General features: G+C 35.0%; 25 protein-coding genes, 4 long non-coding RNA genes, 3 other non-coding genes and 1 pseudogene across 77 annotated transcripts; 20 read left to right on the top strand and 13 right to left on the bottom strand.

The window, feature by feature from the left end:
• Positions 1-1329: 1329 nt before the first annotated feature.
• On the bottom strand, positions 1330-3373 carry LOC113738523 (NADH dehydrogenase [ubiquinone] iron-sulfur protein 5-B-like). Its single transcript, XM_027265762.2, has 2 exons — positions 3087-3373; positions 1330-1669 (listed from the first exon to the last, which is right to left on the bottom strand). Exons 1-2 carry the CDS (start codon positions 3234-3236, stop codon positions 1571-1573), a joined length of 249 nt encoding a protein of 82 aa, XP_027121563.1. The 5' UTR covers positions 3237-3373; the 3' UTR covers positions 1330-1570.
• Positions 3374-15576: 12203 nt separating this feature from the next.
• Positions 15577-21819, top strand: LOC113739859 (E3 ubiquitin-protein ligase RGLG2-like). 3 transcript variants are annotated; one of them, XM_027267241.2, is made up of 12 exons: positions 15577-15772; positions 17769-18028; positions 19127-19211; positions 19287-19427; positions 19512-19625; positions 20037-20134; positions 20358-20437; positions 20518-20623; positions 20740-20867; positions 20956-21130; positions 21373-21429; positions 21510-21819. In XM_027267241.2, exons 2-12 carry the CDS (start codon positions 17795-17797, stop codon positions 21588-21590), a joined length of 1299 nt encoding a protein of 432 aa, XP_027123042.1. In that variant the 5' UTR covers positions 15577-15772; positions 17769-17794; the 3' UTR covers positions 21591-21819. The 3 variants fall into 3 exon arrangements, with proteins under 3 accessions (XP_027123042.1, XP_071902079.1, XP_027123043.1); XM_072045978.1 differs by having other exon boundaries at positions 15634-15772; positions 17792-18028; XM_027267242.2 differs by lacking the exon at positions 15577-15772 and adding an exon at positions 16486-16624.
• Positions 21820-24311: 2492 nt separating this feature from the next.
• On the bottom strand, positions 24312-26209 carry LOC113739858 (uncharacterized). Its single transcript, XM_027267240.2, has one exon. The coding sequence runs from the start codon at positions 26067-26069 to the stop codon at positions 24546-24548; it is 1524 nt and encodes a 507-aa protein (XP_027123041.2). The 5' UTR covers positions 26070-26209; the 3' UTR covers positions 24312-24545.
• A 1213-nt stretch (positions 26210-27422) lies between these two features.
• LOC113738439 (aldehyde oxidase GLOX-like) lies at positions 27423-29231 on the top strand. The gene has a single exon (XM_027265640.2). It carries the CDS (start codon positions 27433-27435, stop codon positions 29143-29145), a length of 1713 nt encoding a protein of 570 aa, XP_027121441.2. The 5' UTR covers positions 27423-27432; the 3' UTR covers positions 29146-29231.
• Positions 29232-30106: 875 nt separating this feature from the next.
• On the top strand, positions 30107-35115 carry LOC113738492 (indole-3-glycerol phosphate synthase, chloroplastic). The gene is made up of 10 exons (XM_027265728.2): positions 30107-30341; positions 30885-31130; positions 31226-31402; positions 32732-32806; positions 32956-33000; positions 33093-33257; positions 33647-33725; positions 34415-34497; positions 34646-34714; positions 35002-35115. The coding sequence occupies exons 1-10, from the start codon at positions 30183-30185 to the stop codon at positions 35083-35085; spliced, it is 1182 nt and encodes a 393-aa protein (XP_027121529.2). The 5' UTR covers positions 30107-30182; the 3' UTR covers positions 35086-35115.
• A 1265-nt stretch (positions 35116-36380) lies between these two features.
• LOC113738810 (probable galactinol--sucrose galactosyltransferase 2) lies at positions 36381-41614 on the top strand. 3 transcript variants are annotated; one of them, XM_072045977.1, is made up of 15 exons: positions 36381-36524; positions 37644-37857; positions 38105-38367; positions 38472-38562; positions 38657-38705; positions 38794-38885; positions 38989-39096; positions 39184-39303; positions 39414-39824; positions 39909-40050; positions 40224-40291; positions 40381-40515; positions 40630-40856; positions 40941-41029; positions 41118-41614. In XM_072045977.1, exons 2-15 carry the CDS (start codon positions 37679-37681, stop codon positions 41397-41399), a joined length of 2256 nt encoding a protein of 751 aa, XP_071902078.1. In that variant the 5' UTR covers positions 36381-36524; positions 37644-37678; the 3' UTR covers positions 41400-41614. The 3 variants fall into 3 exon arrangements, with proteins under 3 accessions (XP_071902078.1, XP_027121881.1, XP_071902077.1); XM_027266080.2 differs by lacking the exon at positions 36381-36524 and adding an exon at positions 37228-37380; XM_072045976.1 differs by lacking the exon at positions 36381-36524 and adding an exon at positions 37239-37514.
• A 3794-nt stretch (positions 41615-45408) lies between these two features.
• On the top strand, positions 45409-47462 carry LOC113738481 (uncharacterized). Of its 2 annotated transcripts, XR_011812725.1 has the most exons (3): positions 45588-45602; positions 45734-46293; positions 47227-47462. It is a non-coding gene; the product is annotated as an uncharacterized lncRNA (long non-coding RNA). The 2 variants fall into 2 exon arrangements; XR_011812724.1 differs by having other exon boundaries at positions 45409-46293.
• A 2543-nt stretch (positions 47463-50005) lies between these two features.
• On the top strand, positions 50006-50368 carry LOC113738371 (non-specific lipid-transfer protein 1). Its single transcript, XM_027265545.2, has one exon. The coding sequence runs from the start codon at positions 50006-50008 to the stop codon at positions 50366-50368; it is 363 nt and encodes a 120-aa protein (XP_027121346.2).
• Positions 50369-71531: 21163 nt separating this feature from the next.
• LOC113739934 (28 kDa ribonucleoprotein, chloroplastic) lies at positions 71532-75588 on the top strand. Its single transcript, XM_027267357.2, has 4 exons — positions 71532-72251; positions 72361-72462; positions 74472-74753; positions 75147-75588. The coding sequence occupies exons 1-4, from the start codon at positions 71715-71717 to the stop codon at positions 75204-75206; spliced, it is 981 nt and encodes a 326-aa protein (XP_027123158.1). The 5' UTR covers positions 71532-71714; the 3' UTR covers positions 75207-75588.
• A 786-nt stretch (positions 75589-76374) lies between these two features.
• On the bottom strand, positions 76375-79822 carry LOC113740438 (protein-L-isoaspartate O-methyltransferase 1-like). Its single transcript, XM_027268064.2, has 4 exons — positions 79538-79822; positions 78384-78654; positions 77639-77803; positions 76375-76839 (listed from the first exon to the last, which is right to left on the bottom strand). The coding sequence occupies exons 1-4, from the start codon at positions 79811-79813 to the stop codon at positions 76589-76591; spliced, it is 963 nt and encodes a 320-aa protein (XP_027123865.1). The 5' UTR covers positions 79814-79822; the 3' UTR covers positions 76375-76588.
• Positions 79823-85756: 5934 nt separating this feature from the next.
• Positions 85757-87540, bottom strand: LOC140005259 (uncharacterized). Its single transcript, XR_011813056.1, has 2 exons — positions 87279-87540; positions 85757-86007 (listed from the first exon to the last, which is right to left on the bottom strand). It is a non-coding gene; the product is annotated as an uncharacterized lncRNA (long non-coding RNA).
• Positions 87541-87818: 278 nt separating this feature from the next.
• On the bottom strand, positions 87819-90459 carry LOC140005258 (uncharacterized). Of its 3 annotated transcripts, none has more exons than XR_011813054.1 (5): positions 90163-90459; positions 89961-90053; positions 89746-89824; positions 88597-88653; positions 87819-88274 (listed from the first exon to the last, which is right to left on the bottom strand). It is a non-coding gene; the product is annotated as an uncharacterized lncRNA (long non-coding RNA). The 3 variants fall into 3 exon arrangements; XR_011813053.1 differs by having other exon boundaries at positions 89767-89824; positions 90163-90454; XR_011813055.1 differs by having other exon boundaries at positions 89767-89824; positions 90185-90453.
• A 6215-nt stretch (positions 90460-96674) lies between these two features.
• On the top strand, positions 96675-98970 carry LOC140004912 (uncharacterized). Its single transcript, XR_011812723.1, has 3 exons — positions 96675-96978; positions 97088-97174; positions 97289-98970. It is a non-coding gene; the product is annotated as an uncharacterized lncRNA (long non-coding RNA).
• A 1385-nt stretch (positions 98971-100355) lies between these two features.
• On the top strand, positions 100356-103624 carry LOC113739897 (protein SIEVE ELEMENT OCCLUSION B). The gene is made up of 7 exons (XM_027267305.2): positions 100356-100628; positions 100736-100843; positions 100931-101379; positions 101468-101577; positions 101829-101971; positions 102087-102569; positions 102760-103624. Exons 1-7 carry the CDS (start codon positions 100422-100424, stop codon positions 103375-103377), a joined length of 2118 nt encoding a protein of 705 aa, XP_027123106.1. The 5' UTR covers positions 100356-100421; the 3' UTR covers positions 103378-103624.
• Positions 103625-107532: 3908 nt separating this feature from the next.
• Positions 107533-109719, top strand: LOC113738359 (leucine-rich repeat receptor-like serine/threonine/tyrosine-protein kinase SOBIR1). Its single transcript, XM_027265534.2, has one exon. The coding sequence runs from the start codon at positions 107697-107699 to the stop codon at positions 109635-109637; it is 1941 nt and encodes a 646-aa protein (XP_027121335.2). The 5' UTR covers positions 107533-107696; the 3' UTR covers positions 109638-109719.
• A 2461-nt stretch (positions 109720-112180) lies between these two features.
• On the bottom strand, positions 112181-123195 carry LOC113739853 (uncharacterized). 36 transcript variants are annotated; one of them, XR_011813025.1, is made up of 12 exons: positions 122703-123191; positions 122149-122597; positions 121361-121546; positions 120566-120673; positions 119380-119583; positions 117359-119292; positions 116026-116627; positions 115401-115948; positions 114578-114692; positions 113495-114496; positions 113073-113184; positions 112181-112934 (listed from the first exon to the last, which is right to left on the bottom strand). XR_011813025.1 is itself a non-coding variant. In XM_072045974.1 (8 exons), exons 1-7 carry the CDS (start codon positions 122776-122778, stop codon positions 116069-116071), a joined length of 3516 nt encoding a protein of 1171 aa, XP_071902075.1. In that variant the 5' UTR covers positions 122779-123192; the 3' UTR covers positions 114465-114692; positions 116026-116068. The 36 variants fall into 36 exon arrangements, 3 of the variants coding, with proteins under 3 accessions (XP_071902075.1, XP_071902076.1, XP_027123036.1); XR_011813023.1 differs by having other exon boundaries at positions 112181-113001; positions 113084-113184; XR_011813022.1 differs by lacking the exon at positions 113495-114496 and having other exon boundaries at positions 113084-113181; positions 114996-115948.
• Positions 123196-124195: 1000 nt separating this feature from the next.
• On the top strand, positions 124196-127068 carry LOC113738921 (cytosolic sulfotransferase 5-like; annotated as a pseudogene).
• A 935-nt stretch (positions 127069-128003) lies between these two features.
• LOC113739405 (protein MHF2 homolog) lies at positions 128004-129962 on the bottom strand. 2 transcript variants are annotated; one of them, XM_027266614.2, is made up of 6 exons: positions 129740-129962; positions 129535-129583; positions 129413-129453; positions 129056-129095; positions 128282-128335; positions 128004-128200 (listed from the first exon to the last, which is right to left on the bottom strand). In XM_027266614.2, exons 1-6 carry the CDS (start codon positions 129758-129760, stop codon positions 128166-128168), a joined length of 240 nt encoding a protein of 79 aa, XP_027122415.1. In that variant the 5' UTR covers positions 129761-129962; the 3' UTR covers positions 128004-128165. The 2 variants fall into 2 exon arrangements, with proteins under 2 accessions (XP_027122415.1, XP_027122414.1); XM_027266613.2 differs by having other exon boundaries at positions 128004-128196; positions 129740-129850.
• On the top strand, positions 129869-129940 carry TRNAT-UGU (transfer RNA threonine (anticodon UGU)). Its single transcript has one exon. It is a non-coding gene; the product is annotated as a tRNA-Thr (tRNA).
• A 244-nt stretch (positions 129963-130206) lies between the features above and the next one.
• TRNAT-UGU (transfer RNA threonine (anticodon UGU)) lies at positions 130207-130278 on the top strand. The gene has a single exon. It is a non-coding gene; the product is annotated as a tRNA-Thr (tRNA).
• A 598-nt stretch (positions 130279-130876) lies between these two features.
• On the top strand, positions 130877-130948 carry TRNAT-UGU (transfer RNA threonine (anticodon UGU)). The gene has a single exon. It is a non-coding gene; the product is annotated as a tRNA-Thr (tRNA).
• A 6767-nt stretch (positions 130949-137715) lies between these two features.
• Positions 137716-138963, bottom strand: LOC113738449 (protein JINGUBANG-like). The gene has a single exon (XM_027265654.2). It carries the CDS (start codon positions 138961-138963, stop codon positions 137716-137718), a length of 1248 nt encoding a protein of 415 aa, XP_027121455.1.
• Positions 138964-152553: 13590 nt separating this feature from the next.
• Positions 152554-156479, top strand: LOC113738667 (uncharacterized). 2 transcript variants are annotated; one of them, XM_027265909.2, is made up of 5 exons: positions 152554-152992; positions 153617-153653; positions 153750-153986; positions 154157-154204; positions 155826-156479. In XM_027265909.2, the coding sequence occupies exons 1-5, from the start codon at positions 152691-152693 to the stop codon at positions 156312-156314; spliced, it is 1113 nt and encodes a 370-aa protein (XP_027121710.1). In that variant the 5' UTR covers positions 152554-152690; the 3' UTR covers positions 156315-156479. The 2 variants fall into 2 exon arrangements, with proteins under 2 accessions (XP_027121710.1, XP_071902073.1); XM_072045972.1 differs by lacking the exon at positions 154157-154204.
• Positions 156480-157127: 648 nt separating this feature from the next.
• On the top strand, positions 157128-163647 carry LOC113738920 (protein argonaute 4A). Its single transcript, XM_072045971.1, has 23 exons — positions 157128-157254; positions 157825-158076; positions 158151-158356; positions 158450-158671; positions 158746-158882; positions 158950-159047; positions 159131-159228; positions 159322-159493; positions 159610-159726; positions 159817-159924; positions 160027-160089; positions 160157-160270; positions 160369-160537; positions 160616-160728; positions 160808-160945; positions 161078-161208; positions 161441-161506; positions 162035-162098; positions 162190-162301; positions 162375-162448; positions 162757-162851; positions 162928-162959; positions 163300-163647. The coding sequence occupies exons 2-23, from the start codon at positions 157834-157836 to the stop codon at positions 163455-163457; spliced, it is 2730 nt and encodes a 909-aa protein (XP_071902072.1). The 5' UTR covers positions 157128-157254; positions 157825-157833; the 3' UTR covers positions 163458-163647.
• A 1965-nt stretch (positions 163648-165612) lies between these two features.
• On the top strand, positions 165613-168975 carry LOC113740157 (autophagy-related protein 16). Of its 2 annotated transcripts, none has more exons than XM_072045970.1 (6): positions 165613-165668; positions 165818-166000; positions 166096-166234; positions 166791-166972; positions 167112-167307; positions 167818-168975. In XM_072045970.1, exons 1-6 carry the CDS (start codon positions 165628-165630, stop codon positions 168805-168807), a joined length of 1731 nt encoding a protein of 576 aa, XP_071902071.1. In that variant the 5' UTR covers positions 165613-165627; the 3' UTR covers positions 168808-168975. The 2 variants fall into 2 exon arrangements, with proteins under 2 accessions (XP_071902071.1, XP_027123471.1); XM_027267670.2 differs by having other exon boundaries at positions 167785-168975.
• A 2299-nt stretch (positions 168976-171274) lies between these two features.
• LOC113738732 (autophagy-related protein 16-like) lies at positions 171275-174298 on the top strand. Its single transcript, XM_027265977.2, has 5 exons — positions 171275-171412; positions 171533-171671; positions 172397-172578; positions 172681-172876; positions 173061-174298. Exons 1-5 carry the CDS (start codon positions 171384-171386, stop codon positions 174078-174080), a joined length of 1566 nt encoding a protein of 521 aa, XP_027121778.1. The 5' UTR covers positions 171275-171383; the 3' UTR covers positions 174081-174298.
• A 1383-nt stretch (positions 174299-175681) lies between these two features.
• On the bottom strand, positions 175682-181790 carry LOC113738919 (putative multidrug resistance protein). The gene is made up of 7 exons (XM_027266186.2): positions 181202-181790; positions 180852-180906; positions 180243-180427; positions 179686-180143; positions 178403-178943; positions 176428-178307; positions 175682-176309 (listed from the first exon to the last, which is right to left on the bottom strand). Exons 1-7 carry the CDS (start codon positions 181439-181441, stop codon positions 175937-175939), a joined length of 3732 nt encoding a protein of 1243 aa, XP_027121987.1. The 5' UTR covers positions 181442-181790; the 3' UTR covers positions 175682-175936.
• A 35808-nt stretch (positions 181791-217598) lies between these two features.
• On the top strand, positions 217599-219580 carry LOC113740424 (vignain-like). The gene is made up of 4 exons (XM_027268051.2): positions 217599-218302; positions 218431-218666; positions 218772-218912; positions 219108-219580. The coding sequence occupies exons 1-4, from the start codon at positions 217855-217857 to the stop codon at positions 219375-219377; spliced, it is 1095 nt and encodes a 364-aa protein (XP_027123852.1). The 5' UTR covers positions 217599-217854; the 3' UTR covers positions 219378-219580.
• Positions 219581-219852: 272 nt separating this feature from the next.
• LOC113740423 (peptide methionine sulfoxide reductase) lies at positions 219853-222444 on the bottom strand. Its single transcript, XM_027268050.2, has 2 exons — positions 221968-222444; positions 219853-220369 (listed from the first exon to the last, which is right to left on the bottom strand). Exons 1-2 carry the CDS (start codon positions 222304-222306, stop codon positions 220115-220117), a joined length of 594 nt encoding a protein of 197 aa, XP_027123851.1. The 5' UTR covers positions 222307-222444; the 3' UTR covers positions 219853-220114.
• A 3908-nt stretch (positions 222445-226352) lies between these two features.
• LOC113740462 (rust resistance kinase Lr10) lies at positions 226353-228992 on the bottom strand. Its single transcript, XM_027268090.2, has 2 exons — positions 228006-228992; positions 226353-227793 (listed from the first exon to the last, which is right to left on the bottom strand). Exons 1-2 carry the CDS (start codon positions 228811-228813, stop codon positions 226661-226663), a joined length of 1941 nt encoding a protein of 646 aa, XP_027123891.1. The 5' UTR covers positions 228814-228992; the 3' UTR covers positions 226353-226660.
• A 2926-nt stretch (positions 228993-231918) lies between these two features.
• LOC113739515 (rust resistance kinase Lr10-like) lies at positions 231919-234961 on the top strand. Its single transcript, XM_027266739.2, has 3 exons — positions 231919-232899; positions 233545-233598; positions 233671-234961. The coding sequence occupies exons 1-3, from the start codon at positions 232104-232106 to the stop codon at positions 234789-234791; spliced, it is 1971 nt and encodes a 656-aa protein (XP_027122540.1). The 5' UTR covers positions 231919-232103; the 3' UTR covers positions 234792-234961.
• A 10487-nt stretch (positions 234962-245448) lies between these two features.
• Positions 245449-249067, bottom strand: LOC113738399 (BTB/POZ and TAZ domain-containing protein 1-like). Its single transcript, XM_027265584.2, has 5 exons — positions 248840-249067; positions 248329-248462; positions 247660-247963; positions 246691-247007; positions 245449-245896 (listed from the first exon to the last, which is right to left on the bottom strand). Exons 1-5 carry the CDS (start codon positions 248984-248986, stop codon positions 245719-245721), a joined length of 1080 nt encoding a protein of 359 aa, XP_027121385.1. The 5' UTR covers positions 248987-249067; the 3' UTR covers positions 245449-245718.
• Positions 249068-267757: 18690 nt separating this feature from the next.
• LOC113739852 (probable pectate lyase 18) lies at positions 267758-270415 on the bottom strand. Its single transcript, XM_027267217.2, has 4 exons — positions 270238-270415; positions 269320-270069; positions 269083-269221; positions 267758-268422 (listed from the first exon to the last, which is right to left on the bottom strand). The coding sequence occupies exons 1-4, from the start codon at positions 270351-270353 to the stop codon at positions 268201-268203; spliced, it is 1227 nt and encodes a 408-aa protein (XP_027123018.2). The 5' UTR covers positions 270354-270415; the 3' UTR covers positions 267758-268200.
• Positions 270416-273576: the final 3161 nt, after the last annotated feature.

Genomic DNA, 273576 nt, shown 5'->3' with positions numbered 1-273576 from the left:
AAAGATTCTATGCAATCTTAGAATGAATGTTGCCTCCTCCCGCACGGTGTTTCTCTCATCTGGATTATCATATGATGCGAATCCACGGGCACATATTTTAAGATTGAAAATCTACATAAACATATCTCAACTATACTAAAGTATAAGAAAACTTCGTATGGGAAAACTTCGTAGTTGGAAGAAACTGAACTTTCACAATTCTGGTATTTAAGCTGGTGATAAAAAGGGTCAAACAAGGCTGCACTCAGTAGCTGCATTACTGGCTCCTACTCCCTAGAGAGAAGCAAGAGAGCTACATAACTGGATGCTATGAATTCCAGCAAAAACAAGCTTCTTCATCAATGCTGCATGAATTCTGTGAAGAGGAAACGAGTTTTGATTTGTAGCCATTTGGGGTGGGAAGGAAAGCTTGTCCTGGAATCAATTATTCAGCCTTGATAACCTATCAACCTTGTCATGTAGTAATACAGTAAAGTGGACGCCAACTTGCCAAGCATCCGCTTGAGTTTCCTTTTGTGAGGAAATTGGATTTCCTGATGAAGTACTGATTAGTGGCTTACGGTACGAGAATTTGAAGACGCTTGTTCTTCTAGCTGACCAGACAGAGACTAAGAATATATTGCCTGAAACTCTAACTGAGCCTTTTTGGCCGAACCTTAGTTTTGTCATGGGGATAAGTTGGCAACAGGGTTTCATGGGCACGAATCAAAGAGCCTCCCAAGATGAAATGCATTTGGAGAGTGCATAATTGCTGGTGATATGTTTCTCCGAACAACATTCCAAGAGAAAGACAAAGGTTTTCCATAACATTTTTTTTCAAGGTTTCATTAGCATTGAAAGTTGCCTGAGTTTTTCAAGGTTTACCCATCACTTCGCAGAGTCATTTTTCTGAATTTAAAAATTATCAGCTAGGAACCATCCATGAAATATTACCACTCTGTCAGTTTCTGATTTGTGTAATATTAGCACACTAATTAACTTAGCAAGAATGTGAAACACCTAACAGAGAGCACTACATCCCGCGCATCCTGATAAGCTTTGCTATGCAGATTGGCAGACAACCAATCTCAAAACTCAATTCGGTGCACATCCATTTTATTACTGGTCAGAAATAATGACTTGATTCTCATTCGCTTCAAATTTCTAACATCAATAATAAGTTTTCTTTGAAATGCTATAGCATCCAGATCACCAGACTGGACACGATAAGCTTCTATGATTGGTTATGCAGCCAATACATATCTTGCATCCTAAAAAAGCAAAAGAATTCTCTACCTCACAGGTTGCGATTGCTGAAAGTAAAAGCTACCCAGGTGAAACCTTCTGAAATTCAACATAAGTAGTTTATGTGTCTATGGTTATTTTATCAGCACTCATCCATAAACCAAAGAAATAACTATGTATCTTCCTCTGCAAGGAAATTTGTTGTATCTTGCAAGAAACAAAGACAATTGACAAATACAAAATGTTTTGTTTCCATCGCTGACAAGAAAAATACAACTGATTTGGCAATTATTTCAAAAGATTCAGTAGTCGAACATTTACCGCCCACCCTCTCAAAATACATTTATCAGTGATGACTTCCACCATGTCCACCATCCTCACCTTTCTGCGTAGCTGCTCTTAGCTGTCTCTGCTCCTCCTTGTAGATTCTGTTTCTACGTTGAAACTGCAGCAAAAGCAATATTATTTACTTAAGCAAAAAAAAGATGGTTAGAACCAGTGCCAGAACCAGATACTGTTGAGCCTGCGCAATTACCTTCCCCACCAAAAACCCCCAACTCAACTTTGATAAAATCACAATGTAGGTTCAGAAAATTTGGAAATTCTTTCAATTACATCATACTTGCTCTCTCCACACCCCCCCCCCCCCCAAAAAAAAAATCCCCTCCCAAAGCTAAAGTGTGCACTCCCTTTTATAACAACATTGCCCCCTTAAAATTAAAATTTTCATAATCATTACCTTTCACAAGAGTGTTGGACCTATTTCAAGTTAAATAAAAATGTCCTCTAGCGAAACAAAACGTTCAATGTTCTGCAACTCTAACAAACAGAATGATCTTTATGGCTAAATTTAGTTACATTTCAGACTTTTAAGTACATGTAACACACACATCTATCTATTACTGTTATCACATCCTACGTGACAGTCAAGGATTGCATTGGCTATAAAAAGAGAAAATAATAGAAATGGCAGTTGGCTATACATCCCTGTTGGAGTTGAATGCCTATCAAACACAAGACAACCCTTCAGCTTCTTGTAAGGCACCTAAGAGAAGATCATTTTGAACAACGTTGGAATGAAGTACAAATTTCCAAGGACAGAAAAGGACTAAGAGGACTCCCAAAAAGTATTCTCAAGATAAAACTGAGCACAATCAGATATTAACAACCCTACACTTTCATGGTAAACTTCCAGATCCTGTCAGTGCATTTTATTCGTGTCCATGTTATGAAACATCTCGAGTGTAACTTCACATCCCAGCCAACCGCTTTTCATTTCTTTTGAGATCAGATGACCCATAGCTAGCTAATCTTACTTCTTTTAGTATCTGGCACACCAACTATAGTACATTTCATATCATTTCAGGTACTTTCCTTTACATGAACAGCTCACATAAGCGTGCACTAAGCTTGTTGCATCAAGAAACGGGGTTTGCCCACAGTTCCCTTATTCTCAAAATATCTCCTTCATCACCTCTCTTTAGCTTCTTTTCATCCAATAACTTTTTCCGAGAACCTATTGAGTTACTGAAACCAACCGCTTCGCTCAATATACGACAGAAATCCAGTAGACAGCGAAGAAATGTAGAACTAGTTTCTTTTTTTACTTCTATTCCCCTATGCCAGCTCCCTAAAACATTTTCAGCAATTTATCGTCCATAAGACCTCCAACCAATATCATCTCGAAGCTCCAATTAACTTCTTCAGTTTGATACACAAAATCCCACCAAAAAGAGCCCTAGTTAAACTAATCATTTCAGGAACCGCAAAAATTACAACCAAAACCTTGCATAAACACTGAAACAAAGCAAAACAGATCGCAGAAAAATAAGGAAAAAAACAAGGATCGGAGAAAAGGAGACCTCTTTAGAGTGGTGGAGACACTCGAAATAGTCTTCTCTGAGAAGAGCGCAATCCTTGGGTTCTCTACAACGAGACATACATTCACTGAAATCCATCCAGAAATCGTAGCATCTTCCTTTGTTCCCCGTTATTCCCCAGCCGGACGCCATTGCTTTCTCCTCCGCCGCCGCTTCGGTGCTGCTTTCGCCGCTCGGTTGTCACTTCTAATTCCGGATCGGATGGTCTAAGGATATTTTCGGGATTCCAATTTCTTTTATTTATTTGTTTAATTAGAGACGAAATTATGGCAGTGCCCTTTTCTGAAGTGTGGTACTGTCCTTTATACATTAATTGGAAAAAAAAAATTGTAATATACACTGTAATGAATCTAATGTGACGCGTGTGAGATAAAAAAAAATAATTAAACTGAAATAATGTAAAGGATAATAAAAGAACGCGTAAATTATTAAGGAGGCAGTTCAAATTTCAGGTTGCAAAGGTTTTAGATTTTAATCCCTCTTTTCTTTTTCCACTTCTTGAATATCGCTCATTCCTTACTAAAATCTTTTAAAAAAAAAAACGTGTTAAAGCAACATATTTTTAATTTCATAATTCAGAAAAAATATTTAGGGAATAATACAGAAAATTTTTTTTCCAATAATAAGATTTACTTCCAATTCCAAGATATTGGCTTTGGAGAGGAATACAAACATGCACTTAATTTTCATAATTTAATTCTTGAAAGTGTTATTGCACATTGATCACTCAAATCAAAAGTTTTAGTGTTTAATTTTGAAAGAGGATGTAGAATCTCAACCTAATTTAAATTATTTCTGTTTGTTGTGAATGATTTACCTATTAGCCCAAACATCTGTTTTAGTAAGATAAGTGCTCTACTTACATGGGCACTAAACAGACATGTTTTTGAGTTTTCCTGCCTCTGATTACATAGTCAGATTAATCATGGGCACAGCTATAGGCCAAAATGTCTGGATTTTCTATAGCATTTTGCTTGACACTCTTGCGCTATAGCTGCTAGTTGGCCACCAATTGATAGTTCCTCTTGTTATTTTCTGCATGTTAGGTACCTTGCGTTGGGCTTAATTATGGATCATTGTTGTCTTTTGCAGACCTATGACCAGTTCATCATCCAAAAGCTAGGCAGATGGTATATGGTGGTTATTAGTTGAATGCTTGCCAGAAGATACTATGATTGGACTAATAATTCTGCTCTTTCTCCATCCAGAAAAGGTATAGTGGGTTGGTGTGCCACAATATTCAATTCAATAGAAGCTAATTGACTGTTGGCAATCAATGGTTCCACTGAACAATCAATTAGGCAAGTTTTATTGGACAGAAAATATTAAATTTGTTTCCTCCAAAAGGACTTAAGGACTTGATGAAAGTCTTCCATTTTATTTTATTTTATTTTTTGCTTTAGCACCCAATATCTTCACCCTTACTCTCATAGTGAGACTAATCCGGATTCGTTCAGGGAGCGTCCACAAATTTTGACTCTTACTTAGAGATGAAGACGTGGCCTATAACATTTTAAAACACTACATGCAGGAGTCGAACTTTTGTTAGCATTAGTAACCCGGTTACCGGTCTGCAAATTTCGACTCTTACTTAGAGGTGAAGGCATGGCCTACAACCTTTTAAAACGCTACATGCAAGAGTCGAACCTTTCGTTAGCATTAACAACCCACTTACCAGTTGCCCCAAACTCATGGGTTAAAGTCTTCCATTTGTCATTGCATTACATTTTCGGCAGATGAATATCTCAATATAAATCAATTCCTTGGAAATTTGATGTTTATTTGGAAAAGGAATTAGATATCTCAAAAACCAACATAAAGCACACAAACAAAAATTGCACCAAAGGCTTCGAATCAATTGCATTGATGCTCCCTATCAAGGTCTCTACAACCCCTGAATTGTTGAGAAAAAATCAAGTCAAAACCACCAAGCACAAAAAAAATAGAAATTAGAACTGCAATACAAGAAGTTTTTGAGAGGTTGAGAACTAACGTCATAATCAAGTCCCTCGAGCCAGCAAGCTTGGCCTTTGCCATTGATTCTGCCAAGTATTAAAGGACAGTGCTTCGAATTGAAGCATAGAAATTGGAAAGAACAAAATAAACTAAATCAATTGAGTTGAATTTACTGGCCAAAGTAACAGAAAAGGAAACCTTACCACGTTAAAATAGTGCCTAGCAAGCATTTGCATGGGCAGGAGTAGGGGTGCAAACGAGTTGAGTTGAGCCGAGTTTTGGTCTAATTGAGCCGAGCCTCTAGTTAATTTTGTGAAGCTCGACGAGTTCAAAATGTCAAACTCGAGCTCGAGCTTAAAAAATAATAATAATAAATTTATTTTTAAAAAATAAAAAATAATTATTTATTTTTTTTAAAAAAATAAAATAATAATTTTTTAACAAATAATAAAATATTAGGGATATATGCGTAATTTTACTATTAAAATAAATAAAATAAAATAAAAAATATATATATATATAATTGAGCTTGCGAGCGAGTTTAATGTTTTTGAACTCAAGCTCAAGCTCGAGTTCAACTTAATTAACTCGAGCTCAATATTGATTAAGCTCGAGTTGAGCTCGTACTCAAGTCGCTCGCGAGCGGCTCGATTCGTGAACACCCCTAGGCAGGAGGGAAAAATTAACCTAGGAAAACAACACAATTAACGCGAAGGAGCCAAGCATGCATGAACCAAATACTAGTGAATAGGATATTTGTGATTGTATGTGACATTTCACTGTTATTGTTCTTAATTCATTTGGTGTATTGTAATATTTTTTTTATTTGTGTACATCAAATCTTATACGAAGTACATGTATTTACATACACATTTTGACATAATGCAACAATTAGGCATAATTACACCATATTTACATACCTGTCCAACAAGATCCTTCATTCTTAGGAGGTGGAGGTGCACATGGGATTCTCAATGCAACTTTTCAGTCACTATTCAGTGCAAACTTCTATATTTATGTCAAGTATAGCGGCACGGTGAATTTGGCATCGGATAGTGATACTTCAGTGCCAACTTCTATATTTATGCCAAGTATAGTGACAGGGTGGATTTGACACCGGATAGTGTCACAAAAAATCCCAACTAGATGGAGGTGTAACCCTGGGAAGACAAAGCTTTGGAAAATTACACACATATCCTGTTAAACAAGAAAACAGCTCTCCATCTATAATAAATGGGGGAGGATGAATAACTCTTTATCCTTATTCGCCCTGGCTGCGGTGGAGAATCAAGAATGATGGGCATCTATTCTGTTTGGAAAAGACCCTAGCACTAGCAGCGAAATTGCCTCTGATCTATAAAAACAAAAACGGCCAAATTCAGAGGAAAGAAAAAGATGGATTTCATTTCAACTGAAATTTGGTTATTCACCATGTACATGGATCCCTGCTAAGCATCCATGGCTGAATGGTTAAAGCGCCCAACTCAGACTATTCAAATTAAAATTCGATTCTTGTTCTATATCAAATTCACCAGCTAAAGGTAGGGAGGGAGCAGTGGTGGGAGAAGGGAAAGGTAGATGAACATAAAAGCCAGGAAGAGAAGGGTAGTACGTACGCATAAAAGGTAGATGAACATAAAAGCCAGAAACTAATATGTTGTTTACTACTATAACTAAATCCTTTAGATAGCTCCTAACGTTTGATAGTTGCCTTGACTTGATTAATAAGGCACATGATAAAAGGCTTCATAGTCGCCTTGAATTGTAAGAAGCAACATAAATAAAATTTAAAAGGGTTTTTTTTTCTAACAGTGCCCAATGTGTATTCATTAGTATGCTTGAATAATATCCAATTTATCATATGAATGCATGTTAATAATTATTATCTTACAATGTGTTTATAATATTTTTTTATTTAATTGCAATTTTTCAAAATATCGACACGTGAACTCCAGACCCAATTAAATGATATTGTAACTAGTAACACCTTAATTATGTGTGTGCATTCTTAAGGAGGTAAGAATATAATAGTGAAAGTTTGAGACAAGGTAATACAAGTAAACTAGGGAAGGAGTGCGCAGGTGTTTGGTGCATGTAATTAAAGAGGATTTTTCATTGGACAAATAATAGTACATTTTGGAAAGAAATAGTCACCAAATATGATAAAACTAATAATAGTACATTCTAATTGCAGCACACACTTGTAAACCTTGTTTTATCAATGCTTTTACAATTTTACCATTCTCAAAAGACCTTTACAGATGTCAGTTGAAAATCGCCTAAAAGCAGACATAAGTTATTTCAAATAAAGGAATATCCTCCGACGGTTGGTTATAGCAACATGTCTTTGTGTTAATTGCACAACAAAAGCCACACTTCAATTAAATGTGTCTATAGCACTATTTCAGTAATTACACGAACACATAAGTTTTTATTAATTGTACTCGATACAAAAACGGTTGCAAAATAATTCTATACTCCAAAAATACCTAGATGTCTCCATAAATCAAAACTTTAAATATACCGAAATGAGGGCATTTCGGTAAACATATCCAAACATATGCTGCCCTCAATTGTACCAAAGGTTTTTAAAAAACTATACAACATTCCACGTTCCCAAAAAGCCCATATCCATGCGATTGAAATTCAAACCCCCTTTGATCAAAACTCATTCTTATATAGTATAATGATATAATTAATAATACAAGGGGAAGTAAGTACTTTAATATCTAAAGGGAAGAAGACTCTTTTTCCGAACAACATAAACTAATAGAAATAATTAATATGAAGACCCCTGAATTTTATACGTATCATATTATAGGTTGACCACATTAACCCCTCTTTACTTAGGGTTAAGTTAGAGTGGGTTTCTTAATTGTGCCATATTTTGTTCCTATAACTCATAGTCGAACTTTATTATTAATTTTTCCATCTTAAATTATGATGGGATGTCTTCTAAAGTTTAACACAGTTGGCAAAATGCTCACAAAGTATACTATATATGTTTCACAGGATTTAATTTTAGGAAACATTGGGTCAAATATGAATGAAAGATTCCAAGGATGTGTGAATTCACTATGTTATTCTTTTAAAAAGTTTAACATTATGTGCAGGGCTTGACTACAATAGAGTTGCAATAAATGTTTATCAAATTGAGCTCGAGTAACTTGATTTATTTGTATATAGATTTTGAATTTTATACCTAGCGATTGACCTAGCCATACTCAAGAATGTAAATAAAGAAATTCGAACTCTGTTTGATGGGTTGCTGAATCAAAAGTATCAAATGATCAGCATCACCAGAACGTTTTTTATGTTTTGAGTGAATAATATGATGATTTGTTCATAGGTGAAAGGAAAAAAGTTTGTTGGCCTTGTGTAGAATGTAATTGTAGAATGTTATATGCTTGATTATAAAATCTCTATCTCCAATTAGCCAAAGAAAAAATATATCAAATGATTCAACGACTAATATTTAATTCTCTTAGTTCTTCCATTGCACATTTCATTTGTATATAAGTTCCATCTTGATGTACAAAATTTTTTTAAATTAGTATTTCTTAAGCTTTTAGTCAGACAATTTTTCATACCAATGAGTCTAAATTCATGACAAATCACCCTATTCATACTTGAAATCTTTTCCTTGCACATCAGTGTACTAATTCTTTTACATTATCAGTGTACAAAAATTAATTCTATTGATGAACTATTGTACAAAAATTAATCCTATATCTTTGGATGAACTATTGTTAGAGTAATTCTATTGATGCATATGTAACTGCACAATTACAATCAAAGCAAATGTGAACACTACTGCCCAAATAGTATAAAATTCAAAATCATGTGAAGGAAAATCCAACCTAAAGCAAGCTCCCAGTGATTTGGTTCTTAGCACATTTCTCCAAAAAACAATTGTACTTTTTGTAGTTTTCAAGAATGTGAGCAACGGCTGCTTGTGCAAGGTTTAGCCTTTATATGGGTCACACTTTAATTCCTCTCCTTTTTAAAGATACTAATACACAAGAAGTCGAAAATGTAGTAATCTAATAGCTAAAGTTGAAATTTTTTTTAAAAAAAATTAGAGATTTTGAGTTCAAATTTCCCTTATCTCTTCTCACTTTTTAAATCCCATCCATCTTGTAAGAAAAATTTTTTTGTCTCGAATGCTAAATTAGCAAACTCGATTTTGGCCAAACTATAAATTAAACCCAAAAGAAAGAAGATTGTATCTTTGTGTTCTACAGTAAACATAATCCAGAAGAAAAATACTTATTAACAAGAATTATGTTCATATAGCCCAACTCTGTAGCAATTCTACTGCAGTAAAAGACATCTCTAGCACTTTGTTTCACCAGAATTATGTTCTAAATTGGATTGCCAATTAAATGTATGAGCTAGTTATGTGATGTTCTTAGTTTCTTCTGGTTTCTCACAAAATATGCCATTTCAATCTGTCAATTGTGTTTCTGATACTTCTCCTATTAGCTTTATTGCAAAAGAAACCAGTATCAAGCTATATATCAACTATTAAATATTAAGTATTCATCATGGAAAGATTCTTCTTTTAACTAAAGTCGCAGCCATATGGACCAAATGAAGTTGCATCCTAAAATAATTATGAGGATGCATTGCTAGTTTTATGCTGCTTAACCACCCACAGGATATCATTCCAATATTCCATAGTTGAAAATAGTAGTTACAATCATGCAAGCATTGACTATAAATTTACTACCAATGAAAAAAGTATCATGCAAAGAATTTATCCAGTGGTAATTGGTTCTTCATGGGACTTGGGATTGGAGTAGAATTAGGAATCAACTGTGTGGCAAAATCATGATTAAAATCTTATAGAATCCAGTTGTAATTTCACTTCATTTCCAACCCCACACGAGGAACGAAATACATGAGAACATGTACATTCGATCACTTGACCAACATTTAGCTGATCAAACCAACCAAAAACCACCAGCCAATATTTAAGTTAGGTTGCGTTTGATAAAATTAAAATTTGAAAACTGAAGTTTGAATCCGTTAATTTAATTCAGTAGTAAGTCCGACATATATTTGAGTGAATATCATATTAAGTGATATGTAAATAATGTACCACTATTTTTTGAGAGCAAGTTCGTCTAAAAAATTTAGCACCATTTAATTAATTCAGATATTTTATTTTTTTATGATCAAAAGCGTCTTAAGATCTGAACCCATTAAATTTAAATATTAAATTGGATTATCAAACGAGATTTTAGTCTATATATACTTCATCTTGGTATTCTTTCGCATGCTTGCGGTGTTCGTTATATGTAATTATCTATACTAGGATCTTTTTTTTATAATAAAAAAATTTAAATGTGTTTGACTCCGATCATTACCCCGAATAAATATGCTAGTTGCTGCTCTAGGGTTTCCCCTCAAAAAAAAAAGAAGGGAAAATCGTCCAAAATGTCTCTCACATTTTGTAAAATGACTTTTTTCGTCTCTCACTTTTAAAAGTGTAATTTTATGTCCCTTACATATTCACATCGGTCAAATTTAGTCCCTAACTAGGTTTCCAATGATTTTTTGGCCAGAATCCATCATGTGCAAGGCACGTGATCATTTTTGAAGGGTAAATTTGTCAAATTATATTTTATATAATCTGATCTATAGTCCTCCACATTTTATAAAACAAATTTTTTCGTTCCTCACATTTTATAAAATGATTTTGTCATCCCTCACATTTCACAAAATGAATTTCTCCATCCCTTACATTTCAAAAAATGAATTTTTCATTTCTCACTAATTATGTGTGTGAATACATTTTTTTAAACACATGTATATGTCTATTTGATTTTGCTTAATAATAATAGCATAAACACATGTAAATAATTGGGCCCAACTTGTGGGCTATCTTCTCTTTTTGTATGATTATGACTAATATTTATCAATAGAATCTTAATTTGCATATTCTTATTGTATTTTGACCGAAAATAGCTTTATTTGCCAACTTGACAATGAATGCAAGATTATTTACTAGCTAATACCAGATGAAATCAAATGATCACGTATAATATATGGTATTCGTATTGTTAAGTGAAATCAAATAGACACATACATATATTTATGCTATTCGTATTATTAAACAAAATCAAATAGATATATACATGTGTTTAAACAAAATGTATTCATACACATTTTTTTGTAGGATTTCCCTCACATACACATTTTTTTGTAGGCCTTAATGTAAGTTAACAGGATGTAGTCGTGGAAACAACATTTCATGATTGAACACTTTTTAAATTAAATACTGCTTTGAACAACTTATTATTGTCCTCTGAAGTCTGGGCATGACTTGAAACATGTTTCGGATATATATTCACATTTGTTAGCTTTAAAAAAATCACACTGAAAATGACTTTCGTTTCGGATTTGTATTCACATTCGCTAGCTTCCTGTGCGGCACATCTGTTAGCTTTAAAAGATAACACTGAAAAAGACTTTAGGTCTTCAATGTTTACCAGTATCTTGCTACCAGTTTTCGTCCAAGTAAACTTTTTGACTTGTTTAAATTATGAGTTAGGTGCTTGTTTTTGCCCAACTGAATTCTTTTTCCCCATTGAATCTTCATGATATTTTACTTGGGACTAAAACAAGGACCAACACGTGGAAATGACTTTGGAGATCAAATCTTAATCAAGTAGACACCAAAAAATGTAAAATAAAAACCTCGGAAAGACAAATAAATTAATTCAATACCAACCTACACATTAGAGAAAAACACTAAAATTTGCAATTTATCATTTGGGATCAAATCAAATATAGTTTCAAAAAAATAGTATACCATTTTATATTTTTCACTTAGTACAAGATTCAAGTTATTCTTTTCAATTATAAACCCATTGTCAAACATGATCAACAACAAATAATTAAAAAAATTTGTAATCAAAATATTACTTAAAATATAATTTAATACTATAAATATTCTTGCCAACATATTAAGGTTAGTTGTTGAAAATTTATGGTTTTAAATTTTACTCTTTGTAATATTTTAGTTACATCTTTTTTTATTATTTATTGTTGATCATGATTAACAATGGATTTATAATTGAAAAAGACCAATTTGGATCTTACATGAAGTGAAATATGTAGAATGCTATACCATTTTTGATGTCATATGTAATTTAATCTTTGATGATAAACAATACATTCTGGTGTTTTCTTTAATGTTTGGGTTAGTATTAGATTAATTAAACAATTTAATAGATGAGGGACAATGGTGGAATCATATCATCTTCTCTCTCCAAATATCATTTTTTTAATGGTTGATTGAACTTAAATGTTACAAAATAATAAATCTCAAAGAAGGTTAGTGTAATTTTTAAAACCTAGACTAGAGGGAGGCCAGCGAAATAGTCAGAAACCTTAGGGGAAGTTACTGAAATTATGCCTAAATCTTAATCAAGTAGCCACCAAAAAATATATATCTGGGAAAGACAAACAAATTCACGGGCCACCATCTGTTGATGCATCCACTGATTTATTGTCCTTGGGGCATCAGATTGTAAGAAGAAACGGAGTCATTGGTTTATTTGGAAGAAGAAGTAACAAGAAGTCATAATCGAATGATTGAGAACCTTCTTCTGGCGTCTCTAACAAAAAATATTTAGCGGATCTAAGGCTTTCTTACGGCGTTGGATAAAATAAAAAATGCCTCACACGGTGAAGGTTTATGTATGTGGTCAAGCTTCACAACAATCACATTAATTGACATTTACAAGTTTAAATTCTATGGGGAAGGTAGATTAGATTAGATTGAAAAGAAATACTAAGTAGTTTTAAAATCAGCAAATGCAATGATTTGGCACCTTTTGAACTTCCAACGATAACATGATGATTTCTGGCTCATGTTATTAGCGGTTGAAAGTGATTTTTGGTGCGATCCTGGGTAGAGATGTCATTACACCATGCAATTAATGTACACTGATGATGAGAATAAGAGATAAACAAGAGCTCGTTTGGGTTAGCTCCCTAGTCAATTGATTGGCTTGCTTAAGACTCTGAATTTGAGATAACTCAATTCAGTATTTAAATTTAATAGATTCACATATTAACATGTTCAGTTGCGTTTGATAACAAAAAGTAGAACATTTGAATTTATGTACAGTTGTGTTTAATAACAAAAAAATAAATCTTCTGAATTAATTAAATGATACTAAATTTTCTAAACAAAACTTGGTCCCAAAGATAAGTCATAAATTATTCACTTATCACTTAATGTGATATACACTGAGATGTATCAAATTTAGTATTTAACTATTCAATAACTTAATGAATTCAAACTTTAGATTTCAGTTTTATCAAAAGCACGCTAAATAATTTTGATTAGCGATTACTTTACAATGAACTAATTAAATAAAAGATGATATTCTGCAATCTAGCAGAAAAACCCAATGAACAATATACAAAATATCATCCACCTATGAAATGAATTCAATATCCTTTCAACATCCTTGGTGATTTATATATTTATATGTTTTTTTTTTTTTGCAGTCATATAAGGTTTAGGAGAAGGAGAGGCTCAACAAATTTTTTTCTGACTTTTTGATTAAAATTTTCTACTTATGGCATAATTCTGCTGAAGATATTGATCCAAGCGAAGCTTTAAGTTTAATTTATGAGGGCTTATTGAAATAGCCTAATAACTAGAACAAGGCTTCACGAGAATGATTAAAAATGCAAATGAGATCTTGGTCTACTAATAAAATGTTATCAAAATTGAATTGCAATTTTTCTACTGCCAAGTTTGTATTATTTGTACAATACAACTCCTAACTGGCAATAAAGTAAAACGTTTCTTGTTTGAATTGTAATTTTTATGAAAAAAAAAAATTCAGTGTTCTTTTAGACCGTTCCCTTTAACGTAATATTTTTTAATCATCTTTTTACCGTATATATATCATGTGCTACTAGTATTATTTTTCAACAAAAACTCTTATTAACTCCCAAAAAAATGCAATTCAAATGGGAAATTTCGCACTTGCTTGTAACTTTGGTCATAAAGTTGGATGGAGAACAAATAGGCATATTTTAAAGCCTGTAAAGTCGTATCCGCTATTATCCTTATGGGTCAAAAAATGATATAGTATCATAAAGTTCAATCATGGAAGTGACGAGTACAAAGTAAATTGGAAATGTCACTATTTCCATGAAGTGGATTGCCCAATGAAACTGATAGATAATGTTGAAATTTATAACAATCTTTCGGCGACAACAATCCGACCTTTGGATTTATCTTTTTTCGGGCAGAGTTGGAAATTTCTTGGAAACTGCCTTCACCAGTAAGTGCTGTAAAGTACATGCCCCTGGAAGTTCTGGAAATACTAAATTCTGCCCCCTGTAAACCCCTTGGTATGGGTGGAATGTCCATATTATTCAGCAATTTGTGACATAAGAAATAAAGCATGTCATTAAGATGCAATTTCCAAATAGACGTGCTTTTCATTTTAGTATTCTGGGAAAAAAAAATACACGCATAAAAATGTATAACTTTCTTTCTAATTCCTAATCCCTCCCTTTTTTTATAACTGGCGTTTAAGGTTTTGCACACCAATTAAGAAAAGTTTTTCATTGTTTAAATCTATACACTACTTTCCTTTTGTACCCTCATTAATTGTCCAATTCACCCATGTTTTCTCTCACTAGAGTATTAAATGGTGCTGTTTTACTAGGCCAAAAGCAATACAAACTAACTCCCACCAATTATGAAAAGAGAGATAAAAGGGTAAAATTGTGAAAAAATAATTAATGCTGCATGGGGATAATAAAACGACAGATAAAAGTACTTAAGAGCAAATTTCTTAAACGTCAGTTATAAAAAAAGGGAGGGAGTATAATATAACAATTATGCATCGAGAAAAAAAAAATCTTCTTATTCTGGTGGTTATACAGACATTTCAACTAAATCGTTACCTTTCCATTCTACTGTACATCGTCTATTCTTCACCTGTAAATATGTATAATTAAAAATGCTCCAGATGAAAAGATAAAAAAAATAAAGTATCGTTAAATAATATTATAACTGTTTTATGGTATTATTATATCCTTAATAGTTGTTATTGTATTATTGGTGCCATGTTAAAAAAGGATATCATTTTGTGGATGAAATCTTATAGTATTATGATTTTAACAATGATGAGAGTAAGGGTTAATTTAAATAATAAAATAAGTGTGTTGGAAAGACCATCTTAAGATTTCATTCAACTCAAAATTTTATTTGCAATGCCTATAATCCTTCCCTTAGAAAGAAGATTAAGTTAGAATGATGTAAAATTCCAATCAAAATCAATCAAGATTCAACAATTCTTTTGGAGGGCAACTTTGGATTTTGTGAAACTTAAGGAGTGCTATTGTTCAATTAAACTCCAATTCTACAAAGAATTCCAAGTGAAATAGGACTTTACTCCAAAGTGTGACACAAACGTTTAACGTAAGCTAAACTCTTTCTACAAAGAATCCCATGTTACGCACCTGCGCCCACAGGTCAACTACAATCCAAACTCCTTTTTCTCTCACCTTGTCCGTCCACCTACTTTCACCTCAACTCAACTCAAGTCTATCCCCCCTCCTCTCCAAGCCACCTGGCTCTGTAGCTATCAATTTCTCCCCCTCAACCGCCAACTCCCCTTCGGTGAAAGAATGCTGCAGATTGCCTAGTGAAAAAGGGAAAAAAAAGGGTAAGGAAATACAGTCTTCTATACCATGAGAAAAGAAGAGCTGAAAAAAATATTACTTGGGTTTTCTTTACTTTTTTTTTTAAAAAATGTTTTCTGAGTTGTGACGAGCAAAAGATGGCATTTTGATACAGCTGGGGTGTTTTTATGATTTCAAAATTTGCATTTTTAGTTAATCCTGTTGTATTGCTGGCTTGTCATTTTGAGGGATTGTGCTGTTTATAAGTTTTATTGAATTGGCAATGCTAATTTATGGATTGTATATTGTGTACAAGAAGTAGGAAAAGTGTAGAATAATGCCAGGAATTGGGTTGTAGTTCTTGTAGTAGTAAAAATGACATTTTTAGGTAGGATAGGGGAATTGTAAGCTAATTATTCCTCCCTAAATTTGTGCCAATCTTTTAGTTGCATCAGTTGTTGAACAAATTTATACATATATTTTGTATCTCCATTTTATTTTTCAGATGCAATGTTGCTTTTCCAATCTTGAAAATTTGACATGCATCACGTTTCTTTTATCGGTCAAATTCAGTTCTTGAGTTTGGCATGTGATCATGATAGGAAGGTTGTAGAAAAGCCTTGGTTCTAATCTTCATGCTGAAAGAGCAAAAAGAATATTAATAAAAAGAGCTTTCTTGAATAATGGATTTCTTGAAGCTGGGGGTATTTTTGACAGGTCACTTGGGTAGCTTGATATGGATAAGAGTGATCCTTATCTTATAGTAATATGTGTCTCGAGGAAGCATCCGAGTGGAGAGAGTGAAGAATCTCTAAGGGACTTGGCAAAATAGCGCCGTGACTTCAGGAGAAGGGGTGCCTCCTCACAAAGGGGGTTGCGGTTTTAAGCATAGGATGGTATGCAGTTGTGACCATTGGTTCTATTTGGTTATAAGTGTATTCTTTTGAATTTTAGTATTGTAGATGAGTTGGTGCTGTCATATACAACAGTGGCTTGAGACTGGGATAATTTTTTAAGGAGAGCGCCTTTCAAAAGTCTTATACTTTTTGTTGTGGTTCTTCTTGGCTAGTTAAGTGTCAGAATTACCAAAGACGCTGAGTTTACAGATATGAGGATTTTTTTAGTGGAGAGTTCTTTAGGCTGCGAGTAGACCAAATCTTGTATATCCTTTTGCAACTTTTGAATTTGGCATTCAATGATTATTGTCAGTGTTGCTCCAGTAAGGCCTGCATCTTAATGAGGTTAAATTCCTAATAACATAGCATATGTTAGGGATAAGTGACAGTCTTGAGGTGGTAGCTGGAAATCTGTTATGTATTGATGTTCTCAACTGGTTCAATAGTTCTTCAAGTGTGCTAATAATCAAAAGAAGCAAGTAGAAATCCTAAACACATGGTACACACTTAAAGATGCCTTATATGTAATTGACAGGGAATGACAAAATACAAGTTCACATATGCGATGAAAGGTGGTGGCACAAGCACTGAAAAAAGTGTTTATTACAAGGAAGCATGAGAAATTTGAAAATTCACAACTATAACATAATTATAGATGTATGATTGTTTATTACAAAAATTTAGGTCACCTACAATTGGGTCTGGCATCAGCACAAACTGAAACATTAATCCTTAAAAACAAATTGGCATCATTGTTATATATGGCACCCAAGGTTGTGGTTATAAAATAATTAATCTCTTTTAGAAATTAGACATAATTATTATGCTAAAAACATGAAAATGCAGTTAGGATATTATGCAGACTGACAAAAACTGCTGGAAATTATAGCACATAAACAACATATATGGGTGTAGATGTGGTGCACCTTAAATTTAGAATTTAATTGCTTGTGTTGAATCTGCATCCATGGTTCATCCATGCTTCCATTATTTACCTTTTGCCCCAACAAGTGTCTATGGAATTGAGCTAACCGTTTAATAACTCCTTTAGATTTTAGATGCTTACACGTTGAATAACACAAAGATGCCTACAACTTTTTACATGGTTTTTGTTTCTTATGCAAGCATATATTATTTTCTGCAGACTGATATTATTCATTCCTAAAGTTAATGGGTGGCAAGAGTTCGAAGAGCTCGACTTCTGGTCGATACTCATCTTACAGTTCCAGTTCAAATTCATGGGGTAATTATGGCAGTCCACACTCGCAGTACCCTCAACCAGGTTACAATTATGCACCTCAACCAAGTTACAATTATGCACCTGCACCTCCACCCCAGGAGTCGAGGAGACGGCTTGAGAGGAAATATTCAAGGATAGATGATGACTACACTAGTTTGGAACAGGTAATTAGACAGATGGGTCCTAGAAAATAAAATTGGAACATGCTGCTTTTCTGGTATGTTAGAGCCTTGGCACGCTATTCCAGCAGTGAGTTCTTTACAGATTATAACTTCCGTTGGGGTTGTTGTACTGGAATTGAAACAGCGTCTGTCTCGGATTTGGACCAGTGATGTTTGTTCAATATTTGCAATTGAAACATTGTTCTTCAGGTTTTCAGGAGCTGCATTTTCAGTATATTGGTGACTTGTGAGTTTGGATAGATCTCACATGTATGTGTACAGTAAATCCAAAATGCACTTTATAGGTGGTCAAAGAATAATTCTTCTAAGTAAAATCTTGATTTTTATATATCACTTTTGCTATCTTTTGTCTTCCCCTTACTTTTTTCAAACAGTAACTACACGTGTATTCTTTGGCACTTTATGTTCCTTGTAACTTCTTTGAGTAATGTAGCCCAATCCTTAACTTTACATCACCAGTACATAAATGTGGGCTGGTGTTCTGAGACATGGGCGCAAAGTAGTTTTATAAATTAATAGTTTATTGAAATGTTTTCAAGACTGATGTCATGGATTTTTGCTCTTCGATTATGAGCACCATTTACCAATTTTTCTTTTGTATATGAGATCATTATGAGTGCAAATATTTCCTATTTGCAATGCCAGTCTCGCAAGTTTCACGTAGTCATAGTGGGAAAGATTTCAGCAAATATTTGCAAAGATACTTCTGCTCTGCTGTTTGGACCTGCACTTTGCATTCCTCTGAGGGGGGCAAAAGACAGCATTCACCCATGTAAATGATTGAGCTGCAAATAACCTTCTAAGTTTATGGTTTGGTTTGTCATAAGTGTTAAGATGTGTAACTCTTGACTCTTGAATAATTGAGTTTATTCAAGTACTTATAATGACTGGTAGAGGGCATTCGACTTATAAGTTTAAGCATTTAGCTTGTTATTACTGTCTGGTTATTTCTTGTCAGTTTTAGCATTTAACTTGTTATTATCTCCTGGTTATTTCTAAGCAGAGCCATCACACATGGTTGCTAGGTGAGTTGCTTTTGACATTCTCATTCATAATTATATGCCCCACTTGCCTCTGTAGGTTACTGACGCTCTTGCACGTGCTGGCCTGGAATCATCAAATCTTATTGTTGGTATTGATTTCACCAAAAGCAACGAGTGGACAGGTTTGGTTTCATCTATTTTACAAAAATAAGTCCACATAAGACATGGTTGACCTGATTTAGATTTCCTTGTCCTAGGTGCTAGGTCATTCCACAGAAAAAGTTTACATCACCTTGGAGATGGGCAAAACCCATATGAACAGGCCATATCAATTATTGGAAGGACACTATCCAAATTTGATGAGGACAATCTAATTCCATGTTTTGGATTTGGAGATGGTACCTATTGATAATATGATTTACATGTATTTTTCTGATTTTGTTATTTTGAGTTATGGAGTATAATGGAGGTGCTTGTGGCAGCTTCAACGCATGACCAAGAAGTTTTCAGCTTCTATCCAGATGAGCGATTTTGTGACGGCTTTGAGGAAGTATTGAGCCGCTATAGAGAATTAGTTCCACAATTGCGACTTGCAGGTTGTCATTCAAGTTCACCTCTCTTGTTTTCTTCTATGGTTGTTTCCTATGAAATGATTGCGTATTTTGGAGGTAAGATTAAGACTTCAGCATTTTTAAAAATGACCAATGTTGGCCTATCCAAGATGAATGCACTAAACACCCTGTCAAGAATACAGTTCCTGACTGTTGCCATGTGAGCAAATTGCTTTAAATGCAGATTTCAATTTCCGTATTCAGGGTGACTATTTCAGAAAAAGACATCAATGGAGGAAATTTCCAAGTGTTTAATAATATACTTAAAGTGCATTAATATCTGAAGTAGACCTTCATATGGTTGTAGGTTTCATGTGTCATTAATCTCTCTTTTTTATACTTTCTTGGTTGGGCCTTACTATTTATAATGCTTTTTCATCCTTACATCTTTGATAGGACCAACATCCTTTGCTCCAGTCATTGAGATGGCCATGACTATCGTTGAGCAAAGTGGTGGACAGTACCATGTCTTACTGATCATAGCAGACGGGCAGGTTTAGTTCTCTTCTAGTTTTGTTCTCATTAAGTATTGTAAAGGTTGTTTTCCTTGAAAACCAATTACACTTTCAAGGTTCTTTATCATCTTACTAGAGAAAAGATAAAAAATAAAATAAAACAAAATTTGATTGAAGATTGTTGTATAACTTCTTGCGTACATTGCAAAATTTATACTGGCACCTAGATCCTACTGTATCTCAAAACCATTCTATTTTCTAGGTGACAAGAAGTATAGATACTGGGCGTGGTCAATTAAGCCCACAGGAAAGGAAAACTGTTGAGGCAATTGTGAAAGCAAGGTAATATTACAAATTAGTTTGCACTGAGATTGTATTTTTCTCATTATATTACTTTCTAATACATTGCTAGTTATTTACAGTGAGTACCCTCTATCAATTGTTTTGGTTGGGGTTGGAGATGGACCATGGGATATGATGAGGGAGTTTGATGATAATATCCCTGCTCGTGCCTTTGACAATTTTCAGGCAAGTCAATCTCTTGTTTTATTCTCGTAAAAGTTTTTGTGAGGGTTCTCCTTGTCATTCAGATGTAATTTTTGATGTCTTTTGTTCTCTGTAAAAAATCTTTGTTTGCATTCTAGTTTGTAAATTTTACAGAGATAATGTCAAAGAATGTGGACAGATCCAGGAAAGAGGCTGAGTTTGCTCTTTCAGCGTTGATGGAAATACCTTCTCAGTATAAAGCAACGCTGGAGCTCGAAATATTGGGGTAGTTATTGAAAGTTTCAAGTACTTTAGTGGCTGTAAGTGTTCTTTTATATAATTTTAGTGTGACATGTTTGCATTTGCTTGAACAGTGTTAGCAAGGGGAATGGCATGGATAGGGTTCCCCTCCCCCCTCCTCTCTACGGTCCAGCCTCTCTTGGCACGCCGAAAACTTCAAGAAACAGCAGTTTTCGTCCTAGCGCACCTTCTTGTGGACCTGAGCCACCTTTTGCAAGGAGTCAAGCAGCAAGTTCTTCTGATAGCCATGTAATCCCATCTCCGCGTCTTTAGTTTGTGGTACATTAATAAGGCATGCTTGTTGGTTGGTGCAGCTCCATTTGTATTGTTTATTTGACTCATCTAGCTCTTTTAGTAATATAGAACACATTATTCCTCCTCCTGTTGCAAAAATTATCAATGCAGTTACTGGATTGTTCCATGCATACTAGTGCTTTTATGGTCTGTTCTAACATAAACATGGATTCTAATCACTTTTATTATATTTGCAGCTGTGTCCCATATGCCTTACTGATCCAAAGAACATGGCCTTTGGTTGTGGACATCAGGTGCTACTTAATAGAATTTCTTTACTTTCAAGGAAAACAGATTGAAATGCAGATGTTTGACATAGTCCTTTTATTTACAGACATGCTGCGAGTGTGGGCAGGACCTTCAGTTGTGCCCAATTTGCCGGGATACCATAAGTACAAGGATCAAACTTTACTGAGCGGAAATTCATATGCAGTGTAAATTCTATGTTTTAAGAAGAGCTCTCATCTAGTTCTAGCAACTATTTGTCCTTCCTGATAATAGCTTTGCCATTTTATCTGATAAATACTGCATAATTGTCTTGTGACATGAAAGGATGATGTCTTGCACGAATTCTTGATCTGTATATAACAATTCTTTTTGTTATCCCCAGCCATTAGTGATAATAATATTCAGTTGAAAACTCAGTCGTATTTCTCTGATATCAGATGCAGAAAGTATCTGCTACAACTTTGTATTTGATGTTGGCTAAAGTTGGTCTCAATGTCTTGATAGCTTGCAACTGCAAGTTCTGGCTGGGTAGGTTTCTCGCCTTGGAATACTGGTTGTTCCCAATGAGGGCAGTAAAGATGCTGCAAGTGTGGGAGTTTTCTGGTTTTTTGATCTTTGAGAAGCTTATTTACAAATTTTTCAACAACACGACAGATGAAAATTGCAATAATCATGCCTCTTTATATATAATATAAGAGGTGAAAAGAAATGCACTGCTTAGGCCTCTAGCTTAACATAGCTGCTAAATCATAGAAGACGTCAAAAAGTATGAAATTCATCAATAGAATTTTTCTTCTTGATTGCGGTATCTATCCTGCGGTATCCCGTGGTGGAAAACAACGTTCGCCAAAATGTCTGAATCTTCTGTCGTTACTAATGAAATCAAGAAATCTGAACATTTATCTCAATTTCAGGGCGCTGCACCGCCAAGTTTGGCACAAGTACTTGAAACCACCTCAATGGCCGTTTTCATTTCCAGTTATTTCGTCTCGTTTGTCATTTTTGTGACTCAATGTTTTCGCAAGTTTGAAATTCATCCTCCAAGAATATTCATAAAGCACCCATACTTGCCTCAGCAATTTCGAAAGCTGCTGTATCAGAAGAATTGTACAGTCCCCCAGGAGAATCAGGGGTCTGTTTGGATTGGCAGTTTTTCCCAACTACGGTTTTTCAACCAGAATTTTACAAGAGATCTACCATTTTATTTCATAAAGCATTTCATGAATATGTCGACAGAGCTTGAATCTCACCAGAATCCTGCATCCTGAGTTCAAGAAAAGGCATATCTGGAAATAACGGGTCAAATTGAGGGGTAATAACATTCTACATTCTTCAGAGGGCAAGATACCAAGAAAGAAGGCATTGCCCTTCATATTGACTCTGACAGAGCATTTGTAGATGTAAGTGAAACCAGAAATTGTAACATCAGAAGTCCATTAGTTTCTGTAATACAAAGGTAAATTACTAGTTATAGGGCAGAGGAGAATAAGTTCTAAAAAAACCTGCAATTAACTTCACATGCTGCCATATCATTGAATATCTCCTCAATATTAAGATGAAACCTTTACGGACAGATCAAGTTTTTTTTGTTGATTCTACCGATACCCAAATCAAAACATAGACAAACCCATAAATTGATTCAAGACAGAGGTATACATGCTATGTAACTTTCTTAATGCCAATAAATCACAGTCATTATCTCTTAACAGATTCTTTTCTTTTGCTTATAACCTGCTGTAGTCTACAATGGCACTGGCACAGGTGACCAATTATGTTTGCACTAGGAGAAAAATTGACAATCAGCAGGCTTAAACAGAGTGATAGACCACTTGCTCTCACGAGCCCTATAGGAGCTCATTTACACCATAGGAGCTTCCACATTTTAGGTGCAAGTAACCATTGAGAAATATAAGGGGACAAGAAAATTTAGGAAACCAAGTCATTTTGCCATCGTTTTGTCCTAAACAATGAATAATGGCGGTTCTATGCAAATACAAGTAGACAGTTGAAACTAAGAAAAAAGACCCACTTCTATCATCATAGGGAACCAGGAAAACGAAAAAGCTGGAAGAAACATGGTATTACTTTCAAAATAAAAACGAAGACAATATCTATTCTATGAAGCTGAAGCTAATACATGTGCAATTGGTGTGTACGAAAACCATTACCAGTCAACCATACACGAAGCACTGCAGTAAAGGATTCTAATAAATGCCTTTCTTATATATATATATTTTTTGCACCTTTCCTTTTTCTGTTCTTGATTAGTAGTTTTCTAGTTTTAGGAAAAATAAACTTTCCATACTCAATCCATATTCACAAGAAATTGAATATGTAGCTCAAAGTTCTTTGTTTGATTGGCTAATGTAGAACTGCTGACACATATTTAGTTTAAGCATAATTTTCTTCTGTACTTTCTCCAATAAAGTGATGAAACAGCGCAAACAATAAAAGTAATCAAAATAAAAGGCCAGCCGAAACATGTAAGTTAAGATATCAATTTCACAAACTGTCACTCAATTACAGTGTTGTTCTTCAGAGTAAAAGCTTAGCAGCAACCAAAGCTTTTAGATGTAAATAAAATTTCATTGCTCAAAAGCATTGATGGGAAGTAGACTAATCTACTATTGGAATATAATAGCCAAAAGAGACATGAATGAGAGATCCATTCTATTTTTCTAATTTCCATGGGAACTAATCTTTCATAAGCTCTAGTTCGCCAAAGCAGGACATTTTGCATTTTAATCAGGGCTCACATGGAGGAGAAATTGTTCTATTTGAAAAAAAGTAGCAGAGTAAGTAAAAAGAAGAGACATAATTTATGGAAGAAATAATTCAAAAAGAAAAAAAAAAACTTACCTCAAAGCAATAACAACAAAATCGATGGAGACAAGTATTAGGCTATGAATGAAGCAAATGTATTCCATTTATTTTTTCCTTTCAACCCACAACTCCAAAATGGCTATTCAACTTTGAGAAAAATGTGCAAGTACTAGGGAACAATTGACAGATTCAAGACCCCATGGAATTGGAAACTTTTACTGCTTCTAAAACATATCACAGACAAAGGTACCAAATAAGGATCAATAAGCATTTTCTGTAGATATTACAAAATTGCTTGTAGTTTATATACTCTTTCTCGTTAGCACCTCCTGTATCTTTTTATCTTCGAAACTAGATGGGCATACTTCCCTTTTTCCACCATATCTTTTATAATTTCATGGGCTTGAGAAAGCTTTCCAGCATTTCTCAGGTAACTCACTAAGGTACTATACACCAAGAAATTAGGATTACAACCTCTCCGTTCCATTTCTTTCAGCATCAAGCAAGCCTCCTCAAACTTCCCAGCCATGCATAACCCTCGGATCATAGAATTGTAAGTAAAAACATTTGGAAGCTGTCCTTCACTGATCATTTCATCAAACATTTCCTGAGCCATATCAAACTCCCCTGCCCCAACATACCCTGTTATCATTACAGTGTAACAAACAACATCAGGCATGCATCCCTGCTTAATCATCTCATCAAAAAAGTACTTGCAAGCATCCAAATTCCCAGCTCGGCTGAGCCCATCTATTAATGTGGTGAAGTGAAGAATGGTTGGATCACAACTTACTTCCTTCATGTGGTTTAAAAGGTTCAGGGCCGCAAGAGGTTTGTCCCCTTTACCTAGCACATGAAGGAGGAGGTTGTAAGTATGAAAATCAGGTGAGAACCCATTTTGTCCCATTTCATCCAGTAATCTATGAAACTGTTCCAGCTTCCCCTGCCTATACTTAGAGCACAAGAGGATGTTATAAGTTAAAATATCCGGAGAATGACCTTCAACCAACATCTGCTGGTACACCCACTCAATCAACTTGTAATGATGCAGTACCACTAGAGAATGTAAAATTGCATTAAAACAGTGCTTAAATGGCCTATAGTTAAACGTCTTCGATTTTATAAACCTCTCTATGACTTTCTTCGCTAATCCAGCCTCACCACAAGTACAAATCAGCAGATTAAAAGTTCGAGCAGATGTCGGATACCCCTTGTGGATCATTTCATCAAGCAATCTCCACATTGCTTTAAATTCCTCAGCCTCCGCAAATATCTTCATTATCAGATGATACGAATTTGTGGTGTGACTATAGTTCTCTTGCTGACCAGACCACACAAAGAATTTGAACCCGAGCTTCGCGCTCCGTTTCTTGTTTGCAAAACTTATGCTCGTCAAAATGCCTAAAAGAACCTGTCTCACAAGAAGCCCAGAAAGCCTAAGTTTCAAATCATCTAAAGCAGCTTTGGTATCAAATCCAGGACCATCTTGCCGAAGAATTTCAAGAACCCTATTAGCATCATTTCTTACCGTGTCAATAAAACTACTTCTTGAAGAAACATTTTGCTTTTGTTGGAAAGTACTATTTTGACTTCTCCACGTTGTTTTTAACTCTATTTCCTCATCAAAATTGCAACTTTTCCAAGATTCGTTCAAGTAATCCTCGAAAGCGCGAAACCCATTATCCACACCATCACCACCACCACCACCATTAGATGCAAGACAGCTGCGGCTACTGCTGCTATATATGGTTCTTGATACGCCAAAAAAGCAAGGAACTATCTGATTAACAAAATCAATACTTCGTCGGGACGAAGACGACCGAACAACTACAGACCAAAACATTGCAAAAAGAAGAATCTTTCTACAATACCAATGCACACTAACTTCCTCCTGGCACGGTGGATTACTGCAAGTTCAAGCCTCATCCTAGATGCCACTAAAAAATGACACTGCCCATAATTTACGACTGAGTAAAGCTCCTTCTACCAGCTCCCTGCTGTACCCTTACCGAACAAGATACTTACCTGGGGTGGGAAAATGATGGCACTCTTGGAATCAGACCCCGCCCGGATGACGTTTGGTTCATGGGGTTGTTCAATCTCTTGTTTGGGTGGTATAAATGGTCTTGAATTTTGGTGTTGAACCGGGGGGAGTAGCCTAGTAGGAACTGGAATTTGGAAATCGATAAGAAAACAGTATGGAAGGGGTAGATGCAGAGAGGAGGAGAAAAACCGGGTCAACAAATTTCTGACCTTAATTCGCCCGCCTTGCATACTAACTTCGTGCCATTTTTTTATGCTAATTGCCCTCTCTTGTCATTTGGCAGTAGGTTTATATGTACCCAAAGTAAAGGGGTTAGGGTGTCTTGTCAAAAAAACAAAAGGTTAGGTGGTGGATTTTTAATCAAACAATTAACACTTGATGGTTTGTGTAAAATTGATTGACAAAGAGAGAATTGAATAAATATTAGAACGTGTTACGGGTTAAACGCATTTCAAATATTAAGATAAAAAAATTGAATTTGAGAAAAAATACGAAGAAATTGAACTTGTAAACTTAGGCGACAGAGCAAATTGATTCCAAACACGGGAAAATTGTTATTTATATTAAAAATACACAATTATTGATAGTTTTCACAATGGTATGTAATACAATAGTTTTCACAATCATATGTAATACAATACACAGATGGTTAAATACTCATTAAGCTCCTCTGCAATCCTTTTAAGTGACATTATATGATGGAGGTTCATCTAGCTTAGTTAGTCTAGCAACTTGGATCTTTCGACCAGAGTACGAGTTTGAACAAGCGTTGGAGAGCCTTATAAATACTTCGATGGTGCACGAGTGCATGTCCTTGCTATATAACAATTTTGTTAAAATCAATCTTGAAAATTGGACAATTCAACTTAAGAGTGAAAGGGCGCCCTTAGATTGGAAAATGGAGAATTCACAAGCTTTATGCCCTGATCTGGCGAGAAGATTTCGCTGAATGAGTGAAGCTTTCTGTGGCATCCTGAATACTTTCTGCACCTTCCATACATGATGCTTGAGCCGCCCCTTTTAGGCAAAGGAATCACACGAAAAGAAAGGCTAAGTTTCTTGGAAGGATCACATTTTCTTTACCAAACTTGCCATATATAAATGATAATTCTCCAGTGAGTGTAAGCCAAACAAAAAAGCATAGACCAGAGTTTAATTTCTCATGGTGCAAAGGAATTTCCTTAGCTTCTTAATCAAATGTATCGTCTTCCTGCTGTTTTTCCTCCTGCTATCCACTGAACTGTGCAATGCAGCTAGAGAGCTTTCTAGTAGAGGGAACAGAAAAGGGAAATGGCAACTTCTATTGAAGAATGCAGGTGTTGTAGCCATGCATATGGCCTTAACACACTACGACACTGTTGTCATACTTGATCAGATTGGCTCTCAGCAATCTGGTTACCGCCTAAAACGAAGGCTGAATGGGACAAAGTGTGACCACAGGAATAGGGATTCGGAGGACTGGTCCTGTTATGCTCATTCAGTGGAGTATGACATTATGAGAAACAAGATTAGGCCTCTACATATTAATTCTGATACTTGGTGCTCCTCTGGTTCCATACTGAGTGATGGAACCATTATTCAAACAGGTGGCTATGGTGGTGGTTCGCGAAGAATTCGTTACTTCAAGCCATGTGATCATAATGGCCGTTGTGATTGGAAGCAGAATAAGCATTCTCTTTCAGATATGAGATGGTATGCTTCCAATCTACTATTGCCTGACAAGGATAGAGTCATTGTTGTTGGTGGAAGAAGGATTTTTACCTACGAGTTTGTACCTAAATTGTCATCCAGGGAGAAGGCTTATGATCTCCCTTTCTTGCACAAGACATACGAAAGAAGGAGAGAAGGGAATAACCTCTATCCCTTCCTTCATCTTTCTTCTGATGGCAATTTGTTCATCTTTGCAAACCGAGATTCCATTCTTTTCAACTACAAAAGAAGGAAAGTTGTGAAGACATTTCCCAGGATTCCAAAGGATGGAGGAAGGAGCTATCCTAGCACTGGCTCATCTGTTATTCTTCCTTTAGACCATGAAAATGGCTTTCAAAAAGTTGAAGTCATGATATGCGGAGGTGCTGCGCCAGGGGCATATGGGGCCGCTGATGAAGGGAAATTCTTGAAGGGCCTAAGCTCCTGTGGCCGAATGGTGATCACAGGAAACAGGCACAAGTGGAAGATGGAGAACATGCCTGGACCACGAGTAATGAGTGATATGTTGATTCTCCCCACAGGCCATATACTGATCATAAACGGCGCAAAAAGAGGCTGTGCTGGCTGGGAAAATGCAGCCTCCCCTGCTCTAGAGCCATATCTCTACAAGCCCCAAAAAAGACAAGGAAGAAGGTTCACAGTCCTAAAAGCCGCCAAAATTCCCAGAATGTACCATTCATCAGCTATTCTTCTCCCTGATGGGAGAGTTCTTGTAGCAGGAAGTAATCCCAACAGGAGGTATGAATTCAAGAATGTGAAATATCCCACTGAGCTAAGGCTACAAGCTTTTGTCCCTGATCATATGGACCAAAAATTCGATCACAGAAGGGCACATAACCTGTCAATCTCCACCAGTAAGGGGGAGGAAAATATTGGCTATGGAAGAGAGTTTGGAGTTCATTTTTGGCTAAGAGGGAAAATCAGCAGCAAAGATGTGATATTCAGTGTCTATGCAGTTCCCTTTACAACTCATTCCCTTTCCATGAACCAAAGGATGCTAAGACTTAAATGCAAGAAAATGGTCAAGGATGAAAATGGACTGGTGAATGCAATTGTTGAAGCTCCTCCATCTGCCAATGTTGCACCTGCTGGCTATTATCTGCTCACAGTTGTGAATGGAGGGATACCCAGCAAATCTCAGTGGATCAGGTTCACACACAAATGACACAATTGAACTTGGAGTCAAGAGTTGTCTGTCTTTTTCCTTGGTTTTATGTACTTTTCCTTGTTTCTGGTTGATGATAAGAACTAAATAAGACATGGTAATATACTAATATTAAGTATTCTGATGTAGAAGCATATGATTTATTTCTTTCCGTTACGTACTAGAATTGAATAAAGAACAAAGCCTAACAGTCATGCTTTCCACTTTTTACACGTGTTTTTTTGAAAGATACTTCACAAATGTTAGAAAGCAATTAGTCAAAAAAAAAAAAAATGTTGTGCATAGCCAGCACCACTAAAAGCATTGAAGCATGATTAGATTAGATTAAAATTTTCTTAGCAGCATGGAAAACGTTTTTGTCATGGAACTAACAGGACGGTAGACCAAGATTAGATTGTGTGTCGGAAAAATAGGAATGATTTGGAAAAAAATAATATGCTTGCGTTATCAAACACATCTTTTGATCTTTTCAATCACCTTTTGATCTCATATACATCATATTACAAAAAGTATTGCAGTAATTATCTCAAATAAATATTTCAAATAATCTCTTATCCAAAAACGCCATTGTCAAGTCAATTACAGGATGTTAGATGACGTTTTATCGAAACACGTTTTTGACAGGATATTAGATGAAGTTTTATTAAAAACTAAATAGAATGTTAAAAGTGTCTAAATGCTGATTACAACTAGATTATTTGAATTTGGTCATTAATTAAAAAAACTCCTCCAAAATTGTAAAATAAGACCATTGTTAATTACCAAAAAAAAAAAGACGGGAAAAAAAAAGACGGTTTTCAGCCGTATTTTTTTTAATGTAAATAAAAGGTCTAGAGGTCTCAAATTTTTTAGTTATATATATTTTCCACCTGTACAAAAACAAAAAGAAAAAAAAAGTAAATTCCAAACAATGACCCCACATAGCCGATATAAAAACAAGACCTTTAAAGGGGCTTTTAATTCCAAATTGATTTTCAATCGGCTCTTCTCACTTGAACCAGAGCCGAAAAGGATTTGTAGTTCCTTTCATTCAAGAAATGGAAGCTTCAATATCCCTGAGAGCAGCAGCAAATACACCAACAAGGGTGGTGGCCCTGCAATCAATCCATCTCAAACCCAGATTAAGATTTTTCAAGCCAACCCCAGTTGGAAGTTCAATGGCACACAACACCCCTCTAAGCATTCAAGCTCAAAAGGTAATTCTGGCATCTTATCAATCACCTGTATTGCAATGAGTAAAATGCATGGTGTTCCATATTCTGTTTTTATCTTCTTTCTTTGGTGTTTTTCAAACAAAAAATTGGATTAATTGCAACTGGGTTTTGATTTCTGTGCTTGGTTATGTCTTGAGCATGTCCAGTAGTTATAAAGTTGTGATTTTTATTGGTTTTAATGAGAAGAATTGTTAATTTGGCATAAAAAAAGTTAGGAGCTTTAGAATCCAAGGGGGGGGGGGGGGGGGTTTATCAGAGGAAGTGGTAATAATAAGTTAATTGTGAGGGATTAGGCGAAGATGACCGAATTTTTTTTTTTTTGAGTAAATCTTATATACATTGACAGTGGATACACTATCACCGTTCGATTCATGACATGTGTGTAAAAATTGAATTTTAAATTCAAATTTTACATAGTTGTAATTCATCCAACACTGACTGTTTATACATTACCAGTGTAGGAAAGATTAATCCTTTTTTTTATGGAGTTTCATTGAAAAGAAATTCATTTTGGTTGGGTTGTAGTCTGAATTGAAAGAAGCTTCAGCTGAAATTACTGAGAGAGATGCTCTTAAGATTAAGGAATGGGAAGTTGGGATGTTTCGAGATGAGGTTGCTGCAAGCCAAGGTATAAGAATCAGGAGGCGTCCGCCAACGGGGCCTCCTTTGCATTATGTAGGTCCTTTTGAGTTTAGAATTCAGAATGAGGGGAATACCCCACGTAATATACTTGAAGAGATTGTGTGGCACAAGGACCTGGAAGTATCTCAGGTAATTGTTGTTTTCTGAATTATCTTTTGTTATGTGCATATCTTATTGATGAACTCCATCTGAAAACTGAGTTACGTATTGGCATTTGTCTGTAGATGAAAGAGAGAGAGCCTCTTCCCGTGTTGAAGAAAGCTCTTGAGAATGCTCCACCAGTTAGAGACTTTATTGGAGCACTTAAGACAGCAAATTTGCAAACTGGATTGCCTGGTCTAATTGCTGAAGTCAAAAAGGCTTCTCCCAGTAGAGGAGTTTTAAGGGAAGATTTTGACCCTGTAAGTTCTCATTCACCACTTTTACTCTGCTGTTGATAAGTTATGATGAGCAAATTTAGGTTGTGATGGACATATTGAAAATGTTAATTGGTTGATTGTGGAAAAGATGGAGGGTTAACCATGTTGAATGGAATCGCAAAATTGCTGCATTTTTCTAAAATTTTGAAGAGTTTTGTCTGTAAAGTTCTAATGCACCATGCTGCTCCCAGATTGATGCTGAAACTATATCCCTACGCTCAGGTGGTTGTTCTTTTGTGGGGGAGGGGGGGGGGTGGTTGGGTTCGTGGCTGTGTTTTTTTGTCACGATAGTAATTTTATAAGAACATGATGCAATGAAGCCACTGGCTAGTTACTGGAAGGGGCAATTAACCTCGTCTTAAGTGAGTCTATGAAGGAAAGGGTACACTCATTCTGAGACCACGGAGGAGCACTGCTCTTTCTGAGACTACGGAGGAGCACTGACTTGCTTATTTCTTAACTTCATTAGAATCTGGTAGTCTACTTATCTTCATTACAAACTTCTATTTTGGAATTGATATGCAGAATGCTATTATTCAAATCATAATTGCTTTTGGGCGTCTTCATTGTGAACCGGGACCATAGACATTTCCTGAATATGCGCTTAAGGCATCGGAAGAAGAATTGAAGTGTCAGGGAAATTTTTGCGAATGTGATGAAATATTTGGAAAATTTTGATTATTTTTATAATTCTTGAAAAATGTTATTGATATTTAATTGAGGCCAACATTGCCATTTTTTTTGGGATAAATGTAAGATAAAGTTCTGGGAAAGAAAAAGCATTTTTCTTTTTGAACAGTGGTTATACTCATTCGCATTAACATGATTACTATCTATCTAATTCTTTTTCGTCCATCCTGTTACTATATCTAGATATATGACTGTTAGGATTAAATGGACATTTGTCTGCATGGATACTTTAATGAATGTTTAATGACTGAAAATAAGAATTCAAACTCAATAACTTAGGTACAGAAACACACTTAGATGACATTTTACTAAAAAATGAACTGATTTATTGTGAATACAGAGTAAATAAAATCATTTTGTAAGATTTTAAAAGGCTTGTATGGCAGATTACAGTTATCAATAAGTTGGAAGCTTCATACAGGGAGACTTAGTTATATTATATAAAAGCTGCTTGTTCTGGTTTGATTTGAGAATCTTTTGGTCCTATAGCTGTTTGCTGGTTTATTCCTCTATCAGTAGTTAACTGAATAGGTTACCGTGGGTTATAATATCTGAATGCAATTCTTAAGATGTTGACAGTGTTATCTGTTTGTTTTAATTCTTGGTTGTCTATTATAACAGGTTGAAATTGCTAAGGCCTATGAAAAAGGTGGAGCAGCATGCCTCAGTGTATTAACAGACCAGAAATACTTTCAAGTAAGGATTTAAACTCTTCAGTCATTTGGTGACTTTTTTCTTCAGGGTCATATAACCCTGTTTCTGCAAGTCAATGTATTTGTTTATAGGTTAATTCTTACTGCTAATTATCATCACTACTTTTTTGTTTCTGTGCTCCATAAAATAAGGGAGGCTTTGAGAATTTGGAGAAAATAAGGAATTCAGGAGTGAAGGTATTTTTTTTCTTCTTGATGCATATTTCTGCTGAATATTAGCTCAAAGTATTATATTTGAAAGTGGTTGCTGAAACAATTTACATGTGCAGTGCCCTCTCTTATGCAAAGAGTTTGTTATAGATGCTTGGCAAATATACTATGCTCGCACAAAAGGCGCAGATGCAATCCTGTTAATTGCTGCTGTTTTACCAGATCTTGATATCAAATACATGACTAAGATCTGCAAATTGCTTGGTTTAACACCACTTGTGGAGGTATGGTTATTGTTTTCTTCTTTCTTTTCTTTTGCTGTCTTAACCATTAATAGAACTCAATTCCCTCCTCACTTTTAGTATTAGATTTATGACCTTTAAGTCAGGGTAATTTTCATTTTCTTATTTGTGATTTGTACAAAAATCAGAATATCAACAAAAATCTGTAATGATATCTCAAGTTTGTTTTTCGTCTTCTTCATGAATTTTTTTTTTTGAAAACATATGTAGGTTAGTGGTCCTTCTGTTCGCATGAAGGCTGTCTAATAATTATCTTGGTACTTTAATTGAAGCAATGTTGGTTTTTTTGGTTTTATTTTGTTTTTCTTGTCAAGTAAAAAGTTTGAAGTATCAATGATTTTGACCTTTGTTTGTCATATCTCATTTTTTAGGTACATGATGAGAGGGAGATGGATCGTGTTCTTGGGATTGATGGGATTGAACTTATTGGAATAAACAACCGTAACCTCGGTATGTTTCTAAAGAAAATTCTATATCGATCATTTAAATCTTCTCCTTCTTGATTGTGCATTTAAAGTTTGATACCTTGATATTTTGATTCTGAAGCTGCTATCGAGTTTACATTCGATTGTAGCTGTATTTGGACAAAAATTAGTTCTTGTATTCTTACTAACATCAATGAGAAGGTCTAAATATTTTCAAGTATCTAATCATTTGCTGAAGTGTATATCATTTGCACTGTGATGCTATAAATAATAATACCAACAAATTAATTCTGTTATGACAATCCCCTACTTCCCTTTTTTTTTTTAAACTTTCTTGGAATTAACTTCTTTGACATACTTCTTGGTGCACCAATTGCTAGAAGCCAAAATCCGGTGCTGGATACACTTCCTAGTTATATCTCGTCTTGCTTAGTGCTGATGTTCAATATGGTTGTGTGATATAACCTTTTTCTCTTAGAATGGTAGTTCGTAAACAGTCAGTGAGGAAAAAATGAGTTAGGTAACAATGGGTAAAGGTGCTCATCTTGAGGATGGGTGAGTGGAAACAAGCTATAAATCCGAAAAGAACAAGGATGAAGATGATAAAAATGCACAACCTAGAAAAAATGTTAAAAGAGCAATGAGTAGCTTACAGAATCAGTACAAGTCATTTGTTGGACTCTTGCAAGTTAATTTAGCTTTGTCTATCTGCAGAAACATTTAAGGTTGACATCAGCAATACTAAAAATCTTCTTCAAGGAGAACGTGGGAGAATAATCCGAGAAAGAGGCATAATTGTGAGTATCCTATTTCTGCGCTTTTCTCATGCCCTTTAATATTTCTCCTCCTTTGTTAAATTGTTGACAGAGGCACATGTCTGCCTCGTTACATATTATTTTGTCTAATCACCAATGTATTCATTTTCCTGTCTTTCAAAATCATTAGGTCGTTGGTGAGTCTGGACTTTTTACTCCTGCTGATATTGCATACGTGCAAGAAGCTGGCGTCAAAGCGGTATGTTATGAATGTTTTGTAGGAAAGTTGTCTACTTTTTCTACTTCCACAATCATTTCCCATTCCCTTGAATGTATGAGAAGGGGTAGGAAAAGCTGCAAGTAGGCATCGATTCTAGTTGCAAATTTTCCCTGATTTTGGTTTCTTATGACTGACTGTGTTGCATAGACATTCATCTATTGCATGAAATGTAATTGACACAAAAAGAAGGTTAGAAAATCTTGTTTTTGTTGATTGATTAATCAATCTGGATGAATATTCAAAGTGTTCTTTTGGTGCCATCACAGGTTTTGGTTGGAGAGTCAATTGTTAAGCAGGATGATCCAAGTAAGGGGATTGTCGGACTCTTTGGTAAAGATATATCATGTTGAAGACCCCTTCTTTTTATATCGTGGAGAAAAGTATGAAAAGAGAATTCTGTACGTTGAAACTTGTGCAGATTTTGTTTTCTTTGGAATGTTGTATGCCTAGTTCCTCTTTTTTTTTTTTTTTTTTTTTTTTTTTTTTTTTTTTTTTGGCATTGTAACAGCCCCAAATTCCTCTGTTGTTGAATACTTGAATGTATTAGAATTGGTTTTTTTTTTTTGGAAAAAAAAAAATCTTTGAGCTCTTATCCATGATACCACATGATTTACAAAATTAGGAACCTAAAGAAAAAAAAAAAAAAAAACCCAAACGCCCAACAAAATTTAGAAGGTTTCAAGGCACCAAATAAAATCGGAATTCGATAAATAAAAAAAAAAAAATCATTTGCTGCACAAATTCTGGAGAGAGGGAAATTAAGAGAGAATTTGATATTCTATTTGCTTTACTGTCACACTTTATTTTTCCACCAAGCACTTAACACTAAATATGACTACCTTTTTTACTGCCATCACTCAATTTCACTCGAGTTTTGGTCTAATTGACCCAAAAAAAAAAAATATATATATATATATATATATCCTTAAAATAAAAAAATAAAAAAAAATATATATATACTCAAGCTCGCGTAACGAGCTTAATATTCTAAACTCGAATTCGAGATCGATTTCGACTCGAGTCAGCTGGAGCTTGACTCGAGCCGCTTGCAGCCAACTCGATTCGTTTGCAGTCCTAATTCGTGTAACTTCAAACACATGATGGTGTTATGTTAACCACCTCAATCACCTTACATCTCCTTCCCTAAACCTTCCCAATCACTCTAATGCAATAGGAAAAATGTTGATTTAGTATTTTAACACTTTGCTGAGTATCTGGAAATTTTGAAACATTTTACCACCAATCTTTGCTTTCCTCTTTTACACCAACATTTGAAAAAAGCTTGATTTATAGCTAGAACTAGACCAAATTGAGCTTCAATCTATATGTCAAATTAATCTAGTCATTCACTTGTCGTTTCTTTTTTTTTTTTTTTTAAAAAAAATTTTTGGGTGTAAGTTGCCTTCTCACTGTTTTGTGGTTTAGTGGTTTCAGCTTATCATTCTCCTGTGGTTTTAGTTAGCCGTTTCATCCCCTCATGTAAAGTAGAAAATGCCTATTTTCCTGTCAAAACTAATAGTAAAACTTTAGAAAAAAAAATAAAATATCATTCTTTTTGGTTGACCAAACAATAAAATGATAAACAAGCCCTCTCGGCTGCTTCTTTTTTTTTTTTTTTATTTTTAATTTCTATCTTTAAATTTTCCTTCCACATCTGATCCTTTTTGTGTTTTATTCTAACCATGCATCTTACACACCACTAAAGACCAAAATTTGGGCAAGACGGATCAAACTAAGTTTTGCAGATCTTCCATCTCCATTACTCCTGGATTAAATCGATGCAGAAAAGGTGAATCTTGAATTGAATTGAAGGCCATTTTTGACCCTAAAAAAGCCACAGCTAAACAAGGAACACTATATGTAATTTTGGGTTGTCGAAGGATCATCTGTATTTGATTAGATTTTGGACATGAAGCAGTTTTGCCGAGGGTTTCAGAAGCTTAATTCCTAATTTTGGTGCTACAATATTTAAACCAAATTTGTCCTTATTTTTTCTTCTTTAGCCTAATGTGTCAACAGTCAACGTTAGATCTAGTCATATGGGTCCATTGCAGCCCATATCTAATTTTCATTTTTGGCAGGTTGGTTGACTATTAGTTAGTTTCTTTTTTCAGCATTTGATTGTGGGTTGAATTTTTTTGCCCTTTTCATTTTATGGTTCTTTTATTCTGTTTGAATTTTTTTTTTTTTTTTTAACTGTGGTGATTAATAAACATAAATAAATAAAGAAGGAATCTTCAAACTTCTTGAATGATTAATTGAATTGGATTCTCCCCTTACCAATTCCATGTTAATTCTTCTAGATTCAAACTATGATTAGCCGCCAATGCTAATGAATACGCGTAATTGATGGACTAAGTTACAACCTTAACACGCCAAAGTTCATCCAGAAGTGATACAATGGAAGATGACTCAGGTCCGTGTCATTCCTGCTAGGATTGGTACCAAATCATCATACAAGATCTAATATTTATTTCCATGCCAATCTTTCAAAGCAATTCAGGAAACCAGCTACTTATATTTGGCTTTTTCTTGTTGTTTTGGGCATTGTTATCCCGTGTGTAGAAATATAAGGTCAAGGACTTCAAATCCTTGTTCAAATTCTCATTCGCTTCTTGATTGAAGATCAAGCAAAGCTTGTATAGGTATCAATCAAAGTAGCTCACGTATTTTAGCTGAAATTTGCTTTTCACATACTTGAAGCAATTTTTTATCACTGGGGTGGGATTTATTTATCAGCATTGCAATATTGCTTCTCACGTTTGTTCATCTTTCCAAGGTTTCTTGTTCATTTGCTTCTTGGTTTTCTACGTTACCTTTGAACTTTATTCACAGTTTAACTGTTTTGAAGTACGAGAGTCTTGAATGGTATTAACTATTGAGCCTCTTTTGATCAATTATTGGTCAGGTTAAGCTGCAAAGTGGTCAGAAATCACCAGCAAGATGACAATAACGGCTGTTCCATCTATTACAAATGGACGCCTTGTCGTCCGTGGGAAGATTATTTTGACAGGAATTCCAGATAATGTTGTTATTACACCAGGGAAAGCAGGATCAGCCTTCTTGGGTGCAACATCAGAAAATGCAGCATCTCGCCATGTTTTTGGTCTTGGAGTTCTCGAGTAAGTATTTGTCTGATTACGGTCAATTGGGTTTTTAAATTGCAGGAGTATAGAGCAATATTCTGTTGCAAATACTATTGATTAGAATTGCAACAAAGTCTGAGCCCTTTTTGACAAGTAAATAAGAAAACTGTTGCGTTATGAAAATGTAGATGTAAAATTCATTATGATTTATAAGGATTAAATATGTCATCTTGTCAACCTTTTCCATTACGTGATAGTCTCATTTACTTGTCTGGCATTCCAGGGATTACCAATTCTTGTGTCTGTTTATCGCAAAGATATGGTGGATGATACCTCGTGTTGGAAAATCTGGAAGAGAGATACCAATGGAAACTCAAATGCTTCTCTTGGAAGCAAGAGAAGATTCTGCTCTTGTTGATGAGGACTCTTTTGATGCTCCTGATGAAAATAAGTTCTATATTTTGTTGTTACCTGTATTGGATGGATCTTTTAGGGCAAGTCTGCAAGGGACAGCCTCTAATGAGCTCCAACTCTGCGTTGAAAGTGGTTAGCTTGCTTCATTTAACACCACGCTGTTTCAATTTCTTGATTAGTTCCACAATTATTTTTCAGTCTGTTTGAAACCTGTTCTTCCTTATAACTTTTTTAAGGTGATCCGAGTGTCCGAACTTCTCAAGCGTTGGAAGCAGTTTTTCTCAATGCAGGGGACAATCCATTCGAACTCATCAAGGACTCCATCAAGTATGCTTCAACTCAATGAGCTGTTGATGGAAATATGCCAATTTTTTATTCGTTGATCTTCAATGCTGATATTTTTCAAACTCTGTTGATGCAGACTCTTGGCAAAGCACAAGGGTACATTTCATCACATTGAGAACAAGAAGGTGAAGAGTTAATTAAATACTAAGAAGAATCTTAGTTTGCAATCTAGGGAACGGAAAGATTAAGGTGTCTTTGTGCTCCTGTTCACAGACTCCTGCACACTTGGACTGGTTTGGATGGTGTACATGGGATGCTTTTTATACTAAAGTGGATCCAGATGGAATTTTGGAGGGTCTTAAAAGGTTTGATTATCTACTAATTCAAGCATTTAGACATTTTCTTGAACTGGACATTCCTGGAACCGTTTTACTCTTAAAGCCATAACTCTCATTTCATATTAATCAGTTTCTCAGAAGCTGGCTGCTCTCCAAAATTCCTGATAATCGATGATGGATGGCAAGAGACAGCAAATGAATTTCAAAAGGAAGGGCAACCCTTTGTTGAAGGAACGCAGTAAGGCTTCTGAGTATGAATAATTATTGCTAAATTCACCATCAATTATATCAAGGTAGCACTTTTAAGCTCATTCATTGATTACAGATTTGCTACAAGGCTGGTGGATATCAAGGAAAATAGTAAATTTAAGAGCTATGGACCAGATGGTTCAGAAACCAACCTCAGGGACTTTATAGGAACCGTCAAGAAGAGATGTGGTTTGAAGTACTGTCCCAGAAATCACCATACATATCTATTTCTGTTATGTTTCTTTAACAGTATGAGTCTTTAGTTTTGAAGTATTTCTGGAGTTCAATAATTATTGCTTGATGCAGATACGTTTACATGTGGCATGCATTAGCTGGTTACTGGGGTGGACTCCTTCCTTCATCCGAAACACTAAAGGAACACAATCCCAAGATTGAATATCCAGTTCAATCTCCTGGAAACTTAGGAAACTTGAGAGATATAGCCATGGACAGCTTGGAAAAATATGGTGTTGGGACAATAGATCCTGAGAAAATCTATGACTTCTACAATGACCTCCATAGTTATCTTGCAAATAGTGGAGTAGACGGTGTAAAGGTTGATGTTCAAAATGTGATTGCAACATTAGGTTCTGGACATGGTGGGCGAGTAGCAATTACCAGAAAGTATCTTGGAGCTCTTGACGAATCCATTGACAAGAACTTCAGAGACAATAACTTAATCTGCTGCATGTGTCACAATTCTGATTCTATTTACAGGTTCGTCAATAGCCACTATATGATGCCTACTTGAAAACTCACCAAAATTTTACTGTTGGTTCTGATTCTTCAATCTATTCCCAGCTCAAAGAAAAGTGCCACAGCAAGAGCCTCAGAGGACTTCATGCCAAATGAACCAGCATTTCAGACTTTGCATATAGCAACAGTTTCTTTTAACAGTCTGCTTCTAGGGGAGATAGTAGTACCTGATTGGGACATGTTTCATGTGAGTTTTCTAAGTTAATCTTTCAAGTTTTTGCTAAACATTCTAGGCTTACGACAATATGGTTGAACCTCTATTCTGTTTAGCTCCATTGACACACGCAATACCAGTCTTGTAGTTTTGCTTGTTGATGATTTGAGTTCATATGACCGACTGCTTTTATATCCTCCATTCAGAGCAACCATACTACTGCCGAGTTCCATGGAGCAGCAAGAGCGATTGGCGGTTGTGCAGTGTATGTAAGGTAAACCAAAATCAGATACATTCTCATTTACATCCATTATCTAATTGTAGGATTTTCCATTAGAAGCAAACTAAATAAGACTTCTACAGCGACAAGCCAGGGAAGCATGATATCAAGATCCTCAAGAAACTTGTCTTGCCTGATGGATCTGTGTTGAGAGCTAGATATGCTGGCAGACCAACTCGTGACTGCTTATTTGTCGATCCAGTTATGGACGGAAAGAGGTGATTCGCTGACTATTACTCTTTTCATTGTTTCTTTGAATTGGAAGAGTTTGAGAAATTGGTAAAATAATGATTTCATCATCAACTAACAATTTCTGTCTGATTACTCCACAGCTTGCTGAAGATATGGAACTTGAATAAGCTAACAGGAGTTCTTGGAATTTTCAACTGTCAAGGAGCAGGAAGTTGGCCCTTAAAAGAAGCTGTGCACGATTTGCCGATCAAACATTCACAAGATTCTTTGATATCAAGCCATGCAAGGCCTAGTGATGTCGAATTCCTCGATGAGATTGTTGGAAAAAATTGGAATGGAGACTCTGCAGTGTATGCATTTAATTCAGGTCAGCTTGCTTTTCATCATCCTAGTCAATTGCCAACTTCCAGGGCAAATATGTGTCTAATGTTTAAGCCAACTAATATTGCAGGAAATCTTTCCATAGTGCCAAAGAACAAAAGGTTTCAAGTGTCTTTGGATGTGCTAAAATGCGAAATATTTACAATCTCTCCAGTCAGGGTTAGTATACTTCTCAAGAGTATTTTTTCCCTGCAATTTTTTACGAACGTGAGCCTAACATTATTGACTTTGTTATTACGTGAAACAGGTATTCAATGAAACCCTTGAATTTGCACCACTTGGTTTAATTGACATGTATAATTCTGGCGGAGCCATTGAAGACATAATGTGGATCTCCAAGGATCTTTCAGGCACATTAAAGATCAGGGTTCGAGGCTGTGGAAGATTTGGAGCTTACTCAAGTACGAAACCAAGTTGTTGCAAGATGGACATAGAAGAGGAGAAATTCTGGTATAATCATGAGAATGGATTATTGATTATAGACCTTCAAGGCGGCTGCAATTTGAGGGACCTTGAAATTGAGTACTAATGTATTTTTGGCTGGATTTGATCTGCATTTCTCAACAGATTAGTTCTGTACAAATTGTAAAGGACCATATTGGCTCATTTCCAAACATAAGAGGCTAAACCATTTTAGTCCACGCCTAAAACATTAGAGACAAAAATTGTAATTTTCTTGTAACTGTATAACTTTTGGGCTGTTCTGATAAAATAGAAAAACCACCGAGCACATATTACATCAAATATTTTTCTTTTGAACATTTTGGTTTTTTCCCCTTTTGTGCTTTTGTTTTTTCAATGAATGTCGTTATTTTGCTTAAAGTAATGCTGAAGTTGCTAATATATTCACTTCCAAGTAGTTTTTTGAAATCCCTTTTCAAATCAATATGTACAGTTATTACGAAACATTCTTGAAATGAAAAGGCACAAGTAGTTGTAGTTTCTTGAAAGAATATTGAATATATGGCATGGATTTAAGTACAACCGTGAACAAAATTTGACAAATGCTCCATAATTTATGGCTATCTAGGCATCTTTCGATGCAGTACCATGCATTGCCCTGCTTGTTAGTTGTTACATCAATTATATTCTTTATCCAGGGTTCCAATGCTTTTTTCTTCAATAATCAGGTAAGGTTATGGATCTACCTGCGACAATGTTAACTGAACTTTTCCCAGATCAGATTTACTAACTGAAACCTCGATCGACAGGATTAGATACCGTAGAAAAACCTCGACATGTTTACAGTTAAAGGAAAAACCATGTTGTCTGGAGTACCTGAAAATATTGTTAGTTCTCCAGCAAGTGGTGAATCAATTTTCAATGGGCCTAGTTCCACAAGCCTGAAATCTCGCCGTGTTTTCAATCTTGGTGTTCTTGAGTGAGTATATTCTGTATTAGTACTTACGGCTACAAGTTGATCAAAAGCAGTGATGTTCTGTGCTTTAGTTTACATAATTTCATGTTCTTTGCAGTGGATACAGATTTTTGTGCAATGTCAGATTCAAAATCTGGTGGATGATACCTAGTTTTGGAAATCAGGTGGTAAGGTTCCTGTGGAAACTCAGGTGCTTCTCTTGGAGGGCACTGAAAAGACTGTCATCCATGATGAAGTTTCTGAGCCATCTTCTAAAGGAACTTTCCATGCTTTGTTCCTACCTGCTCTGGATGGACAATTTAGGACTAGCTTGCAAGGATCTTCTGACAATCAGCTGCAGCTGTGTGTAGAAAGTGCTTAGTTTATGCAGCAAACTGCATAATTGTTTGAGCAACTTTCATACCCTTAATTTTCATTTTTCAAATGCACCTGGGGATCCAAATGTTCAGACCTGTGAAGTCAAGGAAGCACTCTTCATAAATTCAGGGGTGAACCCATGTGAGCTGATAAAAAATTCTATCAAGTGTGGTTCAGTTAAGAGTCTTTGCTTCTTCATCAGCCAATTTAGTATCATTCTAGTGCATTTCCATTTGCTATGGTAATGAATTCTGCTTCAGAACTTCCATTCTCGTTACTTTAGGCCTAATTGAGCCCTTGTTATTGGTGTAGAATATTGTCCAAGCACAAAGGAACTTTTAGTCATGTTGATGGCAAGAAGGTACAGATTGCAGCTGTTGCTTTTAATAGGCTGTTTGAAGGGGAAATTGTAGCTGTGGACTGGGATATCTTCCAAGTAAGATATCTATAGCATCTTTAAAACAGATCAATATATTTCTAGAAGATGTTGAATTACTAGCAGATGTAGCTGGTGAAAACTGGCATGGAATCTGTACTGTATCTACATTCAGTTCTGGTTAGCTTTGAGGCCCCATAATTTAGCTTTCAGCCCCCCAATTCTAGATTTTTAATCTAAAACTTCACATATATAACCATGTCATATCCTATCTTCAGGAGTTCTTCACACATTGTCGAAGAAAGAAAACCTCAAGATACCTCTTGGTGTCCTAAAGTATGAAATCTACACCATCTGTCCTATTCAGGCAAGCATGTTATGTCTGCCAATGAAAGTTTTGAGCCTGCATTTGGCTCATTTCAGTAGCTTTTCTGCACTACTTACTAAAATCTCAAGATGGTAATTCGAATTTGGAACAGGTCATTGATGGAAAGATTCATTTTGCTCCAATTGGATTGCTTGACATGTACAATTCTGGTGGAGCCATGGACAGTTTAAGGTACTCAATTGATCTGCTACGACGTTCAGTAAAATTACATGCAAGGGGATGTGGCGGCTTTGGAGCATATTCTAACATGAATCCAAAGTCTTGGAAGGTGAAAATGAAAGATGAGGCATTCATCTATGATTCTGATACTGGATGGCTTGAAAGAAATTGAGATTCTGTACTGAGGTGTTTTTTCAGTGTTTTTCTGCAGGGTAATATCAATAGGTGTTATGTTATTGGTTGATCCTACTCAACAGAACCTAGATGGAATTCACATGTCTAATTGTTTGCCCAAAAAAAGAATCTTTTATGATGATTTGTTATTTTAACAACTTTCCTTGCAGACAAACAACTTTGTGATTTGTGCACAATTTTTTGTTTCCACCAGTATTTTAGCATTATTTTGGCTAATAAATGAAGCAAAGATGCATGTCAATATGCTTGATATACAAGAATGGTGTAGCATAAATTTTCCATAAACTATGTTAGCAATTTGCCCTTTTTACACATTCTAAGTAGTGATTTCTTTTGAAAGAAAACAGTAATTGGATATTAACATTTGTGGTGCAGAATTTGGAGTATGGGAAGGCACAAACTTTGAAGGACTGACATAAACTGGATGTGGATCATGCACACAATAACGCAATTATTTTTGTGTCTCTTAAGTTGTACCAAAAGATTAAAAGGACCAAATACCCTTACATGGTCATCATTCTAATTGTATTTCACAAAAAAAAAAAAAAAATGAAACTCTATTGTAACATTTAATAACATTGGAGTTTCCCACCTCATTAGCTAGCTAAGACACAGCAATTGTTAGATCCATAATGGTTAGAAGCAGAGTTGCAAATGAATCGAGTCGAATTTTGATCTAATTGAGTTGACTCTCGACTCAATTTTACCAAACTTGAGACTCGACCTCAAATTCAAGCCGAGTTCGAGCCTAAAAAAATAAAAATAAAAATAATTTTTATTTTTTTAAAAATAAATAAAATAGTAATTTTTTGTTAACAAATAATAAAATATTATGGATATTTATGTAATTTTACTATCAAAATAAAAATTTTATATATGTATATGTATGTAAGTATGCATATATAAAAATTTTCTTTGAACTAGAGTTTGAATATTGACCAAACTCGAGTTGAGTTTTGACTGAATCGGCTTACGAGCGTATGTGTGTGCGTGTGCGCGCGCATGCATGTATAAATCTGTTGCAATGGATATTCCCGAATATAAATCCAGACAAGGGAATATCTCATAGACATCACTGCGAGGACGAAATCACAATACATGCAATAAACAATAAAGTTGGCAAAAAATGTTTAACGCTTTTTTAATTTTTTTATTTCATGATAATCTAAACAATGTCATATATATGTACTTCGTTTTATCTACTCTTTGATATTTCACAATACTTGAAACGTACTTCTTGAAAGGAAATTCAAGTCTATTCACATCCAAGGATTATGCATTTTGTTCCTTACCTTTTCCAAGACACTTTAAATTTTCCAGAATTGTATAAATTACTCATAGTGTTTAAGAATCAAGTAAAAACTATAAGAAGAAGTATTACTTCAACAGATTTGATTGGCAAAATATGTAAATAATTTTGGTTGTATAAACCCCTTCGGAGAAACTAAAGTTAATAAATGAAAATTAGTCTAGAAAGGTAGAAATAATATAATTAATCCGGTAATATCAGAAGCAACATCACAATTAAATCATAATGAAATAAGTACCAAACATACACTAAAATTGAATCCACATTTAGTTATACTCGAATTCGAAACCTTTAATTCCTGGGCCTAATAGATTATATGGTATAAAAATTAAAATTGACAAACAAAAAATAGGTGCTCCAACAGGCCCAAGTACGATATGCTGTTTAAACTAGATTTCCTGCACCACTATTTCAATCAAAACCGCAGCGTAAGGTTGAATTTGAGGACATTTTTTAGCATTTCAATCCAATCCGGCAAGTCGAATTGGCCGTTTACGAACAGGTGCTAGAACTTTTAGCTGATTAAAGTCCATTCTTATCCAATCAGGCAACTTCTGCTGCTATACATTTGTAAGTTTTCTGTCTTTAATATTCCAGTATTTTGTCCTAAATATTGAGTAGAACATGATTCCATTCCCATATTCCTAATGATGGTTACCAAATTGTCCAATTAATTGTTCAAACCTTTGATCACCGTCCAGAGAAATTGAACTAGCCACAAAGTTAGCATCTACAAAGCAAAATCTATCCCCTCTCATCTCATTCCTTGCCCTCTTCACCTCTATAAAAAAGCTAGCAAAATTGCTATAGACCCTATAACAAAACTCAAGTGAAAACCCTCCAAAGTCCCAAAAAAAGATCAAACAGTTCCTATTCTCAAAATTTGCAATCCCGACACAACTATGGCTAATTCATCAGCACTCAACAAACAAGTAACACTGGTAGTTTTCATGGCCATGTTGATCATGAGTTTCTCCTCTGGAGGGCAAGCACAAATCCCTTGTAGTACAGTGTCCACTGACCTCTATCCATGCCTGAGCTATATTATGAATGGGGGAACAGTTGATCCTGCTTGCTGCAGTGGTATTAAGACTCTCATCAACTCAGCTAAGACCAAACCTGATCGGCAAAATGTCTGTTCTTGTCTGAAGTCTTTTTTGTCAAATGCAACTGATGGTCAAATCAAGAATGCTGCTGCTATTCCTGGACTATGTGGTGTTAAACTTCCGGTCAACATTACTCGTAATATGGACTGCTCAAAGTAATCTTCTATCTCTTATACGTATGACTAGCAAAGTGATAAATCCTTTCCCATGCATTTATTTCTATTCACTATTGATTTATATTTCTATGATTGAGATGATTGATTTTTATTTCTATTGCATTTATCCGCTATAGTTTGCTCTGTAATCATTTTAATACTGAAAACATGGGAATGGAGTAAATGGATTAAAACTGGAGTGGATTCATGACTTCCCACATAATCATTAGCAGATCATTATAAAGTTTTTTTTTTACTGTTCTAGACATTGTTTCGTGGCCTAAGAAGCGGATTAGTCTTTGATTAATTGAAGCATCTAATTTGGCCGACAATATCAATTAATTGTCCTTCACATAAAATTATTGGATTCCTAAAATGACCACACATGCCATGTATTGAATATTTGTGCATCTCTGATTTCTTGGCTAAGAGCCTCCCTTGGACTCATACGTAACATTGCATTGATCGATATACACAATGTTCGTGGATCCCCAATGCATATGTGCGCAGCCAAAAAGTTTTCCTATATATTGATTAGCCACTCATCAAGCAAAGTTTTCCTATATATTGATTACCCTTGTTGGGAGACTCACCCACTACAGCCAGGTGTGCGACCCGGGTCGACCAACGGATTAGTCAGGGCAAAGCCCTGGATACCGTGGCAGGCAACCAAAAAAAAAAGTATTAAAAGATGTAAGGGGAGGAATATTTAGTAGCGTAAATTTTATGTACATTCATAATGTATATACTATCACTTGTTAGATTCATGATATATATGTGTAAAAATTGAATTTCAAATTCAATCATTAAACAGTTATCATTCATCAACTACTAATAATGTATACATGGTAGAAAAGATTAATCCTATTTAGTACTAGCAAGTTTGCTAATCAAGTTATTAATCCTTCTATTCTTTCCAATTCTGTACTGCAGGGTGAACTCAATTTATTACTGAGCACTTGATGGCTACACGTTGGTGGGGATGTCTCGTATTAATGTTTTAATTTGAATGGTTTTATGGGTTGTAATATTTTCCAAGCGATTTCCGTTTCTGTCACTTATGGACAATTATATATGAAGGAATGTGTTATTCCGTGCCTTATATATGTTCCCTAGAACATAAATTTGTGAAGCAATGTCCGATTTATTTACTCACTTTTGCTCTCTTATTCACTCTTGCTTTTTTCTTTTTTTTTTTTTTGGTTTTAAATGTCTGATTTGCAGCCATGTTAATGTGAAATGAAAGAGTGTATACCCCATTTTGGTAGCTTATGAAAAATTAAATAAAAAACTAGTTCTGTTTATGGCTTCTCTGCTAACTTTGTACAATTTGTAGTTAAATAATGATGTATACGTTCTCGAATTGAAGTTCATTTCGTGTTTCATTGTACTTTTACATTTGCCAGGGAACAGTCATAACGCTATAATTAATGATGGTGGCAAAGATTCTATACAGGAATCAAGATTAAGGATTTGGCAATTTCAATGCTTTTCTTTTTTCTTTTTCAATTTTGGCTACATATTCAATAATTAATCAGCTCGTATTAAACTAAAACCAAGTAAATTCCCTAAAAGGGAACAAGGTTGGTGAAAATGAAGAACCAATGTCATTCCTTGATTCTTGGAAGAGTAAAATTTGGTGCCTAAATTTTGATCCTTAAGTGATTCAAGTACTCGAACGTAGACGAAAATAGATCTGGTACACAATATTACAATATTTAAACACATTTTTCTAAATTTCTACGGAAAATGTTAGTGCCTGGTGATGAAGTTTTAAATAAAATCTAACCACCAATTAATTACTGCCATTGGATGTTGCTTTTTGACAATTAAATACACTGCCCAACTCATTCTATTTAGTCCTGCATCTGTTTTTGCTAGGCTAAAAGTATAAAGATTCCATATACTAGTGATAATGAACTTCATTGACCATTTGCGTTGAAAGAAATGGCTTGTTTAACAACATGGTATGGATGAATTTGCTTGCTCTGTTGTCGACAACCACGTTAAAATGATTGGTGGATTAGATACGTAGCAGTCAGCTTCATACAAGTCCACATCTGCTGCCGTCCGACTGCCGTCCTCTGATTCCCTGTTTCAAACGGCACTCTGGAAAACTCTGATGAGTCCTGACCATTGACTTTTGGTAACAAAAGACAAGTCGGTGATCTTGATTTTCACTTCGTTTATTAACTCGCACAAAACTATTATTTAGCGCTACATTATTGATACAACTCATTTTTTTTTTCTCCTTAAAAATCGAGTAACCCCGGATAAGGGGTCTACGTGTGAATGTGGTAGCTCCATATAGATTGGGTGTTTTTCAAAAGCTTTTCTATAAGTATTTTTGAGGGGATGACGGCAGTGCAAAAAGGAGGAAGGCAAGGAGGTGGCGATGGTGACGTGTGGTGGCTGGTGGGAGGTGGGAGGTGGTGGGTAGAAGAGAAAAGAGGGTGTTGGTTTTTATTTATTTATTAGGTATCTTTGAACTTGTATATAATTAATGTTTTTGGGGTAATAATGCTTTTGGGGTTATTTTTGAGTTTGTTAACATAGACTTCACTGGTTGGTAGGAAACTCTCCAATCCAAGTGTATTAATTTAGAACCAAAAAAAAAGCAACAAATGCGAAAGTTGATGATTGTTTGGACATGGGTTCTAACGTTCTTGTCTAACAGCTGCATCAGTTAGTAGAACGAAGTTTTAGTTTATGTGATCTAGCAAGGCAACTTTGCTGTTTAACAACAGCGAAGGGGCGATACATCCTAAGTAGAACGAAGTTTCATTTTATGCGGTCTGGCAAGGCAACTTTGCCGTTTAACAACAGCCAAGAGGCTATACAACCCTTTCACTTGATAGCTAAGTAATGTTGATCTTTTTCTGTATCTGGTGTCTTTTGTACTTTGGGAACTTATTTATTGGCTGATTAATTAAATCAGCTTCCTTGATACTGCTAAAAAATGCAATGATTAAGATGGTTGGACTCTGTAAACTATTTTGAAATGGTGTCTTACTAACATATTAGAAAAAAAAAAAAAAAAAAAAAAAGAAAAAAGCCCACTTGGATTGCATATTTAGGGGATGTTTTGGGAAAAAATTACGATAGTAGGATGTGATAAATGTAAGGTTAAAAGGTGATTGAAAAATGTGTAAAAAGAATATTTAGAAGAAAATTTTTTTTTTCTGCCTAACGATCGAATGGTCTATTTGGAATGTTACAAAATGTTATAATAGCACATTCTCTACCCAATTTCGTGATGCCACAGTTGCTACATTAGCCCCTCATCCAGGGAAGTATAACTGCCTTAAAAATTAAGCCAAACTTTCTTCTTTATCTTCCGCGACTAGTCCTCTATATCCCAGCAAAGTTTTAGTTTCAAAACTACGGCTATGACTAATATCTTAACAACCAATCTAGATTTTCTCTCATATAATTTGATGCCTTTACTTGAAAGAAGAAGAAGAACTTCCTGTGAAATGCTACCAGATAGATAGTCCAAATAATTGTTCATTGTTTAAGGTACACACCACACATCACTATCAAAAAGGAAACAATTTCTACCCCAACGCATCACATTCTATTGGCTGGTCACCTCTATAAATTGTATTCAAACTGCTATAGTCTGTATAGCAACCCAAGTGTAAAAATCCAGGTCCAGAAGAAAAGATCAGTTTCTTTCTTCACCATTCTTACTTTGAAGGCAAACTCAAGTATGGCTAATTCATCAGGACTCCTCAAACTAGGGACTCTTGTAATGTTCGTATCCATGCTTATCATGAGTTTCTCCCATGGAGGGCAAGCACAAATCTCCTGTGACACTGTTGACAACGACCTGTTTCCATGCCTTAGCTTCGTCCTGAATGGAGGAAAAGTTGCACCTGCTTGCTGTAGTGGGATTAAGACTCTACTCAGCCTGGCTAAGACTAAAACTGATCGCCAGAGCATTTGTTCTTGCTTGAAATCTGTTGCTCAGAGTGCTACTGATGGTCAGCTCAAGAATGCTGCACAAATCCCTCATCTGTGTGGTGTTAATATCCCATACAAGATTTCTCGCAACATCGACTGCTCAAAGTAATGCTCTATCTTGCACACTCTTTAATCTCTATATTTCCCACTATAATCACTAGTGTTCTAGGCATACAATTCTACTGTATTGAAATTTACGAAAAAAAAAACTTTTTAATTGTACAAGATGACGAAAAAAACATGAAGAAGAAATTACAAAAAAGTGTGGAAGGTTTTTTAGAACATGGGTACTTATCGAAGGATGAAATTTTCCACGATGGCAATTTTTTTTAGATACAAATGGTATTCATTGAATAAGTTTAGGCAGTGCATACCAATTTTGCAGTTCTAAAGTGTTTCAGAAAGTGTTAGAAACGTAGAACTGAATATGTACTAGCTAGGGATAAATCGTCTTCCTCTTGGAAGTGTGTTTTTCTATTGATAAGTTTAAGGGTATAAATGGATGTTTAAAAGATGACAAATTAAATTGTGTTGATGCCATGTAGAGCTCCTCTTGCTTTATATATTGTACAGATTTCGACATCAGAGTTTACAGGTTTGAGCGTATGAAAATAGAAAAGCCAAGAAAGAAAAAAGAAAATGGTTATAGTCTTCATAAATGAATGCAGAGCTTCTAATATCAGGGCCAAAAATTATCACGTATAAATCATTCCATAATCAATACAATTAAAACATCTTTACAATTTGGTGGGGGAAACTGATGAACTTTCAAGTGGTACTTATTTGAAAACTTTCTAAAGTCTTAAGGGGACGACTGCAGCTAGCCCTTCCTAGTTATCTCGTTGAATGCTCATGCACCTCCTTTCGTGTTGTGACCTTCTTGAGGAGGATTGATTTGTATATTGAGTTTTGCAATGTTTTCTAATTAAATACTTAATGTGCCTAACTGCAAAATTGTATTGCAGGGTGAAGTGAGCTTGATGGACAATTGAGATGCGTTGCATCACTTTGCAATCTTGAATGGATTGTAAAAATTTATCATTATTAATACCAGTGAAAGAATATGCCAAATGTTATGTATTATATATGTTAGATCTCAAGCATATATGTATGAATTCGTATATACATATATATGGAAAGTTATTCATCACTTAACATAATATTGTTCACAGATTGATTATGGAAAATATTCACATTTATGATATGTCTATACATGCCATATTTTCTGGAGACCCTTGGCTTGTTCATGGGGATGATACAGCCAAGAAAGGATAAAAAGACAATTTACAGCTTAGATTAGCCAATAAATTGTTCACACATTTGAGTAATTGGAATCCCAAATTAAGACTTTTTTAATGGACAAGCCATGTAATAAATACTATCCCTTCTCATCCATTCTATCGCCTATCTGCCTATACAAAATACTAGGCAAAATTGCTATATGCCATGTAATAACTCAAGCGAAAAACCTCCACGAGCCCCAAGAAGTTTTGTTTCCTCAAAATCACTGATCCCATGGAAATCACAACTATGGCTAACTCATCAGGACTAATCAAAAGAGTAGCACTAGTAGTTCTCATGTCCATGTTGATTATGAGTTTCTACAGTAGAGGGCAAGTGCAAATGTCTTGTGACCTGCCTTCTTTGTTGGGAGTGGGGGACAAGCTGATCCTGCTTGCAGCAAAGGAGTCCGGGATATCGTCAGCTTGGCAAGAACCAAAGGTGATCGTCAGCGTGTTTGTTTTTGCTTCAAACCCTTTCTTGGGTCGGCTACTGACGATCAAATCAAGAATGCTAATAGCATCCCTAGAATTTGTAGTGTTAAAATTCCAAAAATTAACATTACCCGTGACATCAACTGTTCAAAGTAATCTCACTCTCTTATGCAAGTTCTCTTTACCGACGGATGATGTTAGCGTAAACGGAAGTGGCTTGCATTCTTTAATTATGAGGTCTTGGATTCGAAAATCACAAGAATGAAAAAGACAACGTTGAGAGAGATTCCTCTCGTAAGGGGCCTGAAGGAACTCAAACAGGATTAGTCATATACTGTAAAAAGAAATGCAGACACATGTGGATTATATAAATAAAAAATTTCTATTTAGCACTGCTCATTCCTTTTGAAGGAAAGAATTTTTTTTTTTAAGCAAACGGAAGAAGGTTGTTGAAAGTGTGAAATCAATTTCACTCCTTAAATTAATTCTTGGAATGACATCATCAAACCAATTCATATTTACAAGTAGTAGCTAACAAACTTTTCCAAATTTTTCCAAAAAAAAAAAAAACTTTTTCCAAAACTTGTCACTTGGACTCATACGTGACAAAACACTCATCCATCTACCTAGATATCATAAATTGTCAAATCCAAAGCATTTAACACGATGAAAAAAAAAACTGCATGCGTGTTTAAAAAAAATTTCTTCTTGCTTGTCTTTTTGTTTTTGCCTGTCAAGTAGCCTTTTCTTAGTATTTAAAGTCTTAACAACTGTTCTACTTTTTGTACTGTATATTGCAGGATCAACTTGCTTTACTGAGGGTACCTTACAGCTGTTGCTTGGGGAAGCTTTGCAGTGGAATCTGGATTGGTGCTGTGGGTTATAAGATTCTTCCAAGTGATTTTTTTCTCTGCTATCAATGAAAAATTGAAGTGATAAACTTTTAGTATGCTTTATGAATGTTTTGTGGAGCATAAATTCCTGAAGAAAAATTCCGATTCGTATATTCACTTTTGCAATTTTGTTTTAATTTCTGATGTCTTGTTATATTCTGTGTGCGCGCGTATGTCCAACTACGTTAAGATACGATGGAGAATACATACGCTTCCTTATTAAAGTTGCTATCAAGAAGAGTGAGTCGAATCGAATTCTATTCGAATAAAAATATTTGAATTCGAACTCGAACTCGAGTTCATTGATATCGAGTTCTTCAAAGTTGACATTGACCTCGAGTTCAAGGTTATTTTATCTTGCTTGAATTCGAGCTCAAGCTTAACCAAATTGAACTCAATCAATTTTTTTAATAAATTTCACAATTTTATAATAAATGATTATAAATTATATTATAAATAATTTATATTATAAATTTGATAAGAGAGCCGATAAGTATTCGAATTTTGATTTTTTTTTCTTATTCAAAATCGACTCGATTACCTTATCAAGTATCTTGACCGAGTTACTCATGAACTCAAGTCGAGTAACTCGATTAATTCATCACAACCCTGTTCCTTGTTTCTTAGTCGGAAGTGCAAAAATTGAGATAGTTGGACTTGATTTTTGGAATATTGTCGCACTGACAAAATACAGAAACGCAAAAGTGTATCAAATTAATGCGACGTGGGAGGTTACAAAATGTTCTAACACAATTCTCTGCCAAATTTGTGATGCCAAACTCACGAAATGGGCCCTTTTTTTTTTGTCTCAGTGTTGTAAACATTTATCTCATTTGGTCCAATTTGCCATCTTGTCCCGTACATCCAAGAAAACCTTTTTGGTCTGGACTAACACGAAGCACTTCCTATCTTTGGTACAAAATAGTCAAATAATTGTTCTACTCCTTCCATTTTAGAATTAATTTGTTGAAAATTAGGACTACTAGAATGCACAAACAAACAAATTAACCACATCTCACTATCCAGAAAGAAAACAACTTTATCCCATAAGATCACGCTCCATGGTTTAAGCCCCATAAATTGTATTTAGGCTTGGTTGTATTACAGCAGAATTCTCTTATAGATGTACTCTTTTAATGTTACTAGCTCAAATATAACTAGGAAGTGATAAATTTGAATTCTAAGATAACACATTTTTAATGATTGAATCCCAGACAATTTCGCAAAAAAATTGAATCCTAAGGTGGCTTTATTTTTTTCTTTTTGGGTTTAAACCACTGTGGGCTTGTTAATCGTTTTGATAATCAAAAGATATGAAAGAAGTGCATAGATGGTACTTTCCTAAGAATGTTATTTCCCATTTTCAGTCTTAATATCTCATTCTCCAACTTTCTTGTCTCAACTTTTTGTTAAAATAAAGAAAAAAAAAAAAAAAGAAAAGAGACAAGAGCTTATTTATCGTCTTTTGGATCATGTCGAATTGTTAACTTAGAGAGCAATAATTTCTTCAGCATTGGCATCCAATATTCCATTTTCCTTCCACGCTATATTCGTAAAATGAGAGAAGGGTTGGTGAAAAAAAAAACAATTTCATTTTTTAATTCTTTGAATAGCTTGAAATAAATTGATATTTTCTAGTATTTTGCGTAATTATTAGACTTTTTTGAAAAACTTTCACTTTGACTCATGCGTAACAAGACACTCTTCGATTTGCATAAAATATGTGGCACACAATTCATTTAACACCATGAAATCAAGAAGCTGCAAATTCTTCTTGGTATAAAGCTTCCTATTAATTTAGGTACTTATCAGTATTCTAAGTTTAGGGTCAAGTTCCATTATTGAGCACTTGATGGCTGCTGCTTGGGATGTCTTGCATCACTATTGAATCTTCATGTTTTTGGGGGTTGTAAGATTAATCTTCCAAGTGATTTCAAATTTGAAGCCGTATTCTAGACCTGGTTAATATGTTCAAATTTCGTATCCTATTCACTTTTGCATCATTAAAAAAAAGTCACTAATGCCCAATCTAATAATTACAATAAAGAATATCTATGCCATTTTATAGCTTTATGTTCTCATGAGCACAAAATTGAAGCGATAAGGCGATATAGTCTTTTTCATATATCCAAATGGTAATTTGATGCTTTATGCCTTTTTTTTTCAGGCCATATAATGGAAAAGTAGTAAGTTAATAATTTAAATCTAGTGAATAACAACAGAAAGCAACAATTACCAAAGTGGATGACAGATTCAATATTGAGCAAATTATCTGAATGGCCAATGAACTTTTGAAATCGTTGAGTTTTGTCCACTGAATTATTAAAGTCAGATTTTAGCTACTGAATTATCTAAAGTTTAGATTTCGGGCTATTCCGTCAAATTTAATCGATAACCATGCCCTATATTTTTATCTCGTGAGTCGTGCGACCAGTCAGATCTGTTATATTTAACGGTGAAATCTAACGGAATGATTCAAAATCCAAACTTTAAATAGTTCAATTGTCAAAATCAAATTTTTAACAGTTCAATAGTTAAAACTCAACGATTTCAAAAGTCTGGTGGCCATCCAGATAATCTGCTCTTCAACATTTCAACCTTATAGTCAAAAAGCTGCGTCAAATTTCAGCTTTCGAACGTTTTCAAAAGCGAAAAGACAGTTCGCATGATCAGCACGTTAACGATGCCGTTTTGTTTATAACAATCCAGAGGTCATTTAAAACAACGTTATTGTTGGATTATGAAAGCTAACGTGCTTTTCTAGCTCCAAATGGATAACTGAAATCTAATTAATACTATTCTATGGCAAAGGGTGATCATTTCCTTGGATTCTTAAGAAAAATATAATCAAATTTAGAGGTTTTTTTTTTTTTGCATCAAATAGGAGGTGTATTTTGAAATCCGTTTGGATTCCCATTACTTGGAAAAATTTTTGAAAATCTTTTTGTGAAATACGTGATTTTCTGGTTTTCTTTTTATCTCATATATATTACATAATAATAATTGTTACAATATATATATATATATATATATTGATAAATGACTTTGCTCGTCCCACAACTTTATCTCATGTACTTATTTTGTCCCTTATCTTTATAAAAATCCTGATTATGTCCCTGACCTTAATAAGGGGCAATATAGGATCAAGAGCTAAAGTTGGGGGACAAATTAAGTTACAGACCCCTTTTTTTTTTTTCTAAAATATAAAGAAGGTATAACACAAACGAACTAACAGTATGTGAAACTATGCAGTTGACCATGATTTGCATCTGAAGCCTTGTTAACGTTGAAGAGTTATGGTTGATCACTTACACCAAATTCCATTTTCTTATTCCGAAAAACAACAATTAAAATATTGGACTCCTAAACAAACTAAAAGAAACCAAAATTATAGCTACAAACTGATGTTGCATGTGGGAGTTTTCATTCATTCTTTCTTCTTTTTTTTTTTTAAGGTGTGGGAAGTTAGAATATTCTGAACCCAAATTCGGGATGCCCATGTTAAGAAACCAGTCGTCCTCCTCCAGGCAACGTAAGGGAGACTGCGACCTTTTTGCTTAACGTTTGGCACGAGTTCATGACGATGTGGAAGTTGGAAATACGTACCAGCAGGTGTAAGTTAGCTAGTTAGGCCTGACTAGTTTGGCAAGCATCATTATCCAGAAGGGAAGCAATTTTAGCCCATCTGATCCCATTTTGTTGTCTAATCACCCCATAAATTGGCAAGCATTTCTGCAGGCAAGATAGCAAGGCAAGCACAAACATAACGAAAAAAATTCAAGTTCTTTCTTCGCAATGAACCATGGCATTGGACACTGTAGCCAAATTATCCTCACTCCTCAAACCATTAATGGTTGTATTTATTTCATACCTATGTTGTTTATGAAGTTTTTTTCCATGGCGGGCAAGCTCAAATTTCTTGTGGTACAGTCAACAATGTCCTTGCCTTAGTTTTATTATTATGAAAGGAGGGAAAGTTGCAGCTGCTTGCTGCAGCGGGATTAAGACTCTAAATCAGTTTGGCTAAGACCACGGACGATCGCCAATGTGTATGTTCTTGCTTAAAATCTCTGGCTCAAAGTGCCCCTGATAATCAGCTCAAGAATGCTGCAAAAATCCCTCATTTGTGTGGTGTCAAACTGCCATTTAACATTTAACATTTAAAGTAGAAAAACACAGGTAACAAAGAAAAAGAAGAAGAAACTTGATCGTCTTGGTACATTAATGCAGAAATGTTATTTTCAGAGGGCAGAATTTACATCATATAAAAACATAATTACAACATACAGATTTTCTAAAATTTCATTGTTGATTTTGAGAATCTTTTAAATGCCCAATCCGCAATCTACTGTACCGTTACTAATGTACATTATTGGAGGAGTATGCATAATATAATTATTTTACGTTATCTCGAACGTAAATTTGTGAATTGATTTGCCCTATATATTAATTGACATGTAATTACATTGATGATAAGAGAACTAACGCATGGACGGAGACAAATTAAATCATAAATTAGCTAATTAATTGGTCAAACCATTGAATCACAACAGCTCAAAGAAACTAAAATCGCCACATATAAATAGCAAGCACAAATTGCCATAAAGCTGTGTAACAGCCCTAGTGAAAACCTCCAACTCCCAAAAAAAAAAAAAAAAAACGATCAATCAGTTTGTTTTCTCAAAAATTACCAATCAATCCCATCAAAATTATGGCCAAATCATCAAAACTCATCAAGCAAGCAACACTAGTGGTTTCCATGGTCATGTTGGTCATGGGGTTTTGGCCAGGAGGACAGGCACAAATTTCTTGTGATACGGTGTCCAGTAACCTCTATCCATGCCTCAGTTTTGTTGTTAATGGGGGTACACTCGACCCTGCTTGCTGCGGTGGATTTAAGGCTCTTGTTACATTGGCCAAAACCAACGTTGATCGTCAGAGTATATGTTATTGCCTCAAATCCCTTCTTTCAAATGCCCCTAATGATGATGAGATCAAGAATGCTGGTAGCATTCCTGGACTCTGTGGTGTTAATCTTCCCTACACCATCAGGCGTGATATCGACTGTTCAAAGTAATTTCTGTCTCTCATACTTGCTTTATACACATTTCTAGCTCAAATATAATTAGGAAAGTTGTAAATTCTCTGTCATTTTGGCCCATCATCCTTAATGCCTCGTTCTTTATTTTGGGTTCCATTTTTCCTTTTACCCAAAATCCATAAAATGGGAAAAGGTTGGTGAAAACATGCTTGATGTAATAATAAATCTTGGGATGGCTTGAATGACTAACTTTTTATAAACAAGTATCACTAACAAACCTTTTTCCAATATTTTTCACTTGGATTCGTAGGAAATAATGCACTCATCAATCTACATAAAATTCGAGGAACCCAATGCATTTGACATGATGATGATATCAACAATTTCAAAAATTCTTCTTGGTAGAAACAAAGTATCCCTATTCATGTAGGTACTTATTATGAAGCTTAATTTGCAGTCTGCATCAGCACTAATTAGGATTAGAAAGTTTGCCAATCCAGTAACTAACAATTCTACTTTTTCAACTGTTTATTGCAGGGTGAATTGAGTTCACTGAGCACTTAAATGGCTACTTTCTTGGAAGTCTTGCATCAGTTTTCAATCTCGATTGTTTTTGTGGTTTCTACGATTCTTACATACAAGTCTTTTGCTTATCTGTTAATAACGTACTTCAATGAAGATGTTAGTTCTATATTTCAATTTATGTTTCTTAGGACATAGGCTGGGTAATATATTCTACTTTTTTGTCTCTTATTTTCTTATGCATAGTTTTTCCCTTCTTTTTTTTTCCCCATCTCTAATATATCCGGTTTATTAATGTCCAGAGAAAGAATATCTGCGCCATTTTGATGCTTTCTTTATCTTTTTTTTTTTTACCAGCTAAATAATGAAAAAGTAGTAAATCAATAATTGAAATATAGTAAAAAGCAAAAATAAACAACAAATGCCAAATTGGACATTCGTTTGAACTTGGTGCTTCAAGTTTCAGTTTTAGAACAATTTGATAGTAGAAACAAACTTTATGACTTATATGATGAAGGCAATGTTGCAATTTAACTAGCAAAGACCCAAAATCAGGGGTTGCAATGTGCAACTATAATGTCCGATGTGATAATATTATTTGATAGACATATTTGTTACGTGTACCATTAAATCTAATTTTGTGACTGTAATTTAGTAATAAGATCATTCTACTTATTTGAGTTAGGAACATAAAAAATTTACAAAAAAAAATTAATAATATTCCTTATTTGTCTTAAACACACGTTTTCTAATATTTTTTCATCTCACATCACATAAAAAAGAAATTGCTATAGTAAAGAAATTTTTCAAATAACTTTCAATCCAAATGGATGAATCGTCATATAACTTGAATTAAGTCCAAGAGTCTAACAAAAGATAATCATTATGATATCTTAATAGTTAAGGGGGCAATGCACCTATGAAAAGGTAATTGCACAAAATTTAGGGGAGGCAAATATAATGTAATTACAAAATTTCTCAAATTTCGTAAGACTATTTTGTGATTATACCAAAATCGAGGAGGGGGAGGTGGCTGCAATTTCCCACCTCATGGCCTCAACTATATGTGGCTCCGCCGCGGGCTAAGAGGTCATGCATTGTAACGTTTTCGTTCAGTTATGCTAACTAACGTACTTTTCTGGCTCCAAAGGTTATTCTAAATGGATAACTGAAATTGATTGATTAATAATACTATGAATAAGTTACTCGGGTAGCTACTAAAAGTTTTCAATACTCAAGATTTGACCATTCGATTATTAATAATATATGTTTATTCATTGAACTATCAAAAGTGTGAATTTTAGGCCATTCCGTCTGATTCTACTGTTAACTTTATTAGATATAAGGGTCCGCATGATTCACGAGACATACTATTAATAGTTAGATATGACAGAATTAATCGTGAAATTAGATGAAATAATCGAAAATTTACACTTTTAATAATTTAGTAGGTAAAAGAATACTATTAATAGTTGAATGGTCAAAACCTCTAATACTATTCTATTGAAGGAGATCATTTTCATGTATTGTTAAGGGCTTTTTTTTCCTTCTTCTTTCTTTTCGTCCCCCATCCAATGGAAGTCCATTTTGAGAGGAATAGAAAAGTTACAAACTATGAATTTCAAAATCATAGACTATACTTAACCATTGATTTTTAGAGCTTTACATGTGGCAGGAGCTTTAAAAATCATAGCGTCTGCTATGCTATTAGGACGTATTTCAAAGGCATGATTTGCAGCTGAATCTGAAGCCGAGTAACTGATGGGGTTATGGTTGAAGAATGAAACCAACTTCGATTCCATTTTCTTATTATGAAAAACAACAATTAAGATGGTTGGACACGTAAACTAGCTTAGAAAAACCAAAACAACAATCCAATGTTCATGTGGGAGGTTAGTCACAACTTTGCTCTGAACCCAATTTCCTGATGCGTGTGTCACCAAATTAGTCCCTCTTCCAGGCAACTTTTGCCATGAGTCCATAATTCCGCACCTGGTTGTTCAACTGTTTTCATTTTCGGACGTCAAGTGTCTATATCTTTGAATTACTAGAATCCACGAGCAAATAAATAATGCTGGTCGCAAATCACTTCCCAGAAAGCAAACGATTCTATCCCATCTGGCCATCTCATCACATTCCACTTGTCTAATCGCCTATATAAATAGTAAGCACTTCTGCAGGCAATATAGCAAGCCAAGCACAGCAATCCCAAATCCCAGAACTATAAAGAAGGTCAATTTCTTTGTTCGCAATTATCAGTTCCATGGCATTCACAACTATGGCCAAAGCATCCTCACTCAAACCGCTAGTGTTCGTACTTTTTGTATCCATGTTGATCATGAGTTTCTTTCGGAGCGGGCAGGCACAAATTTCTTGTGACACCGTCAAGAATGACTTATCTCCATGCATTGGCTTTATCATGAATGGAGGAAAAGTTTCTCCTGCTTGCTGCAGTGGGCTTAATACTCTACTCAGCCTAGCAAAGACTAGAACTGATCGCCAGAGTGCTTGTTCCTGCTTGAAATCTGTTGTTGAAAGTGCTACTGATGATCAACTCAAGAATGCTGCTCAAATTCCTCATTCATGTGGTGTTAATCTGCCATTTAAAATCTCACGTGATGTCGACTGCTCAAAGTAATGTTCTCGTCTCTTTCAATCTTCTATTATATTTTTAGGCAATATTTTCATTTTTAGTTGCTTCAGCTTTTTTGCTTTTCTATAGTAATCCGTAATTCATTTAAGCCCGCATCAGGAGAATTGTCTTGAATATCATGTACTACAAAGTTCTCTAATTAAGTAGCTAATGGCCTACTTGTAAAATTTGTACTGCAGGGTGGAGTTAGCTTGATGGGCACTTGAGGTGCTTCTCCAGGATGCATCACATCACTGTCTAATTAATCTTGAATGGTTTCGTGGACTTTAAGAATCTTCCTAAGTGCCTACTGATGTACAACAAAAGAATATGCTCAATGTAATGTTTTAATGTTCTATCTATCGAACATAAAGTTGTTAAGTAATATACGTATTATCAGAGTATACCCGTTATAGTTATTGGATCATAAGGAAATAAAAAGGAATTAAAATATGATGTTTGTGAAGGAGAAATAGCAATATAATAAAATGTGGGATAGAGAGTGGCACAGGATGTGGGACAGAAGATCCGTTGCGATCGACATTCGTACTTTCTTTCTATTTCCTATTTTTCATGAGCCCTCGCTAATCATGATAGATGATAAGAGAGCATAAAGCATGATGGTAAGATTTCAATGAAGTAAAATATATGTATATATATATATATGTATACAGCAATCTACACTGAGCAACTAATTGAACTTGCTAAGTCCAATTAATCGCTGAGCAATCTACACTGAAAATTATCAACCTAGAATATGAAGTGAGAAAAAGAAAATCTTGTTAAGCTATTCCTATAAAAACAGATCAAACTTTATAAAATAATGTTGACGTATAAATATTAAGATTTTTTTTAAATTAAAAAAAAAAAGTTACACAGCGTGGCAGAATATTGATGACCTAGAATAAAAATCCACGGCACCCGGATCGACACAACCCTAGATGCGTATATAGTTTGAAATTTAAAAGAAAGAACCAAAATAATGGGCTACCTCAATCTTTACTTGTATGAGAGAGGATAGAAATACTTAAAATATAGAGCTTGTTTTGTAAAAAAGCTTGTTTTAGCCAAAATGGCGTTTGCTATTAGAACATGCAATTGAAAAAAAAAAAATTCATTGATTGAAAGCCTAATTCTTGTTAGAATTTACGGTTATTTGAATTTTAATTAACTTTCCAAAGAAATCACCAATTCGATTTGGAATTAATATGCTAACCTGTTACTGGAGATGGAGGCAGTAATTAGTACAATGAAGACAATGCATGGATAGTTATGCAATGCCCAAAGTACTCTAATTTTTCTTGATCCTCATAATGCAAACTCCATTACCCACAAAAGGTAGAGATTACACTACTATCAATCAGGGATTAACCAATTATATGCCTATGATTATGCGGAATAAATCCCATTTTTTTTTTTTTTTTTTTTTGCATCTACCTATCAAACATTTTTAGAATTTTTGATCGTCGAAATTATCATACATTCTAAACACAAATACATGTTTTTTGCATCTGCCTATTAAACATTTTGAGTATTTGTGATCCTATAAATTCAAATCATCACACATACTAAACACAATAGTCTACTTAATTACCAATGATTAGAAAATTCCATAGCTACTAGTAATTTTTTTTCAAATCACACCCTAAACAGATGCTTGTCCAGTTGATCATATCATTTAATCCCTTTCACACTCCTAAGTTTTCCTTTTCCACTTCCACCAAAGTCCCATCCTCTACCTATAAAATCACCCTTCCTCGTATTCATTCCTCACGCTCAATATTGTACCAAGCAAAATCCCCCAAACCAAAAAAAAAAAAAAAAATGAGCTTCTTCACTATTTCTTCTTTCTTACTTAGCAATTGCCAGCCCTGGATTTATTCGTAAACTAGCTAGTAGCCCTTGTTTTCTTGTGCATGTTGGGGAATTGGCCACAACCCAACATGGAGAAGCAGTTATCTCGAGTAATACTGTGGTAAGTGGCCTGTCTCCATGCCTACATTATATACAGGAGGGGCAAGGGGAGAGCCCTCTTTGCTGCGCCAATGCGGTGTCCCTCATCAACTCAGCCAACACTCATACCACAGCAGATCGCCAAAATGTTTGCTATTGTTTGGAAAGACTCGGTTCGGGCTTTAGCGACGCTGAGATTGCAAATGCAGCCACACTTCCTCAACATTAATTGTGGTACATTTATCGCCTATACCATCTCACGGGATATGGACTGCTCAAGGTAAATATTTTTTTGGGTTTTCCTAACAAATTCTCAAGGTGATTGATTAGTAAAATTTTGCCTTGTGAATATGTACGGTATAAAACAGTTCTGAAACCAGCATTTCCAAACACCAATTGGATTTCGTGATGTAAATATGTAGCCATAGACGGTACCAGAAAAATCATCTTAAGGGGGCGAATTTAGGTATACCCAAATTTGTATGTATAATATAAAATATTTTTAAATTTTAGCAGGAGTAAAACATTAAATTTATCAACAGTGTTTTAAAATTTTCTAATTTTATAAAGAGTGAAAATTAAAATTTTTAAAATCGGGGGTTGGGGGGGACAGTGGCCCCTCCCCATCGTCCTTGATTTCGTCCTTACTTGTCATATTTATTTGTTTAATTTGACACTTAAAAAGAGTATATATTTTGTTTGTGCCATATACTTTTATTTCATGCCCACAGAAAGAAACCTTTGAAAAGTAGTTGAACAAATCAGAATATTTATTATTTTTCCCACTTTTCATCTGTATTAGGTCCGCACAATCAATATGTACATTAAATGTAACCATCCCACGAAGCAGTACAATACAATAATGTGCCATATGTTCCCAGGGATAGTTTTTCTTTTTCCTTTTTTTTTTTTAAGGTGAACAAATGTCTTGTTTTTATTCTTTAATGCACAAAAAATCCCATTTATATTAAATTGAAAATAAATATACAATTCAAGAATGTGTCAACATCCCACTGTCTTGGAATTATTCAATGAGGAATTAATTCCACGAAACCCAACCGTTCAAAAAGGTTCTTGGAATTAATAAATTCAGATCACAAGTAGATTCAGATGAAGAGAATAATTCCCAGGTAGAATTAATATAGAACAACATATTCATTAAGATTTTATTAAAATACATAAAACCATTTTGCCACCACTACAAGTCCGACGACAGACACCGGAACATCAGCCTAAAAGTACTCGGATTAAGGTCCGGTAGACCTTAATGCCGGATTACAAAAGCAACAACCGAAAGAGGAAAACGAGGACGCTAAGCAACCTTGAAAGCTAGAAATATATAATTAATACTCCAGAACAATGCCTTGAAATGTAGATCTTGAAAGCTTCATACTCAAGATCAGACCTCCAACCCTTCAAGCTCAAACAACCCTGCAATATGAATAACAGCATTGTCATTTTCCATGTAATATATCAAATATCTTTTTCTTTTCTTTTTTAAACTTTTATAATAAGTTCTCCAAATATACTACCTGCAAGGTGAAAGTTCTTAGAAATTGTAAAGCAGAACTCTGAAAAAGAGCTTCTATCAGCCCCTTTTGTCCTTAAATTTTTCTGGGACATTTGTTTTGGTTACAAGACCAGAGTATTTTTTTTTCTTTTTTAGTTTCATTCTACCAGCTGCTTCCCTCAGATTCCCATTTTCTTGGGTTTCTGGGGATCATGGCTGTGTTTAACACTGTTCAGGTCAGATCAAGAAAAAAGGAAGAGAGACAGAGAGAGAGATTTACTTGGAGCAGTCAATGTTGGGAGAGATCTCGTAAGGGAGGTTAACACCACATTTTTTAGGGAGGCTTTGAGCTTTGCCCAAGGTAGTGCCAGTACCTCCGGCATTGGAAGCAAGAGATTTCAAGCAAGTGCAAACGCTCTGACGATCAGGTGTATTGTTAGCTTCACGGTAAAGGGCTTTAATCCCATTGCAACAATCAGCTCCCAAGGGACCAGGACCCATTACATAGTTCAAACACGGATACAGGGTATTGTAAACCGTGGTGCATGAAATTGCCGCGTCGCCTTGCGGGGCAAGCAACACCAATCCCATCAACCCCACGCAAAGAAACTTCACCATTGCTGAGCTTGCCATTGCAACAAAAGTTTTTAGCAGGAGGCTAGAAAGAAAGAAATTTACTTGGATAGATTTCTTTTAACTCGATTAGACCTTGGGAGTTACGTGCTTTGGCTGGGGATCATGGAGGGTTTTTATAGAGGAAAAAAGAGGAGGAAAAGGTGATTTTCAATTCAATGGTGAACGGTTGGCAGTTGAGTTGAATTGAATATGGCCATTCTGGCTCATTTCTGTTGATCCATCTGTTTCTTCTGCCAAAAGCTTTTTATGTATCTGAATTAACGCAAGTAGCCGTACGCTGTGATGTGATGGGGCACAGACGTCGTAAAGAGTCAAGTGTAGCTGGATTTTCTCAGTGAGGCCTTCTGGGAAGAAATTGAATCAATTATCAATCCCACCGTCGTATTGAATGCATACCAGTCTATGGTTAGAATTGGTTTTACTCTTCATCTCTAGCTGCTTGACACTTGTCATCCAGACCAGTGTGATTCTATTGCTCGAATCCTATGCAGATAGTTTGTAAAGTAGTAATAGACTATTTTATAAGCCATTTGTGGTTCAAGAAACATATTATGATTTGTTGTAATAATTGAACTAGAAATCATCTAAACTTTTTGGTGAGGACAAAAGAGAAGTGAATCTATGTTGGATTACATGGAGGAGGAGGTAGTATCAGATGATTATTGTATTTCACGTGACAATCCCACCCACTACACTATGCACGTTACAATCCCACCTAGATTGTCGGGGCATCCATCTAGAGTGCGGTGTGCTTTGCCTTAAATTGATTTCTCCCATTCAAAAGGTGGATTGGAAGAGTTCGAATAATTGAATTCTCTCCCAATCTTTCGGTTTCACTCCTAGCATTTTGTGTTTCTAAAGAATGGAAAAATCATTACACTAGAGTATTCAAATTCAGTTCATCATTTAAATTTAATGGATTCAAATTTTAACATATTCAGACTGTTTAATAATAAAAAATTGAACATCTGAATTAATTAAGTGATACTGAATTTTCTAGAAAAAAACTTATTCTCAATATTAAGTGATAAGCTATTCACTTATCACTGAATGTGATATACACTCAAATGTATTAAATTTAATATTTAACAATTCAATAATTTAATAAATTTAAATTTCAGATCTCAAACTTCAGTTTTCAGACTTCAATTTTATCAAATTCACCCTTAGTCATCAGACTAACAAGATCTTTTCTAGGCAAGTTTATAGTAATACAGCTACTAAAAAGGATGCAACATTTCATTTTCAAATTTTTATGGGGCATTATTAAAGCACCGAATATGCTGAATCTTGGAGTTGGATAGTCGGTTTTTGCTGCCCAATGATCTACGCTCCTCTTTGAATGTCCATCTATTTCTCTGATTATGGCTATAAATCCAATCCAACTTCAACTTGTTTTCAATAAAGAACGTTGACCGGGTGAAACCTTCTGCTACAGTGCACTTTTTACATCCCAAAGGCCCAACAACTATTAGTTCCACAGCATGTACCGGGACAGTTGTGCAAACATTAATGTGTTTAACATTGTGTCACATTATGGATTCAATGTTCTTCGTACCATTTGCAGACACAGGTACCCAGGAGAGTTCACAGGAGTGTTTCGGGAATCGAGCCGCTCGCGAGTCGGCTCGAATATCGAGCTGGAGCTAATTAAATCGATTTCGAGTTCGAACTTAAGGTCGAGCTCAAAATCATTAAACCCGTTGGCTCTCAAGTGGCTCGCGAGCTCAATTATATATATTTTTTATTTTAATAGTAAAATTACATATATATCCCTAATATTTTATTATTTGTTAAAAAATTATTATTTTATTCATTTTTAAAAATAAATATTTATTTTTATTTTTTAAAAATAAAATAATAATTATTTTTTTTTATTTTTTAAGCTCGAGCTTGATATTTTGAACTCGTCGAGTTCGAGCTCGAATTCGAGCTTCACAAAATTAACTTGAGCTCGGCTCGATTAGCCAAATCTCGACTTGATCTCGGCTCGTTTGCACCCCGGACCTTCCAGCCAAATCATAAATGAAGTTTTTCAAGAAATGAGAGAAAGTTATCCAAGAGATGAAAATTTTTTTTTATTTTTTTAGCATTTTTACAGGATAGTATTTGGAATGCAGTCTAATGCATTGTCACTTTTGTTGTCAAGTTGTATAATTCTACACCTCTAGTACCATTTACTGATCATTAGGTAACCTTTATTTAGAATGTAGAGTATCATATCACCGTTAGTGTCAAGTCGTATTCATTTAGTGTGATTAGGTGAACTAATTAAACCCTTTATTAACTGGTGAACTGTGTGAATAGGAGTTTCAAGCATCTATACATGATGAAATGGGTAAGGTTTTTTTGATAATTCAATTCAGCATTTAAAATTAATAGGTTTAGATTTTATTATGTTTAGATGTGTTTGGTAATAAAAAATTGAACATCTGAATTAATTATGTAGTACTGAATTTCGTAAGCAAAACTTGCTCCTAAAAATAAGTGATAACCTATTCATTTATCACTTAATATGATATACATTCAAAATGTCTTATATTTAGAATATAACAAATCAATAACCTAATGTATTCAAATTTCAAATTTCAATTTTAAAATTTCAATTTTCAATTTTCAGATTTCAATTTTATCAAATACATCCTAATAGTCTTAACAGTGGAACTTCGTTCCAAAGACTCCAACTGTAAGTCCAAATATAATGTAGTCTTCCTTCTGCTATTTGAGGAGCTAAAAGAAATGAAAGCTTTATATCCTATAATCTTTCTTCTTTTTTCACTGGGGAAATTGAAATAAAAAAAAAAAAAACTCAATCATAGCTGAAATCGCATATGGGCTTGATGCCCTTTGAACGAAAGCAAATACTGTTAGAAACGAGAAATGTAGAAGACCCAAAGATCCATTCTCAAAGAGGGTTTGGGTTGGGATATAAGTCCCTGGGATTGCCTCAAGAGTTGCCGGCTTTTGAGGTTAATTCTGGGATTAGGTTTATAAAACAACAAAAGTCTGATTCAGGCTGTTGAAAAAAAAGAGGAAGCAAAAAGAAGCCAGTGCCAGTCAAGTAAAATGATGCAAACAAAGTAAATGAAAAACAAGTTGGAAACAAACAATAAAAGAAACAAAGCCAAGAAACCCTCCTGTAATTAAGTTCCAAATCTGGGAAACATAGGAGACGTACCGATTGGTTAATGACAAACAAATTCAAACACAATTAACAAACTTAGGCCTTGTTTGGATTGTGATTTTCATTTGAATTGTGATTTTTTGCAGAAAATTTTTTATGTTTTCTCTGAACACATTTCCTAATCATTTTTTTTAATCTCACATACATTAAATAGTTACGATATATTTTTCTACAAAAAGTTCTTAAAATAGCAATCCAAACAGGGTCTAAGTAAGAATTCTTGACACTCAACACAGTTGTTTGTCTTGCACATTTAAAATTACTTAAGACATAAGCACATTGATATCTATCATGCACACACAAAATTAAGCACATAATGAATTCTAACCTGTTTAATTATCTTGCAAATGTCATGAATATTCTAAAGTAGAATAATTGTCTACCCCCCAAGTGTAAGTGTAAATTAATTCATTAGGGCATGTCTAAACAAACTTACCACTTCGAAGCACCTATGTTTTCAGAACCGGACCGGATATATCGACTCGGTCGAGCTCAGGGGTCAGGGGTCAATGGATTCAACCGGGTTCGATAAGGGTTGAACCGGATGATGTCATAAATAAAATTTATTTAAAAATTAAAATATTATATGTAAAATACTTAATAACATGTTAATATTAATAAAGGTATATTCATATATATTTGATGTTTCAAATATATTTAATAAGAAAATACAAATAAACTAGAGCAATCAAGTAGCAATTTATATTATTTAATAAGCATTAACAAGTTTAGAATTAAAATTATGGACTTAATTGAAAAATAATAGCAAACTTTAAGACAACATTTATAAAGTATGAAATATTTGAGGTATGTTCATAATTTTTAACAACTTAAGGATCAAAACATCATATTAAAAATATTCTGACCTTTCAAAAAAAGAAAGAGAACGGGTTCATTTTTCCGATCAAACCCGGGTTTTGATCTGGTTTGACCGAGTTTTTGATTTTTCGATTTTTAGGATTAACTCAAACCGACCAATTGGCAGGTTTCCGATTCGACCGGTCGAACAGACCGGTCCGATCCAAGTTTAAAAACAGAGCGTAGCATAAAACTACTCTTGATAAATAGTATTGTTAACTCTCACTTCCTTATAACATACATAATTTCAAGTGACACAGTTTCTTTTTTCTTTTTTTTTTTGGTGTCATCATTCAGATTATATAAGTATCCATGACATGGAATTATGCATTATCTAATCTTCAAATAATTAATATGGTTGTTGGAGTTCAATATGAATGCCAGAAGCACGATTTGCGGTGAACATTATTAGGTGTGTTAAGCCTTCTTGTTTTATTTGTCTTAATAGTTTCTCCACAGTTGACTGTATCTGAGAATATAGATTCTTTTTAACGTTCAATATCCTAGTGGCAGTAATTGTGTTATTAAAGTGGAATTTATTAGTAAAGTGATAATTTGAAATTAAGATAAAGAGTGCAGATTTAGTGAATTGGGCTCCCAATTCCCAAGATGTTGTTGTTGAGATTAAACATTTTGGGCTGGGAACCCAAAAAGAAAAACATTTTGGGGTAGTGAGTAGAAGAGCTGTTGATTAGAATACGGCCTTGTAGTCAAGCTTTACAACTTTTATTTTTAAAGCATGGATCCAAGTCTTATAAGGCTTATACTTGGGCCATATTTTTGAAGCATGGATCCAAGTCTTATAAGGCATATACTTGATTCAACTTTTTTTTATTGTGTATGTGATAATAATTTAAATAATACTAATGCAATAAAAATTTTATATAAGTCAAATATTTTGAAATAGTTCTTGCATTCACAATCGTTGAAGTTGTTCATACCCCTTTCAATATGAATATTCATCTTTTACCATGGATCAGCACAATTATTTAGTTAGAATGTGTTGAGGGGGATTTCAATCCCTTCCTTATTAGCTAGCTTGATAAGAGCATTGAATTGATCAACCAAAGGCCATTATAGTAACTAAAAATACTTTGATCACATTTAACTCCATAAAACAATATTGCACTGGTATATTTAAGGGAAAATTTTTTTTACCTTTAACCCTAAAGTTTTTCCATTTTATCAATTTTGGACCATTTAACTCTGGCATTATGTAGTACTCTTGAGATTACTTCTGATATCATTTTGGAGCATATGGATTGAAGATTCTTTGGAAAATTTTCTGCATTATTTACCATAGTACTTTTGTAGTGTGAATGAGGTGGTTGAAAGGATTTGTTTAGAAAATAATGGACAAAAAAAGAATCCAAACATTAGCAAATTAAATGCACTCTTTGCCTGCTCTTATGTTCTTTTCTGCAAGACACCTAAGTATAATGTCTCAATTTTATTTTAGTGTACAAAACCTAAAGCAAAAATGAAAGAGAAAAATAAATCAAAACAAGAAATTGCCACAACAATTACATAATTGTGTGCCTTAAACCACAGAAAAAGTAGAACATATATACAAGTCAAACTAGTAGTACTTAAAAATTCTAATACTATAAGACATAAAGAGGATAAGATGCAATTAGTGTTTGAGTATTGGACAGCAAATTAATCATTTTATGTTGAAGTCCAACTCTTGAGTAAATGGAGCCTTCAATTTATGGGGCAGACTGGCTTAGTGACAATAAATTGGGTTTAAGAGGCAAAGTGCAATTACTCAGGTACTTTAGTGTAATTATCTAAAAATGGCTCATTACTTGAATAGATCCGATTTTTCAAAAATCCAAATGGCTCAAATTGTGCGACACATTACTTGGTATTGTGCCACACCAACAATAATTCATTGACCTGTTTGATAACCTAATTCATCACTTAAACTTAAAAGATTTATATTTTAATATATTTAGACACGTTTGATAACAAAAAATTAAACATTTGAATTAATTAAGTGATACTGAATTTCTTAAACAAAGCTTATTTCCAAGAATAAACGATGAGTTATTCACTTATCACTAAATATAATATACAGTCAAATGTATTTAATTTAATAATTAATAATTCAATAACTTTAATTATTTAAATTTCAGATTCTAATTTTCAGAATTCAGATTTGTCAAACACACCTTAAGTGTTTGAAGATCGGGTCTACTCAAGTTGTGGACGGCATATATAGTCTAAAATATTGAAAAGCAAGAAAACATATTACTAATAGAGAACAACGTGACGATTATTAAGAAACAAAAAAAGTTTGAAAAACAGACGAAAAACTCCCAAGAAAATATTTCATCTCAAAATCTTGGACCATCCGCCGCTTTGTCTGTAGCCCAGCAAAACCCATCACCACCATTTCCCCCTTCTCTCCTTATCCTCACTCTCTTCACTCTCCTCTCTCTTCACTCTCCTCTCCTTAAACCCTTCCCAATCTTTTCACACTTCACAGACACCAAAAAGAAGAAAGAAATGGTCTGTGCAACAAAGCCCATATTGAATTCTTTATCAATGGCAACAAAAAGTGGTTGCATAGTTTCTCTTCCTTCAGTTTTTTCTGCCTCAAATTCTACCATGACTTCATCTTTACACGCTTATCTGACCATCCCATCAAAGCCCATCAGGCTTAGCCTCTCTTGTTCCTGGTCTTACTCTCTAATTTCCTTAAAAAGTAGGAACTTTTGCAACTTGGGTTCTGCAGTGTCAGCCTTGACCGCTGCTCGAGAGGAGGATAATACCATAGTTCTTGGGGCTTCTGATGAAGAACTTGCAAAGGATTTTGAAATTGAGGAGGGATATAGTGAGGGTGAGCATGTTATTGAGGCTGCTGTTGGAGAAGAAGAAGAAGAAATGGAGGGGTTTGAAGGGGGTGAGGCTGTTGAGGAGGTAGAGGAGTATCAAGAACCTCCTGAGGATGCAAAGTTGTTTGTTGGGAACTTGCCGTATGATGTTGATAGTGAGAAATTAGCTCAACTTTTTGAGCAGGCTGGTGTTGTTGAAATTGCTGAGGTAATAGGTCAAAGGGGATCCATTTTCTTGGTTGAATTATGTGGAATAGACGTGACTTCTAGGGGTGGTTTAGGGGGTTTTGATGTTGTGTTTTTCTTTTATTTGACAGGTTATTTACAATAGAGAGACCGACCAGAGCCGTGGATTTGGATTCGTGACTATGAGTACTGTGGAGGAAGCTGAAAAGGCTGTGGAATTGTTTCACCGTTTTGTGAGATTTCAGACTTCATTTTCCCCAATTGGTTATATTCGTTATCTTACAAATATATGTTTAATGGGAGATTCAGATTTTACTGCATGATATGTTGCATTTCCCTAATGCATGGGGTAGTCAATCATTTAGGTTTCGGCTTTGCTAGGCACATAAATATGGTTGATTGCCCGGGGCAAGTAGAACATGCTTCTCGATAGAATTTTGGGATATTGTCATTTTGGGCATTGATTTTTTAAAAAACGCATATAAGAAGTTTGAAATGAAGGTGAAATAACAGAATAGTTGTACTGGAAGCAAAGAATTTTTTTTTTTTTTTGGTTAGATTGAAATATAAGATAGAACAAGGAGTTAATGAATGCCCTGACAATTGCTTATTTGTCCATTTCAATGACATATTGTGATCGATGAAAAGCCTGGGAGCATTATAGCCATTATCGGTAGATCAGTTTTTCTGGTTGGGGAACTTAAAGGAAAGGGTTTGAGATTATGAGTCAATTTGACGGGAAGCTTATCAAGAAGATGTACAGTTCTTGCATATGCTATGTTTTAAGGCTTTTTTTTTTTTAGATTAATTTAACTTTTAAAGCTGATAATTTTTAAGTGATGCATGAAAACAAGTTGTTTTGGATTTGAAAGGGTTAGTTTTTGTTCGTTTTGCTTGCTCTTATCCATTTGTGGAAATAATTGACTTGTGGCTATCGTGGCTTGCTTAAGTAACAAGATCATGTTGGTTCTCAGCTGCAATGACAAATCATTGTGGCTATCATGGCATGCTTTCTTATGCTCAAAATATTATTTTATCAGTTGCAGTGTTTAAAATTATCTATTTGTTTAACTTTGAGTTTGAAGAAACTGTTTATAGCATTCATAATCAAGAAGGTCAAGCAAGAAAATGCAACTGAGAAATATTTGAGAGAGGATGTTGAAGGCGTATTTAGTGTGTCACTAGCCTAAAGTGCCTTGGCTGTGGAAATCGTAGCGGCACCTATATTTTGTCCGTGGATCAGTTTTGAATTGTAATTGCTGCTTTATTTATATCGTTTAGCAGAAATTTCTTGCGTGGTGTCTATTGAATTTAAAAAAAAAGATGAAAATGTTTGCTTCTGGTCTCATGGTGGTGCCTTAGAATTCTAGCCTGTGTAATATTAATTGACAGTTATGGAGTCCTGAAAATTGCGACTGTATGTCGAGATTATGGTGTTGTAACCGTTGTTGCATATTTTGATCTTGTAACTTTTGAAATTATACTTGTGAATAAAAAATTTGTGAATAATCTTTGCATATGTTAATGGATATTAAATTCTCTTGATCTCAAAGACACCACTCTAAGCAGATATATTGTAAGTTTAACCTTAATATCTGAATATCTTCCTCAGTAGCTGTATTTAAGGGGAAATCCTCATAGCAAATATAAGAAGAACCTTCTTATTCGTCACTTGAGAAAGTAGCCAAAACTGAATTCTGCTTCGCTGTCTGTTTCTGGATGCATAACATGCATGAATAACAGGGGTTTTTGTGTGCATAATGTGCATAACATGAAATGGATAGGTGTAATTTGCATGCTTATGGTGTCAAATATATGCATATCAGAAGATGTCTAATAACTTTGTTCTGGAACTGGTTAATTATCGGAAAGTTTTTCTTGTTTGTGCTTGTGATTGACAACTCACTTCCCTGTGATTTTCTTCCATCTTTTAATCTCAGAAAGGAGCCTTTGTACTTTATGCTTATGACATGATTGTCATGTTTCATTCAGGAGAAATTGTATATAGCCCATGACTGCACACATAATGAGAGTGTGTGTGGACAAATGTGGTTTGTTTGCTCATTGGTTCTCAGTCATCTGGAAATTTAAGTACACATACCTGAATATCAGCGTGGGAAGGAGGGGAGGTGTATTCTTTTGGAAAATAATTTTATTGGCTTGGGAGTTCAATTAACTAATTTCAAGTGCCAGTTATCCCACCGTGTCAGCTAGAAGTTTCTAACAGGCGCTTTTTTTACAGGATCTAAATGGCAGGTTCTTGACTGTTAACAAGGCTGCCCCAAGAGGATCACGGCCAGAGCGCACACCACGAGTATTTGAACCAGCTCCAAGAATCTATGTGGGTAACTTGCCATGGGATGTAGATGATGTGCGCCTTGAACAAATTTTTAGTGAGCATGGGAAAGTGGTAAATGCACGGGTAGTGTATGACAGGGATAGCGGTCGATCACGGGGTTTTGGTTTTGTTACAATGTCAAGCGAGTCTGAAATGAATGATGCTATTGCTAACCTTGATGGACAGGTAACAGGATTCTATAATGTCATTCTTTAGTACAAGAATCATGAAACTGTTGCAAACTTTGTTCGATAAATAGAAACCTTGCATGCTTGGCAAAACAAAGAATGATGGGATCCTTACATGAATATGCAGCATCAAAGTTGATTTATTGTTCTTAGTTGGAGTGACCATGGTTAAGCATTTGTGTGCATAAATATTGTCAGAGAATCCTATAGCCCTTCTTACGGCCCATTACAAGCTGGAGTTTGATTCAAGGAATTTATTTCTCAGTGAATGGATATATTAACCAACCAACCTAGTTTCAGAGCGTTCAGTAGTAAATAAATACTCAACTTTATTTTGCTCTGGGTAAGGTGATTAAACTTATTATGACTATTGTTTTCATCCCTGTTGCAGAGTCTGGATGGGAGAGCTATCAGAGTAAATGTTGCTGAGGAAAGACCAAGGCGTTTCTAATCTGTTGGCTGATTTGTGAGATTCTCAAGGCACTAGATAGATATAAAGTCTCTGTAGTTTATGCTTTCATTAGTTGAAACGAGTGGTAGTTACATTTTTTGTCAGCTTCTGATGAGAGAACCGAGTGCAGTTTACACTAGCCTCTTAACATTGTTGAGTAATTAAACTTCATCTCCTGGTATCATGGAGGTTATTGCTTTTTTCTTTTTTCTTTTTTCTTTTTTTGGCTTTATGTATTAATCTTGGTAGGATGTGGAAAACTGCTCAAGTCTATTTATTTAGATGTTAGAAAGAGGCAAAATGTGTTTTTCTCTGTCCTGGACTTCCACAGGTATTTGTGGATTTGTGAGATCAAAAGTCTGCAGCTCTGCTTTCTTCATCATCTTTTCTTGTTATACCTATTGGTCTTCTTGTTCAATTAGTCTCTTTAATTGAGAATTAGTCTTTGCATAAAGAAAAGGAGAAGAAAGACCCTTCTTCTCGCTGTCACGTTGAGGGTTTGAATCCTATATTTGACAGTTGGGGCAGGAAGGATTTACACCACAAATTTCTAAAAGATCACGTTGGACTCATCAGAATCAACATTTTTTCTAATGTATATTATATTGTGTGTCTTCAAATTGATAGACAACATAATGCCTGCGTTCTCATGCAGTGTATGTGTTGATTCCCTGCTATATGAATGGAGATAAGTGCATCACTGGTTCTCTTAATTTTTCTTCTCCCTCGATTCCGTATTAAGTGCACAAAAATTTATCATGAAGCCTACTCTGCTGCACCTCTTTAGGTTGTTACATTTGCATTTTCTGTCAGAAATGGCTTAAAGTAATAGGTTATCATCATTGCAATTATGTTACAGTTGCAATTACGCATAACCAATGAAGGATTACATTCTTATCTTGAATCAGTACACATTGAATTCAAGTGCAATCTCTGGGGGAAAAGCGTTAGGTTTTGATCATACGCAAGTAGTTTTAGTCTACAGCATAAAAGGGTAAGGACTCAGAAGACATTATTCAGCCCCAGAGAAAACCAACAAAAATGTGGTTTCGAATTTCTAACTGGCCCAGTTCATCGTCTATCAATCAAATAACGAGCTTCAAACAGAACGATGAACATCAAAAAGCCAACAGTAACAACATGAGAAGAAAAGCGAAGCACGAGTCCATTTTGTAAACATTATTCCATTGAATAAGAAAAATAAAAACATTCAATATCCACGGCATCAACCTATACATGGCTACCTATACAGAACTAGAAGTGAAGATCTGGAAAAAAGAAGGCTTCTTCCCTATGCTCCCTGTCTCAGTTTCCTCCAGACTTTTCCTTTTCTTCTCTCCCTTCAACAAGTAAACAAGAAGTTACATATGATGGCACCACCTTTAATAACCACGCAATTGAGCTTCTCGACTCGTTAGTGGAACATAACGAACAGAAGTTTCACTGTGGACACTGATTGAACCATCCATATCCTTGTCCACGACCTTCAAATCCTGGAAGATATTTCCGACAGGGATCACCATCCTGCCACCGGGCTTCAACTGATCGATCAGAGCTTGAGGAATTTCTGGTGCTGCAGCACCAACATGAATAGCATCATACGGTGCATGCTCCGGCCAGCCAAGCCGTCCATCTATGACATTGCAAGACCAATACATGGAACCAAGAAGTTAATCCTAATCCAGCAAGAGAAAAAGTTACAGAAGAGAGCATAGTACAACCTACAAATGCCTGAAAGAGATTGCCTAGTTCTTATGCAAAGGAAACCTATAAGCAGCAAAAACTTGTCTGCAACATCAGTTTTCCGTTCATTAATTCAGAACCTTGCCATTTCTGCAAGACTACTTAAGAAACCATTTGGCAGTACTTAGGTCATATGACTTCCTTAACCATCACAAAAGCTTGTCACGTGCTGCTAAGAATGCTGCAAGCTAGCTCACCTAATGATTAACATCAGCAGACTACAAAATTTTGTCCAAACCAACTCATTATCAGACCTATTACTTTACTAAGACTCAGAGTCATAAAATTTTCCAAAATATCTATTTATTACCATCAGGCTAAACCTATAGTCCACCTCACCACAACAACAGAATGGGAGCTAATCTACTACAGTTGACCCATCAGACCTATATGGAAAAATACAACAGGAAGTGAGACAATTTAAGGTCTTTTAAACAGAGAAAAACTATGTATGCCCATCCAAGATTGGTATCTGTTGCTTTTGCAGAATAGTATTTTAGAAGTGACAATGATGCCAAGGATAAGTTCAACTAACCAAAGACATGTGACAATGTCTTAGGAAAAGAACCAAGAAAAATGATAAATCTGAAAAACTTGATGAGTTCAACAGCAAATGCATTTCCAATCTACAAGTGACATTAGTTCAAAAAGATAATAGATGATCACTGCTAGGATATATTAGAACGTACCCCCTGCATGTATAGCCAAGGACCCTTCTTTCAGTAGTGGAGCAGCAGCACTCTTTTGTATATTTTTGATTGATTCAGCAGCCAACTCAGGAATATGTTCCACACCAACTGCATGACCTTGTGGTCCAACCATAATAGCAAAACATGCAGTCAAATAACCCGTTCCTGCAAAACAAGAACTAGCAGATGTAAGCGTAATCCAATTTGGGACAGGGAAAAAAGAAAGCGAGCCTCAAGACATATAAGCAATTCAGTTCACAGGCAGCTAACCAACAACTAGTTATCTTCAGCACAAATGGCAATAAGGAACATTGCTGCATAAGTTCCACCATCATCAACAAAATGCAGTAGTCTTACCCTAAACTGAGCGAGTTTACCTTTGTTCAATATTAAGTCAAAATGCAGATGGATAACTAGGGCAACATTTCCTCAACTTATACACTGAAGGAGTAACATATAAGTTTTTGTTTTTGATTTCTTCCTGGTCATTCACCCAGCGATAGGGCTGGTGGTCCAAATAGTGTTTTGAACTATTATTCTTATTAGCCACCTCAAATGAAATCATAGTAATGAGCATAATCAGCTAAATAGAAGTAATACCACATATTCTGCTAGTGTCTTATTCCGATATGTACTTAGTTATCTCTGCTTTGTGTATGCATTTCCACAAGTGCTTAAACATGCAGACACGAATACATTTCAAAATCCAACAATACAATGAATGAACAAGTGAAACTATAGTAACCTGAGCCAATATCCAGAGCATGCATGCCAGGCTGCAAATGGTTTTCCAGCAACTCAAGGCACATGGCATGCATATGAGGCGCAGATATGGTAGCATTGTAACCAATTTGCATGGGGGTATCAACATATGGCGGGGTCCCATCAGGAACGAACAAAGCCCTGTCAATAGTTCCCATAACCTCAGCCACCTTTTTAGATCTAACAACACCATAGCTCTGCAAATGCTCCACCATTGCTCTATTCTTATCAATACCACCTCCTGTCCAGAATCGCTGTAGACAAACACAAATAAGATTGATGTCAAAGCTAAGACATATGTGCATCTCTCAACCTGTTACCATAAAAACAAGGATGGTTACAAACAAAACTGAGACAAATATTAGCTCCTTCTAATGCTAGAAGTTTCAAATATACCTTTGACCAAGCTTACGTGTCCAAAAACCATACCAACTGCTAGAAGATATCACTCTCATACAGACAACCCCAGTCAAAATTTCGAAGCTCTCCTCCAACACTACCCATATATCAGCCTTTATAAACCAAAGCTAAGCAAGAAAAACGCAAAGTGTAAAGACAGAAGGACCTGAAGACTTGTACAGCTCATTTTAACTTCTTCTTACACAAGAAAGTAGCTAGCACTCAAAGCCTAGTCCATCCGGCACGCAAAATGAGTGGTAAACAAATGTGGCTTCCACTTGTTCCAATATCATATCCATCTTTTTCAACAAGATTCAAGAGCCCCGTTCTCCTAATGCACCCAAAATGGGCTCTTTTTTCATATTCCGCCCACCCAAGTCACACACACTCATCCAAATCAAAATTCTCATTTTTCTCAAAAATCACCTTGACACTAAAGTCCAGAATTAATTACCTCTATAACAGTACTTGACAATTCATTTTTAAGAAATTATAATTATAAATTAGCGAACCTGAAACTTACAATAATTATCCAAAATACGGAAAACACTTGATCATTTTCTTCGAATTCATACGACTTCAACTCAAATATACGTAATTTATTATTAGAAAGCTGATAACTCGACAATTTACTTGATCAACAAGCTCAAAAACGATTAAACATTTCTATAGTCAACTGAACAGGCTAGGTTTTCGTGAGAGAGAGAGAGAGAGAGAGAGAGAGACGGAGGGAGGTACCTCCATGCGGGAGAAAAGAGAGTTCCCCGTGAAGAAATGCGTTTTAGGGAGACGGCGGGAGCGAGAAGAATACGCCGTGGTGTTCGCGGCGAGAATTGCCAGAGAATGAGGCGGAAGACGGCGACAGTAGCGGTGGTGAGGGTGGAGGGAGTGGAAGCGACGAGTGAAGGCTAAGAACGAGTGCTTTAAAGGCGCACGATAGCGGCAACCGCACGCTATTACTGAGGAGAATGAATAATAACACGCCAGAGATGAAGGAGATGATGCTGCTGGCATTTCTTTTTTTGTTTTGTTTTTTTTTTAAAGGCTTTTTCTTTCCCGAAATTTCTCACGAGCTCTCTTTGAGGGAATAGCCGACTGATTTTTTGGGCCTTTTTTTTTTTTTTTTTTTTGCTTTTTTTATCATCAGCGTAAAGATTGATCCTCCGGCCTAAAGCAACAACAGCCCATTGGCGGTGGACGAGTTTTCCAGCACTTGTCTCTTTCAAGCAATATTGGGCTTGCTTTCTGCTCTTGATAAGCAACTTTAGTAATGATTTTTGGAAAATGCTATAGTAACTATCGTTACGGTAACTAAATAGTTTTTACGTGATATAACATATTATCATACTTTTAATGACTATTTGATTACTTATTAGAACTAAATTTCTCACCTAAAATAGTAAGTTCACATAATAAATTAGTAACTTTTGTGTCTCAAAAGATAAATTGGAATAAATATAAACTTACTTTTTAAAGAAATAAATTATAACTTTATATCCCAAATTTACTTCTTAGAGAGTAAGTTTAGTTTAAATAATAGTATATTTTTATACATAAATAATAGATCTTCCTTATAACATAGTAAGTTTGATCAATGATCAGACTTACTAATTTATGGTACAAATGTACTATTTTACTTTAAAAACTTATACCAAACAGTATTAGGAAATTTTTGAAATAATGATAAGATTTTTTATTAATGATTGAAACTTAGTAATCTAGTTAGTAAGTATTCTTAATATACCTGTATAATATATGATTCCATGTATAATTTAAAAATCTTTTGTATTTATACATTTTAGAATACTATGAAAAATATTTTGACTTTTCACATAACCTTATAAAATATGTAATAAAATTTTGTCGTATTATAATTTTGAATGATTTTTTAAATTTTTGAAAAGTTTAAAAGTTTGGATAATAATAACAACACATCTTCCTAGTTATATATGGAACATCACTTGTCTATATAGTTTCTATAACTTAAAACCTATTAATATAATAAGATGATAAAGTTTTAATAAATGAATTGTCTGGGATACAAGAATTAATAAGAATTAAACTTGTATTAATATAGACCTAACAAAATAAGAGAAATAGTGTAACAATTATTACAACAATAAAACTGACAGAATTAGTATAATTTGAAATTTTTTTCTCGGGAGATTGTTCACGAAAATAAGATCCAGCCACTAAACGAAAATCACATGCACATATAATTTATTGTATAATCTAAATGAAATTTAGTTCATGTACAAAATGATCCTAAAATAATTAGCACCTTATAATACCATATTATTTTAACAAAAAAATTTTTTTTTGCCAAAAGTCTCAAATATCCATGATATATGTATGAGAGATATTCTATATAACTACGAAGATTTGTTGTTATTGTTATCCAAACTTTCAAACTTCTTAAAAATTGAAAAATAATTAAAAATTATAATACCACAAAATTTTATTACATATTTTACAAGGTTATGTGAAAAGTCAAAATATTTTTCATAGTATTTTGAAATATATAAATACAAAAAATTTTTAATTTATACATATAATCATGTATTATACAGGTATATTATGAGTACTTACTAACTAGGGTACTAAGTTTTAATCATTAATAAAACATCTTATCATTATTTCAAATAAACTTCTTAATACTAGTTTGAGATAAATTTTTAAAGTAAAATAGCACATTTTTATCATAAATTAGTAAGTTTTCATCATTAATCAAATTTACCATGTTATTAGTAAGAATTACTATTTATGTATGAAAACTTATTATTACTTAGACTAAACTCACTGATACGAACTCGTCCAAAGGTATGAACTCATATCCCACGTAGTCCCGGATCTAGACGAAAAAAATCAAGTTGAATTGCGGAATAACACTTGACCCTTCTAAACCATAGATTCCGAGCCTTGAATTGAATTTCAACCCACAATCGAATGATTTAGTGAACCAATGTTAAAGGTAGAAAAATGTCATAACCAAGATATATATTTGATTGATAAGTTCAAATTGAATAACTTAAGAAACTCTCAAGTATTCAAGAAAAACTTTCTTAGACAAGAGAAGTGAATAAAACTCACAATTTTAATGTAAAATCTGACCTCTCTAAACATTTAAGAGGTTGGCTATTTATAACCTTACATGACTTGAAAATCTAATGTGATTTGGAATCACTTATTTGAAAATCTCATATGATTTAAAACCACTTATTTCCTAAAATTAATGACAAAAGTCAGTCGGCCCACTAAAAACCCTAATTTAGACTAAATTTAGTAAGGTAATTTAACATTAAAACCCTTGCTTAAACAACACCAAGATAAATGACTCAAATGCTAATGGACTAAACCAGAATTGAACGTTTTAATCTTCGAGCGAATCTTCCAACTTTGCCTCACTTGACTCGACGACTTGAATGAAAGTATAACGAGTTAGTTCTTCCTCCTCAAGCCCTTGAATAACATTTGTATGGCCAACTCTATCATGTATAACATAGACTAGTGTTTGCATTGACCCCTTAAGTTTCTTGACAGGAGCTCTAGTCATTAGACCATCTAGCTCAGCTTGGACTCCACTCGAAGTGCCTTGGTCAACCGTCGCTCTTGCATCATTTCCCTCCTCTTGAAGGCAATTTATTTTCAAATCAAACTCATCGTCTGCATGGTAAGGACTTAAGTCAACTACATTGAAAGTAGCGTGTACACCATACTCACATGGTAGATCCAACTTTTAAGCATTATCGTTGATGCGTTCCACCACTTGGAAAGGTCCATCACCTCTAGGCAAGAGTTTATTACGTCGTTGTACTGGGAACCTTTTTCTGCGTATGTGAATCCACACCCAATCATCTGGTTCAAAAATCATTTTGCGACGCCTCTTGTTAGCATTGCGAATAAATTGAAATGTCATTTTCTCAATGTTATCCCTTACCTTTTGATGCAAGGCACGCACTTGTTCAGCTCGTTTCAAACCATCCATATTAACTCTCTCAGACATAGGTAAAGGAGATAAGTCTAGAGGTGTGAGAAGGTTAAAACTATAAACAACTTCAGAGGTGAGTATTGTATGGTGCTATTGACTGTGCGGTTATAAGCAAATTTAACATGTGACAAACAATCTTCCCATGATTTAAAATTCTTTTTTATGATAGCACGTAACTACTTCAATTTGACCATCAGTTTGAGGGTGGCTAGAAGTAGAGAACAAGAGTTTAGTTCCTAGTTTACTCCATAAAGATTTTCAAATATAACTAAGGAACTTGGCATCCCTATCACTAACAATAGTGCGTGGCATTCCATCCAATCTAACAATTTTCCTAAAGACCAAATCAGCTACATGTTTAGCATCATCATTTTTATGACATGAAATGAAATATGTCATCTTAAAAAAATGGTCAACAATCACATAAATAGAATTATGTCCATACCTAGTTCTAGGTAATGCAAGTATAAAGTCCATAGATAAATCAACCCATGGAATACTAGGAATAGGTAATAGAGTGTAAGTCCATAGGAGTTTACCTTAGATTTGACATGGTGGCAAGTTACACACCGTTGAGTAATGCGTTCTACATCACGCCTCATCTTTGACCAATAAAAGTGCTCTTGGAGGATAGATAATATCTTAGCAACTCCAAAATACCCCATAAGACCTCCTCCATGCACTTTCCTAACAAGTAGCTCATGCATAGAATAAGATGGTATGCACAACTTATCTTTGAAGATCAAGTACCCTTGTGAAATGTAGTAATTCTCACGATCAAGCCGTGGAAGGTCAGCAAAAATAACTCCAAAGTCAGGGTCGTTAATGTAAGTATCCTTAATCAACTCAAATCCATTTGGCATCAAGAGTGGTAATAAGAGTGTACCTTCTAGACAATGCATCTGTTGCCACGTTACTTTTTTCCGGCCTTATACTTGATCACGAATGGAAAGCTATCAATGAAGGCTACCTATCATGCATGTCGCTTGCTCAATTTATTTTGAGTCTTAAGGTGCTTAAGCAACTCGTGATCCATATGTAAAACAAACTCTTAGGCATTAAATAGTGCTGCCATGTTTGCAAAGTTCTAACTAAAGCGTACAGCTCTTTGTCATATGTCGAGTAGTTCAAAGATACTCCATTTAGTTTTTCACTAAAATATGCAATCGATTTTCCTTCTTGTAGTAACACGGCCCCAACGCCTATGCCAGATGCATCACACTTAATTTCAAATGTTTGATTATAGTTAGGCAATCTCAATACAGGTGCATGTGTGAGTTTGTGCTTGAGTAATTGGAAAGATTTAACTTATTCATCTCCCCAATGAAAGGCTTAGTTCTTCTTGATGATAGAAGTAAGTGGGGCTACAATTGTACTAAAATCTTTGACAAAACGATGATAAAAGCTAGCCAACCAGTGAAAACTTCTTACTTCACTAAGAGACATAGGGGTCGGCCACTCTACTATCGATGTCACCTTGTCTTGATCAACATGTATGCCTTGCATACTCACAACATATCATAGGAACACAATTTGATTAGTGCAAAAAGTACATTTTTTAAGATTGACATACAATCGTTCCTTTCGAAAAACCTCTAAAACAATCCTTTACATGCATGGCATGCTTTTCTAAACTTTTATTATAAATAAGAATGTCATCAAAGTAAGCGACCACAAACTTGTCTAAGAATACACGTAAGATATGGTTCATTAATCTCATAAAGATGCTAGGTGCATTAGTTAACCGAAATGGCATAACCAACCATTCGTATAAACCATACTTAGTTTTGAAGGCAATCTTCCATTCATCCCGTTCTTTCATTCGTATTTGATGACAACTACTTTTTAGATCAATTTTAGTAAAAATTACAGTTCCATCTAACTCATATAGCATGTCATCTAATCAAAGAATAGGATGGTGATATTTTACCATTATAGCATTTATGGCGCAACAATCGGTGCACATCCTCTAAGTTCCATCCTTCTTTGGCACAAGTAGAACCGGAATGGCACATGGACTCAAGTTTTCACGTATCTATCTTTTGTCCAAAAGTTCACCTACTTGGCGCTTCATCTCCTTAGTCTCCTCAGGATTGCTTCTATATGGTGGTTTATTAGGCAAGGTTACGCCAGAAATGAGATCAATTTGATACTTAATTCCTCTTAATGGAGGTAAACCACAAGGTATGTCCTCAAGAAAGGCATCTTAATATTTCTGCAAAAGGTTAGCGATAGAACTAGGCAAAGAAACATTAAGTGTGTCAGTCATAGGTACTTCTTTACAAATAAAAATTAGAAGGATTTGATCAAAAAACAAGGTTTTTCTCACATCTTTGGCTTTTACTATTAACACTTGTTTTCTCTGTTTTTTTACCTCTACCTATCTAGCCGAGCTTACTTCAGCCTTTTCCCCTCAATTTTGCCTCGGCTCAACTCACCATTTTCGTCATTCATTTTCTCTCGAATTTTGCCCTCACTTTCTTGTCTTTTCTTTCTGTCAAGCTCTATTTCAAACTCCCTTTGAAGAATAGCTTGATCCTTATGCACTTGTTAAGATGTACTAGGAGGAGAACACCGCGCGATGTGCGGTGTAATTTTCAAGGTTGCCTAGAAATGCCCAATGATTCAAATTGAAATATTAAGTATGAAAAGTTACACAAAGGTATACCAAAAACTTTGCCGTTCTATTTTTTTAGTTTTATTAAGCAGTGAATATGAATAATTTGTTAAAGAAATGCAAGACAATACAATGAGAGACTACTAAGATAATTAAGATGCTCCTTGTTTTTGCATAGAATGAAAATAGAAATAAAAAAAGACACATGTAATGGAGGAGGAGGGGAAAAAATATAGCTTGAAGAAATATACAAAGCGAGTTGTTAGTTCCTAAAAAAGGCATTTAATAGCGATAAGTTTGTTTTTTGTTGATAAAAACCACAAATCAAGTTGTTAGTTCCTAGAAAAGGATATTTAACAGCAATAAGTTTCTTTTACAATATGTTCAAGCGAATAATAAAATGCATATACATGCAGTATAAAGAGAAAATCTACTTAGTAAGACTAAACGTATATCAATGCCAATTGAAAAAATTGACAAAGAAAAGAAAAAAGTATTTCTAATTGGCCACAAGCAAAATGATTCTAGACTTTCAATGACTAATAGCATCAGAGAGCTCCAGCTTTATTCTGACTCTCCTCTCATTCCCATGAATGCAAATACCTATCAAGCAGTGAACGATGGGTTTAGAAACTCACTCTATAGACGAAACTCCAAAGTTAAAAGCTATAGACAAGAAGCAATGTCATAAACCAGATTACCAAACATTTGAACAAAAAAATCCTAAAGAAAATATCAGAGGATTTGAATTTCTATGGAACACTTAATTCTGATCAGAAGCATCAAATTTTGGAAAAAAACAAACAAAGCAATTTATACCAATCTATAATAATAGTCCGAAAGTCAAAATAAGCAAATAAATAAGTAAAAGGACAAGACAGTACTTCAGGAGAAACCAAAAGCAACGAAATCTGACAAAATTTCTTGATGATATTAATGTAAATAATCCATGAGCATCTTCACACTTCAAGTGCACGAGAGGTACTTTTAATGTTTCTAAACAAAAAAAAGGAAACATATCTCAGGAATCGAAAAAGCAACAAAGACAATCTTAACCAAAACTAGCGAGAATAATTAAACCTAGCAGGATAATGCATCGTCAGTGAAACAGTTCAATCAAATAAAACTTAGATCTTTAGACATATTCAAAGTGCAATACATTTGAAATTATTCTACCTAAAGCAATAGTAAGCTTAACCTATGATGCTCTTTATTCCTCCTTGTTTTGATTCTAAAATCGTCTAACTAATGCCTTGAATTTTTGTGGCACTATACTTTTGATTATTACTTTAAGCTTTGAATTGCATTACTTTAAGCTTTAAATGTACACCACAAACGCTAATTTTAGCAAATCCAATGATAACCCAAAATATAGCTCTTCTGGTACCTAATTCCCACAAATTGAAATGAAACCCCAAACCAAAAAGTATAAATGATTCTACTATCTACCTTATCATTTGAAAGCTATTAGAATCCTCACACAGTCTTATCAAAATCAAATCTTATTGTCAGTATAATAAATAATTGCACAATGAATAAACCAACAAAAAATGAAAACTCAAAGCAAAAACAATCTGATGTGATCCTAAGCATTATCTGATCAATTACTTTCAACCTCTTACCATCTACAATGAGTCGATCAAAATCCAATTTTTCAATCATTCTAATAACAAATTCTACAACCATAGATGCAATTCACACAAATTTTTTTTTCAAAAAAAAAAAATCGCTTAGGACTCTGAAATTTTATTATTTCTTCTTTCTTTTTTGCTTCAGATTCAATAATAGAAAGTCAGAAATAAAAAAAAGGCACACAAGAAAGAAGCTCAAAAAATGGCTCAAGTTACAAAGAAAAAGTAATAGAAAAAACTTACAGCATTCAATCAAACCAAAGATCTGTTCTTTCCTTTCATCTGCTTCACCTCATTTTCATTTCAAAAACTCAGATAAAAATGTATTTTGAACTAAAATAAAACCTTACAAAAAGTGCTTAAATTAAAGGAACTTATAGACCTGATTAGGCTGAAGATCCATACTTTTCTCTTCATCTGCTTATTTTTCTTCTCATTTTCTCCTTCTAATCAGAGGAAAATTAAACAAAAAAAAAAATACTTATAGAACCAACTTAAATTTCACAAAAAAAAAAAAGTGAAAAAAACATACATATTCTGATGAAGATCCATTTTCCCTTCCCTGCTTCTTTTCATGGCCTTCTTTTTTTTTGTCCCATTTCTCTTGCTGTTTAAAATGGGAACTTGAACATAATCAAAGCAAGGCCATTAGAAATTTGTTGCAATTGTGAGAAGCTAATACAAAGAAAAATCAAAGATTGCTTAATCTTGCCTTCAAACCAAACTGTTCCATTTTCACCAAAATTATGCACGAATCTAGTTTCTTGTTTTCATGAAGCTCTATTTGTACTCTCAAAAGTTTCCATTTAACCATTTAATGGTGAGATGAGGAATAGAACCCGTAAAGTAAATTTCACAAATTTAAATATGTAAACAAATCGTTATAATTTACAAAATAAGCAAACTTGGCAATGGTTATTCGATGCATACGACAAATGTCCACTACCTAAGGCATGACAATGTGTATGTCAGACGCATCCAAACTTGGCAACAAAAATATCCTGAAATAAAAGCTTATATGCTATCTTACACAAACAATACAGACAGTCTAAATGAGCAAGAAATATAGAGTAAACCTCCTGAATGGCAATCATTCTTAAAAGTTTTCTTACAATAACAGCATAATGGTCAACAACAAATTTAGTAAGTATTTAAGTTTCGCGTAGTTGTATAACTCCATAATGCTTAAAAGTAAGAATTGACCACCATTTTTTCTTTCTTCCCTCGCTTGACAAAAATCTGAGCAGAAAATCATAGAGCAGATTAGTATATATATGACGAGTAAAGCCTACAAAAAATTGCCCACTTAAACAATTTTTTCCTCAGTAAAATTTGAATAATTCTTCACGTTTCTTGTTGTAATAAAAGATAATTAAATAAAATAAGAGACCGAAAAAACCTTTTATACTAAACAAAGTAGTATTTATGATTCCAATATAGTGAATTAATGGTGTGCAAATAGTGAAGGACTGAAAGGATGAAATTAAGAATAAACCATCTAATAGTGACCATGCTCAACACAAAAGCAAGATAAAAAAAAAGGACTACATTTTTAACTTACAAAGTTTGTTATTCCATGAACTGGTTTCAGAGTGACTGCATCTTCAATCATTTGCACCTTTAACATGAACAAAGTAAATTAATAACATAAAAGAATAAAAAAAATTAATAACATAACCAAAAGTAAAATAAAAAGAAGATGACTTAAGAAAAAGGATCTAAATGCAAAGTAATCCTAACATCTTTTTTGTTATTTTAGCTACAAAAAATTCTCTTTACCTTTTCAAGAAATATAAAGAAATTGGAAAGACCAACATATTACCACACCAAACTTTTAATTGCCCATAAACATTGAAATCATTTTCACGAAAGGTAAAGTCTAAATAAGCAAGAAACATGTAGTAAACCACTTAAATGGCAGTAGATGGTAAGAAATTTCTCTACAATAACAGGCTAATACTCAATCTGCCATATTTACTCTATATTCACTTTATATTCTCAAAATGTTATCCCTAGTAGATGAATTCAAACCAATCTTCTAGGAAAAAAATAAACAAAAATTTAACCAAAAAAGGTATTCTTGTAAACCTAAAATAAAAGGTACTCATTTAAAAGAAGAAAGGCCGGCAAGATTCATGCATATACAAATATATAGGGAACATGTACTTAAAACGAGTATCTCAACTAATGGCTCATTGATCAGTTTTAGTGCTTTTATCAGCAACTAAGAAAACACAAGAGTATTTTTTTTCTTTTGTTTTAAAGAATCCATATACACTCTCCGGAAATGAGAACCAAAACTTCACAAAGGAAAAAAAAAGAAAAATAGTTTTATCAAAAATAAAGACACGAAAAAATAACTAAAGTTTTCAACAATCATTGACATGAAATTTGATCTCCACAAATGGAGACTTTGGGTTGGTTACCATATGGATTGTCTTTTGTGAGTCAATAATTGAACGCACCCTTGCACATAACAAACCAAAAAAAAAAAAAGCCATCAGATGAGCCACGAAAACTCCATTTTTCAAAGGTTCTCGACAACATTGTCCTTCAGTTTCTCTACCAAGTAATTTTTCCATCTATAATAAATATCATACAAGTTTGTATAGGGGGCTCTAGAGACCCAAAAGAAAGAAATAAGTAACATAGAAAATACTTAAAAAAGAGTACAAAAGTTAAAAAAATGAAAAAATAAAATAGAGAAAACCTAAGATGAAGAAGGACGAACCCCAAGGAAGCAAAATTGCAAGCAATGTTTCTCGGTGATGATCTTCTCTTGGCTGCATCTATCTTGGGAGAAAGCATGGATAAATAAATAAGGAAAAATATAGGCAAAATTTAGATATTAACCAGGTGAAAATTTTTGGGGAATAAAACCAATAAATATAGAAAGGAAATAAAGATTAAGAGGCAACAAAGAACCTGATAGTTTGGAGATAGATTCTGCAAATTTCCTTGCTTCTGGAGCTAAAGATGATCAAGTAGAGAGAGAAGATCTGGAGCAACCCTATTATCCTACAAAGAAAAAAAAACCACAACAAGCCACAATGTTAAGACAACTAAATCGGAGAACAAAAAGGAAAAAAAGGCTAGAGAAGTTTAGGCAGGGGAGGAAAGAACAAACTCTTTAAGTAAAAATATCGAACCCGTTTCGGAGAAAATATGAAGAAGAGGAAGAGAGGATGAGGGCTTTCTGAATAAAGAAGTAGAGGATGGGTGAGAGATAGAGAAATGGGAAAGGACGGTTTTGTGAAACATTGAACCCAACGCAAGTCTCACCAACTCTGAGTTCTGACAGTATGTCAATCTACCCACATGGGTAATGGGTTTCTTCCCCTAAAAAATAATCAAATCTGTGGTTAAATAAAAAAAAAAGTTCCCTGCAGAGAGCAGAGAGCACGTGGTTAAGCTGGAGGGTTATTAATTTACACGAGTAACTGCACTAGGAAAGAAATTTGCAAATTCACACAAGTAGGACAATCTCTTCAATTAATGATGGGAATTCACATGAGCAGACGACCATCAATTGGCCAATGACAGTACGCCATGTCAGCAATTGGAATCCAATTGAAAACCTCCCCATTCCCCAATAGACTAGATATGTTAAAGAGGTACAAGTACAATCTTTTTATTACAATAGAAGAATGAATATTTATTAGCGTAACCATCCCAACTAATTTTCTTGTCAAATTGTCAAGGACAGCCTCAAATAATATGAGTAACTTGCATAAGTACAACATCACATAAAACCTCATCAATATATCTACCAATGCGAAAAGAAACTAGGACTTATTTAAGTACACGTACCTCTCCGCTATTGTTGAACCATTGCAACTTATAGGGCTTATGGTAGTTGGTAGTAGCCAAGTTCAATTTCTCCACCATATGTGCACTTGCTACATTCATGCAGCTCCCGGGGTCAACCACTAAGTTACAAACCTTGTCTTTGATATGACAGCATGTGTAGAATATGTTTTCGCGTTGTAACTCATCCACACTAATTTGAGTAGCTAATGCACATCGAGCTACTAGACCAACGCGATCTAGTGTGGGCTGCTCCTACTTGATCTCCTCTCCTTGATCCTCAACCAAAGGTGACATTTCCTCATACTCATCCTCTTCATCCATTAGCACTTCCCCAGTTGGCAACATGCTCATGGTCATTTGATTTGGGTATTGAGAAGTAATGTGACCAAAACCTTGACACTTAAAACACTTAGTGTCTCGATTTCTTGGTTTAGGTGCATCTTGATTGGACTTAAAACCACTTTTTTGCGTTGGTTTGGAGGATGAGGTATTCGACTTCAATGCACCACTTAGTTTTGCCGAATTTAATACCTTTGAGGGGCTAACCTCTCTTCCAAGTGTCGGATTTCTCCAATTTCTGGGTTGGAAGTTGAAGTTTTGGCGAGTTATACCCCTTCTCCTGAGCCTCTTTTCAACCTTGATAGCTTTGTTCAATAGTTCACCCATGTCAAGGTAGTGTTGGAGCTCTACAACATTTGCAATTTCAGCCCTTAGTCCCCTCAAAAATCGAGCCTTGGTTGCCTCTAAATCTTCATGAACATCAGCCCTCATCATTGCCATTTCCATCTTCTTGAAGTAGCCTTCAACTGTCATACTACCTTGAGTGAGGATTTGCAATTTATGGTACAAATTCCTATGGTAGTAATCAGGTATGAAGTGCTTTCTCATAACCCTTCTTAACTCTTCCCAAGTTCGGATGGTCGGCTCCTCATTCTTTTTTTGTTTGATGCGAAGTTGATCCTACCAAATTGCTGCATAATCCATGAATTCTATGGCTGCCAGCTTAACCTTTTGAGACTCCATGTAGTGGTTACAATCACAAAATAAGTTCAATCTTTCTTGCCCACTCCAAGTATGTTTCGGGGTCCGATTTACCTTGGAAGGTAGGAATTTTCAGCTTTATTCCTTTAAGTTGGTCATCTTGATGCTTAACTCTATGCTTATGTTTCCTCGGCCTTTGTTCATCTTCCTCATACTCCCTCTTCAAATTGGAGTCACTGAGTTCATGCAATGAGATTTTTCCTCTAGTTTTCTTAGATAAGTTCTTTGATGATTCCATTTGTTCAATTTGCTCCTGAATGGACTCAAACTTGCAATCGAATCTTCTTTGGATTTCATTTCACATAGTATCAATTTTAAATGCTAATTGAGAAATGGTAAGTTCATTTTCGTGAACCATGTTTTTTTTAATCCTGCAAAACTCAACAAACGTTAATAGAAAATGCCTCACTCACTCTCTAATGTGTTTCACTCGTGCTCGTGTATCATTTAAGTGTATAATTCACTCAAATGATCTCACCAGACACTTCTCAAGTCACTTGATTGCCTCTCTTGAAGAAATCAGAATTTTCTCAATGAGATTCAATCAAACTTTCACCAAGTTTCACACAAGATGGTAGGGATTTTAAACTGGAAATTTAGAGTGAAATGGACTGAATAATAATTCAAAACAAGACACTAAACATGCTGAAAAAAATACCATATTTTGTCCGCACAAGGTGACTCAAATTTTGGAAACTTTGGACTTTAACTAGCGACTTGAATTAGGAAAATAAGACTAGTTGGAATCCAAGACTGATGTGGACTCCTTTCGGGACCTCTTAGACACACAATTTATAGGTTGAAAAAGACTCAAAAGACACGAATTTAATGGCTGGACAGATTGCAAAACTCGATTAAATAAGAAACAAAATAGCAGAAATTTGGAAGCCTAGAATTGCTCTACCCGATTGTACCCTTGGCTGAAATTTTAGAAGTTGAATCCAATTAGTTCTTGGATTTATTTTGGAAGATAAGCTGCTAATTTTTGGAGTAATTTTTGTGTATAAGCAGCTAGCAGAATCTAAATTGGATTAGTTATGTGATGACTAGGATTTGTTTACAATCCTAAGTCAACTTGGTTTCCCAAATCAGATTTGCTTTCTTGTTTGAATCTAAGAGTGATCCGACTTTTTGTTCCTTTTTTTTTTTTACAAAAACTATTTTTCTTTTCTTTTCAATTTTGAATCAAACACTCAAGAATTCAAACCGCAACAAGAAACAAGAATTAGCCGCTACTTTGTTCAAGAAATAGGAATTAGGGTTTTGCAAGAATTTCAAGATTTGAAAACTTTTGTTCAAGAATTCAAGAAACCTGAATATTTTACCCAAGAACTTCAAGATTTGTCAAGAAAGTATCCAAGATAATTCTAGAATTCAAGATTCTTATCAAGAAATTTCAAAAGTTCAAGCACTTTCAAAAACAAGATTGATCAGCCATGGTTTGACACCAAAACACAAAAGCAGCCACGAATTAACTTCAAGAAACCAGTTACGGATTCAACAAGAACAACTACTAACCAAAATTTTTTTTTTCGGACGACCAGTAACGGTGAATAGTGCGCTACAGTATCGTGAACATTGCCAATAAACAGTACCGGTGCACAGTATTGTGAACAGTCCGATTTTTTTTTTTTTTTTTTTTTTTTACTTTAAACAACTTCATGACTCAAGAAACAAGATCACAAGACACGATGCAACCAACAATTGATATTCGGGTAGCAAGGAAACACACGAACAACACTAGAGGATGCAGACAGCAATTAACGATGGAAACAGCAAGAACAACAAGGAAAAACTTAAACAACTTTACTAGGATAACACGACCAAATTTGACACAAGAAAAACTTACTTGACACGAACAAGATATACTTGAATTCGTCAACTAACTCTGATTACCAAGCTGATACGAACCCGCCCGAAGGTATGAATTCGTATCCCATATAGTCCCGGATCTAGACGAAGAAAATCAAGTTGAATTGCGAAATAACACTTGACCCTTCTAAACCCTAGATTGTGAACCTTGAATTGAATCTCAACCCATAATCGAATGATTTAGTTAACCAATGTTAAAGGTAGAAGAACGCCACAACCAAGGTGTATACTTGATTGATAAGTTCAAATTGAATAACTTAAGAAACTCTCAAGTATTCAAGAAAAACTCTTTTGAACAAGAGAAGTGAATAAAACTCACAATTTTAATGTAAAATCTGACCTCTCTAAACGTTTAAGAGATTGGGCTATTTATAGCCTGACATGACTTTAAAACCTAATGTGATTTGGAATCATTTACTTGAAAACCTAATTTGATTTGGAATCATTTATTTGAAAACCTCATGTAATTTGGAACCACTTATTTCCTAAAATTAATGACAAAAGTCGGTCCACTAAAAACCCTAATTTTGGCCGAATTTATTAAAGCAATTAACAACTAAATTTAGCAAGGTAATTTAACATTAAAACCCTTGCTTAAACAACACCAAGATAAACGACTCAAATGCTAATGGACTAAACCAGAATTGAACGTTTTAATCTTCGAGCAAATCTTCCAATTTTGCCTCACTTGACTCGACAACTTGAATGAGAGTATAACGAGTTGTTTCTTCCTCCTCAAGCCCTTGAATAACATTTGTATGGCCAACTCTATCATGTATAGCACAGATTAGGGCTTGCATTGACTCCTTAAGCTTCTTGACAGGAGCTCTAGTCATTGGACCATCTAGCTCAACTTGGACTCCACTCGAAGTGCCTTAGTCAACCGTCCCTCTTGCATCACTTACTCTCTAAAAAGTAAGTTTGAGATATAAAGTAGTAATTTATTTATTTAAAAAGTAAGTTTCATATTTATTCCAATTTATTACGTTAACTTACTATTTTAAATGAGAAATTTACTTCTTTTTTTTTTAAGTATTATCCTATTTAGGTGGATAAGTCCAACTAATAATCAATATGATTGAACGCTGAACGTAAATGTGTCCGAACCAAGATGTGTTAGGTAAAAGAACCCTTTTTATGGCATATGAACCTTTGCACTAAACATCTAATTAAGAGCACTATTATGAAAATCAGACCACGCAACTAAGTTAATTTGACCGATTGAATTGTGAACCAATCATTATAACAATTTTATATTAAACTGAAATTTTTTAAAAAAATTCGGTCAAGAATTGGTTAAATCAGTCAAAATCGATAAAAGCCAAACAATTCAACTAGTTGTTGCTAATTATTTTTTTATACTATAGTATTATTCAAATTATTTAATATTAAAATCAAATAAAAATCTTGCAATATTTCTAAGATCTAACTTAGCTGATAAGGATATTAATCAAGTGACCATGAGGTTTTAGGTTCGAATGAAACAATTTCATGTTTGATTGTTCCAATTTGAATTTCAGAAATTGAGATTAATTTAATACTCACTCTCTACAAATTGTGAAAATGAAGTTATATCCTACACGAAAAAACTGTATAAATTGTAAGTGAATGTACATCGTCTGCTCAACAATGAACATTGCCTTGTAATTCTTTTTTTTTTTTCTTTTTTAATAGAAAACCTAACACATTATCAATAAGCAATATCATCCAAGACAATCAGTATACTATTTAGCCGCACAACTTTAATTGGAACTTACGAATATTCCAAATCTCACCCCATCCATTCAAAATTTTGCCTTAATTAATTGGATACTTTCCAGTCCCACATTGGATAAAGAGTGAAATTTGGGTGAATTTCCAAATGTATAACTTTAATTGCTTTTGCTTTTGGCTTCTAAAGTGATAAAGAACGAATTAACTAATTTAATAAGGATCACTCCTTTTCGTGTGAAGTTGTTTTCAAGGTTTTGATGATTACTAAACACAAAAATTAATCCAAAGACTTTTACATTTTGCTGATGTTTGGTTGCTTATATTTGCAGCCTCCGAAAAGTTACGTTTGTACTATTTAATTATTTATTTAAGCAATGAAGGAAATAACATCTTGCACCATTCCACTCTGCACTGACATGAGATCATATGCTTTCTCCTGGATTCTTCCAATTGTTCTGTTCTTTGTTATCTCATCTTTTCATTTTTCTTCTTTTTTTGGAATTTGGATCATCCCTTTTGTTTTTTCATTTTTTAATTACGTTTTCTTCTGAAATCTTTTTATATCATTTTAATTTTCTACTCTGAAATATATATACAAATCTGATCATAAAAAAAGAAAAAGAAAATTTGAAACTCTTCTTGAGTCAAGATTGGTAGAGTAGCTAGTAGTACTTTCATCTGGATTGCCAGAGTTTTTGTAAAAAAATATACTGCAATAATTTAATATATGTGGGATAAAAAGGTGATTAAGAAATATGGTTATGAAAAACGTAGAATTTTTCTTTGGAAATCTGCAATCCAAACAAGGCTATTTTTCTGTATGCCACGCCATAAGACATTAAGCATGATTAGTTAGTTCCAAACTGCCAAGTATTACTTGAAAGTGAAAAAAAATTGGTTAAAAGAATAAACAGACTCACTAATTTGCCTTTGAGAAGTTGTTTAAAGCTTTAACTGTAGCTGCATCTGATTAAAGCTGTCAATTAATTGTAGTTTTGTTGGAACTACAGCTTAGCTACAGCTTTTGGGATGAATTAATAACCAAATCATGCATCCCTTTATTAATGTAAAGACATTTTCAGGGGCCACCAAAGGTGAATTCTCATCCAAATAGGAAAATTGGCTTTGGAAATATGTAGTCCCTGCAAGTAAGGTACTAGATTCAATCAGGCTTTGGAAATTTGTAATCCCTTCTTCTGGTCCACTCTGTGTTGCTTCCAATGCATGATAACAAAACCACTGCAATAAAAAATCCATCCTGTTCCTGTTACATAAGTATCCAAAAGTACCCAAAAAAAAAAAAAAAAAACTGCTATTCAGCCCGCTAACACTTAGCAATTGATCAGGCTTGACCATGGAATGTTCTCAGCATCTTATGATACTGCAATTCTGAAACAAATTGAGAAAACTCATGATCCTGAGAGCCGCGAGCTGGAAATCAGACCTATTCTGCATATTATCGAGGCGATTCTGCAACACATCTCCCTTAGCATTGATGGTGTTACAAGTGTGTGATGTCTCTTTTTATTTTTGTATCATTGTGCATACCTTAGTTTATTCATCTTTAGTTGGCTTTGCAATACTGACGTCAATTTGTTCGTTATATGATGTTTTAGGGGACGCCTCATGGAGATGCTGATGCATCGGAGGAAATTACAGTATTGGCTGGCACAGAGGGCACATTGGATGGATTCACTTATAAGGTCCAGAAAGTTTGCTCGCTCTGTGTTTCGTTTCTACTTTTCTGCATCCACATCTTAAAAGACAGAGGCCTGAGAATTGGTTATGAAAAACTTTTTGTGGCTATGTTTTGGCAGTTGGTGTACAAATTCTCTGTCGGCGCTTCAACAGTGGCAATCTTGAACATGCTTTGTAGCCATTCTTGGGTGCAAGGTTAGTGATATCATTGGCAGCCTTTGCTGAAAAGTACGGCGAATTCTGGCTCATTGGAAAGGTGTTTGCCACAAATCCACTCGCCAAGTCTGTAGCTGTTCTTAGAAAAATGCCACATATCTTAGAGCATTCCATAGCTATGAAATCCCGGGTTTGATGTGATTAATTACCTTACTAGAGCAACGATGGATATAATTAAGCGCATCGCTGAGTTCAGGAGACTCCCAATTCAGTACAGATCAGACATACCTGCGATGGAAAATGCTTTAGATTATGTTCCTATTGCTGTATGCTGGACCATAAGAAGCATAAGTCTACTAGGCATGAATTACAAGTAAGTGTGTCAAACGGATTGATTCCATCCAAAACTTGAGACAATGGGTGTAAACCGAAAAAGATAATGGGAAAGAACATTAGCAAAGAACGTGTTCGAAGGATCAATTCTTTGATCACCGAGGAAACTCTCAGTTACTCTTGGACTAATCTAAAATATGTTTGGTTCTTTTGGACCGGATTGGAGAGGATTTTTTCTCAAAGATGGAAGTTCAAAAGAACTTCTTGATGACAAAATTTTGTAGGAGGTACTGAACGTCCTCATGCTTTAGCATCTGCTATATCTTTATCTATATCTGTACCTATAACTCTATAGGTCAAAAGCATGAATACATGCGCAGAGTTGATTGCAAACATCCATTGGCACTTTTGTAGAATAGCAAGGATTAGCAAATGTAAAGAAATATATTCCAATGCATATGGACATGCAATCTTACTATTTAGAGGAAATTTTTGTAACACAATCAAATTTTTTAATGAATAGCATTGAATGCATGGTAAAAATATCTTATAATAACAATTATGTTATCCAAATAAAAAAAAATCTTAAGAGAGGTTGAAGTTAAAACTTTCTGTCAAGGCAAAAGTTAGCTGAAGGAGGAATAATATATGAGATTTTATCAAGAGCTGGCAGGGGCAAGAGGAGGACTCTTTGCAAGAACTTCAAAACTTAATAGGGGCTGAAAATGATTTGGAAAACTTAAGAGGGTGCCAGCGGTTTCAACCAGTTTAAGTTCTGCTTGAAAAAGAGAAAAATCTATACAAGATTCCACTAAAAAATACAAATTCCTGAAAGAGATTGGCTAGTGTTTTATGAAAAAGGAACCTGTAAGATATAACAAAAAACATATATTTTGTCTGCAACAGCAGTTCTCTATACACTAGTCTCAATTTTTGCAGTTTGTGTAATACTACTCAATAAACTACTCTGCAGCATTTAGAACCATATTTGACTTGACAGTCATGAAAACATGCCAACATACGCCACTAAGACAGTTGCAACCTAGCCAGCCTATGGTGGTGGGGAGGGGGTATCACCGTATGGTGGGGTCCCATCCGGATGGAATAGTGAAAGTTAGATGAACATTCAAGTAGAACATTGATTGCTTTTGCTTTTGATTACTAAAGCGATAAAGAACTAAGTAAGGTAATTAGATCAATCTTTTCTGTCACGTGAAGTTGTTTTCATGTGTTTGATTACTAAACACGAGTTTCCAAAGACTTAAGACTGCTGATGTATGATTGCTTAGGTGAGCAATTGCAGCCTCAGAAAGTTTAGTCATCAGTAATTAAGTTATTATGAAGCAATGACAAGGAAAGATCTTGCGTTTGCTGCACTTTTTACCTCGGATTCTTCCTGTTGATCATTTTTTAAATTTCTTCATCTTTGTTTATGTTCCTGCTTTAGAATTTGTCTGACCCTTTTGATTTTGCCTTTTGATTTGATTCATATCTTCTTCTGGAAATACTTTAGCATGTTCATCAGATTCCTAGTTTGAAACATCAGACAAATCTGACGTATGAGGTGATCGCTATTCCACTGGTTTGATGCATCTATCCAAATCTGAGTAACTAGATGTGTAAAATAAGCAGTAATTGGTGTCAATACTAATTAGATTGGCTCAACTCTTCTATAAGTTTAAGCAAAACTTGACAAAACTAGCTAAATGTGATGTGCTTGATGAAGTTTTCTTCCTCCAACATCCAAGCAAAAGATTTCGAGTCTCAAGGAGTCATACTCTCCACATGCTTAAATAGTTTCATGGATGGACAATTAACAAAGTTTTCAGATGGTTAGTTAAATCAAAGTGCTTAGTAGTACAAAAGACAGAAACCTGAAAAAGATTAACACAAAAAGAAAAATATGGTTCTTGAGGCAGCTCTTTTCAAATTGCTGCAGCCAGGGACCTATGCTAACTGAAATATGTATCATCATTTTTCCATTAAATTTAGGTTAAGAGGAATTAGACAATTTTATGTAGAGACAAAAAAAATCAACCATCACCTTGATAATACCAATTATCTTTCATTATTTCCATTTCTTGTCTTGGTCCAGTAGATGGAAATGTTACAGTGCTAGTACGTTACACCACACTGTATCTACAAAGACCTTTACTGTAACATTTTTCTTGCTCTTTGCTGCCTGGAAAACTACACAAATAAAAAAAAAATTGTTTCAGGTAGAGCAGTGACTGGATTCGAAAAACTAGGAACCCTTCTTGAGTCAATGTTTATGAAGTAGCTAGGAACACTTCATTATTTCTTTAACACCATGAGACAGTAAGAAGCACCAAAGTTTTAGTTTTAAAACGTCAGTGTCAGTGGAAAACATAAATTACAAAATAAACAGACTAAATAATTTTCTTTTAAGGAATTGCTTAACACTGTACCTATAGATATATCTGATTACTGTTTAAGATTAATCTATTGCTTTGCTGGAAAACACCCCTTTTTGGTTCACTTAATCATTAACTCATGCATCCCAAGCTTTCCTACCGGAAAGCCATTCTAGGGGCCACCAAAGGTAAATTCTTATCCAACTAGCAAATTTGGCTTTGAAAATTTGCACTCCCTACAAGTAAGGTATTAGATTCAATCAGGCTTTATATCCATTATGCCTCCTTCTAATCCACTATATATACCTTGGATTGCATGATGAAAATGCCACAGCAATAAGAAAATCCATCTTGTAGCATAAGTATCCCAGAACCAAAAAAAAAAAAGATGGCAACTGCTATTCAGCCTGCTAGGAATAAGCAAATGATCAGGCGTGACCGTGGAATGTTCACAGCATCTGATGATGCTGCAATGATGAAACAAATTCAGGCAACTCATGCTCCTGATGGACGTGAGCTTGAAGTCAAACCTATTCTGCAAATTATCGAGGCTCTTCTGCATCACGTCTCCCCTGGCATTGATGGCATTGTTAATGTATGCTTCCATTCTTCAATTTTTGCATTATTGGCATGCCTTAATTTAATCATGTTTAGTTGGTTTATAGGTACAGACTTTAATGTTATTGTTATGCGATGTTTTAGGGCACACATCATGAAGGTGCTGATGAACTGGAGGAAAGGACTGCACTGGTTGGCATGGAAGGAATTTTAGATGGATTGGCTTATATAGTTCAAAAAATTTCCTGCGAGGTTGATTTCTATGCTTCTGTATCCACATTTTAACAAAAAGTGCCTCGAAAGCAGTCGTGAAAAATTGTTTGTGATATGTTTTCGCAGTTAGAATGCAAATGCTCTGGTGGTGGAGATATGCATGCAACGACAATGGCAATCCTAAACATGCTTTCGAGCTATACCTGGGATGCAAAGGGAGTTCTATCATTGACAGCCTTTGCTGTAAACTATGGGGAATTCTGGCTCATTGCAAAGCTGTTTGCCACAAATCCACTCGCCAAGTCCATAGCTGTTCTTAAACAGCTTCCAGACATCATGGAGCATTCCAATGTGCTGAAATCCAGGTTTGATGCAATTAGTAACCTTATCAAAGCAATGCTGGATGTAACTAAGTGCATTGTTGAATTCAAGGAACTCCCAGCTCAATATATATCAGATGACACACCTGCAATGGCAGTTGCTGTAGCTCATGTCCCAGCTTCTGTTTACTGGACCATAAGAAGCATGGTGGCTTGTGCCTCTCTGATAACAAGCCTACTAGGCATGGGTTATGAGTAAGTCATTCAACAAACATACACTGCCATAACTTTAGATTAACTAATCTTGGATGTCAATTAACAACTTTACATTGCGCAAGCACAGGCTCATTGGATCTACCACAGAGACATGGGAACTCACAAGTTTAGCCCACAAGCTGAGCAGCATACATGGCCACCTTAAGACACAGCTAGCCAATTGCTTTCAACACATTGGTTAGCGTTTCTAAGTATTTTACATTTCAACAAAATCCTTTGACAGAAAAGCACTTTACATGAAAATTAAATTAGGGGAAGCTTCTAACTCATCTTACTCTTAAAAATGCTTTCATTGCTTTTGTTTCAAAAAGGTTGAAGATGATGCAGTAGGCAAAGTATTACCAATCAGTATCCAAAAACTTAATCGCTTTCCAAATAAGTTAGCACTATTCTCTGAATTTTACTAAAAGATCATGATTCGTATGCAGCTGAGAAGAGGCATCTTGAATACTTTCAAATGCTGGTGCATCTTTTCGAGGTACCACATTTGGAAAACTTGAGGATTCTCAAGGCATTGATCTATAACAAGGATGACCTACTACCTCTTGAAATTGGCACTTCTAAGACAAGGGTATTTCACTGATTAATTGCTTTCTGACACATATCCATCAATTTTTGTTGTCCTCTCCTTTTCAGTTCATTTCTTTTTCTTTACAGTTGGATCTTATTTCTAATCATTGAAACAGGCACATGTTGATGTGTTGAGAAGAAAGACTGTATTGCTGCTCATTTCAGATCTAGATCTCTCCCAAGAAGAGCTTCCCGTGCTCACACATATTTACACTGAAGCACGATCAAGGCCAGAGTTCCAATATGAGATTGTATGGCTACCAATTGTGGAAAGGTCAGTTACATGGAATGAAGGATATGAACAAAAGTTTAAGCAGCTGCAGTCAGCAATGCCGTGGTACACACTGCATCACCCTTCCTTGCTAGAACCAGCTGTAGCTAGGTACATCAAGGAAGTGTGGCATTTTGAGAAGAAGATGATGCTGGTTGTATTGGATCCACAAGCTAAAGTGGCTTGTCCAAATGCACTGCACATGGTGTGGATATGGGGAAATCATGCTTATCCCTTCACCCTAACGAAAGAGGAACAATTGTGGAAGGAGGAAACTTGGAGGCTTGAGTTATTGGTGGATGGCATTGACCCTGCAATACTCGAATGGGTAACTTTTAACATTTCTGCTAGATAGATCCAGTAAACTAAAAAACGTATGCCATATGTGTGAAATATTGAAATTTAAAAAGCAAAATTGTTCTGATATGCAGGGCAAAATGAAACTAATGACAAAGTTAGCCTAATTTTAGCCCAGATTGCTTAATGAGGAGAAGTAATTTTTTGTTCTGTTGCTACAGATTATACAAGACAAATTCATCTGTTTGTATGGAGGGGCGGACATCGGATGGATCCGAAGCTTCACAACAGCAGCACGAAAAGTTGCTAAGGCAGCAGGCATTAGCTTGGAAATGGTTTATGTGGGAAAGAATAACACCAAGGAACGTGTTCGAAAGATCAATTCTCAAATAACAGGGGAAAATCTCAGTCACTGTTGGAGTGATCCAACGTATGTTTGGTACTTTTGGACCAGAGTGGAAAGCATGTTATATTCAAAGATGCAAAACCAAAAGACTGCTCAAGATGATAAAATAATGCAGGAGGTAATGACTATCCTCAGCTTTGATGGAAGTGATGAAGGATGGGCTCTAATTAGTAGGGGCTCAGCTGAGATGGCCAGAGCTAAGAGTGAAACAATGTCCCAAAGCCTTGAAGAATTCACAAATTGGGAAGATGATGCAAAAGAAAAAGGTTTTGTCCCAGCACTCAATGACTACTTGAAGCGCCTTCACACGCCACACCACTGCAATCGCCTTATCCTTCCAGGGACTGCTGGCGGCATCCCAGAGCTGGTGGTCTGTTCAGAATGTGGCCGTCAAATGGAGAAGTACTTCATGTATCGTTGCTGCACTGACTGAGAGACATCATGCCTCATACCTGAATTATCTAGTTTGTGTCATAAGAATTAATCCATATTATAATATGGTAATTCTGGTTTGCAATATAGATCTGATATGATATTCCCATCAGGTTATTGTAAGGTATCGGTTTGAGTGCTTTTATGTACTGTCTAGGGCACCTGGGCTTGTAGTTGCTCTAGACTAAAACTATATCTCATTATTGGCTTTGGTAATGTGCTATAAATCGTTTAAACATTATCATGGAGTTCGGCATGATTTAACATCTTATACTTTGATGGCGTAATTTCCCTTAATGGGATCCTGTAAGCCTTTCTAAAGCTGCAACTCAGCCTGAAACTATATCCAGAGTACAGGAGGACCTTGAATTTTAGGCTTGCGAATGAGAAGAGCAAATTGAAAGCAATCTTCCATCATGTTATAGTCAAATGGCATCATTGTTTTATTTCTGCACAGTAAAACAGACTTTTCACTAATAAATGGAATGATGAGGAAAGATAATTTGCTAGCACTACCAAAAATGAAGCAAGCAACAAAACAAGATAGCACGTAGCAGTAATCAGTCACCAATAAATTTCTGCAAGCTTTCTATCAAGAAGAAAAGTTCATGTATGAGTTTTCCATTCATGTTAAAGAATTTTCATGGATTTTACCAACCTTCTTCTTGTTGTATAAAGACAAAAAGATCATTTATTTATTTCTGAACTGAGTAAGTTGAGTTGTGACTCAAGACTTGGCTGAAATCAGTGGTCATACGCCATATATTATTGGTCTAGCCGTCCCTTTATGAAGAAAAAACACCGAAAAGAGAATATAATGGGAGTGTTTGGATACACATATTATTCCAAATAATATTTCGCTTGCATCATAAACACATTTCCCAACCCACCTTTTTATATTTCCAATCAACTTTTTATCTCACATACATCACATCACAAATAGTGCTGCAGTAATTATTCCAAATAATATTTCAAATAATACTCTATCAAATTATTTGCCATCATTTTCAATATCTAGGACAAAGTCGTTGATTCTGCAGTTGGTGATTAATCGTCTTTCCAATCTACAAGAGTAGGAGATGTAGCCATAGTCCTAGTTAAAACTTTATTGGTACAGCAGATCAAGTCCAAAACTTTTGATATCCACTATGTTCGTCAGTTGTAAGATATTAAGATGATACAAATAAGTATAAAGCTATTAGGATCCATACCCTCAATCTGCAAGTGCTGGCTCGTGAGAATTACAGAATGCTGCATTGCTGATGCAGGCATGTAGCTCCTCCGTCTTTGCTAGGCATATAGAAAACAGGTAGCAAAATGTTTGTATCAGGTCATTGAATCAATGCTGCACCATTGGATGATGGCTGACTCCGTCTGCAACTTCTTGTTAACCCCGACTTTTGATAGCTTTCCTTCAAGCTTTATGATGATAAGGTGTGGAACAATTTTTGCAAGCAGAAACATGAGCAATTCAAAGATATGTTTCTTTGAATCTTTCTTCAGGCTTGTTTGTTTCAATAAAATAAAGGGAATCCCTTGAAGATCAATGCATTGATCACTATGTATTCAAAAGATTGCAATGGCAAAAGAAACCAAAAAAAAATGAAAATCGAATTCTACATGAAAAGTGCAATTATAAATTCTTTTTGCTAAGAAATGTTTATGTAACATGGAGTGTATCGTCCAACCCAAACTAAATATCAATAGTAGCTTCTTTCCACCAACAAAACAGTGCTTGAAAATGCAGGAGTTGTGCTGTTTAAGTGAAAATTGAACCTTAGAAGTTTCAAGATGTTCTCAAATAATGGTAAAATAAACACTGATGAAGAAAGGAACAAAAACTAAACAAGAACAGCCTATTCTGATTAGTGCCATGCTTGCAATTAGCACGAGTGTTGGCCTTTTATACTCCTAAGATTTTGAAGAAAGTAGCCAAAGCTTGCCACCAAAGGTCCAAAGTCATTACATTGATTAAAGAAAGGAATTCAATTCCCACCAACTCTCCTTTCTTTTGCCCCTCACTTTTCTTTTTGTTAGGAAGCCTAGTACCAAAATTCATGATGAGTGTTCCCTCATCAGGGTGAAAGAGTTGAAATGACAAGTTAAAAGAGTTGTGAAGCGTAAACATGCCCTTGTTGATAGACACATTGATATTGTGACCTATGCAAATTTGGAAGGATGTATATATATATATATATATATAGAGCATTTATATATATTTCTTTAATAATTTTTTAATAAGAAAAAGGCTAATTGCTTCAGAAAGAGACTATCTATTTGTTAGTTGCTTGGAAATATAAATAAGTTCGGCTAGTTTTTGAGATTCTAAGTAAATAGATAACTGAATATATATAAAAGGCTTTTAATCTTAATGGCTATAAGAATTACTTGCAAGGAAGGCATTCACTCAAGAAATGAAAAACTCATTGAGCAGTGCTGCCAAACCACACCCTAGTTGGAGGGCTGTCCCAACTTTTAAGGAGGGAAGAGTCATAAAAAGAGGTCTCACCAGCCCTTAACTGCGATGCAACATAATTCCTACAACTCATTCATTTTTGGATGCTCAAAACAGCTCTACCCCAATGTCTCGGTTTGGAACATTTTTTCTTATTAAATCACCTAGAAATGGTGGAGAACCAGTCATAGACTCTGACTTATTATTTATTACAGATTTTCAAAGAGTAAATGATAAAGAGGGAAAACAATACATTTTTAAGACAATGTAAAAAATATCCTCTAATGATAGAACTTCAACAAATGATGTCATGAATAATTCCTGCCTTCGATTCTTGGATGGCAAAGCTTCAGAGACTCGAGACTCCGGTCTTGAAGGGGCAAACCAATTAACACAGGCCATTCTTGTGCCCCCAAGCCAACGTTAGTCTTGACATAAGATTTTTCCAAGTCATTAGAGCGAGGTGCAGTTTTCTATTCAATGAGATGTTGCTTTCATGGTGACCGATGAATATAAAGCTAGACGTAGAATTATTCTATGAATTTTAAAGAGTTTATCATTGGATAAGTTTATTTACATGTGGAACTTTATAAGCCAGTTAAAATCAATTAATCGAAATTTGTAATTAAACCCATGATTTAACCTGTCCAGCATGACATGCACAGTGTCCCATCACTCGAAGACTTGATAGGCACAAGAGGGTGTAGAAGTACAAGGTAGTCCATTGGTTAATTTCTCAAATTTTAACCAATGTAAAATGTTATTAGGCTTTCTAAATGTGATTAGACTTGCATCTCTCTCTGGGCGTTACAAATACAACTGTACCGTGTAACAGTGGCGGATTTAAGGTGGGACGCGGGGGGCATGGGCCTCCGCTGCCTCCGTAAATTCCTATAATACTTGTAGAATTTTGATATAATTTCAAGTGTGTCTCCAAAATTTTTTTACAAAGGAGGTGAAAGGATTACATGGTCTTCTAAGTTGATTAATGAACTAATACTCTAAAAGAATATGTGAGTCACAAAATTCCATTTGAAGTGAGTTAAGAAAAGGTTTTTCATTTCTGCTTGTTAGTGAATATTCTTTTACTTAAAAAACTAAAAAAAGAGTCGGTAAAAAATTTTGTGCTCGGATTGTCAATTATTTACATTTTATTTACACACACTGATTTACTTGCATCATCAACACATTTTTTAGTCACATTTTCATCTCATATACATCATATTAAAAAAGTGCTACAGTGCTTTTTTACAAAGTTATCTCAAATAATTTACAATCCAAACACACTGCTCTCTTCCATTGAAAATTTTTTCTCGCTCCGCTGCCTGTAACGTAGGCGATTACATACATAGACGTAGACATTACAGTAATGAATACAGGCAGTAATACAACAACGTGCATAAACACAACAAATTTACTACTTCTAATGCAATGCATCCCAACAGTATGGCCATCTGCTGCATTTTACAATTAGTCTGCCAATCAAGGAGAATCCCAACACGTCTTAGGCTAGCTGACATGAGTGGTCGGTAACACGAGGTTGGAAAAGGGAATTAAATAATAAAAAGGAGGCTAAAAGGGAGAATTCAGATGTCAACGCTATGAGAAAACCATCCCAAATTATTTGAATTGGACCTAAGGTTCCACTATATGGGCCCAAATGACCTAACATTTCCAAAGTCCTTAGTCCAAGTCTACTCCGCCTTCAACTATATTATATTACGATAATCATAAAAATTGCAAACCACCATTCCCATTCCCTCCTAGCCAGCACCAATCCAAGCTCAGATCACCATTTTTGATTTTTCTTCCTCCGCTTAGCCACCTCTCTTTGGCCCTCCTCCTCCCTCCAAGGCTGAGAACCAATGGCCTTCAGCCTCGCCAAATCCCACATCATTTTTCTCACCTTCTTCACTCTAATCCTTCTTGTTCAATCAAAGCTGAGTCTTGACAAATCAGACTATGAAGCAATCTCGATCATTCAAAAAGACTTGGGCATTCATGGTCAACGCCGTGGCCTAGAGTGTCCCTGCAACTCTGCTGGGATAGTCTGCGAACGGCGAATCTCAAACAGTTCAGTTGTGCTTAAAGTCACACGAATTGTTTTTAAGTCTGAGCAGTTGAGGGGAGTTTTGTCTCCTGCAATTGGTAGACTCTCTGAGCTCAAAGAGCTGTCACTGCCGAACAACAAACTTCTTGATCAAATCCCACCTCAGATTGTCAACTGTCAAAAGCTTCAAGTTCTAGACCTGCGAAACAATCGACTTTCGGGCAAAGTTCCGTCGGAGTTATCGTCCTTGATTGATCTTCGGGTTCTTGATCTCTCTTCTAATCAGCTTTCAGGAAACTTGAGATTCTTGAAACATTTTCCTAACTTGGAAAAGCTTTCTCTGGCAGATAATTTGTTTGCTGGGAAAATCCCTCCCTCTTTGAGATCTTTTCGGAATCTTCGGTTCTTCAATATTTCTGGAAACAATTTACTGGAAGGTCCTATCCCCGTCCCGAATCAAAATGGAGATGATTCCTTATCAGAGTCCACAGAAGTTAATATTGTCCCAAGACGATATATTTTTGCTGAAAATTCATCAAGGAGTAACAAGACCTCAGCAATAGAACCTGCAATGGCACCTGGGGTGGGCTCAAATCAAAACTCAACTCAAGCTCCATCACCATCCACAGCCACGGTGGTGCACAAAAATCATAAGAAGACTAAAAAGAAGATTGGAGCTTGGATTGTTGGGTTTTTTGCTGGAACTGTTGCAGGAAGTATATCAGGGTTCGTGGCATCTGTGGTTTTTAAGATGTTGAAGTTCTGGATTCAAGGAGGGGATACGGACACAAGTCTCGCAATTTTCAGTCCAATGATTAAGAAAGCTGAGGACTTGGCTTTCTTGCAAAACGAAGAAGGAATTGCAAGACTTGAAGTCATTGGTAGAGGAGGATGTGGAGAAGTATACAAAGCTGAGTTACCTGGAAGCAATGGTAAGGTGATTGCCATTAAGAAGATAATTCAACCCCCCAGAGATGCTGCGGAGCTCGCCGAAGAGGAAAGCAAGGCCTTGCATAAGAAAATGCGCCAGATCAAATCAGAAATTCAGACTGTGGGTCAAATCAGGCACAGGAATCTACTTCCTCTTTTAGCCCATATGCCGCGGCCTGACTGCCATTACCTTGTGTATGAATTCATGAAAAATGGAAGCTTACAGGATATGCTGCAAAAAGTTGCAGCTGGGGAGAATGAACTAGATTGGCTGTCCAGGCACAGAATTGCTTTAGGGATTGCAGCCGGGCTTGAATATCTCCATGTGAATCATAACCCACGTATAATTCATAGGGATCTCAAGCCTGCAAACGTTCTTCTTGATGATGACATGGAAGCTCGAATTGCTGATTTCGGGCTGGCAAAAGCAATGCCAGAAGCTTACACACATGTTACATCTTCAAATGTGGTGGGGACCTTGGGATATATTGCACCAGAGTATCATCAAACACTCAAGTTCACAGACAAGTGTGACATCTACAGCTTTGGTGTCCTGCTGGCTTCTTTGGTGATGGGAAAACTCCCATCAGATGAATTTTTCCAGGAGACAGATGAAATGAATCTAGTGCTTTGGATGAGGAATGTCATGACCTCAGAGGATCCAAAGAGGGCAATCGATCCTAAGCTCTTGGGCAATGGATACGAGGAGCAGATGCTCTTAGTCCTCAAGATTGCTTGCTTTTGCACATTGGAAAATCCCAAAGAGAGGCCTAATAGCATAGATATTAGAGCTATGTTATTTCAAATAAAGTATGAGAAACGTTAAGTCATGTAATTATGAATCTATGAGTTGCGCTGTCCAAAGTGCAACACATTTTGATATTGATAATAGGATATTTTGTGTGCAAGTGTATCAAGTTATTTGTGATGAAAGATTACCAACTTGATTTTTTCTACTTTTTACTTTTCAGTTTAATAATCAACGGGTTAATTCCACTTTGCAGCCTTCAATCGTACTTGAATCAACACTTTAGTCTCTAAAATATGAAATCTATCACACCTTAACCCCTAAATGATGAGTTTATTCCACTTTAGTCACCAAAGTGTAGAATTTATCCCATTTAAGTATCAAGTCTATTTCATTTACATCAACGATTTTACTTTAAGTATGACTAATTTTATATTTTGAGCATTAAATTGGCTCATGTCAAGATTTAAGTGTGAATAGACCAAAACCAAGGGCTCAATTGAAAGGACAACATACACTACGCTGGGACACAAAAAACCATGCAACTTTGAGACACTTGTTGGACATAATTAGCCTGATCACATTCAAACTTAGAGCAAGTAATCAGCAAATTCTATTGGAGCATTCAGAACAGGAAGTACAGCTCAAATCAATCATGTATTATTGACGTGAAAATATAATCCCTTACAATTAATATAAGTGATTTTAGCCTCTAACAAATAAAAAAAATTATTCATTCTGGACGATTCCTCGCATTTTTATCTCTCCCTCTCTCTCTCTCTCTCTCGTCTTCCCCTTCCTTCTCCCTCTTATGCACACCCTTTTAATTCCACCACCATCCCTCTTATTTGGGGTTCATGAAAATCATGATCGAGGTCAATGGTGGCCTCTTCAGGATGAAGCTGAGTAACTTGCTAGTATGTCTGGTGGAGTTTTTGAGCAGTTAGGATAGGACAACGAGGAAGGCTGCTGCTCAAGCTTGCCTTGGCAAAAGAAGGGGCCTTACCCGAGTTTAAAGCTGCATCTGCATCTTTGAAGACCTTTGAGGCTGAAAGATTTGACAGAGATTCTGGAACTGGGTTTCAGATTACTTTCTAATTTGACTGCTAGCTAGTAGTATAGCAGTACTAGTACCGGTTAGTTGATTTCATGTGGCAGGAAGGAGTAAGAGGTGGTCAGCAGTGGTGGTGGGTGAGAATGGTGGAAGGGGGTGGTGGTGGAACAAAAAGGGTTATTATAATTTTATCCCCTAAACTATATCACTACTATCAATTTACCCTAACGTTATTCTTTAATCACTTCATCCTCGCAGGTATTTCAACTCAATATGTTAACAAATTTTGGATAAAAATACGTTTTTGTTTTATAACATTACTACATTGTTATTATCACTTTATCATTTTAAATTATAGTGATACAATCGTTTTACTCTCTAACATTATCCTATCATTAATTTAACCAGTATGTTCAAAAAAATTTTAATGTATTTACCTTTTATATATATATAATTAAAAATAAAAAAGTCAGAATAGTTATTCTTTCTTTTGTTTTTTTTCTCTTCGAGAGTTTCAAAAACATAAAAATAAAAGGGTTTTCTCAAACTTTTTTTTTCCATACTTATCAATACTAGGGAAAGAAAAAGAGGTGGGACAGAAAGAGACAGAAATTAGGTTTTGCAAAGAAAAAAATATAAGGACGAATCTAATATTATTGTATTATTTTAACATTGTCAGAATTAGGATTGAAATTTGTCGGTAACAAGAAAAGTAAAGTAATTTTAAAATAATAAACATATTGAATTATTTTTCCTTCGTATTTTTTTTTTTTAAAAAAATTGAGCTCTGTCTTTCTCTATCTTTCTTTTTTTTTCAATATTAATAAAATTGCCAAGAAAAAAGAAATTAATATTTTGACATTTTTTTTTCTTGATATAGAAAGGAAAATAGCCATTCTAGATTTTTTTATTGTTTTTGTTATATAAAGAGGATGGTACTTTTTGCTGAAATTTTTTAACTTGCTAATTTGGTTTAATAGTGGAATAAATTGTCTAAAATAAACTCTAGAGGGTAAATTGATAATAAGACTATAGTTTATGGGGATAAAGTGATAATAATTTTAAGATCTAAATATATCCTTTCATTTGAATTGACAAACTCCATTAAATTTTATCCTTAGTCTTAAGGATAAAGCGACTAAAAAATAATAGTAAGAGGAAAATTAATAGTCGCATCAAACGTTAACAGAATAAAGTGATAATAACTCGAACGAAAAATAGGTATATGCATTTTTGGGTTTGCAAAATTAGGGTTCAAGTAGCGAAGAACTAGGGGAAATGGTAGAATTAATGAGAAATTTTGAGTAAATATTAAGTAAATTGCGAAATTTACCCTTCAAATATTGATGCAGTGATATATCGATGCCTTATTTCGAGCAAAATTTGACTAAAAACGTAACCAATGATCAAAAGTGAGTGTGTTCTAATTGTCGTGAACTAAAATCATTCGTTTTAATTCTGTGGACTAAAATTTCATACCAATAATACGTGAAAGACTATTGGTGCATTTTTTTCCCCCATAATTCCCTTATGGTTGATATAATTCTCTTATGGTAAACGCAGCGTAGACCCAAGAACGTTGACTAGTAACTTCCACGAAGATACAATGTGGAATGCAGCTTTGGTCAGAAATTTCATACCAATGAAAGGTCAAAAACACATTTTTCGTCTTCTTAATTCCAACTGCTGCCCACCTAAATTTCCTCCAAGCAATAGAGTATGTGAAAGGGAAAGTCCACCAAAGACTGAAGAACAAATTTAAGAGACGAAGTCCACCGACGAGCGAGACATGTATCACTGTTTCTTAACTCGGGCATCTAGGCAGGAATCAAAAGAAACATTGAACTCTTTTTCTTGGAAAGGAGATAAGAAGGGCAAAGTTCTTCTGAAACATTCTCATAATCTGACCTCATGTTTCACGGCCGCACTTTGTGATAATGGAGAATATTGACAGAGGAAATTTCACCACTTTTTCCCAGTAAAAAATCTAAGCAAGGGAAGGAAAAAAAAAAGTCCTGAAACCTTCTTCTTTTCTCCCTTTTTCTTGGCACATTCAGCCATTACTGACCCCAGCTTTGTCCACAAGCCAGCCATAGTAGAATAAGGAAGAAAGACTACTGCAAAAAAATCTGATAAGCCAAGGTGTGCACGTATCCATCCGACTTTTACCAATAGACTAGCAAATCTAACAAGAATTGGTGTCCTTGAACTGAAAAAACATATGGCAACTCCAGCTTTTTCTGGTTTTGTGCGCACTTGCACAAATTTTGTCTGACGTCCTCAGAGGGAGCTCCACACTTGGCACACAAATTGGCCTCTCTCTGCACAAACACTTCAAACACTTGAGACAGTCTTGCCTTCTTATATCTCTAGCTATTATCAATTCATCTACAATATCAGCATTTCAAGCCTTATCTGGAGAACATTGCCTACTGTGATAACTGCAGTGAAAGCATTACCTAACTTCTACCTGTAACAATTAGCCTCCTTTGGGCTTTGTTTCCTGTAGGAGGCAGGAAAAGGCACACTGTACAGTTGTATGGCCAAGCTCCGGACCAACGAGCAAAACTGCTGGTAAGAAATTTTGAACACATAAATACACCTATAGCGGCCTATACATCATATTCTTTTCTTTTGCAATAATGTAAGCAATGAACGAGGTTGGCCATGTCAACTGTACTCGACAGCACATATCAAATGCAAGGAATCATATCAAAGAGAAGGAAAAGAACTCTATTACAACAAAGCACTCAATTCACTAGTAAAGAAATTAAAGTCTAGTTCATATTACTGCTAAAAGTTTCCAATACAGAAGCAAAACTAGTAATATCCTCTAAGCAAAAAAGAATACAGGAAGTGAAATTTCTTCTATTATACAAACCTGCAGTACCTCTTTCCAGACAAAGAGGAAAAAGAATAAATCACAAGCATAGGAGAAAGCACCATAGAACCTCAAGATGTTGAAATCCTAGTAGAAGCAGAAAATGGTCTGTTCATCATTTTACACTAGAAGTTTTCATCTTGATCAAAAAAAAAAATTCTCTCTGTTAAGTAAAAATGGACCGTCATGTCATTCGGTGCGCCACAGAGCTTGAAACATTAAAAATTCATTGAAAGTAGGACAAAAAAAGTAAAAACACAATGGCAATATCATCCAGATGAAGAAATGCAATTCATGTAGTATAACAGTAGCATAAGTTAAACATGTAAGCAAGCTCATAACAGTAGCTTGCTTGAGTTAGTTCCCCCTATTGGTTTGTCAAGTTGCACACTTCAATTGACACGATTCAAAGTGTTTTTGTCCAGGTGGAAAACCAAAAGTGGAAAAACGACCAGTGGTTTATGAGTTAGCTCACTAATAATCTATAACTTACCAAAGCAACCCAGTACTCTTGGTCAAATCCTTAGGTTCAACTTCGCATACATCTGGGGTGAATACATTGTAATGACAATATCTGAGAGAAGTTGATTTTAGCATACAACTTCACATTCTTTAGCTTTACTTCTCAATCCTATTTTGTATCAGTTGATGAATAATTTGTTAAACAACTGCATAAGTGTTTTAAATCTTCATCATCAAAGAAGTATTTCTTACAAGTCAAAATTCTATCAAAACTAAAAGCAGTCTATCGTCTTCCTCTTCTTCTGTTTCGAATAAAAATCCTCCTAAAATTTCTCAGCATCCTTAGAATCTATCTTTTAGCTTTAAACTTTCAGTGGAGGCAACAGCATAATGTTAATGACTCATTGAAACAAATTAATCTCTCAACGCAAAAAAAAGGCTTTGATTCTCCTAAACGTCCCTGGAGTTTAAAATTTCCAAGGGCAATATAAAGTTTGAAACATGGGAATTTGGCATTTTTCAACATGAACTCGTAGAAATCTGCAAGGAAAATAAATAAACCCTCAGAAGTTCCCTTAAAGAACAATACCTCAAGTCTACTAGTACTCATGATGCCCTCACCTCAGAATCAAGTTATCCTTCTGGTAGGAAGACCACTTCAAGTATCAGAAAAACCAAAGTCACAGCTCCAGATAATATAGATCTTCAGCAACATACCCACACTTCTATGTGCATTCTGTTGGAAATGTTGATTAAGTGCCAAAGTTAGAAAAGTGAGAGGTCAACCACTATAACTCAATCTCACAAAAATACAGGACTCATTAGGATAATAAGTATTTAACTGTCAAAAACCGAAGTCTACAGCAACACATGCAGAAAGAGACAGATTATGCATGTCAGATACACAAATCCAACCAAGAATCATGTGCAAACAGAGACGTGCAAAGGAGTAATAAACTTGCATTCATTCCCAAGATGCATAACTAAATAAGATAGAGATTATCAAGAAATTCCATAAAGATAAGTACTAAAATTTTACCCTTTCTGGAAGTTATAATTAATACCAATTCAACGTCCATTTAATACATTTCTCCCACAGGAACATTCCCAATTTCCTTGCTTGCTATTTATGTTGACTTCCTCACCATAAACCAGAACAAGATAACACGCCCATCAAACAGAGTGATATGCCCCCAGGTCTTACATCCATGAGCTACAAAAGTCAGATGGCAATTCAACTTCCACGAAATGCCCTAAAAAAGGAGGATCCTTCGCTAACTAACTAAACTAACCAGGTCTATGAACCTGCAAAGCAAATTGTGGTCTATTTTCTTGTTCCAGACTGAAGAACTAGTAGCACCTGGACTGGACATGGAAACCATTGATAGAAAAGATTCTCTTCAAGTGAACCAGCATATCCTCTAATAAAGCTTACAAGACTTGCCTGATAGGAAGAAGTTCAGCCACTCAGCTGACACAGAAACAATAGATTGGACAGGGTTCCCTGGAACTCGCCAATCATAGAAAAGAGTCTCTTAAAGTGCACCAGCGTATCCTCCGATAAAGCTTACAAGACTTTGGCTGATAGGGAGAAGTTCAGCAACTTAGCGAGTCTTGGACTCTTTAAGGATATCAGGTAGGGCTACAGGGCAGCAAGAGCAGAAGCCATAGGAACAATAAATTGTTTAAAATAGTCTTGGACCCAGGATGCATGTGAATTCCGTATCACCAGGTGTAGCAGCACAAGGTTTGAAGAAACAGAAAAAGGAGGTTTGTTGGAAGGTACATGATCCTTCAACTCTGGGTGCAGCCCAGACAGCTGCTGTCTACAGGGGATGGTCTGAGTTTTTTTTATGAACTTAACCACAAAATTGCAGCAAAATCCTAGTGGAACTGGTGGTTTCTGTGATGAGATTTCTCCCTCTATCATATATGCGTAAAATCCATCTATTGGAAGTTTGATGATCAAATTGACCTAAAATCCCCAGGCACCTATCACACAGGAACAATAAATGACTTACAAGAAATGAAGCAACAGGGAAGCAGAATATGTTTGAAATAAGACATACCAAAAGAACAGGAATCAATCATAGCTCCTCTTATATGAAATAGTCAAGAAACTTCTGTCTGCATTGTTCTGGAATTAGAAGGGTTCTCAATAGCGAAGTTGGGACCAGCATTCATGGGAAGGAGGCTCCCATAAGAACCTTCATCATCTATCCAACAACTATGCCATTTAATTTTATAGTTTCCCGGAGGAAAAGCAGACACATCAAGCAAGCAAGTCGAGAACCCTTGGCCTCTCTCATTAAGACGAAAACACACATAATCCTCTGTCCACCTGCTACCAGCATTAGTTCGATCCTGCATAGCATTAGGCGTAGAAGACCCAGTGGCATACCTCATGAGCTTATGATTCAAAGCTAGAATATCATCAGTGTCCCATTCTTCACTATTCAACCATGATTTCTCTATGTTCTTTCCATGTGGAGATGGAACAGTACAGCTAAGGATGCAATAAAGCTTAGAAAGCTGAAGGTGAAGGGACGGTGGCATGTTTTTCAATTTAAGGCACAAATTCAGAGATAGATGGCTGCCTAATGAGACAGACATCCCATCAAAATTTTCACCATTTTCATTCATGGAAAATAGCTCTGAAAAAACATTATCCCTGAAAATAATCCAGCTTCAAAGATCAGGTTACTGGAAAAAGTGGACAATGAAACAACACAGAGCAATAAGGACAACTGAAAAGGGACCAAAAATTTATATGAATTTCAGGATTTGCATCAGCAAAAGCCACAGAAGCAAAGAACTAGGCCCGGCAGTATCTGCTTCTGCTCAAGTGGATTATGGACATGCTCAATTTCCAGTCATTGCTAATAAATTTTTATTCTACACTAAAATCCTTTAATTTGTCTTGATGAAAATGTTTCATACCCAATAAACTACTTTTTCAACAATTTCTGGGAAAGGTCGTTTTTAGAAAAATCTAAGATGGCAAGTGGATCTATCAAAGTATGTGCAAACTTTTGACTACTAGTGATTGTTAATAATGGTCTCCTACCACGCATTAACAATAAAAGATTGAAAAAGAATTGGATTCTTCTTGTCTTAATCTTTTTTCTCATATCTTTATTTTCTTTGCTGGTTTGATTGGATGAAACCATAAACAATGGAGCTTTCCAAGCAACTAGATAAAGGAAAGTTTAGGCCCTCCTACTGCTTAGAGAAAATTATGTTTGCAAGAAATTATAATTGAAATCTCATCACTACATCCATATTGCGATAAAAATGCAGATTAAAAACTCCACAGTCTCTCTATTTGACAGCAGTTTTTATATCAAGAAGAAACACATAATGGATGATCTGATGATCCATTTAAATGCTTATAATGCATACCTTACTTGAAAAAAGTAATCCGGACACCTGAAGGGGATCTGCATCCACTTCCAAATGATGCTCAACAACAACTTTAGTCCATGACTAGAAATCTGAGATTTGGTTTCATCACTGCAAAATATGCGTGCCTCATTTTGGAGGCCAACAATCTCTGAAACAGCATATTTAAAAAGTTTAACAATGCTACTTGCCTCGTAATAAAGGCCTGCAGCTTGATTTCCGGACTTGGACAGAAAACAGCTCTCGGACTTTCCATAAACCTTTAATAGCATCCAAAGATGTTTGCTGGTTTCAGAGTCTACAAGTGATAGCCTCTCAAATAAATCTTGAATAAGCACACCACAATGATGCCCTTCTGAGCCATCTAGACATTTAGTCACGCTATTTTCTGAAACATGTAAGTATGGGATAGATAAGAACAACCCAGTACTGAAGGCCAACAGCGAACAACCTGCTGACAAGCATAAAAGTATCCCCATGCTTTTTCTGTCCATGCCAACAAAAGATGTTGCTAATAAATCAAATTCATCTGCCAACTTCTTGAGCTGGGAAGATACCGAGGCAAGAGAATCCACCAAGAATCTGTATCTTTCCAAAGGTATCATACTTGGAACCAAAACAGTCATCGTTTCTGGCCCACAGCTACTGCTATCTTCTAGAAATGAAACTGCACCTAAGAGCGTGCTTAAGTCCACCAGAATCTCCAAAAATTTTGCTCTAAGAGCCAAAAACCACCTTTGAAAAGTGAAGGAAAGCCCAGGAGCAGACATCTTCAGCGTTTTCTCTGCAAGGTGAACGCCATCATAAGCTCTGACAAGAATTTCAACATAGTTATACAAATTATTTTTCGGAGTAATTTCTTCTCCAGCTTCAGACAAACTATCTTTCACATTAATAATCCCAAAATACTCAATCTGACTTTCAGAATGTGAGAACAAATTCAAGGTTTTCAACCAGACATAGCTGGAATTAGAAACAGCCATTTTTGTCAGTCGCTCAAATATGAAAGCAGCATTTGACCATAGTCCCTGTAAAGCTGCACGCTTTCCAGCTTTGTAAGAAGACCAATTATCTCTTCCTCCAAACATTTTTTTTCCAAATTCAGCAATAAAAGTATTATCGTGAAGAAAAGAACCAGCATAAAATGGAGTATAATTGTCATCAAGGTATACCATGGGGTTAATCTGTCGCCAGATGCACTTACAGGCACTATGAAAGTGCAGCAAAAGCAGGTAAATGGTGTACGTAGATGAACCAATTGGGGTGGACTTGCACACATAATCTATCAAAAGCTTTAAGGAATTCAGGACTTTAGCTGTTTCTGCATGCTCTACTTCAGGGTTTTCCAGACAAGTAACTATTATTCTCGTTAGAGAAAACACAAGTTTTAGTATATTTGCTGTCTTGTATTCTTCACCACATTCTGACAGTTCATAGTTTAAAAAGTTGTCTTTCTCTATGCTTACATCCCTACAAAGCGTGCTCACTAGATGCTCCAAAAATATGCCAACTCTATCTAACACCAAACCACTGATGTCTAAATGGTTTTCAACCAGATAAAAGATAGATCTAAGCAAGCTTGTCACTTCTCGCTCCAACTCTTCATTGGCCTGATCTCCATCCAGGAGCCCTTTCTTAGTTGTTTTGAGACCATTCACCAGAAAAATATGTCTAGTCACGATTGAATTCACTAGCTCAGAAATGCGATCCATAATGAATGAAATTACTTGGTATGCCAGAGTGAAAGCTGTTTCATCATGTTCCAGTTTAGGTCTTCCCAGAAACTTGCACAAAATATTTACTAGAACACGTGCAGCTACAAGTCTCTCTGACATGATTGAAGATTGATTTACATTCTCAATAAACTTCAAGAACGTGGAGAACACCATAAACATCTCTGAGCTAGGTAAGGTTGGTAGGTAATATGAAAGCATCTGAAAAAGTTGTCAGGATGTAAGCAAACCATTACTGTACCTTTCCTGTCAACCCAATCACGAGAAGGGAAAGGGCAGAAGAATTACCTTATGCAAGACTTTCAGAACTTGACGCAGCACAGCTGGTGGAAATTTGGATTGATTCAGCATATCAAAGAAATTCTGAACCATATCTCTAGATGCAGGACAAGGACAAACTCCTCTTGCAAAAAGAAATTGAAGACATGTTAAAGTTGTAACTTCAATATGAGTTGCTCTGTACTTAGCCAGATAAGAGAAAAGCAGTTCTATCTGCAACACAAGAGCCAGAGATATTCATCACAACTATGAAGCCAGTGGAAGAGCAATAGTTGGCAAAAATCAACACACTAGAGGACCTATGATGTCCAATATAGTCATTCCCATTCAAATCAGTGTTTGGCAACAAATTTTTAACTTTTAATACTTATTCCCATACTCAGAAATTATCATCACTCCGGTCTTAAGCTATTCATATCATCAAAGAGATGAGATTTCTATCGTACAAGCAACTCATGTCCTATTTGCAAATTTTGTTCCATCTGCAATTTGTGTAACAAAATAGTACAGATAATACAGTCACCAAGATTTGCGCAAAATAGGTTCTACATGCCAAAAACCAAAACCTGTGCACTTATATGTAGTTTTGACATCTTCAATTTACGAAAATCTGGATAAGCATCATTCTCTTCAGCCTCTGGGTTATCAGCACCAGTCTACACACTTGATAGACTTGCCCCATTTTTATCATATAAATCTTGCTGTCATCTCTAACTATAAATTAACCCAAGCAACAGTTAGGAATTGTACAGTTATCTATTATAATTTTCACCAATTTACTGATGCGAAAGCATTTTACCCTGCTAGTCTACTACGTTTTGCATTGAACAGCATGCCATGCCCCTTGGATCACAAAAAAATGACCTTGATATATTTGACTAGTATGTTAAACTTAATGTGCACTTAATATCATCACCTTGGAGATAATAATTAACTTGAACAACAAAATCACAACCAGCAATCAAGTAACAATTATTTGCAGCTTTGTTCATATCACATCCATTAGCGTTCCTGGACAAAGCTACTATATACAACACTACCTCAAGAACTGACAATTATACGCCAATGTCTAACTTTTCTTCTTCTTTAACTATTATTTTAGCATAGACAGTGTTGTTTACTAAATTGCAACTTTTCAATACGAGTTACACTAGCACAAACAACTGTTCACATGAAAACAGAGCATAGTAGTGACCTGTTGAGGAATCAGTAGAGGCCAACAAGAAGCAAGTTTTGTAAGTGATACCAGCATAACTGCAGAGAAATTTTCTTCTGATGAGTCCAAGAGCAGCTTTAAACCTGTCTGCAATAACCATGTTACTGGTTGGAACAGTTCCATACATCTAAAAAGCATGACAAGGAAAAGACATATACATCTTAGCATTTATGCAACCCCACAATTACCAAAACAATTTCCTACTAAAAAAGCATTAGGTATCCTCATAAGTAACTAGCAATAGACGACCAGACCTCTCATGCACAAGAATATGAAAATCAAGTCGATAGCAATTCCCATCAGAACAGAATTTTCTTAGTGTTTCTGTTTGTCAAAGCATCTGAAACAAACAACAGAGGAAACTAGCCAACTCAGACTATAACTGATGGTCACTAGCTTCCAAATCTTTGACACACAAGTCATGTGTATGTAAGTTGAATACAGAATGATGCCGGGATGGATGCATTTCTTAGCTGACCACATTATGCCAACAATTTAATTCCTTGAAGTCATTGTAGATGGAAAGCAAAGTAAAAAAAATGTGCATTTGTCCACAAAGATATGAGATTTGGCCCTTCACTATTGTTGTAGTATATCAGACTTAATTCAAGCAACAAAAAGAGAATCAAATCATATCAGTATCAATGAAGGGACAAGAAAAGGAAGCAAACTAAAGATATTCCGCATAAATGCTGGCTGACAGACCAACAACTAAATAGGAAAGGCAGACTCATCTTTGGCACATGGTAAAATAAGGTAGTGAAAATAATTAACCTCATATGCTCTGTTAGCAAGTGATAATGAGCAGCACATGTTAGCCAATGCTCGCCCTCCTACTAACTTTAAGGCCATTGATGTTTCACATGATGTCAACCTATTAGTAAGCATCTCCATCAGGACACTAGCAAAGTCATTTGCCAATTCACAGAAACGTCCAGCAGCAAACAAAGCAGCCTTCACCTGTGTAGATTAGGGAGTAGGTAATCTCTTTCGAATTGCAAAATCAAAAACAGAAACTACAGCAAAGTCAAAGAACAACAGAACATAGCAGCTGATATTTGATTGAAAAACTTCTTGGAGACTTAGAAGGTGAGCAACAAAAACCACTCTAGCTAAATTCCAACTAAAAATAACAAAATAGTCACTTTTACCTAGATTATGTAAAACTTCAATTATTCATCCACGTATATTTCCAAGAAAGCATCTGAGAGCTTGAAAAATGCTTAAAATATCACACTTCAAACCCACTCAGGCAACCAAAATCACTACTTCCTATCAAACAAGTAGGGAAAATGGAGTCATTCAAACATAACCAAAAAACTCCCAAGAAAAAAAGCAATTTAAAACCACCAAAGGTGCAGATTACATCCTTCCAAACATAAAAATGGAGACATTGGAGTCATTCAAACACAATAACACAAGATAACAGCTAACCATTAAAACATCACATCATGCATAAACAAGACAAGGAAAAAAAAAACTACTACACAATGCAGCATTGTAGTAAACTAATCACATCAATAAACAACTATCAAAATCCAACAGAAGTTATCCGTCATTACCTCAAGAACATCATCAGAAACAACACTCGAAAGTATAACATATCGAACATCAGCACTATCTTTCGCGAAATCAGCCCAACAACCAAACAAATACAACGCTAAAGCTCTTTCTTCGACATCTCCCTCATCAAACACAACCTTAACTCTCCTTAAAATCTCCAAATAATTCTCCAGCTTCTTTTTCGACAAAATTCCATCTTCCACCTTTCTCCCACTCCTTCTCCTCCTACTTTTCAATTCCTCCCTAAATACCTTCACAATGCACGTTTTAATTCGTTTGTCTCCCACTCTAAACGCATCCGCCAGCCGAAGAAGGATAGCATTCGCGAAGAGCTTATCCTCACCGGGAATTAAATGGAAGATTTTGTACTCTGCAACTGAAATTCTTGATTCTCTATTCCACCACTCAAGCCTTGACCCAATTTCTAATATTGCTTCAATACATTTGCCTGAAATATGATAAGCAAATAATCTTGAAGAAAAATTTGAGAGCTTTGGATAATTAATTCTTAAGTAAAATTAAGATGAAGGAAGAGTTTGGAGTAGATGCTGACCAGGGCTTTTGGAACGGAGGCCTTTCTCAAGATCAATACTCCATTCCATTGCAGAAGCAGCTGGAATTTTCTCCATGTTTGTGTTTTTCTTCTTCTTCTGGGAAATAAAAAGACGGAGATTTTAGACTCGACAGTTGAAGAGGAAAGACCCCTCTAAAGGGAATCCATTTTCCACTGAGAATTCATCCAAATAAGAGGAGATGGTTGGGAAAAACCCGTCTAAACCCAGTGGGGGAACTGAAAGTTATTCTGCCTTTTGTGTTTTCTGATAATTTCAGAATCCTCCCTGAGGTTCTCAACAATTGTAGATGGTACCTTTAAAGCTTAAAAGATTACGCCTACCTCCCATGATTGCATAGAATCAATATCCTAGCAAACAAACTAAGATAACTACCAGCCTTCTTCATCTAAACAGCATATCCTGAAAACCCTTCCCTATAATCTTATCCGTAGAGTTCATGCCACTAGTCCTCTCCCCGAACTCTTTTACACCCAATAAATAGTCAATCAATTCTCATCCTGTCTTTACTCTTAAACATTCATCCAAAAAATTGTTAAGTATATTTAGATAGATAGAGGATTATTTGGAGAAATTTTTTACAATAACAGTGTAGTAATTTTTATGCATAGAGTTCATGCCATTAGTCCTCTCCCCTAACTTTTTCACACCCAATAAATATTCAATCAACTCTCATTCTGTCTTTACTCTTGAGCATTCATCCAAAAAAGTATTGAGTATATTTAGATAGATAGAGGATTACTTGGAGAAACTTTTTACAATAACATTGTAATAATTTTTATGATATAATGTACGTGACATGAAAAGATGGTTGAAAGATTAGAACAAGTGTTTGGAAAATACTTTCATGATGTAATCAAATAATTTTTTAAAATAATATGGTATCCAAACACTCCCATTGTATCTCCTTGACCAATCTTTATGGATCACCTTCACCTAATTACTTCACCTTCTTTCTTAATTCCCTTCTCTTTCATCCCCAATATGGATTACATGTTAGTAGATCAATTACCCAACAAAGTCAATTAAGAATATGGTTCAAAAGGGTGTTTTGTTTTCAAATTTGCTTAATGCTAGGGATGAAAGACATGGGAGAGGAAGAGAAGAAAAAGAGAGTTCTATAAAAAGAAGAATAGAATAAGTGAAGAAAAAAAGAGCTAATTATTTTGTTATCATTGATAGAAATGATTGGAATTACATATTTTGCAAATTAAAAGTTGTTATTGGACTATAACGGACAACTACTGAGATAATGACGAGAAAGTGTGCACTTTGAGAGATTAGCTAAATTTGGTGAAAAAAGATGCTTAATGGAGGCATGGTGGCAAATTACAAAATAGTGATAGTAGTGATAGACTTGGTTATATAAAAAAAATTATCATTTTGAGAAGTTCATGAGAGTAATTCTAGGCATTCATAAGAAATTTTGGCTAAAGTTAGTCATTTCTTGAGGTTTTGCTATTCAACGGTAAAAATGGTGGAGGTAGGTGTAATATTTCAAACCTCGAATGCACTATCTATAAGTATGAGCAACTTCAAGGGAGGTTTCTACAATTATCATTCTTTACTCTTTTTTTTTTTTTTAACTGATTTGGCATTGGTTCTTTGTGTTTCAATTTTAACACATTTGGCCCCTAATCTTTTTTATATGTTCCGATTTAGTCCATCAACCTTGATAAATTCGATCCCTCATCTTTGAACAACTAAGTAATAGTTTAGCATCACTTAACACATGAGTGATAGTAAAATCCCTCGTTTAGCTCATACCTCACACAAAACCATATTAATTTTGATTTATAAGCTACAAACACTTGACAAACTTGTTTTGCTATAATAAGAGAAAAGAAAAGAAGGCTACAATTGTGGAAAAAAGAAGTTCAAATGTATGGAAGAGTTTTGTAGGATTTTAAGGCAAATCCACTAGTATAGTTGTTCTATGAAATTATGACTTTGTTAAGTAGTTTTTTTTTTCTCACGGGACGGCAAGAACTCACGCACACAGTTAGATTAACACTCAGGGAGTCATCAAAGAATGGCCCAAAGAACAATCTAAGGAGGACCCACAAAACAACCCGATTCAGCCAATTGGTGACAGAACGGGTCACCTGTTAAGTAGTTTCTCTAAAGCATTTAGACGCCTTCCATTGGTTTATACAATCTGAGTATATATACCATATACACCAATATGAATTTTGTCTCTTCATTTATAATGTCTATATAATGTCTCTATGTAACTATAATTAGGGGTGACCATCAAACTCAAAGTCACTCATTCAGTTGATTGAATTTGGTAATTTCAATAAATTTCTCTTTTGAAAATCTGACCTAATTCAATTTCATGATTTTATGATTTACTTTTGGCCTTTTCCAATGTGTGAATATTTTTACCTATAAAGTACACTAATTATGCTAAAATTGTAAAAATTATGATGATAACTACGTATGAAGTGTGAATTGATTCTACCAAATTCTATTAGAGTAAATACGTTTTACCTATGCATATTCAAGGGAAGGTTGCATGAAAGTTTCCTCGGCTTAGAGAGGTCTCATAAATTGCTTCTGTAAGAAATTATGAAAGCAATTATAAACACTAGTGACTTTTTTTTTTTAGCCTTAAACAATCGTAAAACTTGTCTGCTTGCTTTAATCAAAATTAACCACTAAATAATTTCAAAGTAGTCTATGTGAAATGCACCAATATTGACGTCCTCCTAATAACTTGGAATCTATTTTCTGTTTGATTAAAAGGCTGTGCTAATGGGTGGCAAGTGGTGCTCAAGGCTTCCCTGTTGCACATTTTCTTTTTTAATGCTCCGTCAGAAACCCTGCAAGTCTTGGTTGATTCAGAACATTGATATTTCTTGTTCAACCTTCCCAACCCCAACCACCATTAATCCTTGGCTTTGGTGTATTCAGGATGACACTAGTTTATTGTTATGATCAACTCTCCAACATTCAGTTTCTTGCTCAACCCCACCTCCCCCTTCCCCCCGAATCTTTGGTTCCATTAATTCCAAACCATATCGTATCAGTTTGATGATGTGAATGATGTGGATATAGACGTGAGAGGTAGATATAAGTTTTATTTTTCCAAGAGGAAAAAAGTAAAAGAATTTCTAAATCATCAGTCTGGTGATCTTCTCATTTGTAAGGATTCAGGGGTTTCTGGCTCCTGGATGATAGGCATGTTGGAGGGGCTCATTGCATTATAGAGGCAGTTTCAGTCTCAAAGTAGTGATGTCCTGCTAATCTCAATTCCCAAATCAGGCACTACTTGGCTCAAGGCTCTCATGTTCGCCTTAATCAACCGAAAAAATTATCCTATCAACCAAAGCCATCCTTTACTCACTTCAAATCCTCATCATGGTTCAAAGTCGTGGTCGCGGTTGCGGTCGCGGCCCGGATCGTTCCACATCGGTTTCGGCATATCGGTCGTAGTTTCGGCAAAACGCAAATTTTTTGAAATATTTAATATTCTAATATGATAAAAAAATAATTAAAAATTAATAAAAATTTGAGTTGACTCAGGATGACTCGTGGCGACTCGGCCGTTTCTATCCTTCTCAGAAACATCTCGGCCGAATTCTCGGCGATTCAATATATTGGAGTCATCTCGTCCCGGTATCGGATTGAGAAGCCCCGTTCCAGTAACGACTCGGCCGAGACCGAGACTCGCGGTCTCGGCCGAGTCTTCGAACCATATTCCTCATACGCGGGTACCCTTCATTGAATATTCAACACATGCTGCTGATGATCAGCTGATTGCAGATCAACATTATACACCTTCCTCAAATAGGCTGCTTTCGACACATTCCCCGCTCGTGTTACTACCCAAGTCAGTGCTGAAATCAGGGTGCAAGATTGTTTATTTGTGCAGAAGCATCAAGGACATGTTTGCTTCGTATTGGAAGTTCACCAGCAAGAGGCGAGGAGCTGAAGATTCACTTGAGGAGGATACGTTCGACAAATTCTGTAGGGGAGTGAGCATCTGTGGACCAGTTTGGGATCATATTTTGGATTACTGGAAAGAAAGCCCACAAGGTAGTATTTGTCAAATATGAAGACGTGAAAGAAGAACCAGCTCTTTATCTGAAGCGCATAGCTGAGTTCATTGGGTGTCCTATCTCTCCCGAGGAAGAGGCATGTGGATTGATTGATGAGATTTTGAGGCTTTGTAGCTTTGATAGTTTGCGCAACAAGACTGGAAAATGGATGATGATTGAAAACCAACACTTTTTCCGGAAAGCTGAGGTTGGAGACTGGAAAAATCATCTCACAAATGAAATGGCACTACAGCTTGATCAGATCACTTCAACCAAGTTTGAAGGATCTGGATTAATTCTTTAGATTAATTTGTTGCCTAATTAATTAATAATGAGTGCACAACAAATCCAACATTTATAAATAAGTAAATATAAGGCAGGACAAAACCAAAACAAACACCTGATTTCTTTTGTGGGTCTCCATGTATCTGGATTAATTGTAGCCCCTTGCTCGATTGTAGAATATTCAAATTTTCTCAAACAATAGATTTAAATGTGTTTGTTTCATTGGAGATGCAGAATTGTGCTTTCAACAATAGTAGGTACTCAAAATGCTTCTTGATATTTCTTTTCCTCAAATGCTTCTTGTAAAAAAATAAAAAAAAAGTCTTGATTGAACTTGGGCAGCTAGAGCATTGTACTTTAATGGTAATCAACCTCCCAAGTGACCAGATGAAGAAAATATCATTACTCCAGACTCCCAGCTCTCAAACTTCCGTTCCTACACATGACACATCACCATTTAAGGGGGGAAAACCTGCTAAGTAGGGGAAACCAAGGGGTGAACCCAAGCTCTAACCGGGAGAGAGCCAAAATGACACTGTAAAAAATGCCCCATAGCCTGTCATTTGGGAATTTATCACCATCATGTCCTGCATGATCTAGCTGCCCAACCAAGCTCATCACTTTGCACTAAAAGGGACATGTCTCATCAACTAGCCAGCGGGAGTACAAGCAAATACTACAGCAGAGAGCAATAGCAAACTTTCACAAGACAGAAAATGGTTAGGACAAAGTCCCTGTATATCTAAAACCAAACTTATACATTAGCACTTCTCATGATATACACGTAGCAAAGAACATCTCTTCCTTTAAAACACCCCCCCCCCCCACCCTCCCAAAAAAAATAGATTTCTTCCTTAATCTGCAGTGTCAAATAACTCACGGGACTGCCAAATGCACCCAATCAGTTCTAAGATTACCAATACCCAATAGAAGACCTAGCAATTGCAAGACCACTAACAAAAGAAAATGTGCAACTTCTTTTAGATGATTTAAACAAATGCTTACTTCCATAACGATTACAAATCCCTAGACCATAAAATCTGCTAAAAGTCCAGCAACAACTGTGGAAGTATCCTCTCCAAATGAGTTGCTTCTATTGTACTCGCACCCTCTGCATCAGCAATCATAGCAGCTCGTTGAACAGCCTCTACCTCAGATGGAAAAAAGGGTTATCAAGACAATGCAACATCTCGTAGAACACTTTTTGCATCAAATAGACTACAAGACCATACCTGTGACAAAGAGTCTGAGGAGCTCAGAGCTAAGCTTCAGGGCCTTTGCATTAGCTGCAAACATGAGCATATAGGAGAAAATCATCATCACTCGTTATAATTAACCAGAATGTAACTCATTAGCTCATCCAAAAAGCTTTCAAATAACAAGGAACCTTAATCATCCAGTTTTATATTAGCATTCTTTAAACCACTTCTACAAATTAAATCCTCCATGTTGTAAATAGAATGTATGCCTTTGCAGAAGATCCAACCCTGATTTTTGTCATAGTGCCTAAATTTCCAGAACCTTATAATTATTTCACTTTGTTTAACATGTATTTTTGCACAGAAACATAACACAAAGGTAAAAGCACACTCCAACAGCTTTTGTTCCTTTAATTTCAACTAAAACTTCATTATTTCATACCTCTCCCTATTCTTTCTATCCCCTCGCATCCACCATATCCAAATCTACACAGGCATCCAAAATTGGCTTAGCAGGCCAAAAATTCCCAAATTGCTCCTGTTACATTTCTGCATTGCTTCACATGTGATCCTTCTATCATCCTAGTCCATGTAAACGCCACAATGGACTCGATAAGTGAAGGCATCCTAAACTCCTACATCAAACTTCAAGAATCTAGTTCACTCAAAAGGTTCTTTCAGATATCCAACAATATGCAGTATAAACACTAGATTATCTGCGCAATTTGCACATAAAACTCATACATTTAAGCAAAAAAGTCCAGCAATAGAAGAACTTCAACTTCAGAGATCATACAGAGAATTTACCCAAAGTAGGCCGACTTTTCTTAGGTGTGCCAACTCCAACCTGCAATTATATCACAGTTCCAACAATAGAAATTATAGACTAACTCAAATTCACGAAAATTCTAGAATTTAATCCCAAATGAAGCAAAAATTTTAAAAATAAAAATAAACAACGTTGTAACTAACTCGAATTCGAGAAAATTCCAAAATTTAATCACAATTGAAGCGAAATTTTGACAAACATTAAAAAAAAAAAAAAAAAACTGGTAAATAGGTTGGATGCGTAGTATGACCAAATTGGCACTAAAAACACTAAACAAAAAAGGTGAAAATTGAAAATTTTAATGTAAAAAAGAAAAAAGTACGAATTCGGAAAACCTCGGTATCCGGAGCTTCAGTAACTTCATTTCTCTCGCGCTCTGCATGAATGGGAACAAATAAATAAGCAAATAAAGTTGTTAACCACACAACCAAACAACAAAAAAAGAAAAGAAAAGAACCTGCGGCTCTTCTCCTCCAAATGCGCTTGAATATTTCACCGATTAAATCCTAAATTTCGTTGACACTTATCAATTCAATTGTTCATACACATAGATATATGGACATTGTTCCCCAAAAAAAAAAAGAGCATGGAATTTAGGGAAAGCAAAACAAAAGAAAAAACAGGTACAAAAAATGGAGGGAAACTGGGAAAGGGATTCTTACGCTATCAAAAGAGGTCTCCATCGATTGATTCAGGTCTCGTCAATAAAAAAAGAGGGGTTAATGAGAGAAAAAAAGCTAATTTATTGTATTTTTGTGATTTAAGAATGAGCGAATCTCAGAAGCCAGGAGACCCCTATAGCTCAGTGGTAGAGCGTCAGTCTTGTAAACTGAAGGTCTGTAGTTCGATCCTGCATGGGGGCAACTCTGTTACAAGCAAAGCGTGTATGAGAATTTCTTTTGTTAATATGAATGGAAGAATTATGTTTTTCTTTCTCTCTTTTTTTTGGATGGAAAATTGTTGGCAGTTATTATCTTATTAGAGGTTTTATTAGTCTAGAAATAAGGATGTTGTGTATATTTGTGTGTGTTTATTTTAGGGGGATGATGATACCATTTTTGTGTGTGTTTAATTTGTGTGTATTTGTATTTTTGTGATTTAAGAACGAGTGAATCTCAGAAGCCAGGAGGCCCCTATAGCTCAGTGGTAGAACGTCAGTCTTGTAAACTGAAGGTCTGTAGTTTGATCCTGCATGGGAGCAATTCTGTCACTAGCAAAGCATTTAGGAGAATTTTTTGTTTTTAATATGAATGGAAGAATTATGTTTTTCTTTCTCTCTTTTTTTTGGATGGAAAATTGTTGGCAGTTATTATCTTATTAGAGGTTTTATTAGTCTAGAAACGAGGATGTTGTGTGTATTTTTGTGTGTTTAATTTAATGGGATGATGATACCATTTTTGTGTGTGTTTTATTTGTTTGTATTTGTATTTTTGTGATTTAAGAACAAGCGAATCTCAAAAGCCAGGAGGCCCTATAGCTTAGTGGTAGAACGTCAATCTTGTAAACTGAAGGTCTATAGTTTGATCTTGCATGGGGGCAGCTCTGTCACTACCAAAACATCTAGGAGAATTTTTTTTTTTAATGGAAGAATTATGTTTTTCTTTCTCTCTTTTTTTTGGATGGAAAATTGTTGGCAGTTATTATCTTATTAGAGGTTTTATTAGTCTAGAAATGAGGATGTTGTGTGTATTTGTGTGTGTTTATTTTAAGGGGATGATGATACCATTTTTGTGTGTGTTTTATTTGTGTGTATTTGTATTTTTGTGATTTAAGAACGAGCGAATCTCAGAAGCCAGGAGGCCCCTATAGCTCAGTGGTAGAGCGTCAGTCTTGTAAATTGAAGGTCTGTAGTTCGATCCTGCATGGGGGCAGCTCTGTCACTAGCAAAGCGTGTATGAGAATTTCTTTTTTTAATATGAATGGAAGAATTATGTTTTTCTTTCTCTCTTTTTTTTGGATGGAAAATTGTTGGCAGTTATTATCTTATTAGAGGTTTTATTAGTCTAGAAATAAGGATGTTGTGTATATTTGTGTGTGTTTAATTTAGGGGGATGATGATACCATTTGGTCTTGTACTTAGAGGGTAAAATAGAAATTATAAAAGTGACACAAACAGATTACACTAATACCTTCTCTCTCCCTTTATCTATAGCATAGATTTTAGCAATTATGAATGGAAGAGCGTCAGGAGGCCTCTATAGCTCAATGGTAGAGTATTAGTCTTGTAAACTGAAAGTCTGTAGTTTGATCCAGCATGGGGGCAGCTCTGTCATTAGCAAAACATCTAGGAGAATTTTTTTTTTAAATATTAATGGAAGAATTATGTTTTTCTTTCTCTCTCTTTTTTGGATGGAAAATTGGTGGCAGTTATTATCTTATTAGAGGTTTTATTAGTCTAGAAATGAGGATGCTGTGTGTATTTGCGTGTGTTTAATTTAGGGGGATGATGATACTATTTGGTCTTGTACTTAGAGGGTAAAATAGAAATTATAAAAGTGACACAAACAGATTACATTAATACCTTCTCTCTCCCTTTATCTATAGTATAGATTTTAGCAATTATCTTCAAATAAAATACTATGGGAGATTATTTATTGACTATGTTTGTGGGCAGTGTGTATGATTTTGTCCTTTAATAGAGTTGGAGTATTGATATTTGAAAAAGGACAACATTCGCTAAGTGAGAGTTAAGGTCGTCTTGAACCCAAAACCTCTGACTTATAATCCTCCCACATTTCCACTCAACCTAACCCTTTCCCTAAACAATTTTCTTTCTTTTTTCTTGTTTTAGTAACAATAGTTGATCTAACTTTATAAACAATTAGATTTTAGAAAAATGTTTATTTTAATTTAAGATAGTCCTTTTAAAAGTATGTTTTTCTCACTTTTCCCGTTGGATGTTGATTTGGTTTAATTTGTCCCTTGCGACTACAATCAGCATAATAGGCCTAATTTCTCATTAACTTGCTCATACGAGATGCATACAATATCATATTCGACTGTTTACAGGACTGGATGAGAGAAGCTTCTACATCAGCATCTTACCTATGGAAGAGCCTACTAAGTGCAAGATTCCTATTGATAAATGGAATAAGGAAGCAAGTTGGGGATGGGAGTACTATCAAGGTGTGGCAAGATAGATGGGTACCAGACTCAAGAGATAGCAGAGTGGAACCAGATAGAGCAGCACATGGGGATGTACAATATGTCAAAGAGCTGATTAAACAAGGACAATGGGACAGGGAGCTACTGAATAGAATCTTTAGTAGAGAGATGGCCCAAAAGATTGCAAAAATACCACTCAGCATATACCAAAGAAGGGACAGACTAATCTGGTACCATTCAAAGACTGGAGAGTACACAGTGAGAGCAGGTTATGCACTAGCAAAGGAGATGGAAGCACAGGCAACAAAAACAGTGCAGATCAAGGAACAGACAAGCAGCCATAACAGAAAGGAAAGTTTGTGGAAAAAGGTGTGGGGAACAAATATTAAACACAAATTGTAACATTTTATTTGGGAATGTCTGCAAAACTGTATTCCAGTCAATGACTTGGTACACAGAAGAACATGGAAGGGGAACAACATATGCACAAGCTGTGGGGATGGAATTGAAACTCTAAAGCATCTTTTTTTTTCGAATATGACTATGCAAAGAAGATTTGGAAACTAAAGTTCAATCAGCTGGGATGGGTTAATAGACCTTACAAGCTAGTTTCTGGAGATGGTGGGAAGGACTCTTAGAAGCAACTCAAAGAGTTAATGGTCAGGAGCACATAGAACTAACAATCAATATCCTCTGGCAAATCTGGAAAGCAAGGAATAAGATCAATTTCAACAATGCAAAAATGGAGGAAATCACAGTTGTAAGAAAAGCTCAGCAAGAATGGATGGAATCCAAGGAAGCTGTGGAACTAGAAAGCAGAACTGGCATTGCTGAAACAACCCCCATTCAACATGGTAGAAGCTGGAAGCCTCCAATAGAAGGTGTACAAGATAAACACAGACGTTGCAATCTTAGCACAAATGATCAGAACTGGTAAAGGAATTGTTGCTAGGAACTGGAAAGGAGAGAGTCTGAAAGCTTGGGCCATAACGGAGGAAAAGATAGGTGAACCAGGGCTAGATGAGGTTGTGGCAATCAGAACTGCTATGCAATTAGGAAAAGAAGCGGGCTGGAGGAAGATTGAAATAAATCGGACTGCAAAAGTATGATAGACTGCATCCTAACAGTCTCATGCAACAACTGCAGCTATGCTGTGATATTGGAGGATATACAAAAGCTGAGGGAGTTTTTTGATCAATGCAATTTCTCCTTTATATGTAGGGAAGGAAATGGAGTGTGTCATAGGCTAGCAAAATTTGCTTTGAAGCTAGTCAATGATGTATATTGGAAAACAAAATTCCCAGGCTGGATAAAAGAGCTAGCACGAAAGGATTGTGAGGGCAGCTTGCCCCTTTTGTAAAGCATACTTGTATTATCAAGTTTAAATCAATACAAATGTTATCGTTTTGACAAAAAAAAGACCTTTAATAGAATAAAAAAGAAGAAAAGTAAGCCAAAAAAAAAAAAATAGAAGACTAAATATAAACCAAATTCGAACTACGAGTTTCATTCTTTCAAACAATTATATATACTAAAGATTCTGCCTACAAGTGGGAGAGATAAGAGGACCATTGCGTATATACTAAAGATTCTGCCACTTGTGATCTATGTACTCGATTGGAAACAATCGAATATCACATAGGGGTCATTGATCTAATTCAACATTGAAGGGAGCAAAGTGAGGTAATTTTGGAGAGGGAATTCTAGACAAAAGGGGAATAAAAACAAATGTGTCTGGCTAGGATATTATTTGACATATTACCGTAACACTTTTTTAGTGTGATATATGTAAAATAATGTGTTTGTAATGCAATCAAATAAATTTTTGCTAATAATAAGCTACCCGAACATACTTTTATGATTGATTGAGTCATATGTTAAAAAACTCTACAACTAACAAAATGAAAAATATGGCACTCCTATTATAATATTCATAAATCGTGTATTTTTTTTCAAAGAAAAAAAAAAAGAGTTGGCATTTGACTAATACTTAATCATATCGGACGGTCTCATGGAACACAATTTGTATCATCGCATATGATAAGAGAAGCTGTTGATTATGTTCACATTTTTTGGCTAACTCTTTCTTAATGAAATGAGCATGACTTCAAAATCGACTTGATTTGCTAACTTTATTAAGTTTAAAAGTCAAGAAATGAGATAGGTTTTGACAAAGTTTCTCCTTCCTCTTAAATCAAAATAAGAAAAAGAAATGGTGAAAAGCCCTAGCGAAGAACAAATTAATTGCGGGAATAAATGATAACAATTCTCATTACATACACAAGAAGGATCACGTGATTGCTTTGAAGTTCTCAAAATTGAATATTTATCATCAATCATCGACTTATTGTAATTTTGCATCGTTTATCTTCTATATAGGTGTGCTTGATTGGATCTACACACATTAAAATTAATTAATTATTGTAATTTATTCTTTCACTGATGTTTAAACCAAAAAACAATCAACACTTGATGCTGCCTGCACAGCTAGACTTAAAATAATACTGATCTTATTCAACAGTCACGTATTCTATTCTAAGCATAAACATCCGTTAATTGTAGATTTCAGAATTGTTTCCTGTAATTAACGTTTAATTACCACTACTTCATGGTTAAATATAATGATCAGAACTCGAAATCCATTAATCTCAAAACTGGTAATAGGGTAATGTGAAATAATTAAAGAGAAACGAGTATCAAATAATAAGTTAGCAAGTTTAACAGGTTTTAAGTGGATTAGGGAATGCAAATGAGATGTCCCGAATTCAAGACCTCCCACTTAGGTGTGTTTGATAAAATTGAAATTTGAAATTTGAATATATTAAGTTATTAAATTATTAAGTACTAAATCTAATATATTTGAATATATATATCATATTAAGTAATAAATAAATAATTTATCACTTATTTTTGGAAGCAAATTTTGCTTAAAAAAATTTAATGCCACTTAAGTAATTCAAATGTTGAATTTTTGGTTATCAAATGCATCCGAACATGTTATTAATAAGTTTTTGACACCAAAAAAATGCTAATATGCTGCCACGAACAATTAAGATTCCAACCATTCAGCCTAACTCCCAAACCCTTCTTCTCAACTGAAAAAAATAAAAAATTAATAACCTAATCCTAATTCACAATTCCAACCCCAGTAAAATAATTAGTGGCACGCCATTTCCATATCTGTCACATCTCAACTACTCTGATCCTCAACGATAAACCAAGGCATAAGGACTTCTTGGCGAAGGAAATTTCAGAGCAGGAATGTTTAGAGATCATTAATTATTCAGGTTTTCAAAATATAATAGTAGTAAATTATGAATGAAAAGATTTTAGTACCCATAAAAGTATAAGATTGTTTTAGTAGAGGGATTCAAATTTGTATGACTAAAACTTTTTTAATTCAAAAATTGCAAGACAAGTTCATCGGCTTTTAGAAAAATGCCTTGGTCTACTGATTAAAATTGTTATCCTAAAAATTAAAGGTTTTAAATTCAAATCCCCCTTCCCCATCCCTGCCTAGCAATATGCAACCAATTTATACCATAAGGTACTAATGAGCTAAAATTGACCCTATACTTTAATATATTACGTTTTGTCAAACTATCTACACGTTTGTGAAGTCAAGGTTAAGAAGTCCATTTTTACCGGCCAATTAGAAGACAAAATCATGAATCTATATAATTCATCGTGGGCACTAATTCTGGTGATTTTCTAAAGGTTTACGAGGATAAATATATTTAAACAGTGTATTAACTCCTGCAAGTACTAGCAAGTACATAGACGAATCGCACTCTCAAACTACGTAAGCACTTGCGTAAAGGTGGTTGTAGAATTATGGAAAGAATTATAAACATTAATTACACCTTTTTTGCCTTAAACATTGGTTAAACCTTGCTGCTTACTTTAATTAAAATAAGCTCTCAATAATTTTAAAGTAATCCATGTGAAATGCCCCTATGACTTGCTCCTACTAACTTGGAATCTAATTTCTGTTTGATTGAAAAGCTGTGTGCCTGTGTGGATGGGTGGCAAGCCTTCTTTTGGCACATTAGTATTTTTTTTTATGCTCCGTGGGAAATCTTGAGAGTGTATATATAATTAATCTTTTATACATTGACAGTATATACATGATCACCATTGGATTGGATGCACGACAACTCATCTGTATTTAAATTTAAAATCTAAATTTTGCTCTTGTGTCATATTCTAATCGCAATTATGTATACACTGTCAATATATATATATATATATATATATATATATATATATATATATATAATTTATCTTTCCATTTCTCTCTATATCCTTCCTACATTCAACTGTTAGGAACAGAATTCAAACTCTGAACCTAGCAACGAGGAGGACTCAAAAAAATATATCTTCTGCAAAACCAAATGTTAAACTTGTTTGGATTACGGCTTCCTTTATTGTCGGCTTAAAGTATCACACAAGCGTGTTTAAATGCGTATCATATGCATGGAAGGATCATTTGATAGCACAAAAAATCTATTCGAATCTGTATTAGTATTAGTTTAATTTTTCCAAGTGTACGCAGAGAGACATGTTTTCCCCACTGGTTTGGACCGTCTGCAGGTTATCATAGTTTTGGTTGAGTTTTTCAAATTGGCGTCAAACCTCTCAAAAGTGCATTCCAACATTGTCCTGTGAATGATTGACAAGGTAATGGTATGAACCCAAAGGCTGGGATGGCCCTTTTCTGATAGCATTTGGTTATATTAGAGTTGGTAGAAAAGCAATTTCAGTTTTATATTATTGTCTCTTGCGACCTTTATCTGCAAACAGGAAGATAGGCTGAAATTATTGAATTGTAAACCTTCAACAACTCAACATGCATAATGTTCTTGTATTTTCATTGCTCCTATCAAAGTCTACGAAGGCACAGCACAAAACGTGTTTGACATTGACCCACCTATAAAAATTAATCCCATACAATTGATTTTGTTGCTTAGTTCGATACCATTCATGTCTTCTTTAAAAAAAATTATTACTTTCCTGGTTTTCAAGAAAAAGATTGTCCATATTCAATTATTTGAAAATGTTCCACTACAAGAGAGTCAATTGTTTCTACAGAAAAGTCTTGTATATTATATTTTAAAATTGAGGTGAATCACATTATTAACTCTTAGTGTGTTTCTTGCTAAGTTTAATTATGATTACGAAGGGGGAAGGAATGTCCAAGGAAGGAGGTATGATTAGCAAAGAATCATCCCCCCCTTTCCCCTCCTCTCCTCCTCCTTCTCGTCCTCCTCCTCGTCCTCCTCTAACTTTAATACAAGTCAGAATGTATTAGGGCACAATTTTCAAACAAAGTTACTTTGCAAATTGAAACTACGTATACAAATTAAAACCGTTAATAAAAGAATTATAATAATACTTCCATAAATTTCTTGTGTGGATTACAAGTTTTCATACATCAATGAAAATCTTGAAGAATGCTCAGCTTGATGAACATTAATGGGCATAATCCATGAATCCACATATGAGATGCTACTATTAATGATCTCATGAATACTCAAGGAGATGTGCAACTTGTGGAATTTGTAGTAACTTTCCAGACTTTGATTTGTCCGTCTAGGCTTCCACTAAATATTGAAATAACACCATCTCCATTCCTACCTGAAATTGCAACAAGTGCCTTGATTGGTTTCAAATGTCCTTCAAGAACACGAATGCAACAGTATCCATATTCTCTACTGCGTTTCCAAATCCTCACTGTTCTGTCAGATGATCCACTGATTAGCAAATCATCCACAATAGTCAAGCAAAGTATAGCGCCTGTATGTCCTTTCAATGAATGTGAAAGCACCATGTGATCATCTGCAGTATAATCCTTCTCCCACACCAAAATATTCTCATCAAAACCTCCTGAAAACAAGACTGATCCATCTTCGTTTATAGCCAATGCATTGATCCCTGCCTTGTGCTTGACTAAAGTGGTTACTAGCTTATGCTTCTTTCCCCCATCATCATTTCTCTGCCAAATTTTGATAGTTCCATCACTTGATGCAGTGTAGATTAATCCATTTGCACAAACTACAATGGCGTTAATGGCGTCCGAATGCGCCTTAACCGATTCTAAACAACTCAAGTCTGATATTCTCCATATCTTAAAGCTTTTATCCCAAGAAACCGAGTAGATTAATCCATCATTCACAGCTAAACCTGATATGGTGTCTGCATGTTCAATCCAAAGCTTTTGCTTGTGCCGCCTAACTTGAACATAATTCTTTGGCAAAACACAACGCCTCAAGCGATCTTTAACAGTAGGCAGTGTTGAGATTAGTTGATGCTTTTTTGATGATGATGCAATTTGCCATACTCTGATCTTGCAATCTTGATGAGAAGTGAAGATCTTGTTTTCGACGAATGCAATTGATTTAGCCATGCCTGAACAGCTCAAGTTGTCAACAAGACAATAATTCGTTAAATCGAAGACATTGATTTCATTCAACGAAGCAGCATAAAGGGTGTTGCCATGCACTGCAAGAAAGCTTATTTGTGGGGCTAACGTTTGAAAATTGCCAAAGCATGAGTGAGTTACTGAGGGGCTGTTTATCATTTTTTGACGAGAATTGTGAGATGAGTCTTGAGAGACATCTGATTGAAGACTACTGAAACTTGTTTCCTCATAAATTGCCGATGAATATTGCATTTGATCAGGTATTGTGATTGAGCTAGAAGATGAAGTTCTGGAGGATGTTAATGATTCTGGTTTTGGTAAAGCAGGCAGGCTGGTTTCAAACCATGAATGGACCTCCATTAGTCCTCAAGATCAGAACTGATCAACTCGGAAAATGCACCAGAGAAAGCTAAAGGGGAAGCAGGAAAAGGGGCGGATGAGGATTGAAACTAGGTGAGGTAATTAAGGATTAAATAAGAATTGAGAGCCTGAGCAATTGTCCTTTGGTGCCTAACCATCGATAAGGACATAAATATTCTTTATTCCTTACTTTTTTGGCGAAAGAACATGTTTGCTGCATTAGTACTCAATGCTCTATTTTTCATGTTAAGATTGGTAGGTTGGCTTGGAATTTGTGCCAATCAATAACCTCTTTTTATTAATTTATTGCAAATTTGTGTATAGTTCAATCTTATCATAGCTCTACAGGTAACCTACTCTTATCATTTTTCTGCAAATTCGCAGAAGTGATAAGATATATTCTGAATTAAATGGAATAGCTCTGGACTGTATAAATCCTTGTGCATTTGAGATCAATTTTGCCTTAAACCAATCTACAGAAAGTGGTTGGAGATTCAAGTTGAACATTTACACGTAAAACTTAAAAATTGCAGTTGAAAACCATTCTTTGTCAACTTGATAGAAAAAAATATGCATAACTTTTGATGTTCCCTGTTAAACTTTGGGTTCTTCAATGTATTGGTTGCGCCGAATACTCTCTCTTGATGGCCCTCAGGGGACATTGGTGCCTTGAGTTAGGATTAAGGTTTTAACAACCTTTATTCCTACCATATATTATACTACTCCGAAAGTGACAAAGATTAAGTTAAAGAGGAACAGCATCCACCTGGGACCGTGTCTGTGAAGATTAAATTAATCAAGTTCCTGAAGAAAAGAGTAGATTAATCTTGATTCATCAATCTCATTAGTGAACTACTACCATAACAATCTCTTGAGTGGAAATCAACGTGTCTCTCTACACAAAGGGTACTTCAATATTAGTCGGAATGAGATGTGTCGTTGCTCTATTCCTCAATCAAGCAGCCCTATGAATGATTTTATTTTTCTTTTTTCGTTTCTCATACAGCAACATGTGTAACCTATTCTTTGGTTCACTAAGGAGGAAGGGGCCTCACCTGAGTATAACGGGCTAGAAGGACAGGAGTCACAGGACCAACTAAACCAAAAGTGTGCATTGTTGCACATTTTTTAAATTTTAGATGCAAATTTCGAACATCCAACCTATAATACAAAAAATTAATTTAAATTCCTTCTCAATACCCAACTTTTCAAATGCCACTTTGTTGAATGATTGGTTTCCTAGCTATCACAATATTTACCGTTAATGGTGGATCATTCCTTTCATTCCACTTGCAATTCCTATATTAATAGAGGTCGGATGTCTTCTTTTGAGAGTGTTATATAGTTAATTATAGTCATGATTTTTTTTTTTTCAATCAATTTGTCTATTCAACAAATGTATAGCAATTCGATCTATCAATATGTATGGATTGTTGTGACCTAGGTCTACCTTTAGCCTAGATCTAGATCAATTCCAATCAAATGAAGTCTCTACCATTTCGCTTACAAAATGGAAGATGAAACTTCATACACCTTAAAAGTTCATAGGACGACAAGCATGGAGTCTTGGATACTTTTCTTTTGGTTTTTTTTTTTTTTTTTTTGTTTGGGGGGGTGGGGTAGGGGGTCGACGGGAGTTATTTTTATTTAAGAAAATCATTCTCTTCATAAAATCAATTTTTAAGGTACAATGCATCAACAAGGTCATCAATCGGGGTTACGTCCTTAAGTATTATTCTTGCTATTCTGTTGCCTAGCTAGGCCATCGAATCATTTCAATAGTTCTACACTCACAAGAGCAGAAAAGAGTAAAGCAAATAGCTTCTCATGCATTTAGCTAGGTCGCTAATTAATTATATTTTATTGATGATACTTGTGAATGCAATGATGGAGCCAAGGGGCAGAGTGGCCATGGCCCCTAAAGTTATGAAAATTTTAATTCATAATATGTAAATATATGCATAAGTCAAAGTTGGCTTACCTAATTTTTTACAATTTTAGTTTATATTATGAGAGTTTATATATATATATATTTATCATCAAATGTGTGTGTGTGTGTGTGTGAATTAGCCACTTTTTGATTTAATTTTTTCTTTAAAAAAAGTTATTTATTGTTTATTGTACTAATTATTTAACATTCAAAAAATTAAACATATAATTTGATGATCCATAGTAAATTGACCCAATTTGATGTATTAGCATAAAAGACTCAATTCATAATTATCAATGGGCTAAAATAAAAATAATTTCTTTATTGGTCCATATACAAATATACACCTTAGCCTAATTGATAAAAAATTTAAAATTAGTGATCTATCCTCTTGCTGACTCATATACAAATATACAAATAATTACTTGAAAGCTTGGTGAAAACAAGAAATTGAGTGATATATCCTGTTATTGGCAGATTGATTATATTTGTTCTCACTCTTTCTGTATCAACTGCAACTATAGAACGTACATTTTCAATTGTGAATATAATCAAAACAAAACTCCAAAACAAGATAAAAGATAATTTCTTAAATGATTGTCTAACAATGTACATAAAAAAAAAAGGATGATCAAAATTTAGCACTGATTCAATTATAGATGAATTTAATTCTATGAAAGAACGTAAAACTCAATTTACTTTTAAGAAAAGAGGTTGAAATTTCAAGATATGCTAACATAACTTTTATCTTTATTAATTGAAAATAGTTATATTATATTGTATAGTTATATTTTTAATTTTTCACAAATGACATATTGAAGCATCTTCTCATAATGTACAATTTGGGTAGTTTGTTATGTTATAAGATATTTAATCAAAGGTTTTTTTTGTCCTAATTTTTGTTATGACTGTGTTGCATATTTATGAAATAGACATACATTTATAATTAAAATTAATATTTGATATTTTAAGATGTCATATATTTAAATAGATGAAAATTATTTTGAACATAACATATTAAGATAATTTTGTTCAGAAAAATTTTGCCCCCCCTCCAAGGAAAAAATCCTGGCTCTGTTTTATAGTCTATAGAATGGACATTTTCAATTATGAAAATAATCAAAATAAAGCTCCAAAACAAGATAAAAGATCATATCTTGAATGATTGCCTAACAATGTACATAAAAAAGGAAGTTGTTCGAAAATTTAGCGTTGATTCAATTAGAGATGAATTTAGTTCTATGAAAGAACGTAAAACTCCATATACTTTTAATAAAAGAGGATGAAATTTCAAGGTATATTAACATAACGTTTATCTTTTTTTTAATTGAAAATAATTATATTTATATTACATAGTTATATTTTTGTATTTGCATAGGTGACATATTGGAGCATCTTCTCATAATGTGCAACTTAAGTGGTTTGTGATGTTATAAGATATTTAATCAAATGTTATTTCTTATCTTAATTTTAGTTATGACTATGCTACATATTTATAAAATAGACATACCTTTATAATTAAAATTAATATTTGATATTTTAAGATGTCATATATTTAAATAAACAAAAATTAGTTTGAACATAACATATTAAGATAATTTTGTTCGAAAAAAGTTTGGCCCCCCAAGGAAAAAATCTTGGCTCCGTTAATTGACGTTTCTGCTCTATTTTTTTTTTTTTTTTAGGTGTGTCCCGCAGGGAGTGGACCCCGCAGACTATTCACCACCCTCAGCAACTTGCTGGCAGCAAGGTTCGAACCAGGGACCTGAGGCTCCATCTTCAGCAACCTCAACCACCAGACCAAGCCCCTGAGGGCCTGCTCTATTTTAGTTTAGTTTGCAAGTAACTCTTAATTCGACTAAAATTGCCAATTGTAGAGGTTTTGGTAGTGAATCATCAAATTATTAATACCTACTTTTGAGTGCAATTAAAAGTTGTATTAACCTCTTTTTTTTTATAAAAAAAAAGAGAATTTTTACTGCTGAGATTGTTGGAGATCGTCTAACAGCAAATGATTGATGGAAGCAATTAAAGTTGGAAGGTTAAAGTTGTATTAACCTTAGTCCAAAGTAATCAAAGAGTAGACTAGTTGGAATTTTTTGAATTTCTTATTACTATTCATCCAAATATGCCAAAAAATTAATATAATAATCTATAGAATCAAGAACAATTAGCAATTAAAGTATTGTAAGTTTCTATAACTTCTAGTGCAAGTTTAGACAAAAATAAGCAATTGAGTTCAACTCAATAAATCAGGAGGATTGCACCCATAGCTGCTAGCTCCAAGGGTCAAAGATTGTTTCAAAACAAATTTCATAAACAATCTTATCTCAAAATTTTTGATTAGTGTATGAAAATTTTGCTCCCCTTGCCTTAATTATGTTGAGATATCATTTCGTGTAATTTCTAAGTCGATCTAGTTTGAAAGAGCTGAACCTTTCTTGTCTTTTATTGTCCAAGTAAATTTTTTTCTTTCCCTTAATTATTAATAATAGAGCAACACATTCATACAATAAAGTAGTTCAATGCTTAGCATATCATCAACTTGAGTGCCTCAACATTATAAGCCAAGATGATTTGATCCAAAAACATGGAATGCCTCAGTCTATTATTGAAGTGAAATAACTCTTATTAAGCAATCTTCTTCTTGTAGTTTGCCTGCAGATTTGGTAATCTTGATACTGAATTGAATGATTAATGCATAATAGAATCAGACAAAGAAGTCTTTCAGTTTCATTATGAGGGTTCAAATTCCTCTTTTCCTTCCCTATTTTTTAAATTCCATCTTTTCCTTGTTGAAAGAAAAAATGTTATGGTTACAACGAATAGTACATTCTTAAATTCATCGTTAACACGACTTGGACAGGTTAGTATGGACACGTGTGGATTAGTCAGGTAATTCAGGATACAACACGTGATCTCTAACAAAAAATATATATATATATCGCCGTTCAATTGAAATGCATTGCCCCGAATGGGCACTAGAAAACCCAAGATGGGATGCATTTGGGCTAGGTACTGGGCTCCATCGAAAAAGCAGTTCACCTTCAGTCATATTTAGCACTAGCCCGGGCTCGACACAGAGCCCAACTAACCCGCTTCTAAAGACAGCATTAACAGTCAAACCTGCTTTTCCTTGCCCTTAAAAAGGCTTCAGCTGCTTCTTGTGGTTCATCCTTTGTTCTTCATCTCTTTTTTTTTTTTTTTTTTAAATTCTACTACCCCTTTTGACTATTATATCTATGATTGTAATTCAATTATTTCTTGCCACATTATTCAATAATTTAAAATCTTAATATACTAACATCTGTTTGCACATCGAACACTAAATTAAACTCATATTTATATGATACCCAAAAGGAACTGCACAATTCCCTCTCTTTTATAGTTTATCTATAACAATTTAAACTATATGGCATGTAATTTAATCAAACTACTCGATTCAAACTTTACAAGCTACTTGGTCAAAGACTTGACTCGAACACGGTATTAACTGAATTCGAGTCGAATTCGAGCTACTTGATAATGTATTTGAGTTGTATATGAATAGAAAAAACAAAATGAGTCGTATATGAATAGAAAAACTAAAACTCGAGTATTCATCGAGATTTATCAAGTAGTGTGTATGCATGTGTGTAGCGTGTATGTATGTGTGTGTGCGTCTTTAATTATTTATTTATCGCACAATTACTTTTATTGGTAAGTGAGTTATAGAATTTACCCAAATACCAAACTTCAGAACACGGTTGAACTCAACTAAACTCAATTGAGCTCTAATTGATCAAACTTGAGTTTGAGTTCAAATAAAGTAAAAATAAGATTGATCTTGAGTTCGAACTCAACATTTAAGAACTCAATGAGTTCAACCTCAAGTTCTCCTTCATAGCAACCCTACCTACATTGAGCTTTACCATTGTGATGAAATGAAAAAAGAAAAAAAAAATTGCTATCCTCTAATTTCTTAGACAAGGTTAGCATAGAGTGGCTTACACAAAACTAACCTCAATTTTCAAGCTAATTTTTAGGTAATGTCATGAGGAATATAATTTTGAAACAAGAAACCTCAATGAGACCTTGGTATTTTTCAAGCTAGAACCATTGAATAATTTTAATTTTGTTTAATCTATCATTTCATGCAAGAAATGGTAGAGGAAGTGTTCAAGAAAAACGGTTTTCATTTAAAATTCTTCTGTTTGCATCAAACCATAAGTCGCACGAATAACATATAAAAAGAAGACAAATATGATATTATCTATTAATCCATGAACGAAATTGTGAGCCTCACAACTTTTGTGACATTCTTGTTAATAAAAGGGAGACTAATATCCAGTAAAGTTAGAAAAGGGACACTAATTTTGACTTAATCAAGTACATGTTACGTGCTAATGGAGGATCTAGCTAGTACAGCTCATAGGAGTCCTTTTTTTTTTTTTTCTTTCTTTTCTTCTCTCTACTATTTAATCAGCCGTAATTTATACTTTTCCAGCCCTTGAGGAACATGCTTTCTTCAGTAATCCGGTTTGTCAGCCTAATTCTCCTCTTAATTACACTAGAATTCATTTTCTAATTTGCTGAAGGAGATATGAAAGAAGGAACATATGGCCTTTTTTTTTCTTTTGCTTCAAGGAAAGTGTCATGGACTTCACAGACATACTCCCTGCACTCTTATGGGCTCATCTCATGTGCACTAGACATCTGCAAAAAATAATTAAGGTCAATATTTGTGGGGACATATAAGGTGTCCTTAATCCTAACAACTAGTCACGTTCCAAGTTTCTTGCATGCCCTTCTTAGTTCCTAGACCTAGTTTTGTTGGGTTCACAGATTGAACAGGGTTCTAGATAGAGTTCTGTGTTTAGCACAAATTGTAATCTAAATAACTTGAGTAGGAGAGATAGTAAAAAGTTTTTAAAAAAATTTCATATGAGACATAAGTAATTGGATTAATCTTTCCTACATTAACAGTGTATACACTGTCAGTTTTGAATGAATGACAACTATATAAAATTTGAATTTGAAATTTAATTTTTACACATGTGTCATGATTCTAATGGTAATGGTCTATATACTGTCGGTGTATATATAAATTTATCCTAATTAATTTATTATAAAAATAATAAATAAATAAAAATAATTGAATACATTCCATTGTAATCTCTCCAACCAAAGATACATTCATTGGCCAAGGCGGAAGAACAATTATTCTAAAGTGGCATGTGAGCCCTCATATAGATTGGATTGGATCTCAGACTCTAATCCCAAGCAATAGCCTCAACTTTCCTAGCTGGAAACAGTGGGATATATTTCATAAATTGAACAGTTATTGACCAATTTTACTAATAAACTAACCAGTGATCACAGTTCTCATTGTGTAATGATTCATGTATAGCTGTGTGGTGCCCTTCTCTAGGATTATTCATTACAATGCCACACACAAATTGTAGATACATTGGAAACTCAAAAGTGAGATCACCAAGGTTTTTTTTTTGAGTTGCTGTGTTTAATTTTTATTTATTTTTATGTTTGGGATTGGATAAGGGCTTTTAGTAGTTATCTCGAGGAAGAGGAAAAAGTAAAAAATTACTAAGAAAAATTGAATAATAATAAAGTATATCCTGGTGATACAAAAGTTTATGATTTTTTAACTATTGAAAAAGATTGGGATTTGGGAATATGGGGGAAGGGAGGGGCCACTTACCCTTTCCTTTGCCCCTATGGTTAGGGATGGCAATGGTGGCGGGCACCCGTGGAGTTCATTGGGGAGAGGGCCCGCCACCCGTTTGAAAAAATATATACATGTACATAATTATATATATAATGATATTATCAATTATACTACTAATTATACATGTCTATTAATAAAAATTATTAATTATTTATACTAAATTTATTAATACATTTATGTTAAATTCCTAACTACACTTAATATAGTAACACTTTTTTCTAAAAAAATACAATAATAATTTAGTGATTGTATTTGTATTAAAAGTGAAAACTTGATTATTTTAGTTATATTTGTTTTATTATATTAGATTGTATTCAAATAACCTTTATTTAATTATTTTTGTGAGTTTCAATTGTGAAGTTATAATGAATAATAATTTGGTGATGTATTGATATTTTAGTATTTGATTATTTGTTCAAATTTAATTATAATAAAATTACATAATAAAAATTTTTTAACCCCACGGGGGAAGCGGGACGGGGGAAGCCGGGGGCGGGGGGAATTAAAATGCAACGGGGCGGGGGTTGGGGGAGGTGTCCCCCACCCCACCCCCGCCCCATTGCCACCCCTACCTATGCTCTTTAAAAATTCTGCTTTACCCCTTAAAAAGTGGGAAGTTTTCAAAATAGTCCTTATCAAGAATTAAGGTTCCGTTTGGATTGCTATTTTTAGAAGTTTTTGTAAAAAAATGTACCGTAGCGATTTGATATATGTAAAATAAAGAGGTGACTAAAAAATGTGCTCACGAAAAACGTAAAAATTTTTCTATAAAAACTTATTCTGCGAATATTCTGCAAAAGTGTATTGCATCGTACAATTTACATGAGGCAAAGCCTTTTTTTTCCCGGAGTAAAATTTCTTCCCATTCATATGCCAAGGGCTCAAAATGGGCACTTGTGAATTGTACCAAAGTTTTTTTCTCAGAAAACATAAAATTAAATTGAAAACGTGTCTAAAAGCTGAACTTTTAAAAAATTTTCTTATCTCACTTTTACAGGTTCAGCTTTTACTTCTCAGTGACAGAGAAACATATTGAAAATTAATAAAGATTTAGATGTGAACCATAAATTCAAAGTGAAATTGCAATAGCATGCGTTATATGCACAGCAACCTGCGCATGAATTGGCAAAGTACAACTATTTTCACAGCAGAACGCACGCCTAGAATGCTTTGATGCAGACTACTCTTGCTCTTTCTGGTCTCTTCACAACAATAATTTCCATCATCAAGAATGCAACGCATGAGTTGCCCCAATGAAGACCAGTCATGATGCAAAAATTTAGAAAAAGAAAAAAAAAAAAGAAAGAAAGAAGAAAAGAAAATTAAGCAGGCCATCTTTAATGCATCAATGATCTAAGCTTAATGTTTAGGACATTCTCATTTGTTAGCCAGCCTAGTAATGGTAGTACTAATACACTCAGTTATTAAACTGAGTAAGCAAGCAATGCACATCAATTTTGATGAGGAGTTCTTTGATCCTTAGTGTCTTAGTACACTTTTGTAAAGCAAAACTTGAGCCCTTGGTCATATATTGTAAATTCTCTCTTAGTAGAAATATATTCATCTATCGTTTTTGTAAAAAAAAAAAAAAAAAAGGAAAGAAAATTAAGCACTCATTTGATTTGAAAGACACAGAAAATGGTAAAACATAAAGCAACAATTGATGGATAAGGTATTAGATTTAGAACCAGAGAGTCAAGGAATACATATCTGTCAATCCAATATTAAAATGTTATCATGCAAATTTTAAGAAGTTACTATGTATTAGTGTATTCCCTTTGTTCGTGGAGAAAACTAAAAGGAAAAATATATTGCCTATTATTCCTGTTTAATTTACTCCAATTTATCACGACTTTTTGATGTGAATTAGTTCTAAAATCTGAAATTTGAATCTATTATCTTTTTATTTTGAGACGATAATTATTGTATAACCTATTCTATCCTAAACTATAGAGGAGGGAAAGTCTAAAGAGGCTTTGTGTTGGGAACTTGTAGGTACACAGACCTTACTAGATCAAAGTATTACTTATTCTATCTGAAATTTGAATCTATTAAGTTACTGAATTATTTAATTGAGAAGATATGACAATTACTATAGGCATAAGTAAATCAGATATGATTGTGACACCTCCTTTGACAAGAAAAGTCCTCCATATGATTGAGGTGATTAATCACGAGTTGTTCCAGTCACCAACAAACTCTGCATTCCTTAATTCCACATGAATTCAACTTCAAGGCTAGGATCTGGATACAGTTATAGAATCAATATTTGATAATTAGACAAACTCACTAAAAGATGTTTCCTTTTTGTTTTTCGAAAGATTGAGGTAAATTAAGGTAAGTGCAATATCATGTTTTAGCAATTTAAAACATCTCAATTACACCTAAATTATCATCTTAATGCACACATTCGTATTTTCTTACACATCTAAATTACATTTAAATTGCATCAATTAGCCAAATGCTTTTATAAGATATTGAAGTTAACTAACGAGAACATGTAAATGCAAAGAGAGATAATAAGTGTGCTTATGTTAATATATGTTAATTTTGATCTAAATTGGGTTGGACTCATCCAACGGATGCCCTTAGGTACTCGTGAGTATATGTCCTTAGTTACATTTAATCCACACCGTACATTTAGATGCTTAATCAAATCCAATTAGGTTATTAAGAGTATCAAATTGGCACCTAATCCATTAGAAAAGCTCGTTAAATTAGCATTCGATTTAGTTAGGATGAACATCATTTTCTTGCAAGAAAATAAAAGGCAAACGCCTGGCTGTTCTTGAAACTTGTCATCGGAGTACACTGCCATGAACTATGTTAAATGTAGAAATAATTTGGGCCAATTAATTTTGTACGGATGAAATTAAAGTGATTTGGTCCCTATAGGAAAAAAATTAAATCATCGCCTACTAATAATTGTCCAGAGCAGATGTTTTTGGGGCTACAATTAGTTTATGTTATTTTTTAAATTTTACAGTATAATTTTTATATGCTCTTCAGATTCGTAATATCCATTCTTCAGATCTATTTTTTGATACCTGTATATATGGTTGATGATGCAAATGCTATAATCGACACTAAAAGATAATGATGATGAGTGGTCAATATGTCATTTACTATCTCGAAATGAAATAACAATAGGTAATTCTTAGGTCTATGCAAAAATTATCTTGTGATAAAAGAACACTTTTCCAAATGATATGGAGATATTCATCCAAATTCTTTAATTGTAGTTCATGAGGTAGTGTGCAAACAAGGGAAGAGACAAAGGGCATCTTGTGCAAGTGTCAAGAAATGGCCTTGTTTGGCAGGCAAGTTATTTGCCAAGTTTGCCTGCTACAAGTTTTTTAAAAATTTTAGTTACAGTAACTTAAAAAAACTTCTCAAAGTTTTTAAACTATACACTTCAAAATATTAAAAAATTTACACACTTCAAAAAATTTTTAAAAAATTTCTGCAGTAAGTTACAGTAAAATTTTAGACAAACACCCAAAAAACTCACTTTCCAAACGAGTCTGACGTCTATGATTAACTTTTCAACCAACACGTAGAAAACAATTGAGAATGCCAACAACTTTTTGATTTTGCAATTTATTCCACATTTGATTCCTTCCTATAAAGAGGCAAAGGAATGGATAGGTTCTTAGTTTCGGATTTCGGATTTTTCTTTTTAGGAAACCTTTCTCAGTAGTATTTGCTGAAGCATTTACTATTAGTTAATGTGTTTTTAATTTTCTTCCTCACCTCCAATCCAATCCAAAGGAATAAATACTATTTTCGACTTTTTGCCCCCGGCCTTTGTTAGTAAATACTCATATTATATCCATAATATATACGTTTGTATATATCATTCAAAAAAACTTTCATGATCATATATTTTAAAAATACTTTGAAAAATAATTGTACTTTTCACTTAACTGTATAAAAGAGATAATAAATTGTTAACATAGTATACTTTAACTCTTAAAAATTTTAAAATTTGAATAAGAATAATGACATACTTTTTGAGTTATATACAAAATAAGAGCGACATATATATATCATAATAAATGTAGAAATAAGAGCGATATATATATGTATATCATAATAAATGTAGATATATACATATTTAAGTAATAAGGTGATAAAATTTTAATAAATTTAACATCTTATTCATAAAAATAAATTTAAAATTGGTATAAAATGCAGCATAGTATTTGAAAACTGTAGTAAATTTTATTGCCATTTTTAATTCCATAACTCTTAAATGTATTCATACTACTCAAGTACAAATTTATATACATAATTTTATCGAACACGTATTTTTAATCATTTAGTTAATGGTACAAAGTTGAAATGTGTACAAAGTTTAACCATTAGTTATGCAGAACACAATTTCAACCACTTCCGTGGAAAGGCATTTGTCCAAATTCTTCAAGACTAGTGACCTGACTCTTAGTCAAAGGCCCTGAATTGGTCAAAAGTGAAAATAGGGGGACTAAACTGGTTTTGTAAAAATATAAGGGACCAAATTGCTAAATAGTTCACACCCGAAACTGACTGGGGACTAAAACGACTAAGCACAAAATGAAGCAAATTTATTTCTTCCCTTCCCAAACAAAAGCTAATAAACATTCATAGAAGTTTTCCTTTTACTTTTCCTCTTAAATATTCAAAGGTAGTCTTTACTTATAATTAGGGCTGCAAACGAGGCGAATCGAGTCGAGTTTTGGGCTAATCGAGCCGAGTCTCGACTAAATTTATCAAGCTCGAACTCGAGCTCAAGCTCGACGAGCCGGCAATTTAAAACTCGAGCTCGAAAAAAAATAAAAAATAATTATTTTATTTTTAAAAAAATAAATAAAATAATATTTTTTTTCTTAATAAATAGTAAAATATTAAGGATATATATGTAATTTTACTATTAAAATAAAAAAAAATATATATATACTTAAAATAAAAAATATATATACTTAAAATAAAAAAATAAAAAATATTATATATATTTATTCGAGCTCGTGAGCCTAACAAGCTTAATATTTTGAACTCGAGTTTGAACTCGATTTCGACTCGAGCCAGCTCGAGCTCTACTCGAGTTTGACTCGAGCCGCTCGCGAGCCAGCCCTACTTATAATAGATCCTTATATAAAAAAAAAGGTGCAGTAGTGGTCCATACCAGGGCAGTATTGGCTAAACGTTTATAGTCACTCTTTTTTCGAAAAATATTTTTAGGCTTCCAAATTTAATATAGTCATGGGCTAAATGTAACCAAGAAAAAGAATTAAAATTAAGGGCTTTTTAATGAGTACTTATATAGATTATTAGTCATTAGGGGATTTAAGCACTAATTCTTTGAATTGTGAAAGTACCTCAAAATAACGTAATATTAACAGACGTGTCATGAAGTATTAATCAATTAATCATGAAATTCTTGATTTCACTCTCAAACTCTCTCACCTCTCCCTTTACCTTATGCAGCTTGAGTCTCACTTGAACAAAATAAACAAATTACTAGCCATAGTAGTGTGCATAATATTGCATATAATAGAAAAAAGAAAAAGAAGAAGACCAATACTTGCTAACATGTCCAATCTACCATAATTCTACAAGTACTTGATGTTTACTCTTTTTTGGTTAATACTACCATTTCCAGTTGTGAGGAACTACACATTCTGATATTTTATCCTTTTTGTGCCAACTTTGCACTATTTGGGATTCCCCATTCCTCCAGAATGTTTATCTATTTTTTGGGATAGTTCTCCTACCATGGATTATGGAGGGAGGGGCAATCTCCAATCACCCTCAAGTCCAATCCCAATTTTCATCATCTTTTATAGCACACACACAAAAACTACCACTCTTTTATGTTGTACAAAGGGGAGAGAGGGGAAAAAAACCATTATTAACTTGCACATGTCAACTTGAATACTCTACTCCTTCCCAGTCACCAAAGCAGCCATCAAACATCTTCTCTAATCTCTCTCTGCTCGCTTCCCAGAACAAGCCCTTCAAAGTTTGTACCACCATTATCAAGAAAATAGGGGGATTGAGCAGGAGTAGGAGGGAGGGAAGGAAGGGGAAGAGATGGGAGGGGTGACATCATCAATGGCAGCAAAGTTAGCATTTTTCCCACCAAACCCACCAACATATAAGATACTCAAGGATGAAGAAACTGGGCTGTTGCTGATGGACCCTTTTCCCCATAGAGAAAATGTGGATATTCTGAGGCTGCCCACAAGAAGAGGGAATGAAATTGTGGCCCTTTACATTAGGTACCCAATGGCTTCCACTACTCTGCTCTATTCTCATGGAAATGCTGCTGATGTTGGGCAGATGTATGAGCTCTTCATTGAGCTCAGCATTCATCTCAGAGTTAATCTTATGGGGTATGATTTTGAATTTTCTGGGTTTTTATGTCCTTTCATTTTGGAAATAACCGTGGAACTGCATATTTTATATGCTGATTTATGTCAATAAAAAGCTGTGGAAAAAGAGAGATTTTGTTGAAAGCTGAAAATTTTTGGAAATTAGGTGGCAGTCCTTCAAGAACTAATCTTTGCTTAAATTCTTCTTTTTAATCCTGGTTTGAGGATTATTTGTGTATGTATTAATTTTTTGGTGGGGGTGCGGAGTATTAGAAGATAAAAGGTTTTGCTTGTTAAACTATTGGTTGAAAAATGTGATTTTGATTCATTATAATCTGATCTTGGCTTGGAAACTGAGGTGTTGGCACCTTCTCTGTTGTTATTGAAATAGGAATGAGGTTGGTTCCGAAATTGGTGTTTCGTATAGTTAATGGTACAGAGAAAGTTTTCTTACTGAATGCAGATGTGAAAATTATTTCAACAACGCCAAATAAGCTAGCATGCTATTGATGTCTCTAAAATTTTCATGGCTGGCTCCAGCATTCTTGAGCTGATGGTTATTTTGTTTCCCTGTATGTTTTAACTGCTTAGGTCAGGTTAATCAAAGAATCTTGAGTGTTCTAAAATGTATTATCATCTATGTAGGTATGACTACTCAGGTTATGGACAATCAACTGGAAAGGTAAAAAAAGTTTGTCATGGCAATATCTGGCACTCTCTTTTTAAGTGATCAAATGTCTACTGCACCCACTGAAGTTCATGCGTGTCACTTTTGCAGCCAAGTGAGCATAATACTTATGCAGATATTGAAGCTGCATACAAGTGTCTTGAAGAGACCTATGGTGCTAAGCAGGAAGATGTCATCCTTTATGGTCAATCCGTTGGAAGCGGCCCTACTTTGGATCTTGCTACACGTTTGCCTCAGCTAAAGGCTGTTGTTCTGCATAGTCCTATTCTATCTGGCTTAAGAGTTATGTATCCTGTGAAGCGTACATACTGGTTTGACATCTACAAGGTGAGAAAATTGTTTATTGATTTTTTTTATCCTGTTAATTGTAACGTTATATTGTGCCATTCACCTCCCCAGACTGCCCAAATAGCTCCGGTGCGTGAATCATCTGCCTTTTAAGAAGAAGGACTTCAACATATCCTATCTCTAAGCATGCTTTTGCTGGTTTCCTGCAGAATATTGACAAAATACCATTAGTGAAGTGTCCGGTTCTGGTCATTCATGTAAGTGTTCAGTTGTTTTTTTAATTAATATGTGCGTTGGAAATTGGATTAAAGCAGCCCTTAACATGGTAGTTTTTTTAGCTTCCTCAATAGAATTCATGTCAGATTATGTGTGTCTATTTTACGTTCAAGTGACTCAACCACAATAATGTATCTTGAGTTTCAGTAGCCTGTCCTTCTAGATTGACATATTGAATATGGTAATGTTCATCATTAAAAAACAATTGAAACAGTATCTGGAGCAAAATCATGATGACAGGCACCCATTTCCATGGGGAACTATATTTACCAAAAAGGAGAACAGGAAATAAGTGGGTAAATGAACTGAAGCTGATGTTGAAATGTCAAAGATTTTAATTAACATTGCAAGTAGCATCTGTAGAGTTCAATGAAGGAATGTAGATTTAATTTTCTTTTCGTATCAGACTTTCTATATACAATTTAAATGGAACACTACATGGAAATTTTGTTCTAATACATGCAATGTGTATCAAACTGACTGTCAGTAGAATGGTGAAAGCACACCATTGCCTGTCCCCCAGGAGAAGGGGAGTTGATAAGTAAAGGCAACAAAATGTTATTTGAGTCCCTTGACCAAACTCTATCTTGCTGTTTTTAAAATTTTGTGGCAGTAGTAGGTCATCAAGATGTCTGTTGGCTGGATTTGGTTGATCTCTTTAGGAATCATTCAGCTTAACAATGCAGCTAAAACCTAGTGTCAGAAATCATGTTCCTGTATCAATGCCTGAAGCAGGGTGTGAATTGTTTATTAATGAATACAGCTAGTTAGTTGATTAGCGAAGACCATGGAGTAATACCTTCTTATGGTCCTATCTCCTCATGAAGGTGACGTGCCAGCCTCTTTATATGCACATTGACCTTCGAGAAGTGATAGTGTCCTCATTTTTGTTTGCTATGTCTAATTTTTCTTTAATCACAAGTAGTTCCTCCCATAATGTTTTATTGACAATAATCTGGATACTTCTATCAATTACTTGATCATTCAGAGTATCCATACTCATTATTCATCTCATTCTACCATGTGGCATTTGTCCACCTAATGGTCCAAGTCTTTGTTGTGTTTCATTACCTCTTCTGATCTGAAATGCAGAAAAATTGTTGCTTGAATCTCCAATTCCTGTACATAGCTTCTGTGTTTGAATAAAATTGGTCCTGATAGCAATTGATGTTGCTTTAGTGCAACTGATTTTCAGATCCCCAAAAGCTTTTTAGTGCAAGTGATGTTGCTTTAGTGCAACTGATTTCCAGGTACTAGGTTGTGAAATGTCTTAACTGCAACCAAAAGTTTATTAGGTGCTAGGTGTCAAAGGTTGGCTAATTTACTAATGCAATAGCCGGTGTGACACGCACGGACCGTGTTACGGAAGGGGGGCTCATCTTGAGGAGTCTGCTTTTATAGCTGGCCCTGGCAGTTGAACCCATTAAGGGCAAGATCTATCTTTTCAAATCAATGACTCATCTTCTTATGAAAGCAACAAAATATTATTCAAGTTCTCATTCTATTTCTACTGCCTTTATCACTCTCTAAGCTAGATTTTTGGTTCTCAAACTTCTAGGTATTGTCTTATTGATATGCATTGACACTGGCTCAATTCTGCAGGGCACTTCTGATGAAGTTGTTGACTGCTCTCATGGGAAACAGCTCTGGGAACTGTGCCAAGAGAAATATGAGCCATTATGGCTCAAGGGAGGAAACCATTGTAACCTGGAATTATATCCTGAATACATTAGGCACCTGAAGAAGTTTGTAACCACTGTTGAAAAACCACCCTCACAGAGAAACATTACAAGGAGAAGTATAGACCGGCCTGAAATTTCCAGGAAGAGTGATTGTTTTGAGGCTCCAAGAAAAAGCACTGACCGGAGAGAAAAACCAAGGCGAAGCACTGACAAGGGGGAAAGGCTGAAATTTTACGAACACAAGCATACAACTGATGACAAAATCTCAAAGTCAAGAATATCCTGTGATTACATGGAGAGATCTCGCAGGAGCGTGGAGTATCACGAGAAGTCTCGGATGAGCATTGATCTACAGCCAGAGAAAGCGAGGAAGAGTGTGGATTGGCTAGACAGGATACGAGCTACATGACTCTTTAAACCTCATTTAGATTTTGTAACTAGCGTCTCGATTTGTGAGGAGTGCATATAGGCGAAGAAGTTGAAAATTAATTGGTGGTTCTGTGTGTTTGTCCTCTCTTACTCTGATGTTTTCTCCAATAACGGTTAAATGCAATACATCATCTGTGTTGTGAAACCTTGAACGGTCAGAAGAAAAATTGATAGAGATTTTTGCACTCTACTAAGTTGCTATTTTGATAAGGTAATTTAAGTTATAGAAGAAGACATAAATACCCATTTCTCAGACGTTAAAAACCTGCAGCAAGACTATTGCAGCTTCTTGTCACATTTCCAGTGAAATATGATGTAATAGATATAGTCTAGATAGACATATTGATAAAAAAAAAATTTTGACACGTATGTTCAAAATATGACTGGAAAAGGGTTGAATTTCCCCCAGGAAAAAAGAAAAACATGAAGTAACGGAAGAGAGTTGAAATTCCCTTGTTCTCCTATCTTAAAAAAATGAAGTCTTGAATAGGTGCACCAGAACACTTTCACCCTCCTCAACCACCTGTCTTAATTCCATTAATTTGCCACAATAGTTTCACTGCTCGTCACACGGAAAAACTCATTTTTGCATGTATATCTGCGATAAAGCCTACATCCTAGAATTTCTTAGAAGTTTAGAAGTCAAGATGTCGAAGTATTTGATAGTCATGTATGATTCAGATGAGGAAACATCTTTGCAGGTTGCAGTCTGAAACAATTGTACTCACGTAAGCTCTTAGTTTGGCGTGTGGAAATGTTCTCCTGTCCTAAAATAGAAAGGAACAAAGTTTAAGTACTCTCCTTCCACATGCATTCTTTGTGGATTAATCTGTGGATTGATCTTGAACAACAAACAAAGACTATGTTTGCAAGCGGAAATCACAGTTTCACCAGGCTGGCATGAACATTCTTCTGATTCGGTACAAAAATGATCAGCCCATATGTAGTATTTCACTTTTCAATATATATACTGATTAGGACAAGCAAGCAACCAAGACAACTAGGAAGTAATACTTAATGGCTTTTTCAACTTGAATAGAACAAACAATCTGTTTTTTTTCCTCTGCTGAACAAGAACATTGGTAAGACAACTTCAAAATTTACTACTCTAATTGGAGCATCTTATGCAGCTATCAGTCAGTTCTTTAGTCCTGTTATTTGAATAGTTAGAATGACCAAGGAGGTGAATTTCCTCTCATCTTTATATATCATACTATTGAGTAGAAGTCTTGTGTAATGAGTTGTGAAGCTCTGAACTTTCTAAGATTTCCTGAATAAGAAGTTTTGTTCTCTGAGTTGCTTTTAGCTACTAAATTAGAACCATGTTGGTTTTTCGTATTCTTAAGAAATTATGTTTTCCATGCCATGTTTAAGTTTCTTCCAAGAAAAAAGTACTTCTTGTGGATTATAGAAATCTGCTGTTTACACTAAGAAAATTGTATGATGGGATAAACAGAATATCTTGCAACTCGTTTCCTCCTATGCTGTAGGTATTGAAAATGAAGCCTGCAGACTTATCAAAGAATTGTGCTGGGCCACTCGCTGAACAGCTTTTGACAGTAGCTCCCATGCGAATAGAAGTAGAAAAGGGACCTGAGACTGAGAGGGTTGAGCTCTTAAATCAGAAGAGCAAAGTGATGAACCAGCCTTGCCCCGGGTCCAAAGGACTGAAAATATTGCTACTGACTAATCATTTCAAAGTCTCTGTTGCTGCTAAGATTCCCGACTTCTACCATTACAATGTAAACTCCTGCCTTCCTATATTTTGATGAGAAGGGGATTTCTGCATTCCTGAAGTTTTAATGTCTTCCTACAGGTTTCCATCTTGCATGACAATGGGAAGCTTGTTGGCAGTTCAAACCTTAGAAGAAAGGTTATAGCTCAAGCCCATCAGACATACAAATCAGAACTAGCCGAAAAATCATTTGCATATGATGGATTTAAGAACTTATATACAGTTGGTTGTCTCCCACGAAATAATCTGGACTTTGTTGTTGTGCTTAACGCCATCTCGCTAAAAAGGTAACAGGAAATTTTTTCCTTCTCTCGTTTGTGGTTTTGTAATATCCTGTAGTATTTGCTGGTTCAATTTACAAGGTCTTTTCTTTAATTCAGAGTTTCTGGAGGAGCTAATCTTAGCGGCAAAGAGAGTCCCTGTGAAAATGATCAAAAGAGGCATAGGCTTATGTCTTCAGCCAAAACTTTTAAGATACAAATGAGCTTTGTGGCAACCATTTCTACACAGCAGATTACGAATACAACAAGCGAACAAGGACCAGAGAAGCATGAAGGCCTGAAAGTCTTAGATACCATTTTAAGGCAACATGCAGCTAAACAGTACGTGCATGACTGGCTTGGAGATTCCTTGTTCCTCTTGCATCACTTCCATTTAAATTGAAAATTTTGTTTAGGGAATATCTTGTTCTTCGCCAATCATACTTCTCAAATGACTCAAAGAATTTCATGGACTTGGGTGGTGGCGTTTTTGGTTGTAGAGGTTTCAGTTCAAGGTTTCAGGATCTCCAGGGTGGATTATTTTTGAATTTTGGTAAGACATCATTTAGATTCAGGTTTCAAAGTAGGTCTCCTAGTAGCTAATATATTTCAAATGCCAGATGTGACTACTACAACAATTGTTCAGCCTGGTCCAGTGATTAATTTTCTCATCAGCCACCAAAATGTGAGCGATCCCTTCAAGGTTGACTGGTTGCAGGTAATAAAAATTATATTGATGTTAAGTTCGCGGACCATGTAGATGAACCTTCCTCAGGTGTTTTTCTGCTCATTCTACACAAGGCAAAACGAACATTAAAGAATTTAAGGATAAAGGTAGCGCACAACAACCGTGAATGGAGAATCACTGGGCTTTCAGAGAAGTCCTGCAAGCAAGAGAAGTAAGTTCAACTGCTATGATTTTATGGCAAATTTTGGCCGGCCAAAAATGATGCTTCTTCTTCCCTTAATGCGTTGCTGATAATACTCCGCAGATTTTGGTGTAAACTAGATGGAGGAAGTAATCAAGTTGCTCTTCTCCAACAAAAAGAAATGACGGTATATGATTATTTTACTAAAGTGCTTGGCATTTCATTGACTTACTCTGCAGACCTGCCATGCATCGATGCTGGAAAACCATGCAGACCAACTTATTTTCCAGTTGAGGTGAAAAATTTTGTCTTCTTTGTATTTTCTCTGTATTTTCAAGTTAATTAATCCATGCAGCCGGCAGTCACGATTTCTTGGGAAAAAATGTGATGTAATTCGTGTAATTTTTTCAGCTCTGTTCATTGGTTTCTTTGCAACATTATAAAAAAGCATTGACCAATCATCAGAGGAGAATGAGGGTATCAAAATCAAGCATACAGCCAGAAGAATTATACTTGGTTTTGACAAATGTAGGTCAACGACCACTTATTTTACGACTACCACTGCAGTTTGGTTAAAGCAACAATTGGAGTTCATACTAAAATATATCTCTTTCTCAGGAACTGAGGCACTGTAATTACAATGCGGATCCACTGTTGCTTTCTTGTGGCCTTTCAATTTCTAATAGTTACACCCAAGTTGAAGGTCGTGTATTATCAGCACCCAGGGTATTCTGACAGTTTTTCTGCTTTCTACAATTTTAATGTCCCATTGGTTATTTGTCTAAACTTGAATAACTCTGATGGTTCCAATCTATCCCACTGTTGCAGTTGAAAGTGGCAAACAATGAAGATCTTATTCCTAGAAATGCCTCATGGAGCTTTAAAGATAAGGTGAATGATATATTTAATGTGGAAATTCTACATTATTGGTTCTAATAGCCATTTACATCTTAAATAGAAGCTCGTGGAACCAAAAAGAGTTCAGTGCTGGGCAGTGGTAAACTTCTCTAGTCAGCATTACACCCGCAATTTCTGTCAAGAGTTGGCAAAACTTGGTGCAAAGATAGGAGTGGTAGACTTCTTTGTCTTCATATATGTTTCACTTCTCCAGTAGGTTTACTACTGAGTTGCTCTATCTACTGCATAGCTTATCTTGTTTCCAATTTCTAGACATTGGATCCCCCAGTATGTGTCTTTGAAGAGAATCCCCAATACAGAAAGAAACCACCACATGTTAGAGTGGAGAAGATGTGTGAGCAAATAAGCTCAAAAGTTCGCAACAACCCTCTTTACTTTGTGCTTTGTTTCTTATCTGAGAAACGACAGAGTCCTCTATATGGTTTGTTCCAAACATCATTTGACTAGACACGTCTTTCAAGTTTTATATTTTAGTCAAAGATTGAGTTTCTTCTTTTAGGTTATTGGAAATGGAAAAGCCTGGCAGAGGTTGGAGTTCCAAATCAGTGCCTTGCAAATGATAGAGTTGATGAGAGTTATCTGCTGCATGTTCTTTTGAAGATTAATGCAAAAGTAATGTTCTTCAGTACAAACTTGATTCTTAATTTGCATATATTTTATCTCTCTCATGTAACAAGTTGCCTTCTTGCAGCTCGGTGGCTTTAATACAAGATTAGCTTCTGAGATGACAAGAACCATCCCTTGGGTATCGAAGATTCCTACAATGATTTTGGGAATGGAAGTCATGCCATGTGTCGATGGACAGTCAGAGCTACCTCCCATTGCCGCAGTAAGTGTCCTCTTGTACTGATGCTCAGGTTCAAGTACCAGTTAGTGTGGACTCTGGTTTCAATAACTAATAAATCAAATATAGATCAGTGTAGAAATCATTTTCACCCATTGGTTCTCTTTGTTGACTTAGGTGGTTGGCTCTAGACAATGGCCATCAATTTCCTGCTATAGAGCATCTATTCATACGCAGACAAGGAACGACCAAATGATGGATTCACTGTTTAGGCAAGTGTCCCAACAGGAGGACAAGGGAATGATCCGGTAGCGTCTCCCCTTCCCTGTATAGTAAAAATAACACATACAAAAGGGAATGAGGAACTACAGGCGTATATGGTGTCCTTTCTGGATACCTATTAGCTATTACCTACAAAATTGATGATGCAATGGAACCGTTCTTGGCTGGAAATTATTGACCTCAGTTTATCATCTAGTATATCAAAGTGTTATTATGAGTACTTAGAGTAGTCTAATTTTTATTCTTCTTATTTAACAGGGAGCTACTGATGGATTTCTATGCAAGTTCAGGACAGAAAAAACCTGCACAAATCATCATTTTCAGGTGTATTTTCTATTAAGGATTAATTAGCCTTTATCTGATATCTTTTGTTATTATGCGGTAATACTCATTCCTCAGTAGACTTTATGTTCTCTAACACTACTAGATGCATTAATCATTTCTCTACATGAATTAAGATTAAGGCACATACAGCTATGGGAATCAATGTTTATGCTCCTTGACAGAACCAGAATTGTAAGTTATTTAGTCATGCTTAGATTTTGGGCCAGACTTTGAAGATCAAACTCCACCTAGCTAAGAAAGGCATAACAAGTTTTTTGGCAATTTTCCAGCCACATTAAAATTTAGTAGCAATCACATCCCCTTGTAATCTTCCTTTGAATGCTTCCAATCTAAAATCCCATCTTTTTTCAGTGCGCTGTTAACTTAAATCTGTTCAGTTAGCGCTATTATCTTTGTGCCATTATCAAAAAAAGAATCTTCATTCTTTAACTATCCATCAAATGTGAGAGTTCCGAAAGTGGCAGGATTTGGTGCTAATCATTACTCACTGGTTTTTTTGTTCTTTAGGAATGGACTCAGCACAACACAGTTCAATCACCTTCTAAACAATGAGATGGATCAAATTTTCAAGGTTTATTATGTCTTTGTGCTTAGACGTATATATTGTCTTCCCCCATACTGTAAGTTGACACTTTTTAGTTACTACCTTCTATCTTCTGTAGGCATGCAAATTGCTTGATGAGACCTGGTGTCCTAAGTTCACTTTGATTATATCAGAGAGATCACATCACACAAAATTCATTAAAGCTTCTCCCGTTGACAATGTTCCTCCTGGTAACATTCTAGCTCCTTTAAGCATCAATGTTGACCATTTAAAACATATGTTTATTGTCCTTGTTCTTTGCAGGAACTGTTGTGGACAAAAAGATTTGTCATGCAAAATGTAACAACTTCTTCTTGTGCCCCCATATAGCTAAGAAGGTGAGACTGTTATATAGACCAAACAACACTCATCTCATGAAAGACAGCAGCACCACCTTTACACCAACTCAAATTGCGTAAACCATGCATTAGTACCTGCATAATTGCTTGAATTTGGTTTTTCATTTCGTTTCCTTTGGGAGAGGAAGGTTCCATGTAAAGGCCAAGATAGGACGGCTGCCACTGATCTGATGACCCTTGCAACTCCTCTTTGCAAAAAAAGAAAATACAATGCTATTGCTACATCTTCTTTTTTTGACGGTGGAAAAATGTATCTGATGGTTTAAATGTTTCTTGTCTCACTTTAGGGAACAGCAAGGCCTACTCATTATCATGTTCTATTAGATGAGATTGGTTTCTCATCTGATGAAATACAGGAACTTATTCATTGTTTATCATATGTGTAAGTTGACAATCATCTTAATATCCTTCATTGGATTTACAGAGCTCCAGAAACTTAGCGTTTGTACATTTTATAGGTACCAGAAAAGCACGACTGCCATTTCCGAAGGTAGCAAACTCTCATTTTACCAGTTAGATTAGAGCTTTGGATCTAAGTTCAGACATTTGTGCAGAACCTAATTAATAGGTCATTCTTGCATTAGTACACATCAGTTATGATCATTTTCAGCGAGAGAAATAGAAAATGAAACCAGGTTTCCCATCTCAAGCTGTTAATTTGATGACTTGCTGCCCTACTGTCACGTCCAGGAGAGGATGGAGAAGCTTTGTTGTCTCTGGGTGGAGCCCTAGACTTCTTATTCTGCCATGATGAGCTAACCATTTTGGTTTTCTTGCATTTACATCCGGAAATACTACTTTAAAATCACTAACAATCGTGCTTCTTGCAGTTGCTCCAATCCGCTATGCACGCTTGGCTGCAGCTCAGATGTTAGAGTTGTTCAAGTCTGATAAAACAAGGAAGATGTATCCAGGATATGGAATTCCATCCCCTTCAGAACTTCCCAAGTTGCACAAGGATGTGCGTTCCTCAATGTTCTTCTGTTGAAATTTCTGGAACGTCTAAGAACTATTATGTTTCTGCCAACTCCCACTGGAATTAGAAGTTCTATTATGTCAGTTGAACTCTTTCGTTTGCACTGCTTCACTGCTGTTGATCTATGAAGGCTCTTAAACTTCATCTGTATATATTAACATCTTTCCTTCACTGAAGTGAATGGAAGACCTAGTTCTATCTCTTTTGAGGCCGGGTTGGCTTGGAAAATTCTTATAAAAAGTAGACATAGGAGAAGAAATTCTTGATTTCTAGTATATAAAGTGGTCAGATTTAGATCTTTCTACAGTTCAGGATACAAGTAATTAACCAACTATTACAGTCTTCAAGGCAAAAGTGAATATATGCTCACAACTTCAGCTAGCACAAAACATTCCTAGCACAATAGTTGATAAAAATTTTTAGCTAACCTGTGGTTTATTACAAGACTAAGATGGTTATACATGTAAAACTTCCTTCGCCTTCTGATTCTGCCTCACATTTCAATCTATCCGTATATCATCATTTAAGATATCATCCATACACATTTTAGTAAAGCTTGATCATTACTACCAAAATACTAATATACCACAACATGTGTGTGACAAGTTGATTGAATTAAATTATAAAAAAAGTATGAAACTAATTAAGTCCCTTAAAAATGAGAAAACAAAGAAGGCCACTACAATGGAAAATAGAAAATGAATGGGATGTCTTTCTAATTATGAGATCAAGAACATTAAGTAATGAGCAAATTTTGCACTCTTAAAACCATAGCGTGTAAATACAACTTTCAAGCCTAAGAATGATCCCAAATCTACGCCCTTGTGAAGCCTTAGCCTTTACACCTGTGAAGGAACTTCCATTCATTATCCTCTTGTTGACTTCGCATATTAGCTAAAATTATTAAGATAAGCTAACAAGTATATTACACTTTTGCTTGGGGGCCAAGTCCAGAATATACAATACTGTGTATCATTTTATTTTGCTTGTTAGCTGAAGAGGTGAATTCTGGTTTAACGACCTGTGTTGAGCGGCTAGGGTATTCTCCTGTAGTGGGGTACGGCTCTGTAGAAACCACCTGCTCAAGTTATCAGAGGCGGGGCTGTGTCCCCCGGTTCCCCTCCGACGGTCTAATTAGTTCGGATAGGAATAAAAAATGGAAGGAGCTATTGGGAGTGATCTTATAGAGTATTCAGCTGGTCCTTCTTAAGTGGGAGGCTCTGATACTTATATGTGACAACTTGGAGGGAAGGATGGTGGAATCCACGTTCCTAGGATCTGACGGGGATTGAGAGTATCCGCCTGATTTGATAGGTCTGTTCAGAGGATAGGTTTCATCAGATGTTCTGTCTGTCCTGTAAATGTCAGGGTTTTTGACTAGACCTCTATTATCACGTCAATCACAGCGCCACTTTGAAACAACAGTAGACGTAAGAGTCACCTCAGTCCTCCATAGGCGAGGTATGGCCGAGGTGACCAGAATGGATGGGGTCCCCTACGAGATGAGGGGATCATCTCGGCCCGGTCGGGCCGAGATGACCATTATCAGAAACTATGAACAGGAAAGGGGGCTCGGCTTGGTTAAACCGAGCCGGGTTGACCATCCTCGTTAGCTAAGTTCAACCTTCTTTATTCCATGTATTTGAACTTTTTGAGATCCAATTCCTAGATCCCTATTAGATAATGATCTCAAATTCTAGTTCCTGTCAATCTTATATATCATCTATATTTTATTTGTCTTACTTATTGAAGGGAGGGATAGAAGGAAATTTGTTTTTACACCATGGAAGATGTTTCTCTGGAAGAAATGGAAGATCAAGCCAATATTCAGCTTTCGCCACCTCGAAAGAAGAGCAAAATCTCAGTGAATCCAGCTTAACTCAGGCAAATGCTGCGAATCTGCCACGGCCCCTGATCCCAAACCACCTCAGGCACAAGATTTATGCTCACACAGGGCAATGCAACACAAGATTTGTATATGGTCTTAATGATATATAGGGCAGAAATTTCCATTTGCTACTCTTTTGGTTTTCTTTCTTCTCTTTAAACAGAAATTCACCATAGCGCCCCTGCCTGCTTATTAGTGAACATAAGTTCAACACAAGTTGCATGGGAAAAAAAAAATGACATCGAAACCTAGGGACATTGGCTCAATTCATGGGGCTTGACCACTTTATCCTCAATGAAGATTGTGCAATCAACTATTCGAGTCTCGAGGTTAAGGTTAGGACTCCGTCAATTTTTTTAATAATATAATACTTTTTTTTATAATGTGACACGTACAAAATAAAATTATCACGTAAATTAATTTCAAATAATGCTTATCTCAATTTTTTTAAAATAATATTTTTCCCATTTTATGCTGGGACCAGATCGATGCCTCAACAGCCAGTGTGGGTGGGTGGCTGGCTGCAGCATTCCTCCGCACTTCTCCCCTTCACTTTTCCTTTTCTTTCCCTATTCCAAATTCACAAGCAAAAATCACAAAATTTCAACTCAGATTCATTTTGCTCAAGACAACAAAAACAAAGGGTCCATCCCCTCCAGCAAAAAATGTAAGTATAAATCTAGCCTCGGACTAGTTCCAGTAAATTTAATGATACTTTTATTGCTGATTCTTTGCTGATGAAAAATTAATTGTGGGGTTCAGGGCTTTGCAAGAGGAGGAAATAAAGATAGCGAAGGAAGCAATCAAGCATGCTATCAAAGCCCTTCGAAGAAGGCATTTGGTGGAAGAAGCAGCTCATTCCCCGGCTTTCATCGCCCTTTCTAAGCCTCTTCTTTCTCAGGTACTGTCAATCCCCACCTCCCCAATTCGAATTCTTGATATTTGACTTGTTTATTTAGTTTTATATAGTTTTTTTTTTTTTTAAGTTTCAGTTGATCCGCTGTTATTTTCTTGTGCAAATTAGTCTGGGCTAAAAATAGTGATAAGAAAAAGGGAAATGATGAACAAAAATCTTTCATCTCCAAAACCCAGGAACTAATTTTCTCTAATAGTGATGGTAGGGGATCTTCTTGCTTGAGTTCAAGCATTTAGGTGGTTTTTGGCATTGTCACTTTACTTGAGTTTTACCGATCATAAGGGTCAGGCATCTAGCTTTCGAGGAATATTGTTGCATATTGATTGGAATATGGTGCCTAAAGTTGTTAGTTTATGGCATTCTAATTGTATAATAATACCTCATTGAGAGTTTTCATCGTGCTTTATTAAAATTTGGATTGAAGTTAGATGGTCTTGCTTGTTAACAATCTGATAGGGAGAGTTGGTCGTATCGGTACTTGTTTTCGGCGTTTTGTTGGACATTAGATGTCTGGATTGAATCGTTAAATTTTCTTCTGAAGGGCTCAGAGTGGAAAGAGAAAGCTGAAAATCTTGAAGTGGAACTTCAGCAGTGTTATAAAGCTCAGGCTCGATTGTCAGAGCAGCTTGTGGTGGAAGTGGCTGAATCAAGAACTTTTAAAACTGCAATTCAAGAGAAAGATGCCATTATAGCTGATCTACAGAGTGAGGTTGCAAAAGCAAGGTTTATCTGCTGTCCGAATTATGAAATCAGTTTGCATTTATAGAATGGAAAATCTGAATTAGATAACCACTTTCTCAATTAAGGATTATAAGTTGGAATTTCAGGAACTGTGTGGTGAATGAAGTTTCTTAAATTGCAGGGATGAATGTTCAGATTTGAATACACTCTTAGAAGAAAAGACTAAAGCTCTAGAACTCATGATAAGTGAAAATCAGGTTCTTAAAACACAACTTGAAGAGGCAAAAGCTAGAGCGGACAAGTTTGAAGCAGAGAATAAGATGCTAATTGATCGATGGATGCTGCAGAAGATGCAGGATGCTGAACGCCTTAATGAGGTAAGATGACTTTTTTCTGGTTAATGCATTTGCTTGGCTCTTCTTCTTCTTCCTGGATGTACGTGCTTGATTCTACCTTGGTAGTGACTTGAGCAATATAATTCAGTTCACTTTGCTGGCAGAACTAAAGTCATATTCCCCCACCCCCTGAAGCTTCATTTTAGATTTTGTTGAAAAGAGTCCTTACGGTCGCCAAGGTACACAAGCTTGGTGGTAATTACATCATTCTTATTACATAATATCTGCTGTTCTTTTATGAATTTCAACCTATGCACACATTGACTACCATATGTCAGATATGATTGGTAAATGCACGATTTTCACTTACCTGATACATGCAAAACTAATTTTATTTACTTAATGCATGTTAAATAGGGTTTGCATAAGAGCATTATAGTCTTTGTACTGAAACATATAATTCAAATGTTAGCTATTTATGCGTATCTATATATGATTGGTGATCTATTGATCTGTTAGGCTAATGCAATATATGGAGATATGCTAGACCAGGTGAATAATAGCAGCATAGAACAGCTGGCTCGTCAACAAGTAGATGGTGTGGTCCGCCGAAGTGAAGAGGGTGCTGAGTACTATGTGGAGTCAAGTATTCCCAATATGTGTAAGCAACGGATCCCTGGACATGAAGGTGGCTGTGGTACTATAGTATTTGAGTACAACTCCACCAAATTGATTAGTGGAGGGCAGGACCGAGATGTGAAAATGTGGGACACAAACACTGGTGCACTGGTGCGCACTTTTGAAGGTTGTGTGGGTTCTGTTCTTGATCTTTCTATCACCCCTGATAACAGAACCATCATAGCTGCTAGTGGTTCAAAGAATTTAGTTGTCTGGGATGCAAGTTCAGCCAGAACACGCCATACTCTCACAGGTCATATGGAGAAAGTAGTTGCTGTAGATGTTAGTAAAATTTCAAGTCGCCATGTTGTGAGTGCAGCTTATGATCGTACCATAAAAGTTTGGGATCTGCAGAAGGGTTACTGTATTAACACAATTCTCTTCCCCAGCAATTGCAATGCGCTGACTTTTAGCATAGATGGACAAACTATCTGTTCAGGTCATGTAGATGGAAATCTTCGGCTGTGGGATATACAAACTGGTAAACTTTTGAGTGAGGTTGCAGCACATTCACTTGCTGTTACATCACTGTCTCTATCTCGAAATGGTAACACAATATTGACAAGTGGCAGAGACAACTTGCACAATTTATTTGACATGCGGACCCTTGAAGTTTGTGGCACATTCAGAGCAAATGGCAACAGAGTTGCATCTAATTGGAGCAGATCCTGTCTCAGTTCAGATGACAATTATGTTGCTGCTGGATCTGTTGATGGATCTGTTCATATTTGGTCAATATCAAATGCTAAAATTGTAAGCACTCTAAAGGAACATACAACTTCAGTTCTTTGTTGTTCATGGAGTGGCTTTGGAAAACCACTAGCAACATCTGATAAGAATGGTTCTATCTGTGTATGGACATGATAGGAAGCAAGTTATTTGTACATTTGTATTTATATGATGTCTTCTCCTTCCTTCTGTGGTCTATACCTACTGTACAAATGTACATTTGTACATTTGTAATGTATTTCATGCCTAAAGCTCAAACCGAAACCACTTTGATTTTGCTGTAAACATGTATTTCTTTGCCCAGTTTTGTTTAGCGCTGTGATTTTCTTTTAGTTAGTAAACATAAAGGTAATTTGTTTTCATTTGGCCTTTGGGCTAGGACACGTTAGAGACAGTTCGAGATCTTTATTAACTTATTCTTTGCGAAAGTGGTGATTAAGTGAAAAATGGTTATCTGTATCAGATTGCATTAAAAATAAATAATTAAAAATGGTTTATAACATCTCTACCAAAGAAGCATCATCCCAAGAACTTTCCTCATTAATTCTAAAGGCAAAACAAATCCTCCAAGAGTGCTACTAATTGCTAATATTGCACACTTCATTTGACGGTTCAAACGCTGCTGCCATTAGGGCTGGGCTTTGAATCTGGATCGAATATGTACCTATATCCGGACGGATGGTAAAAGTGTAAAACCTTCTAGATATCCACATTTGACTCTAGCATTTGGATCTTAATCCATCCATAATTACAAGAAGACTTCGGAGGGAAAATCGGAGTTCGAACTGAACCCTAATTGAAATGGGGACATTGATTTTTGAATTTTTTTTTTATATATTCTTACTTTTATACTGATGAGGTGATTTTTGGGCGGGCGAGCAAGTCGGCAGCATGAACTCACCTGTTGAAATATAAGAGCGTGCGGGGTCTTATACCCGATCCCACTCCAATGCTGAAGTCAGTTATGGGTCGGAAGTTACAAATAAAACCAATTAGATTGGAGTAGGGCTGCAAACGAGTCGAGCCGAGTCGAGTTTTGAGCTAATCGAGCCGAGCCTTAGCTAAATTTTATCAAGCTCGAGCTCGAGCTCGAGCTCGACGAGCTGGCAATTTTCGAGCTCGAGCTCGACTCGAATCAAGTCGAGCCGAGCTCGAGCTCGAGCTCGAGCTCGAAAAAAATAAAAAAAAATTATTTTATTTTTTAAAAAAATAAATAAAATAATATTTTTTCTGAATAAATAATAAAATATTAAGGATATATCCGTAATTTCACTATGAAAATAAAAAATAAAAAAAATATATATATATAATATACGTAATTTTATTATTAAATAAAAAAAAAATATATATATATTCAAGCTCGCGAGCTAACGAGCTTAATATTTTGAGCTCGAGTTCGAGCTCGAGTTTGACTCGAGCTGGCTCGAGCTCGACTCGAGCTTGACTCGAGCCGCTCGCGAGCGGCTCGATTCGTTTGCAGCCCTAGATTGGAGTTTTTGCATACCTTATTCATAAATAGTATAAGGGTATTTATAGTAGAGAGACCTATGGGAGGAATAATGAATTTTACTCCCTGTCAACTGTAGCACGACAGTGTAAGGTGGCGGTGTCAGAAGTAGGCCTGGACAAGAGGGCCGCGGCGGTGATATCAATTTGTCAGGTATCAGTCAGTTTTGCCTGTGAGCATCATACGTCAAGGCGAATGACCATGCTCAAGGGCGAAATTGAATCGATAAACCGAGACAATACTTATCTCGGAAAGGCGAAGATGAGATACGTTCTAACGCTAAGGAACCGAGGTAATCACCTCGGCATTGAAGATCCGAGAAGGGCCGAGGTGAGCGCCCACATATACTATGGGAGAACGGATGAATTTAAAATCAGATAAGTCAAAAGTTAGCTTAAAGGAGATTAAGTCATCTTTAAGCTAAAATGGTACATTTGAGTAACTTTTGGATTAACTGCAAATCAAGAAATTTGATCCTTCAATCCATATACTAAACTACGAACTTTTACCAGAATTACAATTGAAGTTTTTCTTGATTTCTTGATGTTGATATCCCAAAATGAGTCCAAGACTTCAACATCCAATTTTGGTGGGAATTACAATTTTTTAAAAAATTTTACTAGGGCACGAGATGACAGCGTCAAAATATCATCACAAGAGCTGACTTACAAGGAAAACTTCCCATATTTTGAATTACATTTGTTGCATCCAGTCTTTCATAAAACAAAAAAGTTTTACTTTTTTTACGACAAGAAAGCAACACTCAATACACTCCTCATTTCCTTCCATAAAGTTACCAAAATGGAAGAATTTTTACAAAAATTGGAATAACTTATGCTATTTTCTTGCATATATGCTAAATTTACCCTTTCATGAAGAAAAAGATAACAGTTCTTAAAAGTTATACCATGACCATGACGACCTTTACAATTAATTTAGTGTTTTTTGTTACATGCTAATTTTTCATTGAGTAAAGTAGAGACCTTTTTTCACTTCAGAGGGTAAAATCCAAAATTCCGGAATTACCCCTCCTCAAACACCCCATCCCTCTCAAGGTGAACAGCCCGGTAACTCGTAACATTCTAATTTCTTGCTGCTGTAAATCCTCGCTATTTCCCTCTTCCAACTTCCAAATCAAAAAAAGAAACCTCAGCTGGTATCCATTGTATCAACCCCTCTTCCTCTCTTCCGCCATAGCCCCGCCATGGTAACACTAAGAATTCACAGTCTAATGTAAGCACAACTAAAACCCTTCAACCTTTTGCAGTTTGCCTATAAAAATTCACTTTGATAAAACTTTATCTCTCTCTCTCTCTTCTTCTGATATTTTTCTTGTTCTTCTTTTGGGTTTAGGCCTGAACCAGAGGACGATATAGTAGTAGCAAAAGAAGCAATCAAGCAAGCTATCAGGGCTCTTCGAAAACGGCATTTAGTCGAAGAAGCCGCTCATGCTCCAGCTTTCCTCGCTCTTTCTAGGCCGATTCTTTCTCAGGTACTTGCCGGCCGACCCCGCTATTGAATTTTTATTTTTTTGCTTCTTTTAGCTAGCTTGGTTTTTGGATAATCTCCCTGATTCGTCTGATATTCAACTTGATTGCTACTGTTAATACTGATTTTCTTGGTTGTGAACTAGTTTTAAGATCAAAGCATTCGGGGCCCCTTTAACTATTTATAGCATTCTTGATTTGCCTGCCATGTTAACTTGCTTAAAAATTAATTGTTTTTATTCTTTATTTAATTTTCATTGATTATTTTGAGTTGTCGCTTTAAGTTGTTAAGTTGTATATTTGTTTAGACTGCACAGTGAGGCAGTAATAACTTTCAGAAGATTACAACTTTATGACATGAAAGATGCAAGTGGATATCTTTATTTTCCTTGACGAAATTGTAAGGTTGCAGCAAGATATGAGGAGCGTGATATGGGGCAGAATTTGCTTTAAACTTGACCATTTATTAGGTTTGCAACTAAAGTTTTCATGGGTTTATGGGATTGTTTGACAATGCTGTGTATATTCTTCATTTGTTTTCATGGATTCTTATATGACAATGCTGAGTACTAGTATTCGTCGAGGGCTTTGGTTTTGTGTATGCTTTGAATATTTCAGAATTTGATGAGTAGAAATCTGATAGAAAGTGTTGCTGTTGTGAATACTTGTCCTTGGCATTTCACTAGACATTGGATGTCTGGATTGACTTCTTTGATATGTGGCACTGAAGGGCTCAGAATGGAAAACGAAAGCTGAAAATCTTGAATTGGAACTTCAGCAATGTTATAAAGCTCAAGCTCGATTGTCAGAGCAGCTTGTGGTCGAAGTTGCTGAATCCAGGGAGTCGAAAACATTGGTACAGGAGAAAGAAGCCCTTATCACTGATCTAGAAAATGAGCTTGCACAATTGAGGTGTTATCGACCACCCAATTTGGATTTTTCTGTTTCCCATGTCAAGATATGATACTAAAGATTTTAGTTATTTTATGGCGACTGAACTTTCTTTAATTACAGGGAGGAATGTTCTCGTTTAAACGCACTCTTAGCAGAAAAGACTGAAGCTCTAGAACTTATCATGACTGAGCACAATGATCTGAAAACACAACTTGAAGCAGCAACTGTTAGAGCTGATGATCTTGAAGCAGAAAACAAGATGTTAATTGATCGATGGATGCTGCAGAAGATGCAGGAAGCTGAACACCTAAATGAGGTACAAGCATCATTTTCTTTTTAATATATTGCCTGTAATTTTATTTTTTTATGTTGGAATTAAGAAATTGAAGGAAGTCTCATAGTCTTTGTACTAACATGGATAAGTAAGAAGTATAACATTTACATGTCAGCGTATGGTGCCTGTTGAACATGATGAATTCTCCCTTTTTTTTTTTGGTTAGGCTAATGCCACGTTTGAAGATATGATGAACAAAACGAAGGCTAGCAGTATCGAACAGCTGGCTCGACGACAAGTAGATGGTGTGGTCTGCCTGAGAGAGGAGGATGAGTACTGCATGGAATCAACTGTTCCCAGCATATGCAAGCAACAGATCTCTGCACATGACGGTGGCTGTGATGCTATAATGTTTGAGCATAACTCCACCAAATTGATTAGTGGAGGGCAGGACCGAGTAGTAAACATGTGGGACACAACTACTGGGGCATTGGTGCGCACCTTTCATGGCTGTGTGGGCTCTGTTATTGATCTTTCTATCACCCATGATAACAGAACCATCATTGCTGCCAGTGTTTCCAACAACTTAGTTGCCTGGGATGTAAATTCGGGCCGAGCACGCCATACTCTCACGGGCCATGTTGAGAAAGTATGTGCTGTAGATGTTAGTAAAGTTTCAAGCCGCCATGTTGTTAGCTCAGCTTATGATCGTACCATAAAAGTTTGGGATCTGCACAATGGTTATTGTATGAAAACACTTCTCTTCCACAGCAATTGCAATGCACTTTCTTTTAGCACGGACGGTCAAGCCATTTTCTCAGGTCATGTGGATGGATGTCTTCGGCTGTGGGATATCCAAACTGGTAAACTTCTGAGTGAAGTTGCAGCACATTCACTTGCTGTTACATCATTATCTCTATCCCATAATGGCAATCTAATATTGACGAGTGGGAGAGACAACATGCACAATTTATTTGACATGCGGAGTCTAGAAATCTGTGGCACGTTTAGAGCGAATGGCAGTAGAGTTGCTTCTAACTGGAGCCGATCCTGTCTCAGTTCAGATGACAATTACATTGCTGCTGGATCGGCAGATGGATCTGTTCTTATTTGGTCAACATCAAATGGTAGTGTAGTAAGCACTCTAAAGAAGCACAAAGGTTCAGTTGTCTGTTGTACATGGAGTGGCTTTGGAAAACCACTAGCTACATCTGACAAGAATGGTTCTATTTGCATATGGGCATGATAGGATAAGGACGTTTTAACGTGCATATGGTAGGCCTTTTCATACTGGTTTACTACTTGATGCGTTTTATATCAGCATCCAGTCCATGTAAATTTCAACGAGAGAGGAATTTTCTCACTTCCTAAGTAGAATTGAGAGACTTCTGCTGGAGGTACAATTTTGTTGACTGACTCCTGATTTGATATTTATCTTGTGAAAAGTTCATTTTGTGCATAAAACTGTACATGCTTTATTATTATTATTATTATGCTGGATCTGTCGTACTCTTTTATTTTCTGACTATTGAAAGTGTGTCTTTAGTTCTGATTTGCTTAGAATATCCCTTCTTCTGATTTGCTTTGAGTCAAATGAAATCAGGAATATCATCTATTCATTTTGCAGTCTCCTACTTTTGGTCATACTTGTGGTTCCATATAATTTCACACTTAGCTAATCTTTTGCATTTTACCCTGTTGCCATATGACTTTCTACTTTTTGGATACAACTTGAGATGTTTTGAAGTTTTTTTCTTGTTTTTCCTTGGGATGGAGGAAGAATGGGGACAGCAGAATGGTATGATCAAGGGATTTTCTTTTTTCCTGTTCAAGTTCTTCTCTACCCCAACTCACACAGTCACACGCACACGGACAAACACAAGCACCAAAAATAAAAAAAATAAAAAAAACCCACTTTAAAGAACCAAAAAAGGCAGAAAGGAGGAAAAGAAAAGTCATACTAGTTGAAATTGCTGTACTTTTAATCCAATGAAGCAACAGTTTTCGTTGTTCTAACTGAAACAATAATTTCGTTTAAGGTTCAAAAAATTGCCTTAAACAAAATGCAATATATCATTCCTGGTTTATTTTAAGAGATGTTTATTTCGAGTTGTTATGTACTTCTGCTTGGTTTTCCTTGCCTTAGGGGTGCATGTACTTTGAGCTCCAATATAAAATTACCAGGTTTGAGAGCTAGTTTATCTTAATCGAGCCTTTGGAGCATGTATTTAAATTTTTTTTTTGATACTTGTTCATGTGAAACTTTTAATACACCCTTCTTAAAGTATTTTAAATCTCATTATTTTGTATAATATGAAATCCATAAAATTTGAGATACAACTAAGTCTAAACTTGACTTTTAGAGCAAACCAAACTTAAATCATCCAATTTTTTCTGTAAAGTAGGAGCTCAACTCTTAGAATTGGATGAGCTTTCAAATCGTACAATTTTTACTCAAACAGAACTTGAACAATTAAAAAAAAGGATTATTATAATTTAGATTGACTGGATTATTTTCCTATTTAGTGCATAAAACTTCAATTGTAAACCTATAAACTACCATAAACTGTACATTGAAGTATAATCGCCAAAAAAATAAACAAAGTCTTTCTTAGTAATGGCCCAACAAGGAACTGCTGCTTCCTCGGGTCTGTTTCTACAATGCCTGGTTGGTTGAGCAATTTCCTGATCAAAGTAAAGGGGGGAACAGTCTTACAATCATATTTTCGTTTGTGCTATATTAGAAACCTTGAACATCAGTTTATAGCTCAACTACACATGATTTAGTCTTGAATCAACTTTAGCACATTACGTTTGTACACAGATATTACATTAACCAACTTCCAGTCATCTAAGCATAGCAGATATATTGTGATCAATCTCAGAATCATCAGTGATTGGAAAAGCTGATACAAACATCAGACTGATTAACTGGAACTAGTTCACCGGGTAGGATATCAATAGCCATAGGAGAGATCATACAACGAAATGCCTGATGATATGACACAAATTGAGCTTATAAAAACCAACTCTCACTGTTTGACTCTATACATGTTGATTTGTATGAATCTTTTTCACCTTGGCCTTAACATGAGTTGCTCTTCATTTCGCTGTTGCCTGGTGTTGGAGTTTTACAAGTGTATGGTAGGCACCACTTTCTCCTTTTGCTAGCAGATCATCATGAGAGCCCTCTTCTATGATCCTACCATTATCAACCACAGAGATTTTGTTTGACTTTTGAATTGTAGATAGTCTATGAGCCACAATCAGGCATGTCCTACCAGTCATGGTCTTGTCAAAGGCATCTTGTACAAGATTTTCAGATTTAACGTCCAATGCACTTGTTGCCTCATCTAGAAGAAATATTCGTGGCTTTTTCAAAATCGCACGAGCGATAGCTATCCTTTGTTTTTGGCCTCCTGATAACTGCGCTCCTCTTTCTCCGCAGTAAGTTCCATAACCATCTTGCATTGAGCTGTTGGTTGAAATTAGTAAGCACAACTAGAAAAGTTCACATGATTAACTATAGAATAAAAGAAATTTGTTGACTAGGTGAGAAATAATATCCTAGAATTCGGAACTAGTAATTTAACCTTATGAATTCATGTGCATTTGCAAGAGTTGCTGCCTCAACAACCTCGGCTTCAGTTGCACCCTGTGTTCCGTAGGCAATGTTTTCATGGATTGTTCCTGCAAAAATACAGGGCTCCTGACCTACCCAGGCAATGTGTGACCTTAAAGCTCTCAGATTGTATAATTTTATATCAATGCCATCTATTTCGACTGAACCCTTTGATGGGTCATAAAATCTTTCAATCATTCTGATGATTGTTGATTTTCCGGAGCCACTTTGACCGACCAAAGCAACCACTTCTCCTGCTTCAACTGTTAAGCTGAGATTATTTAAGATCAGTTGCTTTGGTCTTGTTGGGTAGAAGAAATCCACCTCTTTTAGTTCTACTTTTCCATGTAATTGTGAGGGAATGATGGCATGTTGGTCATCCGGATCCATCATGCTCGTTCTTTGCAGAATCATGAAAAGTGCCTTCAATGCGTCCGTCCCTTTTGATAGATCCGTACTCATGCTTCCACTCTCTCCAACCACTTTTCCTGCTGTCATCATGATGAAAAATGTCTGAAAAAGGTGCTTGAATGATATATCCTGATGGTAAATCAGTTTACCCCCATACCAGAAAAGTAGTGCCATGTTTGTTGCTCCAAGAAACTGTGAGGTGAATAGCCCCAGGCCAGCATACCAAGATTGCTTGCGGCTCTCCTTCTTGGGGCCTACTTGTGCCTTCTGAAACAATGTCATGACCTTATCCTGAGAGTAAAATGCCGTAATGATTCTGTGGTTACCAACAGCCTCACTTGCTAACTCATTGCTTCTGTTTTGGGACTGCAATATTTTCTTGGACATGCTAGTCATCATCTTGCCCTTTAGATAAAAGGCACCAACGGTAACTGGCTGCAGTGCAATAGCTACGAGAGCAATTCTCCAAGCCAACACCAGTGACAAAATGACTGCCAAAGTAACTCCTGAAATTGACTGAATAAGAAATGCCAATCTATCTGCAACCAGAGATCTTACCAGGGTTGCATCTTTAGCTAATCTTGAGCACAAAGCACCAGTACTGTTACCTTCTTGTTCAAACCACTGTGTCTCAAAAGTTAGGATCTTCGCCATGGTTGCCTCTCTAACTCTCTTGGTCAGATTCTCTCCCATTATTCCGAAACTGTAATGCTGAATTGTATTTGTTATGAAAGCAACAACTGATAGGCCCACGAAGACAAAGCAATATATTCTTGTCTGTGACTTGATTTCATTGTAATCATTGATGAAGTAAACGGATATTAATGCACCTAGGCAAAAAGAATGCAATGGATGTACAAATCCATAGAGTAGGGCTCCAAGGCTTCCCAGTAGGGTTGAACTCCATTCAGGTGTGGTCATTTTCAACAATTGCAGATAAGTAGGGGGACTATACTCTTGATCCATCACTTCCTGGTCTTTTTGCTTCTCATGGAGGAAAAGTGAAGAAGCTGGATAGGTCATCCTCATTTCCGCTGGAGCGTTCGTTTCAGTGATCGATGAGCTGTGGACTTCAGCTTCTTTAGGCGTACAAATTATTTCATCATTCATGAGTTTCTTCTGTTGTTGCACCATCAGTGAATATGGACCATACTTGTTCTGAACAAGTTCATCATGTGAACCAAAGTCTACAACTTGTCCTGACCGAATGACAGCAATTGCATCAGCATTGCGCAAGGTAGAAAGACGATGTGCAACTATAAGAGTAGTACGTCCCTGTGAGACTTGATTCAAGGCATTCTGAACAGCTTTCTCAGAATGTGAATCTAGTGAACTTGTGGCTTCATCAAGCAGCAAGATTCTTGGGTTCACGAGCAATGCTCTTGCAATGGAAATCCTCTGTTTCTGCCCTCCAGACATCTGAATTCCAAGTTCACCCACCTGAAAATACATAAAGTTCTTTTACATACTGAGAAAATTCCTAGGAAATATTGGCATAGATAAGCCAAATCATATGCAACCGACATTTGACCTACCAGAGTATCGTATCCTTCTGGTAATTGTGTGATGAAGTTATGCGCATTGGCAGCTTTGGCCGCTTGGATAATCTCCTCTTCTGAAGCTTCAGCTTTTCCAAACAAAATATTCTCTTTGATTGATGTTGCAAAAAGTATAGGTTCTTGACTAACTAATGCCATTTGCTTCCGCAACCATTTTAGTTGTAGGGTCTTTATATTAATCCCATCGAGTAATACTTCTCCTCCAAGCGGATCATAAAATCTCTCAAGCAAATTGATCACTGTTGATTTCCCTGAACCACTGCCACCAACCAAGCCAACAGTTTGGCGGGGTATCACCTTGAGATTGAACTTTCTAAGTACTAAGTTATCTGGTCTAGTTGGATATGCGAAGTCAGTGTCCTTGAACTCCAATTCACCTTTGACATCATTAATGGTTTCCCCTTTCGGATCTGTAGAGTCTATGCTTGGAATGCGTTCAATCATTTGAAAAATGGTTGCAGCTGCAATATTTGCTTCAGCAAAGTATTTGATATTTACTATAGAGCTCCCCAATGCACTGCAACAAGAAGTAACAGTCAACTTTTTGACGCTTGAAAATCTGTAGTTCTATTTGCTGTCCAGGAGACTTTCACTTACAAATATCTCATTAAATTGCAATTTTTGAATACATAATTATTGTCTTGCATAGGTTAATTTAAAATTCCAGCAGCATATTTTCTTTTTGCAGTCTTTTGTTGTCAGTTTTGCTATAATCGAAAGGAACCAAACAATTGAACATAATGGATTATACACAGAAGTTAGTCACTGGAAAAAGAATGCTTCTTAGTATATGCTTCTTATTATGTAACATTGAGAAGATGAGCATCCCAAAAATCTATGGGGGCATACAGAAATTAGTATAGCCTGTCTTTTGTAGGCTGTAGGTAATAGATTAGAGGTGGATGTCTAGATTTTTACAGTTCTAATCGGTGTGTCTTGTTTAATTTACAAGGATTTGAAATTTATCCGGATAGCCAACAGCCAGTGGAATTTAAAAAGATAGAAAGCAAATTTGTGTGACCTAAAATCTTTCTAATTAACACTAATGATTCCTGTCATCTTATAAATCTCATAATTTTGAATTTCTGCTTTCACACACCCACAACACAAAAAGTTGGGATATGCATAAATGGTCCAAAACCCATTAACCAATTTCATGCATGGTGTCAACAAAATTCATGATCAGTGGACTTCCAATATATTGATTATAATTACACGACGAACTTGAAAGTCAAGATTTCAGGACATCTGGAACTTACACTCCCCCAAAGATGATACAAACTCCAGCTGTGAAACAATCCCCACCTTTGAGCCCCTTTTCAATGACTAGGATGCTCCCGTACCAGCCCTCTAGTGCCCAAACTGCAAATATAAGACCAATGCTACCAATCGCCATTCCTTTCAGGAGTCCTTGTTTAATGCCTAGATTCAAAGTAGGTTCTAAAGCTGATGAAAATCTGCTTGTTGTTTGCTGTTCTCCAACATAAGAAAAAACAGTCCTGATGGATGAGAACGCCTGCTCCGCTATTCCACCTGCAACAGCATAAGCTTCTTGGATCTTTTGTCCAACAGAAGACAATAGCTTCCCATACACTAGTCCTGGAATAATCAACATCAAGAGCGCAGGGATGCCAATAACTGCCAATCTCCAGGAAAGATATAATGCTGCTAATTGAGCAGTAGTGAACATTGCCATATTTGTAATGAAGTTTGGAATCTGAATTGCAGGACAGATGAAATTAATTAGTAACCTACAAAATTCTAAAAACTAGGTGAAGTGTTATGTTACTCTTATGCTATCCATAATGCAAGTGACCTTCTCAGAGATAACTCCTTGTATGGTAAGTGTGTCAGTGGAAATGCTCAAGACCACTTGAGATGTCATGGATGTTCCATCAGCTTTATCAAAAAACCCTACATCTTGGCGTAGGACAGCTTGTAGATATCTGGTGCGTAGTCGAGATGTCTGTCTTTCAGCGGTGCGTGCCCAACAGAATCCCTCTGTGAGGAGTACATAAATCACACTCCAATAAGTATTAATACCTAACTGGACAGTAGAAGTTCTGGTGTTTGCTGGCATTGGGACTACAAAAGCAATAGAGTAGTTTCTTCGTTGCATTTCAATCCACTTCTACTACATTGACATCTGTGTATAATTTATCTGTAGATTTGTAGAATCAGAATTGTACAGATTACGGTTCATGAATGACTCTGAAATGAGGAACATATCCACGAAAATACCAGGCATTAGCTTGCACTCCAGATTTTTCTATATTCTGTTTTCTCAATTAGAAAACAGCAGATGCATTTATTAATTCCTCGGGCAAAAAAAAGAATGGCTTCGACATGTGATTCCTCAGGAGCTTTCTTTTGTATTTTGGACACTCTTGAAGTCAATGAGTTGTGGAAGGATGAAATGACATACCTAAGAATGCTCCGGAACCAACCAAAACAGCAACATAAAACAGTTCAAGGGCATACTGCACAATGAGCAAATTGAGAGAGTGTATATTAAGATTGAGTTACAGAAAGGATTGGCAGTTTTTGCCTTAAGTTGGCAGCTTTTACAACTTGTAGAAGTGTATAAATGCGTGTTACATTCTATTGGTTGATTGGTTGATATGCTAGCCAGATATCTTTCATCTAGATGTTTGCTCAACTCAAAGTTTCCAACCCAGTCATTGTATTAAAAGTTGATAAAGCGTTAAATACTTGTTACAAAACCAAATATAAGGTGCATGCTTTTATTGAAGTATAGGATTGTAGTATGTTGACCTTGTTTATGTCATCAGGGTTGAAAGCAGATGCAGCTCTACCATAACTGTTCATAAGGCTGCCAAGCACTAGCATGTTTGCAGCCACGCTTGAACCATCTGCAAAACATCCAATTGTTCCAAGTATCATCAACAAAGTATCCAGAAGGTCTGCATGCTTCAGAACAAGCCGAAGCGATCCTTGTGAAGTTCTTGGATTTCTAGTTTTCTTCTTCTTGTTCTCAGGCTCAGACTCTTCCATATTTCAATTGATCTTGCTAATCCAGGGTTTCAACTACATAGGCTGCTCAATTTGTTTGAACCATATATATTGGAACAGTAGCAGGTATACAAAAAAGGAATGCCTGCTGGCAAGAGTTTTCCTGATAAACTTCTTGAAGGGATGTTTACTGTCAAAACATGCTTGCTAACGAATATTTACTGTCAAAACATGCTTGTTATTTACTGTCACTAGCTTACCTAATGAATATTCTCCAGGTCTTCATTTGTTAGGAGTTAGGACCTAGCCTACACCTTTTCTAAGCCTTGCTGGTATAAAGGGCAGCAAGCCGGCACTTATGGTTGTCTCCCATCTCGTACTTTTTGCAGAACCTTCAAACTCAAACTCCCGTTGTGTGAGGACAAACTCTTTTAACGTCTCTCTTTATTTCTTTAATGGGGAAGTGATCTAGCTTCCAGGCCCATCTAGATATGCATGGACAACAATATCTAAAGTTAAACTATAATTTCACAAATTCTTGTAGTCAGTAAAGAGTAAAAGAAAGCAAATTCTTTAATCTTTTTTAACCAAATCAAAATCTGCTCTGATTGGCAGAAACCTCCAGTACATGTGAAACAATATGCAGAACACTTTTCTTGCTTGGGCTTATTGAAGTGAATACAAATGAGTTTGTCCTCTTATTTTTGTTGTAATGCCGTAGTTTTCATGCCATCCTTTTCTGCCTACTTATTGTTGAATAACTATTGGCAAAGTTATATTGGAATTCGACATTGGAAACATAATAAACAAACTACAAAAATATTTGTTTGGACGTATCACATTCAAGTGTTCTACACTTTCCAATACTTGTATGATGGATGAAATCTTATGTTTGTTTGTCCCTGCAGGTTTTTTCAGGTCTGCCGATGGTGCAAAACAAGCACTATTTACCATGAGGAGCTGCATCTGATATTACATGTGTCGCTTGTGTTATCTTTACACATAATGGCCGGATTGAGAAGAGTTTTTGAGTCCTCTAATACAAGGTAAAGGGCAGAACTGAGGACAGCAGAAGGCATTTCCTAATTCCTTGCCTCAATCTCGATAAATGATTATGTGCAATAGATGGGATATTACATTGTCCTCGTTGGTGCCTCCACTGGTGTTGTTGCTTTCCCTTTCATACATACAATAACAAATTTGCATCGGGGATATTCTTGTGAAGACAAATTATAAATCATGACAAATATACATGATTGAGGAATATTTATAAACACACATATCTGGTGATAATGAAAATACCCTTTTGGAAAAGAATATGTTTGTAATATTGTATCATCAATCAATCCAAAATTGACTCAGTATACAAATTTGTTTTGAAAGGGATGGTGGGATGCAAACCAATGTTTTTAAACTCGGACCGGCCAATGAACCGGAGAAGGGATTGGTTCGAGGTCCGACCGGGTCCGACCGGTTCAACCGGCCGGTTCACCGGTTCACTGCTTTTTTCTTTTTTTTTTTTTGGGAATGCAACTTCAGTGCTAAAACTAAATTTAAAAGCATTGTTATTGATGCTCCAAAGTAGTTATTGATAACTTAAGTTCTTAAAATGCAATCACTAAAATAACTTAAAATTAAATTTAAGTTGAGATAATAATAAAATTCCTAAAATTTATACATGAATTGGAATGATAAACATAACCAAAATATCGTAATTTACCGCAAGTTTTCTTTCTACTTTTCCTATAAATAATGTACTAAAAAAATTCGATGAAAATTGGACATGAAATAGAGCACAATCGGTTTATGAAATATTTGCCATATTCAATTTATATTTTTTCTATTTATATTTTGTCTTTATTTCTATTTGCAACAATATTTCTGGGAGCATTTCTTACCCAATCTCTGTATCTTATGCATTCATTTATTTAAATTTCTCTTCAACATCAGTCCAAGCAAAAAAATCAAGTTGGACTGTTTGGAATTTGCATCAGTTAAAAAAACAAAAAAAACAACCCACGGGACTGTCTTTTTCCTTGTATTCCCCCAACAAAGCAAGAAGGATACAAACTAAAATTTAAAAAAAAAACTAATGGAAGAAAACAATAATAGTTATAAAATGAAATTGCCCATAGCATAGGTGTCTTTATTATATTTTATTTTGCTAAATTCAAAATGAACCAAAAAATAGAAAAAAGGGAATTACATGCAACAAATTTTAGCCCAATTAAAACAAAGAACAACCATAAATTATCCAAAAATCAAAGATATATGTAGTTTAGTATTGCATTTGAGTGTATTTACATGACAAAAAATAGACAAAAAAAGGACAAATTCATGAAAAAAAATAAAATAAAAAAAGAAAAAGTTGATTACTAGATTAGTACTTCTTTGGATTTCCTTCAAAATTTACTTGCGAATCTCAACTCTGCAACTGAGCCGAAGAAATCGTGCAAAAATAGTACAAACTAGATCAATATTCAATTCACGGCTGAAATGCCAAAATGAGAAGAGGAAAAAGAAACAGAACAGAGGAGAATGATTGAATGAGCCGCCGACACCAAGGAATTGAAGCCAACAAAGGAATAAGAGGCTGACGTGTTTTAGACTTTTAGTGCTAGGGTATTTTCAATTTTTTACTTAATAAATTAAGTAGATGTCCACAAATAACAAACTGACCTGTGGCTTAATGGTAAAGAACCCTCCTTGCAATCCTATGAACCCATGTTCGATTCTTATCAGCCACAGTTCCGAAACTAATTTTGCAATGTTCACAAAAGTTTCAAAAACCGCCGGTTTACGGTTCAAGCGGTTTTTCACGGTTCGTCCGGGTCAACCGGTTTCTAACGGTTTTCTATTAATCTCCGGCTTTAGCTCCAGACCGGACCGGTGGCATGTCCGGTTCGCGGTCCAACCGGTTGAACCGGCCGGTCCGGTCCGGTTCTGAAAACATTGATGCAAACATGCCAATCATTTGGCATACTAGTTCTAAAACCTTGCACACTGCCAAAGTAATTATTTGTCTACTTGTTTACATGTCATTGTTCTTCATTTATTTATTCCAAATTCGAGTTAAAATATGTGGTTTTATCGCTAAATTTTTTGGTATGAATTATATTGGTCAATTATGTATTTTTCAATTAAATGTATTACTCTAAACTTAAAATTTTGAATAATGTGATTCAATATATATTGAATGATTATCATCATTACGTACCAATAGTATTGATACTCATTCCTAACGCTCGTACCCATCTATGAGACACCCCTGTGGTTCACAATCAACCCCATATTTCATCAAAAAAAAAGGGGGGGGGGGGGAATGAAGAACAATTTTGGCAAGAAAAGTAGTTTACTTTAAATAAGATTAAAATTTGTATTGCCATAGATATTATGTGCCTATAAAGATAGGCCCTTTTATACTTGTATACTTGGACAACATTTATCAGTACATATACTGAGTTCCATTTCCTAGAGCAAGAAAAGCCATTGGAGATTAATGTTTCTCCTGCACTTTGTCCTTTCCATGGATGCGTAAAATTCAGTTATCTTAAGATTAGATGCTTATGTGACTAATTTGTTGCAACATTATTTATGCTATCATCCAAAAAAAAAAATTTTTTGGTTTATGCTATGATCTAGTTGGGTATGAGATTAATGGTTTAAGAAAATAATTTATTTTATTTTATTAATACGAAAGAGATTAATGGTCACAATTAACGATTTGGAGAATCAATCATTGCACACTATTATAAAAGTCCGAGAAACAAAGTAAAACATATCTTGACAACCTTATAATTAGCTTCATCCTAGTTCCTAGTTGTCAAATCTATTACTATATTATATAATGGTGTTTCTTCCTTTTCTTGTAATGTTTAAAATACCCTTCCTCATAATACTCACCTAATCTAATCTTTTTTTGAGTCCTACATGATCACAATCTTCCTAAACAAATGATTAAAATCTTTCTATTACTATATTATATAATGGTGTTTCTTACTTTTCTTGTAATGCTTAAAATACCCTTCCTCATAATTCTCACCTGATCTAATCTTGTTTTGAGTCCTACATGATCACAATTTCCTAAACAAATGATTAAAGTCTTTCTAATCTAATCTTCCTAAACAAATGATTACAATCTTTCTAACCTTTCTTAAACATACCACATCCAAAACATATTACACCAATAACAACCAAATTCATACTTCTCCTTTTTTTTTCGTTTGGATTTCCCTATTTTTCAAATACAAGTTTTTCAAATTCAATGCTACAATAATACACAAATAAAAAAAACTCAAAAAAATCTAAAATAAAGTTTTGTATATACTCTGCTGGAATAAAGTTTTTTAAAAACACACCAAAAACAGCTAATCGGAACGGAATCTTTTGGGGGAATTGCCTATAAGAAACCTTTTGTTGTATTTCTTTCACTTCCTTAACTGGCATGAGTGAAGCATATAGGGTTTCTCTATTTTCTCTATGTTTTTAGCATAATTAAATAGAAAAAAATCTAGAAATCGATGAAAGTAGAAGTCCAGTCTAAGAAAATCACTTCAGTTGCTCTTTATTTGCTCTGTTGATCTCCATTAACTTGGTAATTATCTTCTGCTTTGAGTCTCTCTCCAAAGAATTCATCCCCATAGCATCATCAATATCAAGGTTCATATCTCCTTTTTGTTAAATCACAAAGTTTCCGTAGAGCTTTAGTCTTTTTGAGATACGTTATAGTCTAAGACTGAAATACTGAAACATAAAATATAAAATATTGGCTCACCTTGAATTCAACGGATAGCGCATGATCATTATATGGTTCTTTTGGCTCCAAAATCAGGAATTACTGATTGTTATAGGATTGATGGTTTTTTTTTTTTTTTAGTTTTAGAATTTTGAAAGATCATCCGTGAGAGAATTTGCCAAATCTCTTAACTCATGATGTTGAATTTATTGCTTTCTTTGGCAATGTGTTATTTTGCAATTTGTCCTTCTTAGCCCTACCAACACACACAAGATGAATCGTGAATGGTTTATGCATATTAGTAGCAACACGCACACAATGTTCAATAAGAAATCTCTAAATTTAAAATTTAATGATTAGGCAGCATATCGAAAGGGATCCCATATTTTGTAACTTAACTTTGCAAGCTGTGTCTTTATATTGTTTGTTGTATAGCAGAAATTTTTTTCTTTGCATTGTTAGTTGTATAGTTGGATGCTTTGTTTAATTGGACGGTGGGGTTTGTTTTTGTGTCTCTTTTTTACTATTACAATTTCGCATGGGATCCTCAGTTTCATTTTCTAATGGCAACTCAGTATCAACTATTGTGGTGTCTTATTATTTAAGTTGTCATGTGCTATTTATTTAAGTTTTTTTTATTCTAACACGATAGATGGGACTGGCATTGAATTTGGCATCGGATGGTAGCATAAAGGATCCCAACCGATTAGAATTTAGTATTTAGCAATATAACTATACATAGCCAATAGCCACATGAATATTTATTGTTAAAATCTCAAGGGAATATTAATTCAAAAAATTTTGTCAACACTTATCGAAACTATAGGGCATAAAGCATAACATCTTCGTTCTACCAGTCCCTGTTAGTGTAATGATTAGGATAAACACTCTTTCATACTATTTAACTAGTATTTTGACCCGTGCATATTTCAAATTAAAATAATATTATATTTCTTTATATATTATGGTACAGAATAATACATATATAGACTAAAAATTTTAAAGAAGTGTATGCTTGGCATATTGAAAAAATTTTAATTTATAATGATATACATGATAGATGAATTATTAACACATTTAAGGAGAGGGTTGGGTTGGGTGGTAAGATGAAAAGAGTTTTCTTAAAAAAAAATCAATTTATCAGTATCTGACAACATCTTATGTTATACCCATATATCAAAACTTATAATATAAAAAAAATTATAACCAATTTATTTTCTTCCATTTTTGGAAAAAAAAATCTTTCTCCTATCTTGTACTACTAAGATTGTTGACTGCATTTAGATTAGCATTTTTCATAAACTTTAATGTATATTAAAAAAAAATCTATGTAATATATGTTTTTAGAGTTCTCAAAATTATTAAAAATCACCATCATTTCCCTCTTCTCTTATCCGCCGACTAGTCATGAGATGCCTCCTAGACTTTTGTATTTTCTATCATGGTACCACTCTCTCTATTTTTTTTTTTTTTTGTCATATCTGTCATATCTCAACAATCCCCTTTTTTCTTCTTTCCTTCTTCTGTCCATCCTTGTAACCCACATTTTTTCTTCAATTTTTCTCACCACTTTTCAACTCCTCACCATTTTTTTCCCTCCCTCTTCCCCCCATGCCCAATCTCTAAATTCGTATCCCTGCGATCCAATATATTTAACTTTATCTATCATAATGAAAATATAAAATTGAAAATTAATTACAATGGTTGCAATTATTAGTATCTAAAAATGAAAAATAAAAATGAAAACTAATAATATCTATAATATCCTCAAGTACTACAATCAATATATATATATATATTTATTTAATATGGAAAATACATATTTACATATGAAGACAACAATAAGAATACATAAAATAATTAATGATACCAAAAGTTATCCTTAGTGTTTAGGTTTTCCACTCTTATTCAAATCTAATCAGGGTCAAATTTGGGTCAGATATATACAAATTAAGTAGTATTTTAGGGTCGAATGTTCTATGTTTTTCTCTTAAACTATAATGTTACTTTTTAAAATTTTTTGGTGGAATTGGTGTTGTTATTATCATTATTTTTATCAAAAATGAATATTTCAAAAAAAAAATTCCAAGTTAAAAGGCCAGTACTACTTTGTTTTTTATTTAGTGATTTCATGAATGGTACCATTCTTGATTTTTTAAATCCTTCTTTTTTGTTTTCTATTTAATTTTGCTCTTTTACTTAGCATTACTAAGTTAAAAGATAAAGTATTATCATTTACTTTTTTACTTTTACTAAGTTTGGCAATGTTTTCTCTTTATTTACCCTCCACTAATGAACTTCAAACTAACTTCCTATATAAGTGGAGCCACTTCTTACTTATTTAAATTAGAAAAGCGTGGAAGCCACTTCTTATTTAGGAAAATGTTATTTGCACTCAAATTTTTATTATTTGCAATTCCACCATTTATTTTATCATATTGTCTAATTAATGAAAACTATATGATCAAAATGATTATTGAATTGTGAATAACAAAATGGAGTGTAAATAATCTTACTTATTTAAATAAAAAAGAAAGCATGAAAGGATGTTATATTTGTTATGGTATTATGGAAGTTTTAATTGGAGTAGAATCATTAATAATGCAAGGCAATTGAAAACGTGATAGGTTGAAGTTTCAATATGATATCATGCACGTTAACCAACAGTTTGAAATGAAATGATTTTATAAAGTAACCAACAATTTCAAATGTGAAGATAGATGTGGAAGTTAAGAGAAATATATTTTATAAATTAAATTAAATGTGAAATGCTAGAAAAATAGAATTGGTAGTGGGAAGATATGTGGAAGCTTATTGCTAAAAATTCCTTCTCAAATTTATATAGATATAGATATTTAATTTTTTTGCCCTTTTTCATCATTCTCTCATATAATCAAATACGTTCTTCTCTTTGCTATTTTTATCTAGATATTAATTTTAATCATTTTACAATATTCTTTATTTATTTCTATCCTTTTTACCTTATGTTATTAGGAAAATAATGATCATAAAGGGTATGCTATAACAAAGTATATGTTATTTATGAACACATGCTATTTAATACTGGTGAGAATGGCACACCTTATATGTGTGCAAATTTAAAAGAATTTTTTAAAAATTTATTAAATATTTTAGTAGTTGTCGGTTTTTGTTTTAGAAATGTGGAGTGAGGAACGTGGGGAAAATGTGAGCATGATTATAGGATTTGTAGGGGCGGTTATAGGAGCCTCTTAACTTTATATTTAGTTGCATTTTACCCCCTCAACTCAATAAATGGGCACTTTGCTTGTCTCCTTAACGTTTTAGGACAAAAATGCCTCCTCTATATTTATTAATATTTATTTTTTTGTCCTTTTCCTACTTTTTCCTTTTCTTGATACTAAAAATGTAAAATTAAAGTACTTCTTAATTATAGAAATGTAAAATTGTATTAAAATAGCTTACAAATGAGGTTTGTCTTTAATTAAGGAGTAATAAGGATTTAAAGTATAAATAACAAACTATAAACGGTTTATGAAATAGATAGTGGAAAAGTTTTAAATTTTAGATTTGCCTGGTGATGGGGTTGGTTATAACCCACTACTTTTTATATATTAAAATAAATACAAAAATCTAGAAAAAAGATTGGGAAGTTTGGAAGCCATTGAGATGATCTCTCCTAAAAACCCCTTCTTGAATACATATAGATATAGATGATAATTATATTTGCAAAAACACATCAAAAACTAAGAAACTAGATTAGAAATATCGAACCTAAAGTTCCAAAAATTTAGGGATGGTTTGAATGGCAAAGGTATCCAGATTGGAGTATGACTGCTTATCTCTGGTTACTTAACTATTACAGACACATTTTAATACTATTGGTAGTTAATAAGCTATTCTCTATATGCTACATCTTTTTTACCGAATAAAAAATGTATGCCAACTTTTGTGCCTTAATTTTTAGTTTTACTGGTGAAAGTTCTAATTTAGCTTTTAACACTCTAGAATGTTAGATGCCCAGTGAAGAATACAGGAAAAATGGGTTCAATAGAAGGAAACTACTTAATTTTTAAAGAACTGTTTTGCTTGAGAAAGAAATATTATCAAATTGCAAGGTTAATTCAATTTTTGTGAAAATCAAAATTCATAAACATATGCAATTTCTACTTTGATTTGAATGCTTTTATAAATGTAAAAGGTGCCAAAGAAACATCAAACGAAATCTTATTTAGTGGGTAGATATTAGATTCTTCTTAATTGAATTTTGTTTATGTGATCAATAGAACGAAATTTATACATTTAGGACTTGATAATACTTTTAGAAATTGAGGAACTGAATATATTCAATAGAACTTAAGGGACTATTGAAGTAATTTACCAAGATTTGCATAAAATTGTGCCCATTTACTGTTTTAAACATGAATTCATGATCTAATTAAAGTATGTAAGCTATGCGTGTTTGTTTTGCACTGAAGCTTATCAATTTTTTTTCTAAATAGCACAGTAAGCAACAAGACCAAGGTAAGTAACTAAATATATAGTCTATTTACATTACTTTTTTTCGTTTTGGCATGCTAAAAAAATTGTTATGTCAAATGAGACTATTATATGGTAGATTACTTTCAAATGATCATAGTAAATCTTCACTTTGACATGCTTGTAGACACCAAAAATTTTGTGTCATTTATTTTTATTCCTATTTTCATTTTTTATCTATTCATTTTATTTTACTTTTGTTTTATTTATTTTATTTTTATTTCTTACTTTTTCTAAAGAAAATCATCTCAAATTTATTTTTTCAGAAAACTAGAAAGAAAAGAAAATGAAAGGCAGAAAAGAAAAAATTAAAATCAGATTTTGTATTAAAAAAAAAAAAAATTCCACGCGCACGTGCCAAGCACGCACGCTATTTTCTTCAACCTTCGTACTAGTTATGAAGCCGAGCACCAGTACAGAATCGCAGCTGCCCATTTTCACTCGATTTTTTTGCATTTTCCTTTCCCTCCAAGCCCCCTAGTACAAGGCCACTTAACCTTAATCCGAAACATCAAGAAAAATCTAGAATCAAAGCCATCCAATGGCTTCAAAAATGCCACAAAAACCCAGCTCATCTACACCATTGCTCCTAGGGTTTTGAGGGAGGTTTTGTTCCTATAAAAGGCTTCAAAACACAGCCTTAGGGTAAGAGAAAGGTAGAAAGGGCGGCGGAAAAGCAGAAAGGGAGAGAAAATATAGAAAAACGAAAAAAAAAAAAAAAAAGAACAAGAAAATTTCTACAAAAAATATGTGACCAGGCTGAGCCATCAGCCGACTTTCTCATCAAATACTGATCAGATTTCAAGTTGTTAGGAGCATTTCTTTACTTCTGCGCTTCAAAAACGATTTACGAAAAACAACTCCAAGTCAGTCGAATTGAGACCCAAAGTCACGAAACTGTCAACCCTTGAAGAAATTTCGCAGCAAGAACTGAGCTTCCATTTGCGACTTTCCCACGTCTAGATCCTAAAGCATTATTTCGCCCTTTTAAAGCATCAAAGGCGATGTATTTCATTTTTCCCTTGCCATCTAAGCTTAAATCTGTGTCAAAATCATCCGGATTCTGCCTACATTTTTTTTCTTTTTTTTGCTGCATTTTTCCTGCTCATTTTGTGGAACAATAGTTTAGATTTTATTGCACAACCTTATGTTAAACATTGCATTTGGGTCTTAGACCACTGTCTTGTGTATTTGGGCTTGAATTTTTGGCGGACGTTTGGGTTGTTTTGCTGTGCTTTGGTGAACTACAAATTTTTTGCAGAGAAAGCTTCGACGCTTGCATGAACAATCTGGAAAATTTGCATTTGGCCCTCCAATTTTCACATAATTATATAGTGGCCCCAAAACTTGTGAAATTGAATTAATTTTTCCCCTTTAAGTTTCAATCCTCTTTTGCATGTCTTAAGTATGTTTTTGAGCAAATTAATTCTGGATTTTAACACATAATTAAGGTTTAACAATTTTTGGTAGATTTACTACCTTGTTGGGATTTAGTAAAATAGGTTAGGTTGTGTTAAGGGTTATTTTTGTTTGGGTTTTGATAGTGGGTTTTGGTTTATTTTGGTTAGGTTTGACATAGGCTTGAAGGGATATAGCCCATGCATTTCGGTTGGGTTAGTGGTGAAAAATGGCAGGCTAGCCCGTACTCCTGTCTTGGGTTTTCATTGGGCTGAGATGGTATTTGGCCCAAGAAACAAATAAAATGGCCCAGTGGCCTGGTTTCCTAAGAAATCTAATAACAGAAATTACAATATGGCCCCTATACTTTTAAATAATTTTAATATCTCCCTAAAATCTTTAGACTTCTTTCAATTAGGTCCCTATTTAAATTCAATTTCATCCCTAAACTTTATTTTCTTCGATTTTGACCCTCATTTTTGTAATAATTTAATTTGATCCCAAAAAATTTTTCAATTTTTGCAATTAGGTCTCTAATAGCTTGGATTCCTTAAGTATAATTTGTCTATCTTCTTTAATTGTTAATTATACTTCATTTAAACGCTTTTAATTGGTAGATTTTACGGTTATTTTCACTTCTTTATAATTTATTTGTTAATTAAATTGGTACCTTGACTATTTTATTGATTTTTGAGTATAAATATGGCAGATTTAATCTCATTTAATCATAACTTCAAGGGAGATACCTTCTTTTATTATTTTAAATTCTTTTATGTGCTCTTATATGTTTTTATGTGTAATTGCATGCTTTATGTGCTTTTTTTTCTTTTATTTACTCATTTTATTCATTTTAAGTTTCATTTATTTTATTTAATTTCGATGATTATTTGAGAAGCATTTAAATGCCAAATTGTAATAGATAGATACCCAAGAAATATATTTAACTAGGCTATGTAATAGATAGGTTTTATTTTTGCCAAAAAACGTAATTAGTTAGATGAATGTAATAATTAGGTTATTATTTTTCAAATTCCCCCTTTAGATTGTAGTTAGGACCCAAATGTAATAGTTAGGTGTTATTTGTTTGTGTACTTGCATGCTTGTGTGCTTATATGTTCACTCATTTTTCTTAGAGTCTTTGTATCTAGATATTATGCTAATGTGTTATGTGCTCTATGTGCTTTATGTGTTTATTTGTTTTAATTATGTTTATAAGGTTTATTTATTTATAATAAATGCATGACGTTATCACCATAGTTATTAAAACCAACCCGGACATCAACCCGGCAAGAGGACCGGGTTGACGGGTCAGTGGTTCAACCGGTGGGTCACTGGTTGAACCGTCGGGTCACAATATATAATAAAAAAATATATATAATATAATTAAATAAACATGTAAATTATAATATAAGTACAAAAATTCTTAAATCTTAACAAGTTATAACCTGTTCATAGTTCATAGTTCATTTCACACACATAATCCATAACCATATGTGATCCACAATTCATGAATTCAAACTAAAATCAGTAAATTACACACAAATATAAATGACAAAACTAATTATCAACCCAAGAAACATAAGTCATAAACGACCAATTCAATACAACCAAACATAAAGTCATGAACATAAACAACACCACAGTTATCACTTGAGTAGCACACTCCATCTATTATTCATACCCATGGTTCCCAACTTCTTCCAAATTCAGTACCACCAAGTTCATTTACATCACAGCCTGCGTTAAGATCATTTCTTTCAACATTTTCTTCATTATTGGTCTCATCTTCATCTTCAGTGTCCAAATCATCCAAATTTAGAGTTTCATCTACATAAGTACAAAAATCAATGAATCATTCACTAAATTTAGATAATATTTAGCCAAAAATGAAAAACAAAGAATAAGCAAAGATATGGCACAAATAGAATAACTCACCACTTTGTCGGCTAATAGCAAATGTAGCTATGTCATTCCTAAAACTTTCTAATTCAGCTGAAGTTAACTGTGAAGGTTCATCATCCAAAATCCAAGTTTCATTAGCGCTGAAGTCCTCAAAATCAATAGATAAGATTTCTTTAGCGGTAGGAAGAAACAATTGCTAATTAATTTTCTAACCATCAAGAACTGGAAAACCATCATAGTCCCAAACTCCTCAAAATCAAGCAATCCATTCGAGTTTGTATCTAACTGATTCAAACATGTTAGAAATTATTGTAATTGACACACATGGAAGCTTTGATGCGTTCCACCTTCAGTGGTGATTACACAGGGAAACTGTGTAATATAATTTGAGAATAACTTGATAATAACTTGATATCTCGAACATATAATTTGAGAATCTTAAAATCAAACCTAGTTCTTGCAAGTTTTAAACTTTTTTTAGACCAATTCTTAGTTCATTAACAATTTAAAGTTTCTCTTAAACTTAAGAAGAAAAAAAAAGAAAGAAAACAAAAAATTTTCATGGTAGATTCATTTATGTACTAACATTTTGTCAACTTGGCATTGCCGCATGATGCTAATTGTTTGGTATAGGTTTGGTAAGGTCTCCACGTATCTCACTGGTTATTGTAATATATCAACTCTTTTGGGTTTACCATTTAGTCCACAAAGACAAGCCTGACTCCCGTACGTGGCACTTTCACCTTTGTCAAATACACGAATGATTAAAACCAGCCAACTCCTCAATGCAAGAACTTCATCCTACTGCAATTTGTTTTCTTCCCGATTCAGCTCGAATGGATAGTCAAATTAATGCTATTAGGGGACCCAATGATAGATCTAGATAAGATTAACATATATACTTACTCATAATTCTGCAATTTCAAGTCAAAAAAATAGAGGGACAGTACTAGTATTCTGCGTTTTTTTTTTAAGACAGTGCTTGTCTTAACTAAAAAAGTATATAAAATTCTTCACAGTACTAGCAACAAAGCTTCAAGTTCAAGCATTTAGACTCTCAGAGCAAGGCTTCATTGGCTTACCTGGCTTCGGTGGCTTAACGGCAACAAAGCTTCAAGCCTTCAATGGCAGCGGCAGCTTCGTGGAAGAATTCTGGAGTTCCACTTCGAAGCTTGAACTTCGAACTTCTAATTGCTTGCTTCAGACTCTCAGAGCAACTAGCAAAGCAAAGGAAAGAAAAATTAAGCTGCCGACAAAACAATGGCCGAATCCCTAAATGTTGAAGAAGTTCTCAATTGGTTCTCACTTCTTAGAGAAACAAAGAAGAAAAAATCCCTAAACGCCTAAATCCCTAATGACGGCCGAATGCCCGAGCCCCTTTTCAATTTTTCTGATTTTCTCTTCCAATTGGCTAGAAATGTAGCGAAAAGACGATAATGCCCATGTAGTGTGATTGATCAAAATAAAAAAAATTGGGTAAAATGGTAAATTCAAAAAATTTGCCAAAACCCACCGGGTTTATCAATAACCGCCGGTTCTAGCGGGTCCATGGTTAAACCGTCCGGGTCGAGCGGGTTCAAGCGGGTTCTTTGCAACTCCGATCTAATGAGTAACCCGGCCCGGTTTTATGGCTGGGTCACCGGTTTGACCGGTTCGACCGCCGGGCCGGGCCGGGTTTAATAACTATGGTTATCACACTAGTCCAATATTAGTTGTGGCTTTTTCCCTTGATTTCTCACTACTTCAATGCTAGTGAGAGCCTATAGAAATGGGCAAATCCAATGCTAGACCCTTTAGATCGTGTGCGCGTTAAAATCATGTTTTTGCATGACATTTATTGTATTTCATGCATATTTTTTATTTTTAGGATATTTTTTCTCACTTTGCATGATATTCCCTTTTATACTATTTCCCTTATTCTTATGTGCACGAAATATGACATTTAGATTTGCATTTCATTTAGAAAATTAGAAGTTGATTAGTTCATTTGCTTGATTAGGTTAGGAGAGTCATCCTTCCAATATGGAAAATGAACGAGTATGGCTTTTTAACTTTATTACGCTCTCATTCCCTCTATAGAAAGGAAAATTGAGTCCCGAATTTTAGTCATGCATATTCGTGACCTCTTCTAAAAATCTATATATATTATAATTTCTTTTTCGAGTCTCATCTTTTGCATATTCGTGACCTCTTCTAAAAATCGTTTTTTAGGCATCACAAATAATATGATTTGCACCAATTAAACTTTGAAGAGACATTGCGACCCTCCCGATATCCTTTAAGTCTAGATTTGCATACATGTAGAAACATTCAAATGTGATAAGTTTTATAGGTTAGATTAGAAAATTTTTCATCTAAATCTTGCAACTAACCTTCGCAAGGTTGAAGGGTGCCTTAGATTTGATTCCATCAAATCTTTGTCTTCCCTTTTTTCAACTGTAACTCTCGAATTCTTTTCTCTTGTTTTCAAAGACCTGAAGTCATCTAAAAGAGATTTTGTTATTTTTATCTATTTGTTTAAAAATGAATTTTGGATAACTTGGTACATCTAAACTCAATACCAAGTGGCGACTCCTATTTTTTCCTAAAAACCCTTTTTTGACTATTATTTTGGGCCAAAACCGGCGCATATTTTAAGTCCCATTTTAGCCCCTTTTTTCTTTATTTATTCTCTAAAATAAAAAATCAATTTCAAACAAAAATTAATCAAAAATTCATTTTTTCTATTATATTATTTTTCCGAAAAATGGGGCGCAACAATGCTAATTGAGAGGGCTTTTGTTTAGAGATCATTTCCTTATCTAGAACAATGTATCTTTTAGTATATAATTTTCTCTATTCCAAGAATCAAAATTTTCATTCTCTTAGATAATTTTTTTCCTGTACAAAGGAAGAAAATAGAAATCATAATAAAATTTCATTAAAGAGCATAATTAATAGCTATCACTATGTCATACCCACAAAAGTCTATAGCAAAAGTTTCAAATTGTCAAAGGTTATAAATAAGTTGTAAAACACATTAAATACATGTAGGAATATGATTCAAACCATAATAATCTAGATGACAATGTTAGACCTCTATGTAGAAGCAAAAAAAAAGGAACCATATTCATTTATTTATTAATGCAAATAAGTTCGCAAAATTTAAAACTGATAAAACAAACTGCATCTATGAAACATGAAAGCCTTTTACATTAGTTAATGTACAATACAAATAATTTATCAAACTTCTTAATTTATTTATGTAAGCGACCTATATATTAAAATTTAGCATAATAAAAATCATAGATATCTAAAACAAGCTATGACTTTTGGCTGGAGGAATTAGAGAATATGAGAATGAGAAAACTTTAATTAGATGGTATTGCTATCTTAAAAAGTGAAAATAAGGATATACTCGATTATAAGTTATTCTAAGAGTATGGAACAGAACTTTTAGCTATAGGCATAAGTGTATATGAAATCCAAAATACATATATGAGTCAAAGAAGCAATAAGAAAGAAGAAACGATCCAAGATGAACATGCAAACCTTCAGCTATCTTATCGTGACTAAAATTAAATGCTTTGTAGACAGTCTACTATTCTAATTTGTTATTATTCTAAAGGTTAAAAAATTTGGATAAATGCAAAACTTTCTAAACTTGGTGAATAAACCTCTCTAATTATTCAGTATGTGTGCGAACTTTCTTAATTATGATGCATATTTTAGGACTAACTTTATGATGCATATTTTGAGTATTGCAATCATTCTCTTTCTTCTTACTTTCCAAACCTTATCTCGGCTTTTAGAGATTTGGAATTTATGCACTTAATATTAGTTTAAAATTTATTTAAATTTAGAAGTTTTTTTTTAGCATCAAAGGTTTCCAAGTTATCTTTCTTGCTAGGTAACTTTCAATTGTTCATCCTTTTTAAGCATTTTAGAAAAAGAAGGAAGAAAAAAATGCAAGTGGCTGGTGTCAATGAAAATTTTGAGTTGTATTTGGAGTCAAATGCTTATGCTTCTCATAATCACCGAAACAAAAACAAAAACCCCACAAGCAATCCTAAAGACTATTATTACAAGTTAGTGAAAGCAATGTTTTTAAACCCGGACCAGAGAGTGAACCGAAAAACCTTTCGGTTCACGGTTCGACTGGTTCAACTGGTTCGACTCTGGTTCAAAGGTTTAATAATTTTTTATTCATTTTAGTATTAAAAATTTTGAATAAAACTAAAATATTTATTTTAAAAAATAAATATTTAATAAAAACTGGTTGAACCTCCCTATTTTTACCAATTTTGACCTATTCAATCGGTTTTGACCTGTTCAATTAACTCTTTGGGTGTTTAATTGAATCAGACCGGAGGCATGGGAGGTTTGCGGTTCAACTAGTCGAACCGGCCGGCCCAGTCCGATTTTCAAAACATTGAGTGAAAGTTAAAAACATTAAATGATTTGCTGGTGACTAACATTAAATAACATAGCCTAACAAAAAATTAAATAACATAGCCCCAAAAATAGGGATTAGCTGGATTACAGACTCAGATTTCTAACAATAAACATTTTAGGTCTCACTATTATACCTTGGGCAACGTGTTATAAATATGTCAAACTCCACAAAAGTGATTTGAAGTAACTCTACAATGTCTTATTATTTGAGTGTTCAGATCTACCCCTAACTATTTCTATCTTGGCAAATAGTCTTGAAGATTTATATAGGACTAGCATTTAGAATTTTTATTTGGCTTATTAAATTTTTAATTATGATATTAGATCAGTTTTATAAAAAACGAAAATTAGTGACACAAAAAATCTTTTTCATTTTAGTCTAAGTGAGTAAATCTTTACTTTTTGAAGGCTAGAAATGACATTCTTGATTGAAATGTTGAAAGAACAAACTTAACTTTCAATTTGGCACTTAAACAGAAAGGTCTTCTTGATTTTTGTACATCAATCTCTTGAATTATTAAGCATTACAATCTACCATTTTTTAAATTTAGTTAGTTAGGACTTTGGTTGATGCACTATATTCTGAATCATTGGTCATATGTTTTTCCTTTGAAGAAAAAGAAAATACCAAAACTATATAAAAAATAGAAAGCACAAATTTCTACTACTAGGAAAAGTCAAGTAAGAAAAAATAAGGAAAAGAAACTGATAGCCTAATAGGAGCTACAAAGATAGTGCATCACTTCTTCAAATTGAGTCACATGATGTATTAGTTTCAAGATAATAAGACAATAGATAATTAGTTTCAATAGTGAACAACTAATTACTCTAAAAAAGTTTTCAAAAAATATGCATTTATCAAATGGTTGAGAAAAACCTAGGAACTAGATCAGTGAACCACAAATATTGATGAGAAACTATTCACAACAAAGAATAAACCTACATGTACAAATAACATAACTTTGTCAAGGTACTTAAAATCAAGTAGAAAGAAACAAAATAATTTTCCATGGGACATTCTTCATACTATGTATTATAGGAATGAAAATAAAAAGAATTTGAACTTTTTGTTAGCACGAACTAAGACTTGAAGCAAATCTCAAAATATGTACATTCCAAAATTAGAGCAAAATGCTTTTTTAAAAGTCAAAATAAAATATTTATGAATGCAAACAACATTTATTAATATAGCATTGTCACGGACATTTATTACTGTAGTACTTTTTCGACGTAATATATGTAAGGAAAAAGGTAGTTAAAAAACTAAAAATATGATTTGAAAATGTTTTTATGATGTAATTAAAATTTTATTTCCAAATAATCACATATCTAAACAAACCCATTATGTGCATGCTCACTTTATCTTTATCAAGTTTATTGTGTATTTGAATGTGCTTCATCAAGTAATTGTCAATATAAACTAAAAGAAAGAAGGAAAAGTATGAAGTTAAAACAAATTAGATAAAAAAGAAGTTTATGCTTCCCATACAATATTTGGAATCACATTATACCAAAAAAAAATGTTTTGATTGATTCTCTCTCATATGGATAGTGAAGCATTTATTAGGTTTATTAGGTTACTATCGTATTATATTCTCATTAAAAGCAATATATTTCTATAACTCATGTAAGGAAAGGCTTGTATTAACTGATGGTTGGTGTTAGTGAATGCACAAGATTCCATGTGCTAAAAGAGTTGAATTATGTGATGGGATGATAGGTGCATGATTTGTGTATTGTCACTTGAACAAAAAATTTTATTCCGATAAAAAGATGCATCAATCCCTTGAATGGATCACCACAAGTGTTATGGTGACAACACCTTGAAGGGATGTTTGAAATGCAATGTGGATGCATCATTGGCGGAGGCAAAATATGTGGAAAATATCAACTGGTATGAAGAAAAAAATGGTATGGAATATCAAAATGAAGAGACAAAAAGAGTTGGTTACATGAAAATGGTGTGGAACACTAGAATGGAGAGATAATTGGAAGATATGAAGAAAGAAAATGGTGTGGAACATCAGAATGGAGAGGCAAAAAGAGTTGGTTACATTGGAGGGGTGTTCAGAGATTAGGTGGGACTTGTGAAGGATATTTGTTTTTTGACACAGTTCCTGAAATGACAAATACACTTGAAACAGAATTAAAAGGTATTCAACTGAGAATGGAACTATTCATGGAGTTAGATTTTGATGGGAAACAAGAATTCAAAAGATTAATTATTGAATGTGATAACTTCATAGCTGTAAGGATTGCTCACCATGAGTAGCTATATCAGCATGACTATGAGTAAGTTTCTACTCTCGATATCCTATAAATTACCTTTTTGATGTCATTCTCCATTTACTTCTTTAAGTTGTTGTGTATTGTTGTCGTACAGCAAGATTTTGGCATTGAACGTCACTCTTAACCTTAATGTCTGTTAGCAACATTTTGGCATTGAAGCTAGCTGTGTATAGAAAAAGAGATGTGTGTTGAGATTTAGATAGCACATTACTAGGGAAATCATATTTTCTCGACTGTTAAAGGTTTTCTATGCTATTAACCTCAAAATGACATAGAAGTGACCAAGACATCTTGAATATAGGATCTATAATCACATATAGGAACTGGATCACTGTTTTAATTTCTTTGTTTCTTTGAAATTAAGACCTGTTCAAAAAGCTCCCATTTTTTTTCCCATTTTATGTTGACTTGACAAAAGTTAAAACCAGAGTTTGATTGAGTTTTCACTCATCTGCACTTGTCCTATATGATAAGACTGGGCATTATATATGGTCCTCTCAACACACGCTTAATAAATGTGTTACTTTGATATGGTTTTTGGGATGTAAAGTTTCTCTTTAGCATATAATGACGGATTGTATTTTCTAAAAAAAGATGATCCATTATTTCATTTTAAAACAACTAGTCTTTCATTTTAAAACAACGGTTGCAACATAAAATAAATTCTTATTCTATCTTTTGAACTATTTTAACTACTTTCTTTCTCCTACATTTCATAATCCACAATTTTTTTGCAAATAGATCTTCTCCCTTTTTGTTTTTCCTTTTTTAATAAGTATTATTGAATTGAAATTGCAAAATGACAAGTTGTCGGATCATATTTATTGTCAAACTAAATGTGGGTGAAAAAAATAACGGTGATACAGAGTACATAAAATAAAATAAAAGTGATAGCTAAAAAGGGAACATGGACTGAGGAAGGTTGCAGTATTATACAAATTGTGTAAAAAAGAATTTTGGAATATAAAAATTGCAATCATATTTGCCTAGAGATATGGAATGTGATCTCTAGTGTTGCTTTTGGTTGTTTTGTGTTGATATTCTTGATTGGTTATATTACTTTAGCATCAACAAGGTTGCACCCCATTTGGATTGAATTTGGATAGTAATATTAGTTAATTCAAACATTGAATTTAGGCAAAAAAAAAAATGAAGCTAAAGATTAGGTTGAATGCAAACTCTAATTGTCACTGTTGATTTGCATGAAAAGTTTCAGGGCAGCAATGGTAGGCTGTTAAAATTATGAGAATATGGAAATTAAGGTGAAATGATTTATTGAATTCATTAGGATGGAATGGCAGATCAGGAACTAGGCTAGCTGACAATTTTTCAGATGTTCTTTGTGAAAATTTGTAATCCAACCTAGTCAATAGTCTATTTTCGACAAGAATTTTTGTCTACAAACTATGTCCTTGTATGTTGTATCATTTTTTTCAAAAATATTATACAGCAACTATCAATCATAACATTTGTATCTATACTACATTTTGGACATGAAATGATAGGATCCTGTTCTCTTATACTCACTTGGGGGTTATGATGTATTTAGAATTTGGGTTAGAAACCCTCAAAGGAGAAGAAGAAAAAAGAAGGAAAAAAGTCAATAAAAAATAGTTGGTGAAGCAGTGGTGGCAAGCTCTTAAACCCATTAGATTTAGCCATTTTTCTTCCTAAATCCACCGAGTTTCTGCTCATAACTAGTAAAAAATATATCTCAGGTTACATTCCATGGCGTTTTCTATACTTGGAAAAAGAGTACAAACTAAAGAATTGTGGAGAAACGTTATGTGTGCTGCAACTACTTTTGTAAGGAAGGACTCAGAACCAACAACCAGGAACAAATTTGTCTGTTTGTTGGACAAATTTAATCCGTTGCTACGTTTATACTAACTTGCTACTCATGTGAAAGCGACCTTGATTTTTTATGGTATCTACCTAAAAACAGCAAGTGAGGAAATCTCTAAGAAAGTTCTATTTTGTTAAAAGGGCTGTTTATTTTACTGCTATACTAATAGCCACTTTGTTTTCATCGTATAGGTGTTGAAATAACTGTCTTTGTTGATGCTGATGCCACTTTTTTTAATTATCAACCCCCAACTTGTTTTCTGGGATAAACACGCTTAATAAATGTGTGACTTTGATATGGTTTTTGGGATGTAAAGTTTCTCTTTAGCATATGATGACGGATTATATTTTTTAAAAAAATATGATTGTTTAATTATTCAAGTGTTAAGTATTCCAAATCCATTATTTATGATAGACAAGACTGTTCATGCATTAGATGAATCTAGACCACTTTGAGCATTGCTAATCAAAGCAAAAAAAAGTTGGTGGTTTTGCTGATTTGTGGGTTATGTCATTGCTATTTTATCGATTTTCCGGTGCTCTATGATCAAATAAAACAAATTCATTTTCATTGTTGAGAGACCATCTTAGTTAAATAGACATGATTTCTTGCTATCATATTTTTGATAATTCAAAAGTATTTTACAAGAGACAAACTCTTTAGTATTATGTTCTTAGGTAAATTTTTGTTTTTGTCTTCTTTGATACCAAGCTTATGTTTTCACAAAGTAAGATAAACTGTTTCTGTTTCTTTTGTTAGACAACTTGTTAGGTTAAATCATTCTTGAATTACTGATCTTAAATTGGTGATTGGGCATCCATTTGGCAAACCAAAAAAATTAAAATTTTGTGGACAAGCCAAATCAAAAACTTATAGTTTTGTGGACAAGGCAACAATTCCAATAAATTAGTGATTGGACATCCATCTGGCAAACCAAAAAATTTAAGTTCTATGGAGAGAACAACAATAACAAGAATTGAACAGTATTTAATTGTCAATTGTGGCTAGGTTTCTTAATCCAAAAATATAAGCGCAAGATACAGGATGACCTTTAATTCTTGGGATTTAAATCTTAGCAGAGCATATTTTTGTGCTCTGAGGTTTCTGACAACTTCAATAACCTCCCTTCAAATTTAAATAATTACACTAACCTCTATTCATGTAGTAAAATGATTATAATATCCTTCACTTATATATATATATATATATATTTTTTTTACCATAACGAGTCTTAACATTACCTTAATATAATCCATAACGAGTCTTAACATTACCAGAAAACAAGAAATATAGGGTTGAAGTAGTAGCATCTAATAGCTAATGGCTAATCATATCCTTAAACATTCAAAGCACGTAAAGGTGCGACCCATTTCATGGAGACGCCGGTTAGCCAGAAGTGTCTCATCCTTCGCTGCGGCTGCTGCGGTCCAAGCTCATATTCCTCCTGGCCCTACCGCTTGTAGCCCTAGGACAGCCATCATATCCCTCTACCCGCAAGGGATTTCTTGTACGTCTCAAAGTTTGCCTTCACCCGTGCCAGCTTTGCCCTTTCTTCCTCAAGCTCATTCTTCATATTCTGGTACTCCTGCTCCATTTCCGCGTCTTGATAAAGAAGATCTTCTATTTTTTCCCTCACATTTTTTTGAGCAATACCTGTAGCCACAATACTCTCATATAGTTTAATATTCCTTTTTTTCAACTTATATTCCAAAATCATTTTTAGCTTATCAAAATCGTATTTAGTAGGAGAATCTATTAAAGCTGTTAAAGAGGTCACCAAACCGAAGGCAATAATAATGGCAGAATTTTTTTCTAGTTTAAAAGCCAAAGAGGATGGTGATGGTGGTGGAAGAGGAGGAGGGGTGGTGGTTGAGAGGATGTGTGGCAAAAGCCTGGTCTTGGCGGAGAAGGAAGTGGCTCTGAAGGTCATGGCTACTGGATGGGTTTCGTTCGGGGTTTGCACTGTGGCAGTTTATAAATAATATCCTACACTTATAAATAATTCCTACAAACAAACAAAAAAATCGTACGATTACAACTATTATTTCATTTTAAAACAACGGTTACAATGGAAAATAAACTCTTATTCTATCTTTTGAACTCTTTTAACTACTTTCTTTCTCCTGCATTTCATAATCCCCTATTTTTCTACAAATAGATCTTCTCCCTTTTTTGTTTTTCTTTTTTTTATAAGTATTATTGAATTTAAATTGCCAAATAACAAGTTGCCGGATCATATTTATTATCAAACTAAATAAAGGTGAAAAAAATGACGGTGATACAAAGTACATACAAGAAAATAAAAGTGATAGCTAAAAAGGGAATATGGATTGAGGAAGGCTACGATATTACACTAATTGTGTAAAAAAGAATTTTGGGATATAAAAACTGCAATAATATTTGCCTAGAGATATGGAATGTGGTCTATAGTGTTGCTTTTTGTTGTTTCGTGTTGATATTCATGATGGGTTAAATTACTTTAGCATCAACAAGGTTGCACTCCATTTGGATTGAATTTGGATAATAATATTAGTCAATTCAAACATTGAATTTATGTAAAATAAAAATGAAACTAAAGATTAGGTTGAATGCAAACTTTAATTGTCACTGTTGATTTGCATGTAAAGTTTCGGGGCAACAATGGTAGGCTATAAAAATTCTGAGAATATGGGAATTAAGGTGAAATGATTTATTGAATTCGTTAGGATGGAATGGCCGGTCAGGAAAAAGGCGAGCAGACAATTGTTTAGATGTTTCCTGTGAAAATTTTGTAATCCAACCTAGTTGATAGTCTATTTTCGGCAAGAATTTTTGTCTACAAATTACGACCTTATATGCTGTATCGTTTTTGTTCAAAAACATTATACAACAACTATCAATCATCAAATTTGTATCTATACTATGTTTTGGACATGAAATGATGGGATCTGGTCCTCTTATACTCACTTGAAGAATACGGTGTATTTAGAATTTGGGTTAGAAACCCTCAAAATGACAATAAAAAATAGTTGGAGAAGCAGTGGACGCAAGCTCCTAAACCCACTAGATTTAGCCATTTTTCTTCCTAAATCCACTGAGTTTTTGCTCATAACTAAAACATATCCCAGGTTACATTCCATGGCGCTTTCTATACTTGAAAAAAGAGTACAAACTAAAGAATTGTTGAGAAATGCTATGTGTGCTGCAACTACTTTTGTAGGGAAAGACTCAGAACCAACAACTAGGAACAAATTTGTCTGTTTGTTGGATAAATTTAATCTGTTGCTTCGTTTATACTAACTTGCTACTCATGTGAAAGCTACCTTAATTTTTTATGGTATCTACCTAAAGACAGCAAATGAGGAAATCTCTAAGAAAGTTATGTTTTGTTAAAGGGCTGTTTATTTTACTGCTATACTAACAGCCACTTTGTTTTTATCATATGTGTGCTGAAATAAATGTTTTTGTTGATGCTGATGCCTGTTTTTTAATTATCTACCCACAACTTGATTTCTGGGATAAACACGCTTAATAAATGTGTGACTTTGATATGGTTTTTGGGATGTAAAGTTTCTCTTTAGCATATAATGGCGGATTGTATTTTCTAAAAAAATATGATTGTTTAATTATTCAAGTGTTAAGTATTCCAAATCCATTATTTCATTTTAAAACAACTACTCTTTCATTTTAAAACAACGGTTGCAACATAAAATAAATTTTTATTCTAACTTTCGAACTATTTTAACTACTTTCTTTCTCCTACATTTCATAATCCACTATTTTTCTGCAAATAGATCTTCTCCCTTTTGTTTTTCCTTTTTTAATAAGTATTATTGAATTGAAATTGCAAAATGACAAGTTGTCGGATCATATTTATTGTCAAACTAAATATGGGTGAAAAAAATAACGGTGATACAGAGTACATAAAATAAAATAAAAGTGATAGCTAAAAAGGGAACATGGACTGAAGAAGGTTGCATTATTATACAAATTGTGTAAAAAAAATTTTGGAATATAAAAATTGCAATCATATTTGCCTAGAGATATGGAATGTGATCTCTAGTATTGCTTTTGGTTGTTTCTTGTTTATATTCTTGATTGGTGATATTACTTTAGCATTAACAAGGTTGCATCCCATTTGGATAGTAATATTAGTCAATTCAATTCAAACATTGAATTTGGATAAAAAAAAATGAAGCTAAAGATTAGGTTGAATGCAAACTTTAATTGTCACTGTTGATTTGCATGGAAAGTTTCAGGACAACAATGGTAGGCTGTTAAAATTATGAGAATATGGAAATTAAGGTGAAATAATTTATTGAATTCATTAGGATGGAATGGCCGGTCAGGAACTAGGCGAGCAGACAATTTTTCAGATGTTTCTTGTGAAAATTTTGTAATCCAACTTAGTCGATAGTTTATTTTCGACAAGAATTTTTGTCTATGAATTACGTCCTTGTATGCTGTATCATTTTTGTTCAAAAACATTATACAACAACTATCAGTCATGACATTTGTATCTATACTATATTTTGGACATGAAATGATGGGATCCGGTTCTCTTATACTCACTTGGGGATTACGATGTAATTAGAATTTGGGTTAGAAACCTTCAAAGGAGAAGAAGAAAGAAGAAGGAAAAAAGTCAATAAAAATTAGTTGGAGAAGCAGTGGTGGCAAGCTCCTAAACCCATTAGATTTAGCCATTTTTCTTCCTAAATCCACTGAGTTTTTGCTCATAACTAATAAAAAAAGGATCTCAGGTTACATTCCATGGCGCTTTCTATACTTGAAAAAAGAGTACAAACTAAAGAATTGTGAAAAAGCGTTATGTGGCCCTTAAGGGGATTGAAGCAGGGTGATCCTTTATCTCCATATTTATTTATACTCTGTATGGAGAGGTTAAGTCACATGATACATGAAGCAGTAGGGGTAGGCAGGTGAAAACCAATTCAAGCTTCCAGAACAGGTCTAAAACTATCTCATCTGATGTTTGCAGATGACCTCATTTTATTTTCGGAAACTAGTATGGAGCAAGCTAAAGTTATAGCTCACGTAATGCAGAAGTTTTGTAATATGTCTGGGCAGAAAGTTAATGTGGCTAAATCCAGTTTGTTTAGTTCCAAGAACATATCCAGAAGGATAGTAAAGAAGATTAGTGCCCAAACAGGGATGAGGATCACACACAATTTGGGTCGGTAATTGGGAATGTCACTACTCCATAATCGGGTGTCTAAAGAGATGTTTTCGGGTTTATTAGATAAAGTTCAGGGTAAACTTGCGAGCTGGAAGAAGAAGTGTTTGTCGTATGCAGCGAGAGTCACCTTGATAAAAACAATGCTATCGGCACTCCCACCTTACATGATGCAAACAATGGCAATCCCCACCTCTATATTGGATGAGTTAGAGAAATGCATGAGGAACTTCCTTTGGAATGGAACAGAGGATAGGAGAGGCATGCACCACATAGGCTAGGGAATTGTAACCCAAGCTAGGGGCAAGTGGGGTTTAGGAATACGAAGATTAAAAGAGGTGAATAAATCCTTACTTGCAAAATTCAATTGGAGATATCACGAACAAAAGGGAGCGTTATGGACAGAAATCCTTCGAAATAAATATAGTAGTGAGGAGGAATTCCAAAGGTTTGAAACGCCTCCCAAAACAGGGGCTTCACAAGTTTGGAGAAGTCTAAGACTTGGAAATGAAGTGATTAGGAAAGGTTTGAAATGGAGGTTGGGAAATGGCGAGCGTATTCGCTTCTGGAAAGATTATTGGGTGGGGAATTCATCTTTAGCGAATGATGTGTTGAAAGAGTTACCAGAGGAAGTGTTGGAAATAGTTAGTGATGAATCCCACATTGAAAAGACACGAAGAATAGAAGAGGTTTATAATCAAGTGCACACCTATTCAAATCAATTTGGATAAAAGGAAATTTTTGAGGGAAACTTCAAAATTTCACATGCATTTGTCATGTTGACTATTAAATTAAAATATAAATTTAATGGTCAAAAGATTGGCACTTGGGTTTCATTTTAATTTTAATGGTCAAAAGATTGGCACTTGGGTTTCACTTTGGAACAGAAATTAATTTTAATTAATTTCATTTTAATATTTCTTCCTAACTAAACGGTTTCCTTTTAGGGGTTGCATCTGATGATACAACACATACAACCGTTTACGTGTCCATTCGTTTGGAAAGGTACCTATTCATGAAGAAATACGTATCCAAAAGACATGACATTTCTTTTGGGGCATCTGAACGCTATAAATAATAGCGTCCAGATAACAGAGGCCTCACTTTACTTTTACTTTTTGTTTTTCTTCTATTTTCATTCAAAACAATATTCTCTAAATCGTCTTGGGAGAGTTTCTGCATACTACTGTGTGGAAATTCTGATTGGCTTTGTTATTCGTAGAGGGAATTGCTGCAAACCCGGTAATAGAATAATGGGGGCAAATTTTCTTAAGGAAAGTGAATTTTCACGTCAAAGCTGTATTTTGTTGTTGTAGTTATTACTAATTTTCCTAACAGGAAGTGATGGACAGGACGGTGACTCAGTATTGGGACGCCACAAGGGGCTGGAATTGAAACGAGTTCTCAGAATATTTAGTGCAGCGGCGCTTGTTAGAAATCAGAGCTTTATATGTAATTCCAGGAGACCAGAATGGTGATGTAGTGTGCTGGGCATATGAGGCGAATGGAAGGTTCTCAACTCGATCAGCATATGAGGTGGAATGTTCAGATTCGCTTGGAGGGGAAAGCATGGATCGTGGTTGGGATAAAATTTGGCAACAGAAAGGACCTGGTAGATGGCAGTTTTTGTTATGGTTAATTCGACATGGAAGTTTGATCACCAATGCCAAAAAAAAAAAAAAGACACCTGCATATTGATGGCAAATGCCCTGTCTGCAAACGAGCGAAAGAATCGGTATTGCATGCTCTAAGAGGTTGTTCTAGAGTACAAAGAAAATGGGAGAGTCTGGTTCACCCAAACAGATAGGAGGAGTTTATGACCATGGATTATAGGGAACGGTTGGACTGGAACCTGAGAATGGTTAAGTTGGGAGTCCATGATGATATATGCTGGCAATTTATTTTTCAAAAAATGGTGTATTCAGTTTGGAGGATGAGGAATGAGTTTAACATAATAGGAGGGGGGTCAAGGTTGCAAGTTTCGACTAATCAGATTGTGGCTCGTGCGAGACAGGCACAGACAACAACTTTAACCGAAACAGATACACACAGGAAGGATTGGCACTTCATTCACCGGGAGAAACCACCAATGGGTTGAACCAAAGTAAATATAGATGGGGCATCAGCAAGCAATCCAGGGGTGGCTGGAGTTGGAGGGATTATGAGAAATGAGTTTGGTATATGGAAATGAGGGTTTGAGGTGAATTTGGGAGTAGCTTCGAATATAGCTGCGGAGCTATAGGGAATTGCAGAGGCCCCGTACTGGGCCTAAACACGTGGCAGCCCAGGTATAGCCGAGCTGGGTTCCGGCCCCAGGCTCCTGGCGACCGCCCTGGGCCGCACCCCCGCTAGGGCTCCAGGGGGATCAGGAGACCGTCCCGCAGAGGTCGGAATCCCGCTCGGCGCGGGATTGAGATTATATCAGGAAGGTCTCGGAACGTACGGAGGTCGGACTCTGACCCAGGTATAAATAGTGCTACACACCCATTGCCCAAGGTACGCTGACTATTGACAATTTACTCTGGACAGTTGCTGCTTCCCGTGAACCTTACTCACCGGAAAACTAACTTGGCCGTCGGAGCGCCCTCGGGGACAACCCTCGGGCCCCCTCTCTTGGCTCATCATCTCTGTTTTGCAGGTCTTGGATCAGCCCTCCCATCGACACCCCGAGCTGATCAGGTCAGCTCTCCTCGGGGAAGCTCTGCGTTTCTTCAGTTGGCGCCGTCTGTGGGAAACGCAAGGTAATTATTGTTGTGTTGATGGCAAGAACACGATCCAAGCGAACCATTGAGAGCACCGGCCCGAGAGCCGGCGAGGGATCCTGGCGAGCGGAGACCGAGGCGGCCCGGGGCGCGGGGGGCTCGGAGAGCGGAGAGGACGGAAAAACCCCCCATGAGGTCCGCAAACGGCTTGAAATTGCGAAATTTGAGAGTGCGATGCTCGACCCCAAGAGGTCGGCACGCCTGTTAAAGACGGGGGGCTTGACGCTCAACCCAAGAGATCGGCATGACCGTCTTGAAGGTGTGATGCTCGACCCCAAGAGGTCGGCACGCCGTGACTTACTTTGAGGCAGCTTGTCAAAACCAGGGAGCACGCTGGCTCGGCCCAGGAGATCGGCACGATTGCCCTGAGAATGTAATGCTCGACCCAGGAGGTCGGCATGACTGCCTGGAAAATGTGATGCTCGACCCCAAGAGGTCGGCACGTCTGCTAAATTCATGGAGTTCAACGCTCGACCCAGGAGGTCGGCATAACTGCCTTGAAAATGTGATGCTCGACCCCAAGAGGTCGGCACGTCTGCTAAATTCCTGGAGTTCAACGCTCGACCCACGAGGTCGGCATAACTGCCTTGGAAATGTGATGCTCGACCCCAAAAGGTTGGCATATCCTCTAAAATCAGAGTTCGACGCTCGACCCGGGAGGTCGGCGTGACTGCCTTCAAAGTATGATGCTCGGCCACAAGAGACCGACACGGCTTGAAATTTTGAAGTCGGAAAGTGCGATGTTCGGCCCCAAGAGGTCGGCACGTTGTGCCTTAACTTGAATGAGTTTGTTTGACCCAGGAGGTCGGCAGGGCTCAAATCTTTAAAAGTCGGGGGCTTAAACCATGTCAGTGTTAATTTGATGCTCGGTCCCATGAGCTCGGCACGCATTGATCAAGTTTGTCGAAACTTGGGAGTTTGACGCTCGACCCGGGAGATCGGCGCGGTTTTCTCAGTGACAGTACTGTACCAGAGGTGACCGGGGCAGAGCAGTGCGCGACGCTGGTCTCCCACGTGACAGAGTATAGATTAGGTCTGCCTGGAAGCCTTACCTAATCTAGGGGGCTAGTGCAGAGGCCCCGTACTGGGCCTAGACACGTGGCAGCCCAGGTATAGCCGAGCTGGGTTCCGGCCCCAGGCTCCTGGCGACCGCCCTGGGCCGCACCCCCGCTAGGGCTCCAGGGGGATCAGGAGACCGTCCCGCAGAGGTCGGAATCCCGCTCGGCGCGGGATTGAGATTATATCAGGAAGGTCTCGGAACGTACGGAGGTCGGACTCTGACCCAGGTATAAATAGTGCTACACACCCATTGCCCAAGGTACGCTGACTATTGACAATTTACTCTGGACAGTTGCTGCTTCCCGTGAACCTTACTCACCGGAAAACTAACTTGGCCGTCGGAGCGCCCTCGGGGACAACCCTCGGGCCCCCTCTCTTGGCTCATCCTCTCTGTTTTGCAGGTTTTGGATCAGCCCTCCCATCGACACCCCGAGCTGATCAGGTCAGCTCTCCTCGGGGAAGCTCTGCGCTTCTTCAGGAATCATACATGGACTACAGTTGACCTGGGAAGATGGACATAAGAGAGTGATTGTAGAGACAGATTCAAAAGCTGCGATTTTGCTTTTGGACAAGCCACCTCACTTGAGCCCTTACTCTAACCTGCTAAAACAAATTGATCAGTGGAGACACAAGAAATGGGAGGTAAGGATATCGCATATTTGGCGAGAAGGAAACAATAGTGCGGATTGTTTAGCTAAAGATAACCTCAAGAAGGAGCCAAGGTTGTATCGTTTCCAGAGCCCATCGGATATAGTTCAGAGATGGATGAACTTGGATATTGTGGGAGTAACCACCCCCCGTTTAGTATCTATGTATTGAGCTGCTTAGCTCTCCTTGATAACCAAAAAAAAAATAAACTGTACTATAACCAAAAGATAAACATTACAAAAGAATATGAACAAATCCAAGAGAAACTAAGATAGGAAATAATGAAAGAAAAAATTTTAATCAACCATTAAGTAGTTTGACTAATTGAAAAGGCAATTTAAGAATAAATTTAAAAGTTAAACAAGTTTTGATCGACAATATACATGTGAAATGCACGTGCTCTTTCCTAGTTGATTATAATTCATGAGTTGGCTAGTATTATTTTAATGAAGCCTTCCTCACATTTGGTTCATTGGATTCATGCCTATTGATACAGATAAAAAGAATGTTCTTTTTCTGTAAAGATAGTGAGACAAATTTGTCAAATATGAAACATGAATGATTAAATTAAGACCGACAATTTTTGTTCTTTGCTTGTTATATATAGGTAAAATTTGTAGACAAAAGTTACAAGATGGTATGGATTAAATTAAGACCGACAATTTTTGTTCTTTGCTTGTTATATATAGGTAAAATTTGTAGACAAAAGTTACAAGATGGTATGGAATTATTGAAAGAGTTAAAAATTTTCTTCTCCTTTTTTTTTCGGAGACGACAACAGTTGTATAACCTAATCTATTCTATACTAAGGGGGAGGGGGCAGACCTAAGGAGGTCCAGAAATAACCCAGAGGGGACTGAACCATCACCAGACCAAACGGATGCACAACACATCCGCCTGGATTTTTTTTTAAACAAACCACTTAAATGTGGCATTTTCGTGGGAGGCAAGGGTTACCAAGTTAGGTGATGGCCACCAGCCCAAAGGTTTTTTTCCTCTTGCTGGTTTTGAATATTACTTCAACTTGAAATATAACTATGAAACGAAAGCACCCAACTTCTCGATTCAGATGATTCTTTTACCATGACCTCCACAGCCTAGCTAGCTAGGTGGCTCTTTATTTGGCTGCAGCCTGGTGTTGGAGTTTTACTAGTGCATTAATAGGCCTATTTTCTCCTTTTGCAAGCAATTGATCATCAGAACCCTCTCCGGCAATTTTGTTTGCCTTTTGAATTGTAGATAGTCTATGAGCCACAATCACACAGTCCTGCCAGTCATGGTCTTGTCAAGGGCATCTAGTACAAGATTTTCTGATTTAACATCCAATGCACTTGTTGCCTCATGTAACAGGAAAATCTTGGCCTTTTCAACATTGCACGAGCAATAGCTATCCTTTGCTTTTGTCCTGATGATATTGATAACTGCACTCCTCTTTCTCCACAGGATGTTTGATAACCATCTGCATTGAACTGTTAATTGAAATCAGTAAGCATAAAAAATAGTAAGAAATAGATTGATCAAATGATAAATGGTATCATATAAACCAACCTTACGAATTCATGGGCATTTACAAGAGTTGCAGCCTCAGCAACCTCAGCTTCAGTCGCACCTTCTGCTCCATAAGCGATGTTTTCATGGATAGTTCCTGCAAAAAGGCAAGCGTCCTAACCAACCCAGGCAATCGGTGACCTCAAGGCTCTCAGATTATATGACTTATATCAATTCCATCTATTTCAACTGACCCCTTTGCAGGGTCATAGAATCTTTCAATCATTCTGATGATGGTTGATTTTCTGGAGCCACTTTGACCGACCTTCTGGAGCCACTTTGACCGACCAAAGCAACCACTGCCCCTGCTTCAATTGTTATACTCAGATTGTTTAAGACCATCTGCTTTGGCCTTGTTGAATAGAAGAGATCCACGTCTTTTAGTTCTATTCTTCCATGTAATTTGAAGGGATAATGGCATCTGGATCATCAGGTTCCATCTTGGTCAGCCTTTTCAAAATCATGAAGAATGACTTCAGTGCATCTGTTCCTTTTGATAGATCCATTGTCATGCTTCCAGCCTCTGCTATAACCTTTCCCGCTCACATCATAATGAAATATGCTGCCAAAAAAAAAAAAACTTGGACGATATCTTTTCACGGTTAATGAGTTTGCCTACATTCCAGAAAAGTAATGCCATATTTGTTGATACAAGAAACACTAAGGTGAATAGTCCTAGACCAGCATACTAATATTGTTTGGGACTCTCTTTCTTGGGGGCTTATCTGTGCTTCTTTGAACAATGTCATCACCTTTTCCTGAGAGTTAAATGCTGTAATAATTCTATGGTTTCCAACTGCCTCACTTGCTAACTCATTGCTTCTGTTTTGTGATTGCAACATTTTCTTGGATATGCTAGTCATCATCTTGGCCTTGAGATAAAAGGCACCGATGGCAGCTGTTTGTATTGCAAAAGCCACAAGATCAAGTCTCCAAGACAGTGCCAATGACAAAAAGACTGCCAAAGCTACTCCCGAAATCGACTGAACGAGGAACGCCAATCTGCAAGCAACCAGAGATCTTGCCATGGTTGCATCTTTTGCTAATATTGAGCACAATGCACCAGTGCTGTTACCTTCTTGTTCAAACCACTCATTAAAGTAAAGCCAACTTTAATGAGTTAGTGTACTCTGATTGGAATTTGCCTTGTCGACAAAGATTCATAATCTGTCAAAGCCAACTTTTCATAGCATCAGCACTAAAAACAAAAAGGGGGGAAATATTCCTCTTCAACGTTATTGGATTCGGCTTAGTTTAAATTGTTTGAAATTCCTAGTTCTGAATATATGTGAGAGTACAATTGTCAAGTTTCTTCTCCCAAGCACAATGCAGTTTCTACGTCACTATTCTTGGTATAATTATCTTTCTTATCGGAATTATATCGTTTTTCCGAGTTTGAGTTTTGTATTTTTCCTTGGTTGATCAACTGGTGATAGAGTAACAATAATATCGAGAAAGGGTTAGGTACGTTACCCTTCCTGTGTAAAGAATTTTTGTTTATAAATTGGGTTTTTTAAGTTTGTTGTTCATTAATTTTAAATGGGTCAAAATGGATAACCAATTAAATTCATTTAATTGGTGCGTAGTGGGTTGACTCGATTCACTCACTTATACCAATTTAAAAATAATTATACATTTAAACTCAACTTTTGATGATTATTAAGAAAATAAATTTGAATTTCTTACCAATTTAATAACAACAAAATACCATTATTTCTTGTGAAGCAACATGCGAAAAAATAGAAAAAAAAAATAAGTAGAATTTTAAGTGACTCATAAATGATAATTGGATGATATACCTACACCCATTCATTAAATGTATACCCATCATTTATACCCATATACATATATATATATATATATATATATATATATATATGGGTATAAATGATTTAACCTAGTTATACTCATTGCTCAATTATAACCTGGTCAAACCGTCCGAATCACCTCTTTTGACAACTCTAGCTATATTTTACCTAAACGAATACATCAGGTTGATTATTAATTGGCAGTTAAGCTTACACTTATCACTAAACCAAAGAAATGTCACTTATGAATCAAGCAACTAATTATACTACTTTGCACCTTTCATTACCAAGGAAAGCATAATAATCATCAGACCTATAGATAGAAAAACATGTAACTGACAAAAAGTTTAACTCTTGCCCCTTCTTGATTGGAAAACCCGCGCCCCCCCATCCCCCGGCTAAAGAAGTCCTACAAGCAACTTGTTCCCTTTTTTCTTTTTTTTTTTGGCAAAACCTAATGCATAGCTGAGGGAGGAATTTGGTGTAATCCCATCTTTATGTATGGTATCCTCAGATGGAAGCTTCAGTTGAAACATGACAAACGCAACAAAGAACACGAAGGTAATGGATTCATGGGCACGACATTTTTAAGTGCAAAACTTGTTTATCAAACTAAAGACTCTTCATCTTTTCAAAGAAAATCAACTCAAAGTTTGCATTTTTTATTTGTGCAGTTGAAGTAAACAAAGTAATACATTATGGATAGAGGAGAAAGGATAGGATACCCTTAAGGCCTTGAGCCTTAGCTTTTTGGCTTGGAGTATTCGTTATTAAAGTTCTAAGTTTTTTTAAAAAAAAAAACAATATTCTAAGTATGACACTTTTCTTTAGATGATCCACATTTATAGAGTTTACATTTGATTAGTTAATAGTTATCAGACCTAATCAGTCGGATTATCTTAAGAACAAGTCGACTTTCGTGCCCGAAATACTACGTCTAAGAATATATAGTTTTTAATTTTCACTATATTAATACATAAATATGTATTAAAACATTTGGTCAACTTCAATCACGTTGTTATAATATTTAGAGGTAAATAGATAATACTTAGGCTTCCAAATGCAAAAAAAATTTACTAATTTTGGAGGAGAATTTATTTTTTTCCCCTTATAAGACATAATTTTTTTTTAATATTTCGTAGTAACAAGGCCAGCAAATTGTTCAAATAACCCTTTCCCAAGGCAGCCAAAATATTTTAAGCTTTTCACTCCACATTCTTCATTCCTTTTCTTACCTCACTTATTCCCATCATTTTATTTTTCGTTGTTCCAAAATTTTTTAATAAGAAAGAAAAATGAAGAACTTTATAGGAATAACTCCTATACCTAAGAGAAACTAAGCCCCAAAAAAAATGGTCATGTAATTTGTTCCCAAGAGAAGAATTGTTCATATTTCTTTTTAGAGAAAAATGTTGCAGAAAAATATCTGAATTCGGATAAGCAAAAGTAGCAGTTAATAACGCTTTATTTCGCCACTATGCAAGAAAGCGTGGCATAAGAGTCCCTAACAACGTAACTAACCGCTATATTCGTCACCTCTCCTTCCCTTGCGCTACCACACAACATGATAGCTAGCGTGTTAGCTTCCCCAAGTCCACCACCCCATAATACTTATTTCATAAGGGCTTTTTGCTTTTCTTTCTTTTTAAATTCTTTGTCAATAGAAACAAATTTTGAGCTAATTCACACCAATGTCAATGAAAAAAAAATTGATAAATTCACACAATTTTCAATAGAAAAGTTATAGGAAAGGTTTGGAAAATAGAAATTGCACCTTGGAAATTAATCTCAAAATTTTAACTCCTTCCTTGGACCTAGAGTCCCTTATGACATTAGCACAGGTTGAAAAGCACAAGAATTTGAACAAGGAAACTTTATGACCAAAAAGGTTCCCAATTCTTGGAAGTCAGTTGAGAAGGAATTCCGTTTACTCGCGCAATGCAAGGTTCATAACTGCTCATTCCCTGAACAGCCTTTTTTCTCTTCTTTCCTTGCTTAAAGTGTTTAAATTACTAACCATATGAACTTATAAAAGGCCTTGCCTGTATAATCAACCTGGATAGGATAGGCTAGAAACACTCCATCCATCTCTGTACTAAACATTCTCATGCTGCCCTATCATGAGTCCTTGACCATAGAGTATCATAATTATTTTTAGGTTGTTCTTACCCATAAGGAATCATTTAAATCGATATCATTGAGGAATATTAGCTTATCTCGTTCAACCATACCTCCTCCTTCTATCTCTTAGATCAAGTTTTCTATATAAACAAAGCAGTCACTTACTTGCCATATCATAACTTGTACGCTTTGCTGATCACTAGGCACAATTTCAATGCAAATGAAGAAGTTCTTGCTTGTTACTCTTTCTTTAGCTTTAGTTCTTGAGATCGGATCGAGTTTCGACTTCCATGAAAAGGAGTTAGAAACTGAGGAGAGTTTGTGGGATTTGTACGAGAGGTGGAGAAGCCATCATAGGGACTCCACAAGTCTTGATGAGAAGCTTAAGAGGTTCAATGTGTTCAAATCAAATGTTCTCCATGTCCATCAGTTCAACAAGAAGGACAAACCTTACAAGTTGAAACTTAACAAGTTTGCTGACCTGACTAGCCATGAATTCAGAAGCTTTTATGCTGGATCCAAGATTAAGCATCACAGATTGCTCAGAGGACAAAAGGCTGACAATGGAACTTTTATGTATGCTAACGTTGATCGTGCTCCACCTTCCGTTGATTGGAGGCAGAAAGGTGCTGTAAATCCTATAAAGGATCAAGGCCAATGTGGTAAGACTACTGTTAAAAATATCCTGATATATGCAGTCTATAAATTGCTACAAATTAAGATTTGAACTCTGGAATTGGTTATGATGATGCTTATGATTGCATATTCTTTCTTGATGATGTTACTACAGGTAGTTGTTGGGCATTTTCAACAGTGGTTTCAGTTGAGGGAATAAACTATATCAGAACAAAGAAGCTAGTTTCATTATCGGAGCAAGAACTTGTCGATTGTGACAACACAGATAATCAAGGTTGCAATGGTGGCCTGATGGATTTAGCGTTCCAATTCATCAAGAAACAGGGAGGTATCACCAGTGAGCAAAACTATCCCTACAAGGCAGCGGATGGTAGATGTGATACGCGGAAGGTAAAGTTTGTAGCATTGAATTGTAAAGCAACTAATTTGATAGCTTAGTATGAGATGTACCTGATCTTATATATTTTTTCGTGAACACAATGCTTCAACTTGTAGTTGAAACAGCCAGTAGTTTCAATCGACGGATATGAAGATGTACCTCCCAATGATGAGGATGCACTTCTGAAAGCAGCGGCCAACCAACCTGTTTCTGTTGCCATAGATGCCGGTGGTTCTGATTTTCAGTTCTACTCTGAGGTAAACCTTTTTTAATCATATATCTTACATAATAGACCATCAGCATTTCATAGTACTTTGAGACCAGGTCTCAAAGATCACATTTAAGAGATGCATCTCACATATCTATAGCAAACGAGAAGAGACTCAGAATAACAAGAGGTTTTATGGATTTTATCTGATTAATATCTAACATTTGTTGGTTTCCGATGACAGGGAGTATTTACTGGAGACTGTGGAACAGAACTGGATCATGGGGTGGCAATTGTAGGCTACGGAACTACCCTTGATGGAACCAAATATTGGATTGTGAGGAATTCTTGGGGAACTGAATGGGGAGAGAAAGGCTACATCAGGATGCAGCGCGGGATAGATGATAAAGAGGGACTTTGTGGTATAGCCATGGAACCCTCATATCCGATCAAAAACTCTTCCAGTAATCCTGTTGGAGCTGCTGATGCATCTGAGACTAAGGATGAACTCTAAACACAGCATAGTTTCTTTTACTGTGAAAAGCTAGTGATAATATTGCTTTCCTCTCCTAGTTGCAGTTCTCGTCAACTCTTAAAACTTTGAAACTTCAAATCGCTTCGTACTGATTCCACTGTGATTGTGATACTAATGTATTGAGATTGAAAGAAGATTGATGGGTCAATAAAAATTTTATCTCGTCTATATCTTTTATTTCCCTTCGAGAAAAGCCATCACTGAATTTGCCAAATAAGAGCATTTCCTATCTTTAGATGAAAAGAATTACTCATATCCTCCTTTAAATATAACGACCAAAAGAATACTAATGATCTCAATATACTATAGCTGGTGTCAACTGTTTCCTTTTGCTTGATCGATGAACTGCATCGGAAAATAGACATTTTTTGGAAAATAAAACGATCCCTATTCTCACAGAATCTCCACAACTCGGATCAAACAAATCTTAATAAAACTTTATCCAACAAATTGGTTGTTCTGCAAGAGACATCTCCATATTATATATAATACAAGTAGCCAAAATATGATAGTTCAGGCTTTGCTACAATAGGTGATTATGATAAACATCACAGGTTGACCCAAAGGTTTAAACTTAAAAGCTGAAAGCATTTAGGTTATAATAGAAGCATGCAATGTGAAGTAGAGTTAAAAGTCTAATCGCATAAATGCAACATATCACGAAATGTGTTACTTCACAGCCTTATTCGAGTATGATGCCTGCAATGTCTCCTGCATCAACCATAGCATCGGATTGGGTCATTACAGCCTTTTTCAGCAGACTGTTTGTTACCTCTCCCTCCACCCTTCTCAAGATATTGCTGGTGGTACTCCTCGGCTCTGTAAAATGTCTTGGCAGGAAGAATTTCAGTCACAATCCTCTTGTCCTTGTATTCCTTCTGCTTCTCTTCTAGTGATTCTTTTGCTAGTTGAGCCTGGGTCTCATTATAGTAGTATATTCCTGACCGGTATTGTGTGCCAACATCACCACCCTAACAGAGATCAAGCAGCAAAGTAACTTAAGCAACCTGAAGGATGTGCAACCGAATTGACAGATACAAGCAAGACCTGCACTGTCGAACATTTTAATCCAAAAAACAACTTCTTTGTTGAGAAACCATCATCAAATTCCTAATCAATTAGCACTAATCGATTTGCTATATACTACCAAAATGGCCCTCCCAAGAATTCTTCTCACAAGCATGGTTCAAAGACTCGACCAAGTCCGAGACAACTCGATCGAGTCGTCATTGGAACGAAGCTCTCCGATACGATACCGGAATGAGATGACTCCAAGATAAAGGATCATCGAGAACTCGGCCAAGACGTCTTCGAGATAGATAAAAACGGTCGAATCGCCCCGAGTCACCCCAAGTCAACTTGAATTTTTATTATTTTTTCTAATTTTTATTATTTTTGTTTATCTTTTTTTATATTATTCACAATTTTTAGAATATTAAATGTTTCAAAAATTTGCGTCTCGCCGAGACCGCAACAGATATACTGAGACCGATGTGGAACGGTGCGGGCCACAACCGCGACCGCGACTTTGAAACCATGATCACAAGTGAGATCAATACATCCTCTGCATTTCTTTTAAAGGTATCTAATCAATCTGCATAGGGGAGCTCACTCAAATAAGCTCTAGGTTCCCTTTCCTACTAACACTGTAGAAGCATTCGCTAAATGCCCAGAACACGAAAGCGTTGGTTGAGGATTACCTACTCACCGGTAGGCAAAACTACATAACATTGGAGGATTACTTGCTCCTTGGTAGCACACACAGCTCGTCAACTGAATTCTATGGCAACCTTTTTTGAAACTGTTGAGCCATGCAACAATAATAAGAAGTTCACATCTTGCTCAACGTTGCCTCTAATCTCCACCACTATACCCAAAATCCGTAAACCAACTTAGAAAATATCTCCCACAGATTTTGTTAATGCAGTTAATGCATTAACAGTTAATAATAGATTTTGTATTCGCCTAGTTAACAGTTAATGCAGTTACCTGAAAATTAAGCCCTTGTTTTGATCATGCGAATTAATTGGGGTGAAAATGTAGATATCCATTCTTTGTTGTTAGATTTAATACTCCACATTCCCTTTTTTCTTTGTTCCCCCTTACAAAATTCTATATACACCAAAGTGAAGAATACCTCAATCAAGAAATTTGGGTCATATCATTGCCCAAGCCAAGAATAAATTTTTTATCACATCAAATGATAATTAAGATGAAGATAAAACAAAACAAACCCATGTCAAATTTATTCGTTTCAAACTCAAACCAAAAAAATTTGCAAAAAAAAAAAAAACAACAACAAAAGGAAACTTTCCGTTCCAAGATAATATTAAAAAAAAAAAGAACTTTTTTTCCCGTTCCAATCCCCTCTGACAAACAAATTCACTGCCCAAAAATCCATAATTGAAACAGAAACGAGAAAATAATTACTAAATTTGGAATTCAACTTTTTCTTCAACTAAAATAAAGGATTCATATGAATTAATTAAATAAAAATTAACTAACAAACAAATAAAAAAAGCAGAAAATGAAACAAAAAAATATATATGAAAGCCAAATCATTTGAAACCTGGCGATTAAGAGTGGTGGGATTATGGCGAGCCCAGAAAAGAGAGAGCAAATTAGCGTACGGGCAAATAGTAGGGTCAAACTGAACCCGAACCACTTCAGCATGGTTAGTAGATCCGGTACAAACCAACTTGTAATTCGGGTTATCAACGTGTCCCTGAGAATAACCCACTTCAGTTTTCACAACGCCTTCCAATCTTTGGAAAGCCAACTCCACTCCCCAGAAGCACCCGGCTGCAAACTGGGCGAATTCAAGCCCAGGTTGGTTTGGAGTATCCAGATCCGGCTCCAATGCCCGGTTGGTAGACTTGTTGTTTTGCTCATCTTGGGTTGAAGCCATTTTCCTGAACTGTGAAATGGGAAGACTTTTGTGATGGTTGGCTAATATATTTTGTGGGAAGACTTGGGAGATTGCCGGATTGGAGATTTTCAATTTTCACTGCATCATTGCATGCAATTTGTGGTCTTCTACGTGTATATTCTTGAAAATTGTTTTTAGAATTCATTATTGTTGGGACTCTCAAATTTAACCCCTTATGCACAATATGAAAGCGACAATCACTATTAACTTATTGGTTGGGACTCTCAAGTCATTTCATTTTTCTTTTGTAAGATTCACAACCTCTCTCGGAGATAAGGCAAAAAAAAAAAAAAAAAAAAAAAAAAGTGTCTATTCTCTGATAAATTGAGTGATAGTCCCCATCCACTTTGATATTTCTGATTTTTTTCACGTAATTTAAGAAAAAATAATTAACTTTGTTGGAACAATTAATTTAGGTACCTATTTTTCTAAAATACCCTCATATTAATAAGAGTAAACTTTATGGGAACTTGAATTAATGGTAAAAAAAGAATCAACTCTCATTAAATGGGGTAGGTTTATATTAACAACAACTTACATTGAATAAGAGTATTTTAGAAAAAAAATTAAAATACAACTATATTTTTCAATTGAAAAGTGGACTATAATTTGATACAGGCGAAAATGGAAAACAGGTCTATCACAATGGAACGGAGGGAGTATGTGTTATTTTAGTCATCCGAACTACCACTTTTGTTTAACTTTGTTATATTGTCTAACATATGCCATGACAATAGTTTCGTTCGTACTTTTATAAGTTGAAATTTAAACTATAGGATTACTTTCACAAATACAATCTTAGGATGAGCTTTTGCAATTACAGCAATCTTTTAGGGAGGTCTCTGTGATTTAGCCATATGTGCACATCATACAATGATGAACCTGGTGAAACGTGAGCAGTGACCTGGTCAAGGAATATCTGGTCAATGAATTCAGTGAGCTGCAAAGTACCAACAGTGTATTATTGAATACCAACAAAGGTCCCATGTTCATTTAACACTGGTGATAAGGTGCACTCGATATGTGTGCACAATTTATGAAAAATCATTTTTTTTATATGAAACAAATTAATATAAAATTTTTATAAATAAAGAATAAACTTTGATCTTTTAAAAATTTTTAAATAATATTTTGATGTACTTGGGTAGTTAAAATGTTTGTAGTGATTATGTAACATTAAAACTGGCTATGTGCAAAGCAACTACATTGCACCAAAGGAAAGTACAGTTCCAAGTGAAGAACAGGCAACTCCTCAATCATATTCGAACTCAGAAGGCAAGTGACAGCAGAATAGCAACGCTGGTGGAAGATATTGTACGGTTGAAAAGGTTGTTTCATATGTGCTCCTTTTGTCTAGCTAGTAGTGATAAAAATTATCTAAGCTCTAGTATCAGCATGTATGCCTTAGGCATCACAATTGATGAGGAATTGATGTTTCCTCAGTGTTAAGTACACTGGCTGGAAAGCCATTTCGAGCCTTCGCTCGCACTTGTATATTTTTGAAAGTAATATAATCAAATATCGTTTCGGAAAAAAAAAATTATGGTTGAAAGTGCAATATAAGCAACATATGATCAGATATCAGAAGTTAATTAAGTGATTGCGAGAGCAACTTTGGAAATCTAAAATGTGACTCGAAAAACAAAGGAGTTTACACTAAACTCAACGCTCTACCATTATACTCCTTCCGTCCCACTATAATAGTTCTGATTTATTTTTTACACAGTTTAAGAAAAAATAGTTAACTTTGTTGGAACAATTAATTTAGGTAGTTATTTTTCTAAAATACCCTCACATTAATTATAGTACAACTTTATGGGAACTTGAATTGATGGTAAAAAAAGAATCAACTCTCATTAAATGGGGTAGGATTATAGTAACAACAACTTATATTGAATAAGGGTATTTTAGTAAAATTAAAATATAACTACATTCTTCAATTGGAAAGTAGACTATAATTTGGGACAGACGAAAAAGGAAAACATGACTATCAAAGTAGGACGGAGGGAGTATATATTATAAATAAGATTTTGAGTAACAGGTATCCAACACATCCACTAATTGAGGTGTTAACATTTTGAACAAAATCAAGCTAAATTAGGAAACTAATTATAAAAGAGAGAATAATAAATGTCAATCTGCATTGAAATGGTAAGTTATATGCATAAGAATATCGCTTGAAGCATCTGTTAAAAAACGTTCTTACTTCTTACCAAGTAAAAACAGAAATTAAAAAAAAAGAAGGATCCATTCATTTAGTTAATGCAATTACTTAACTTTTTCCCACAGCGTATCAATTCTATTGAGACTATTTTTTTTTTCTGTAGTATACTCAAAATAATAAAAAAAAACAAAGAAAGCTGTGCTTAGTCTCAAAGTTTCCTTAATAAACTGTTTCATGATAGTAATAAAGTGGACGTGCTCTCCTTGGTTTTAGCTTATTTAACTCTGATGAATGTAGTACGGATATCGTGTCCATGTAGACGTAGAAAGGCTCGTTTGCCTTCCTTAATGTCACCGTAACTCGATTTGGATTAGCTATTTTTGATATGTTTTTTAAAATATTTTATTGAATAATATATACAAAAATTTTTTATTATAGATATTTTTTTTCATATTTTTAGAGGTGTTTTTGGTCATATAGCAAAGGAAATATTGACATTTCACGTGCGATAGTTAATTTGGACGCTTTTCATCCAATTTTTAATTTAATCGAAATCACAAGGGCTATATTGCAGGTTCCTAAATCAAAGGGAAGTTAAATTCAACATTCGTCAAACCAATCTTACCCTCTTGTTAAAGAAGGCTGTAAACCCCCGATGCTTCTGGAGCGGCAGATGAAGAACAGGCAGCCAGGAAAATTACAAGGTCAATGTTGGCTCTATTATTGTGTCATTCTTAACTTTTCTTTCTACCGACTCCTTTTACCTCTTTCACAAAGATAACTTGAATACATGCATTGCAATCCATTCTAATCCGACAGTTACATTAGAATAGATGCAGTAGCATTCCTGAGATCAAAAGATTAGATCCTCACAAAAAAAAAAAAAAAAAAAAAGAAGCAGAAGAAGAAGAAGAAGAACAGATTAATACCTAAAACCAGAAAATGAAGAAGAAGCAGATCCCACAAACAGCTAGTAATCGCTTCATCTGTTCATCGAACCCAATTGGATCCAATTTTAGCTCAATAACATGTTAGGGTAGCTAAGGTTGTCAGCATACAAATGAATATGGACCATTTAGCAGGAGACGGTCGATCATGAAGGGTTCTATTACCTGCACAAGAGGGAATGGCCTCGTGTTTCCTCCATGTCATGGGGTCCAAAACAAGGTGGCTCCTACAATACATGATTCGGAAAAAAACTGACTAATCTTTTGGGCTTTGCCTGCGATACAATCAGAAGATGGCGTTTGAACAAGATAGGCTGTTGCTACATATTTCATTGGTAAGTGGTGACTACTGTGAACAGCTCCCAGATGTTGTTTGCAGCTAAGATGAATGATTCCAGAGACTGATAGCTAGTTTGGGAGGAAGGAAATTGATAGAAAAGAGAGGTTTTGAAAGGATTATAAATTTTTTCCATCGTTTGAAAGCCAAAAAGAGAAGAACAGAAAGGATTTAGAAAGACTTCACTTCCTGTATTTGGACAACTTTCCGCCCAAGGTTGGGCGAAAAAGGAAGGAAGGGACGATGCTTTAAGTGAATTTTTCAATATGGCAATATTGCCTTCAAAATCATGATACAAAAATTTTTAATTCCCGATGAATCCCTTAGCTTACTTAATTCACATTTATTTACAAAAAGGACAATTTTGTAAAATAACCTATTTGAACATCTTTTCTTTTCACCTGTTTTCAACTCTCAAATAAAAGAAAACCACTCAACTTCTTTTCTTTTTCAAAACTCCCAAACAACTTAGATAGAAACTTAAATCCTATCCCATCCTTTCTCTTCTTTTCTAACCCTTTCTCTTCTTTTCTTTTCTATTCTAAACTCCCAAACTAGCTATGAGTAAACGAAGAACTGAAAAGATGACTTTTTTTTTAGCAAAGTAACTTTTTATTAATCTAGGCACAACAGCCGTATGTACACCAGTAAATCCTCATCTATACACCCATTACACAGTACCAAAGGTCCAAAACACTTGAATTCTATAGCAGGGAGCCTCCACATTCCACAGCTTTGATTAAACTAACACTATCAGAAACAATTCTAACAGCAGAAGTGGGAACATTTCTGAAGAAAGCAGCATTTTCTAGCCTGAATGTATTTGATATATGCTGAATATTAGTAAACGATATACTACCACAGGAAAAAAAAAAAAAAAAAAGGTTAACAATTGCCCTCAATTGCTTCAGAAATGCTATCTCCCTCCCAAGTGGAAAAGCTTCCATCAGTCTTTCCAACTTTTGAGGAAGCAAAAGGGTTTGGCGGCATGATGGGCAAGTTTTCTCCTTCCAGCATTTGAATCACAGCTTTCATGGAAGGCCGGTCAGCAGGATACCACTGAATGCACCAAAGCCCCACAATTGCCAATTTCTTGAATATTTTACTGTTTTTCTCTTCATCAATTTGGATTGAAAAGGTTTCTCCTTTCTCCAGTTGATTATACACCCACTCTGGATAATAGATTTGACTGCTATCATCTGCCCCAGCGTGAAAGTTCTTTCTTCCTCCAATCATATCAAGCAACAACATGCCGAAACTATAAACATCAGATTTGTAAGATACATTACCATAGTTTCTAGAGAACATCTCAGGTGAAATATAGCCTATTGTCCCTCGGGCAGCAGTCACGAACACTATGCTTTGCTCCTTCGAACATAATTTGGCCAGGCCAAAATCAGCAACCTTGGGACTAAAATTCTGATCTAGCAAGATATTATGTGGTTTAATATCAAAGTGAAGAATTCTTTGATTGCATCCCTGATGAAGATAATCAAGCCCTTTGGCTATGCCAATGGCAATTCGTTCCAGCATTTCCCAACGAATCAGCTGCTTCCCGGAAGATATGAACTTTTGGAGGGAATCATTTGGCAAGAACTCGTACACGAGTGCCCGTCTGTATCCATCTGCACAAAATCCCACCAGCCGAACCACATTTATATGGTGAATTCTGCCAATTGTACCTACTTCATTGATGAATTCTTCGCCATTCCCTTTAAAATTGCTGAGGACCTTAACAGCAACCAATGTATCATCAGAGATCTTTCCTTTGTACACTGTTCCATAACCTCCTTGGCCTAATTTCTCCTTAAATTGATATGTTATTTTTCTTATATCAGCATAAGAGAATCTTATGGACCGCAGAGCTTTGTAATCCTCCAGAAATTTCTCAAACTTTTTCTGCTGCTCTTTCTTTCTTTTTTTCGATATGAAAACGACAGACAACACAAGGAGAACTGTGAATACAACGACCACAGCTACTGTTACACCGGCAATTATTGCTTTTTTGTTGGATGAACCTGCAACATAACAGGCAACACACTGGTCAAACCATTCTGCTTATGGCGTTGATACCCAAGAACTAAAAGTGTCAACATATCTACAAATTATGAGACAAACTATCTTATTCTACTTAAATAGTTGACGCAAATGTGTCTTAATCTGTACAGACATATCAAGGCAAATAAGTTTGAAGCATGAATGGAAAATTAAACACGATGAAGACAAGTACCATCCCCAGGCTGTTTAGGAATGTCAACACATTCCGTTTCATCATTTGTGCCATTGATCTTTAACCTGCAATACTCCCCTTTTGCCTCACAATTTGCACAAGATGGTTTGGACCAATTGAGACGAACATAATCATAATGACTATAATGTTCATATTGCTCTTGCCCAGTAAACACAGCTTTTGGAACATAAGAAATGTTGTACATCTTTACACAAGATGGCTGGGCAAAGTCAGAAATACTATAGAAGGAATCCAAGTAAAGGACTTGGAATGCAGGGGAACTAAGGCAAGGAAGAGGCCACCCAATTCTGGAATTAATCCTAGTACCGTTGTTGGAAGAAGTAGAACAATTAAACAAACTGAAGCCATCAGTACTGAAGACACTAACTACCCCGAATGGCGAGGCAGATGAATTCACCTCAGGAACCTGCCTGGGGAGGCATTCAGGAACAGTAATTCTATCACTGGTCAACACCTGGGATTTGTAATCAATCTCATAAATCCCAAGTCTAACGCGTAAAGGGATCACTATATTGTTGGTTGAAGCTGTAATCGGGTACTGAAGCTCCATCTCTGTAGCGTTGCTGGGAGAGCAAGTTAGCTCAAAGCCTGGATAGCCGCAACGATCCGGCTGATGCCCTTTTAGCCAGAAGGGGAACCGGATTTCTGTGCCGTTGCCGCACCTGGTGGGCAAGCATTCATCTTGGGCTGCTACAATCCCTGCATCTGCAAGAAATGAAAAGCAAATGAAGCCGAAAAGCAGCATAGCCATGGCTTTACCAACACTTCCGCTGCGTCTTTTTAGCATTTTCTTTCCAGTGATTCTCGTCAGAATATAGGGTAAGATTAAATTTTAGGCTCAGTAGAGATGTAGCTCAAGTGATACTTGGATTCGGAATTTGGATCCGGTGCCTGGAAACGAGAAAGAATTTTAGCAATATAGAAATTGCAATACCATTAACTTTGACCTGGATAATGCAATTACCAACTGGGGCCTTACTTATCACTTAGCAGAGGTAGAAGACTGGAAACTGGAAACAAACGAAAACGCGTAGGACCAATCCCACGCACGTTAGCCTAACGTTTGACTCTTTCTTTTGAGAATTGATTTTATTATGGCATAATTGCTTTAACCTCCCCTGATGTTTCATGTTTCTAATAATTTTACTGAGCTCCCATAAAATTTCAAAAATTACAATCACCTCCCTTAATTTGACACATTTGGTAACAAAACCTTAGACTTGGTCAAAAATATAAATGAGCATCATAAAATGCCCTCAGTTTATAATATTTATAGTACTTTCCAAAATAATTGTAAAATATATAGCACAAATGTAAAGAAAAACATCAAATTTTCAATACCCATATTTATTATTTAATAAGCCATTATTACAATAGTTTTATCAATATGATAGGCTACTATAAATAGTGTTTTACTAGGTATCATAATCCTTTTAGAGTTTGTAGATTTTTTAATTTTGGAACTATCAATAATTTATTAGTTGTTTTGGATGGTTTTTTTTTAACTTATTGTTGCTCTTGATACAAAGAAAAAGAAAGATCAACAAAAAAATTGGATCACATTCAAAGTTATAAAAAAAAAAGAGTCACTAGTTAAACATTTTATAATGATAGTGACTAGAATCGGTATTTATAGTTTACAGTTATGTAATTTTACTCACAAAATATATATATAAAAAAAAAGAGGAATAAGAAGAGAAAAGGAAAAGAAAAAATAATTATAAATCCCATTCTTTCTATATATATATATATATATATATATATGCTTGATAAGGGAGTTTTATTAAAATGGTAAGGCTAATATTGTCATTTTAGGCAGGCAAAGATGTAAGTATACATTTTTAAAATCTTGAGAAAGCTTAGTGAAATTATTGAAAACTAGGGGAGATTTCTGAAATTATCACTTTTATTATTTCATATATCCACTTCGTTAACTTGCATATAGCTACCCTTGCAACTTGATGTCTACAAAGTTTTGACTTTCAATCAAAGTTTTCAAAATCGAGATCCCACCTAGAATCGATTTTTGGTTGGAACGATCAGATTGTAGAATCAGTGAACCTATCAAAAATGTAATAAATTATCATATTTATAATTTTTAAGTTTGCAATTCACAAATATAGTCACAAATAATGTAATTCATGTGCAATCAATATAACCAAGGTTGAAATTGTGCTATATAAAGTATTTGGGGCAATTTGGAAATTATATAAAAATTTGGGACTACTTGTAATATATTCAAAATGTATTTTGATTAAACTAAACAACTTGTTCTTTCTTATTCTAAATCCAAATTCAATTATGGGACAATATACAAAGAAAAGTTGAATTTATATGTGTATAAATCGTTTTATTAATAAAATAGCTAAACACCATACATTTAGTTAACTATGATTTATTAATCGATTATTACATCATTTTTTATATAATAGGATAATTAAGTATTACATATATAGTGAAATGTTTCAAATATATTTTAATTGACTGAAAAATCGATATAAAATAAACAAATAATTGAAGAAAATTTTGAGAATAGAATTTTATGCAAAAAAAAACATGTATTTCGGGTTCAAATTTATAGCCAATCACTTATCTACTTAGACTTTGCAAAAGTATTTAATTCAATCCTAAAGACTCTAAACCATATTAATTTATTATAATAAAGACATCAAATACTAGCCTTAAGTGATAACATATAGCAAAAATCATCTATTCACTCCAGTGAAACATATGAGTTAAAGTTAAGGATTCATCAAATTTTGTAGATTTGGAATTGGAGTGAGTTATTCACATGGATTTAAATCCCCCTTAATATAGTTTATAGCACAACAAATGGTACTCAATTTTGAGTTTTCTACATAAAAATATAGTCAAAATACTAAAATTGTTATTTAATTTTTTGAAAATAGTAAGATCGCATCCAGATCGTACAATCATACGATCACGATCTTATCAATCTTGCTAATTTAAGGGCAAATTTTGAACCTGTTTACGATATGAATTATTAGTCTTGATTTGAATCATAAGATTGTACGATCCTACGATACGGATCGCGATCCTGATAACTATACTTTTAACAATAGCATGTGGAGAGTATCTAGGTGGCCAATGAGGACTTAGTCATGAGGACTCTTCAACTTTTCTTTCATTCATCATCTTAGATGGTTCTGAAAGAAAATTTTGATAATAAAAGCTAACAAATTCTCAAGGGAAACACAGCAATGTGAAGTATTGAGTGTGTTTGGATAGGAGATTATTCAGAATAATATTTTGAAAAATTACTACTGTAATACTTTTTTTGATATAATGCATTTGAGATTAAAAAAATGATTCATAAGATAAAAGATTATTGAAAAACGCATTTATGATGTAGTTAAATAAAATTTGGCAGATAAACCACCGTCCAAATACACAGTTTATTTACGTAGATGCGAGTTAAATCTTTCAATAAATGCACGATAGATACTACTTCTACATAGCATGAGCTAAGCTTACACTTCGGGTGTGGTTCTTTTAAAGGCTGGTTCTCATTAGCATCCCTAATTATGTATACTGCAAGATATCTTTGTGACAAATTAGGAGCGTGGGAGATTGTCAGAGACACAAGGTATCGAGGAAGAATATGAAAATAAAGAGCGAGACCACTGTCTTATCTTATGGTAATCATTATTTATGCTTTTTCTTAACACAAAAAAAAAAAGGCAAAAATTAAAGTGGAGACTGATGGATTAGATGTTTAATTAATTTAATAGACAAGATCAGCAGTTTACGCGTAAATCATCAATTGTCAAGCACTAATAATAATCTATTGTCAAGCACTAGTAAATCATCAATTGTCAAGCACTAATAATAATATCTATCGAGGAAGTTCCCGTAGCTTGTGCAAGACGAGTAAGACTAGGGCAGTCAATAATGACCAAATTGTTCCTTACCAGCAATGGAACTGCCTTAGCAGAACTGAACTGTATTAATTTATGCCTGAAATTTTCATAGAGCTCCATAAAACAATTTCCAGAACAAAACTTCGTCCCTCCATCTCTGACTATACTCCACAGTCCATTGGTAGCCCTTCAAGATATGTCAAAGCAGATCTTCTGCATCTCTTTTCTACTCTTGTTTTGCCTCATAGTTCAAAGCAGCAGCTCCAGAGCCCCGAGCAGTATTCATAGTCCTGATTCTTGCATCCCATCTTCCTGTGGGAATCTCCATAATATAGCTGACCCTTTTCGTCTAAAAGGCGATCCCAAGAACTGTGGTGACCCGAGCTACGAACTCGACTGCCAAAACAATCGCACCATTCTAACCTTAAATTCCAAGAAGTTCCATGTCCAGGCCATCACTTACGAAAACTTCACGATTCGAGCAGTTGACCCCGGTGTAGACAACAACGATTCCTGCTCTTTCCCAACTTATTCATCTTTTGATGACCTCGATCTTCCAATTTCTGTATACGACAAACTCTATGATTACAACACCCAAGTAGTATACCTCAACTGCTTAAAACCTGTAAATGCTTGGCGATACATGGAAAATACTTTCTGCAGAAATGGTAGTAGTTCTGCATTTTCCAACTCTTCCAGGGCCCATAGATACATTGCTGTCGGGGAAGATTTCAGAATATCGGATTTGGAGGAGTCTTGTGGGGTTGAGATGTCAACCGAGGTCTCAAAGTTCGGGCCTGTGAAGGATATTACAACTTCTTTGGCGAGTGTTCATGAGTTGTTGGCTTATGGGTTTGAGCTCTCGTGGATCAGGGTGTTATGTCAAGAATGTGAAGCCGATCATCATGGTTTCTGCAGTGTCGAAAATAACACTGTTACTTGTCGCCATTATTGCTATGAAAACGAACCGCTTTCGGAACTTCCATTACGCTGTAAGTACCATTGGAATATTTCCCCTCTTTCTTAATTGGTTTCCTTATGATCTGAGTAGGTTTATAATGCTTTTGACTAAATATGAAAAGGATTGAGCTAATTGCAGGCTTGTCTGTCAAAAATTGAGGTCTAGTTGGCGCTCACCGAGCTCAAGCAACTTGAATACCTAGAAAAGCTTGAGCATTAGTATTTTTGGACTACTACTCGCACTCTACTTCGTCTGAGTCGTTTTTGCAAACTGATCTTGGTTTGGTGAACTCTAGTGATGCTTCAAGGAGGATTGGGTATTGATTAAGTACTCTTAGAGTTGTTTGAGAGTCTAAGGTCCATTTCAGTCTAGATCAATGAGTAGTAATCCACATCTCGATTCAGAACATATGCAACAGCTTAGACATTGGATGCTAAGAGAATTATTGATTAATAATAAGCTGACTGAAAAAGGCATGCCTAATATAGAACATGGTAATAGATTAGTTGAATTCAAATACTGGAATGTGCTCAAAGAGTTACCATATACTGACTAAAATTTATGTTTTGCCTTAACTTTTGCAATTTCAGTGTGAAAGCTAAAGTTCTGCAATTCCTTTGGTAGATCACATGATTAATTAAAGATTCTGACCTCATTATTTCGTTGAGAAATGCAGGTACATTCGAGTATTGGGGTACCATAATTGGACTTTATGCGCTCATTTCTGTAGGTAAAAACTTGATCCCTTGCTATAGCCTATTTCACTCCAACACCAAGTCTTCTCACTATAGTGTCTCTGCAGGACCCCTACTTGGACTAAGATTTGTATGTGGAATTACGTGCTTAACAGTATTAGTGGTGTATAAATGGAGAAGACGACATTTATCAGCCGATGAAACCATTGAAGAGTTCCTTCAAAGTCAAACTAGCCTCATGCCAATTAAGTACAGTTACTGCGAGATCAGGAAAATGACAGGGAACTTCAGAGAGAAGCTGGGTGAAGGCAGCTGTGGATCTGTGTATAAAGGGAAACTTCGCAGTGGGCCTTTTGTTGCAGTGAAGATAATGGAAAACACCACGACTAGTGAGCTAGAATTCGTGAGCAAAGTTGCTACTATGGGAAGGATTCACCAAGTAAATATGGTGCAGCTTGTTGGTTTCTGCACCGAAGGATCAAAAAGAGCTTTAGTATATGAGTTCATGCCCAATGGCTCTCTTGACAAGTACATTTTCCCAAAGGGACAGTCACAATCTGTTTCCTTGAGCTATGAGAAAGTGTTTGAGATTGCTCTTGGGGTGGCTCGTGGGATTCACTATCTACATCGAGGTTGCGACATGAGGATTCTACACTTTGATATCAAACCCCATAACATTCTTCTGGATGAGAACTATAATCCCAAGATATCTGATTTCGGGCTTGCTCAACTATATCCAAATAATGAAAGTTTCGTATCCCTCCCTGCTGCAAGAGGGACAATGGGGTACACGGCTCCAGAGTTGTTCTACAAGAACATTGGAGGAGCCTCATACAAAGCCGATGTTTATAGCTTTGGAATGTTGTTGATGGAAATGGCAAGCAGAAGGGAAAATAGAAATCCAGGTGCCGAGCATGTTAGTCAGATTTACTTCCCTTCTTGGGCTTATGACCAATTACAAGCTGGACAGGACATAGACATGGTATTGGCCAATGCAGAAGAAAGGAAGATGATAACGAAGATGATTCTGGTAGCTTTGTGGTGCATACAGATGAAGCCTGATGATCGACCAGCAATGAACAAAATCGTTGAGATGCTTGAAGGAGATGCTGACCTTGTGCCTATGCCTCCAAAACCTTTCCTGGCTCCACGCGAGATGGCTGAGGAATTTGAGACCAACACAAGTAGTAGAGGATCATCAGCAATATCCATTGAGTCTAGAGATTAAACAAGTTAGCACATTTAGTCAGGTAAAAATCACTTTACACAACTCTGTATATTACTAGTTCTTTCTTTGTACTGGAATTCTGTAAAGTGAAGCTTTAAACTTTTTTTCCCGCCTAATTTCTGTAAGTATCTTTTCTGTTTCTTTGAGTGGAACTGTGTAACTTGAAGCCATCTTTGTCGTTGTTTTGTTTGAACTCTGCAATTAAGTTCAAGCTTGGTAACTGATCAATTAAAGAGCACGAGACTTCCATACCAAAAACAACTTTGCCAGATACCGCATCATCTAGCAATTAGCACTTGTTTTGTGTACAAAGATGCTCTGCAATGGGCAGTTGATCCTCCGTGCATTTTTTTTATCTTCGTCTTGTAGTAATATGGGAAACTATATGAAACACAATAAGGAATCTGCATATTCATTACCGATTTGAAATATGAATTAGTTATTCACTGATTTCTCTATCTTCTCATTCTTACAATTTTAAGGAAAAAAAATTATATTTAACTATTCTCTAGTATCAAATTTTGAAAAACCATAATATCTCATAAAGTCACTATAAAATACACAGATAATGTTACTAATTAGATGTATGTGTTGGTTTTATGTATTTAAGAAGAGTTATTATTTTCAACTTCACACATGAAGGGTCATATATATGTAGAACCAAATACTTAAATTTCTAATTTGGCATATCAAAAATGAAATAATTAATTGAAAGATGAAGGCATTTCAACTTTAATTAATTTTTCTTAACATAATAGACAAAATGTTAACAAGTCTATATGTAATGCTAATGCAGTTAATAGCAAGTTGAACTTTATATATTGATTAATGAAATATACAAATGAAAATACTTAAAGATGAGTAATTGGTTGAGGTTTTCATAAAGCAAAAGCAAGGTAGAGGGGGCAATGAAACTTTATCAAAATCTAGGAGGGGCAAGAGAAAAACTTTAGATGAAAGTTCTCAAAATTTCCCAAGAGCAAAAAGAAAAATCTCAATACTTGGGAACCCAACTGCCCTCATTGGCCCCTATTAGTTCAACCCTTGATCACAAGACAACAGGAGAATATTATCAATCCAAAGAAAATATAAACTAGAAGGGATGAACAATGAAAAACATAATTAAAAATATATAATTATATCACATTAAAAGGGTAAAACAGATTGCATTACAAAAATATGTGGACATATAAAACTTAACCCTTCAATAACAAAAATAACAAATTTTGATATCTCAGTAATGATAAATAAAAATTTCCATCACAAAAAAAATGGTGCTAATAGCATGCATCTTGTTGTGATTGAAGAAGTCAGACTTTAACAAAATATTATTATTCTTGCTTTGCAAGGAAGGTTAGTAGTTCAAGAAAGCAAAGAAGGTTGGTAGTTGTGAACTTTTAGGTCTAAATCATGGAAATTTCCTTGTTGATCATGTCAAATATTTGCCCTAAGTAAAGTAAGGCCTTGCTTGGATTGAAGGTTTTCGTCGGAAAATATTATCATTTTCCGTGATCACATTTCCCTATTACCTTTTTCCCTCACATATATCAAATCGCTACAGTAATTTTTCCATGAAAAATGACGGAAAATGCAATCCAAACACAACCTAAAATAAGTGGGGTGCCTGGTAAACTGCAAATTATGACAAAATATTGGTCATTGTTTCCCACCTTTTATTATTATTATTGCCATTTGTGGAATGAAACAATCCTCTCACTCCTCAAATCAGATTTTTAGTGTTGCTTATTATGACTTGGGCAGAATTGTTACCCCAAAAAAAAAAAGGACATCAGGAATATTTGCAGAACTTTGGGGGATGTCAGTGGTACTATCAGAAACTTCAGGGGGGGTCTATAAAATTATCCCCAAAGTTAAACAGTTTTGGGCTAATGCCATATACATCGGGCGCTTTGCGCAAAGATTTGCATTCTGGAGTCAAGTTTGAGCCGGACCAGCAATTTTGCTGGACTACTTACAATTTACTGTAATAGCAGTTTTGGGCCGCAGGATGAAGTGTCGGGGCTAAAACCCGTTAGCCTGCAGAGCAGCAACCACACGTCAGGGCGATAAATTGATATTTGCCAAAACTCAAAATTTGATGACACAGCAATTCTTGATAATAGAATGAATTTACCTTTCTCAAGTCTTTCTTCTTTTTTTTTTTTCCCAGCAGGAAAAGGGTGAGATCTAAAAAATGGGGACGAAGCAGGGGTACTTGAACCAACAGAGGTATTTGAACCCAAGACTGTGTAATTCTTGAAACTTCAACTTTAATCACTAAATCAAGACCTGCTCGATCAAATCAAATAAAATGCTATAACAATATGATTTGCATCCAATCCTAACCAAACGCATGACAAAACCTGTATTACCTTAGATCCATGTGCAATTAAAAATTGATGATAGAAAGCGCAATATTGTTAGCATGACTATTGTTTCATTTTGAGATTAATCTTACATACACTGTCACTGTCAGTATATCAAAAAAAATAAATCATTCTTTTTGGCTCTTGAGAATTAGTGGTTGGCAAATTATATTCAACAAGCTCAAACCAAAAATCACATTGTACAAATTAAAGCTGCTATTAGTAACTTTTTTATTTAAATTCTTTACGATTGAAGGATTTGCTCAAATTAGCCGCTAAAAGGGATAAAAGATATTAAACTCGAAGTGACGTCTTGGTATGAGGTTTTAGAAATTCTTTGCTTCTACAGAACAAAAACAAAAACAATAACCAAAAAAAAAAAAAATCTTTTGCTGGGGCCGAGTTCTGGCCCCTTTTCCGGGAATCCATGTGTCCTTCTGAGCACTGAAATATGGAAGAAGCATCAGGCTTTGGCCCATCCAATGCACTCAAAGTGTGCTGGACAAAGGAAGAAAAATTCATCATTATTAAGCCACTCAATAAAATGATCACAGGCAGCAGGCTCCCCGTTGCGGAGGTTTGGGGTGTCGTCCCCTTTGACGTATCCCACATCAGAATTGGGAGGGTTTGGGTTGGTAGTTATAAGTCTCCTGTGGAACCTCAAAGGATACCGACTTTTGAAGTTCCCTCGAAGTTTAGATTTGTAAAAATTGACGGAAGCTCTTTGGACTTCGAAAGAAAAAAAAATAAAATAAAATGATCACAGCGTATTGGTTACAAACTTTGCTGTTCAACAGCCAAAAGTATAATGCCAAGTGGGGGTGGAAAAAGGGAGATAATAGCATATCGGTAATTAATATGTCATGCAAACATATGAGTTGCTTCTTGGTAGGAGACCCAAACCTATAGGAAAAATGATTCCAATAAGATCTTAGACTGAGTCTAAAAACACATCCTCGTGTATAACATAACGTGTTGTGCCTTTTTTTTTCCACTTCCTTTTTCCTTTAAAAGGGAATCAACGGTGGGACCCTGAAACTGAGATCCGTCGATTACAAGTGAAGTGTTTTATCAATTAAGTTACGTTTTTTTGTTAATCAATCGAATTACATTCGTTAAGGTGATATTTGGAATTTGTGTGAAAATAACACGTTAATTTAATGGATTAATCTTGTGTAAAAATAACACGTTAAAATATACGCTGTCAGCGTTGGATGAATGATAACTATATAAAATTCAACTTTCACACACTTGTCATGAATCAAACGGTGCTAGTATATACACTGTCAGGATATATAAGATTTACTCTAATTAAATTTATAAAACCTACAACAATAAGTCGAAAATGTACACGCATAAATTTTGAAAGTGTTTTAACAACTTTGTATTCATCCATTTAGATTTAGAACAATGATCGCCACAGACATTGTGATTTATTTTGAACAACATTCTAACTTGGTTTTTTTTTTTTTTTAAATTGAAATCCCCAAAGGATCTATGTGGCTACAAATCATATATCTTTCTCTTCTAGGTACTTGAATACTGCTGTTTCTGGTAAACAAAAACAAGGCGCAAGAATCTACCTAAGAATTGGATGGGACACCTCAAAGAATTGCCCTCATGCTATGCCAAAGCTGGAAATATTTCTGCAACTTGCCGCTGCCACCTCTAAAGCTGTTCGTTTTTCAATTGATTGCGTTTAACTTTGGCCGGTTGATGGTTGCACGATTTCAAGAAATGCGGCACCCGTGCTGCTCTTTAATGAAACCAGAAGAATCTTGACAGCACAACACCACAATGGAAATTTTGGTTAATTTCCATCTTATTCCTCATTCAACCAACCAATGGGAAATGCAAGCAATGGAACACCACAGTGGCAATTCCCTTTTTTTAACTTGTTTGGAAAGCCATTCTCTACCAAAAAATTTTGCATAAACACATTTCTCAATTACCTTTTTACTTCACACGTATCAAATTGTTACAGTACATATTTTACAAAAAATTTCAGAAAATTACAATCCAAACAGGACAAATAAATAAATGAAAAGGAAGGATGAGAAGAAGAAAAATGCAAGGGAAGTTCAGGGTTTAGTTTTCATACTTTATTGAGTATGAGATACCCCTTGAATTCTTACAAAATGCTATGCCTTATGTTCTCGACTAATCCTTATACAGTATCTCATACTTCAATCTAGACAGAATCAGCCCAAAAGAGGGCCTAAAGAAAAATGTTTTCAGTCTCACATTTTCCCCTGGTCATGATGCAATGTATCCCCTTGCCGCACCACTCTTGATGTCCTAGGTAGTTTCAAGAAACATATGCTTTTGGAAGAAAAAAACAATAATAAAGTAGATCCAAGTAGGACCATAAGAAGATTCCTGACGAGGAAGTGCTTTAATGATTTTGGGCCAAATATGGTCATTAATCTTTTCGAATTTGGCCTCTCAATGATGTTTTTGCAACTTTGGAATCATGATCACAAGAGCATTCACCTATTTCTGTGGTAATGAATTATGGTATCCTTTTCAATGTTTTAGAAATTAATTGTCTATTTGTCTCCCATTAACCTCTCACTTGAGGATAAAGAAGATAAGACAAGATTTGTGCCCTTCATACTTTGTAAATAGTATTAAGCTAAGCTGGATTGTGAGAATCAGATCAAGCTAAACTCATTTGATTTTGACAATATTTGAGCCCTTTTGACAAAGCTAAATTATGAGAATGAAAGCAAGCTCTCCACCGTTTAAGTCTTTAGTCATAATGGCCATTTCTTGGATGTTTACAAGCTGTGCTTTTAAATTCAAGTATCGGATTCTAAATTTCTTTTCCCACAATTCGAAGTTAGTCTAACTGAAACAAAGGGAGGGAAAAAAAAAGTAAATATCAAGTTATAGCATCATGACTTGTTAGGACATATAAATATGTGTGTGGTTTGTCATTACAACCTCAATTTTTTTTTTATCTCAAGTCAAATTGAGAGAGGATACTGTTATAGGTCTTATAGTTGGTTTAATATTAATTCAATTGAATGCTATATCCTTTGACAAAATCTTGGGTCATTTCTCATTTGGAACACAAAATTTGGTTCACATTTCTTGTTATTCTCTAATCAACTTTCTTAGTAGATCTCTGTACTACACTATTTTAGGTTCACAATAATTGACATTTTTTTTAAAAAATTTTTTTCTAGTAGTGATTTAAGAAACAGGGAGAAGAAGGACGGATTTGAACCTAAAATCTTTAAATTTTAGGGTTTCAACTTTGATCACTAAATTAAAGCCTCTTCGACAATTGACAATTCATTTTTGAATTGTTTTTGATTATATTCCACAATGAATTCTAGGGATAGAATTCAAAAATGTTGTTCTTTCTTTCAATTTCTTTTTCTTTTCTTTTCGGATTTCTTTTTTTTTCCTTTGACTGCTCATTTTCAAGTTCGAGTTAGTGATGATAAAACTTCAAACCATTGTCATTTGCTTGACTTTAATGCTATTCCTCAATCATGTAATGCCCACAAATTTTCTGTCTCACTCTCTATTCCACTTCGCGCCCTACTTTTAATTATGTTGCTATTTTTCCTTCATAAACATTATATGTTAATTTCTTTTTATTTTCCTACTATCCAATAACTACTAAGGCATTATGGAAAATCCATTCAACTTTTTCCTACATTTTGCAATCCTTGTATAAATTGTGGTCTTACTCTTAAATACATTATAGAAAATCAAGACCACAAAATTATTTGTTTTTTTTCCCTCAATTTCAACTCTTACCGTTTCCTCATCTTCTGCTTCAATCTCTATCTTTAAGAAAAAAAGACATCTCTATCTTTGTCAATATTAAACTATTAATCTTCTCTTTCCTTTTCTCCTTTGGTCCAGCAAATAAAGGAATTGACGCAAATAAACTGACTTATCCGTTCAATTTCTCGTGAGCTATACGTTCCGTTTGGTAGGGGTGAGCATCGAATTCGAATTCGGTAATTCGGTAGCTTGAAATCGGTAATTTTCGGTAAATGGTTCTGGAAATATTCGACCTAATTCGCATTCGAATTAGAGACTACCGAATTCGAATTCAACCCGAATTCAATTCGGTAAACAAAAAAAATACCGAATTACCGAATTTCAAGGGGCAATTTGGATCTGGGTTTGGAAATGCAGAGGAGTTCAAAGTTGGACCAGCGCTTGTCTCTCACCAAGGCTTGGTCGAGGCAGCAATCGCCGTTGAGGACCTCGACGACGGTGTAATTAACGCGGTTTTCGAGGCCGAGGAGGAGGTCGAGGTTGCGGAGGCCGACGTCGGCGTCAATGGCCACAACAGAGAAGCCGAGGCGGGCTAGTGAAAGGCCAACATTGGCGGTAGTGGTGGTCTTGCCGACTCCTCCTTTACCAGAGGTGATGACGACGACTCGTGGGGTGTCGCCGGCGAGCTGGGGCTTGCGGTTATATTGGAGGATGGATTGGATTTTTGGGAGGGAGTGGGGTGGCTTTAGTGGCGGGGGAGGGGGATTTAGGGTTTTAGGGTAGAGGTTGGGAAAATAATGAAATGGGTTGGGAGGGGTCAGAGTGGAGTAGAATAGAGTGTTGGAGTTTGTTAGCGGCGGCTGTAGAGATACCATTTTGGTTTTGATGGTTGCTTCTGAGAGAGAGAGAGAGAGAGAGAGTTTTAAGGGCCAGAAATGAATAGAGGCAGAAGAAAAGAAGAAGAACATGTTACATAGTGGGAAACTGCGCAAAGGCCAGAAGGGCTGCGATCGGAAACAGAAATTCGAATTCGAATTCGGTAAATCCGAATTCAAAAACCCCAAAATCAAATTCGACCCTAATTCGATTCTTACTAATTCGATACCACCGATTTACCGGCCGAATTACCGAATTCGAATTACCAAATTAAAATCGATTTCGGTCGGTAATTCGGTAATTACCGTAATTGCTCACCCCTACCGTTTGGTGTTGGAAGTCGAAGTTTACCTAGGCAAAGTTCTATATGAGAAAAACAAAATCATATATTTATTTTCAAGAAGACAATAATATATTTTCTACTTCTTAAGATTGCGATGTAAACTGTTTAATTAATGCAGCTTGCACGCAAACATCAAATGGCCAATTTCAAATTGCAATTAATATTATTTTGGATAAGATAGTCAAGATGGATTAATTTATTATTAAAAAGTAAGTGCCTAATATTTGATTAGATTAATTAAATAAGACTACGTCACTATTCGAATATTAAAATGGAATTTTTACACATTAAACCACGTTTTGAGTGCCTTAGTGGTAAGATTGGTGATGTTGGCCAGTGCAAGTTGTCAAAAATTTTATAGTTCAACATTATTATTAAAAAACTTAACAAGCGTTAAGTATAAATGGCACTGTTAATTACAGTTGGTAGAGGTATTAAGTGGATAAGAGAAACGAACAGGGAGATGTGACTTGTGAGCTAACCCTCAAAAGTAAAAACTTTAACAAGAATTAATATATTACTAAAAGTACAATCAGCCAAACCTTTATTTATCCTAATAATATGTCTTAATTAATACAGGTCTCTAGTAAAAGGTTCGCTATCAAGATGGAATCAGTCCTTCAAGCAAATACTTTCTTCCATAATTTCATTTAGTTATGTTATTGTCTTACGTGCGTTTGATAAAACTGAAATTTGAGGTATGAATCTATTAAATTATTGAATTGTTAAGTACTAAATTTGATATATTTGAGTGTATGTCACATTCAGTGATAAATGAATAATTTATCACTTAATTTTGTAGACAAGTTTTACCTAAAAAATTCAGTGCCACTTAATTAATTCAGATGTTCTATTTTTTATTATCAAATCGCATATGAACATAATAAGATATGAATCAATTAAGTTTAAGTCCTGAATTGGATTACCTTAATTGAGATAGCTTTTTACCCCTTTTTGGGGGGGGGGGGTTAAATGGTGCAATTAATTAAAATGTACTTTGTTTGGTTTTAATTTTTCCAAACTTCAAAAAATTCATCTAAAAAAAAAACCTTGCCAATTATGGGCCCCAATAATTGCTTTTTTTTTTTTTTTTAAATACAACATTTTACAAATGGTCCTATACTTGGGGTTGGGAGGAGGGTAATAGGGCTGGACTCAACTAAACTAAACCACCTCCCAAAATGTTCCAAGAAATCCTGAACAGCAAATGCATGCGGGTGGCCAGCTGAGCTAGATAATTGCTTTGATCTAAGTAGTGAAGTATCACATGCAGCAGCCAGATGGATGCATAACACGAGGGAAATGTTTAGACACAAAAGCATGAATCCTGATCATCTACCAGCAGTATTCCAATTAAATTGATACGCTATCTCTAGCATTGACAATAAAGGGGGCAGTTTTGAAGATTTATTGTCACAATGAATGCAAAAGTGGGGCAAAGCCAATTAATGATGTGACTTGGATTTGAAGTAGCACCAACCGTTTTTTTGGCTTAAAAATACCTCAGCTTGAGCTGAGTTTTCCAAGTAATTAATTGAATTAAAAGCAGAAATGCCATTTGGACAGTGCTTTCGTATATTTGAGCAAAATTACCATTTATTTCTAAGTAAATCAAAAACTTTAAAAAACTCGAGTGTAAAATGTCTTTGTATCTTAATTACAAATTTATACATAATTCATTTCCAAAATAATTTGTAAAGGAAGTCGAGCTCGAGTTAAAAAATGTTTTATGAGGTCTTATGATCTGGAGTTATAAATGTCCTTAATAAGCCGAACTCGAAATATATTTCAATCAAGTTATCTGCTAAAACTCAGGTTTGTTTGGCAAACAAGTTTTTATCCAAATTTATTTGCTACATATTTTTTAACAATTTTAACTACAGTAATCTCAAAAAAAATTTCAAAAATTTTAAACTATAGATTTCAAAATGTCCAAAAATATACACACTTTAAAAATTTTTTCTACAACTTCTATAGTAAGTTATAGTAAAATTTTAGATAAACATCCGAAAAACTCGTTCACCAACCGAGTTGTCAAAAATACCTCTATCTTTCTCTTTCCTTTTTCCTTTTTGTTTTCCTTGAAGGATCCAAAAAAAAAATCAAAAAGAAAAACACTAGTTGATGTGACTCAAGCCTACTCTGTGGTGGAAATGGTCCAGCACGTAGTACAATTCGGGCTGTATTATCAACATTTCATATTGCTACATGTGAAAATGAAGTTTGCAGATGAGTCGGAAATCTTGAAGAGGATATGTTCTACACGATTGATGCAATTGGACAAAAACCGAACATTTTGAACAAAAATGATTGATATAAGAAACGAAAATGTTAATTGCACTTTTCTTTTTGTTAATCACACTCTCATTATTTATTTTATCACGTAGTCTGATAAATAAAAATTATATGATAAAAATGATAATCAAATTGCGATTAACATTTTTCTTTTAGAAATAGCCTCTTTTAAAAATATCATTTCTCTTAAAGAAACAATATATATAGTGAGAAAACTAGGAATTTGCCATCTAAGTGTACCTTTTGTATGGACGAAAGTAATCTATAGTAAGACTTTTGTATGGAAATTTTCATTAAAACTATCAAACCCTTCCTCCTTTTCCATTTTTCCTGACACGAATATTAATTATACGCTATGACCAGTTCTGATAAGTAGGCCTTGACGGTGATCAGAATAAAGGACTGATCAGGAGCGAGCAATCTGTCGTGTTTCATTTCGCACCCACTCGATCTGTCAGTTGCATTAGGAATTCCTCACGACTACTCACAAAATGGCGACAAAAGCAATGACCCCTGATGGAGAAAAATTATACATAGAAAATGGCGGAGCCATGAGTAGGCTCTAGTGTCCCAGACGGCTGTTTATTTGGACACAAATGTCTAAAACTCTCAAGCCTCCTGTACTCCCAGACGAACAAGTTAACCAAAAAGACGTGAATTAAGGGTTGTGCTGAAATTGTCTAAATTTATTTGGTCATAACCAGTTCGAGAACCCTCTCACATAGAAAGTTAGATACCCTTCACCAAGTCAGGTCTATTTGGATTGTAAGTTATTTGGGATATTTTTACTATAGCACTTTTTGTGATGTGATGTATGTGAGATGAAAAGATATTGGGAAGATAAAAAGATGTATTAAAAATTGTAAAGATGATGTAAGCAAATAAAATTGGGGAAATATGAAGCAATCCAAACAAACCCATCGTTAGCAATCATCTTATTTAGACCTTAACTGATTCATATGTACTGATTATCGTAACCGCATATTTCTGCCCAAATCAGTTGTTCGAAATAGAGACGGAGAAAAGGCCGAGGTTAAAAGAAAAGGGTGGATTCCATTTGAAACAAGGCAAAGCCAGAACAGAATGGCACTCGCAACCACATAGACAGCAGCTTTCATACAGGAGAGATATTTGACCCCATGATTAAAGATCATCCCATCTACTTACACTTTTCGCTGCCAAACAAAGAAAAGGGTGTTGAGCGGGTAAATTTACAAAATTGCCATCACTTGCAATATTTGCCGTCTGGACTGGACCAAATCTAAACACTCTTGTCCTTCTTTTGAATATTCAACATTTTATCTCATAGCGTAAAGCTTCTCATTCCAGGATGGCTTAGGTTCAGCCTTGGTTCCTCTTCTCTCTTCCTCTTCGGCAGGGACAAGGAAGATAATGCTTTCGCAGAAATTACCTTTCTCACCAGTAATTTCCATCTCGCATCTTCACCTTTCTTCTCTTGCTGTGCCTTCAATTTGAATTGCCTGTAATACAATGAAGTTTTGCTACTTGGTTAAACATCAAACTGAAATAGATAGATACTCAGAAACAGTGACTATATGATGCATATACTAATTGAAATTAGCTCAGTATGCATGTGGGCCACGTCTTTTTGCCTGGTAAACAAATGATGGACAACAATAATGTTTCTAGATGCACATAAACTGGTCAAGTTATAAAGCGCCATCAAGCAGCAACCAACACGCGATTACCGAAAGTTCTAAGAGAACAACGCAGGAGAAAAATCAATGTCCAATTTACTGCCGGACTTAAAAGACATATTAATAACATTTCAGAGGAAATTTTTAGATGAAAGTGACAAGAAATTATGGAATTATTCATTAAACATCTAATTTCCATCAAGCTAATTAGCAACACGGTTAAACGAAATGTCAAAACGAAGTCGGTGAATATCTAGATGTCAGCTTATTCAATCTTCCAAGGAAGCGTACAAGTCGCTGGCTCAATCACGTTTCTTTCTACTCAATCCTATTATCTATTTCACGAAGATAAATGCCATATCTATTAGAATCCACCCTTAGCTGACAGTTGAATTCATGAAATCAAATACCTAAAACAAAACAGGGACGAGAGCGGATCCCACAAACAGCTAGCAATTGCTTTGTCAGTTTTTCAAACCAAATTCGATCCAACTTTAGCACAGCAAACATGTTGGGATAGCTAAAGGAGACAGAACACTTAATATGGGACCCGCTTTATAGATAAATGAACACGAACCATATAGTGGGAGACAGTCAATTATGAAGACTTCTATTACCTGCACAGAGGAACCCTGCATACATCAGGTTGTTCACAAATTGAGGAGTGTAACCTCAGGAGTTGCCACATTCTTTTGCATCGTAGACATCCTCCATTCACCCTTCTCTTACACGTCGCAAAATGTTTAATCAGAAGCTGTAAACCTTGACACGTTGAAAACTTGCTACATGGCCCCTTGTTTTTCCCAGGCTCCTTGTCATAAGGTCCAACACTAGTGCACCCTTCTGTACATATATGCTCTAAACACTCCATTGCTTCACAAAGCTGTAAATACAAGCTCTGCTCCTGTCTATGCCTTCTAGTCCTCTTTTTCCTCTGTTACAAGAAGTTTCAATACTCACAATTATTACTATCACTACTCAGGAAATGATATTCATAGAAATAAAAAACACGCCTCCCTTTTGTCCGTTGTCCAATAAAACTACCCTTGCATGTAATTTGACCAAGTCATTAAGATTCATAAGAGTTGGATAGCAAAGTCAACTTTTCTGTGTGTACAGTAACTTTCTCTCCTTATCGGCTCAACCACTTCCACTACCTTACAGAATTGATCCCTTTTCTGGTGCGTTCATTGTTCTAATAACTATGATAAACATAAGATTCCACCATGCTGAAAATGTTACAAAAATCATCTAACATGAATTTCTTATCCTTTACGCAAGGGCCTTATTGGCCACAAGATAGTTGAGAAAGGTCTTTTGCTCTTTATGTTGACAATATTCCATTTTCTCATCAATATCCCCTTCAACACAAAAAAGGACATCTTTTTAATGCCGTAGGTATCCTTTATGACCTACTCTATATTCCTAACACATCATTTTCGCATAATTTATTCAGCAGAATATACTTTTTTACCAACAAGGATGTCATTAAAAAAAAACACTGGATATACTCGCTACAGATTACTATATGATTCTAACAAGATACTATCCAACAGCAATTACTAGGTTATAGGTAGAGCACATACCAATTCGGCTTCGTCAATAAACTGTAAAATGTCAAGCTCAAGCCAAGGATCATGGTTTTGAAGAAACTTCCATCCTTCAGTCTGTTCAACAGACTTGAAGTTATTCGACAGCATTTTCATACACTTGAGGTAAAGATCAGGCGCATCGCACAACCTTGCCAACTGAAGCACATCCACCACATTCTCTACAGTCAACCGTTCCACCAACCCTTTGTTACACCTCTGCTTCAGCTGTGGCACCAAATACACATGAGATAAAGCCAATAGATGTATCCCATACTTCTCCATCTGCTCCTCACTACACCTGAAGCATCCCGGGGGCAAAATCATCATTTCACAATCCATGATTCCAAAATCAAGGAATATTTGTTCTCCTTTTTTCTTCATCCTAAGTTACTGCTAGAAATTAGGCGACGTCAAACTGCTGTAAACGTGCCGCTTGGCCTCCAGTGCAGACTTGGACGGCTTAACTTTTTGCCAAAGATATTTAATTTCTGTATTTCTGGTGAAAATTGTTTTAACCAGTAATGGTTGGGAAAGGTTTAGTTATCGTTTTCTTTTTCTTTCTTTTTTTTTTTTTTTTGCATTCCATAATAAATTAGCGAAAGAAATGAATACTAGTAATATAAAATTATAGAAAATTTATTGGCGTGTGGTTTGGGGACTTACTTGGAGGAGTATAGATACTGGACGAACACAGAAACGGCGTCGTCCGGGACACCGAGAATAGAAATGGTTTTATCGGAGCTCCGGTGCTTCCTTGGCCGATCTATTATGCTCTCCAGAACCGGCGAAGCAGATGCCTGAGGTTTTCGTACTTGGATTAATAATCTAAATAACATTACCAGGCAAAATGCAGCAGCAAAAATAGTAAATCCTATTATAACACGAATAAACGAAACTTAAAAAATTGCACCAGAACCAATAAATCTCTGATTAAATGCAAAATCAGCAAAAAAAAAATTAAGGCAATAATAATGAAAGCATTTATGCTTTCCAAATCCGGAAATTTAAATTAATGCGATAAAATCACACATCGTAATCCAAAATTTGTAGCTACTTGCATATAAGATTAATCAGTTTTTCAACGAATATAAGAATTCGCATAATTTAACAGAAGAAAGATTTGAATCTATGCGTTAATGAATCATTTCAACCTCTAAGATGTGCTAAAACTTACAAGAACGGCGGAATTCGCCGGTATGCGTACTCCACCGGAGGTGATAATATGAACGTCGGCGGTTACCTCTGTAGCTGCATGCATTTCTCCTGTGGTGGTGCCGCCGTTAACTTTCACCGCTAGATTTTCCTTCATTATCAGAATCATGTATATATATAATTTTTGGTTGCCTAAATATTTGGTGTGTTTAAGAGAGTTTTACAGGATTTAGGAATGCTGTTTGACGGTGGAAATGGTGAGATCAATTCGTGGAGTGGGGGTATTTATAGGCGCGGTTGAGTACCCATCGGCAACCAAAACGAGCACGAGCCCAAATTTGACTCTCACTCCACGCGCTATTTTACACACGTGTTTACACTTTCCCTTTGTAAAAGTTTAAAACCATATATAGTGGACCCAGCTGAACAATAATTTTTTTTTTTCCAATTGGGGACTCAATCATATCCACATAACCACTAGTCTTTGGCTCAGTGGCCACCACCTCTTTGGTGGGGTGCGAGGCAAGGTTCGAAAAACCACTGAGCCAAGGTTGGAAAAATTTTGCCTCCCACCGAAAATGTCACATTTCAGTGGCTTGTTTCTAAAAATAATTCAGGTACGGTGTGCTGTGCATTCGTTTGGTCCGATGATGGTTCAGTCCCCTCCGACTTATCCCTGGACCTCCTTAGACCCGCCCCTTCCCCTTAGTATAGGATAGATTAGGTTTATCGTTTTCGGAAAAAAAAAATCCACATCATTACTATTGTATTTACAAAGGGCTTTATATAGGGCGATTTTATATGTATATCTTGTATTTGGTAAGAGAATTTCAAACATAAGAACTTCATTGAATAAAAGGAAAAAAGTTTTAGTGGATGAAATTGATTTAGGGTTTAACAAGAAGACATAACTATAATTTTAAGAACTTTTTTGTTTTTTGAGTTAATTGAATAGAAATGAAAAATAGGGAATGGTGTGTTGATGTATAAGAACTCAACTCTATTCAAAACAAAGGCTTTTAACCATCATGTTATGCTGATTCTATAAGTAAGAATTAGATATTTTATACACTAAAAAAAAAAAATCCAACAGTGCTTAATATTATATAGCTCTGAAAAGTACTCAAAAGTTAAAAAGTGTAAAAGAGCTTCTAAAAATAAGGAAAAGGCACCAGAATTGTCGCTTGTGTGCCATATAAAAATCCATATTTTTCTTTGATGAATTTTATTTGGTTAAAAATTGATTTCATACTGTTCTTGATTTTTTTTTTCTATGTTAGATTCCATAAGCTTTTTACTACTTTGAAAATGCACAGTTTGTGTCTTCTATATTAATCTAATTTTAGTTTTTACCACGCGTGTATTAAAACTAAATTTGACTGTCATTAAAAGTGTACACAAATAGATGACTTAACCCCAGAATTGAAGGACAAATAATGAATGTGAAAAGCAGAAAAAAAATCTCACTTTTTTCTTCTACTCGGAGTAAAGACCATTAACTATTAAACTACACTAATTCTATAAGTAAAAATGAAGTGTTTTACACATTAAAAAAAAAAAAGAACTAAATCCAACGGTGCTCAATATTTTGAGGGTTTTACTTTCTAATTGTCGAGTCAAAAATTATATTTTTTCCAAGCAGAATGCAAATAAAAGTACATGGGACAAGAATTAGGGTTGCAAGATCAACTAGTTAAAAATTTTCTTATTCAAATTTTAACCTAATATAGTTGAACTCTGAATAAATAATTTCTTAAGAAACTTATTGTATATGATGCAATTTTATTTTCAATTGATTCTATAGATTTTTTTTTGAGGAAATTTTATCTTCAATTGATTCTATAGATTTGCTTACAGCTAATGACTCAAGCTTTGGTAATTTTATAATCTCTTATGCTTACTCTAGGAGCTGGATATGAGGTGCATCCATATCCAGCTTTCATCTGCTTGCTTTTATTGTCAAAAAGGGCAAAAAACCACATGCTGCATGGGACGTGCTCCAGTTGCGCGTGGGTGCTTCATTCCCAAACTTCTGGGCCTACTTTCATTTTTTTACCCCCGATGGTTTTGAATTATTTCCGGTGCTGAATTTATGCCGATAAGCTGACTGAGAGGTAAACGATCAGCGGTGACGGAGGCATTTGGGCAGAGATAAGCAAACTCGTCAGCAAGGGGCAAAACGGTCAAATAAACAACGGTTATAAAACGGCCTTTAGAAGTCGGAAACGACTTTATAAGCTCATGCTCCACTTGGCTCTTGACTCTTTGAGTCTTTCGGGCGTTGGATATATCCGATTTGTCATCCTAATCTGATCCAGCGGTCCACTTTTCCAGGTTGTCCATTCTTTTCAATTAAAAAAATATCTGCCACGCTGGCAGGTCACTTTGACGTGGCAAAAAATCAATCCTCACAGGTCACAACCAAATCAAACGATGGCAACTAGATGAAGATATTTTTTGTTTTCAATATTTTTTTTTGTTTTTGTGGATTTATTGGTAATTAATTTTCAAGAAAAAATCAATTGATATAGGACAAAAGTTGTAATAAAGATCCGAAACTTTAAAGCATAGAAAATACCAATCCAGAGGGGCTATTAGGTATTTGAAGAGGTTTGGCTGCATATATTAATGAATAGGGAGTCAATATTTGGTTTTTTTCAGAATATTGCTAGTTGTTTGTGGTACATATTAAATCGCCTTTCAAATCCCTTAAAACATGATATTGTCTTTCACATTTCATGTTTGACGATTGGAGGAAATTGGGCGACGTGTCTACCTAATGAAAAATAATAATGTTAAATTATAATGAAAAAGAAAATTGAAAATATAACCGTTGAGGCCTTTAATTTTAAGGGTCTGACGCGTATCTAGTAAGCACTCATTAAAATATATTTCAACTGTTATATTTTTAAAAATGTAAAATTGTTAGGAAAAGCAAATAAATGCAATGGAGGGTATGCAAGAATAAAGAAAGAAAATATATAAATGTAAGAGAAATTAATAATTATTAATATGTATATATACATGATAGGTTAGGTGAAATTTTGATTTGTTGACGAGTGCTCAACGATGTCCGTCAGAGAAACCCTTAATTTAAAGGTCTCTGGCACCCTGACTTGCCCAATAGATAAGTTCTAAAGTAAATTGACAGAAGAAAATGGAAGTGAGAGATAACTTTGATTTAGCACTTGTTTTACTTATTCAAAATGAGACGATTTTATTTTATTTTTTTAATCAAGCTAAAACCCATTTGCAGGTGCTCTTTGCTGTCTAATTCATCTTTACATAAGAAGCAAAATTTGATGATCTTTTTCCAATTTAAAGGATTAATATTCTGCATACTATTACACACCAAAAATATCATTTCAATCCGAAAGCGTTGCCTCTCATCATGAATTTCGCTTAGAAAACAACCCCATAAAAGTCATATTCATGAATCCAACTATTTTTGTCATCCAGACGTGCATCTTTCTTTCTTGAAAATTACCTCTATGATTATACAACATTTCTATTCCTCAACTGATACACGTATATACTTCTTTGCATGCTGTTTCAACTTTCAATTTTGCATGTCGCAGATTTTTTTTTTTCTTAGGACAGATGCATTAATGCTAGTTAACGTCAAATGCAGTTTCTTGACTTTGATTATACAGATGTCTGCTGTAACTAAAGGCCAGTATTGATTTCCCAAATGTTTGGAATTCTCAAAAATCCATTACGACCATCCGAATCTTCTGGACCTTGTAATTAATGGCGTATTGGGAGCTTGCTTGCTTGATTTGATTGTCCTCCCACCTTTACTGCTGGATCCCAATCCGATGTCCCAATCAACGAGATTAATTTCGTGTTAAGGTTACAAATTGCAGAGCTCCATTTCGCTTGTTAAAATTGTTTTGCTGAAATTTTCTATAATAATAATCAAATGTGGCCCTTACTGTCAATTTTATTCAAACAATGACATGAGCTTCTTTTTTTTTCTTTTTTAATTATGGCTGTTTTTAAAAATTATGAATATTTTTAATGATTCCTTAGAAGTTAAATGGGCTTTTTGATAGAGGTCTCACTAAAACGTTTTTAGAAAAATATTTATAAAAAGAGTATAGAGTACAATGTCTATGCACTAATTGAACCAATTACATAATTGAATCAATTACATATCGGTTCCAAATTAGAGAAATGTTAAGCTAAAATTTCATTTGAAACGATGATGTGGTAGAAAGTAACTTGCGACTTGAAGGAGATGATCCATTTTGAATTCTTTATTGTATCCACCATTTTCCTGAATTTAGGTTGTAAATTAATGACAATATTTAAAATTTGAAATGGATCCACTCCTTATTTATATAAAAAGAAAGCCAAGTTATTGTAGCTAACCATCTTTTTGACACATGTATTGTATATATTTTTGACAAGTGGACCTTTGATTATTTTACCTAAATTTTTCCTTCCCCTTTTTGATTCAATTGGGCTAAAGGATTAAAATATTTTTTCTCCTTGAGAAAATCAACTCCATCTCTTCTTTTTCTTCTTGTAGTAACTACTGTCATCCCTCACTTTTTTTATTTTTTAAAACTAATCTAACTAAGATTGTTGCCATATTCTTTTTTTTTTTTTTTTTGTCAAGATGATAACTACTTAGCAAAAAGAATTCTTTATTATTTTTTATCCCATTTTACATTTTCTTTTCTTCCTTTTTTCTTCATCTCTAATCTCTCATGGTTGCTCTATTTTTTTATCATAATGTTATAGCCAACTGGCATTTGTTTGTTAAATTTATAGGATGATGTTTTATTTGGTCCTTCATGGATAAAAGGTGAAATATTAAAATATGTAAAAAAAATTAGAATTCATTTTATACCAATGATCATTTTCTATTAATAATAGAACAAAAATTCTTTCTTTTATTTTCTTCTCCTATGATTTGATTTCTTACTTCACATTTTGTTTCCTTTTCTTTGTTTTTTGGTTACATTTTGTAATTATCTACAATTTTGTGTATTTTTTAAAAAGAAAGATATATCATGTGATGTTTCCACCAAGATAAATCTAACTAGGCATTATTGTCCCTCCATTTTTCTCCATTTCTTTCTTTTTGCAATTACTTTATGGCCTATTAAATTTAATTGAAGGATCCAACAAGATTTTGTATATATTTAAACTAAAGTTAATTTTTGTCTGTTTTTTAATTACTCAAGTGTTGTAGTATGAATTGGGTTTGTATACAAGGATTGTAGTCGGTGGTGGAAGTCACAATTGAGACTTTCGGCCTAGAGTGTGACTTGACAAAAAATTGTTAGAAATTTCAATTTTCATTAGGAAGATGTTTTTGCAATAAAAAAAAATAGTTCAATTCTAATTTGTATATGTAGACCAGGAAACATGCCAATTCATATTTTTATCTAACCTTGCTATTTATATTCAGGAGTTGCAGGATAATGTTGTCACCTTTAGGCGGAATTTAAATAGATGAACTAGATTCTTCTATCAAAAGAAAGAAAAATATGAAAGTTTATAGTAAGCTATATTAATGTTAAAGATTGTGCCATGTTTTAGTAGCTTCCTAAACTTTTTCTCATTATTAAAGCACTAAAAGTATTACGACTGCTTTTGATTTAGTTTTAACTAAAACTATACTACTATTAATACACTAATGCACTTATAGTGTATTAAGTTTCTCTCCTTTTTGGGTATCATCATAATAGTGGTTCAAAAATATTTATTCAAATCACAATAAATAGAGAGGTTGACTTCATAGATGGAATTTCTCTTCACAACAAATTTTGAGAGAAATTTTATTTATACTCCATATTGTGTTAATTGCGTTCCTACAATAAACAAAAACTATACGATAAAAATAATAGCGAAAGTATGATTAACAAAAATGAGAGTTCAAATAATATTTGTCAAATTTAACTGCTTTGATGCTCAAATTTTCTCCTATATTACTATTCATTCATCATGTGTCAAAATAATTTGATGCTATGCATTCGACTAAATTTCTAGGGGGCCCAAACTGTGCTTTGCATAGTTCAAGTACCTCTAGTATTTTATATACTTATCCTGTGCCCAACACAAATTAGAAAAAATCTCTCCCCTATGTGTGTGTACGTTTACATGCATGCACACTCACACATATATACCCCTTATATTTTATATGTTGATCCTGTGCACTACACAAAATAGAAAAAATATACGTTTATGTGTGTTTATATATGCACACGCGCGCGCATATACATATATATATATATATTTATGACACTATATATATGACTCAGAAAGATACGTATTCAACACAACAACTTTTGCCCACCTTTCTACATGGTATCTATATGTTCACTCCATCCCACTTTATAAAATCACTTTACCAAATACATATGGTACTAGTTAACACCCATATGCACTCTAACTTTTGCAAAAGGAAAGAAAAAGAATTCTCTTCCTTTTCTTGCGAAAAAAACATCACCATAGGTTGCAAAAATACTGGAAGACGTCAAGAAATAAAGAATTGCATAAATAAATGAAGAAATAAGAGTACAGTAACATCCAACTCTTTTTTTTTGTTTTTGTCGACACAGGGATGTCCAGATTAATCTTTCCGAGGTCCGATTAATCCCCTGCGATCCGGGAGAGAAGACTCCACTCCACTTCGGACAAGGTAACTCCAGGCAGACTCGAATCTTGGTTGCCCAAGGCCGGACAACGCCCTAAGGAGGAAAGCATGACCGACTGAGTCCAGGCAGCTCTCCATCCAACTCTCGTCCTATCGGTTTATGCTTCACATGTCAGTGGCGTACCTGACGTAACGTCCCCTGTTGGTGCGCCGCGAAATCCCATAAATAAAAAATAAATACACTTGGCCAGCTGTGTCCTGTTTGGCTGCAAATTTCAAATTTTTAAACATAAACAAATATATTATTGTTACATTTCTGCCTGTGGTTGGTTTATACTTGGAGGCCATATTGGTTACGATGTTTCTTGGGCAACTTCAATGGGAAGAAAAATAATCTTGCTTGCAACTTCGAAGGTTCTTCACTTCATTTCCAAACGAACTACTACTATAATATATGATTTTGTGGAACTTTATTTTTTCTTTTCTTTTCTGGCTTTTTCTGGGTGCAATGCGATTGCTTCTTTGACCGTTGTCGGCGTGCTTCGTGCAATTGGCAGCACCAAAAGGTAGCTGTGGCTGGTGGCTGGTGGAATTCTTTGTGCGCGTCAATCGTCTTATATGGTGCAGCTTATAACTAGTTTAGTTCTTCTGGAATTTGATACCTTCAGAGAAGAAAAAGTAGCCCCATCCACACATTTTCTTCTATTGGCACTTTAAAAAGAAAAAAACGCCATTCATGTGTATTTTGATTCTTCGATTTCTCTTTTTGATATTTAATTAAAATACGGTTTTTTTGGCGAGCTCCATTTGTTTGGCATGTTTCAGAGATAATATGTTTTTGACAATTTCAAACACGATTTGTAATCACCTTTTCATCTCGTAGATATATGTAGGATTAATTACAGTTTGTCCCCTGAACTTGATTGTTATAACACTTTATCCCCCTAAACTTTAAATATATATATACTTTACCCCCTTCATTGACTAGCCAAATGTTAATGATGAATTCTCCAACCAAAAAATGTAACAAAATGACATTAATGCCCTTGCATAATAGTTCTAGAATAATGCTATACTTTTAATCGAAATATGAAACATTTTATTAGAAAAAAAGCACAAAGTCATATGATTTTAAAAAATTTAAAAAAATAAAAGATGATATAATCCCAAAGAATTGAGAAATTGTATTGTGGAGAAAAAAAAAGAATTTAAAAGTTCCTAAAACATCTGCAAAATTTTTCCATTGTTTATCTTCCTTCCTTTAAATTGTAAACAGATTAGTTTTGATACTTTTCATTTACTTTGCACCTATCAAAAGATTTTCATGAGCCAATAAATACTATTTGATAATTTTATATCACATTAATACCTTACTTTGTATTATGTTTGCATTATACATTTTAAAAAATGAAAATTCTTTAATACATTTTTATTTTTAATCCTGTTTTTATTTCATATAAAACACATTAAAAGTGCTACAACAATATATATATATATATATATATATATATATATATATAAGCAAATAATTTTCATTCCAAATGCACTAAATAATTTTATTTCATTTAAAATAAGTATTACAACCGTAAATCCCAAAATGACACAAATGAAGAAAACATTCCATGGACAACAATATTTTGTAAATAAACAAGAGACGTTCTCAATATTCAAGAGTGCTTGTCCAATTTTGGCAGTGTTTGTAAAGGAGTTGAAAACAGTGAGGTCGATGCTTTTCATACTGATTTGTACAAAACAGAAATAAAATCTCTCAGAAGATGCATTATGTTTTCCTTTCCTACCTCGACATCTAAGAAGCAAAATTTGATGTTCTTTTCAAATTTAAAGGATTAATATTCTGCATGCTATTACACCAAAAATGTCCTTATTGATAGTCATGTTGCTTACTTTTGTCGTTCGATTAATTTTCTTACTTTCGTCCGAATAATAATAAAATATCTGACTGAAGTGTCAACACTCTCTCGTTAAATCATTTCAATCCGAAAGTGTTACCTGTCATTATGAATTTTGCTTAGAAAACAACCCCATAAAGTCACATTCATGAATCCAATTACTTTTGCCATCTAGAGATGTATCCCTTTAGAAAATTACCTCTTTAACCATTGAGCTTTGATCCAGTAGTAAAAGAGAATCTCAACGAATATCTAATGGTTCAAATTTTGCCACATTTTCATTGTGCATTTGAGTCGGTGAAATGATGTGACAAATTTTCAACCATTCGATCTAAGAGTAAGGGTACATTTGATAAAATTGAAGTCTAAAATTTGAAATTTGAATTCATTAAGTTATTAATTTGTTAAGTACTAAAATTGATATATTTGATTGTATATCGTATTAAGTGATAAGTGAGCAGCTTATCACTTATTATTAGGAGCAAATTTTGCATAGAAAATTCAATGCCACTCGATCAATTCAGATATTTAATTTTTAGTTATTAAATATATCTAAACATATTAAAATTTGAATTCATTAAATTTAATTATTAAATAAGGTTGTCAAACATGGGCTAAGGCATAAACAAGATCTATCCAAATCTTTACCTATGGCGGCCATTGGATTTTATGAGGTAATGGAAGCTTGTTTGATTTGGCTATCCCCTACATTCACTGCTCGCTCCATATCTCATGTCCCAATCAACCAGATTAATTTCGTGTTAATGTTACAAATTGAACACTTTGTCAATTATGTTTGCCTTCTAATTCTTGTATTTTGAGCTCAATATTTAAATTGGGATGCTTTGTACTCCTGAATCATTTAACCCATCCATTCTCCTTTTGGGATTTCAACTTTAACCATTAAATCAAAATGTCATCAGCCTCTTGTACACGTAACGTAGAAAAAGATAACACGCATTCTTCAAATCGGTAGTTCATGTATTAACTAGCCTGGAATTTTATTGATAAAAATATGGCAAATATTTGCCTAATCAATGGCCTTGTTAAAGATCACAACGGACTAACCCCAAAGTGGGCATGCGAAGTGCAAAGCTCCAATTTTTTATTTTGAAAAAATGTAGTCCCTCCGTTCCCCACTTTGATAGTCCTGTATTCCTTTTTTATCTGTCTCAAATTGTAATTCACTTTCCAATTGAAGAATATAATTGTATTTTAATTTTCCTAAAATACCCTTATTCAATGTAAGTAGTTGTTACTATAAACCTACCTTATTTAATGAGAGTTGATTCTTTTTTTACCATCAATTCAAGTTCCCATAAAATTGTACCATATTTAATGTGAGGATATTTAGGAAAATAGCAATCTAAATTTACTTTTCCAACAAAATTAACTACTTTTTCTTAAACTGTGTGAAAAAAAAAAACAGGACAATCAAAGTGAGACGGAGGGAGTAACAAAAAAAAAGTGTCTATATGCTCACTCCATTCTACTTTATCAAAACTCTTTACCAAATACATAGAGTAGCAGTTAACACCCGTATGCATTCTAACTTTTGCAAAAGGAAAGAAAAAGAATTCTCTTCCTTTTCTTGCAAAAAAAAAAAAAAAATCATCATAGGTTGCAAAAATATTGGAAGACACCAATAATTAAGAGTGTACAGAAGTATCCAACTCTAATCCTATTGGTTTATACTTTACATGTCGGTGCTGTACCTGATGTAACATCCTTCGTTGGTGCGCCGCGAAATCTGATGATTTCCTCATGAAACCCAAAAAAAAAAGAAAACAAAAGAAAAAAGAAAAACACTCGGCTAGCTGTTTCCTGTTTGACTGCAAATCTCAATTTTTGAAAGTCTAAATAAATATTATTGCCTCTTTTTGCTTGTGGCTGGTCCATATTGGTTAGGAACTTAGGATGTTTCTTGGCCAACTTTTTTTTTTTTTTTTTATTCGATTTCTCGCAGGAAGTGAACTCCGCAGAATAATTTCTTGCCTCCGCAACTAGTTGGTAGCGAGACTTGGACCAGGAACAACACCCCCATCTTCAGCAGCCCCATGAAATAAAATAATCTTGTTTGCAACTTGTAACGTTCTTCGCTTCATTTCCATTTTACAAACAAAATTACTATAATGTCTGATTTTGTGGAAAAAGAAATGTTCTTTTCTTTTTCTTTTTCTTTTTCTTTTTTTCGGGGTGCAGTGCAACTGCTTCTTTGACGGTTGTAGGCGTGATTCGTGGAATTAGGTGGAATTTTCTCTGCGTCAACCGTCTTATATGGTGCAGACTTATAACGAGCTTAGTTCTTCTAGAATTTCATACCCTTCAACTTCAAAGGAGAAAAGTAGCCCCATTCACACATTTTCTTCTACTGGCAATAAAACAAAACGCCATTCATACGTAATTTGGTTCTTGAATTTCTCTTTTTGATGTTTAATCAAAATACTTTCCTTTGGTGGGCTCCATTTGTTTGGCATATTTCAGAGGTAATATGTTTTTGAATATTTCAAACACGTTTTACAATTATCTTTTTATTTCGCAGATATATTTGCTGATAAATATGCTATAGTTTTTCTCTAAAACCACCCTAACAAATAACCCTAGCAAAGAAGTCATTGCGTGTTTTTTCTTTTCTTTTATCACTATGTATGAGATCTTCAATGAGTAGTAAAAAAATTGTACAACTAATAAATTCCAAGGGAGAAAATTTATACAAGGTATCATTAGAGGGGGGAAAATTGTACGAAGAAGGCTAAAGAAACAAAAGGGAGAGAGAGACTCATGAATGCCCATTGGGGTTTGGCTCGGATGGTTTCGGGGTAGTTTAATTAGGTCGCGAGATTGTGTGTTTGAGTCACCTCTCTAATGCTTGTATATCTTGGGGGGCGGGGTGCACAGACGCAGGAAGATTAGTCTGACAAAACTAGGATACTTCCTGTGTTGAAAAAACCAAAAAAAAAAAAAAAAGAGGAGAGACTCAAGAATGGTTTGGTTTTTTTTGTTAGCATAAAGCAAAAATATTATGTCTTATCGACCATAAATCCCAAAATGACAAAAATAAAGAAAATATTTGGACCACAATATTTTGTAAAAACACAAGAGACGTCAAAAGTGCTTTTTCAATTTTGGTAACGTTTGTAAAGGAGCTGAGAACAGAATTAAAATCTTTCACAAGATCCATTGTGTCTTCCTTTCCTACCTCGACATCTACCAAAATGGGCTGCATTTTTTCATGTTCCTTCATTTGGTAAAATAGCATGTTTTCAAACCACAAATAACCTTTGACCGTTTTTTGGGACATTTTAATTTCTTAAATGATTTCCAAAAGTTTTCATTTTGATTTTGACAATTTACGTTTTTTAAAATATACAACCTATGAGTATATTATATTTTCCTCCAAAATTACTTGATTATTTGTCTGCTCTTATAATTTGGACAACATGTTTAGTAAAATACACCGTATCAATTCGTCACAAAAGTAGACATCAATCTAATTCTCAAATATATTTATACTAAATATTTTCATTAAAAAAAGGGAAAATCGTCCAAAACGTCCCTCACATTTTGTAAAATAACTTTTTTCGTCCCTCACTTTTAAAAGTGTAATTTTATATCCCTTACATATTCAAATCGGACAAATTTAGTCCCTAACTAGGTTTCCGATCATTTTTTTGCTGGAATCCATCATGTGCAAGGCACGTGATCATTTTTTAAGGGTAACTTTGTCAAATTATATTTTACATAATCTGATCTATAGTCCTCCATATTTTATAAAATAAATTTTTTCGTCCCTCACATTTTATAAAATGATTTTTTTCATCCCCCATATTTCACAAAATGAATTTCTCCATCCCTCACATTTCAAAAAATGAATTTTTCATTTCTCACTAATTATGTGTGTGAATACATTTTTTTAAACACATGTATATGTCTATTTGATTTTGCTTAGGGAAAATCGTCCAAAACGTTCCTTATATTTTGTAAAATGACTTTTTTCGTCCCTCACTTTTAAAAGTGTAATTTTATGTCTCTTACATATTTACATTGATCAAATTTAGTCCCTAACTAGGTTTCCGATCATTTTTTGGCAGGAATCCATCACGTGCAAGGCACGTGATCATTTTTTAATGGTAAATTTGTCAAATTATATTTTACATAATCTGATCTATAGTCCTCCGCATTTTAAAAGTGAGGGACGAAAAAAGTTATTTTACAAAATGTGAGGGACGTTTTGGACGATTTTCCCTTAAAAAAATTTAAGAAAAAATTGTATCACATAGAGAATCAAAATAAATACACAAGAAACTTACAATGATATCCATCTTTCTCCTCCTTTCTCTGCTCGAATTTATGTGGATCATGCGGCCCTACCCGTCAACAGTATTACCTAATGGATTGGGTCTAATCCACCGAGTTTGGATTGCCCAGTAGCTGAAATTCTGTGTTCGATTCAGTAATCCAACCCACCTTGAGAAAATTCCAGCCCATCAGAATTCAGAACAGCTGCTTTGATTATGAAAGAAAGGCAACGAATAAAGATCTCCAAAAGGTGGCGGACTTAATAGTGAAATTAGATCGAGATTTACTGGTCGACTTTCAAAGACTACATGAGGTTGGGCTTCATGGATTTCCTGAGGTTTTAAGTTGAAGAGTACTAGCCCATAAAATATTAACCCACGTTTACCATAATTTTGGGCCTAACTAGGTTCGTGTAGATAATAAATGCTCCAACACTTATCCTTTTTTTTTTTTTTTTGTCATCGTCACTCTATCTATATTATCCTACTTTATTCTAATCTAAGGGGGATTCCCAACTGACCCTACAGGAGACCAATGAGAACTGAATCACAATCGGATCAGACAAGTGCACTACGTACCCATATGAATTTTTTTAGAGAAACCACATATTGTGACAATTGGTAGGAGGCAAGGTTTGAATCATTGACCTCTCACCCCACCAAACCTTAAGGATTTGGTGTTGGCCAATAGCCAACAGCTCAAACACTTATCATCAAGGTAGTGTTTCTGTGATGAGAAATGTATCAAAGAGACAGGAAGTTAGTTATTTTTACTTCCACGTATGTAGTTAGCAAGAATGTTGACAAATTTTCTTGCACTTTCCTTCATTTTGTTGCATTTTATTTCCTATTATATTTGTAGGATTGTGAAGAAAAATAGATGGTTAGGCATAAAAACTAAGTATCACTAACTATCCATTTTATTCCCTAAATTTTTGTCTTGATAAGGAAACGTAAACCGGAAGACGATTTGCATTTACTTTTGCTTCACTTTCTCTCATAACTTTCCCTCCATCCAAACATAGCGCAATTGTTTATACAAGTTGAAGAAGTTAGGTTGTAATTATAAATGAATTTTGGAAAGGGTTAATTACATTTATCTCCCCTGAGGTTTGACCATATTACCAATCAATCCCTGTAATTTGTCCAAATAACGGTCTCACCCTTTGAATGATCAAACATTTAACAAAAACCCCCTTAATGCTGAAAATGCCCTTATTGAGACCATATTACATTAAAAAAAGAACATATTTTTATTTATTAACCTTCAAGTAATCCAAAAAAATAGAAAAAATTTTTTGCTTATTATTTTATAAAAATCATATCTTTGCTTCCATAAATAGTTTTGAATCAATAATTATTTTAAATCTTAAAAATGAATATTAAAAATTAAATAAATTGAAACAAAAATAAAAAAAGAAGAAATTATTTTAATTCCTGGAGTATGGTTCGAATTTGTGGTTCAAGGCATGTTGCGGAGAGCATAAGACATGTTTTCCTCAATTTGAACCATACTCCAGGAATTAAAATAATTTCTTCTTTTTTTATTTTTCTTTCAATTTATCTAATTTTTAATATTCATTTTTAAGATTTAAAATAATTATTGATTCAAAACTATTTATGGAAGCAAAGATATGATTTTTATAAAATAATAAGCAAAAACTTTTTTCTATTTTTTTGGATTGCTTTAGGGTTAATAAAATAAAAATATGTTCTTTTTTTAATGCAACATGGCCTCAATAAGGGCATTTTCGGCATTAAGGGGGTTTTTGTTAAATGTTTGATCATTCAAAGGGTGATACCGTTATTTAGACAAATTATAGGGATTAATTGGTAATATGGTCAAACCTAAGGGGAGGTAAATGTAATTAACCCTTTTGGAAATGTAACATAGAAGCTCCCTGAAAATAAGAAAATCAACATGTTATAGATTTTGGAAGTTACAAACCACTTTTATCCAATTGTTTTCCCAAATCAAAGGTATTTTCGCCCTTGATTTGTAGAAACTTTCATGAATCTTTAAAATTTTAAACCATACAAAGTAAAGATTATGAGATTTTTATAGCATATATTTGCAACTTTCAAAAATTTATAGTGTCTATGATGATACTAGAATAATGGTTTATTAATTTATTGCAAGCAAGAGCAAGAGGACTTAATAATTATCTGCAAATTATAAATTGAATAGAGCGAGAAAAGAAATTTGAATTTCCTAGGTTCAAATTTCCACGTCCTCTCCCAACTTCTTAAGTCCCACAACTCCTCTGCAAGAAAAAGAAAAAAAAAAAAGAGAAAAAAAAAATCTGAATTCCAAAGTTTTTCACTTTCTGCCGCCGAAGGGACGCTCTCTATTGTTCGACAAATAAAGGCGTTGCAACTTACATCCTATAAGATTTCGAGGCGTGACGTCTAAAACTAGCGACTTTAGTCTTACACTATACTCACGACTTCCGTTTAAGCCCTTTCCAATTCCAAGGGCGTGTGAAATGCCATGAAATCCACGCCTCCAAGTGCACTTACTTATTTCCTTCATTTGTATCATCCCATTAAACTCACCAATTAGAAACAGCATGATTCTTAATACCCTCAATGCTTTCAGACTCTCGCTCCATCTCCATTATAAATCTTCATAAACTGCACATTTTTTGCTCTAAATTCGCTTATTTGTCTATGAAATTTGCCTGCCAACTTTCCGTGTTTTGATATTGAAATGTCCCATGCATTTAGACTTTTTAAAGTAAACGCACAAGGTGGTTGCTCAAGCTCCAAGTCTTGTTGATAAGTAATGATATCCATTGTATGAATTGCTTAACGTGGACTTTTCTACATAGGACCCTTTTTTCTCCTTTAATGATTCACTTGTATGATAATTGCCGCACTCGTGGCGTGGTCATCTGTCGAAGCAAATAGCATAAGATATTAGTACAACCAAAAGAACAAAGAACAAAGAATTACTTTACTGCAGCAAAATTAATGCATTTTCACCAAGTCAATACAAGTTGGTTCAATTGGTAAGAACTAAGAACGGATTATTTTCTCATAAAGAGTCGTGTGTTTGAATTTCACTGTCGATGCAGAATTATATTGGTGGGTTCTCTATAAAAATCCTTTTAAGCGAGCCATGGTCTCGAAGGCATGTCTTGATCCAATTTTTTTTTTACCCAAAAATAAAATTATTAATTTTTTATGCACTGACAGTGTAGCGATTTTTTTTAGACTAGCAGTTATGGATATATACTACATATGTGTGATTTGAATTCATATTATGTGACATGATCAAAACCTATTAGTGTAAAGAAAATTATACATTGACTGTATATAAAAAAGATATCCAACAGAAAAATGTATCTTCACCAAGTTCAACGAAAAGGGAAAGCTCCAAAGGTTTTGTTAGAAAAAGAAAAAGAAAAAAAGGGCTAGCAAACGATTGGTGGTCTAGCGGGGAATACTTGTGGGACAATCAAATTGATACGCTAATGTGGGATATCTTTCTGTTTTCGTTAACTATCTTGTCTCTCATGCCTAATAATGCTAATGATTTGCTAACAAGATTTCAACATTACTGTTGAAGAATGATTGTGTCTTATTCCTAGCTGATGCACGTGATTAACCCGTGCTTTGCGGAAAAATGGCCATGTAATCTTTCCCCCTTAGTTGTGATCCAATGAGGTCAATTTTATGGTTGTTGGCCTCCACATGGTTGAATCATATGGTACAGTAACAAACTTTATCTTGATTTAATTTGGTGATTCAATTGGCTAATTCCTTTTCCTTTGATTTTAGGGTACATTACAGAAATAAGATACTATAATCACTTTTTAGCCCAACCATGATGATGTTTTATCAGTCAATTGAGACAAGCCAATGATGAAAAGTTAGGCAATTATTTCCTAACATTCACATGACCTATTATATATATACACACATATCGACAACTATTATTCTTTCTTATATTTATTTACTTTTTCTAATTAATCCTATATTTTTAAAAATATAACACCTAAAATATATTTTAACGAGTGCCTATTAGACAGACCGTTACATCTAAATAGAATACAACAACAACGATATAATGTGGACTAGATTTGGTTTAGTGGCTAACAATATACGTCTATTGTCTTAAAAATCGAGGGTTTTTTTTCAAAAAAAAATTTTCAACATTTCAATTCACTTCCCCTTGCAAAAATTTGGAAAAAGAAAAAGAAGAAGAAAAGGATATACACAAAAAACACAAGGCTTCAACACTGTGTAGGAGGGATTGTAGAACTAATCAATGCCTATAGATGCATGCACCTAATCCCTTGATTTCTTTAATTAGACCAGAATCTCAATTGAATGTCGATGCCGTTTTGTCAAAAGATGCAGCTGCAACCAATATAGACCTAATATGGCCGCCACATTTAAAGAAGTAGAATCGACATACATAAATTCCACTCAATTACTATTTAAAATTCTGGGGAGTAGCTGTTTTATACCCTTTTTTTTTTGTTTTGCATTTCCTTACAATTTTAGGCGGTGATTTAGTCGTAGAAAATGGTCATCAAAATGTATGTTACAAGTTTGACATTGTGGGTTGACATTTCGTCCAGCTTCATTTCTTATAGCTATTAAAATTGACATGCTAGGTGATGCTAATGTGATCTACGACTTTAAGTAGGAGGGGGACAGTGAAAATACTAGGATTTAATGGTTAGGATTATTGGACGGAATTTAGATTTTATAGTATGGTCCCAATCAATAGAGTTAAGGAAAGAAGGAATATTAAGGACCATTATCAGAAGCTGAAATTTCATGCTTGCCTTCCACAAAAGAGTACATTTTGGTTGGTATTTTTTTTTAGGGTTTGCATTTGTCTTTACTTTGGCTGTGCTTTTGGACTTAACACTTAGCTACTGTGACTTCTTAATCGCCTTTATGGGCGTCTGTGAATGAGACAGAGTAGATGGGTTATATAAAGTTTAGAATGCATTGGATAAAACTGAAGTTTGAAAACTGAAATATGAAAACTAAAATTTGAATTCATTAAATTATTGAACTATAAAGTACTAAATTTAATGCATTTGAACGTATATCACATTAAGTGATAAATGAATAGGTTATCACTTATTTTTGAAAGTAAATTAATGTTCAATTTTTGTTTATAAAACCCGTCTAAATAGTTAAGATCTGAATATATTAAGTTTAAATGCTGAATTGGGTTATCGAACAAAATTAGCGCGGCTACAATTATCGTATCATTTATGGTACGTGACAAATTTTTTTGGACTACACGGTCAAACAGACCTCTCTTATATCCGGTCAAATTCTCTGTAAAGATACAAGTTATAAACTTATGCACAAACACGTTAGGTGAGTCCTGTTTTTTTGCAAAGATTATGTCCTAGTAAGTAGGCTTAAGGATTCAATTTGAGGTAAATCTGTTGAGGGTCATGATCCCCCCTTGTACATTCTTGCTTGTTATTAACCGAAGAAAAGCATTTTGTACTAGTAAACGTAACGAGTTCTTTTTAAGTGTTTTAAATGTCCTACAAATTGTCTTTCAAGTGTTTTATATGCTCTACAATTTAATTTCAACTTTCAAATTGTCATTGTCCACGACATGTGTAAATCTATCTTTTTTTCTAATTCAAATTTGAAGTGGATTAAACGAAGTCCCATGTTTGAGTAGTTAGTTGCTTAGGATATTAGACAGCCCTATTGGATTTCCCTTTCAAATGATGAAAAAGTTTGGAGTATATCCCACATTGGACTCCCTTAGGGAATGCATTCTCTTTTCTTTTTTTTTTTGTCGACACAGGAGGTGTCCGGGTCAATTCTTACGGGATCCGATTAATTCCCTGCGACCCAAGTCCGGCGCCCCAACCCGGCCCAAGCACGATAAGTGCGCGGAAAAATCCAACAGAGCGGGGATTCGAACTCGAAACCTAAGGATCACCAGTAGGAGGAGCTACCGTTGGACCATTCACGCGGGCTTCAGGAAATACTTTCTCAATGTGATTGTTTTCAGAGAGAGAGATAGAGAGGGAAAGATAGAGTATTTTTTTTTTTTTCCGAAATCGGAACGAAACACACGCGCCCAAATAATATTTATTTGGATATATTTATGAGAGAGAGAGAGAGCATATATAAATGGATATATTTATTCCTTTAGTATATCAACACATCTGCACTTGCTTTCTCTGGGACCGATACGGGAAGTCCAAGTGTCCAACAGCAACTCCCCGTGGTTCAGAGAGTAACAGGCCGAGGTTGTATTCTACAATCAAGTCAAAAAGGTACAAAAAGGACACAAATGGGAAAAAGAAAAAGAATGCAAAAGTTTAAAAAAGGGAAATATTTAGAGGGAAGAGAAGCCAAGAAAGCAATCCTAGCACTATAATCCAGACTTGCCGGAGCATCTCCTTTGACTGCCCTCTCAGCTATTTTCTTCATTTCCTAATTTCTTGACTTGCAGTAAACCTCAAGAAATCCTAAATAAATACTACTATAAGAGTTCAACCAAACCAAAACCAAAATATAATTAAGTAAGAATCCAATCTTGATGCATATGAGCCACATGATATAATCAGCAGCTGGAGCCCTTTCTGCAGCCCAGCACGCCAGCACCCGAGGTGAGGGCACTCACAAGTGTAGATGGCCTGGCGCTCAAACTTGATGCCCTTGCATAACTTGATGAAGCACTGGCTCCTGCTTGTGTGAAAAATGCACCATTAAGCATCAGGTCTCCTTCTGATCTCCAGTTCCAACTCTTCCACTCACTCTCCGGTGCATCCTCATATTTAGTCACCTGTTCATAATAATGCAACAATTTATGTTAATTGCTAGTAAGAATTTTGTCACTTAGAAAAGTAAGACGAGATCGTTACGTTTATATACTGTCTCGATTTGACGTATTTTTAATAATAATAATAATAATAAAGAACTAACCCTTAAACTGCATCCATCCATTTTGATGCATACTAACAAAGTAAGTACTCGTTAGAGAAATCCATACGTCCAAGTTAAACTACCATTACAAGTATTTCGGTTACATTGATCTAATCATGGATTGGTTTGTCGGCCCCTTGCGAGTCCCCTATGGCTGCACTTGATTGAGGAAAAGGGAAAAGCTACAAGAAAAAAATACAATTCTAGAAGTTTTGGAGGAGAAAATAGTTATTTTAGTTAATGCTTGCATGTGCTGATCCTGCGGTGATGCTTGACCCTAATGTTCAATGATGTTAACTTTTGAAAACGAAGTAAGAGTGTTGAAAGGTGATTGAACAAAGACTTTATCAATCAATAAGTTAAAATGAAAAAGTACAATAAAACTAGATTTCCAACACTTGGGAAACCTTTCACACGTACTATATATATATGTTTGTTCTATATCTATTTAGCTCTTTTATTTGTTCCTCTTTTTTTTCAAAAAATTTGTAAATGAACCTAAATAATAATATATATATACCTCTTTATTGAACCTGTCATCAGGGGCAAGAAATCTGTTTCCTTGGCTGTTGATTGTAGGTGCTGCACTCCCTCCAATAGCATACATTTCCCAGTGAGTGTAGTCATTATTTACAACATGAAAGTAGCCATGCCTGCACCTGCAAGAAACCAACCAAGAAACAATAAGCAAATTAGATTCAAAAAAAGTCTTCAAAAAAGAAAATGATTTCAGGCTTCTGACTTTTTGTTAATTTACCTAGGCATTCTTTGAACAAGCCCTTCTCCAAAGTGATTAAAGGCAATAGTGACTTGCATGTTCTTGTCTTGCTCATAAGTATCACTTGCTCCCAGGAGCATAACTTTATCATGGTGGGTAAAAAAATTGTTGGATATTGTTATAGCTGTTGACCCTTGAATTGCATCAACCAAGCCATCTCTGCAGTTGGACAAGGAGCAATGGTCCACCCAAACATGGCTTCCACCAAAAATACTCACCCCATCACCGTCCGATAAGGTCCTCCACCCGTAGTGCGACGGGGAGCTCCTCACATTAGCATTCCCTCCTTGCTTACAATCATGAATATTTATCCCATGGATAATAATATTTGTCACATACTGTATAGTGATGCATGGACCACCGGCAATGTGCACGCTGGCTCCCCTACCATCAATTGTCTTGAACGAGTTCATGATCAATTCTTCCTTCAATTGAATCACCATGTCACGAGCAAATATGATCCACAATGGCTCTTCCTGGATGACTGCATAGCGAAGGGTCCCTGGCTTGGGGGTCACCGGATCGTCGTCGCCGGAATCCGTCACCACGTAAATTCGCCCATCCCTTCCACCAACAGCATTCTTGCCGAACCCAATGCCGCAATCCGCCAGCCTCTGCCGGTTTTGCTCCCAATCGGGCTGGCACCTCCAGCAATCGTCGATCGGATTCCCGGTGCCGCATGAAAGATACCCCAATTTTCTCCTAGCCCTTGTGGCATTAGCAATGCTCCTGCATTCAACAAAATGTTGCACATATATATTATATATATACATAAATAAAGACCAGTAACATCTAAACTGTTTTGAACTAGCTAGTACCAGTGTATGTACGGGCCTTAGTGGAACACATAGTACACACACTAGAATATATATATATGTATGTATGTATGTAATGTACCTTTGTACTTCTTGTGCAACTAATTCAGGGTCTCGCACTGGGGAAGCGGAGGCAATGAGGGATGAGACCAGGAAACAGAAGAGGAGGAAAATGAGGGAGAATGAAGGGAACGCCATTGTGTGTATCTGTTTCTTGGTGGAAGGTCTAGTGGGGTTTTTGGAAAGCTGGGGAGAAACAGAGAAGCTGAGGGGGGGTTTTAAAGGGAGAAAAGCCGGGTAAAATGGCGTGATTAAACTAAACATGTGGGGTCCTAAGGCTCCATTGTGATTACTAATTTTACGGAGATTCGACTGTGGTAGTTTTGGCCGTTAAGCAAGACAGCTGATTATTGTTGAAATTTGCCCCTCAAATTGATTGAATCATTTTCTACTCTCTCACATTCTCTTTCTCGAGCCATAACCCCACTTGAAAAAGGACTCGAAGAAGAAGTCTTGAATCATATATTATTATTACCTCTCCCTCTCTCTCTCTCCTAGCATGCACAGCTACTCTATGAGAAGATTGAGAGCTCTCACTTTTGTAGTTTTTTAAGTACTAGTAGTATATTTCGCGGCTGCCATTTTCGGGTGGCTTCCTTCGAGAGATTTCCCGTCCATTCTGCTTTTTCTTAGACTAGACTAGAATAGATTATATAACTGTATGTAACTGTTATCATTGTGATAAAAAAAAAAAAAGGAAGTACTAGTATTAGATTTTGAATAAGGAGAGAGATCAATTACTTACTTTAATTGTCTTGAATGTTCTCTTGATGATAAGGGAAGACAAGAAAGATAATTAGGTGAAGGAATATTTGAGTTGGTTAATATTTAATCTGGTTTTAAACCTTAATTATTATTGGATAGCATGTTATCTCTAATCCATAGCAACAATTCTAGTTAATCTGAGGGATTTGCAATAAAAGTTAAGCTCTACTATTAATTTAGCTTAGTTTTCTATTCTATTGTTTATTTTATTAGTTCTGAATTTGTGCTGATGTTTCTCTGTTCCTAACATGACTTCTCATATGGGTTTTCCAAATGGTCATCCTATTTAATACAGCATGAAAATCATCAGCTAAGAACATTTTGGTGGATGTACAGATTTAATGCAGAGCTATAAATATTTTTGGTGTATTTAAATAGATACTCCCTCCGTCCCACTTTAATAGTCTTGTTTTCCTTTTTCATCTGTCCCAAATTGTAGTCCACTTTCTCATTAAGAAATATAGTAATCTTTTAAATTATTTAAAAATACACTTATTAAATATCTTGTTATTAATACATTGTTATTAAATACTAATCCATTACATTGAATACATTGAACTTTTCCAATACTAACCCATTAGCTGTAACTGACATTAATTGGCACTCTTCGTGATTAGCATAAGGGTATTTTAGGAAATTATTAATCTAAATTTATGTTTCCAACCAAATTAATTACACTTTCTTAATCTGTGTGAAAAAAAAACTAAAACTAACAAAACGGGACGGAGGGAGTACTTTTTTTTTTGTAGCAAGAAATTTGCGACCAAAACTTCCGTGAGCTGTTTGACCATTGCTAATTTTAGTTTGAATATGATAACTGATTCACACATCAAAAATTGAAGTACAGCACTTCCAGCCAAACATGGCTTCTTTCTGGTGCCAAAAGTGCAAGTCCAAGTACATAACGATGCATAAAGCAACAAGATTCATTCACAAGAAAGACTTTGGCATTTTATTCTTCCCCCTCAACAGGCGGGAAGGAAAAGGGTTATGGTAGCAATGAAATTACCAAACGAACAAAAGAGAAAATTGAATTTAATCTGTTATTTTCGAAGACAAATGAAAAGGATGTTAGAGTTGAAATAGGCCATTTGCATGACCAATTTGGAATATTCATATTGAGCTACATGAGAACTACTATTTGACAAGAAAAGCCCTTTGTCCTATATCTTGACGTGCAAATGGAACAGAAGCATTCATTAGAATTCAACAAGAAAAAAGGCTGATCAAACTAATTTACCCTGCAATTAAGCAAGAATAGGACTATTAGGTATATATGCTAATTACAGATGATAAGCACCGACACATGCAATAATCCCATTGCTAGCAAGTTTTGACATAATCTGCTTTTCATGTCGTTGTTAGTATCCAGTTAGGTGGGCACTCATTTTGCTTTCACATGTCACCTTCTTTCTTTTCGATTAATCAAATCTACCCTTGAAGGGCTGTTTAGTGCCTTATGATCGTTGTTTTTTCTGTTAGCATTTATTTGCCCTTTGTTAAATGTTATTTATTGTTTTCTTCTACTTTATAAAGTAGTTGCAAAGTTAAAGTTAGCCAATTTATTTGAATGAAATTGCACTTTCATCCCCTAAAATTTGTGTATATGTTAGTTTAAGCTCCTACATATTCACCTTAATCTCCTGTGATTCTCTTTCGATATTGATACTACCCCACCAAAAAAAAATGTATAAATACACGAGTAAATTTTGTTTAGCATCGATGCATAGAGAGGGGGAAGGAGAGAAAGAAGAGGACCAGTAAGAACTGTCGATCTAATGACAAACTAAACATGAAACTATTGCAATTATTAAGAACATTGAGCCACTATTAAAAATTCACACTTTGTATTAATTAAAGGCATTAGTACTAGAGCAAGTGGGATCAATTATAGTGATAAAGAAATCAACCGGCCAACTCTATTAACGTTTATAGTAATTGTAAATAAAGGGCAGCACAATAAAAGCTTATGGATTTCATGGGACCCTTGGCAACAAGTGCAACAGAACACCATTTATTTATATGAATAAATAACAGATTACTCAATAAAGAAAAGCATTGATATACTATCCATCGAGACTTGGTTTTACTTTAATTTATAGATTTGTACATATTTCCATCAAGACTTGATAGTATTTATCAACGTGCACGTAAGTTTTTTGTTGAACTAACTCGACATATTTCCTGCCTTTTTGTGACTTGCGTACACGTTAGTTTAGTTAGTTCTAATTCGAAATCGGATTTTTTTTTTATTGTTCTTTCTAAGTGATAATCTGCTAATTGTTTTGATTTTGACTGCAAAAACAAATCAACATCCTATAAGTCCACATAAACTGCTTTTATTAATTTTCATTTTCTTTAGTTTGCCTTGAAAGACATGCTTTGTTCTTTATCAATTATAGAATCTAATTGTTGCTTACTCATTGCAACAAATTTCTATGTATGACTAATTACTTCCCTAAAAACATCTGATATTTAGTCACTTTGTGGAACACTAGATTGAAAAAGAGAAGATAATGCCCCTACCAAAAAAAAAAAAAAGAAAAAAGAGAGAGAGAAGGGAAGATGATATGTGCAAAGTACTTTTTGAAAATTT

This window comes from Coffea arabica, chromosome 4c, assembly GCF_036785885.1.
Source record: "Coffea arabica cultivar ET-39 chromosome 4c, Coffea Arabica ET-39 HiFi, whole genome shotgun sequence".
In the NCBI taxonomy this organism is placed as follows: domain Eukaryota; kingdom Viridiplantae; phylum Streptophyta; class Magnoliopsida; order Gentianales; family Rubiaceae; genus Coffea; species Coffea arabica.
Note: the sequence above shows the minus strand (reverse complement) of the source record. Positions and strands in the feature narration are given on the sequence as shown.

Coding starts and splice junctions, on each gene's coding strand:
- LOC113738523 (XM_027265762.2), bottom strand. CDS start 3,236: ATGGCGTCCGGCTGGGGAATAACGGGGAACAAAGGAAGATGCTACGAT. Junction 1,670..3,086: donor GTCTCCACCACTCTAAAGAG/GTCTCCTTTTCT, acceptor CTTTTGCTGCAG/TTTCAACGTAGAAACAGAAT.
- LOC113739859 (XM_027267241.2), top strand. CDS start 17,795: ATGGGTGGCAAGAGTTCGAAGAGCTCGACTTCTGGTCGATACTCATCT. Junction 20,135..20,357: donor TGATCATAGCAGACGGGCAG/GTTTAGTTCTCT, acceptor TCTATTTTCTAG/GTGACAAGAAGTATAGATAC. Junction 21,430..21,509: donor CCTTTGGTTGTGGACATCAG/GTGCTACTTAAT, acceptor TTTTATTTACAG/ACATGCTGCGAGTGTGGGCA.
- LOC113739858 (XM_027267240.2), bottom strand. CDS start 26,069: ATGTTTTGGTCTGTAGTTGTTCGGTCGTCTTCGTCCCGACGAAGTATT.
- LOC113738439 (XM_027265640.2), top strand. CDS start 27,433: ATGGTGCAAAGGAATTTCCTTAGCTTCTTAATCAAATGTATCGTCTTC.
- LOC113738492 (XM_027265728.2), top strand. CDS start 30,183: ATGGAAGCTTCAATATCCCTGAGAGCAGCAGCAAATACACCAACAAGG. Junction 30,342..30,884: donor TAAGCATTCAAGCTCAAAAG/GTAATTCTGGCA, acceptor GTTGGGTTGTAG/TCTGAATTGAAAGAAGCTTC. Junction 31,131..31,225: donor AGGACCTGGAAGTATCTCAG/GTAATTGTTGTT, acceptor ATTTGTCTGTAG/ATGAAAGAGAGAGAGCCTCT.
- LOC113738810 (XM_072045977.1), top strand. CDS start 37,679: ATGACAATAACGGCTGTTCCATCTATTACAAATGGACGCCTTGTCGTC. Junction 38,886..38,988: donor ATTTTGGAGGGTCTTAAAAG/GTTTGATTATCT, acceptor CATATTAATCAG/TTTCTCAGAAGCTGGCTGCT. Junction 40,051..40,223: donor CTGATTGGGACATGTTTCAT/GTGAGTTTTCTA, acceptor TCCTCCATTCAG/AGCAACCATACTACTGCCGA.
- LOC113738371 (XM_027265545.2), top strand. CDS start 50,006: ATGGCTAATTCATCAGGACTCCTCAAACTAGGGACTCTTGTAATGTTC.
- LOC113739934 (XM_027267357.2), top strand. CDS start 71,715: ATGGTCTGTGCAACAAAGCCCATATTGAATTCTTTATCAATGGCAACA. Junction 72,463..74,471: donor TGGAATTGTTTCACCGTTTT/GTGAGATTTCAG, acceptor CTTTTTTTACAG/GATCTAAATGGCAGGTTCTT. Junction 74,754..75,146: donor TTGCTAACCTTGATGGACAG/GTAACAGGATTC, acceptor TCCCTGTTGCAG/AGTCTGGATGGGAGAGCTAT.
- LOC113740438 (XM_027268064.2), bottom strand. CDS start 79,813: ATGCCAGCAGCATCATCTCCTTCATCTCTGGCGTGTTATTATTCATTC. Junction 78,655..79,537: donor CTCTTTTCTCCCGCATGGAG/GTACCTCCCTCC, acceptor GTTTGTCTACAG/CGATTCTGGACAGGAGGTGG. Junction 76,840..77,638: donor CTTGGCTATACATGCAGGGG/GTACGTTCTAAT, acceptor GCAATGTCATAG/ATGGACGGCTTGGCTGGCCG.
- LOC113739897 (XM_027267305.2), top strand. CDS start 100,422: ATGGCAACTGCTATTCAGCCTGCTAGGAATAAGCAAATGATCAGGCGT. Junction 100,629..100,735: donor GCATTGATGGCATTGTTAAT/GTATGCTTCCAT, acceptor GCGATGTTTTAG/GGCACACATCATGAAGGTGC. Junction 101,972..102,086: donor TTGGCACTTCTAAGACAAGG/GTATTTCACTGA, acceptor TCATTGAAACAG/GCACATGTTGATGTGTTGAG.
- LOC113738359 (XM_027265534.2), top strand. CDS start 107,697: ATGGCCTTCAGCCTCGCCAAATCCCACATCATTTTTCTCACCTTCTTC.
- LOC113739853 (XM_072045974.1), bottom strand. CDS start 122,778: ATGGAGAAAATTCCAGCTGCTTCTGCAATGGAATGGAGTATTGATCTT. Junction 120,674..121,360: donor TTGCTAACAGAGCATATGAG/GTTAATTATTTT, acceptor TGGTTATTGCAG/ACAGGTTTAAAGCTGCTCTT. Junction 116,628..117,358: donor GATTACTTTTTTCAAGTAAG/GTATGCATTATA, acceptor GATTATTTTCAG/GGATAATGTTTTTTCAGAGC.
- LOC113739405 (XM_027266613.2), bottom strand. CDS start 129,760: ATGGAGACCTCTTTTGATAGC. Junction 128,336..129,055: donor GAAAAGTCGGCCTACTTTGG/GTAAATTCTCTG, acceptor TCATGTTTGCAG/CTAATGCAAAGGCCCTGAAG. Junction 128,197..128,281: donor CCTCAGACTCTTTGTCACAG/GTATGGTCTTGT, acceptor CATCTGAGGTAG/AGGCTGTTCAACGAGCTGCT.
- LOC113738449 (XM_027265654.2), bottom strand. CDS start 138,963: ATGGAGGTCCATTCATGGTTTGAAACCAGCCTGCCTGCTTTACCAAAA.
- LOC113738667 (XM_027265909.2), top strand. CDS start 152,691: ATGGGAGGGGTGACATCATCAATGGCAGCAAAGTTAGCATTTTTCCCA. Junction 153,987..154,156: donor ACTGGTTTGACATCTACAAG/GTGAGAAAATTG, acceptor GGTTTCCTGCAG/AATATTGACAAAATACCATT. Junction 154,205..155,825: donor GTCCGGTTCTGGTCATTCAT/GTAAGTGTTCAG, acceptor TCAATTCTGCAG/GGCACTTCTGATGAAGTTGT.
- LOC113738920 (XM_072045971.1), top strand. CDS start 157,834: ATGAAGCCTGCAGACTTATCAAAGAATTGTGCTGGGCCACTCGCTGAA. Junction 161,209..161,440: donor GAGGACAAGGGAATGATCCG/GTAGCGTCTCCC, acceptor CTTATTTAACAG/GGAGCTACTGATGGATTTCT. Junction 162,099..162,189: donor AGATGGATCAAATTTTCAAG/GTTTATTATGTC, acceptor TATCTTCTGTAG/GCATGCAAATTGCTTGATGA.
- LOC113740157 (XM_027267670.2), top strand. CDS start 165,628: ATGAAGATTGTGCAATCAACTATTCGAGTCTCGAGGTTAAG. Junction 166,235..166,790: donor CTAAGCCTCTTCTTTCTCAG/GTACTGTCAATC, acceptor TTTCTTCTGAAG/GGCTCAGAGTGGAAAGAGAA. Junction 167,308..167,784: donor ATGCTGAACGCCTTAATGAG/GTAAGATGACTT, acceptor TTGATCTGTTAG/GCTAATGCAATATATGGAGA.
- LOC113738732 (XM_027265977.2), top strand. CDS start 171,384: ATGGTAACACTAAGAATTCACAGTCTAAT. Junction 171,672..172,396: donor CTAGGCCGATTCTTTCTCAG/GTACTTGCCGGC, acceptor GTGGCACTGAAG/GGCTCAGAATGGAAAACGAA. Junction 172,579..172,680: donor AATGAGCTTGCACAATTGAG/GTGTTATCGACC, acceptor CTTTAATTACAG/GGAGGAATGTTCTCGTTTAA.
- LOC113738919 (XM_027266186.2), bottom strand. CDS start 181,441: ATGGAAGAGTCTGAGCCTGAGAACAAGAAGAAGAAAACTAGAAATCCA. Junction 180,907..181,201: donor ACCCTGATGACATAAACAAG/GTCAACATACTA, acceptor CTCATTGTGCAG/TATGCCCTTGAACTGTTTTA. Junction 180,144..180,242: donor AAGGAGTTATCTCTGAGAAG/GTCACTTGCATT, acceptor CCTGCAATTCAG/ATTCCAAACTTCATTACAAA.
- LOC113740424 (XM_027268051.2), top strand. CDS start 217,855: ATGCAAATGAAGAAGTTCTTGCTTGTTACTCTTTCTTTAGCTTTAGTT. Junction 218,303..218,430: donor AAAGGATCAAGGCCAATGTG/GTAAGACTACTG, acceptor ATGTTACTACAG/GTAGTTGTTGGGCATTTTCA. Junction 218,667..218,771: donor GTAGATGTGATACGCGGAAG/GTAAAGTTTGTA, acceptor TTCAACTTGTAG/TTGAAACAGCCAGTAGTTTC.
- LOC113740423 (XM_027268050.2), bottom strand. CDS start 222,306: ATGGCTTCAACCCAAGATGAGCAAAACAACAAGTCTACCAACCGGGCA. Junction 220,370..221,967: donor CCACCACTCTTAATCGCCAG/GTTTCAAATGAT, acceptor GATCTCTGTTAG/GGTGGTGATGTTGGCACACA.
- LOC113740462 (XM_027268090.2), bottom strand. CDS start 228,813: ATGCTAAAAAGACGCAGCGGAAGTGTTGGTAAAGCCATGGCTATGCTG. Junction 227,794..228,005: donor TCCTAAACAGCCTGGGGATG/GTACTTGTCTTC, acceptor GTTATGTTGCAG/GTTCATCCAACAAAAAAGCA.
- LOC113739515 (XM_027266739.2), top strand. CDS start 232,104: ATGTCAAAGCAGATCTTCTGCATCTCTTTTCTACTCTTGTTTTGCCTC. Junction 232,900..233,544: donor TTCGGAACTTCCATTACGCT/GTAAGTACCATT, acceptor TGAGAAATGCAG/GTACATTCGAGTATTGGGGT. Junction 233,599..233,670: donor TTATGCGCTCATTTCTGTAG/GTAAAAACTTGA, acceptor GTGTCTCTGCAG/GACCCCTACTTGGACTAAGA.
- LOC113738399 (XM_027265584.2), bottom strand. CDS start 248,986: ATGATTCTGATAATGAAGGAAAATCTAGCGGTGAAAGTTAACGGCGGC. Junction 247,964..248,328: donor CAGTATCTATACTCCTCCAA/GTAAGTCCCCAA, acceptor GGGATGCTTCAG/GTGTAGTGAGGAGCAGATGG. Junction 245,897..246,690: donor TGCAGGGTTCCTCTGTGCAG/GTAATAGAAGTC, acceptor ATTGTATTACAG/GCAATTCAAATTGAAGGCAC.
- LOC113739852 (XM_027267217.2), bottom strand. CDS start 270,353: ATGGCGTTCCCTTCATTCTCCCTCATTTTCCTCCTCTTCTGTTTCCTG. Junction 269,222..269,319: donor CTTGTTCAAAGAATGCCTAG/GTAAATTAACAA, acceptor GGTTTCTTGCAG/GTGCAGGCATGGCTACTTTC. Junction 268,423..269,082: donor ATGACAGGTTCAATAAAGAG/GTATATATATAT, acceptor TATTATGAACAG/GTGACTAAATATGAGGATGC.